The sequence below is a fragment of the Schistocerca piceifrons genome, chromosome 5 (genome assembly GCF_021461385.2).
Source record: "Schistocerca piceifrons isolate TAMUIC-IGC-003096 chromosome 5, iqSchPice1.1, whole genome shotgun sequence".
Lineage (NCBI taxonomy): Eukaryota > Metazoa > Arthropoda > Insecta > Orthoptera > Acrididae > Schistocerca > Schistocerca piceifrons.
The window spans coordinates 596,793,029-597,081,386 of NC_060142.1; the positions used below are offsets into that span (position 1 = coordinate 596,793,029).

General features: G+C 41.3%; 2 protein-coding genes across 2 annotated transcripts; one reads left to right on the forward strand and one right to left on the reverse strand.

The window, feature by feature from the left end:
- Positions 1-4,729: 4,729 nt before the first annotated feature.
- On the reverse strand, positions 4,730-64,790 carry LOC124798281 (unconventional prefoldin RPB5 interactor-like protein). Its single transcript, XM_047261604.1, has 6 exons — positions 64,552-64,790; positions 37,502-37,751; positions 18,205-18,354; positions 17,938-18,085; positions 4,998-5,601; positions 4,730-4,902 (listed from the first exon to the last, which is right to left on the reverse strand). Exons 1-6 carry the CDS (start codon positions 64,633-64,635, stop codon positions 4,789-4,791), a joined length of 1,350 nt encoding a protein of 449 aa, XP_047117560.1. The 5' UTR covers positions 64,636-64,790; the 3' UTR covers positions 4,730-4,788.
- A 94-nt stretch (positions 64,791-64,884) lies between these two features.
- On the forward strand, positions 64,885-152,969 carry LOC124799231. The gene is made up of 7 exons (XM_047262771.1): positions 64,885-65,277; positions 111,375-111,503; positions 127,029-127,326; positions 129,439-129,628; positions 131,704-131,813; positions 138,473-138,786; positions 152,628-152,969. The coding sequence occupies exons 1-7, from the start codon at positions 65,161-65,163 to the stop codon at positions 152,742-152,744; spliced, it is 1,275 nt and encodes a 424-aa protein (XP_047118727.1). The 5' UTR covers positions 64,885-65,160; the 3' UTR covers positions 152,745-152,969.
- The last annotated feature ends 135,389 nt before the right edge of the window (positions 152,970-288,358 follow it).

Here is a 288,358-nt window from a genome sequence, read left to right on the forward strand (position 1 = left end):
AAATCTACTTACCAAGTGGCAGCAGAGAACACACAAAAGGTATTACAGTTTGCTAACTTTCAAAACCAGTGACTCCTTCTGGCAGAAGTGTTAAAGGGGAAGGAAGAGCGGTGAAGGAAAAGGCCTGGTGAGGTTTAGGAAAAGGGGTAGAGTCGGAAAAGTCAACAGAACCCTGTGTTGGGGAGACTTATCCATATTATCCAAGTCTTTCCTTCTCATCCATCTGGTATGTCTTCCCTGACCAGGGGTTCTGGGCGATTTTTCCGAACTATACCCCTCTTCGTAAAACTCACCAGACCTTTTCCTTCACCCCACTTCCTTCTCCTTCAACCTTCTGCCAGTAGAAGAAGCTGCTGGCACCAAAAGCTAGAAAATTATATGTTTTATTTGTGTGGTGTCCTGTTGCCGCTTGGTGGTTAGGTTTTTTAATCTATCCAATGTGGCTCTCATCATTCTTTTTGAAAACATGCTTTTACACTACCAAAACTAAGGTCTCACATTCTGTTTCTTGAACCCTGCTTGTCCCTTGGAGTTACCCTCAAAGGCCTAACAGTGAAAGTCTCCGTTTCTGGATGTAATCCCACTCTACACCAGCCTCTTTTACAATTTCAAATGCAGAAACCTCTTGCACTTACTTGGCTAATATGTGACCTATATGCCTCATCTGTAAATTTCACTCCACCAGATTTCTCTCCTTTTCCAAAGTCCTGCAGTTATTCCCTTCCTGTTTCCTTGCAGGTCCCTAAACAGCCACACCATCAACCATCACTCTTCTCCTACAAACTGAGCTTGGTCACTGTCCTTAACATCTCCGAGTCTTAATAACTGCCTCCCAGAGCAATAACAACTCAATCACAAGAATCAGTCACAACAGTACAGTATTCTCAAGCTCTTGTCTAAAGCATTCCGCCCTCCCGAATTATCTCTCTTATCCATGGGTCTTACCAAAAAGGGTATTTCCTTCTCATCCCATCCAGTTAGTCCCACCCAGGGTTCTGGGTGACTTTTCCAAACTCTATCCTTTTTCCTAAACCTAACCAGTCATTTTCCTTCACCCCTCTTCCTTCCCCTTCAACCCTTCTGCCTGAAGAAGGGGCCACTGGCTGCAAAAGGTAACAAACTGTAATACCTTTTATTTGTGTGTTCTCCTGCTGACACTTCGTGAGTAAATTTTTTATCTACCCAATTATTTATATTTTCAAAAATTGATTATTTTCATTGACATACTTACATAAGAATTAGCAGCTCCAAGGTCTCAAAAGCAGACAATAGCTGGGAAAGGAGTGAGCTGACTGCATCTGCATCCACATCTACATCTACATACATACCCTGCAATCCCTCATACAGTGCATGGTGGAAGGTACCTTGCAGCACAATTACTAGTCATTACCTTTCCTGTTCCAATCGCAAATGGAACAAGGAAAAAAATTACTATCTATATGCATCTGTACCAGCCCTAATTTCTCTTATCTTGTATTCACAGTCCTTACGAAATGTACAATGGTGGCAGATCATTCTGACATCAGCCACAAATGCCGGTTTTCTAAATTACCTCAACAGTATTCCAGAAAAATATCATCATCATCATCATCGTCTCTCCATGGATTCCTGTTTGAGTTTATGAAGCATTTCCATAATAATCATGTGTTGATTGCCCTACAGTAACATACCATCCCCCCCTCCCCCGACAGCACAGTCAAATTAGGGCAATGACATGACGGCCAGCCAGTGTTGAGTGGTCATCAGGACCTGATCACAGAATTCCTTTTCTTTCAAAACTTATAATTCATGTGAATATGAAAGCAAGTATGATGTTTATACTATAATTACTTTTTAAATTTACTGACTGCATTACTCTAATTGGTCTGTTTCACTGCAATCTGCCTCACTTAAGTGCACTATTTGTACAACCCAAATGACACAATAAGTCTGTCAATGCACAAATGGCTTGCCCAAAGACTGCATAACAAAGGATACTACAAAACTAAACATTGCCCTGCGAGTAAACTGTATAATTGCAACGATAAGTTCAATAACGGCTCACACTAGTTTACTTTCAGATTCAATGTACTATGTCAATTGTATACATGTTGTCAAGGTGTGTTTTCAATCCATACAACTTCTACAGTTTTGCAGATCTTGTACTCCTGGTTTCTGGCCCAATAAATAAGTAGATAAATGTCACAAATCTGAAAACCAGTTATTACTTTTTCATTTGTTTTCTTTTAAAATAAACAACTTGCAACAAAACAGAACAACTGAATTTTGAAGAGTAGTTCAACGAAGATTTTCTAAACTTTTTCATATACAGTGATCTGAGAAAAATCGTCCACTGTCATTTTTAGGAAGTCACAAATTTTGAGACATTAGCAGGTTGAAATTGTTATGGAGAAACAATACTTACAAGTTTCTAACTTTACTATTCGCTATTGTATTGCTGACTAGTCCAGTAGGAGAAAAGTAAAGTAATATTTACATTTTTCTCTGTCTAGGAACTGGGTTGCCTGCATTTATTTGTGTGTGCATTGTAGTGTTGCTGGAACCAATCATGGCATAAGACATTGTCAATGATTATTTGTCCATATGTGGGGATGATAAGCTTGTCAGCTTCCTTTCTGCTGACTATTTGGTGGCACTCTCCTCTCCTATTTTCTTTGATAATGACACAAAATTCAAATTAAGTAGTTTCTGGATTTCTTGAAAGCTTTTGACACTGTTTTTCACAAGCGACTTCTAATCAAGCTGCGGGCCTATGGGGTATCGTCTCAGTTGTGCGACTGGATTCGTGATTTCCTGTCAGGAAGGTCGCAGTTCGTAGTAATAGACGGCAAATCATCGAGTAAAACTGAAGTGATATCAGGTGTTCCCGAGGGAAGCGTCCTGGGACCTCTGCTGTTCCTGATCTATATAAATGACCTGGGTGACAATCTGAACAGTTCTCTTAGGTTGTTCGCAGATGATGCTATAATTTACCGTCTAGTAAGGTCATCTGAAGACCAGTATCAGCTGCAAAGCGATTTAGAAAAGATTGCTATATGGTGTGGCAGGTGGCAGTTGACGCTAAATAACAAAAAGTGTGAGGTGATCCAAATGAGTTACAAAAGAAATCTGATTACTCGATAAATAGTACAATTCTCAAGGCTGTCAATTCAACTAAGTACCTGGGTGTTAAAATCACTAACAACTTCAGTTGGAAAGACCACATAGATAATATTGTGGGGAAGGCGAGCCAAAGGTTGCGTTTCATTGGCAGGACACTTAGAAGATGCAACAAGTCCACTAAAGAGACAGCTTACACTACACTCGTTCGTCCTCTGTTAGAATATTGCTGCGCGGTGTGGGATCCTTACCAGGCGGGATTGACGGAGGACATCGAAAGGGTGCAAAAAAGGGCAGCTCGTTTTGTATTATCACGTAATAGGGGAGAGAGTGTGGCAGATATGATACGCGAGTTGGGATGGAAGTCATTAAAGCAAAGACGTTTTTCGTCGCGGCGAGATCTATTTACGAAATTTCAGTCACCAACTTTCTCTTCTGAATGTGAAAATATTTTGTTGAGCCCAACCTACATAGGTAGGAATGATCATCAAAATAAAATAAGAGAAATCAGAGCTCGAACAGGAAGGTTTAGGTGTTCGTTTTTCCCACGTGCTGTTCGGGAGTGGAATGGTAGAGAGATAGTATGATTGTGGTTCGATGAACCCTCTGCCAAGCACTTAAATGTGAATTGCAGAGTAGTCATGTAGATATAGATGTAGACGTGTGAAACATGATACTAATATTTATCTTGAAATTTTCCTGGCATAATGAGTATTTCATAAAATTTTGAGACTGGAATCAGGTGATGTACAATTTTGGTCTCAATATTCTGGCTGATAACCAGGCAGCCACATTCAGGTGAACATTTAATGGTGTTATGCATGCATGCGCTCTGTCAAATTGCAAGCCTGCGGAGTTAACGCTCAAATTGCTAAAACTGAATGTATATGAATGTGGCAACATGCACATAATTTTGTCTTTGTGAACAAATCAAAGAAATGACCAGGTCATACACCTTATGTTGAAAACCACCATCCCGAATAACCAGAAGCCAACAGTCAGCAATCCTGGCAGTATTTTTAAGTTATGAAAGTGCACCAATCTCCATCTACCACTAATGGTCTTCACTTGTTAGGCTGAAGAACATAACTTTACATTTGGTGTTTAGTCGTTCTGTGTGTGTATAGGTCTGCATCACATAAGCATGATAGTGTTAGGGCACCTACTTTTTACAAAATCAAACCTGCAAATGTTTAAGCTATTCTTTACTCTTGAGAATTATATTATTATTATTATTATTATTATTATTATTAGTCACAGAAGTATGCTAACATCATAAAAGAATTTATGTGCTTTTCACCCAAGTGAGCCTTTTTAATATTCCTACTTTTTAATACTTCTTCCAAGCAAAATAGCAAATTTTCTGCTGTATCCCAAAACTTTAATGGGTCTGTTGTCAGTTAGGAAAGTGCTTACTACAAAGCCTGTTACATCTAGAAGTAAATATATTAATTTTTGTCTCCTCTGTAACCTCACTGCTTTAGGTGCTACACACTAAACAGCTTGCATAATGTACTTCTTACAAATGTAAGGTTGGCCAATATTCCACAAATTCTTGTTAAGAAGTTACATATCCTGAAAGTGATACTACAAACAGCTACAATGAAAAATGAAGTTTTATTGAAAATAATTTCTGCATAAAATTTCTTTATTAAAAACATATACAGTAAAATAGTCAATTCACTATATTTATCTTTTTTGGGATCTTGCAGCTCGGAACTTACTGACTGGTCTGGTCGTTTGGATATGTAAATCTTTAGGTGGCTCTGAGGCACAGCCACGTTCCACCACATCTATATGTACCTAGGCAGATAAAACAAAGAATTTAAAACATACAGATACTTACATTTATCACTGATATTGTGAAAAGCGGAATATATTTTCATATAGGATCTTACCGCTACTGGCAGCTCCCTTGCTCTTTGTTTGGGTCCATTAAAGTTAACATTCAGAATATCTAACCTATCAGATTCATTGTGAAAAGCCACTTTATTACTGATATCTGAATTTGAATTTGTTCGTTTTAATATGGATTTTGGGCCAGATGATTGCTTACAGCTTTTGACATACTGATCATAAATGTCTGCAGGATTCTCTACTACAATTTCTTCATTTTGCTTCTGAGATTTCACTGGTTCAATGGGACTGTGTTTGAATTCAATGTGAAGTGGCTCCTCAGCCTCACTGTCAGAGAAATTGTGATGTTCTAAAATAAGGTCACTCTTGAAAGAAACTCTTCTTGCAGTAGACTTGGAATTTTCATGGCTGGAATCTTCTTTCAATAATGATTCACAGGGAGTGTCACTAACTGTGGTTTTATTGTCGGTGTCTTTCTGCTCTTTATAATCAACCAGCCGCTCCTTTTGTGGGTTGGCGTTATCATGAGAATTTCCTTCAGTCAGCAATCCATTGGAAATATCAGCAGTCACTGTATTATCTTCGAACTCCTCATCACTTTCTTCGTATTCATAATCTTCTTCTTCAGAATCATCTGCATGTAACCTTAGAAAAAGTAAAAGGAATTGCAACAGTATAATGCTGATTGTGTTTCGAGATGTTAACATAGAAGATTATAGGTAGCTCTTATTTCAACATTATGTGCCTAGCGTAATTGTGGTTTTCACATTATTGCTAGTCTATAAACAAAAACTATTTCAATGTTTTTATGTTAAAATACCAGTTTTACTCTATAAAATAGTTAACAACATGAACAACAAAATGTGTAATAGAATACAAGGAACACCCCCCCCCCCCCCCTCCCACACACACACATACAATGGTGCAACATCACCAAAACATGTGTAAGAGAGAAAAACAATAACTCTGATTTTCCTCATGTTGGAATCCTCGAAATATTTGTTTTGTTCAAACAAACATAGACACACATAACGATCTTTCCAGGTAGAAAAGAACCCTCAGACTAAGTATCTGTGAGAATAAAAATAATGAAGATAAAACTACACAGTATAATGCTGTGATTTGCTGTAACACTGGAGCCTGCTAGACAGAGAGCTCAAATTATAGGATTAAGACATTTTTCGGAAATCAACGGTATGAGAATTTAGTTTAATACAACTGACTCCGTTTATGGAAACTTCATGGATCAGAAGTTTGTCACCAATATTTATTATTTATTTATCATATGGCTTTTTGACATACTGCGGAGAAAGAGCATGTACTGCATAATGTTTACAACATAAAATCTTATAAACATACATCTAGAACATTTATGTAATATGCTGACTTTGAAATCGCCAGCACGAAGTGACTGTAACAGCCACCACAAGAAACTGGAATACAGAGAGAACAACAACGATGAGAACACGACAGTAAAATGGGCAGAAGAAGAATTAACAATACATCCCTGGCTGGTCCCAAAACATTGAGGAGTGTTACCAAACCTTCTTCAAAAAACAGTAGATGAACTATGATCCAGTCTAGACCTGGTGAGACGGCAAAAGTGGGGCAACAGTTGAAAGCCAGACATCGAGTACGGAAGCACGAAGACTATTTGGGAAATGAGGAACAAGGGTCTCCACGTGAAGGAGTAAGACAACATAAAGGTTTTCAGTACAACATGTCTTGAGTTCTCAAATATGAAGAAAACATGTTTTTAATTATTTATATCAAAGCTTTGGTGTAAATAATTAGAAGTGTCATTTCTTCAATGAGACAACAGTTGCCATTGCTTTGTATCTAGTAGCAACATTCAGAGCACCAAAAGACAAAGCATATACAATCAAAGTGAAGCAAGAATTTTGAATCCCAAAAGCTGAAACCACAGAAACCAAATATTCCTGGTCATTCACTTGTGAAGAAATCTTGACAGCACTTACATGTGTTCAGCCAGGAAAAGCTCCCAGGTGTGAAAATATCCACCATGAATTCCTAGAATTCCTAATAAACTGTGGCAAATAAACAAGAGTATGGATGGCTCATTTCTTCACAAACATTATACAAACTGGCAATATATCATTAGTATTGAAACACTACAATTGCCATAATAAAACCTGACAAACCAGCTGTTATTCCTAAGAGCTACAGAGCAATAGCCCTACTATCCAAGACCTATCAGCTATTAGAACAGCTTATCCATAATAGAGTACATGTAAGATTATTTAACATAACCCCCTTCAAACAAGAAGGCTTCCAGCCAAAATGAAGCTGTACAGATCAAGTTCTGTCACTTGCCATCTACACTGAGACAGGATTTATAAGAAAACTTAAAACCACAACTGCATTCACTGACTTATCAGAGGGCTATGAAGGAAAATTAGGGTTTGACATACCGTCGACAATGAGGTCGTTAGAGATGGAACACAAGTTTGGAAGGTTTCAAAGATGAGATATGTAATTGGCCTTGCCCTTTCAAAGGAACCATTCTGGCATTTGCCTGGAGCAATTTTGAGAAACCACAAAAAACCTAAATGTTGAGGCCGGGGGTGGATTTGAACCACCATCGTCCTAATGCAAGTCCTGTGCACCAACAACTACCCCACCTCACTTGGTAAATAAAGTGCGGAAAGAAGGCATGATATACAAGCTTATTCATGCAATTTCTTGCAAACCAATTGCTCACATAACAAATAATATGCTAAACAAATGACCGTTCACAGTAGTCATGGGATCCAACATTTGCTCCCAAAGAAAATTGAAAAAAAATGTCTGTCATAGGGATCAGTCCTTGCTCCACTTCTCTTCAGCAGGTACAATGCAGACATCCCAAAAACAAAATCAAGGGAGTTAGGTAGTGTCAACCACTGGGTATATCAACAAGTTGTACTATATCTGAACAGTCAGAAGAATAGATGAGCTAGATGTAGTAGGAAAGTACTTTTGTAAATGAAAACTACAATCAAAGCCACCAAACTAGAGGTTTCCTGATTCCAGATAAATAATAAATTCACTGGAAGAAAACTCAACATGTAACACAACAGTCACTCTTAATAAAACACCAAAATATATGAGAGTAACCTTTGACAGAGCCCTTATCTTTCAGAGGTCATTTAACAAAAACAGCCAAAAAACTGAAAACAAGAAACATCATCATTCTAAAGCTATGTGGTACAACCTGGGGAGAAGCAGTATCCACCCCACATTGTTCCGCTCTGAGTCTTGTCATCTCAGCGGCTAAATATTGTAATCAAGAACTTTTATTACACAACTTGTAAGAATAGATTATCTGTTCCCAATTCTTCATCATTCCATACATACGACTTTATGAAAAATGATTTTCTTACTTTTGAATTTAAGATGGTGAATTTACATATCCACACACCCAAAAGAGTTACTTAAAAAGTTTCAGTATATATACATGGTCCAGTCACGGTAATGGGACCACCTGTCAAAACCCTGAACAATGACCTTTTGCAGCTTGGAGGTGCGGGAAGAGTGTCTGGAAGATCCTGACAGGAATGTGGAGCCACTGCAACTCCAATGCAGTGGCCAGCTGCACTAGGATTCCCTGATGAGAATCCATGGTGTGACCAGCTGTATCAAGATGGTCCCACAATTCTTGTGTGGGTTTAAATGTAGGGTGTTTGGTGGCTTGGGGAGTATGGTAAACTTACCTTGGTGCTCTTCAAACCACGGACGTACCCTGCAAGCTGTGTGACGCATTGTACTGGCCTGCTGGTATATGCCATCAAGCTGAGGAAAAAACAAACTGCATGTAGGGTCACCTGCCCGATGGAGCCTCAAACATTCATCTTAAACGGTCACTTGTCACTACTCAGTGGATGTCCAGTTGTGGAACCGTCATGCAAATTCCAGCCTTCATTGTCAATGAACAGCAGTCAACATGGATGCATGAACCAGGTGTCAGCTGTGGAGACCCATATGCAGCAATTTCACCTCTAAACATATTCACAACTATCCTTCACCCCTTGACATCTATGATCCATGGAGCACCACATTTGCCTTGATGCCATGCACAGTATACTTTAACCACTACGGCGCACAAACAGTTAACAAACATAGGCATTTAGGAAATGCTTCCACCCTTGGCCCGAAAACCAATGAACATGCCGTTTTTGGATATCAGATGAAACACTCCATTTCTGCATTACAACAATGACTGCACTGTTATCCACATCCTCCTGACTAGCTTTGCATACCCTCCGCTACTAGTGCTGCCACCTGCCATCTGCAAGTGGTTATTGCATGCTGATGTCAAAAACAGGCTGTGGTCACATTAATGTGACTGGACCATGCTTACATATGGACAATGCTTATTTCAAGTACACATGCCAGGCAGAGATTCAGTAGAAGAATCTTATGAAGCACAATTCATATCCAAAGGTCACTACTAAGAAGACTCTAGCATCATCAATTCCTTAGTATTGTTCCTCACTCTAGGATGCTTGTCAAGTTGGATTTATGAAAAGGTGAGAGAAAACAACATTCTTCACGTGTTTCTTTACTGAGATCAGAATAGCCAAGAAATCTCAAGACTCTGCAATGGGAGACACTACAGTAAAGATACTGCATGTTCAAACAACTTACTGGACTGCAACTAGGAGACATCTTTGACAACTGCCGATATTTCAGAAGTTGAATACCCTACCTTTTTCAAGGCACAGACACTATGAGAGAGCACTGTGCAGGGAAATTTAAACACTTGGCAGATGGAGTTACACCAACCAAGAACCATAATATAGTATATTCGGAAAAAAAAGAAAACCACACACACTTTAAACAACTTGCACCACTAAACAACCACCAAATATGACCAGCATCAGAAGTTATCAATAGTGAATGATTATGGTGAAAAATGGATCAGATGGGGATGTGTTATTGACCAACAGTGAATAAGGCAGGTGACGTGAATAATGAGGTGCCAACGAAGTTTCTTCCCCCATGAACCATGGACCTTGCCGTTGGTGGGGAGGCTTGCGTGCCTCAGCGATACAGATGGCCGTACCGTAGGTGCAACCACAACGGAGGGGTATCTGTTGAGAGGCCAGACAAACATGTGGTTCCTGAAGAGGGGCAGCAGCCTTTTCAGTACTTGCAGGGGCAACAGTCTGGATGATTGACTGATCTGGCCTTGTAACATTAACCAAAACGGCCTTGCTGTGCTGGTACTGCGAACGGCTGAAAGCAAGGGGAAACTACAGCCGTAATTTTTCCCGAGGACATGCAGCTTTACTGTATGATTAAATGATGATGGCGTCCTCTTGGGTAAAATATTCCGGAGGTAAAATAGTCCCCCATTCGGATCTCCGGGCGGGGACTACTCAAGAGGACGTCGTTATCAGGAGAAAGAAAACTGGCGTTCTACGGATCGGAGCGTGGAATGTCAGATCCCTTAATCGGGCAGGTCGGTTAGAAAATTTAAAAAGGGAAATGGACAGGTTAAAGTTAGATATAGTGGGAATTAGTGAAGTTCGGTGGCAGGAGGAACAAGACTTTTGGTCAGGTGATTACAGGGTTATAAATACAAAATCAAATAGGGGTAATGCAGGAGTAGGTTTAATAATGAATAAAAAAATAGGAGTGCGGGTTAGCTACTACAAACAGCATAGTGAACGCATTATTGTGGCCAAGATAGACACAAAGCCCATGCCTACTACAGTAGTACAAGTTTATATGCCAACTAGCTCTGCAGATGATGAAGAAATTGATGAAATGTATGACGAGATAAAAGAAATTATTCAGGTAGTGAAGGGAGACGAAAATTTAATAGTCATGGGTGACTGGAATTCGTCAGTAGGAAAAGGGAGAGAAGGGAACATAGTAGGTGAATATGGATTGGGGGGAAGAAATGAAAGAGGAAGCCGCCTTGTAGAATTTTGCACAGAGCATAACTTAACCATAGCTAACACTTGGTTCAAGAATCATAAAAGAAGGTTGTATACATGGAAGAATCCTGGAGATACTAATAGGTATCAGATAGATTATATAATGGTAAGACAGAGATTTAGGAACCAGGTTTTAAATTGTAAGACATTTCCAGGGGCAGATGTGGATTCTGACCACAATCTATTGGTTATGAACTGCAGATTGAAACTGAAGAAACTGCAGAAAGGTGGGAATTTAAGGAGATGGGACCTGGATAAACTGAAAGAACCAGAGGTTGTAGAGAGTTTCAGGGAGAGCATAAGGGAACAATTGACAGGAATGGGGGAAAGAAATACAGTAGAAGAAGAATGGGTGGCTCTGAGGGATGAAGTAGTGAAGGCAGCAGAGGATCAAGTAGGTAAAAAGACGAGGGCTAATAGAAATCCTTGGGTAACAGAAGAAATATTGAAGTTAATTGATGAAAGGAGAAAATATAAAAATGCAGTAAATGAAGCAGGCAAAAGGGAATACAAACGTCTCAAAAATGAGATCGACAGAAAGTGCAAAATGGCTAAGCAGGGATGGCTAGAGGACAAATGTAAGGATGTAGAGGCTTGTCTCACTAGGGGTAAGATAGATACTGCCTACAGGAAAATTAAAGAGACCTTTGGAGAGAAGAGAACCACTTGTATGAATATCAAGAGCTCAGATGGAAACCCAGTTCTAAGCAAAGAAGGGAAGGCAGAAAGATGGAAGGAGTATATAGAGGGTTTATACATGGGCGATGTACTTGAGGACAATATTATGGAAATGGAAGAGGATGTAGATGAAGATGAAATGGGAGATAAGATACTGCGTGAAGAGTTTGACAGAGCACTGAAAGACCTGAGTCGAAACAAGGCCCCGGGAGTAGACAACATTCCATTAGAACTACTGATGGCCTTGGGAGAGCCAGTCATGACAAAACTCTACCATCTGGTGAGCAAGATGTATGAAACAGGCGAAATACCCACAGACTTCAAGAAGAATATAATAATTCCAATACCAAAGAAAGCAGGTGTTGACAGATGTGAAAATTACCGAACTATCAGTTTAATAAGTCACAGCTGCAAAATACTAACGTGAATTCTTTATAGACGAATGGAAAAACTGGTAGAAGCGGACCTCGGGGAAGATCAATTTGGATTCCGTAGAAATGTTGGAACACGTGAGGCAATACTAACCTTACGACTTATCTTAGAAGAAAGATTAAGAAAAGGCAAACCTACATTTCTAGCATTTGTAGACTTAGAGAAAGCTTTTGACAACGTTACCTGGAATACTCTCTTTCCAATTCTGAAGGTGGCAGGGGTAAAATACAGGGAGCGAAAGGCTATTTACAATTTGTACAGAAACCAGATGGCAGTTATAAGAGTCGAGGGGCATGAAAGGGAAGCAGTGGTTGGGAAAGGAGTGAGACAGGGTTGTAGCCTCTCCCCGATGTTATTCAATCTGTATATTGAGCAAGCAGTAAAGGAAACAAAAGAAAAATTCGGAGTAGGTATTAAAATTCATGGAGAAGAAGTAAAAACTTTTGAGGTTCGCCGATGACATTGTAATTCTGTCAGAGACAGCAAAGGACTTGGAAGAGCAGTTGAACGGAATGGACAGTGTCTTGAAAGGAGGATATAAGATGAACATCAACAAAAGCAAAACGAGGATAATGGAATGTAGTCAAATTAAATCGGGTGATGCTGAGGGGATTAGATTAGGAAATGAGACACTTAAAGTAGTAAAGGAGTTTTGCTATTTAGGGAGTAAAATAACTGATGATGGTCGAAGTAGAGAGGATATAAAATGTAGACTGGCAATGGCAAGGAAATCGTTTCTGAAGAAGAGAAATTTGTTAACATCGAGTATAGATTTAAGTGTCAGGAAGTCGTTTCTGAAAGTATTTGTATGGAAGTGAACTGCTTTGTATGGAAGTGAAACATGGACGATAACCAGTTTGGACAAGAAGAGAATAGAAGCTTTCGAAATGTGGTGCTACAGAAGAATGCTGAAGATAAGGTGGGTAGATCACGTAACTAATGAGGAGGTATTGAATAGGATTGGGGAGAAGAGAAGTTTGTGGCACAACTTGACTAGAAGAAGGGATCGGTTGGTAGGACATGTTCTGAGGCATCAAGGGATCACAAATTTAGCATTGGAGGGCAGCGTGGAGGGTAAAAATCGTAGAGGGAGACCAAGAGATCAATACACTAAGCAGATTCAGAAGGATGTAGGTTGCAGTAGGTACTGGGAGATGAAGAAGCTTGCACAGGATAGAGTAGCATGGAGAGCTGCATCAAACCAGTCTCTGGACTGAAGACCACAACAACAACAACGAAGTTTACAGACTTTGTCTTATGCTGGTAGCATTTCCAACATGACTGGTCATATTCTGCAAAAACATGGTGTGAAATGTGCTTTTCAACCACTGTGTAGGATAAGAACCCTTTTAGGATCTGTAAGGGATGATCTTGGTTTGTAAAAGGCAAGTGTCTACTGAATCCCATGCAGTTGTGTCATGTCAAACATCAGTCAGACAACTGGGTCCCTTAAGGACCAGTGCGTACTGCTCAAGAGTCACTCACTTAAGCAGTTCAGCTATTGTAGAACACTTCCCTGGTAGCAGTAATCCTACGCAGTGCAATAATTTATTTATTTATTCCATGTGATCTGATGGTACACAGTGTGTTGCAGATGTCAGAAAATATCATTTAACATTGTTAACATGTATTAACGTAAGCCTATAGTTCCTAATGTATTATATTGCTCAATGTTTTCAATTTAACATAAACAGCAAGATTACTGTTCTAAGTATTCATTTACTGACTAAAAACAGTGACACAACAAATATGACTTCACGGCTTTGCTAAATTTTATGTTGTCTTCGATGGACTTAATACTAGTGGGAAGATTGTTGAACAGTTGGAGGCCCATGTGGAAAACTCCCTTTTTACACAGTTGAGTGTTTGTACGTATAGCATGCAGGTTTGCATTTTTCCTGGTGTTGTGTTCATGTATTTCATTATTTTTTACGACTCTGGGGTCAGTTGGCACTATGTGTTTTCTGAAGAATTTTAGAGTCTCAAGAATGTAGAGGCAAGGCAGTGTAAGGATTTCCAACTTTCTGAAGATGGGTTTGCAGGAGTCTCTGGGTTTGCTCCCAGTAATAATCCTCATTGCTCTCTTCTGGATTCTGAATGTGCTCAGAGCAGTTGGAGCATTTCCCCAGAATATTACACCATATTTTAGGTGGGCTTGTATATAAGCGTAGTATGCACTGATTAATGTTTTCAGGCTAGCACATGTTTTCAGTACACTCAATGCATAACAACTAGTACAAATCCTGGCATTTACCTTTCCTGTATGTGTATTCCATTTCAGGTTATCTTGAACCCACAGACCTAGGAATTTGAAAACAGTGTCGGTATCTATTGACTGGTTATTTATAGTGACAGATGGCTGAGAGGAATTTGCATTTTGTGTTGTGTGGAAGTTCATGGAAGCTGTCTATTTGGTGTTGATAGTTAATCTGTTGATTTTTGCCCAGTTGCTGAGTTGATCAGTAGCCAAGTTCACAGCTTTTTGCATAGCCTCTGTATTCTCCCCTTTGAAGAGTACAGTTGTGTCACCAGCAAATATTACTGTTTTGTGTGCATCAACATTCAGGCTCAAGTCATTAATATACAGGAGGAAAAGTAGGGGTCCCAATACTGAGCCCTGTGGAACACCTTGCTTTACAGTTTTATTACTTGATAGTATTTTGGTTATTGAGTTACTTTGTCTATTAGTATATTTCATGCTGACTCTCTGCATCCGATTGGTTAGGAATGTGGCAATCCAGTCGTTTGCAATTCCTCCGATACCGTAATGTTCTAATGTTTCCAGTAATATTTTGTGGTCAACAGTGTCAAAAGCCTTTGACAGATCCAGAAATATGCCTGTTATGGGTTGTTTTCTATATAACAGTTCTAAAAGCGTATTTATGCAATCATATACTGCATTTTCAGTAGATTTGTTGCTTCTGAACCCATGTTGAGCTACACTTAGTAAATCTTTTTTTTCAATGAAGTCCATCATTTTTTTGGACATTATTTTTTCAAAAACTTTAGAATAACATCATTCTGGTGTTCACTTTCAGCTATTGGAATAGTGTTGTTATGGAAACAGTAGAGATTAAATTGGCAAGTGACCTCGTAAACAGAGATGGAGGTTTCTGCTTAAATTCTGCTTGGAATCCTGCTCTCTCCCTGGTCAAAGAGGAACAGAGTTAATTACAATTCACTGTCTATGACTTCTAATGTTGGTTATGCTTAGTAGTGTGCAGGCCCTATTTCTTTGTGTGTGTTTTTTCTTACAGCATAAGCCACATTATGGTTCTAGGCAGGCACAGCCCCAACTACTGAGAGTTTAAGGCGAGAAGTGTGATGATCCTATGCCCTTATACACCACACCTAAAGGACACCTTAACGCAGTGGTCACATGGGTGCCAGTCAGTGCTGGTCGGATTGGAATGCAGAGCTGGTATGTTCCAAGATGAGCCAAGAAACTTTTAACTTACTCACACATAGTTCTCCACTATGGACAGTGTTGTGTATGACTTCATACATGATAGTAAGGAGAGGTGGGCTACAGAGTGGTATGGCAACTGGCGACATAGGAAAGCTGGACAGGAGAAGAAACGATAAGCGAAGAAATTAACACAGTTAACAGAATATTTGCTTAACTTGTACTTTTCCGAGCTTATAAGGTTCGTTACAAATAATGCGACAAGAAACACAGTCTAGCTCTCAGTGTCAACAAGGAAGAGGCTTGCTGTACTAAGCACAAACTACGATGTTGGAGCCATGACTAGAGGATGCCTGCATACCATCATGTAATGATGTGGCTCGAGGTGCAAATGGGTCTGAGTGGCTGCTGTTGATCATCCTATATTGTGGTGACAGAAAGCAGTTGTAGCCCAGAGCTGCTGGAGACATGGCTCAGTACATGTGTTCCATTGGGTCTGCCGTATCCCACATGATCACTATCGGCATCTCACGGAAACTTGCAATTCTGTTGCTATGATGTCCATAGAGTGGTATTGATAAATGATAACACAATGTACAAATATATTCCACAAGCCACTGTACAGTGTGTGGTATCATGTATCGCTATTACCCCATGGGCATCAAAGTTGGCATCGGAATTGCAAGTTTCTGTCAGACACTGACAGTGGTCATCTGGGATCTGATGGACCCTATGGAGCACACCCACTAAGCTATGCCTCCAGTGGCTCCGTACCATGAACGCCTTCTGTTGCCAAAATATAGGACAGGCTGGTGGCAGCCACTCAGCCCACTCAGACTTGGAGCCTATTCATTGTGTGAGTCTATGGAGACACTGCCTAGTCACAGCTCCGACGCCATCGTTACTCCCTTAGTGCAGGGAGCCTTGTCCTTGTTGACACTGAGAGCTGGACACTCTTCCTGCATAATTTGTAGGTTGGTGTATGAAGTCATACGCAACATACATATTAAATATTACAGCAAAATTTGCCTTGCAATCTGTGAAGTGTTTAGAATGAGATTTGCCTTAAGAGAATCAAAACTGGTGATGAGATGTGGGTCTACGGTTATTATGTTCAGACCCAGGTTCAATCTTCACAATGGGTCAGAAAAGACTCTCCAAGATCAGGTCAAGTCAAATATCAAAGCCATGCTGATACTTTTCTTTGACCTTGAAGGATTAGTTCATCATGAATTCGAGCCACAGGGAGAAACTGTTACTCGATGTACTACCAGGATGTGCTGCAATGCCTGGGAGAAAATGTGAGAAGGAAACGGCCTGAAACATGGCGAGACATTTCACGGCTCTTGCATCACAATAATGCACCCACATATTCATCCCTGTTAGTGTTTAACTATTGCAAAAAAATGAAATCACTGTGCTGCCTCACCCTCTATACTCTCCAGACCTGGTCCCTGCAGACTTTTTTGATTTCCGAAGTTAAAAACTGCATTGAAAGGACAAATATTTGCAATGATGGACGAGATAAAAGAAAATTCGCATATGGCGCTTCGAGCGATCCAGCAAGAAGCGCTCCAAGACTGCTTCCGGAAGTTGAAACGACATTGGGAGCAGTGTATCAATTGTGGAGGACAGCATTTTGAAGAAGACCATAAGGAAAAGGTAAGTGCAGAAAAATTTTGTGGACAATGTTGCGGAATTTTTTGAACATACCTCTTATGTTTGGGCAGGGAAATTACCTCTTCATCACAAAAGGCTACGAGCAGATTTGGTCTGTCAGTTACAAAAGAGGCTCACAGTTTTAAACATGCAATTTATGGCTTTGTAACAACTGGACAAACACACACATCATGAACAATGAGAAAAAATCTTTATAAAAAGTTTTTATATTTACAATACATAGATCTTGTCTTGGTAGGTTTCATCAGCCTTAAATGTTTCACACCTGTTTACAAGTGAGTCGATTAGCACATACTTCAAAATTTTTTTAAGTGGATGTGGAGCATAGAACACAGTACTCTAAACAAGAGTGGAAAGGTGAACTGAGGACTTCTACAACCCATTTCTTTAATTATCACGTATCATGATAATGCTTATATGAAAAGACCTTTTTGCTGACTAGACATCTAGCAGCTTCATTCGTAAAAATGTCTAGCCAGTGTAACAGTGGACCCATACATTTTGTAGGCTCAGATAGTTGTCAGTAGTAACAAAAGATGCTGTATTTTATTCAGAAATACTTCTCCTGAAGTGTTGCAAACCACAGTTTAAGTGGGAATCTTAAAGCTGGTACCTACAATGTATACATTATCCCAATAACAACATTTCTGGAAGTTGCATTGCATACAAAAGAAATACCGATAATGTTTTTCCAAGTTAAGTGGTGAACAAAAAAATTAGTGTAAAAATAATGCTCAGCACTTCTTGTCACAGCAGTTCACGAAGTAAATTTAACAACTTTCTGATGGTGCATAAAGTAATAATTCACATGATTAATAAACACAAACACAAAAAAATTACCTGTCTAGTTCTTCTTCTAATTCCTCTTGTAGTTCTAGGTCATCCAGTCTTTTCCACAAATCTTCTTCACTCTTTACTTCAGTCTTTTCTTTTCTGCGCAGCTCAGCCAGTTTCTTGCGATATTCTCGCTCCTTTTGGCGGTGCTGAACTACAAAAATCACATACTTTATTGTAGGACTGATATGTTCTTAGGAACAACATAAAGTACTGACTTTTAAATGAACTGAAAACAATGAAGACAGAATTCCGACAGCTAATGACAATTACCTCTCCATTCAGCTTCCTTTTCTTCATCAAAAGGTTCTAAGATTTCTTTTCCTTCTTTATTTCCAAAGGCTTCCTCTGCAAATGGAAGTTCTTTTCTGGATGTGAGCAAAGTTCTTTCATCATCTAACTTTGCCAGCATTTCATCACACACTGAAACAGCATTATACATTGTCAATGAATGGAAAATATAAAAGAATGCAACAGGGAAACCGCACAGCAATAAATGTGAAAGTTCATTGTACATCAATGAGTTACCATAATTATTAAATACTTGTGAGAATGATTTGCTAACTGAGCTAAAATGGCATCATTATAACAAACATGCAAGTTAAGCTAGGCAACACCAAAAAATTTGACTTAACTGTGAAAAACAAAAACCACAATGTAAATATAATGTGACTGGATGGATAAAAATTTACGTGTCCAACTACATTATATTTTCTAAAATTGATTACTTTTGTGGATATATTAAACCCACAATGCAAGTAATAGGAAGGGTGATGTGAATAGTGCAAGTAACACAGCACTCTGTTGAGTTTAGACAGTTACAGTCTGTTGTGTTTAGCCATACTCCCTTTTATACCTTGGTTTTGGCTGCACAGTTTTTTTTACAATGCCTAGAAGGTAGATGGTCTTACACCTGCTTTCTGACAATACAATTTTGAATCAATTTTTTTTTTTTTTGCCTGTAAGTTAAGCACCATGCTAGTACCAGAGGCTACAAACCAGATGTTATATATTTTAGCATACAGTTGAAGTACAATGAGGCTATAAACTTTAAATATATTTAAAAGGTGTGCAGTAGCTTCTTTGTTTCCGAATGTAAGGTAACTATTTGAAGTTTTCTGTAAATAATAAAGTAAACTTTAACGAAAGGCAATAATAATTATTGTTACTGTTGATACATGTGGCTTGGTGCTTCAATAGTACAGAGCCTGACTATACAGATTTTCCGTTCTAGCCTTGATCAGTCCTGGGATTTTTATATGTCAGTTGTCACTTCTGGCAATGTTTGCCAATGTGAAAATGCTGAATTGCAGTGTTGTTTGGTGTCCCCCTATAAATGGCTATGTGAGCCAATTCAAAGATCAGAGGAAGGTAACTGCATACTCCCTCCAATAGGATCATGTCTAGTAAACCACTGTGGTGTTTACACCAAACTTCCAGTTGATAACAGCTTCACTTCTTTATTAGGCAAATAAATGTACTTATGTGTAATCCAAGAGGCAAACAATGGAAGTAAATAAAGAAAGGGCCAAGAACTTACTTAATTAGAGTAAAGGTAGTGCCTATGTAAATATAGTTACAAAGCAGTGGTATCATAGTAATTATGGAAGTAGCACAAAGCAAGAACCTAGGTTTGAGTCGCCTTCTGGCACCATTTTTTAATGGCTGCTATATATTTGTTACAATGAATGTTTAGCATATCTGAACAGCTGGCACTGATACCGTTTCATGTCAGTGCATCTTCACTAATTTGATATCCACCGATCCATTCATTTCATCTTCATTTCATACTTATAAGATGTTGTTTGCTTTTGAAAGATTCTTATTTATTCACCACTAGGACAGCAATGCTGTCAATGGATTGAGCAGAACCTCTTGAACCTGCACTGGAAGTGATTAAGAAGATTCATATGAAATGGAAATCAATCGTGGATTCTAGGATATTTCCCACACATCTGCTGAGGATCACACTACAGGTAGCTAGCTCATGGCAAAGTATGTTCATCATTGGTTTCAGGGAAGCTGCTAAGAGAGCCTCATCCAGGAGACAGGAAAGTCTCCAGCTAGTCAAAGAATTTCTTTTGCAGATTTTTAAAGTTCCATAAAATGCTTTAATGGTGTAGATCCTTACAGTCTCTCAGGTCTCCGACAATGTGGGTCAATCACCTTCCTGATATAGGGGAATTGCATTCCTAGGTGTTGTTGGATTAGAAATTCCAGAAATGCACGACAGCAGTGCAAAGGTGGGTCCTATGTTTTAATGTCAAGAATCAAATTGAGATACTCTTACATTACCTAGGTTGATGTCTCCATGTGCTGTTAGGAAACACCATTGCTTCCATGTACAGCTGTTGTTGGTGATAGGTCATGTCTGCCACAAATGAAAACCATATTACTGCTTTCTATAGCTTTACAGAGCTACTGGAAAAGACTGGGCCTAGAAACACTTGCTGTAAACTGCAATTCAAAGGGCAGCAAAGTTTCAGCAGATGGCATTTGAGCTGTATCAGAGCTGCACACTTGTACTTATCGATAAGCAATACAAGCTGTTCCCTCATATAACACAATGATGATTTTGGGATAGATCTGCCAACAGCATGGTGGAACATGCTTGTAATGTGATGAACTCAAATTTGGACAATGCCTTGGTGTAAAAAAAAAGTCAGCTTTTGTACAGTCACAGTTTGGTATGACAAATGTCTATCATAGGGTGTTCATTTTGGGGTTATTCTACCTCAGAGGTGGAAGGGAATAGCTGTTGCAGAAAGAACATTACTGTTTAAAGTTTCACGGACAACAAAGGCATTAAAGATGGGGCACGAGCTCAGATTAGTGAAGGACAGGAAAGGAAACTGGTCATGCCCTTCGAAAGGAACCAACCCAGAATTTGCCTGGAGCTATTAAGGGAAATCACAGAAAACCTAAATCAGGATGCAAAAATGTGGATTTGAACTGTTGTTCTCTCAAATGCGAGTCCAGTGTGCTAACCACTCCATCTCCTAGCTCAGTATGTTACAAGAGGGACAAGTATGGAGTAGAATGGAAAACTTGAGTCATACAGATGACAACTCCACCTAAGCTCTGCCCCAATGATTTGTCCTTATTGGGGGAGCCTCTACCTCCAGAGTAGAGCACTGTTAATATGTTTAAAAAGTATCTGCTGCAGGGCACAGTAAGTTTTTGCCCGATCTGCATGTCATTCACGCAGCTACCATGTGCGAAAGAGTGTGTGAATGCACTTCCTGTACTATGGCAGAAGTTATCTCAGATTACAGATTCTGCCTTGCAGGACAATGAATGATTGCACAGCCAGGCGGTTGTAGCAGGCGAATAAGTGCTTGTTCACGGCCTACAGATTTCATGCAATTGCATTCACTTGCACTAGGTAGAGTGTAAATGTGTGATGTGCTTCACTTACCACCAGAGTTGAGCAACATTTATTCAAATGATGACTAACAAACATTATTCATTTATACAAATAAAAACATTTATTTGTCATGTGTGAATAAAAGGTGTTACGAATAACAGACAAATTTGAAATCCATTGAAATTTATTACTCCTATTAAATGAATATACTTTTCACTGCTTTTACATTAATCTTCAGAACAACTCTTTTTTTCAAACATCTCATGAGGAACTTAATTTTCAAAGATTTATCACTGTGATACTAAAGAAAATATGTTCCACACATGGAAAGAGGATACCAGTGTGTTATATCTTCTGAAATTGTCTTTCTTTCATTATACCATATATGACTCTCTTCGACAAAAACTGAGAAATCATTCATTTTAAGTCTCCTCTGGTCTTGGACAACATTACAGGTGAACTATTTGTTTTTAAGTCATGGGCAAGATATTGCTGCAAAGATTGCAATTGGTATAGAAAAGTGAAAAAATCTTTCTATTGTCTCTGGACACTTTCTTAATAAAGAAAGTCAACACGCTATTATGAACTCTTGTATACTCAAACCCAGTGTCTTTTCCGAAATCTTTGAACCTCAAAGCTTTATGTGACTGCATGGAGGTAAGTCAGATCAAACAACTACCCCACATTCTAACATAAAGCTTACTCAGAGTTAATCTTAAAACACTTTTGGATGACTTTGGGATGCCCTGCAGCATTCCACAGATGATTTATTTCTTTATACTCGTATTTAGTCTGTTGATAGTCAATGGCAGCCACTGAGTTCTTACTTTGTTCATTCATTTTGTTGCACAATAAATATGAGTGAACTGTTTAATTCCATTAACAAGGCACCCATATCTGACAGTGTTAGCAATCTCGGCACAACGGAAAAAGGTGGTGCAGATTAAGAGTTTCTGTTGGCTGTGTTCTCATGTTTTTCTACTTACGTAGAGTACTTCTGCATGTTAGTGGGGATAGGGGGGAAGCACTGGCAACTGAAGAGTCAGTTGAAATAGGCCACATTGGTTCACCTTTGAAGGTTTTTTTAAGGTACATTTGTTGTGCCATAAAGCAAATGAAGCTGTGCTCAGCCTGATGGTTGGTTTGGACAATGCAGTACTTTACTAGGAATGGTGGTGTGACCTTGACTTCCTCCCACTTCTGACCAAGTTATACAGTAATTAGACGGGAACCTATTGACTCAATGTTTTTCTCATTGTTAGGTATGACAGATATTATAAGTAACAGATAAAAAACAATACGACTAACAGGGGATGAAACCAAAACCTTTAGCTTTGCACTGTGGAACTTAACCCACTGAGTCACATTTACGTACAATTCATTAATAATATGAGAGAAGGAAAGTTGCTATTTACCATATAGCAGAGATGCTGAGCCGCGATAGGAACAATAAAAAGATTCACACAATCATAGCTTTCGGCCATTTAGGCCTTTGTCAGCATTAGACACACATACACACACTCATGCAAGCACAACTTGCACACACATCAATTCATTAATAAGTTATTTATCAAACAGGAACTGTACCAAGCCAAAGGAGCAAGCACTAGTCATACAAGTTGGTACAAGATTAGAAGTAAACAAAGAAAATAGAGTGGCATTCTACTTTATCTGTTATTTAAGTTACAAATATCTCATTCCTGAATAAATTTATCTGAATGACCTACTTACTTGAATAATTATCTAGATAGAAATTTATTTGAATAATGCCCATCTCTGCTTGCCACTACACCATGCATTTAATTCCTCTGTCTGTTCATTGCAGTTAATATTATCAACTGTAATGAATCCTATTACTTCATTTACTCAACTTTGGCATGAGAGCCTACAGCGTAGCTTGGTTGAAGTTTTTTTGTTAATTATAAACAAAGCTTACAATTATAATCTGTTGCCACACTCCTCAACATAAATCTTTTTAATTTGTTCTGTCCAAAATATGTCTCAAAATCAGTGTAATTTTAGCAGCAGACCAAATGTGACCATTATTACATCAACTATTCTTTCATGCAAATTTACAGCTCCACATCTAAATCAATGACCTTCAATAACATTCAGTTTTCATTTATCATTTTAATTTTTGTCACACATGATCATACTCAATTGCTTTGGTAATATCTGGTGAATCTCGGGTATATAGCATACACTTCCTCCATAGAAAATCAACAGCTAAAAAGAAATTCTCCAACACTTGCCGGGCCCATTAATGCAGCTATGTAGTGATGAAGTTGTACAGAGTCTTATGTTCCCTTAGCCACATAGCAGGGCCATTTGCCTGTTGCCCAGTAATCAGTGAAAGCATGCTGTGTGATACCATGTGAGGAAACTGCCAGCTGTGTGCTTCTGCAACATGCACAAAGCGAGTGATGGGCAACGAGTACTACTCATGCAGTTCCACAGTGCAAATGCAGTGCTCTGGTCAGGTGTAGATACAAGCACTGGGAGGATTTCCCTATGCTAGCAATTTCAATGACAACATGTTCTGGACCCATTCACATTCCACTTTTATCGGTGTAGTTTATGTCACTCTTTTCCTTTGAGAGAGTAGTTCCCAAAAAGAGTCAAGCAATATATTGCTTCGTCCTGCCACATGTCTTCAAAAGAATATGGCATTAAAAACAGAGGAATCTGAAATCACAAGGAAGCTTGCTGACAATCATTCATACTGCACACCATTTGAAAATGGGACAGGAAAGTGGGAAACGGTTGTGGTACACAAAATACTCCATCATCACGCACTGATAAGTGATGGTGGTGGTAAGTTCCTATGGGACCAAACTGCTGAGGTCATTGGTCACACTGGAAAGTGACTTGCAGAGCATACAGACAGGTATTGTAGGTATTGTTACATTCATTTGTCTGTTGGCTTAAAAAAAATAAATTTAGTATGTTTTCTTTTACATCAAATTAATTAAGTTTTGAGGCACACAGTTGTCTGCAAGAGGCTCCATGGATGGATGTACAAAGTCTCATGGGAGCACTATGAAAGCTAGGAACTGTGCCAATATTATTGTTGATCTGTTGCATACCTGCATGGCCAGTAACCTGATTGAAAATGACATTTTCTAGTAGAACAGTTATAACTACACTACAAGATCTGGCAGAATGAATAGCAGGATAGAGAAAGCACAGGGCCTGGAAACAAAGTGAGACATTGATTGAAACACGCATTGAAAACAAAGAACAAATATGCCATTACACATCATATTTGCCTTTTATTTGGTTCTGAATATAACACCACACAGATGGTTGCCATCACTTTCCATGCTTTCCTCCTGCCACAAATGGAAGCTTCCATTAACAGATTCAGCATGTTCAATGGGATCACCTACACAGCTGCATGCATCATTTACTCATGTTCAGCCATGGCATGAGGATGTGTGACATATCCTTCACTCTTCCAGTATAACCATAAGAAGAACTCAATATTATGAGAAGAAAAGTTGCCACTCACCATATAGCAGAGATGCCGAGTCGCAGACAGGCACACCAAAAAGACTGTCACAATTACAGCTTGCAAGATCCCATCGCTTCTAAACTGATGCTGTTATTACTCAGCTTAGCCGCGAGCCCGTAGAGGGTGGTATATGTGAGGTACAGTATAACTGGTCAGCATTTCCACACGGAATTTGCAAGTGTACGTCGGACCTTCCTTGATCATCAAGTTTGTACTTACTAAGATATGCCTTGTTAATGAACGGGTGAGAATTTTAACGAGGCAAAATTATGATAAATAGTTTTAAACATCCAGATGCTCCTCCTAGTATTCATGTTGTCATAAATGACTTTAATTATTAAATATAAACAGACAAAATCGGTGACTTTGGTGCCAAGATGACGGTACTTCCCGCCATGTATATTTCCCAGGCTGACGCTTGTTGCTACGGTCCAGCGCCGAGCCCCACCCCACTACGCACAACATATGGTCCCTTCATCACCTAGCCAGCCAGTGTGGGAAATGCTCTCCGACTCATGGCTGGCTACGGACTACAGTACTTCCTAACTATCGTGAATACATCAACAAGAGACAATAATTTATTAAAACTGGTAAAAATGCCTTCCTCACGTAACAGGCACCTTACAAGCTTTCGGCGATTAAGGCCTTCATCAACAATATACACACACACACACACACACACACACACATGCAAATGCAACTCACACTCACAACTGCATAGCTTTTGATCTTTGCATAGCTTTCAGCCATTAAGACCTTCATCAACACACACACACACACACACACACACACACACACACACACACACGCAAATGCAACTCACATACAACTGCATAGCTTTTGGCCATTAAGGCCTTCGTCAACAATAGACATACATACGCAAACACACACAACGCAAATGCAACTCACACACAACAACTGCGGTCTCTCGTGCATGCGTGCGTGTGTGTATGTGTGTTTTTTGATGAAGGCCTTAATGGGTGAAAGCTATAGTTGTGAGAGTCTTTTTGTTGTGTCTATCTGCAACTCAGCATCTCCACTATATGGTGAGTGGCAACTTTCCTTCTCATAATATTGTTACATTCCATCCTGGATTTTCCATTGTTTCATAAGAAGACATCAGGAAGCCTAAGGTGGAGATTTGTTGGGCAACTTTATCCTGTACATTTAGTTTCTGTACAATATGCATTTTACATGGACAGATATGCAGATCATAACAGATGATGCGCCAAGGAAACAATATGTCACTGTTAGTTGTAGCGGGACTTTGAATTTCGCCGCACTACACTTGTTCCCTCATATATAAATTATACCGTCACAGCTGTATGAGCGCTCGACAGCAGAGAAAATATTTATAAGAAAATGAAGGTACAAGAATTGTAACCCTTTTTGTTTTCTACCCGCTCTTGTCTCTTGAGAGGGGAAGCTAAACTTAATTATTTGCTAGTCTTGGTATGATGCAGACGTAAAAACTTATTGATGTGCAGACATTTAGTATTGTGAAAGCTTGTATGAAATTTGGAGGATGGAAGCAGCCGTAAAATACATTGCATTCAATACCAAGATGGTAGTCATTCGTAGACATTAGTAATTCCTGGACGATGAAATTTACTGCAAGATTTTGGAGCAGCTACGACTTTTTCATGCAGAAATGAAGCAGGAGACTGTTGGAGAACAAGACCTGGACGCCGCACGAGAGAAGACATATTAACATGGTGATGAATGTATTCTTATCTACACCATTTCCCCTGTTAATCACATTTTGTTGTTCTCTGTTCTCTTTCAAATGATTTTTGTAGTGGAAATTGGTTTGACTTTTGCTCAGAAACGCCACAAGGACCACCCCGACAATAGCTTTTCCGAATCACGAAGTCCGATAGCTTTTCTGTAATACGAAGTCCGATTTGCATTTCATTCTTTCCCTTTTTCACGGTCATTAATGATTTTAAAACCCCCTTTTTATTCACCATTTCTTCCCACATTTTCAACCTTTTCTCTTCTTTTCTTCTCTTTTTCTTTTTTATTAACCACTACAACCGGCGACCGTGACAGGACTCGAACCTGCAATCTCGCATACGCACACGCACACAAACGCACGCACGCAAACACATATACACTCATGCAAATGCAACACACACACACACACAACTGCATAGCTTTCGATCATTGCATAGCTTTCAGCCATTAAGGCCTTCATCAACAATAGACACACACACACACACACACACACACACACTGCTCTGAACTCCACAAGGCCGTAATTGCAAACAGCAGTCACTCCTCAATGCAGCATAAAACACTCATGCAAATGCAACTCACACACAACTGCATAGCTTTTGGCCATTAACGCCTTCGTCAACAATAGACACAATAGACATACATACGCAAACACACACAACGCAAATGCAATTCACACACAACAACTGCGGTCTCTCGTGTGTGTGTGTGTGTGTGTGTGTGTGTGTGTGTGTGTGAGGTGTTGATGAAGGCCTTAATGGGTGAAAGCTATAATTGTGAGAGTCTTTTTGTTGTGTCTATCTGCAACTCAGCATCTCTGCTATATGATGAGTGGCCACTTTCCTTCTCATAATATTGTTACATTCCATCCTGGGTTTTCCATTGTTTCATAAGGAGAAATCAGGAAGCCTAAGGTGGAGGTTTGTTGGACAACTTTATCCTGTACATTTAGTTTCTGTACAATCTGAATTTTACATGGACAGATATGCAGATAAACACAGATGATGCGCCAAGGGAACAATCTGTCACTGTTAGTGGCAAGGTATGTCTGGCAGCAGAATGGTGAGGACTTCGGCTGCATGCCTGATGCACCTCCTGCACTCACTCCGTGGTTCGTTTCATCCTTCTTCAGCCTGTACTTTTCTTCTTTGCACAAGATGCAGTGCTCTGAATTGTTGCAATCATCATACAATTTTCTAATGATCCAGGGCTTTGTCATGTTGAAACAACTCCAAATGGGGATGGGACACTCACTGAACTGTGATGGGAGACTTGTTATTTTTTTAAATATGTCTTTATGGCAAATGCCCGATGCTCTGAACTCCACAAGGCCGTAATTGCAAACAGCAGTCACTCCTCAATGCAGCATACACATACTTATTTTGAGCAGGTGCAACAGCAATGCTATACTATATGACTTAAATCCTACTATTCATTTTGCCAAACATTGTACAAAGGCACAACTGAGATGGTTAGCGCAACAGTCTCTATGGATATGTACACATGTTTGGAAGAAGAATGCAAGTTAAAAAACTGAGCAATGATCTTAAAACTTCTTTTTTTATGTGCCTATCACCTGCTCCATATCTGTTTAAGGCATGTGGTTGTCTTTACTCATTAAATTGTTTGTAAGGCTTTGAAAGTGAATATATATGAAAGATCTTTTACAATCAATGATACTGGATAGCTACCAGAAGATACTACGAAAATAACTTGATAAGCAGTTTGTAAGGATTATGGGTAAGAGTTATGTAGCAACCCCCCCCCCCCCCCCCCCCTTTCCCCTTGAATTTTTTGTAGCTTATGACCAATATATTTACATATTAACCCGCACATCCCCAGCATACATTAATGGTACATGCGACAGGACTGGAATTTTACTGATTTTCTTGGATAACAATGAACTCCTATAATCTTGTTATGCTTGTTTAAGGATTGCCGGACATCTGCTCTTTCAGTCTTGTTTTAGTAGTTTTGAGAAGCAGTCCACTACTGGGAACAGCTGACAACAGAATTTAAATCTCTTTTATGTAGCCAGAATTTCATCACACCATGAACTTAGACTAAATATAAAAATTAAAATACTTCATCTTTCAAGTTCAAAAACTGAAATAGTTTCTTAATAAAACAACATTCACATGTCATTTATTGAAACTGATGAAACATTATTTGTATCACAGGGACATATGCAGCATTTTTGGCATTAAACATAAAAGTAACACTAAGCACTAACGAGAGAATTTTAATCATTTTTCAAGTTTTAATTTGTTAATTTTTCTTGGTGAACGAGGTTTTGGGGCCACTGTGGGAAAAAATCGTCTCACTCAAAACTGACCCCTTACAAAGAAGAAGGAAACAGCAAAGGATGAACGAGGTACTGTTCATTCTACCATGCATAACTAAAATTGTCTACTTCTGGGTAAATGGTGTGGCAACTCCGTTGTTTCTGCAGCATCAAATAGACTGGTGTGAACCCAGTAACCAGTGTTACAAGATATTTTCTTAAGTCAAGGAAACACGATGACATTCCTCAACCCTCCTTCCTGACAGAACAAAACAAGAAAACGGGTGCAAATGATCAAAAATGTGAAGTAGTAGAAAATAAATATTCATAACAGGAAATAGTACAGAGCTCTTTTCAGTTGGTTGTTGAATGTCACTGTATACAATGCAAAATTGGAAATACAATCTCTCATGATAAAACCCTCTCAAGCTTCCAGTTACATCAAGTCTTAAAATTCATGAGTTTTCAGCCCGGTACTCCTCGGCCATTGTCAAGTGGTGACTGCCTTTTGGTTGCTGCTACAATCCTTATATAATGATGCTGCTCTCTCCAGAACTATATAATGAAATGTTTTTGTTGCGCGCCTGCATCAACCTTCTGATGGCCGGATCTCAAGCTGTCCTTAATTGCAAGCTGCCATCTTCACTGAAGAAATGTCACAAATTTTCATCTCAGTCACTTCTTTTATTATGGTATCCCAGAAACTCTTGGTCCGTGTCATAACAGAGGTCTCATCAAATGCAAAATGATATCCATTTTATAGAGCATGCTCTGCTACCATGGATTTCTCAGGGTACTGAAGGCGAAACCGTCTCTTCCACACAGCACTGTTCAGCTGTATGCTCAGTTCAATAGTATGCACAGTCTATTTGATATGGTGCATACAGTGCCCAACATGCAGAATAAGGAGGCTAGGCAGATGTTTTGTGAGTCTGTAAATTGGCAATCCATGATGGAATGCAGAGTTCTTTTTCTGAACTTTTGGAAGGCCATACAATGTAGGTGACTGAGATGCCAGAAGAAGTACATTTTTCATGAATTTCTCTTCCAGTGAAGACCTCTTGAGAAGCTCTGATTATTACTTTAGATGTTGGACCCCTTGATAATTTTTACTCCTGGTGTTCTGAGGCCTACATCGTATTTCACAGGTCTCATGAGTTGCTGAATTTTTGCTGGAGCCCCAACGGCCGAATCTGTTTCATGCCTTTCTTGGAGCTGTCTAATCATTCCTGTTATTGAGCCACAGAATGGCAAAAATGCAAGCTTCCTCAAGTCCTCCTTGGGATACTTCTGTTCATGTGTTTTTAGAAAGATGGCTTGTGAAATCTGGCAGTTCTTGTAGCCCTCGTTCCTGCATACTTTCCATAAGTGGCTTAGCTCCTTTGGCAAGTTTTCAGTGCCTAAGATCACTTTCATTTGATGCACCAAGGTCCTCAAAACAGAAAGTTTCTGTGATGACTGCTGATAGCTGTTAGTGTGCAGATATTGGTCCGTGTGGGTGGGATTCTTGTAAGCAGTGTGGCAGAGACACCCATTTGCTTTACAGTGGACGAGGACATCAAGGAACGGCAAGGCAACATCTGTCTGTACCTCCTTCACGAATGTGATATTGTCATGGATATTGTTGATGTGGTCCAAGAATTCTCCCAGCTTTTTGCGTCCATGAGCCAGAAAGTGAACATGTTATTGACATAATGATAAAAGCAACTAGGCTTTGCAGGAGTGTGATGTCCTCAAATCAGTCAAACAGGTTGGCTGTAATTGGAGCTAATGTGCTCCTCATCACAATACTGTCTGTCTCTTTGAAATATTCTCCTTCATACAAAAAATATGATGAGCTCAGGGTGAGCTTAAATACGTCCACAACAATGTCATCAAATAACTGGGAGAGCAGAGCTACAGAATCTTTGATGGGAACAAGTGTGAATAATGGCATCAAATGAAAGTTGACCACGGTATCTCTTTCTCCAAGATGCAGACATTTAATGTGACTGATGAAGTCAGTTTAATTCTTGATGTGGTGCGCAGTGACCAACATGCAGTGGAAGGAGGCTGGCCAGATGATTCACGAATCTCTAAGTCGGCGATCCAGTGGTGCTCTTGATGGAATGTACAGGTGTATTCTCCTGTGAACTTTTGGAAGTCTAGGTGGTCGAGATGCCTGAGGGAGGAGCTTTTTAATGACATTCTCTTTAAGTGAAGGCCTCTTGATAAGCTCTGACATCTTTCTGTTTATTCTGGATGTTGGATCCCTTGATAATTCTTTTATATGTCTCCTCATACAGCATCGACCGAATCTTCACATCACAGTCATCTCATTCAATAGTGACAGCTGTGCAGCTTCTGTGTGCTGGCAGGACTATGAGGAGGGGATCGTTGCAAAGTTAGTTAAGACCATAATGCTCATCTCTTGTCACGTTTGAGGTTGGCAGCTCAGATTTTGAAAAAAAATGCGGCTTGTTTCTTGGTGAATTTCTTCTTCAGTTTCACTAGGCATCTTGCGAATGAATTGTTCAGCATCACTTATTATATCATCAAAAGGAATACCCCATGGCGATGGTGCAAAATTACATCTCCTCTTAAGAGTTGACATGGCAACCCAGCCTATGCTTCGTGTCATCATGCTGATAAAAGCATTTTCTGTTGTTTACTGTTCTGCTCAATGCTGTTGCTGTGGAAGACAACTAAATTTCCCCATCTGCCATTCCATGGTTGTCCTATGTGATGAAATTTGTTGTTCTACTGTAGCTGTGTCAATCTATTCCCAATCCAAAGCTGAAAGTAAATGACAAGAGTAATGCAGCTGTCATTATGGAATGAGCTGACTACGATGCAAAGTTCAGTTAATGCTGGAGGAGGAGAAATACCAAAAATTATAAAGTGGTTCAACATCTAGAATAATAAGTAACACGCAAAACATCTGGCTAGCTGCCTTATTCTGCATGTTGGGCACCATTGCAACACATCAAGAATATAACTGACTTCATCATTTGAATTAAGTGCCTGCATCTTGGAGAGGGATATTTCATAGTCCGCTTTGATGTGCATCATTGTTCACACTCATTCCCATCTTCAAAGATTCAACAGATATGTGCTCCAAGTTATTCGACGACACTGTTGTGCATTTATTTAAGCACATTCTGACATTGTACTTTTTGTATGATGAAGAATATTTTAACCAGATGGACAGCATCACAATGGGTAGGACATTAACTCCAGTTACAGCCAATATGCTAATGGAGCACTTCGAGGACATCAGCCAGGGCAAGGCTCCTGCAAAGCTTTTATTGTTATGTGGATGACACTTTTGCTGTCTGGTCTAATGGACATAAAAAGCTGGGAAACTTCTTGAACCATTTTAAGAATATCCATGACAACACCACGTTCATGATGGAGGCAGAGACAGATGTTGCCTTGCTGTCCCTTGATGTCCTAGCCCACCATAAAGCAAATGGGTGTCTCAGACAGTGTTTACCTGAACCCCATCCATATGGACTGATAACTGCATGTTAACAGTTATCACCATCCATCACAGAAACGTTCTGTCTAAGGATATTGGTCGATCAAGAAAAAGTTATCTCAGACGCTGCAATCGAGCAAAGGAATTGAGCAACTTACAGAAAGTATTCAGGGACATGGGCTACAAGAAATCCCAGATTTTGAAAGCAATTTTTCTGAAAACACGTACGCAGAAGGACTCCGAGGACATCTCAAGAAAGCTTGCATTTTTACCATTCTGTGGCTCAGTAACAAGAAAGATTAGATGGTTCCTAAGGAAGCATAAAATTGATTTGGTCTTCAGGGCTCCAATGAAAATCAACAACTCATGGGGCCTGTGAAAGATGCTGTAGGTCTCAGAACACCAGGAATATATAAAATGCTGTGTGGGTGTGGACAGTTTTATGTCAGACTGTGTGCAATACTGAACTGTGCATACTATTGAATAGTGGTGTCTAGAACATGAGAGATGCTTCTGCTTCTGGTACCCTGAGAAATCAGCAGTAACTAAGCATGCTCTAGAAAACTGACAAGTATTGAATTCAACAAGACAACTGTCATTATATGGACTAACAGTTTCTGGAACAGCGAAATAAAAGGAGCAATTGAGATAAAAGACAAGCGCTGGCACGAAGACGAAGAAAGGAAAAGCAGAAAAGGCGGTGATACGACATAAGCCAATAGCCCGCTGACGAGGACTGCACCGTGACAGGAGTGCCCTCTAGCTGAAGAGAATATAAGCAATGCTCTTGCTAGCCTCGGCTGGACAAGATTAGCACAGCACTAGGGGATCACTACAGTAGCAGTGACGTGTGATCCATACCAATTGCTTACATGGACATTATATACAGTAAAGGACTTTTGTTGTTTGCATGTCACCCATCACTTGCAACACCATTGTAAAGTCAAAGTTAAATACTGTCAATCTTCTTTATTGAAATAAAACTATTATTGTAATTTGCTTGAAATGTTGTACAGAATTCTGAGAATGCAGCATCCTTTAGGCACACTATATGAGACGAGTGGGCAGGACCCCACATTGGTGACAAGTATCTGCAAACCCAGTGCCGGACAGCCATGGAATTTTGTATGCTGCTGGCGCCTTAATTCTCTCGTCTCTACTTTGCAGGGGCATTTCTTTGCATTAACAGTTTCTTGTCTTTTTGCTAATCAGTGTTTTCAGATGGACATTGCAGAAATTGTCTTTGCTTTTTTTTGCTTTCTTGTCTTGTCTGTTTGTTACATTTGTGTCTTCCAACATGCCCACCCCACCTGTCCCACCCCCTGCTCAGGCACCACAGCCACAAGCATTAGATGCCACACAGCACGGTGCAGCAGTTACTGACCAATGCTGCATGCCCAAAAGAACAAGCACCACCCACCACAGCTGCTATCCACCTTTTCGACAGTTTCATGAATAAGAAGAGGAATGGCTTGAGGGGATGTCCCAGTTTGAAGCGCACCTCGTCACTCACAATGTACCAGGTACTGTAAAAAAACCATTATTCCTCATCCACGGTACCAGGTACTGTAAAAAACCATTATTTCTTATCCACAGTAGGAAGTGCAATGTTCCGCCTCATCACAAAATTTTTTCCTAACGCCATTCCAAGTGTACTTGTTTACAACCAAGTGGTCGACAAACTAACTAGCTATTATGACCAACAAGTGAATGTGGTAGCAGCTCAGTATCAACTCTTTAATTGCAAAAACAGTCAGGACCAACTTATCGTTAGTGGGTAACAGATTTGCAGGTTATGACAAGGAAATGCAAATTCAAATGTGCTTGTGGTGCTTTATATTCAGATGTTATGTTGCTTGATGTGATTGTGTACAATGTAGCTGATGTCAAACTCAGAGAACAGGTTTTGAAACAGTCCGATCCATCATTTTAGCATGTAGTGCAAATACTAGAACAGTACGATTCAGGTGCCTTGTTGGCTCATAAAATTGAGCAGCCAGCTATTTGTTGAGTTGAGTCCCTCAGTTGTGACTGGTCCATTCGGCGGCAGCGGCGGCAGCAGCTCGACACACCGAGTAAACAACCTTCCACGCTGCGTATGCAGTTTGCTACACAGACGGTGACACATGCAAACAGAATTAAGTCTTGTCCTTGGTGTTACTCACGGCACAAATGCAAAGACTGCCCCTCCTAACAAGCTCAGTGTTACGCTTGTGGTAGGAAAGGACATGTACAGTCTGTATGTTTGCAACGGAACAAACATAAGAATTTTGCCCACTCATAGAAATCTAGTCACAAGGCCCATGTCATTAATGTAGTATGTTCCAAGTCTGCAACAGGCATTAGCTAAACTAGCAAGTGTGCAGTTTCTTCAGTAATATGCCAGTCAAACTTTCTGTTCAATTACTTCTTTATGGGAAAGGTGCGAAATTTCAGTTGGGCACAGGTGCCTATGTCACATTGCTAAATTGTCACACATATGAACTTATGGCTCCCCACGTCTGTCTAAAACTAACACACAACTGACAGCTTATAATGGATAAGACATTCCCATTCTCGGAACATGTACTTTGCCTGCCATGTATCACTCACATACACGAACAGTGACTTTTACAGTGGTACAATCATGTGAATGTGAGAACATATTTGATCTTGATTAATTTGATTTGTTTGTCTTTAACATTCAGGACAATGTGTTGTCAGTGTCTGCTTTCAATGGAAAAGACAGTGTAGCTAGCTTACAAAAAGAATTCCCGGAACCGTTTTCTGAATGTTTACACAAAGCTAACAATTCTGTTGCTCATATTACTATGAAAAACAATGTTCAGCCAAAGTTTTGCCAGGCCAGAACTGTTCCCATTGCATTACAGGTCAAAATCACGTCTGAACTTAAAGAATTGCAGGACAGCGTGGCCACAGCATCCAGCAGAGGGTGTCCTCATGACACCGCAGGACGACCCTTTGCCTCCCCCCGCCTCCTCTCGTCCTACCGATGGAGCTGGACCCACCCACACCGCGGCAGTCGCCGCCTTGTCCATCTGCTTCACGGCAGCAGGAGGTGGACGCGTACCCCTCTGGTCGTTTTCCGGGGGCCATTTCCGCCACAACGAAGGCTGAGTGGCAGGATACGCCCAGAAGCCTGACGTCCCCTGCAGCCTCAGCTTCCGGGCTGGCAATGTGCCCACACTCCTGCCTCCTATGCCACAGTCGCACTTACTGCACGACAATGGTCCGTCGCTTTGCGGGGGAGGGGGGAGGGGGAGAAATGTTCCGGCGTCACCACAAGTGCCGGCACAAAGACGAAGAAAGGAAGGGCAGAAAAGGCAGTGATACGTCGTCAGCCAATAGCCTGCTGATGACTGCACGATGACAGGAGTGCCATCTAGCCGAAGACAATATATGCACTGCTCTTGCCAGCCTCAGCTGGACAAGATTAGCACAGCACTAGGAGAGCACTACGGTAGCAGTGACGTGTGATCCATACCAACTGCTTACATGGACATTATACACAGTAAAGGACTTTGATTGTTTCCATGTCGTCCATTGCTTGTGACACCATTGTAAAGTCAAAGTTAAGTACTGTCAATCTTCATTGTTGAAATAAAACTGTTAATGTGACTTGCTTGAATTATTGTATAACACTCCAAGAATGCAGCATCCTTTAGGCACCCTTTACGAGACGAGTGGGCAGGACCCCACATATGGTATGGTATGCTATTTTAATACTAGAAAGATAAAAATTGCTTTCTCACTTTAAATGATTTTTTTTCAGTGTGACAAACAAGGTGAAAGTCATAAATGTAAAAAATAATAACAAAAAATTAATTTGGGCATTAATGGGTTTAGATGAAAGGAGATTATCACTAAACTTAATGTCAAAATAGGGAACCACAAAGTAGTTGAAGGGAAGGAATTATGCTACCTTGGAAGCAAAATAGGGTACGATGAATGAAGTACGGGATAGTATAAAAAGCAGTCTATGTACAGACGGCATTCCTTCCCATAAGAAGCTTGCTAGTGTCAAATATAGAATAAATTTCTGAGAACAAATGTTTTGAGCATAGCATTGTATGTCAGTGAATCATGGACTATGGGAAAACCAGGAAAGAAGTTAATTGAAGCATCTGAGCTGTGGTTGCTATAGATGGATGTTGAAGAGTATGTGGACTGATAAGATAATAAATAAGGAAGTTCTCTGAAGAATCGGCAAGGAAAGCAATATGAGGGAAACACTGACGAGAAGATGTGACCAGACGACAGGACATGTTTTAAGACATGAAGAAATAACTTCCACGTTACTAGAAGGATCTGCAGAGGGGAAAAAACTGTAGGAGAAGACACACTGGAATATCTCCAATAGATAACTGAAGATGCTGAGTGTAAGTACTACTCTGAGACGAAGAGAGGGTTGTGGCAAGTAGTCAAAAGACTAGTAGGGAAAGAAAGTGTACATAATATGCACAAATATGTACTTTGGAATTCTCTAATGTAATACAGAGTTTCCACATTTATCTTGTGGTTTCAGTTATTCATACAGAAAAGTATGTGAAACACGGAGCAAAAATTGGCTAGGTTGACTTCATACTGAAATTACAAATGGCTGAAGCAATCACAAAGCACAAGTCACACATCATTACAATATCTGCTTTAAATATGAAGGAAGGTTGCCATTATGAATGTAGACTTCAGCTTATGCTACAGATCAATCTGATTGGGCACAGAATTTTGCTAGTCTGAAACTTTTGGAATTTTTCCATGAAAACTAAACACACATGGATTTCTGTGTATTGACTTCATATAAATGAACAACTAGTATTAGATTGAGGAGTAAGAAAACATAAAGAATTAACAGTAAACATATTTGTTTTATCAATTTTGTTTTTAACATGTTATGTTCTTCTATCACATTTACCTGAAGAATTTGAGAAAACTGTGGTAACCCAAGCAAAATAACATTTTAATCACAGATGTAACTACCTGTTCTCCTGAGTTCAGTTTGTTGCCAAAAACAAAGATTCCATGTGCTAAAGGAATACTAGAGATATTCAGTGGCCAAAGTAAAGAATGCTAAGTGGCTCTATGTTCAACAGCTTGACAGTAAAATGCTAGATTCAAAACATGCAAGAACAAGCCTTAAATACAGTGTGTTTCAAAAATAAATATCATTTTTTCAGTATTTACTTCTATGACTGTACACTATAAACTTACTATTCATCCTTCTCTGACATATTTCTGCAGCTTGTTTCGCACTTTGTTTAACAAACCATCCATCACCAAGACAGACAAGAATTTCATTGGTATGGACCATTTTTCCTTTCATAAGGGCTTTTGTGCCAACTGGCACCATGACATCTTTTGAGATATCATTTGGAAGCACCTCCAGGTGAGACTGCAGTGTCTTGTATTCCTCTTTAACTTTATTCCAGTAATTTGTATTTAGTTCATTTCTAGTAAGTGCCTGTAAATAGTTGAAAACAATATAAACCAATATTCCCAAAGAAAATGTATGTATGGAAAGAATAATATTTTGATAAGGGAATAAGTATTTTACATGGAACAGTTAGGTTCAGCTACTTATGCTATTCGCATCATATTTTGGGGTAATTCATCACTAAGAGGAAAAGAACTCATTGCATGTAATCAGAATAATAGCTAGAGCCCCCCCTCCCCAAGATCACAAGATCACCTTGCAGAATTTATTTAAGGAATTCGGGATATTCACAGTATCTTCGCAATACATATATTCTCTTATGAAATTTGTTAATAACTCATCCCAATTCCAAAATAATAGCAGAGCTGATAGCTACAACACTAAAAGAAAGGATGATCTTTGCTATTATGGGTTTGGCACAGAAATGGGTGAATTTATTTCCACAAAAATCTTTGGTCATTTACCAAATAGCATTAAAAGTCTGAAAGACAGCAAACCAACATTTAAAAACAAACTAAAAGAATTTCTGAATGAAAACTCCTACTCAGTAGACGAATTTTTAGATATGAAGTAGCAACAAAAAGCCTAATTACTTAATTATACTGTGTAATGAAAACTTATGTTGAACTGACACATTCCACACCATTACGAAACATCATATTCATGATCTATGGAACAAGTATCAATGTAATGTACCTAGAGTCTACCAAATGCCAGTCAAATACATCAATGATTTAAAAAACCAAGTTGTTACTGCCACAGCCATAGCTGAAGCGGATATGTTGTGCTGAGTGTGAATACAGCTTGAATACAGACTGGGTGATGTGCTTGCCATCAAAGGCGCATATGATGAAACTGGCTGAATGGATAAAAACTTAGTGAGATAGTGTGTTATACAAGTCGAACATGGTGTGAATATTTCAATTAGTTTGGATAGTATAACACAATATTGTTGTACTGTATGTTTTGAGCCACCCTACATATAATGCACTCCACTGTTATACATTCACACCCCTATCAAAACTTCTGCTTTCCCAATGACCTAATATTTTCAAGTTTATTAAATTTGATGTTGTTGATAATAAGATCACAAAACTTCCTATTTCTGGGCCATTCCTGTTAGTTTGCTGAAGTTTATTCTACTAATGTTTTAATGCTGTTTGTGACAACAGCCACTGGTTGTTTCTTGAGGTGCATAGCTTTGTCATGTTAAGAATGTAACTGGTCTACTGACACGGTATCATGTATTCCTGCACATTTATAAATGCTCTCTCTTATTAGGTCTACTAAATGCAGTTACAAACAGTTACTGAAAGTTGCAATTCCATCCAAGTGCCTTGACCTGTGACATCATTCAGACGGTGGTCACCACTAGTTTACGCGTATGTAATATGGCAACCAAGACACAACTCATTATACCCGCAAACAAACGTATGTGAAATATTTAACTCCAGCAATAAAATGAAACTAACAGGACAACCATGGGGTGTAGGGGGTTTTGGGCAGTGACAAATATATGAGATTAAGAATAATGACAATTTCAAAACAGATATTAACTTTAAAAAATCAAGCACACAAAATTCTCAACATTCAACACAAACCAAAAGTACATTGGTATTGTTAATTTCATTTGACCTATACAGCTTAAACAAGGCCCTCCTTATTCACACGCAACTCCAAAACCCTGTATTACAAATTTCGCTTGACTTGTGTAGCTCTCTCTCTCTCTCTCTCTCTCTCTCTCTCTCTCTCTCTCCGTCTCCCTCTCCCTCTTGTGCGCGCGCGCGCGCACACACACACACACACACACAAATATCCTTAAAGAGGAGGAGTCCTATATACATATTACCTGAATTTATTGTAAATTAACTTGGCTTTCGAGTTTGCTAACAACTATAACTGACATCAAAACTTTTTAGGAAACAAGTAATTTTTCACACAGGCTTTTGTGCTGCCTTAACTGGAATCTCGTTTTGTATATCTGCTTCAATTCTTACAAGGAATTAGCAAATTTTTAGCTCAACAGATTAAAAGGTAATCAACAGGTTTAATTTAAAGTCATTTGTTCACTGCCTTGTAATACAGTGTACCAGATAAAATGCAGCCCCACAGTGAGTGCCGTTCTCAGACATGGGAAGAGTAGGTTGACATTCATAAGCAGCTGGAAACCGCCCTGACTACTGTCAAACAATTGGTAGCAGCTGCAGATCAGTGTGTTGGAAGAGCTCCTTAAACTCGTGTAACTGTGGTACCTGTACCAGAGATATCTCAAGTACTATCCTCTTCTCTGGATCCTGTCTCCTCTGCACAAAGTACAGGATCTGTCATTAACTGTCCACTTCACTGTGAGTGGCATGTCAATGGTAGATCTAGGCAGAGTGGATGGGACCAGGGAGAACTCAGGGTGTTGTACAGATCCCCCTAACAACAAGTTTGACATGTTGTCTTTCACTGAAACTGAGCCAGTGGGACTCACTTCACCTGTTTTGGGGAAAACTTTTTGGTCTGGTGTCAGGAGGTGGCAAACGCAAATAGATAGGGGTCTATTAATTGTCAGCAGTTCAAATGTACTGCGAATGATGGTACCCTTAGGGAACTGGCAGCAAGTGACAGGAAAGAACATCAAGTGCATTCAGTGCCTATGCCTGAGGGCCTCAAATCAATATGTTGAAGAGGCTATTCCAGCAGCCACTGAGGGAACAAGGTGTAACCAGTGCAGATTGTACTGCTTGTTGGAACAAATGATCCCTGTTGTCTAGGCTCCAAGGTCATTATTGGATCATTACAACTGGCAGAGAAGGTTGAGATGACCAGCCTTGTGTGTAGAGTTTCAACAAGGCTCACCATTTGCAGCACTGTCCCCAGAACTGATTGTGGCCCTTTGGTTCTGAGTCGAGTGAAAGGTCTGAACCAGAGACTTCAAAGTTTCTGTGAGAAGCTAGGCTGCAGTTTCCTGAACTTGCGCCATGAGTTGAGAACTTAAGGGTTCCCCTAAATACGTCAGGTGTGCACTACACATCAGAGGTTGCTATTAAGGTAGCTGACTGAGTGTGGGGTGCGCACAAGGGTTTTTTAGATTAGACAACTCTCCATCCAATCCAGATAACGAAAGCTGTAGGAAACCCAGAAGTATCATTTACAATTGAAAGAAATGCTTCCCACTGGTGAGAGTACTAAAATCAAAATTCTATAGGTAAACTGCCAAAGCATTCATAACAAAGAGTTTGAAGCACTCATGAAAAGTAGTGAAGCTCACATAATAATAGGTACAGAAAGCTGGTTGAAACCTGAAATTGGCAGTAGTAAGATTTTGGCGGGAAATTTAAGTGTATATTGAAAGGATAGGCAAATTGAGAGGGTGTATTTGCTGCAGTAGACAAAAGATTCAGTATCAGTGAAGGGCATAAAACGACAACTGGATCCTTCTATCGCACACCAGACTCATCTCCTGATGTAATGAAAAATTTCAGAGAAAACCTCAGATTGCTTGTACATAAGTTCCCTAATCATACTGTAATCATCGGTGGAGACTTTAATCATCCAACAATTAACTGGGAAAATTAGTTTTGTTAATGGTGGACGTGATAAGACATTCTGTGAAACTTTACTAAATGCTTCTCTGAAAAACTATCTAGAACAGATAGTTAGGAACTCCACTCATGATGGAAATATATTGGATCTAATGACAACAAACAGACCCAACCTCTTCGAGGATGTTCACATTGAAACTGGTATCAGTGACAAATTTCAGTAATGTCATTTCTCAATGACGAACCTGAAACTTTCAGCCCTCCTCACAAGGGAACCTCCCCATCGCACCCCCCTCAGATTTAGTTATAAGTTGGCACAGTGGATACGCCTTGAAAAACTGAACACAGATCAATCGAGAAAACAGGAAGAAGTTGTGTGGAGGTATGAAAAAATAAGCAAAATATACAAACTGAGTAGTCCACGGGCAAGATAGGCAACATCAAGGACAATGTAAGCTCAGGAGCATCGTGGTCCAGTGGTTAGTGTGAGCAACTGCGGAACGAGAGGTCCTTGGTTCAAATCTTCCCTCGAGTGAAAAGTTTAATTTTTTTTATTATCAGACAATTGTCAAAGTTCAGGTACTCACACATAATCAACTTCGTTCTCCAAAATTCCAGGACATATTCAGACTTGCTTGGACATATGCAGGATTTGATGGTCTACACACGGAAAAATTTGAAAACGTTAAAACATATGTTTTGACAGAGCACAGGGAAAACTGTGCGACTCTGAAACTGTTGCATTCATTTGTTGCACTCTTATGTTTTCATCACTGTTTTGGGAGTGATTATCACATCCACAAGAAAACCTAAATCGGGCAAGGTAGAAGAATCTTTTTACCCATTCGCCAAGTGTGCAAGTTAGGTGGGTCGACAACATATTCCTGTCATGTGACGCACATGCCATCACCAGTGTCGTATAGAATATATCAGACGTGTTTTCCTGTGGAGGAATCGGTTGACCTATGACCTTGCAATCAAATGTTTTCGGTTCCCATTGGAGAGGCACGTCCTTTCGTCTAATAATCGCACGGTTTTGCGGTGCGCTCGCAAAACACAGACTCTAAACTTATTACAGTGAACTGAGACGTCAATGAACGAACGGACAGATCATAACTTGGCGAAAATAAAGAAAGTACACTTTTCACCTGAGGGAAGATATGAACCAAGGACCTCTCGTTCCGCAGCTGCTCACGCTAACCACGGGACCACGGCACTCCTGAGCTGACACTCTCCTCGATGTTGCCTATCTTGCTCATGAACTACTCAGTTTGTGTATTTTGCTTATTTTTTTCATAGTTCCACACAATTTCTTCCTGTTTTCTCGACTGATCTGTGTTCAGTTTTTCAAGGCCTATCCACTGTGCCAACTTATAACTAAATCTGAGGGGGGTGCGATGGGGAGATTCCCTTGTCAGGAGCATGTAGAGGAATTCTGGCTCAAGTTTAAAATAATAGTTGACTATGCACCTGATAGATACATACCCAGTAGAACAGTTCATAATGGATGGGAACCTCCATGGTATACAGTCACTGTAGGGAAACTTCTAAAGAAACAGAAATTAATGGATAATAGATGTAAAACAAAGCATAGGGCTATAGACAGACAGATGCTGAATGAAATGCATTTGGCTGTCAAGAGAACAATGTGTGATGCCTTCAATGACTACTGTAGCATGATGTTGTCAAATGTCATTTCACAAAAGCCAAAGAAATTCTGGTTGGATGTAGAGGTTGTTAGAGGCACCAAAGTTAGTGTCCAGTCCCTAGCAAATGATACAGGAATTCATATTGAGGGTTACAAAGTAAAAGCTGAAATGCTTAATTCCATTTTCAAATGTTCCTTTACAAAGAGAAACCCAGTAGAGTTGCCCCAATTTAATCCTTGTACTATCAAAAAGATGAATGAAATAAGTATTAGTGTCAGTGGTGTTAAGAAACAACTGAAATTGTTGAAACTGAACGAAGCTCCAGGAATCACGGAATCCATGTCAGATTCTATACCGAATTTGTGGCCGAGTTAACCCCTTTCCGAACTATAATCTATTGTACATGCATCAAAGAAAAAAACTGCCACATTCTTGGAAAAAGGCACAGGTCACACCCGTCTACAATATGGGTAGTAGAACTGATCCACAAAACTACTATCCAATATCCTTGACATCGAGAGGTATTTTGAACAGAATGACCTCATCAATGAAAACCAGCACAGATTTTGAAAACATCGCTCATGTGAAACCCAACTCACACTTTTCTCACATGACGTACTGAAAGCTTTGGATCAAGGCAACCAGGTAGATGCAATGTTTCTTGATTTGCAAAAAGCATTTGACTCAGTACCACACCTAAGCTAATTGTTAAAAGTATGATCATATGGGGTTCCAAGTGAAATTTGTGACTGACTGGTTGGTTTGTTGATTGGGGTTGAAGGGACCAAATAGCAAGGGCATCAGTCCCTTGTTTCAAAGGTGGTCCATTCGGATGGATTTACATCTCAGAAGAGTCATAACAATAAAAGGGAAAAGGCTAAAATACATAGAAGTGCAGTTGTGTGGTCAATGGTGAAAACAAAAGGAGGGAAGTCAGCAAGTAGGCAACCCCAAGCCTACGCTAGAGGCAGGAAACATCCCACCTATGATGCAGTACAGGCAAGACCACCTGCTATTCAAAAGCGTTCAACTGCTAGAATGTAAAAGTGTGTATTGAAAAAGGAGACTAGCCAAATCTAAAAAACAATAAAAACAGAGTAAAGGGGAGAGAAAAGAGGATCTTGGCCAGGGAGGGGAGACAGCAATCTCCAAACACAGCTTACATCTACATCTACATCTACATCCATACTCCGCAAGCCACCTGAAGGTGTGTGGCGGAGGGTACCTTGAGTACCTCTATCGGTTCTCCCTTCTATTCCAGTCTCGTATTGTTCGTGGAAAGGATTGTCGGTATGCCGCTGTGTGGGATCTAATCTCTCTGATTTTATCCTCATGGTCTCTTCGCGAGATATACGTAGGAGGGAGCAATATACTGCTTGACTCTTCGGTGAAGGTATGTTCTCGAAACTTTGACAAAAGCCCGTACCGAGCTACTGAGCGTCTCTCCTGCAGAGTCTTCCACTGGAGTTTATGTATCATCTCCGTAACGCTTTCGCGATTACTAAATGATCCTGTAACGAAGCGCGCTGCTCTCCGTTGGATCTTCTCTATATCTTCTATCAACCCTATCTGGTACGGATCCCACACTGCTGAGCAGTATTCAAGCAGTGGGCGAACAAGCGTACTGTAACCTACTTCCTTTGCTTTCGGATTGCATTTCCTTAGGATTCTTCCAATGAATCTCAGTCTGGCATCTGCTTTACCGACGATCAACATTATATGATCATTCCATTTTAAATCACTCCTAATGCGTACTCCCAGATAATTTATGGTATTAACGGCTTCCAGTTGCTGACCTGCTATTTTGTAGCTAAATGATAAAGGATCTATCTTTCTGTGTATTCACAGGGCATTACACTTGTCTACATTGAGATTCAATTGCCATTCCCTGCTCCATGCGTCAATTTGCTGCAGATCCTCCTGCATCAAGGGATCACAAATTTAGCATTGGAGGGCAGTGTGGAGGGTAAAAATCGTAGAGGGAGACCAAGAGATCAATACACTAAGCAGATTCAGAAGGATGTAGGTTGCAGTAGGTACTGGGAGATGAAGAAGCTTGCACAGGATAGAGTAGCATGGAGAGCTGCATCAAACCAGTCTCAGGACTGAAGACCACAACAACAACAACCTCCTGCATTTCAGTACAATTTTCCATTGTTACAACCTCTCGATACACCACAGCATCATCTGCAAAAAGCCTCAGTGAACTTCCGATGTCATCCACAAGGTCATTTATGTATATTGTGAATAGCAACGGTCCTATGACACTCCCCTGCGGCTCACCTGAAATCACTCTTACTTCGGAAGACTTCTCTCCATTGAGAATGACATGCTGTGTCCTGTTATCTAGGAACTCCTCAATCCAATCACACAATTGGTCTGATAGTCCATAAGCTCTTACTTTGTTCATTAAACGACTGTGGGGAACTGTATCGAACGCCTTGCAGAAGTCAAGAAACATGGCATCTACCTGTGAACCCGTGTCTATGGCCCTCTGAGTCTCGTGGACGAATAGCGCGAGCTGGGTTTCACATGACCGTCTTTTTCGAAACCCATGCTGATTCCTACAGAGTAGATTTCTAGTCTCCAGAAAAGTCATTATACTCGAACACAATACGTGTTCCAAAATTCTACAACTGATCGACGTTAGAGATATAGGTCTATAGTTCTGCACATCTGCTCGACGTCCCTTCTTGAAAACGGGGATGACCTGTGCCCTTTTCCAATCCTTTGGAACGCTACGCTCTTCTAGAGACCTACGGTACACCGCTGCAAGAAGGGGGGCAAGTTCCTTCATGTACTCTGTGTAAAATTGAACTGGTATCCCATCAGGTCCAGAGGCCTTTCCTCTTTTGAGCGATTTTAATTGTTTCTCTATCCCTCTGTCGTCTATTTCGATATCTACCATTTTGTCATCTGTGCGACAATCTAGAGAAGGAACTACAGTGCAAACTTCCTCTGTGAAACAACTTTGGAAAAAGACATTTAGTATTTCGGCCTTTAGTCTGTCATCCTCTGTTTCAGTACCATTTTGGTCACAGAGTGTCTGGACATTTTGTTTTGATCCACCTACCACTTTGACATAAGACCAAAATTTCTTAGGATTTTCTGCCAAGTCAGTACATAGAACTTTACTTTCGAATTCATTGAACGCCTCTCGCATAGCCCTCCTCACACTACATTTCGCTTCGCGTAATTTTTGTTTGTCTGCGAGACAAAACTTTTGTGTTGAGCCAACAGGTACTCTGAAATCTGCTTTTTGTCACTTTTTCTAAACAGAAAAATCTTCCTACCCTTTTTAATATTCCTATTTACGGCTGAAATCATCGATGCCGTAACCGCTTTATGATCGCTGATTCCCTGTTCTGTGTTAACTTTTTCAAATAGTTCGTGTCTGTCACCAGAAGGTCTAATATGTTATCGCCACGAGTCGGTTCTCTGTTTAACTGCTCAAGGTAGTTTTCAGATAAAGCACTTAAAAAAATTTCACTGGATTCTTTGTCCCTGCCACCCGTTACGAACATCTGAGCCTCCCAGTCTACATCCGGCAAATTAAAATCTCCACCCAGAACTATAACATGGTGGGGAAATTTACTCGAAATATTTTCCAAATTATCCTTCAGGTGCTCAGCCACAACAGCTGCAGGGGGCCTATACACACATCCAATTACCATATCTGAGCCTGCTTTAACCGTGACCTTCACCCAAATCATTTCACATTTCGGATCTCCGTCAATTTCCTTCGATACTATTGCACTTCTTATCGCTATAAACACGCCTCCCCCTTCACTGTCCAGCCTGTCTCTGCGGTATACATTCCAATCTGAGTTTAGGATTTCATTACTATTTACGTCTGGTTTCAGCCAACTTTCTGTCCCTAGTACTATATGAGCGTTGTGACCGTTTATTAATGAGAGCAGTTCTGGGACCTTTCTGTAGACGCTCCTGCAGTTTACTATTAGCACATTAATATTGTTATTCCCTGTTGCATTTTGCCTACTCCTACCTTGCTGCGTCTCAGGAGGCGTCTTGTCGGGCCTAGGGAGGGGAACCTAAAAAACCCCCATGTGCACTCCAAACGTACTCCGCTACCCTTGTAGCCGCTTCCGGCATGTAGTGCACGCCTGACCTATTCAGGGGGACCTACATTTCTCCACCCGATAGCGGAGGTCGAGAAATTTGCACCCCAGATCTCCGCAGAATCGCCTGAGCCTCTGGTTTTAGCCTTCCACTCGGCTCCAAACCAGAGGACCGCGATCGGTTCTGGGAACGATACTACAAATAGTTAGCTCTGATTTCACCCCGCGAGCGAGGCTTTCTGCCTTCACCAATTCCGCCAACCGCCTGTACGAACTGAGGATGACCTCTGAACCCAGACGGCAGGAGTCATTGGTGCCGACATGAGCAACAATTTGCAGTCGGGTGCACCCAGTGCTCTCTATCGCCGCCGGTAGGGCCTCCTCCACATCTCGGATGAGACCCCCCGGCAAGCAGACAGAGTGAACACTGGCCTTCTTCCCCGACCTTCCCGCTATTTCCCTAAGGGGCTCCATCACCCGCCTAATGTTGGAGCTCCCAATAACTAATAAACCCCTCCCCCCGTGTGCCTGCTCGGACCTTGCTGAAGGAGCAGCCACATGTCCACTCACAGGCAGAGCGGGCGATGCCACACGGCCAGCCTCCACATTGACCCTCCGCCTCGTGCGCCGCGAATGCCGCTGAACCCGCCACTCCCCTTGGGGAGAGGGTGGCCCAACCGCGCCCAGTACACGCGAAGATGTCTCGACAGCAAGGACAGTGGGTGAAGCATGTAACACCTGGGGTGTACCTTGCAACGCACCAGACTCCCCACTGCCGCTACACTCCGAGGCAGCAGCCTGAAGACGGCTGACTGCGGCCATCAACACGCTCAGCTGTTCGCGAACAGTGGCCAGCTCCTCCTGCGTCCGTACACAGCAGTCACACATCCTATCCATCCTAAGGAATCAATTTACTGAAGAGAGTTAATCAACCTTTAACTAGACTGCTAATTCACTAAAGGCGGCTGTTTATTCACTAAACTGTGGTTGCTAGGCACTTCTTGTAGAAAACAATGACAATAGCACTACCTGTCTCTGGACTGTATTGAAAACAAACACCAGCACTACTGGCACTATGGTTGACTAAAGGGACTCTCTCTGACTGTATTCAAAACAAACACGAAATCTATGGAACTATTAATAGCACTCGACAATTAAAGCTTCCTAAAAGCAAATACACACGGAAGAAGAAGTGACCACCCTGCCCCTACTCCAGAGGGAGATTAAAAACCTTAGAACTGAAAGTAAAAACCACTTTCACAGAGGAAGCTGAGAACCAGTTCAACCATCCAGGAATCGTCTGCCAATATTAAAGGTGAAGTGCACCGAAGTATGTACTCAGTACGCAGAGCCAAAAGAAGGGGGCATTCCACCAAAATGTGGGCTACTGACTGGAAGACTCCACAACCACAAAGTGGGGGGAGCTTATTACACACAAGAAAACCGTGGGTCAGCCTGGTATGGCAGACGCGGGGATGACACAGGGCGGTCGAGTCCTATCGGGAGAGGTGGAAGGAAGAACGCCACGGGACAGGTGTCACCTTAATCGCACGAAGTTTATTAGACAGGGAAGTAGCCTCCCAAGAGTTGGCCCATGATTGTGTGAAGTGGGATTTGATATGAAGCCATAAATCTGCCGCAGGAGTGGTTACAGAGAAGGGGGTAAGTAACTTCTCCCCCAGCCAATTGATCAGCAAGCTCGCTACCTGGGATACCCACATGGCCAGGGACCCAAAGGAAGTCAATGGAACAAGCAGCACGGTGAAGATCAGTGAGATGGTCATGGATGGCCGAGAACAAGGGACAGCGGGAAAAACACCAATCAATAGCCTGAAGGCAACTCATTTAGTCCGTACATAACAAAACGCGGCTGAGTTGGGACAGTTTAATAAAGGTAACGGCCTGGGAAATTGCCATCAATTCCACAGTAAACACCCCACATGCAGTTGACAGGCGGTGATTTTCCATGCCAACAGAGGGCGTAAGGGCATATCCCACATGATCAGCAGATTTAGAGCCACCAGTCTAAAAAAAACAGCAGCATCCCAAAACTTCCATAAAAGTCGGCAGAAAAAACAACGAACACCATTGAGGGAACGGAATCTTTTGAACCTAGTTGGGGATCCATTAAAATCCGGAGCCAAGGAACTAATCAAGGGGGGAGTGTTGGGGAGGGAACATGGGAGACAGGACGAAGAAGGAAGCTGGAAAATCACAGAGAAGAGACGCAAGGCGGAGCCCAACCAGTAAACCTGCCCGAGGGCGGGAATCAGGTGGGCGACGTCCTTGGTCTGGAACAGGATAGAATAGGAAGGATGAGTGGAGAGGAACGGACAGTGATTGCATAAGAAACCAGAAGCTGGGACCGCTGAACAGAAAGGGGAGGGGGGGGGGCATCCCATCTTCAAGCAGGAGACTATCAACAGGGCTAGTAGGGAAGGCACCTGTAGCCAAACGGATACCATGATGGTGGACTGGATCCAGGAGGTGCAGTGTGGAAGGAGCAACCGAACTGTACATTTGACAACCATAGTCCAAGTGAGACAGCACTAAAGCCCGATAAAAGTTGGAGAAGAGTGGAACGATCTGCACCCCAAGAGGTGTGGGCAAGAAAGCAAGGGACACTGAGTTTACGGAAACAGCCTATCTTCATAAGTCTGATATGTTTGTTTTGGTTTTAGGGCGCAAAACTTCTATGGTCATTAGCGCCCGGTCCGTGACTTAGGAAACAGTAAAAAGCCGAAATTGAAAACCAGCAGCAAAGGGAACGAAAGTCATAAAATTGGAGAAACTAAAAGCAGAAGGAAGGCTTAAAAATCCACTACAGAAAGGGGTTGGTTGTCCCCAAAAAAAGCTTCAAATGACTGACGTCATTTCACTGGCACTAATAAACTTGAGAACGCGGTCGGCTGAGCGCGTGTCATCTGCTAAAATCGACGATATATCAGGCGAAAGCTGTAGACGGGAGCGTAACGGATTAAAATAGGGGCACTCAATTAAAAGGTGTCTTACCGTCTACAGCTGAGAGCAGTGGGGACAGAGTGGGGGAGGATCGCCGCTTAAAAGATGTCGATGGCTAACAAGACAGTACCCTATCCGGAGTCTAGTTAAAATTACCTCCTCCCGACGACGCGTTCGGGAGGAAGAGATCCAAGCACAAGGAAGAGCTTTCATGTCCCGCAATTTATTATTGGGAAGTGTCGACCAATGCGTGTGCCATAAATGAACAACACGTCGACATAGAACGCTCCGTAGATCGGCGAAGGGAATCGATTGAATAGCTGGCCGAGGAAGAGAGACTGCAGCCTTGGCTGCAATATCGGCCGCCTCATTTCCACAAATACCAACGTGTCCCGGGAGCCAGAGGAACGCCACCGAGACACCCCCCAGGTGGAGCAAGCGCAGACAGTCCTGAATCCGGTCGACCAGAGGGTGCACAGGATAAAGAGCTTGGAGACTGAGGAGAGAGCTGAGAGAATCTGAGCAGATAACGTACTGTATCCGCTGATGGCGGCGGATGTAGTGGACAGCCTGGAGAACAGTGTAAAGCTCCGCAGTATAAACCGAACACTGGTCGGGAAGCCGAAAGTGATTTGGGGTGTCGCCAACAATATAGGCACTCCCTACACCTAACGATGTTTTCGAGCCGTCGGTGTAAATAAATGTGGCGTCCGTCATTTGTGCACATAGAGCAGCAAATGCCCGACGATAAACAAGTGAAGGGGTACCATCCTTGGGAAATCGACAAAGGTCACGGAGCAGGCAGATCCGGGGACGGAGCCAAGGCGTTTTTTTTTTTTTTTTTTTTTTTTTTTTTTTTTTTTTTTTTTTTTTTTTTTTTTTTTTTTTTTTTTTTTTGTGGTTTTAGGGCGCAAAACTTCTATGGTCATTAGCGCCCAGCCCGTGACATAGAAAACAGGAAAAAAACGAAATTTAAAATCAGCAGCAATGGGAACAAAATCATAAAATTTGAGTAACTAAAGGCAGAAGGAATGCTTAAAAATCCACTACAGAATGGGGTTGGTTGTCACAAAAAAAAGCTTCAAATGACTGACGTCATTTCACTGTCACTAATAAACTGTAGAACGCGGTCAGCTGAGCGCGTGTCATCTGCTAAAATCGACGATAGATCAGGCGATAGCTGTAGACGGGAGCGTAACGGATTAAAATAGGGGCATTCAATTAAAAGGTGTCTGACCGTCCACAGCTGAGAGCAGTGGGGACAGAGTGGGGGAGGATCACCGCTTAAAAGATGTCGATGACTAAAAAGACAGTGCCCTATCCGGAGTCGAGCTAAAATTACCTCCTCCCGACGACGCGTTCGGGAGGAAGAGGTCCAAGCGCAAGGAAGGGCTTTCACTTCCCGCAATTTATTGTGGGGAAGTGTTGACCAATGCGCATGCCATAAATGAGCAGCTTGGCGACATAAAACGCTCCGTAGATCGGTAAACGGAAGAGACTGAATAGCTGGCCGAGGAAGAGAGACTGCAGCCTTGGCCGCTATATCGGCCGCCTCATTTCCACAGATACCAGCGTGTCCCGGGAGCCAGAGGAACGCCACTGAGACGCCCCCCAGGTGGAGCGAGCGCAGACAGTCCTGAATCCGGTGGATCAGAGGGTGAACAGGGTAAAGAGCTTGGAGACTTAGGAGAGAGCTGAGAGAATCTGAGCAGATTACGTACTGTATCCGCTGATGGCGGCGGATGTAGTGGACAGCCTGGAGAACAGCGTAAAGCTCCGCAGTATAAACCGAACACTGGTCGGGAAGCCGAAAGTTATTTGGGGTGTCGCCAACAATATAGGCACTCCCTACACCTAACGATGTTTTCGAGCCATCGGTGTAAATAAATGTGGCTTCCGTCATTTGTGCACATAGAGCAGCAAATGCCCGACGGTAAACAAGTGTAGGGGTACCATCCTTGGGAAATTGACATAGGTCTCTGAGCAAGTTGATCCGGGGACGGAGCCAAGGCGGTGCTGTACCCCAAGTTGTCAAGAAGGTTTTAGGAAAGCGGAAGGAAAGAGAATGGAGCAGTTGACGGAAGCGGACTCCCGGGGGTAGTAGGGAGGAGGAGCGGCCTGCATACCAGACATCAAAGGAGGCGTCGAAAAAAAGGTCATGCGCTGGATTAGCAGGCATGGAAGACAGATGGCTAGCATAACGACTCAGAAGGACTGCCCGCCGATTGGACAGCGGAGGTTCAGCAGTCTCAGCATAAAGGCTTTCCACAGGGCTGGTGTAAAAAGCTCCAGATACTAAACGTAATCCACGGTGGTGGATAGAGTCGAGACGCCGAAGAATAGACGGCCGAGCAGAGGAGTAGACTATGCTTCCATAATCCAATTTCGAGCGCACTAAGGCGCGATAGAGGCGGAGAAGGACCACTCGGTCCGCTCCCCAAGAGGTACCATTCAGGACACGGAGGGCGTTAAGCGAACGCAGACAGCGAGCCGAAAGGTAGGAAACGTGGGAGGACCAGCACAGTTTTCTGTCAAACATAAGACCCAAGAATTTAGCGACGTCGGAAAACGGAAGGTTGACAGGACCTAGATGTAAGGAGGGCGGAAGAAACTCCTTACGTCGCCAAAAATTTACACAAACGGTCTTACTGGGTGAGAAACGGAAGCCGGTTTCGATGCTCCACGAGTGGAGGCGATCGAGACATCCTTGAAGACGTCTTTCAAGAAGGCTGGTCCGTTGAGAGCTGTAGTAGATCGCAAAATCGTCCACAAAGAGGGAGCCCGAGACATCAGGAAGGAGACAATCCATAATTGGATTAATGGCGATGGCAAACAGTACAACACTCAGCACGGAGCCCTGGGGTACCCCGTTTTCTTGGGAGAAAGTACGGGAGAGAGTAGTGTTCACCCGCACCCTAAATGTGCGCTCTGCCATAAATTCGTGAAGAAAAAGGGGCAGCCGGCCTCGAAAGCCCCAAGAGAACAGTGTGCGGAGAATGCCTGTCCTCCAACAGGTATCGTATGCTCTCTCCAGATCAAAAAATATTGCTACCGTTTGGCGTTTCCGGAGAAAATTGTTCATGATATAAGTGGAGAGAGCAACAAGATGGTCAACGGCAGAACGATGCTTTCGGAATCCGCATTGGGCTGGTGTTAAAAGACTGTGGGACTCCAGCCACCAAGCTAAACGGTAATTCACCATACGCTCCAAAACCTTACAGACACTACTCGTGAGAGAAATGGGGCGATAGCTAGAGGGGAGATGTTTGTCCTTTCCAGGTTTCGGAACGGGAACGACAATAGCTTCCCGCCATCGCCTGGGAAAGGTACTGTCGGTCCAAATTCGATTATAAAGGCGAAGGAGGTAACGCAGGCTATGGGTTGATAAATGCAGCAACATTTGGACATGGATACCATCCGGTCCTGGGGCGGAGGAGCGAGAAGAAGAGAGTGCATGTTGGAGTTCGCGCATGGAGAAAACAGTATTGTAGCTTTCGCGATTGTGAGAGGAGAAAGCAAGATGTCGCACTTCCGCTGCACGTTTCTTCGGGAGAAACGCTGGCGGGTAATTTGAAGAGCTCGAAATCTCAGCAAAGTGCTGACCCAATGAGTTAGAAATTGCGACGGGGTCCACTAAGGTATCATGCGCGACAGTGAGCCCAGAGACCGGGGAGAAACTAGGCGCGCCTGAGAACCGTCGAAGCCGACTCCAAACTTCCGAGGAGGGAGTGAAGGCGTTAAATGAGCTAATAAAGTATTTCCAGCTTGCCTTCTTGCTATCGCGGATGACGCGACGGCATCGCGCACGGAGCTGCTTATATCGGATACAGTTGGCCAAAGTTGGATGGTGACGGAAAATGCGAAGAGCACGTCGCCGCTCACGTATTGCGTCACGGCATGCCTCGTTCCACCAAGGAACTGGAGGGCGCCGGGGCAATTCGGAGGCGCGTGGTATTGAACGTTCCGCAGCTGTGAGAATAACGTCGGTAAAATGTGTGACCTCATCGTCGACGCTGGGAAAGCGACGGTCATCGAATGTCGCTAGAGACGAAAAAAGTGTCCAATCGGCTTGGGCAAACTTCCAGCGACGCGAGCGCATATAAGGCAGTTGAGGCTGCAGTCGAAGAACACATGGAAAGTGGTCACTCGAGTGTGTATCATCAAGGGCGAACCATTCGAAGCGCCGAGCTAGCGGAACAGTACCGACCGCAAGGTCCAAATGAGATAAATTTGCCGTGGAGGCAGACAAAAATGTGGGGACCCCAGTGTTGAGGCAGACTAGATCCGCTTGGTGGAAGACGTCTAGCAATAGTGAGCCACGTGGACAAGGATGTGGAGATCCCCAAAGCGGGTGGTGGGCATTGAAGTCCCCAACCAGCAAATATGGGGGTGGAAGCTGACCAAGAAGATGAAGGAGATCAGCTCGTGCCATTGGTGTGGACGATGGAATGTATACAGTACAAAGAGAGAACATGTATCCGGAAAGGGAAAGACGGACGGCGACAGCTTGGAAGGAAGTGTTTAAATGGATTGGGTGATAATGGAGAGTTTCATGGAGAAGAATCATGAGTCCTCCATGCGTTGGAGTGCCTTCAACAGAGGGGAGATCATATCGAACAGACTGAAAATGAGGGAGAACAAAGCGGCCATGGGGACACAGCTTTGTTTCCTGAAGACCGAAGATGACCGGCGAGTAGGATCGTAAGAGGATTGACAATTCATCCCGATTGGCTCGAATACCGCGGATATTCTAGTGGATAATGGACATAGGGTGAACAGAAAATGGAGGAATGTGACCAAGGTCACTGTCAACTCAACGACTGCTCTGAGCTTGCGAACGACAGCATGGAATGGCATTCAGCCGAAGGCAGAAGATCCTGATCCGTAGGTTGGTCAGGAGCAGCTCCTGCCACCAGCGATCGGCCGGTTGATCGGCCGCCAGCAGTGCGCCTCGGCGACACAGAAGACGGCCGAGGGCGATTTCCGCCAGGTGGTGCTGTAGATGGGACACGCCTTGGCGGAGAAGGAGAGGACCTGGGTTTCTTTGTAGCCTTCTTGGAAGTATGATGTTTAGAGGAAGGAGGAACCGATGGTTGGGAAGTTGCCGTACGTAAAAACTCTTCACGAGTATGCTCTTTTTTCGAAGTCTTGATGACTGACTTTTGGGCTCGAGATTTAGCAGAACTCGACGAAGGGTGAGCCAGAGAGTGGCCAGGCGAAAGTGGTGAGGTTGAACGGGCGATCTTTGCGCTGGCCGATCTGACAACCGCGGCACTAAAGGTGAGGTCGCAAGTCTGCGTGGCCGCCTCCTTTGTTGGCCGAAGAGAAGCAAGGACAGTGCTGTATTTTCCTTTCTGAGGCACGGTGGGCTGTCGACTGGTGAATAATTTTCGAGCAGCAAAGGTCGACACCTTTTCCTTTACTCTAATTTCCTGGATGAGCTTTTCGTCCTTAAAAACGGGACAATCTCGAGAGGAAGCAGCGTGGTCACCCATACAGTTGATGCAGCGAGGGGATGGAGGTGGACAAGCACCCTCACGGGCATCCTTGCCACACGTAACACATTTGGCCGGATTGGAACAGGACTGGCTGGTGTGATTGAACCGCTGACACCGATAGCAACGCGTAGGGTTTGCGACATAAGGGCGAATGGAAATTATCTCATAGCCTGCTTTGATTTTCTATGGGAGTTGAACTTTGTCAAATGTCAAGAAGACAGTGCGGGTTGGAATGATGTTCGTGTCAACCCTTTTCATAACCCTATGAACAGCCGTTACGCCCTGGTCAGACAGGTAGTGCTGAATTTCTTCGTCCGACAATCCATCGAGGGAGCATGTATAAACGACTCCACGCGAGGAATTTAATGTACGGTGCGGTTCCACCCGGACAGGGAAGGTGTGTAGTAGTGTGGTATGCAGCAATTTTTGTGCCTGGAGAGCACTGACTGTTTCTAACAACAGGGTGCCATTCCGTAATCTGGAACAAGACTTTACAGGACCTGCAATTGCGTCGACACCTTTCTGAATAATGAAAGGGTTGACCATGGAGAAGTCGTGACCTTCGTCAGACCGAGAAACAACAAGGAACTGTGGCAACGATGGAAGAACTGACTGTGGCTGAGACTCAGTGAACTTACGTTTGTGAGCAGACATAGTGGAAGGTGAGGAAACCATTGCGGAAGAATCCCCCATGATTACCGGCGTCTCCGATGGCGCGCTCCTCCCTTGTGGGGGCCCTCTCTGAGGGCACTCCCGCCTTAGGTGATTGTTCACACCTCAGGTCACACCTCCCGACAAACGGACAGAGGGACCAATCGGCACTTTCGGAAGGTATCAGCTCGGGTAATCACCCCTCCCTGGGCCTGGCCGTTACCAGGGGGTACGTACGTGTCCTACCTGTCTACCCGGGGCGGGGAATTACGCGTTACCCTGTCACCGGCTACGCATGGAAGTGCGTGGGTCGGCCTTCAGACACGCACAGGGAGGAAGAAAGAGAAAGGGAAAGGAAAGAAGAGATGTCTCAAACGCCGCAGCGGAGAAAAGGGTAAAGAGAAGAGGTAAGGAAAAGAGAAGGACAAAGGAAGGATGAAGACATACAAGCAAGGAAGGCGAAGAATGCGGTACATTTACAAGCGTCCGTCTCCGGACGTAGGCACAAACCATACTCCCAGAGGGGGAGAAAGGGAAGGAAAGAGCCAGAGGTGAGGGGGGGGGGGGGGGGGGGGCGAAGATGGGGGATGGGGAAGGATGCGGAAAGGGAAGGTATGCAGCCCGGAAAGGAAGGAAGGCCACATTAGCTCGGGGTCCCGTGCTCGCTACGCACGTATCCACGAAAGAGTTGTGGATCCCCTGGGGGGAAGTCTGATATGGGGCAGCCAAGTGAGCTTGGGGGAAAAAAGAAGACCCAGGAAATGAAACTGTGGGACCACAGGTAATCGTTGTGCATCGAGGTAGAGCTACGGATCGAGGAGGACCATAGTACGGTGACAGGAGTGGACCACCCACGATTTTAAAGGAGAGAATTGAAACCTGTGTGAGAAGGTCCATGCAGAGGCACACCGTATAGCACGCTGAAGCTGCCACTCTGCAGAGGCCATCAAAGAGGAACTAACCCAAATGCAGAAATCATCCACATACAGAGCAGGGGTGACCAAAGGACCAATGGAGGCCACAAGTCCATCTACAGCAATGAGGAAAAGAAGTACACACAATACGGAACCCTGTGGGATGCCATTCTCCTGGGTCCGTGGAGAACTAAAAACAGTACCAACCCAAACCCTGAACGACTGATGGAACAGGAACTGGTCAATAAAAACTGGGAGTGGGCCCCGAAGACCCCACTATGAAATGTAAGTAAGATATGATGGCACCATGCCGTGTCATAGGCCTTGCGAAGGTCGAAAAATACTGCAACCAAATGGCGCCGCTGGGAAAAAGCCTGCTGAACTGCAGATTCCAAGCAAAGTAAATGATTGATCAGAGACCGTCCCTCTCGGAAGACACACTGGTAAGGGGACAATAGATCCCGAGATTCGAGGACCCAATTGAGCCGACGGGCTACCATCCATTCAAGTAACTTGCAAACAACGTTTGTCAGACTAATTGGCCGAAAGCTTTCGACAAACAGGGAGTTCTTACCAGACTTAAGGATGGGAACCACGATGCTATCCCTCCATTGACAAGGGAAGTCACCCTGGAGCCAAATATGGTTAAGCACCCAGAGAAGATGTTGTCGTCGAGGAGCACTGAGATGTTGAAGCAATTGGTTACGAATAGAGTCTGGGCCAGGGGCCGTATCATGAAAAGAAGAAATTATGGAAAGAAGTTCCCATTCAGTAAAAGGTTTATTGTAAGATTCTGACTGACAAGGGGTAAAACATAAGGCGGAAGCTTCGGCCCACTGTTTCTGGTGAAGGAAAGCAGCCGGATAGGAGGTCGATGCAGATGCAAAATGGGTCGCAAGATGTTCTGTGAGAATCAACAGGTCCGTGCAACGGCCATCCGGGAGGGCAAGGTCCGGGAGGGCAGGCTGTCGATGGCAATCTTTGAGCGAGTGAAGTGTAGCCCATACCCGTGACAGAAGAACCGAGGGAAGAAACAAAGCATTTCCAACACAACTGTTTGCTCCATTTGATTAAGTAACAGACTTTGGCATGATGGCATTTAAAGGTAATAAGATTGACAGCAGACGGGTGCCTCTTACGGTGTTACAAAGCTCGATGGCGATCACGGATGGCAATGGCAATGGCTGTACTCCACCACGGGACTTGACAGCGGCAAATTGGTCCAGATGAGCATGGGATAGCAAGGCTAGCAGCGTGAACAATCGCATCATCAGACATGTAACGTAGGACGTCATCAATACAACCCGACAAAGTGGGAGAAAAAACAACCTTTGCAGTATATAGAGGTCAATCGGCACATTGGAAAGACCAACGAGATAACCTGTCCATGGGGGAGCGGGAAGGGAGCAAGAGAATCAACAGGAAGTGGTCACTATCGCAAAGGTCGTCGTGTGGTGACCAGTGTAATGAAGAGAGGAGGGAGGGAGAAGAAAGAGAAAGATCAATGGCAGAAAAGGTACCATAACTGGCACTGAAATGGGTAAGACATCAGGTGTAAGTGTCCTGTCAGGAGGGAGATAAAGATTGCAAACTGTGACCCTAGAGTCCAGGTGGACCCTAACAGCAACCGCTTCCAATGTAGTTTGAAGAGAAATCCACATGCTAGCAATGTCCGTACAGACTAAAGTATAAATGCCACCAGAGGCCCGCAGGGGGCTGACCCAATTTCGACAGAAAGCAGGGAACCCATGGAGGTTCGGTGAGTGATCATCAATAAAACGAGATTCCCGTAGAACCACACAAGCTGCAGGTTAAAACAAAATAAGGGATTTCAACTCCGGAAGGGGATGGTAATATCCATTACAATTCCATTGGGTAGCCACAGAACGATGATTCAAATGGGGGGTGAACAGACTAAAGCCAGTCATGCCGCCAGGTCACCATCCGTCACCAACAAGGAGGGGGTGACATACATGAACAGCACGTCAGAGTCTGGTTGCGAAGGTGGGGATGGGACCTCTGGTAACACCAGTGGCTTCTTGTACCGGGACTTATGTTTCTTCTCTTTTTTCTGTTTGAGATCGAGAAGGGCTGTGCTGCAAAATGGAGCCAGCTTCAGCGAGATCTGGAACAGAAAGAGAGTGGGTGACCTGGGGGCCCACAGACTGGTTCTCATGGTCATCATGGCAGCAGACCTTTGGCCTGGAAGGTGCCAGGAAGGGAAGTCCTGGGAGGGGCACCCTTGACCAGCAGACGCCAAAGAAGTGGGACACTTCTCCAGCTGGGGAGGGGAGGCTGTGCCTGGAGGGGAGGATGTGGGAACTGCAGGGAGGGGGGGGAGAGGAGTTCGGGACTGGGGGAAGGAAGGGGTGAAGATGAACTAAAGCATAGCTAGATGTCATTGACACAGGATGAAGACGTGCGCACTTCTTACGAGCCTAAGTGGAGGTTAGCTGATCAAGGGACTTATACTCCTGTATCTTCTTTTCCTTCTTATAAGCCAGGCAATCCAATGAACGTGGAAAATGATTGCCATGACAATTACCACACACAGGAGGGGGAACACAGGAACTCCCCTCATGGAGTGGATGTCCACAGTCACTATAGAGAGGAGTCTGCGAACAGCGGGAAGACATGTATCCAAAACACTAAGCACTTAAAACATCTCATAGGTGGTGAGATGTATGGCTTCACATCACATCGCTAAACCATAATCTTGACCTTCTCAGGCGTGGTATCCACTTCAAAGGCCAGGATAAATGCAACAGTATCAATGTGATTGTCTTTCAGGTCCTTCTGAAGACGCTGAACAAAGTGAACACCCTGCCACCCTAGATTGTCCCTAAGTTCCTCATCAGTTTGAAGGATGAGGGCTCTGTGAAAAATTACTCCTTGAACCATACTCAAAGACTGGTGGGGGGTAATGGTCACATGCATGGAGGGTCGCAGACTGGGCAGATGAAGCAGTTTTGATCAACGATGAACCCGACCGCATCTTGCTCAGAGAGTCCACTTCGCCAAACTTGTCTTCAATGTGTTCCACAAAAAATAAAGTATTGGTGAAAGTATCCCAATCAGTCCTGGTGCAAACCAGATAGCGGGGGAAAGGTTTAGCCCTTAGCCGACAAGTCTGACCCTCCTCCCAGGGCGTAGCCATGGAAGGTAAGGCTGAAGGGGCAGAAGAAGCAGCACTGAAAGATTCATTTCCAATCAAAGAGACAGCTGTAGCAGAAAGGCCACAGTCTGGACCCATACGCGTTTCATTTGCATAGCGTCCGCCCTGAAACCACTCACTCCGATCAGGGGCTCTCCCCATGAGTGCCACCCAGCCACTGCAAGGGCCGTCTGGCACGGCGGCCATTGCCGGGAGTTCCAATGCTCCAGGATGACAAGCAACCACTCCTAGGCTTGTATGAGGGGGTCACAGCTAAGGAATCAGAAGTGTGATCCCTGTGTTTTCAGGGGACACAACCAAATGGGTACATAGTGACCCCAACACACAGGCTGGTTACCATGCTGGCCATGTACCCTAGCATCAGACAACGACATGAAGGAAAAGATGGAAGGAACTAGGAGGGCACACGCCGGAGACACTAGGTAAGGTACTCTTCCCCAAATGGCTCACACTACGGAACAGAAATTTAGTAATGGAGGTCAAACACCAGAGGGGGACCAGTAAATGCCAAAAGGATGAGGTAATTACTCAACAAAACCAAATCGCAAAGCCATCATAATGAGGAGGATAGTGGGGCCAACACAAACAAGGACACCAAGAGAGGGAGGGCAGAGGGGAAGGAGCAAGGACAGGAGAGAAGGGGAAGGTAAAGGAAATGCATTCCGGGAAAGAAGGAAGGCTGTGATAACTCGGGCCCACATGCTAGCCATGCACATACTCACGAAATGACCATGAGCCCCTTGGGTGGGGGGGGGGGGGAGGGGGCAATTTGTGACTGGATTGAGGACTTTTTGGCTGGGAACACACAGCATATTAACTTGGATGAAGAGTCATCGTCAGCTGCAGAAGTAACTTTGGGTGCGCTACAGGGAAGTGTGTTGGTGCCCCTACTGTTCACGTTGCATATTAATGACCTTGCAGACAATATTAACAGTAAAATCAGGTTTTTGCAGATGATGCAGTTATCTATAATGAAGCACTATCTGAGAGAAGTTGCACAAATATTTGGTCAGATCTTGATAAGATTTCGAAAGTGATGCAGAGATTGGTAGCTTGCTTTAAATGTTCAGAAATGAAAACAGTGCACAAAAAAAAAAGGTCTGCTTGTGTCTGTATATGTGTGGATGGATATGTGTGTGTGTGCGCGAGTGCATACCCGTCCTTTTTTTCCCCTAAGGTAAGTCTTTCCGCTCCCGGGATTGGAATGACTCCTTACCCTCTCCCTTAAAACCCACTTCCTTTCGTCTTTCCCTCTCCTTCCCTCTTTCCTGATGAGGCAACAGTTTGTTGCGAAAGCTTGATTTTTGTGTGTGTGAATGTATGTGTCTGTTTGTGTTTCTATCGACCTGCCAGCGCTTTCGTATGGTAAGTCACATCATCTTTGTTTTTAAATATATTTTTCCCGCGTGGAATGTAAGTCACATCATCTTTGTTTTTAGATATATATATATCTAAAGATCAGTTTGGATTCCGTAGAAATGTTGGAACACTTGAGGCAATACTGACCCTACGACTTATCTTAGAAGAAAGATTAAGGAAAGGCAAACCTACGTTTCTAGCATTTGTAGACTTAGAGAAGGCTTTTGACACTGTTGACTGGAATACTCTCTTTCAAATCCTGAAGGTGGCAGGGGTAAAAGACAGGGAGCGAAACGCTATTTACAATTTGTACAGAAACCAGATGGCAATTATAAGAGTCGAGGGGCATGAAAGGGAAGCAGTGGTTGGGAAGGGAGTGAGACAGGGTTGTAGCCTCTCCAGGATGTTATTCAATCTGTATATTGAGCAAGCAGTAAAGGAAACAAAAGAAAAATTTGGAGTAGGAATTAAAATCCATGGAGAAGAAAAAAAACTCTGAGGTTCGCCAATGACATTGTAATTCTGTCAGAGACAGCAAAGAGAAGTTGAAGAGAATGGGCAGGGTACTGAAAGTGTGATATAATACGAACATAAACAAAAGCAAAACGAGAATAATGGAATGTAGTCGAATTAAATCGGGTGATGCTGCAGGAATTAGATTAGGAAAAGAGACACTTAAAGTAGTAAATGAGTTTTGCTACTTGGGGAGCAAAATAACTGATGATGGTCGGAGTAGAGAAGATATAAAATGTAGACTGGCAATGGCAAGGAAAGCGTTTCTGAAGAAGAGAAATTTGTTAACATCGAGTATAGATTTAAGTGTCAGGAAGTCGTTTCTGAAAGTATTTGTATGGAGTGTAGCCATGTATGGAAGTGAAACGTGGATGATAAATAGTTTAGACAAGAAGAGAATAGAAGCTTTCGAAATGTGGTGCTACATAAGAATGCTAAAGATTAGATCGGTAGATCACATAACTAATGAGGAGGTATTGAATTGAACTGGAGAGGAGAGAAATTTGTGGCACAACTTGACTAGAAGAAGGGATCGGTTGATAGGGCATATTCTGAGGTATCAAGGGATCACCAATTTAGTATTGGAGGGCAGCATGGAAAGTAAAAATCATAGAGGGAGACAAAGAGTTGAATACACTAAACAGATTCAGAAGGATGTAGGTTGCGGTAGGTACTGGGAGATGAAGAATCTTGCACAGGATAGAGTAGCATGGAGAGCTGCATCAAACCAGTCACTGGACTGAAGACCACAACAACAACAACAACAACAACAACAACAACATATAAATAAGACGATAACATCTTCCTCCAAAAATACAACCGAATTAACGGGACAACGATAGAAAATTGGGGGTTTTCAGGTGTGGAGAAAGTAGAACATAACAGAAAAAAACCACAGCACAACTTAAAAAAAAAATTACATATCTACAGGAATCAGACACTTCCCTTGACCTATATAGGTCAATCACAGCTAACAATACCAAGACCAACGTCTACAGCAAAAACTACGAAAATTGGAACTGGTCATTTCCCTTCACCTATATAGCTCAACCACGGCTACTGATACAAAAAAACCAGCACCTACAACTACGAAAAACAAAACCAAAACCACAACACCTCAGAAATTCAAAAGTCAAACAACCCTACATAAATTAAAACACATTCAATACACAATAAATACACACACACACACACACACACACACACACACAGCGGGCACTATCAAACACAACAAGGCGACATCTATACACCCAACTCAAACTCCGTACCGTAATGACGTCACACACCACAACACCCTTACATCATGCATCAAAGCAGACAGATGGAATCGGATGCTTCCGTTGACCTGCAGCACCGAATAGTACAACGCACCATATTAAAACACTGCGTCACAATGACATCACACAACACAGTTACGGCATGGGCAGATGGGTGGAATCGCAACATTCAGTTGAACCTGTCAGAACCACTACCTCGTATGTTTTCAAGTCTATTACTGAACCAACACACTCAAAAGAACAATTCAACACTTATTTAGGTCTATGGCCTGGAACTCTATTCCACTTTCTGTGTCTACAGCCACTGCCCCTTTCCTTATATTGTGTATCCAGCAATGGAATACTATTAACTGTATCCATCTAGGTATGCCTGTTCAGTTTATGTTACCTACATTCAAATGATCGGCCTTTTTTTAAGTTTTACCTGATGTTCTGTGACGCACAGCATATTTGCAGATATGTTTCAATCTTTCACTTTCAGACTGTGATATGAGATCATCTTTCTTATTTTACCTAGGCTTCTTGTGTTGTGATGGAGCAGTCCTAATGTATCATGATTTATTTTATTAATTATTCGTCTTTATACATTTACATGGAATCTCTCTGGTCATTTTGAATATAGGCATACATACATGAACAAATACACAAACACATTGTGAAAAGGTTATAGCAACTGATAAGATATATATATTAATCGCTCATTACTATTACTTATTAAGATACTTGTCCAAAAAAAAAAAACATGACATACTCATTATATACACAAATACATGATACCCTATGCACCATCTAAGCTGTTATTTCCTCCAATGACTGTCGCAAATGTTCTATGGTTACTCGGCACTTCTGCCTTTCGGAAAATTTCCCTTGAGGAAGGCCCAATGAAAAGCTAGGAAATCATAGGGACTGGTCGACACACAGAATGTTTCTGGAAATTAATCATCTCCTATTGCAATCATTCAGATCTAAACAATACCGAGTAGGTTGCGGTCAAGTGGGGATGATACATCTATGACATCCACATATCATTGCCTGATTCTGGTGGAGGACTACTAAAGCTATTCATTTACATTTTCTTGGGGCCTTTTATTAGTGTTGTTGAATATCTCACACACACACACACACACACACACACACACACACACACACACACCAGTAATCATATTGGTTATTCACTCCCATCAAAGGGCAGAACTGCAAAGTTTAGAAATCTTATTTTACCTCATCGTACGTCTGTTGCAACAACGAAGTGTACGTCGAAGTAGCTACTTCTTGTGGAGGTATTACCACGTTCTCCTCTGCCATTGCAAGATTTAAATAACGATGTCAGGTTGTAGCATCAGCGTAGTGATGTGTTCACAACATGAAGATATTTCATTATAGTGTTGTAACGCCTTCACATGCCTCACACGACTTCGTTTGAAACACCCTACACAATCCCCCCACCTTACTGCCATCAAAACAAACCAACGATGTTAAGCAATTTCGCCAAAGTTCCTCTGCAAATTACTTTGGCAGACGCTTCACTACATTTTGAGCTTGTTTATTTTTCGTTTCTACCTTTTAGAATTGGAAGAAATGTTATTCTGGTGTATATACGTGATCATTCAGTTTTGTACGTAGGCGCTAGTCGTGTTGTAATGAAATATTGATATAATATTTTAGATTTTGTAAAATAACATCTATGAAATGAAGACAGGGCACAGTGACGGATGTAGTTGTACATAAACAATGGAGCAGAAGTAATATATTCGTTTTTGCCGGTGTTAGTAAATGCTTGTAGTCTTGAATTATTTTATTCTATTCAGGGGGTGAGATGTACCTATAAAAATGTCGGTGAATACGTCACAACCGATTGTGTCACATTCTCCAAAAAATAACAGTAAGCAGTGTAGTGCAACGAACGTGCTATCAGTGGATATACCGGGAGAAGATTTCGAGTATAGTGTAAGTAAACAAAACGTGTTACTTTTTCGGAAGTATTTTGTTTTGAGTAGTACAGTATCATGTTTTCAATTTGCGTTAAGGGGTACAATACATCGAATAAACCTATCACACTCAGTCTTGTATTAAGCGGATACTTAATTTCCGAGGCATTGGAAACATATTTCGGACTCTGTTTTAAGAATGTTTAACAAATGGAAGATCTGTATCAACTTCACAGATCCCACTGCAGCAGACCTGTGACTTTGTCTTTGCCAAGAGCTACATTACACAGCCACTCCCCCTTTCACTGATATTTTTCATTACTTAGCCGAAAATAATTTCGATATTGCGTGATCTCCTTGTATGACTGTTCTTCTAATTCTGTATTTCCCACTGTCCTTATGAAGTCTAATGGAAGCTGAACCATTGGCAGCCTCTGTTCTGAAGCGTACTGTTGTAGTTTGAGTAAATCATTCTGTAGTGTTGGTTCCTTGCCCCTTGATTTGACACCGCTTTGGTGGCAAACATGTCAGTTTCATTACTTATCTATTCAAGCAACAACTTTGGCCGCACAAAGCAGAGAGGAGCCTGTTCCAGACCTCCCCACCACACAAAAATTTCAGATGATCATCAAGATACAAAAACACAGATCACTGTATTACAAGCCTTCTATGCTACTTATTATTAGAGTTATCATTATTTGAAAGGAACCAATAGACACAGAGTCAGTCTGTATATGATGCTAAAAGAGGCCAAGACCGGAATGCGATCGAAAAGCTATTCCACATATAACTTCAATACCTACTTGTTATGATATACTCATTCCACTCATGTATCCTTCTTAACTACAAGGAAAAAAAAAAAAAAAAAAAAAAAAAAACACACACACACACACACACACACACACACATCTAGTTAAAATTTAAAGCTAGTTCCCACAATGAATCTTGCACAATGCAATGTCAAGAAGTAAAATCTATGTGATTGAAGCAGAACATGATGAAAGGCAGTTGGAAAACACCCAGCAGAAAAATATCTAAGCAATATAAATATTGGCAAAATTGTAGAGGTAGAAAAACTATCTTGTCAGCATTATAAATTGTATTTCCGTTAGTCACATGGAAATTAGTACTTTTGTTTACCTGTGTGCCAGATAAAAAAATCAGTATTTCCAATGAACAACTGCATGACATTATTAATATACATGAAAAATGCTTACATATTGGAAAATATAAGTAAGAAATGCAATTCATAAACAGTGTGTGATGACAGTGGTAATGTTACTGATGACAGCACCACTGAAAGAGAGTTACCAGACATGATTTTCAGAATTTCCTTCACCAAAGAAGAAACACTAAATATTACTGAATTCAGATTGAGAACATATGCCAACATGAGTAACGTGTGACGGGAATGGAAAGAGAGCCTATCATGTGGTACAATACTAAGGGCCCTCTGGCATGTATTTCACGGAGGTTTGCAGAGTGTGTATGCAGATGCACATCATCTTAAAGTATCCAAGCATCTTAAGATGCAGCGTGACCTATGGTTCAGATTTGATATTCATTCATTCATGTATACTGTTCTATAAATCACATCATGGAGGACAGACTTCAGGGATGTGAAATAAGAATCTTGAATCCTTATTTGCTATTTATCGTTTTCCAGAGAAAGAAACTAGTGACTGGTACTGTTCATAATATTGTTTACAAGTCTTGTATTAACGTATTCAATTAAAGCAAAGGAAAGTTCATAACTATTTTAAAATTTTTAAATGTTGCTGTCATTTATAAAGTATGTGTTTATGTAGGTTCAAAATGTTAATGATGTGAGAAGGAATTTCCCCATGCCATCAGGTCATAAGATATACTTGACTAGAAGAGTCCAAAGTGAATCACTTGAAGATCATGACTGTTAATCATATTTCTTAGAGTCAGCATGAGAAAAATTACTAAGGATGTCTTTTCAAGAAGTGGTTATGTGTTCCTCCCAGTGAAGCTTTGAATCGATATTGGCACCTAAAAATTTCATGGATTTAGTTTCTAAATCCTTTGTCACTCCCAAAGACAAGTGTTGAGTTTTGTCTGGGTGGCAACTATAGCTACATGATTACTTTGCAATTCACACTTAAGTGTTTGGTAGACAGTTCATAGCACTACTTTCACATTATTTCTTGACCATTTCTCTCTCAAATATCACATTGGAAAAATGAACATCTAAATCTTTCCACGTGAGCTCTGATTTCTCTTATTTTATTACAATGGCTATTTCTCACTATCTAGGTGAATGTCATCAAAATATTTTTGCATTCAAATGAGAAAGTTGGTGACTGAAATTTCACAAAAAGATCTTGCCACAATGAGATACACCTTCGTTTTAGTGATTGCCACCCTAACTTGCTTAATATATCTGTGTCACAATCCCATGTTTTGCAATAATGCAAAATGAGCTGCCCTTCTATATAAACTTTTTCGAATGTCCTCCATCAATTCTATCTGGTAAGGATCCTATATAATGCAGCAGTACTACAGAAGTGTAGGCAGTCTTTTTAGTAGATTTGTTGCAATTTCTAAGTGTTCTTCCAATAAAACGCAGTCTTTGGTTTGTCTTTCCAACCATGTTTGCTATATGATGGTTGTTCTTAGTTTAATTGACAACCTTAAAAATTAGGGTAGTCTAACATGTAACTAAAAATTAATAATGTTTTATTTATTTATTTTTTTACATAAACGTGGAGGATCTCACACTTTTTAATGCCTAGGGTATGAGGAATTTATTGACATTAAGCCATTTCAGTGCAGAATAAAGTGATCCAGAGTAGTAATGCTGTGATGTGTGGGAAGCAATGTTCAGTCAGTAGCATAGCATAGAACAGACTAAGCTAAACAATGAGGCAGTCAGCTAATTGTAACAATGAGAAAGAAAAGTCAGGTTTACTGGAGACTGGGGTACCACCTGTCTGCTTTGGCCAATGACATCACCATGGTGAAGAACCCTATTTCGAGTATATCCAACATGGCATCCAAAACATCAATCATGGCAAATGCAAAAATATTACATGAAGTGATGCACTCAATAAAATTAGTGGGACAGCTGTGGCAAAAGTGGGGTTTTGGATGGGAACAAACTAAAAATTCAACAAAAAAAAAACACTGTTCAAGATGCATCATTTGGGGGAGGGAGGGGGGAGATCGCTCAAAACTGCTAAAAAGTAAAATAAAAAAACCATGTAAAACACACTGTAGGATCATGGTATCCCAGTCTCCAGTTAATCTACACTCCTGGAAATGGAAAAAAGAACACATTGACACCGGTGTGTCAGACCCACCATACTTGCTCCGGACACTGCGAGAGGGCTGTACAAGCAATGATCACACGCACGGCACAGCGGACACACCAGGAACCGCGGTGTTGGCCGTCGAATGGCGCTAGCTGCGCAGCATTTGTGCACCGCCGCCGTCAGTGTCAGCCAGTTTGCTGTGGCATACGGAGCTCCATCGCAGTCTTTAACACTGGTAGCATGCCGCGACAGCGTGGACGTGAACCGTATGTGCAGTTGACGGACTTTGAGCGAGGGCGTATAGTGGGCATGCGGGAGGCCGGGTGGACGTACCGCCGAATTGCTCAACACGTGGGGCGTGAGGTCTCCACAGTACATCGATGTTGTCGCCAGTGGTCGGCGGAAGGTGCACGTGCCCGTCGACCTGGGACCGGACCGCAGCGACGCACGGATGCACGCCAAGACCGTAGGATCCTACGCAGTGCCGTAGGGGACCGCACCGCCACTTCCCAGCAAATTAGGGACACTGTTGCTCCTGGGGTATCGGCGAGGACCATTCACAACCGTCTCCATGAAGCTGGGCTACGGTCCCGCACACCGTTAGGCCGTCTTCCGCTCACGCCCCAACATCGTGCAGCCCGCCTCCAGTGGTGTCGCGACAGGCATGAATGGAGGGACGAATGGAGACGTGTCGTCTTCAGCGATGAGAGTCGCTTCTGCCTTGGTGCCAATGATGGTCGTATGCGTGTTTGGCGCCGTGCAGGTGAGCGCCACAATCAGGACTGCATACGACCGAGGCACACAGGGCCAACACCCGGCATCATGGTGTGGGGAGCGATCTCCTACACTGGCCGTACACCACTGGTGATCGTCGAGGGGCACTGAATAGTGCACGGTACATCCAAACCGTCATCGAACCTATCGTTCTACCATTCCTAGACCGGCAAGGGAACTTGCTGTTCCAACAGGACAATGCACGTTCGCATGTATCCCGTGCCACCCAACGTGCTCTAGAAGGTGTAAGTCAACTACCCTGGCCAGCAAGATCTCCGGATCTGTCCCCCATTGAGCATGTTTGGGACTGGATGAAGCGTCGTCTCACGCGGTCTGCACGTCCAGCACGAACGCTGGTCCAACTGAGGCGCCAGGTGGAAATGGCATGGCAAGCCGTTCCACAGGACTACATCCAGCATCTCTACGATCGTCTCCATGGGAGAATAGCAGCCTGCATTGCTGCGAAAGATGGATATACACTGTACTAGTGCCGACATTGTGCATGCTCTGTTGCATGTGTCTATGTGCCTGTGGTTCTGTCAGTGTGATAATGTGATGTATCTGACCCCAGGAATATTTCAATTTCCAGGAGTGTATATTGCTCGACAATAGATCAGGATACCAATACCCCCCCCCCCCCCTTCCTCCCCCACTACAAAAGCCAATATACCAATCTCCAGTTGACTTACATAGCTCAGCCCAAGACCGGGATACCAATAAACCCTCCCCATAACTACAAACCATAACTACAAAAGCTAGTACCCCATTCTCCAGTTCACTTATATGGCTCAACTGTAGAAGAGGACACCAATAACCCCCCTCCCACCACAAGTACACTAGCCGGTATCCCAGCCTCCAGTTCACATATATATAGCTCAACACCAGAGGAAAAGTGCACTTACAGTGTCCTCAGATTTTCTGTTGCGGGTTGTGGTTGGTAACTGCATGCATGGTAAATAATAGGAAATGAACATGCCGAATGATGAGTCGGATAGGACAAGACAGCAGAACTCATGAGAAAATAGTTTTCTATAAACTTCATGAATGGATAATTGTTTTTTTATTGAGTCATGAAGGGAAGGTAGGTGAATCAATGCTTTTTAATGAAATCATGGGAGAAGGTAGGTGGATCAAGTTTTTAATTAAATCAAGGAAGGAGGTAGATGGATCTATGTTCATTAATACTAGAGTTGCATGTTCGATATATTAATAAATGTTGAGCAACCTACCTTCTCTCGTGATTTACTGATAAAAATTGATCCACTTACTCAGTGGTTATACAGGCACCTAAGAGTACAGTTTAAATTTTACAAAATATTCTGTTTCATTTGAGAACGTTCTACATTCCACTGTGCCATCATGTAATTTCGTACACTCCACGTAATAACTGTAGCACACCAGATGACGCAATAATGTACCTCACAAACACATCGCCACCGCATAATTAAATCAATAGTGCACACCACCTCTTCATACACCATGCCTCTACATTTTACTCCTCTTCCTTTCTAAAACAAACATGCCGCTGCTCGATGATATTACACAACACCTTGCGGTACAGTGGAACTATGTCATGGGTCAGAGAAGCAGGGAGATATCCTATGACAAAGTATCCCCAAAACGTCAGAGGATAGAACCCTGTAGATTTAGAACTGCAGTGCTAATTTCAACAGATAATTGATATATATTTCTGATTGAGACAAACTGCCTTACATTACCCAAATAGGAAACAGTGAATGGCAGTGCAGGATTCCATACACCATAGAATTAGAGCTTTGCTAGTCAAATGCAGTCAAAAGCTCTACTTAGATCACACACATTAAGTGGACTTTATATAATTCTTATTCTCTAAAGCTGTTTAACAGAAGCAGCCACTGCAGACATCCTCACAATCCTTTTTGCATGCAAGGACAAAGGCATCAAAGGTATATGGGGGCCGTTATTAAACGTTTAGTTTTCATCACATAGTTTTTAATTTATGGATGTATTTCAGTTAAAAATAAAAAAAAAATGTTCGTTGTCATGTATGAATTTTAATTAAAAGGCCAAAGCAATATAGTCATTGGCTTCATTACCTGTTAGGTCTGGAGGGCTTTGGCAAATGTGTCAGGTCGTCAATAGCTGATGAACTGCCGCAGTCTGATGGGAATGAGAGATATTATAAACAATAGTCTTGAGATCTTTTGGCAGTCCATGGCAGAATATTGAAGTTTGCTGGAGTTTCTGTCTGCATAATCTGACTCTGAGTGGACTACAGAAGGTAATGATAGATTTCAGCACCCATTGGTACAGAACATAATAATAATAATAATAATAATAATAATAATAGTAATAATAGTAATAATAATAATAATTATAACCATTATAACAGATAAAACAACACCACATAACAAACCTGACATCATACTCACCAATAAAAAGAAGAAATTAACACAACTAATCGAAATATCCATACCCAATACAACAAATATACAGAAGAAAACAGGAGAAAAAATTGAAAAATACATCCAACTGGCTGAGGAAGTCAAGGATATGTGGCATCAGGATAAAGTTGACATTATACCAATTATACTATCAACTACAGGAGTCATACCACACAATATCCACCAGTACATCAATGCAATACAGCTACATCCAAACTTATATATACAACTACAGAAATCAGTAAAGTACATTGCAGACCTTAAAACCCACATCCTTTCATCTTTCCCTCTCCTTCCCTCTTTCCTGATGAGGCAACAGTTTGTTGTGAAAGCTTGAATTTTGTGTGTATGTTTGTGTTTGTTTGTGTGTCTATCGACCTGCCAGCGCTTTCGTTCGGTAAGTCACCTCATCTTTGTTTTTATATATAAAGAAATCAGTAATTATTGATACATGTTCAATTACCCGAAAGTTCCTAAATACAATATAACACATACCATACAGTTAAAAGGAAGTGACGCTTGATCAAGGTCCGCCTCACTTTCCATTTTTAACCAGACTTAACGTCTGAGAAAGTAAATAATAATAATAATAATAATAATAATAATCCCCGTGGAGGCCCGGGAAAAGAATAGGCCTCCGGTATGTTCTGCCAGTCGTAAAAGGCGACGAAAAGAACAAACCACTAATAGGGCTAACCCCCCTTTTAGTGTGATTAGTTGGTTCAGGACAGAACTAAAGAAGCCTCGGACAAGCGCCGTCATGGTCGGGGACAACGCTTGAACCCTATGCCCGCCCACAATGGTAACGACACTGCTAGCCAACTGGAAAATGATTTAAATCCAAATAGAAGTGTTTTGCAGGATATGCTTCCTGCAATCACCCTAGAAGGAAAACAAAGACAGAGGATGAGATGGTCAGATGAAGTTAATCGACACCTCATGTTCTGTTATTACCAAGCAACAAACCTAGGAACCAACACAACTGGATGCAGATCACAAGTATACACAACATTTATTACCAGATACCCAGAATTAAAATTTTTAACAGAACAACGACTAGCTGATCAGATCCGTGTAATAATAAAAAATAACAGGATACCCCAGTCAGAATTAGAAAACATCAAACAACAAGTACAACAAATACTGGAACAAAATAATGTGCAATCAGAAGAAGAAGAAGAAGAAGAAGAAGAAGAAAATACAGTAATGGACTCAAACATCCCAGAGCAAACAAACAAAGAACAATACGCACCAATTAAACAATCAGAGGAAAACGAAATCTTAAGACAGCCACCAGAACAAGCACAAATAGAACACGAAGTGACACAGATGTTAGATATAGAAGAAAAATTTCAGCTAACATTTATAAAATACAAAGACACAAATACAGACATTAGACCATTCTTGCATAGACCACCAAATAACCCACAAGTCGAAACAACAATAAAAACTATCAACACAATCATACACAACAAAATAAATGAAAACACAACTATGGAAGAGTTACAACTACTGGTTTATATAGGAGCACTCACTACACTAAATATACACACTAGGCAGAGATCAGAACCAACCAACACACAGAAGAAACCCACAAAACCAGCATGGCAACACAGGCTACAGATCAAAATAGAAAAACTGAGAAAAGACATCGGACAGCTAACACAATTTATAAGAAATGAAATCTCGGAAAAAAAACGAAAAAGGTTAGGTAAAATCTCACAACAAGAAGCGATAGAGCAATTAGATTAAAAGAAGCAGAAATTACAGGCATTGACCAAACGACTAAGAAGATACAAAAAAAGTGAAAATAGAAAGAAACAAAACCAAACATTCAACACAAACCAAAAGAAATTTTACCAGACAATAGATAACACACACATTAAAATAGACAATCAACCAAACATAACAGACATGGAACACTTCTGGAGCAACATATGGTCAAACCCGGTACAACATAACAGGCATGCACGGTCGATACAAGCAGGAACAGACACATACAAGATGATACCACAAATGTCTGAAGTGATAATTTTGCAACATGAAGTCACCCGAGCAATTAATTCCACGCAAAATTGGAAAGCCACTGGAAAAGATAAAATAGCAAATTTCTGGCTAAAGAAGTTCACCTCAACACATTCACATCTAACAAAATTATTTAACAGTTACATTGCAGACCCATACACATTCCCTCATACACTTACACATGGAATAACATATCTGAAACCAAAAGATCAAGCAGACACAGCGAACCCAGCTAAATATCGCCCCATAACATGCCTACCAACAATATACAAAATATTAACTTCAGTCATTTAACAGATATTAATGACACATACAACACAGAACAAAATTATAAATGAAGAACAAAAAGGCTGTTGCAAAGGAGCACGAGGATGTAAAGAGCAACTGATAATAGATGCAGAGGTGACATATCAAGCTAAAACTAAACAAAGGTCGCTACACTACGCATACATTGATTACCAAAAAGCTTTTGATAGTGTACCCCACTCCTGGTTACTACAAATATTGGAAATATACAAAGTAGATCCTAAATTGATACAGTTCCTAAACATAGTAATGAAAAATTGGAAAACCACACTTAATATCCAAACAAATTCAAATAATATCACATCACAGCCAATACAGATTAAGCGTGGAATATACCAAGGAGACTCATTAAGTCCTATCTGGTTCTGCCTTGCTCTGAACCCACTATCCAACATGCTAAATAATACAAATTATGGATACAATATTGCTGGAACATACCCACACAAAATCACACATTTGCTATACATGGATGACCTAAAACTACTGGCGGCAACAAATCAACAACTCAACCAATTACTAAAGATAACAGAGGTATTCAGCAATGATATAAATATGGCTTTTGGAACAGACAAATGTAAGAAAAATAGCATAGTCAAGGGAAAACACACTAAACAAGAAGATTACATATTGGATAACCACAGCGACTGCATAGAAGCAATGGAAAAAACGGATGCCTATAAATATCTAGGATACAGACAAAAAATAGGAATAGATAATACAAATATTAAAGAAGAACTAAAAGAAAAATATAGACAAAGACTAACAAAAATACTGAAAACAGAATTGACAGCAAGAAACAAGACAAAAGCTATAAATACTTATGCCATACCAATATTGACCTACTCATTTGGAGTAGTGAAATGGAGTAACACAGACCTAGAAGCACTAAATACACTTACATGATCACAGTGCCACAAATATAGAATACATCACATATATTCAGCAACAGAAAGATTCACATTAAGCAGAAAGGAAGGAGGAAGGAGATTTATCGACATAAAAAACCTACATTATGGACAGGTAGACAATTTAAGAAAATTCTTTCTAGAACGAGCAGAAACTAGCAAAATACACAAGGCAATCACTCGTATAAATACATCGGCTACACCATTGCAATTTCATAACCACTTCTACAACCCTTTAGATCACATAACATCAACAGATACGAAGAAAGTAAATTGGAAAAAGAAAACACTTCATGGCAAGCATCCGTATCATCTAACACAGCCACACATCGATCAAGACGCATCCAACACATGGCTAAGAAAAGGCAATATATACAGTGAGACAGAAGGATTCATGATTGCAATACAGGATCAAACAATAAAAACCAGGTATTACAGCAAGCATATTATTAAAGATCCCAATACCACAACGGATAAATGCAGACTTTGTAAACAACAAATAGAAACAGTAGATCACATCACAAGTGGATGTACAATACTAGCAAATACAGAATACCCCAGAAGACATGACAATGTCGCAAAAATAATACATCAACAGCTTGCCTTACAACATAAACTTTTAAAACAACACGTTCCTACATACAAGTATACACCACAAAATGTACTGGAGAATGATGAATACAAATTATACTGGAACGGAACCATTATAACAGATAAAACAACACCTCATAACAAACCTGACATCATACTCACCAATAAAAAGAAGAAATTAACACAACTAATCGAAATATCCATACCCAATACAACAAATATACAAAAGAAAACAGGAGAAAAAATTGAAAAATACATCCAACTGGCTGAGGAAGTCAAAGACATGTGGCATCAGGATAAAGTTGACATCATACCAATTATACTATCAACTACAGGAGTCATACCACACAATATCCACCAGTACATCAATGCAATACAGCTACATCCAAACATATATATACAACTACAGAAATCCGTAATTATTGATACATGTTCAATTACCCGAAAGTTCCTAAATGCAATATAACACATACCGTACAGTTAAAAGGAAGTGACGCTTGATCAAGGTCCGCGTCACTCCATTTTTAACCAGACTTAACGTCTGAGAAAGTGAAGGAAATAATAATAATAATTCCCGTGGAGGCCCGGGAAAAGAATAGGTCTCCGGTATGTTCTGCCAGTCGTAAAAGGTGACAAAAGAACAAACCACTATAGGGCTAACCCCCCTTTTAGTGTGATTAGTTGGTTCAGGACAGAACTAAAGAAGCCTCGGACAAGCGCCGTCATGGTCGGGGACGACGCTTGAACCCTATGCCTGCCCACAATGGTAACGACACTGCTAGCCAACTGGAAAATGATTTAAATCCAAATAGAGGTGTTTTGCGGGATATGCTTCCTGCAACCACCCTAGAAGGAAAACAAAGACAGAGGATGAGATGGTCAGATGAAGTTAACCGACACCTCATCTTCTGTTATTACCAAGCAACAAACCTAGGAACCAACTCAACTGGATACAGATCACAAGTATACACAGCATTTATTACCAGATACCCAGAATTAAAATTTTTAACAGAACAATGACTAGCTGATCAGATCCGTGTATTTTGCAAAAAACTAAGCCAAACCAAGTGGACAGTCAGCAAACACACTTCCACAAGTGACAATTACAATAACTTTTTAACTGAATTCTTGGGTATATTCAATGAATGCTTCCCTTTTGTAACAGTGAGGACCAGGTCCCAAAAAAGTAGATCCTGTGTAACAAAAGGAATTAGAGTGTCTAGTGCTACTAAGAGGAAACTGCATATGGAGGCAAAAGTAAATCGAAGCCCTCAATTTCTTAAGTATGTAAGCACATACAAAAAAACATTTGACAAAATAGTTAAACTAGCAAAACATACTGCAAATAACGACTTCATTTCAAATGCAAAAAACAAATCAAAAGCTGTTTGGTCTGTTATAAGAAGTGAAGTTGGCAGTGAGGCAGAGAGAAAATGCCCTTCTAAAATAGTTATAAATGGTAGAGCTGTTACAGAACCCAGTGCCATTTGTGAATCATTCAATGACTTTTTCATAAACTGTAACAAATTTGGTGACTGTTCACCACCAAATACAAAGCCCAATATGACAGATAGCAATTGCACATGTTTTAAGTTTTCTCATGTTTTCATCTCAGATGTCATCAAAATCATAATGTCCCTAAAGAATTCAAAATCTGCGGGGTGGGATGAGGTCCCCACTGAAATAATAAAGTAGTCCGTCACAGTATTGCATATCCACTCTCTTTCATAATCAACCAATCATTTGATGAGGGATGTTTTCCAGATCGATTAAAATATGCAGAAGTTCGGCCCATACACAAAAAAGGCAAACAAGATGAATTGGGCAACTATAGGCCAATCTCACTGTTACCAATTTTCTCAAAAATATTTGAAAGAGCTGCATGTGATCGGATTGAAAATCACAATTCATCTAACAGCATTATCTTAGGCAATCAATATGGTTTCAGAAAAGGCTGCAGCACAATCCATGCAATAAATGAATTAGTCACAAAAGTCAGCAGATGTCTTGATGATAGAATGTGTGTGTCAGGCATCTTTTGTGACCTGTCCAAAGCCTTCGACACAGTAAATCATGACCTGCTTCTCCAAAAATTGGCACGCTATGGTTTTCAAGGCAAATCTCTTAGCTGGATGTCATCATACTTGGCAAACAGAAAACAAAGAGTACTTATTAACATCAACGGCAAGAAATTTCTCTCTGGCTGGAAAAACACTCAATTAGGTGTTCCACAAGGCTCAATATTAGGGCCACTGCTTTTTCTATATTATATTAATGATATGCCATGTCATGTCCAGTCTGATACTATCCTCTATGCAGATGACTCAACAGCTGTAGTCTGTTGTAAAAATGAGGTAGACCTAATTCGTCATATTGAACAAACACTTGGAGAAGTGGAGGCATGGGTCAAAAACAATAACTTGACATTAAATATTACAAAAACAGAAATTGTTCATTTTACCACAAAACAATCTGCACAGTCTATAAGTGAAATAAGGTATATGGACAAAAAATTAGAGACTGCAGACTGTGTCAAATTCCTTGGCGTGTTAGTCAATAAAAACCTGTTATGGAGTTGCCATGTGGACAACATACTGGGTCGACTAAATAGCCTTGTATATATTATGAATATCTTTTATAGTATTACTGATTTAGCTGTAAGAAAAACTGTATATAATGCATATTTTGTTTCAGTCATTAGGTATAGTATAATTTTCTGGGGGTCTGAAAAAACAAATTTACTTAGAGCTTTTAGACTACAAAAAAGAATCATCCGAGCAATGGTGGGAGCAAAACCAAAGCAACACTGCAAACCTTTATTTGTAAAACTGGATCTAATGAGCATTCCAAGCATATACATCTATGAAACTCTCACTTTCACGAAAAGAAACCCACAACTTTTTGAGGGCAACTTCTTCTTGCATCAATATGATACAAGACATAGAACGAGCTACATGTTACCTACCCACCGTTTAAAATCATATGAAAAAACCCCATACTATATGGGCATGAAATTTGTAAATAAAATATGGAAAGATATGGATGACCCAAATATAAAAGGCACCAAAAGAGACCTGGAAAAATATCTGAAAGATAAATGTTACTATAGTGTAGAAGATTTCATGAATGGTAACAATGCATTATAATTGTAATTAAAATACCTCTTTGAAGATGTTACACCATGTATATTATTAGTTTATTGTCTATTTTTAGTATTGTTATATATAGTGTAAAAACTGACAAGTCACCTATGTCACAATCTTTGATTGTATAAGGCATGTTATGTGATAATAAAAATTGAATTGAATTGAATTGAATTGAATAATCAAAAATAACAGGATACACCAGTCAGAATTAGAACACATCAAACAACAAGTACAACAAATACTGGAACAAAATAATGTGCAATCAGAAGAAGAAGAAGAAGAAGAAGAAGAAGAAGAAGAAGAAGAAGAAAATACAGTAATGGACTCAAACATCCCAGAGCAAACAAACAAAGAACAACATGCATCAATTAAACAATCAGAGGAAAACAAAATCTTAAGACAGCCACTAGAACAAGCACAAATAGAACATGAAGTGACACACGTTAGATATAGAAGAAAAATTTCAGCTAACATATATAGAATACAAAGACACAAATACAGACATTAGACCATTCTTGCATAGACCGCCAAATAACACACAAGTCGAAACAACAATAACAACTATCAACACAATCATACACAACGAAATAAATGAAAACACAACTATGGAAGAGTTACAACTACTGGTTTATATAGGAGCACTCACTACACTAAATATACACACTAGGCAGAGATCAGAACCAACCAACACACAGAAGAAACCCACAAAACCAGCATGGCAACACAGGCTACAGATCAGAATAGAAAAACTGAGAAAAGACATCGGACAGCTAACACAATTTATAAGAAATCAAATATCAGACAAAAAACGAAAAAGGTTAGCTAAAATCGCACAACAAGAAGCGATAGAGCAATCAGATGAAAAGAAGCAGAAATTACAGGCATTGGCCAAACGACTAAGAAGATACAAAAAAAGTGAAAATAGAAAGAAACAAAACCAAACATTCAACACAAACCAAAAGAAATTTTACCAGACAATAGATAACACACACATTAAAATAGACAATCAACCAAACATAACATACATGGAACACTTCTGGAGCAACATATGGTCAAACCCGGTACAACATAACAGGCATGCACGGTCGATACAAGCAGGAACAGACACATACAAGATGATACCACAAATGCCTGAGGTGATAATATTGCAACATGAAGTCACCCGAGCAATTAATTCCACGCAAAATTGGAAAGCCCCTGGAAAAGATAAAATAGCAAATTTCTGGCTAAAGAAGTTCACCTCAACACATTCACATCTAACAAAATTATTTAACAGTTACATTGCAGACCCATACACATATCCTGATACACTTACACATGGAATAACTTATTTGAAACCTAAAGATCATGCAGACACAGCAAACCCAGCTAAGTATTGCCCCATAACATGCCTACCAACAATATACAAAATATTAACTTCAGTAATTACACAGAAATTAATGACACATACAACACAGAACAAAATTATAAATGAAGTACAAAAAGGCTGTTGCAAAGGAGCATGAGGGTGTAAAGAACAACTGATAATAGATGCAGAAGTGACATATCAATCTAAAACTAAACAAAGGTCGCTACACTACGCATACATTGATTACCGAAAGGCTTTTGATAGTGTACCCCACTCCTGGTTACTACAAATATTGGAAATATACAAAGTAGATCCTAAATTGATACAGTTCCTAAACATAGTAATGAAAAATTGGAAAACCACACTTAATATCCAAACAAATTCAAATAATATCACATCACAGCCAATACAGATTAAGCGTGGAATATACCAAGGAGACTCATTAAGTCCTTTCTGGTTCTGCCTTGCTCTGAACCCACTATCCAACATCCTAAATAATACAAATTATGGATACAATATTACTGGAACATACCAACACAAAATCACACATTTGCTATACATGGATGACCTAAAACTACTGGCGGCAACAAATCAACAACTCAACCAATTACTAAAGATAACAGAGGTATTCAGCAATGATATAAATATGGCTTTTGGAACAGACAAATGTAAGAAAAATAGCATAGTCAAGGGAAAACACACTAAACAAGAAGATTACATATTGGATAACCACAGCGACTGCATAGAAGCAATGGAAAAAACAGATGCCTATAAATATCTAGGATACAGACAGAAAATAGGAATAGATAATACAAATATTAAAGAAGAACTAAAAGAAAAATACAGACAAAGACTAACAAAAATACTGAAAACAGAATTGACAGCAAGAAACAAGACAAAAGCTATAAATACCTATGCTATACCAATATTGACCTACTCATTTGGAGTAGTGAAATGGAGTAACACAGACCTAGAAGCACTAAATACACTTACACGATCACAGTGCCACAAATATAGAATACATCACATACATTCAGCAACAGAAAGATTCACATTAAGCAGAAAGGAAGAAGGAAGAGGATTTATCGACATAAAAAACCTACATTATGAGCAGGTAGACAATTTAAGAAAATTCTTTCTAGAACGAGCAGAAACTAGCAAAATACACAAAGCAATCACTCATATAAATACATCGGCTACACCATTGCAATTTCATAACCACTTCTACAACCATTTAGATCACATAACATCAACAGATACGAAGAAAGTAAATTGGAAAAGGAAAACACTACATGGCAAGCACCCGCATCATCTAACACAGCCACACATCGATCAAGATGCATCCAACACATGGCTAAGAAAAGGCAATATATACAGTGAGACAGAAGGATTCATGATTGCAATACAGGATCAAACAATAAACACCAGATATTACAGCAAGCATATTATTAAAGATCCCAATACCACAACAGATAAATGCAGACTTTGCGAACAACAAATAGAAACAGTAGATCACATCACAAGCGGATGTACAATACTAGCAAATACAGAATACCCCAGAAGACATGACAATGTAGCAAAAATAATACATCAAAAACTTGCCATACAACATAAACTAATAAAACAACACATTCCCACATTCAAATATGCACCACAAAATGTACTGGAGAATGATGAATACAAATTATACTGGAACGGAACCATTATAACAGATAAAACAACACCTCATAACAAACCTGACATCATACTCACCAATAAAAAGAAGAAATTAACACAACTAATCGAAATATCCATACCCAATACAACAAATATACAGAAGAAAACAGGAGAAAAAATTGAAAAATACATCCAACTGGCTGAGGAAGTCAAGGACATGTGGCATCAGGATAAAGTTGACATTATACCAATTATACTATCAACTACAGGAGTCATACCACACAATATCCACCAGTACATCAACGCAATACAGCTACATCCAAACTTATATATACAACTACAGAAATCTGTAATTATTGATACATGTTCAATTACCCGAAAGATCCTAAATGCAATGTAACATATACCGTACAGTTAAAAGGAAGTCACGCTTGATCAAGGTCCGTGTCGCTTTCCATTTTTAACCAGACATAACGTCTGAGAAAGGAAAGAATAATAATAATAATAAAAAAAATAATAATAATAATAGTAAAGATTATTGCTACCCAAGAGACACAATTTGTAAAAGGAAACCATTTTAACTCAGAAAACGACAGAATCTATGATGGAAAACTTGCAGTGAAATCAACAAGAAAGGACACAGTGTGACACAGGCTTTGCAGTCTCCAGCTAGTGTGGCTGGAGACAGTGGTTGTGTGTGTGTGTGTGTGTGTGTGTGTGTGTGTGTGTGTGGTGATTCTTCTTCAGAAGAAGGCCTTTTGGCCGAATGCTCAGATGTATAGCAGTCTTTTTGTTGTGCCTGACTGCAGCTCAACATCTCTTCAATATGGTAACATTCTATCATTTTTATAATACTGCTGTTATTCCGTCCTGCTTTTTTTTTTGTTTGATTTCAATCTCTAAACCTGTCAGACTGTTAGTAACTGACGTTAACCCTACCACAGCTTGTTTTTCGACACTCTTGTTTAAACTGAGCTACAAGGCTTTTACCCTGATTAATGCATATGCAATTGCAAATGACTGCTAGAAGAAAAATACTCAGAAAAATGGAGCAACTATAAGAAAGACCACAAACATAAACCCCAACATCTTGTGAAAATCTTATTCGCTAACTGAGCTAAGGGAAAAACCAGAGCAATACATAAAAACCACAAGAGAATGAAGGTGAACAGTGAACGACTGGTAAATTTGTTTGACAGCTGCAGCCTCAAAACACACCAGATTGATCATATGGCCATTCTAACAGAAACATGGCAGAAATTCTGGTTCTAAAAGTAAGGAAAGACTTTTTCGAATTGCATTACTGTCTCCTACAGATCAATCTATAGCGCAACACGAAAAAGCTGCAATGAAACAAAATCTTTAGGTTATCCCCCAAATATCTGCAACTCAGTAAGGAAATAGTCATGCAGGAAACCAACCAACAACTTAAAATTAGACAGAACTTGTAAACACCCTCAAATCCACTATGAAATTGGGTTATTATTGTCCAGGAAGGAGAAAACACTGGTGGTGGACCACATGTGACAAGGCAGTAGGGGAAAGGATAAAATTCTGGAAAAATTTTAGCACTAGCAGAATGTAAGAGAGGTGAAAATCATTTCTTGAGTTATAAAAACAATCAGTAAAGCTGATTCAAAGGAAAAAAAAATGTGCTTGTAATACAAACTGATTAAATAAAATGCAACAGGACTTCACCAAAAATAATACTAGGAAGTTATACACGATGCTTAAAGAAAATCTCACAGATTATCAGGTATCCAGTCTGTGCTTCAAAAGACAAGATGACTCACTAAAAACCAACACAAAAAATAACTGCAGAATTCTTTCATACTATTTCAACAAACTTCTCAACTTCAAATCTCTCATGGAGGAAATGCATTTTCAAAGCGAACGCCTGTCCCAGCTCAGAACCACCAACCATCTAGGAAACATCATATATGGTATGTTATTAAATCACCGAACAACAACAGAGTCTCGGGAGTATATGGAGATACTGCAAAACTGAAAACTAAATGACAAAAATACAAGGAATCCACATGATCATTGCAGAAATCTGGAAGAACCAATGAATACCCTCTGAATGAAGATTTGAGCTTGTTCATCCACTTCACAAGAAGAGGGACACAACATACCCTAACAATAACAGAGGAATTTCTCTCTTGCTGGTCATCTACAAAATTCTCTTGAAATCCCTTGTAAAATGTAGTAACAGACTCCAACAATGACATGGAGCTGTCATAACTGTCCGAGATCGATCTCTACCTCCAGCCCCCACTGCCAATGGTGCCACAGTGTACAGAGCTCATGTCATGTCACTCAGCAGGACCCCATGACCTCTGGTCGGTGATAACTTTGTGCCTGACATGCCAAGCACTCATTCGCTTTTGTTCTAGCTCAATGGAATGTTTTTTGTATTGACTGCTATCTGCTGATGACTTTAGCTGTGATCTTGGACTATGTATGAACTTGAGTATTGGCCGGTTATCTTCAGTTTGTGTGACATCAAACTTGTTCCTTTTTGTCTCTGCAGTTTGTTTCTACTGCATCAGTCTAGTAAGTCAAATAAATTGTGCTGATAAGTACAGACTTCTACACACATAAACAGACTCAAAAAAAAGAAAAGCCGACTCACAGATAGAAGAATGCCAAGCAGGTTTTCAGTAGGGGTGCTCCTGTATAGAACAGATCTGGAATCTTAGGACTATTCTTCAAATCAGAAACTCCAGAAATAGAGTGATCACTTTTGTGGACTTCAAGAAGGCTTACGAACCCATAATCAAACACATGTTAGACATCATAAAAGAAAATTAAGAATTGGCAAAAAATCCAAGAGCAGTAATTTGGGATACACTATCTAACACAACCTCTAAAGGCAAATTTGGGAGCCATTTGAGATCAAAGGTGGATTGCCTTCACCAAAACACTAACATCATTGTTAAAGAAATTATGACGACAGGGAGAAAAGAATCTAAAGGATTCCAAATGTCCATTAAAGAAAAAAAAAAGACCACCAGTTTCAACATGAAATGCATTTGTGGACAATTTCATGCTTCTCATGTGTAACAGAGAAAAGGTCAAAAACACAATAGAAAAATGCACAAAAAAAAGATTTGCAAATTTAATATGAATAAATGCAGTACACTTTGAGATTGCCATGGGACAATGATTGCAAAGTAACAACCCATGAGAACAGCACAAGTGCTTCATTCCAAATATGTAGGAGTAATTGCTCAATCATTAAGGGTTAACTTAGAGGCCAACCAAGAAATAATCATAAACCTCCAAGAGCATATATGCCTACAAGGAATCACTAGAAGAAATTATCCATATCCACAACACAAAACACAAAACACGACGACGTCATACTTCCAGAGCACTATACTGAGGCAGATGGATCAGGGTGATGTGATTGGAAGTGGAGCACTGGGTTGTGTGTGGCTGAGAATGGGTTGTGTTAAAATCGTCTTTCACTCTTATTATTCATCAATTTCATAAACAAGTAGTTTTCACCCTTCCAGATCAGATGTTGATTTGGAATACCTGACATCCTAGGAGTGAATGCCGCTCCAGACATCAGAATTTGACCCAGTTTGAGCAGTAAAGTGTCGGTAGCAATGACAGCGTGAAGCTCAGAAATGCTGAGGGTGGAAGACAGTAGGAAGTAGGAAGCGAGTGTCTTCTGAAATAGAGACATGAATAACCATTATGCTCTACTGAATGTTTTCAATTCCTTCTGACTTCGAACTAACAGCACCCCTGGCTGAGAAGGTTCAAAACACCAAATAAAAACTTGAAATCAATGAATAAGTTAAATATTTGACCAGCAGTATAAATCAAACAATGGAAAATCCAGGATGGAATGTAACAATACCAGAAAAGGAAAGTTGCTACTTACCATATAGCAGAGATGCTGAGTTGCGATAGGCACAATGTAGCTTTCTGAGACTCCATATGTGTGAGCAAGTTTTTTTTGTGTGTGTGTGTGTGTGTGTGTGTGTGTGTGTGTGTGTGTGTGTGTGTGTCTACTGCTGACAAAGGCCTTAATGGCTGAAAGCTATGAGTGTGTGAATCTTTTTATTGTGCCTATCAATACTCAGCATCTCCGCCATATGGTGAGTAGCAGCTTTCCTTCTCTGGTATTGACCAGCAGTGTATTCACAGATGTCACTTGAATGAACGTTTCAGAGAAGTGAAATTATGGTCTCCAAAAACATTAATTATTAAGGCAACAATGTACTTCACATGGTTATCATAAGCAAATGAAATTCATAATGGGGTTAGTTACCCACAGAACACAGATATTACCAGTACCTGGTTAGCAGTGATGTTTACTGCGAGTCACTAGACACACTAGTGGCCACTTACTAATCTAGACCCAAGCTTCTCTTAACTAAGAGAGCACCAAATTTTCTTAGTTTTAATGACAATATCATCACTTACAACCAATGCAGTAGCCGTTTATCATAAGGCATCACTTACAACTATCAGGCAATAATCCACTCACGCTAAATGGTACTAGCTGTAACTTAATCTAGATTGTCAATTTAGACCAGGTAATTGGCCCTATATAATTAAACAGCCATTAGTCTTATTGACACAGAGAGAAGAACACAAGCATACAGTGATGGCCTCGCCAGTAGTCAGTCCATTAAAACTGATTTACCACAGACAGAATTGGAACAACCCTCGTCGTGAGGTTTTAGTGGTAATAGCTCAAGACACTCACTGAGCAAAGTGCATTTCAATTTTTGTTCTTTAGAGCAAATCGTAAACACTTGACACTGCTCAACATGTAATTCCAAAACACACAACGACAATACTCAAGTGAAACACCAATCAATACATGGCAACAACTTGAAATAAATATGCAGATGTGCGTTCATTACACAAGCAATACCGCAGACACAACGAGAATACTCAAGGCAGACAATGATCAAGACAAAGTAACAATTTAACTAGATATGCACATGTGCATGTAATACATATAAAGCCAACAAGATTAAAACCAGTTCATAAAGGACAGGCAGTCAAACTCAGTGCTCACTTGGACATGACTCTTGCAAACCACCCTTCCTTGGATGACCCAAACAGGGACACACCTGACTGAGTGATGATTCAAACGACAGTGGCGTTATTATGGCAACCACATTCAACTATAGTCACTCATGATTCACACATAAAACAACTGAGATTTACTGGGCATTTCCCCCTAAATGAGGTGAAAAATTCATTTCTCCCATCAATAAAATTACTAATTTTATTGAGTCATCCTGATATGTGGAATCAGTACAAGATTTCAGTCAGATGTGATTAAGTCAGAGATCTCGAAAACACAATAGTTAGTACAAAACACCAGACAAACCATTAGTAACTGATCCTCCTCCTGGTTTGCAAGCGAGAAAAACAACAACACATAACGCTCATGAATCACCAACACCACCTTGTTGCAGAAACACTTGCAAGTGAGCTAAAACCGATTTCCAAGATGTGAGACGTGATTGACTGGTAGTGCATACACCCACTGTACTTGCTGAGCCTCTTGGAAGTCAGCTTTTCAGTGCTTGCAGCAGAAAACAAACACTAACTTGCTTCTGTTAGAACATGACTGACTTCAGCCAGTACTTTGACAGTTCAGGTGTGAGTTACCAAGACACGTGACAATCAAGAGAAACAGCTCAAAAAGATTTCCACTTCTCCAGGAGCATACTGCAGAGAATCTAATTCTGTGCAGATTTCATTGCACATCACTAAACTAACAATACATTGATATAAGGGATCAGTACAAGAATTCATTGAATTCCACCATGTCAAACATCCTAAACTATTGATGGTACAAAACACCAGACAAATAAACCATTGGTCCTCGATCTTCTAGAGATTTTGCACAGGAGGAGGACATAAATGTCCCTTTTAGCAAACAAACATCACTGTAGAAACCTCGTAAATGAGACAGAACCAACTGTTTTAACACTAAACCCTCACTACACTACTTAATATTGTTTGTATTTAGTCCAGTTAAGTGCAGTGTGTAAATTAGAAGGAAAGCCACTTCAGTTAAGTGCAGTGTAGTAAATTAGAAGGAAAGCCACTCATCATCATCATCATTTAAGACTGATTATGCCTTTCAGCGTTCAGTCTGGAGCATAGTCCCCCTTATCATATTCCTCCATGATCCCCTATTTAGTGCTAACATTGGTGCCTCTTCTGATGTTAAGCCTATTACTTCAAAATCATTCTTAACCGAATCCAGGTAACTTCTCCTTGGTCTACCCCAACTCCTCCTACCCTCTACTGTTGAACCCATGAGTCTCTTGGGTAGCTTTGCTTCTCCCATGCGTGTAACATGACCCCACCATCTAAGCATGTTCGCCCTGACTGCTACATCTTTAGAGTTCATTCCCAGTTTTTCTTTGATTTCCTCATTGTGCACACCCTCCTGCCATTGTTCCCATCTACTAGTACCTGCAATCATCCTAGCTACTTTCATATCCATAACCTCAACCTTATTGATAAGGTAACCTGAATCCACCCAGCTTTCGCTCCCATACAACAAAGTTGGTCAAAAGATTGAACGGTGCACAGATAACTTAGTCTTGGTACTGACTTCCTTCTTGCAGAAGAGAGCAGATTGTAGCTGAGCGCTCACTGCATTAGCTTTGCTACATCTCGCTTCCAGTTCTTTCACTATGTTGCCATCCTGTGAGAATATGCATCCTAAGTACTTGAAACTGTCCACCTGTTCTAACTTTGTTCCTCCTACTTGGCACTCAATCCGTTTGTATCTCTTTCCCACTGACATCACTTTTGTTTTGGAGATGCTAATCTTCATACCATAGTCCTTACATTTCTGATCTAGCTCTGAAATATTACTTTGCAAACTTTCAATAGAATCTGCCATCACAACTAAGTCATCCGCATATGCGAGACTGCTTATTTTGTGTTCACCTATCTTAATTTCACCCAGCCAGTCTATTGTTTTCAACATATGATCCATAAATAATATGAACAACAGTGGAGACAGGTTGCAGCCTTGTCTTACCCCTGAAACTACTCTGAACCATGGACTCAATTTACCGTCAACAATAACTGCTGCCTGACTATCTATGTAAAGACCTTTAATTGCTTGCAAAAATTTGCCTCCTATTCCATAATCACGTAGAACAGACAATAACGTCCTCCTAGGAACCCGGTCATATGCCTTTTCTAGATCTATAAAACTTAGATACAATTCCCTGTTCCACTCGTAACACTTCTCCATTATTTGCCGTAAGCTAAAGATCTGGTCCTGACAACCTCTAAGAGGCCTAAACCCACACTGATTTTCATCCAATTTGTCCTCAACTAATACTCGCACTTTCCTTTCAACAATACCTGAGAAGATTTTACCCACAACGCTGATCAAAGAGATACCTCTGTAGTTGTTACAATCTTTTCTGTTTCCATGTTTAAAGATTGGTGTGATTACTGCTTTCGTCCAGTCTGATGGAACCTGTCCCGACTCCCACGCCATTTCAATTATCCTGTGTAGCCATTTAAGACCTGACATTCCACTGTATTTGATGAGTTCCGACTTAATTTCATCCACCCCAGCCGCTTTATTGCACTGCAATCTATTGACTATTTTCTCCACTTCCTCAAATGTGATCCTATTTCCATCATCATTCCTGTCCCATTGTACATTGAAATCTGAAACATTACTGATCGTATTTTCACCTACATTGAGCAACTCTTCAAAATATTCCCTCCATCTGCCCAAGGCATCAACAGGATTCACCAGCAATTTTCCTGACCTGTCCAAAATACTTGTCATTTCCTTCTTACCTCCCTTTCGAAGACTTCGAAGTCTTCCCAAGATTTCTTCTTGGATGCTGTAATTATCTGTTTGGCATTGTTTCTTTCTTCAACATAACTTTCTCTGTCTACCTGAGTTCTAGTATGTAGCCATTTTTGATATGCCTTCTTTTTCCTTTTACAGGCTGCCTTGACTGTGTCATTCCACCAAGCTGCTTGCTTCATCCTACCTTTACACACTACTGTTCCAAGACATTCTTTGGCCACTTCTAATACTGTGTCCCTGTACCTTGTCAATTCCTTTTCCAGTGACTGCAATTGACTACATTCAACTAACTGGTACCTTTCTGAGATCACTGTTATATACTTGTGTCTGATTTCCTTATCCTGAAGTTTCTCCACTCTTATCCTCCTACACATGGACCTGACCTCCTGCACTTTCGGCCTCACAATACCAATTTCACTGCGGATTAAATAGTGATCAGTGTCATCAAAGAATCCACTGAATACACGTATGTCCCTCACAGCCTTCCTGAATTCCTGATCTGTTATTATATAGTCAATGACAGATCTGGTTCCCCTGCCTTCCCAAGTATACCGGTGAATGTTCTTACGTTTATTTTATTTATTTTTATTTATTTATTTATTTATTGTTCCGTGGGACCAAATTAAGGAGAAGTCTCCATGGTCATGGAACGAGTCAATACATGAAATTATAACATATTAGAAACAGATAAAATGAAATATAAGAAAACATATTCAGGTGACAAGTCGTAAGTTTAAATGAAGAAAATCAACAATGTAACACTGGAATTTGCTTAATTTTTTAGCTCTTCCAGGAGCTCCTTGACAGAATAGAAGGAGTGAGCCATGAGGAAACTCTTCAGTTTAGACTTAAAAGAGTTTGGGCTGCTGCTAAGATTTTTGAGTTCTTGTGGTAGCTTATTGAAAATGGATGCAGCAGAATACTACACTCCTTTCTGAACAAGAGTCAAGGAAGTGCATTCCACATGCAGATTGGATTTCTGCCTAGTATTAACAGAGTGAAAGCTGCTAACTCTTGGGAATAGGCTAATATTGCTAACAAAAAACGACATTAAAGAAAATATATACTGTGAGGGCAATGTCAGAATTCCCAGACTATTGAATAGGGGTCGACAAGAGGTTCTCGAACTTACACCACATATAGCTCGAACAGCCTGTTTTTGAGCCAAAAATACCCTTTTTGAATCAGAAGAATTACCTCAAAAAATAATACCATATGACATAAGCGTATGAAAATATGCGAAGTAGACTACTTTTCGTGTTGAAATGTCACTTATTTCAGATACTGTTCTAATGGTAAATAAAGCAGCATTTAGTTTCTGAACAAGATCCTGGACATGGGCTTTCCACAACAGCTCACTATCTATCCAAACGCCTAGGAAATTGAATTGTTCCGTCTCGCTTATAATATGCTCATTATGACTGATCAAAATATCAGTTCTTGTTGAATTGTGAGTTTTAAGAAACTGTAAAAACTGAGTCTTACTGTGATTTAGCATCAAATTATTTTCCACAGGCCACAAACTTATTTCATGAACTACATTATTTGATACTGTTTCGATATTACACACAAGATCCTTCACTACCAAGCTGGTGTCATCAGCAAATAGAAATATTTTTGAATCACCTGTAATACTATAAGGCATATCATTTATATAAATAAGAAACAGCAGTGGCCCCAGCACCGACCCTTGGGGAACGTCCCACTTAACTTTGGGGCTGAACATCACTACCACTCTCAATATTGCGGAGAATTACTTTCTGCTTTCTGTTCTTAAAGTAAGAGGCGAACCAATTGTAAGCTACTCCCCTTACTCCATAATGGTCCAACTTCTGCAGTAATATTTTGTGGTCAACACAGTCAAAAGCCTTTGTTAAATCAAAGAAAACACCTAGCGTTTGCAACCTTTTATTTAATCCGTCCAAAACCTCACAGAGAAAAGAGAATATAGCATTTTCAGTTGGTTAAACCATTTCTAAAACCAAACTGAACATTTGACAGCAAATTATGCGAATTTAAATGCTCCAGTAACCTTGTATATACAACCTTCTTGATAACTTTAGCAAACACCAATGGCATAGAAATAGGTCTATAATTGTCAATATTATCCCTGTCTCCATTTTTATAAAGTGGCTTCACTACCGAGTACTTTAATCGCTCAGGAAACCGACCACTCCTAAAGGAAAAGTTACAGATATGGCTAAGTACTGGGCTAACATACATAGAACAATACTTCAGTATTCTGCTAGATACCCCGTCATATCCATGAGAGTTCTTGGTCTTTAGTGATTTAATTATTAACTCAATCTCCCTCTTGTCAGTATCATGGAGGAGCATTTCAGGTAACAGTCTCGGAACACTTTTTTCTAAGAGCGCTATATGATTCCCTGTTGGGACTAGGTTTCTATTTAGTTCACCTGCTATATTCAGAAAGTGATTATTAAATACTGAACATAAATGCGACTTATCAGTAACACGGACATTCCCACTACGCACTGATTCTATATTCTCGACCTGTCTCTGCAGACCAGCCACTTCCTTTACGACTGACCATATGGTTTTAATTTTATCCTGAGACTTAGCTATTCTATCTGCGTACCACATACTTTTTGCCTTCCTAATAACATTTTTAAGCACCTTACAATACTGTTTGTAATGGGCTGCTGCATTTAGATTCTGACTGTTTCTAATGTTTTGATATAATTGCCACTTTGTTCTACAAGATATTCTTATCCCTCTAGTCAGCCACCCAGGTTGTCTGTTTGTGCTAGTACCCTGTTTTGAACGTTCTAACGGAAAGCAACTTTCAAAGAGCACGAGAAAAGTCTTGAGGAAAGCATTATATTTATCGTCTACTGTATCAGCGCTATAAACATCTTACCACTCTTGTTCCTTGATAAGGTTTACAAAGGTCTCTACAGCAACTGGATCAGCTTTCCTACCAGCTGATAACTATATTTAACACGTGTTGCAGCACAAAAATCTTTTAGAGTTAAAATTTGTGCATCATGATCTGAAAGGCCATTCACCTTTTTGCTAACAGAATGCCCTTCTAGTAATGAGGAATGAACAAAAATGTTGTCTATGGTTGTTCTACTGTTCCCTTGCACTCTTGTTGGAAAGAATACGGTTTGCATAAGATTATATGAATTAAGGAGGTCTACCAGCATCCTCTTCCTTGCACAATCACTTATACAATTTATATTGAAGTCACCACATATAACTAACTTTTTGAATTTCCTATTAAGTGAACCAAGAACCTCCTCTAGCTTTAGCAAAAATTTTGTGAAATCGGAGTCTGGGGATCTATAAATAACAACAGTTATAAATTTAGCTCTGTTAAATTTAACTACACCTGCACAACATTGAAACACCTTTTCAGTGCAGTACTTTGAAACATCAATTGACTCAAATGGGATGCCGTTTTTCACATACATGGCTACTCCCCCACACCGCAAAGTGCTCCTCGAAAAGCTGCCAGCTAACCTGTATCCTGGTAAAGGAAGCCTCTGAATTATCTCCTTATTTAAGAAGTGTTCAGATATACCAATAATTACAGAGTCAACATCTATCAGCAGTTCACTAACTTTATCTCTAATACCTTGTATATTTTGATGAAATATACTAATTCCCTCATTACTCGGATACCTAAGCTTTGTCAAAAGTGGTTCCTTTGTTAGAGAGACTTCCCTTAAGCAGGAATACCTATCAGCTGACTTCAATCTAAAAAAGGTGCAGCTCTAACACCCACTACTGCAGGAATTTTCCCATGAGTGATCCCACCAACCCCACCTATGCTGTCACCTATAAGCTTTGCTAACCTTCCCTTCCCATACCTGTTGAGGTGCAGGCCATGTCTAGTGAAACCCGTCCTGCTGATAGACTCCACCGACGCCACTGAAATGTGCTTTCTGTCATCAGCGCACCCCCAAGTCTCCTGTTATTACGCCTGATGGCTGTATTAAGATGAGGCCGATCGTGACGCTGAAACAGTTCCACGAAATGCACATTCCTGTTGCCAGTCTGAGTGGCTATCTTTTCCAGGTCACCATCTATGTTATACTCCCCATCCCTATCAATACTATTACCAGCCCCACCCACAATCACTACCTGATCCTCTTTAGTAAAATCCCTACATAACCCCCCTCCTGAGCCAATTCTGCATTAGGCTTCACAATGCTGGTGACCCGGTACTCACTCCTCAGCACTTCCTGCAACTGCTGGCCTACACCTCTGCCATGAGAACTGCCTAACAGCAGAACCTTCTTCTTCCTCTTTGACTTTGCAACTGTTCTAGCCACCGTAACTACTGAGGCCTGCTGCATACTTCCTACATCTACAGCTACTAGAGATTCCTCTCCACTAGACTCTGACAGTTGGTCATATCTATTGTAAACACCAATAGTAAAACTATTTGAAAATCTTCTTCTCCTAGCAGATCTCTTGCCAACAGCCAGCTCCCATAGCAGTAGTTTTAAAAAAGGAGTTTGTGATTACTAAGCCCATACTGGCACAGAAATCCAAGAGTTGTTTCCCGTTCCTGTTGGCCTCCATATCCTCTCCAAATTTACCCATAACCTTTTCATACCCTTCTGTTTGATTTCCAATCCTGGCATTAAAATCACCCATGAGCAGAACACTGTCCTTGTCCTTTACTCTAACAACTACATCACTGAGTGCCTCATAAAATCTATCCATCTTATCTTGATCTGTCTCTTCACAATGCGATTATACTGACACAATCCTAATTTTCTTGCTAGACACTGTCAAATCTATCCACATCAGTCGTTCGTTTACATACCTTATTGCAACTACGCTGGGTTCTGTTTCTTTCCTGATGAAAAGCTCTACACCCCATTGTGCTATTCCTGCTTTGACTCCTGACAGGTAGACCTTGTATTCTCCCACTTCCTCTTCTTTCTCACCCCTTACTCGAATGTCACTAACAGCTAAAACGTCCAACCCCATCTTACTTGCAGCCTCTGCCAGCTCTACCTTCTTACCAGAGTAGCCCCCATTGATATTAATAGCTCCCCATCTCGTTACCATACGTTTGCCGAGTCATATCTTGGGAGTCCCTGGTTTGTCAATTAGAAGTGGGACTCCGTCACCTCCAAAGGTCCGAGGCATTTTGCTCTGATTGTTGCCAGCATCATATTTATAGTACCAGGGAAGCAGGTTGCTAGCCTTACTTGCCCTGGGTCCCATTGAGTTTTACCCCTAACGGTTGAGGGACTAACCGGTGGATTTGGCAGTCTTTGCCGTCTGAGCACAAAGGTGGCCACGACTCGGAATATGTCCGAGATGCCCAGCCTTATTCCAAAGTAACTGGTATCCCGACTGTCAGGACCACTTACTTGGCCACTCATACGTTGCCCATGGTTCATGAACTAGGACATGATACCAGGAACCCACACCATGAACTACAAGGAAAGCCACTTCTTTGAGGAAAAAAAAAACGCTTCTTTTACAGTTAAATTAATAGTCTAACATCTGCTTGAATACTCATTATATTTCAAAGAAAATTCTTAGTTACAGCTATAAAAACATAGACCTGTTTATTATGCACTACTGATTCTTGTGTGGTTAAAAACAATTTTCAGTCATTGACTGTAGACAGTAGATAATTTGTAGAATGTTTAGTTAGTGAGGTAATGTTTTAATTCTCTTTTAAACTGAAAGGGATGTGCAGTTTTCTGCGTTGTATTAACTGGGAACTTGTTGAATACCTTTGCACTTACATATGTACATAACTACGCTCTAAATAAGGAGATTAAAGGCTCTATAAAAATTATTTTTGTGCCTTGTATTGTGATTGTTCAAATCCTGAAGTTTTGTACACAAAAACGTGTTTGTTAATGTGTATGAAACGAAGATTAACCTGACACGTTCCACATAATTACGAAGTGTCATTTTCATGATCTATGGAACAAGTACTAATCTAATCTAATCTGCAGTATGTAAGAAAATCGTTTTCATTTTCAACAACAAAAATCATTAAGCAGTAAGTGTATTGGGAGGTGAATTTAAGGATCCCACCATGTTTGAAAAGGCCTTTGCAAATGTTTCATTATCTACTTCACACAATATTCTTACAGCTCATGTATGCTGTATAATTACTTTATTTAGTTTAGATGCATTGGCCCAAACGATATTCCATAAGACAACAGGGACTGAAAATATCCAAGATAAGCCAAACCCTTGTCTTCATCTCAGTGCAATAAGACTTAACTTCTGAGAACAAAATATGCTGATTACACGATAAAATGCATAAATCTGAAGGCTCTCAATTCAACTAAACATCTAAAGATAACAATTACGAGCAACTTAGACTGGAACAATGACATAGATAATGTTGTGTGGAAGGCAAACCAAAGACTGTGTTTTATTGGCAAAACACTTAAGATACAAGAAATCCATTGATGGCCAAAACAACACTTGTCTGTCCTCTGCTAATGTCTTGCTGTATGGTATGTGACCCTTACCAGATAGGATTGGTGAAGGACATCTAAAAGTTGGGCGGCAGTCATTAAAACAAAGGTGACTTTCATTGAGGTGAGATCTTTTTATGATATTTTAAACACCAACTTTTTCCTCCAAATGCAAGAATATTTTGTTGATGCCCCCCCTTCATAGTGAGAAACTACCATCACAATAAAAGAATAGAAATCAGAGCTTGCACGGAAAGACGCAATTGTTCATTTTTCCCGTTTGCTGTTTGAGAGTGGAATGGTAGAGAAATAGTGTGAAAATGTTTCGATGAACAATCTGCCAGGCACCCAAGGAGCTGACTTGCATTGATTGTTGTCCCTGGCAAATAAGGAATACACCATTCTTCCCCCAGAGACAGAAGCCATTTGTTTAACGATTGCTTGAACTTTTCTTTATTGTTAGACACATTTGTCAGGAGTGGTGTTCAATCTCAAATGTGGCCATCCTCTTTTAGGTTTTCCACAATTTTGCCTAAATCAATTAAGGAAAATATTGGGTTGGCTTCTTTGGAGAGGATATGGTGGAATTCCTTCCCAGTTCTTCTCCTGTCTGAGTGTGTGCCCCATTTCTAATGAGCTAGTTATTGGTGGGGCATTAAACTCAAAATTTCCTTCTTTTTTTTCTGCTTGTTTGGAAAGTGTGTATATGGCCAGGGTTTGACTGCTGGTTTGTTTCTGGATTATTAAAAGAACTCTGTATTTCATTGCCTGTTACAGTTTTATCAAGGAAATCCATGTCTCCCTTCTTGTAGGCCTAAGACAACATATGTATTATCTTCAACTCTATTCGCTGAGTCTTCTGGTTGTCATTTATCTTTTTCAATACTCACTGTCCACATTGTACTTAGTATTTCTGTACCAAATCTGTAGAGTACTGGCCTGGAAATTTTCTGAAAGTCATTCATAAGTTCAGATATCATTACCCAAGCGTGCCTCAAAGAACTGGATCCACTCACACACTTCCATTGCTGACCGCCTTGGCCTTCCGTAAATTTCTTGCAGCTTTCTTGCACCAAACACTACTCGTAAGGTTGTAGCCATTACTGTTCTTATCCTGTGGCAAAAATGCTGCTGTATTTTGCCCCTCCAGTTCCAAAAATCTAAAAACGCTGCGCATTTGCCCTCAGCAAGAGAGTTGGTGCTATGTGCCATGTTTGCATATTAACTCCTGCTAAAGGATTGGTTGCACCTCGGTAAACAATAATACACTCTACCACATCATTTGTGAGATAGTGGAAGGGGGGGATCACCACCTATGTCTTGTAGCTGATTTGATAATGGAGACTGCTTTAGAACAAGTGGAAAGCTAAGAAGAAGCACAAAACTTATTTCATATTGAGATTTATAAAGTAGTTGTCCTGGTGTAGATTTATAGATTACAGTTAATGATACCACTGTGTTAAAGATGAATGTTTCTCTCGCATACATTTTTTGCTGACTTCTCTTCAAGCATCCTTTGTAAAAAGACTCTGTGACACATGCCATGTACACATCGTTTTTGTTCTCTTGAGTGACGACGTCATTTTTGGAAAAAGCTCTCTTCCAACAATTTATATCATCAATAACAGAACTTTTTGTCACTTGTGTAATGTTAACTTCACTCTTCTAAATTATGTGTGTTTAAATAGTTGAAGTGACCTTGTATCCTTCTTAATGACAGTCACTTGTGTCAGCTGCACCAAACGATCTGATTTTTTATAACCACCAGGATTCTAAAAACAACATGTACAATATAACTACGAGATAAGAGATAAAGGAATGAAGATTGGTAGCTGTATAACACAAGACATCGGCTTGTCTCACTAGCAGATAGTTGGTTGCAGATTAGTTAGTTATTTGTGTGTTTCGTGGATCATAATTGTGACCCTCCACATTGACTTGGAATAATTCTTCAGGCTTTCCCAGCAATCTGTTGACGTAATGAGGTGTTGGGTATTCTGCCAGATACCAGTATTGTCCACGCGCAGTGTTTCGACAGCATGATTCATTTTCTTCATCAGGTGCTACCTGAGACTGTTAATCAAGTCGAACAGTTCAAATATTTATGCCTACTGTCTCCCCTGCCCATTATCTGTTCTGGGTGTTCCACCTGTGATCTGTTTCCACTAGAAGCATCCTGAGACATTCCATCTTCAGCCCACGTCTGTGGCTGGTTCTAGATGTTCCGTCTGCTCTCCATTCACACTAGAACTGATTGAACTCAATAAAAAGAAGAACTGAGAAGTGAGTGTGCGGAATGAACTGTAGATGGAGCACCAAGTGCGTGGCACTGAGAACAGAATGCCAGATCTCTGTGAAGTGCACCAGCTCACAACCAGGTGCACCAGAGAACATCTCAGGACACTTCTAGTGGAAACAGATCACAGATGGAAAGCCCAGAACAAACTATGGCCGTAGGAGGTAGCAGACATTTTTAACTTCAAGGTCTGTTATTACCTGTAATGCCAAAGTTGCAGATCTTAGATGTTTACATTCTACAGTGTTGACTTCCAGTTCAGGTTCTTATCAATATAAACACTGAAGAATATTGAATATTATGCTTCATTTACATATTTTCCCTTATCCATTATTTCTGGTGATTTGACCAGGCCTTGTGGAGTATCTTCTTAGCTTGAGTGTCATTTCATGTTTTCAAGCAGTCTTTGCAACTTCTACTATATGCTTCAGGTACTTGTGTCAAATTTTGTATTAGATTGGAACTGTTTTACGCCATTGAGTATGTTGAATAAAATGGCTAAGGCTCTTTCACAAGTCATCTCTCAGAAATTAAAGGCATATTCATTGCGGTCTTCTTCAGGTCTACCTGCACTGGTGCTGAATTTGAAGATGGTGACTGGTGGACTGGAGCTTTGTTCAGCAAGCGTTGCTTGGCTTGAAATTGGTGAACATGTTGCTCCATAAATCAGCACTTCATATTGCTTACTGCTATATAAAATTTGATCTTGGTGAGTCAGATACAAGCATGTAAAGATGGCCTATTCAATCCAGTTTAGTGGCTAGCCTCTTTGGAAAAATACTCTGGTTGCACATATAATACAGTTTTCTCACTTTAGCACCAGTTGAGTCATTTGCAAAACAAGATCACTTGTGAAAATCACTGGAGATAAGTGTTTGGGCAGTGATCATGTTGAGTTGCTCTCTGTGGAAAAAGACCATCAAACTGTTTTTTCAGAAAGGAAGAAGCTAGTTTCTGGGGAAAAACTCTTGATTCCCTCCCCCCCCCCCCCCCTCTCACCCCCTCTTTCCTCCATGTGATGACAACAATGCTTACATTACAGTTGAGTGTGATAATGTCAAGTATTAACTACATTGTCAATAAAGTTTCATATGTTGTTTTTAGTGTTGTAATCCACAACTGCAAGTCTATTCCTTACTTGCCCCATGAAACGTACAGTTTAATTCCATTTAACATTATCATTTTTAATCGGCTGCTTGTGTGTTTCCTCAATTGAGGTCCTCCAGCTAGTATTTTAAACATTTTCTTCTTCTTATCCACAGTTTTTTTAGTAACTGGTTCTTCTATTTTATGTATGCTGTGGGATCTGTTGTACTGTAGTGTTTCGACACAGTTGCTTTTGTGTTCAACATATCTTAATGGAGTTTGGTGTAATTGGTTAATCCTTGCCCTTGCTGTCTTGGTTACCTTTCCAAAAGTTGTTTGTTTCAAATTATGTCAAATGAAGTCATCTCCATTTTCAACACCGTTATGAAATAAAGATCCATAACCCAGCATTCCTATTTTCTTTGACTGAATATGTCAAATGTATAGACACATTTATCTCTGAGATCTGTCCAATAACTTCTTGACAACAGGAACTAATTCTTTACCTAAATACAAGTACTATTTTTTAGTATCAAGAACATAATTTATCTTGTTGATTAATTATTGTACTAAACATGAGGATAGGTAACTAGTGATGTACCTGCAGTTCATGTACATCATTAGCAGTGCAGATAATGCTAAACACTGTATTGAAATGTTCATTCATTTTAACGTCATGAGATGTATGTAAGTTATGGGATGCTGAATCAAGGAACTATGCTTATATTCTTTGTTTGCAATGTGTTTACTAAATATTTATCATTTTTAGAAATGCTGGGATGGTTCCTTTGAAAGAGCATGGCTGATTTTCTACCTCATCCTTAAAACATACCTATCTTGTGCTCAGTATCTGATGACCGTGATGTTGATGGGACATTGAGCCCTGCTCTTTCTTCTTACATTATTAGAAAATGGAATTTGTTTTACTTTTATTAAAAATAACTAATAGACTTGACTAACAACAGTTTGAAAACTTCACTGTTTTACATGCTTGGACAGGTCCAGAGCAAATCTACCATTTGTTCTGTTCTGAAATATCAAACAATGAATGTGTGTTATTTTATTATTATTATTATTTTTTTGTTTATTTGGCCTTTGAGTGTGTACTCAATTTAGCCATCAGCAATACTTAGTGACAATGTACACGTAATTGAATAAACAAATACAGAAATGCATATTTACAAGAATAAAAAGCTTAAGTGTTACAGTTTTGTACATAATGTTTTTAAAAATTGAATTGAATTGAATTGGAAAATAATTAAAAGTGTCTTGGCTTACAATTCACACCAATTCTGAAATACCTTCATCAGCAAGACACATCTATAATTTACGTACACCATTAAAACCTACAGATTGTAACAAGTACTCTTGATGAAGTTAATTATCTCTTTCCTGATGAGGCAACAGTTTGTTGCGAAAGCTTGAATTTTGTGTGTATGTTTGTGTTTGTTTGTGTGTCTATCGACCTGCCAGCGCTTTCGTTCGGTAAGTCACCTCATCTTTGTTTTTATATATAATTTTTCCCACGTGGAATGTTTCCCTCTATTATATTAACTATCACTTTGTATAGACGAACGTCTTTAGTACACAAAAGAGAAGAAGCTGATTGAGGAAGATGGTAACCCATACTCAGCAATGTCTTCAGAAAGACCAACCGTTCACGGTCAAATTTGGGGCACATAAATAAGATGTGGTTGATATCAGCTTCCGACTCAGGATCACACTCACATGCTGGTGAACTGTAAACGTTGATCCGATGTAGATGTTGTGGGAAAGAGGCATGATTGAAGCGGAGTCTTATGATGGTAGAAATCGTGGATCGGTCCAGATGTGTCATGAACGACGGCTGTGAAGGAATCTGAGGTTGTAGCACTGCGCAATAACCACCTTTTGTCTGTTGAGAAACGTTCCACATTTCCTGCCATTGTTGTCTTGCGTGATCCTTGACTTCACGTAAGTAGTCTGTATAAGGAAGGTGCAGATCCAGGACGGTGCCTAAGGTTGCCGCTTGTTTGGCTAATGCATCAACTTCATCATTATAGAGGATACCAGAGTGGGAAGGTACCCACAACAAATGGATCGTCCGGCCCGTGCGTGTGCTGCGAATATATTCAGATATCACATCCAAGATATAACTGTTGGTTGTTTTGTTCCATTGACTGTACTGAATGTTTTTAAGAATGCTTTGCCAGTCAGATACTATCAATATCTTGGGGAAGGAAGTGCTACAGACAAACTTAAGTGCTTCCAAAACTGCCACTGTCTCCGCCATAAAAATAGAAGTGCTCATAGGCAGTTTCCAGGTTTTGCGGATCTGGATCTGAGGGCAGAAAAAGGCACATCCTGTACACTCTTCTTGCGGAATTTTGGAGCCATTGGTATATACACAGAGAAAACCCGGCCATTGTGCTTGAACGAGACGATTGAAGCCAACATTGACATTAGTACTGTCCATCCAGCTCGTACTTAAATAATGGACTGGGATCTGGGAGCAGAGTGTTTGAAGATCAAATTCAAAAACAGAAAAAACATTCTGATCATTGTTGTAACTTTAGTTGTCAGTAATACATTGTTGTATAAATGTAAGATTTCTTGAAAGTGAGCTGAGTTGAGAGGGAGGACAGTATTGAAAACAATGTGTCCAGTATCAAAACACACTTGATTGGTTACTGAGTAAATGGAGTAAGGCAATAATAGACGAAGAAGGTTGTAATTGTGCAGAAATAACAAAGAGCTTGGGTGGAGGTGCTACAAAGTTGGGTGTGATGAAGGTTTGCAAATGGTAATGAGAAACTGGGTCAGCCAAGAACTGGTTGAAAGCTAGTATTGACTGATCATGACTGTCATAGAATCTGCCATCTTCCTCTCCAAGATTGTCAACCTACTGAAAAAAATGTAAATGTCATCATCAAGAATTCAGTGGTTGAAGTTTATGATCAAACTGTGAGACAGAAATTTTATGAAAATGGTTCGCAAGTGAGGACTCCAAGAAAGAAACCTTATCTGAACAAAGCAGAGAGACAGAAACATATGCCGTGTGAACCAAAGCGATGTTGTTCGGACATGGAGGAGATATAGAGAGACAGGAACTGTCGATGACATGCCTCGCTCAGGCTGTCCAAGGGCTACTACTGCAGTTGGTGACTGCTACCTATGGATTATATCTCGGAGGAACCCTGACAGCAAAGCCACCATGTTCAGTAATGCTTTTCGTGCAGCCACAGGGCATCATGTTACCACTCAAACTGTGTGTAATAGGCTGCATGATGTGAAACTTCACTCCTGACATTCATGGCAAGGCCCATCTTTGCAACCGCGACACCATGCAGCGCGTTACAGATGGACCCAACAATAAGCTGAATGGACCGCTCAGGATTGGCATCATGTTCTCTTCAACGATGAGGTTTGCGTATGCCTTCAACCAGACAATCGTCGGAGACGTGTTTGGAGGCAACCCAGTCGGGCTGAACGCCTTGGACACACTGTGCAGTGAGTGCAGCAAGGTGGAGGTTCCCTGCTGTTTTGCGGTGGCATTATGTGGGGCCGATGTACACCGCTGGTGGTCCTGGAAGGCACTGTAATGGCTGTACGATACGTGAATGCCATCCTCTGGCTGTGTAGCCATATTGGCAGCATATTGGCGAGGCATTCGTCTTCGTAGACGACAATTTGTGCCCCCATTGTGCACATTTGTGAATGACTTGCTTCGGGATAACGACTCACTCGACTAGAGTGGGCAGCATGTTCTCCAGACATGAACCCAATCAAACATGCCTGGGATAGATTGAAAAGGGCTGTTTATGGACGATGTGTCCCACCAAACACTCTGGGGGATCCACGCCGAATCGCCATTGAGGAGTGGGACAATCTTGACCAACAGTGCCTTGATGAACTTGTGGATAGTATGTCATGACGAATACAGGCATGCATCAATGCAAGAGGACGTACTACTGGGTATTAGAGGTACCAGTGTGTACAGCAATATGGACTACCACCACTGAAGGTCTCGCTGTTTGGCAGTACAACATGCAGTGTGTGTTTTTTGTGAGTAATAAAAAGGACGAGAATGCTGTTTATGTTGATCTCTATTTCAATTTTCTGTACGGGTTCCAGAACTCTCGGAACCGAGGTGATGCAAGACTTTTTTTTTTATATGTATATAACCATTTCCGTCTTTATTAGTACAGAGAAAGGGACCCCCAAGATCAATAAATAATTTATCTACTAGGCATAGTTCACATTCGGAATGTAAGAGCCCCTAGCATGAGTTGGTGTTAAGCGTACTGACTTTACACAATTCGCACTTGCTGGCTAAATGATGAATATCTTTATATAATGAAGGGAATGTGAGGTGGCAGCACACCTTAGCAAGAGTTTATAAGACCTAAGTGGCCACCCAACAATGAATCATGAAAATAATGAAAGACAGAAGGCACAAGTTCTGTAAGTAAACAAATTTTAGTTTCAGCTAATTTACCAACCTCACAATACAGTTTATGTTTTCTCAACAAATAATTGGGAACCATCTCCCCAGCAGACAGACACTTCCTGAATAGGCCAAAATAAGGATCCTGATCGTGTTTAACCTTGAGATCAGTAAAGAGCTGGAGTATCTTGGTTAAGACACTATAAACAGGAGAACTCACCAGTAGTGAACACCCTTCACTTTCCTGAGTTCCCTCATCAAACATGTGACAGCAACCTGATTATTGGAACCTTATTATGACAGACTTGGAAACAAAAGGTGTATGTAAGAATGGGCCACCTAGCAATTCTACTGGTTTTCCTAGGATGTGCCAAAACCCAACTCAAGGCTTGGATGTTGGTCTCCAAATCAGATTCGCTGTGCTCGAGATAAAATTTAAATTTCTCAAGAGAAAATGAGACAGCCAGTGCCTCACATTCATAAACTGAGTATTTCAACTTGGGATGTACTAACCTCCTTGAGGTAAAAGCTAGAGTGCGCCTTTCACCTGACTCCTCCTGTAAAAGTACAGCGGAAACTCCACCATTTGAAGCATTAGTCTGAACTGTAAACCTCTTCCCAAAATCTGGAATAGCCAATACTGGAGGGTTACAAAGGGCAGTTTTGGTGGCTTCAGAGGTGGATTGCTGACTCTCTCCTCAAACAGAATTTCCCCCTTTTTTACAGAGATTATTAAGGCGGGCAGCAAGCTGAGCAAAATTAGGGATGAACTTCCTAAAACAGTTGCCATACCGGTGAATCTGGCCACCCCTTTCTTATTCTTCAGGGAGCAAATTTTCTTAAATCAGAAGTATGTTCTTGGTCAGTCCTAATACTGTCCCTGGAAACCAGGTGACCCAAGAAAGAAACCTGCTGCATAGTGAGTGGAACTTTTGATGGCTTAAACATTAACCCTGCAGAACGGAGCTCCAGTCAGACCTGCTGAACATGAGAAAGATGTTCTCCAAGGAATGACTATAAACGATGACATCATCAAGATAATTATGTACACAACCAGATTTAAGGTCGCCCAATCCATGGTCTACAAGTCGTGAAAGGACAGCAGACCCAATAACCAAGCAAGGGGCAAAGGGGTACCGGATTCAGATCAAGTACAGTAAAATAGCAACCTGCTAAAATAGCACCAGCAAGCGAAGTGAAACAGTTATGGAGATCAAGGAGGGGATCTGTCTCCCAAGATAACCTTCTCATTAAGGTCTGTATCATCAACAACAGGCCTATAATTCTTGTCTTGTCCCTTAGACACCAGAAATATGAGAGATGCATACAGAGAAGTTGAAGTTCTAATAATGCCAATCCGCAGCATATTGTCAGTCTTTTGCCTCGGTATTCTCATATTAGCCCCCCTAAGTGACAATAAGGGGCATTATGCACCAGAGAATCATTGACCAAATGGATTCTGTATTGAATTTGATTGGATACACCCCATTTTTTATTAGTAAGTACATTGGGAAACTGGTCTAAAACACTTATTAATTGTCTAGTCTGACTGCCATTAAGGTGATTAAGGTCGAATTCCAACTGTCCTCTTTATACAGAATTGATATTATTAATGAAATGACGAGAATAGACAACTATTTTCACAGAGCGACAAAATTTAAAAAAGGTGCTACTCACAAAGTCAAGAACCAACCCCATTCATTGAATGAAATCACACTCAAGCAAGGAGGTCACTGACAGTTTATTAACTACAGTTAGTTTACAAAATTGTTAAGGCTTTCGTGGCCACTTGTTGAGCCTGTTGGCTTCTGTCTCGGGTTCTCCGGTCGACATTTGTCTGAAGATTTTTCTGACGTTTCGCCACCATGAGTGGCTGGGGCATTGTCACAGTTTCACTGTCCATTGCCAGTGGTGGACTGGAGCCAAGCTCGTGCCCACAGACTATTTGTACCTTGCACGCCAAAGTCCAAGGGCTTCTCCGTGGTCATTTCCGATGTGGTTCTCCTCCTGCTACCTGCAGCTGTCATTTGCTGCAGCACAGGAAGCCAGGATCCCTTTACCTAGAGGCTTTCTTCTTTCTTGTTGAAGCAATTCTCATTTTTGTGTATTTCTATAGCTTCTCTGAACAAGTGGGTGTAATAGCTCTTCTCCACAGTCAGAACTTCAGTGCCAGTGAATTTTACTACGTGGTCAGTCTCACACAGCACCTGCTGTGCCATGGCCGATTTATCCACCTGTCTCAACCTGCAATTCTGTGATCCTGGTGTTGATTGATCATCCATTCATTCCAACATAAACTTTTCCACATGTGCGTGGTATGCAGTATATTTCCAACATTGCAAAGTGACTCCTTTTTATCCTTTGCCGATTCAAGACATTCTTTGATCTTCTTTATTTGTTTGTAAATAGTCTTTACACGATGTTTGTGCAATATATGGCCGATTCTGTCTGTCATTCTGGGAATGTATGGTAGAAAGGCCATAACTGACATTTCTTTTTCTGATCTGTCACTTTGCTGAGTGCTTGACTCTGCTATACTTCTAACATAACTTGTGGTGTACCAATTGCTTCTCAGAATGGTAAATTTTATGTTCGCATTGAGGCTGTTCAAGTGTCTTAGGAAGTCACCAAGTTGTTCCTCACCATGGCTTCACACAATGAAGGTATCATCAACATATTTATATCACACCTTAGTTTTACAAAGCACTAAGTCCAGTGCCTGTGCTTTGAAATGTTCCATGAAGATGATGGCCACCACTGGTCTTAGAGGACTACCTGTGGCGATACCTTCCAGCTGTTTGTGGAAGTTTCCATTCAACATGAAATAGTTCACGGTGAGACATGTAAGAAAGAGCATTGTTATGTCTTGCAGGAAAATGGAACTGATGTGCTCTGAAGAGTCACTGAGTGGCACTTTCGTAAGCAACGAAACAACATCAAAGCTGACCAGGATGTCATGTGGTGCAAGTTTTAGTTTCTTCAACCTCTCAGTGAAATGTCCTGAGTGCTTTATGTATTTGTCAGTCTTCCCCACATGCAGCTGGAGCAGAAAGGCCAAGTGTTTTGTCAGTTTATATGTCGATAAGCCAGGAGTGCTAACTATCGGTCTTATTGGAACATTATTCATGTAGATCTTTGGTAATTCATACAGTCGAGGTGGTAGAGCTTCTGTGTTGCACAGGTTGTGACTCGTATTCCGTACGATACTCTGTGTCAGATCTGCACTTAATTTTTGGTATGTCATCAGATCTAATAGGTCCCAGATCTTCTGCTCATACATTTCAGTCTTCATTACGATGGTCGTATTTCTCTTATCGGCAGGCAGTACCAATATGCTCTTGTTGGCATTAGGATTCTTAATAGCTTGTACGTCTTCTTTCTTCAGGTTGCAAGCTGGTGGTTTTGCCCAGTGCAGTATCCTGACTGTTTTGGTGCATGTTTTGTCTGCTCTTTCACAAGGAAGGGTCTGAATGGCTGCTACGCTATTAGCAATGATGTCCTCCACAGGTATAGTTCTTGGGATGATAGTGAAATTCCCTCGCCATGTCAGTTTGCTTCCGCCACCTTGCAAACGTTTTCTTCTGTTGCTCAGTGCAGCACTCGAGTTTGTTCTGCATGCTCCTGTGAGTGATGCTGTTGATCTTTTCCCATTTGAATCGATGAATTCTGCTACTTAGTTCATAGAAAATGTCCAAAAGTTCCTCATCCGTTCTTGCCAAGTATCTCCGTGTTGTGTGAATTCACTCATGAAGACAGGCTCGTTCCATTCTGTTGTAGATCCGATGTGCTTGGGTGGTGGTGAATAGGAACATTTAACAGGCGCTTGACTTGGCACCTTGTAAACAGATACATTGATGATACCTTCGTTGTGTGGCACCATGGTGAGGAACAGCTCGATGACTTCCTAAGACACTTGAACAGACTCTGTGTCAACATAAAATTTACCATTGGAAGTAGAAAAGGGACAAAAAACTACTGTATCTAGATGTGCTGGTCACAAGGGATGGCAAAAACCTGAGACACAGCATGTATCGCAAACCGAAAAACATGGACCGATACCTGCACAAACTATCAGATTACCACCTGAGCCAGAAAAGAGGCATGATTAATGCTCTTGTAATGTAGGCAAGACAAATATGTGACCCACAGCACCTCAGACGTGAAATGCAATGCATGGAAAGTGTTCTGATGAGCAATGGATACTCCACAAGTTATATTAGAAGTATAACATAGTCAAGCATGCAGCAGAGTGACATATCAGAAAAAGAAATGTCAGTAATGACCTTTCTGCCATACATTCCCAGAGTGATGAACAGAATCGGCCATATATTGCACAAACACTGTGTAAAGACTATTTACAAACCAACAAAGAAGATCAAAGAATGTCTCAGATCAGCAAAGGATAAAAAGGACTCTCTTGCAATGTTGGGAATATACTGCATACCATGCACATGGAAAAGTTTATGTTGGAATGAGTGGATGATCATTCAACACCAGGATCACAGAATTGCAGGTTGAGGCAGGTGGAGAAATCGGCCATGGCACAGCAGGTGCTGTGTGAGACTGACCACGTAGTAAAATTTACTGGCACTGAAGTTCTGACTGTAGAGAAGAGCTATCATACCCACTTGTTCAGAGAATCTATAGAAATACACAAACACGAGATTTGCTTCAACAAGAAAGAAGAAATCGTCGAGGTAATGGATCCTGGCTTCCTGTGCTGCAGCGAACGGCCGTTGCAGGTAGCAGGAGGAGAACCTCACTAGGAAATGACCAAGGAGAATCCATTGGATGTTAGTGTACCAGGTACAAATATTCTGCAGCTGTGAGCTTGGCTCCAGTCCACCACCAGCAATGGAGGGTGAAACTTTGACAATGCTAACTGCTCATGCTGGCAAAACATCAGAAAAATCATCAGACGAATGTTGGCTGAAGAACTTGAGACAGACAGAAGCCAACAGGCAGTACAGTGAGTTTAAATGCCAAAGAAAAATTGCAAACTGATAAACTCCCCTGCATCTCACCCACCAGAGAAAACTCCTGGCCATTGGCTACATGACCTACATGACATCCCTGGGAGAAGAGGCTTATCGGAGAGAGCTTACATGAATTTTGAAACTTGAGATACCAACTATAGTCGAGCAATGAAACTGAACTTCCAAAATCCAAGAGGCCGCAAACAGATGTTTGATTGAGGTGGCAGCAAACATATTGAAGTGCAAGTTTATTGAGAGCACAAATACCCGTGCAATGAGCGGGAGGCTTACAAAAGGAGTTTTAGACCATGTCAGGCAGCATCAGCTGTTACGTTTAAGGTCTACACCTAACTGGGCATTCATGTGCTAAATGGCTATGGAAAAAACACCGAAAACGTTTGCCTCCTAATGAATTAGTAGATGACTGACAATAGTTGTTACTTTGGGTAGGGCAGACTTGTTGAAAGCCCTTACACTGATCACTTTGCCATCTGTGAATCTAAGTGCTTCTGTAGAAGTAACTAATTCATTCAACTCAGAAAAGATAGTAGGTTTTCAGGCTAAAACAAGACGTGACCAGTCTTCCAGTCTCGTACATTCCAAAATGTTTGAAATGCTATCTTGTTCAGTAGTTTTCATTTCCAAGATAGAGACAGTAATACGAACACCCTCGATATGTGGAAACAAGGTTTTGGTAGGTGCTTGCACCTGGCAATAATGTACACACTCAAGCTCATTCCAGATGCATGGGAATCTTCTCTCTATTATATGAGCTCTGACCTGCCTTGAAGTTGGCTGATCCTGAACTATCTCTTACAACAATATACTTAACAAGCCCTTCAACAAAGGGTAAAGTAAAGAAAGTATAACAGAATGTGATATTTGCAATCCATAAGCATGAAGTTCAAATCGGACAGTCAACCACAATACTTCATAAACTTGATTCAATTGATCAAACAAAGGAAAATCCAGGAAGGAAGGTAACAATACCAGAGAAGGAAAGTTGCTACTCACCATATAGCGGAGATGCTGAGTCGCGATAGGCCTAATAAAAAGATTCACACAATTAAAGCTTCCAGCCATTAAGGCCTTTGTCAGCAGTAGACACACGGTGCCCTGCTCGTCACTATTGTTGCCACCTCCCTGTACACTAACATTCCTAATGCCCATGGCCTTACTGCTGTTGAACACTACCTTTCCAGACATCCTATGGATTCCAAACCAACAACCTCCTTCCTAATCTCCATGATCAACTATATCCTCACCCACAATTACTTCTCCTTTGAAAGCATAACCTACAAACAAATCCACGGTACGGCTATGGGCACCCACATGGCACCATCCTATGGTAACCTATTCATGGGCCATCTAGTCGAATCCTTCCTAAAATCCCAGAATCCTAAACCCCTCACCTGGTTCAGATTAATTGATGACACCTTTTTTGCTATCTGGATTGAAGGTGAGGATACCTTATTCACATTCCTCCAGAACCTCAACAACTTCTCCCCCATTTGCTGCACCTGGTCCTACTCAACCCAACGAGCCACCTTCCTAGATGTTGATCTTCACCTCAGAGATGGCTACATCAGTACTTCCATCCATATTAAACCTACTAACGACCAGCAAGACCTCCACTTGGTTAAACACTAATCTCCTCCAATACTGACCGCAAAATTTTCCAGTAATGGTCCTTGTGTACGCAGAAACAATGAGGGCAAACTGGAAGAGTCTAGGTTCGCACAGCATGAATAAACAGGGAAGTGCAAATCCACTGAAGTTAATGGGAGGGCTCTGTCAATACAACAGTGTGATGAGCACTACCAAAAGGAGTGAGAAGTCAACCTTCGATCTCAGCACAAACCGAACTAATGGCTGAAGGAACCATTGTGCAAAAACCTATACGTTACCCTCATGCTGTGCCCCTCCCATCTGTTCTCAACTCACAACCCACTGCCAGCCTATTTCCAACTCTCTGAGCCAGCTTTCATCTGTGAAAACTGCAAGTTAAATTTGTGCTGTGTATTGGAGTGCCAGTGGAAGAAGGCACCAGGAAGAAAGAGATAAAATGAACTGGAGCTCACCATCTGTATTGCTGCCTGCATTCGACGTGACACCATTGCAGTCTGTCCAAGTGGCTAGAGATATTGATTATATGTCCATGAGGTGAGGTGTGCTTTCTTGTGTGAATGTGTATGTGTTTTCTTTTCTGAAGAAGGCACTAGCCGAGAGCCAGATATGTAACAGTCTTTTCATTTGTGCCTGTCTGCAACTCATCACAGTGAGTAGCAACGTACCGTTTTCAGAATATTATTGATGTTCCTACCTGGACTTTCAATTTTTCAGTGAATGTTGTGTGTTTTATAAATAAAATGTGGAATTTGCAGCCTTGGTCACAATTTGGTTTATTTCAACCAATAAACTATTTTAGCTTTACAATCAATATCAGTTCTTAGAAGCATTGTTGATTGTTGTAAAGTCAAAATCATTTATGTGTTCAAATAAGCTAGAGTCTGCAGATTCTACAGTTCATTTAGGTGTCTAGCTCGATGATCTTCTCCAAAGGTCAAAGCATCTGTAGTTAATGGATGTGGTTTCTTTTTTTGTTTCAGTGTCTGTCCTGCTATCTGTGCAATGGTTATTATGGTCCATGTTTTGGTGAACCAGTCTGTGCTACATGCCACGCTTTTGTTTTTCCAGAGGACTTGTATTACACCGTAGCAGTTGCAGTACTCAGTGAGGTATATGACTGACTGTTGATAATATGTAGCAGTACTGTCAGCATCTCCAAAAGCACACTGGTCTTTTGCTGGTAATTTTAGGAAGCAGACTAGGAAGAGTTCAGTTGACAGTAGTTAATGGCAAATCGCACATCGTATGAGCTTTTTATTGAAATTGCTATTTGTTCCATACTGGTGCCATCTAGATGCACATTTAGCAATGTACCATATGCCACAATACAATATTACTCGCTTCACTCTCAAACTTTGAAGACCATGAAAATGCTGGACAAATAGTGAGACTGAATATGTTATGTCTGGGCATGTCTCGGGCATGTGCACTTAATGAGCATGGCTGACCAACAACTCCCAACTTGTAACTTCCCACTGACTACGTGACTTAATATACCAAGTGTCCACTGAACATAACAGCAACAATAATAATTCAAAATACACTGTCAGTGAGCAAAGATTAATTATAATTGCTGCGGATGACTTAACTACCTGTAGCTAGATCAATATACAGGGTGTGGCAGTCAAACCCGCATTTTTTAAATGAGTGTAAAATAAACATGGGTAAAGATATCAAAATTGTTTCATACTATCTTATTCTACATTAAAAAGCATTTAAGAAACATCAACACATTTTTTTTTCATTGTTTGAAAATAACATCAGCAAGATGGTCCATCATGGCATTCTTGTAGGCAATTTACAAAGCTGTCCATCACATGATGGAGCATACCCTGAGGAATTCTCTCGGTCTCCAGCCAGATTCTTGCTTTGAGATCATCAACATTATGAGGTCTTTCTTTGTACACTTTGCTCTTAATGTAACCCCCATAAGAAAAAGTCAAAAGTTGTAAGGTCGGGTGAACGGGGGACCAAGCAATCGCTCCATTCTTGGAAATCATCCGGTTAGGCAAAACTTCATTCAGAACATTAATGCTCACGCGGGCTGTGTGTCTTTTTGCTCCATCTTGTTGAAATAATGTTTCATCATTCACTGCATATTGACGAAGCTGAGGTATGAAGGTGTCCTTAACATTGTTGAATAGTGCTCAGCACTCACGGTAACAGATTGCCCTCTTTCGTTCTCAAAAAAAATAAGGGCCTATTATTCCTGATGAGGACATTGCACACCGAAATGTTACCTTGGTTGAGTGCAGGGGTTTTTCATGGGGTTGGTGAGGGTTCTGATCACTCCAATATCTAAAGTTCTGTTTGTTCACACATCCACTGAGGTGAAAATTTGCCTTGTCACTCATCCAGAGGTTGTGAACAAGCTCCTCGTTTTCTTCAGTCATTTGCAAAAGACTATCTTAAGTTCTGTTTGTTCACATATCCACTGAGGTGAAAATTTGCCTCGTCACTCATCCAGAGGTTGTGAACAAGCTCCTCATTTTCTTCAGTCATTTGCAAAAGACTTACACAGAAATGCTGTCGGACCACAAAGTCGTCATTATTAAAAGCGTTAACCACTTGGATTTTGAATGGGTAGTGATGTAAGTCCAACCTCAAAACCCTTTGGACAGTCCTATCAGAAATTTTTTTTTGACCCAAATTTTTATTCCATTAACCAAAGGCACTGGCCTATTACAATTAATTTGAAAATGCACCTGGAAATGATGCTGAGTGGCTACATAGCTACCACTTTGGTAGAATGCTTTCACTGCAAACGACTGTTGTTGCTTAGTCCACTGCTCCATGGATACTGAAATGCTTTGTTTTGAGGAACACATTGGTGACCTTGGTTACTCCCCCCCCCCCCCCCCCCCCCCCCCTCTGCACTACTTCTAATGCTTTCGTGCACTAATAATAAATGCGGGGTTGACTGCCGCAACCTGTAATAATCAGTGTACAGTAATGCTAAGGAATACAGAAAATGTCAAAAAACAGCAAAGATTCAGATTTCAGGATATAGTATCCTCACACATCCCCATTTCAAAAAATAATTTTCACTTGGAAGTTTATGGAAACTTAGAAGTTTCAGTGTGAAATTAACTAAAATATGACCCCAGTACATAGGAATGATAAGTTAAGACTATAAGATGCTAAATTAATATACACATAAAATTATGTACACTTAACAGACACTGCTCTGTGCAAACAGAACTTCAGAAGACAAGTACAGTACAATGTCCAAGAAAAATCTTTGAATTGTGATGTTCAAGAAAAACATAAGTGGAGGAAAGTAAAAAATGCAGTTGTTTACAGAACTTGTTTATCATAGACAAGAGCTACCCTGAAAGTAACAGACGTTTTGGCCTGTTATTGTCATAGTTGTGGGTGGGGCTACAGCCATCTTCTCATTACCATAACATTCCTACACTCAGTACGCATCCAGTAGTGGCAGTGTATGATATGTGTCCCTGCTACTTTGCTTTCTGTATCGTGTCAAAATGTGTGCTGAAATAGAAAATCTTGCCACTTGTGAGATGTGTTCTGTGAGTAGGTTAGTGTTAGCAATAAAATGCAAACAAACTGAAATTTATCATGACATTTGTGATGTGTGTGAAAAAGAGACAATGAGTGAAAACTGTGTGAGGCAATGGTGCATTGATTTTTAAAAATGGCCATACCAGTGTTGATGATGATGAGGACTGTGGTGGTAAGCATAATCTTGTGACTCATGAACTGGTGATGGAAGTCAATGACAAAATTTGTGAAAATCGTAGTTTCACAATTATGGAATTTTTGCAACATTTTTCCAAAAGTTTCACAGAGTTCACTGCATGAAATTGTGGCGGAGAAGCTTGGTTAGCACAAATTTTGTGCTAGATGGGTTCCCAAAATTCTAACAGAAGACCACACAAAGCAGAGACTGGCTGCAGCACTTACCTTCCTTGAATATTCTGCCAAAAATGGTAACAAAGTTATTGATTGTATCATAACTGGGGACAAGACTTGGATGAAGCATGTCATTTGTGAAGCAAAAGAAAAATTCTCCCAAGAAATCAAGGAAGTGTTTGCAAATGCTTTCAGCAAGAGAGGTCATGACTACTGTGTTTTAGGACTCTAAGGGAGTGGTTCCTGTCTATTTTCGTGAACTGCTCAACAGTTAACTCAAAGAGATACCATTATAGAGTGACAAAGTTAAGGTGGGTGGCACAAAATAAACTCCGGGGAAAACTTAGTACAAAAGTTTTATTTTTCCATGACAATGCATGTCCACTCAAGGCCTGTTGTACCTGAGAGCTTCTACTGGGTTTTGAGTGGGAGTGTTTGATCATGCGCCATACAGCTCGGATTTGGTGCCAAGCGACTACCACCTCTTCCCAGCAATGAAGACATGGTTCACCATACACAGCAATTGATACTGACACCAAACTGCGTGCTAGTGTAAACCAGCAGTTGAAATCGCAGGGGGCAGATTTCTACAGAGACGGAACTGAAAAAACATGACTGTAGTATGATAAGTGCCTCAATTTGAATGGTGGTTATGTAGAAAAATAGCTTAAGAGTGTACCTTTAAAATCTCTGTAATGCAGTTTGTTTTTTTCATATCGTTGAATTTTTATTGCAAAACATCTATTACTTTCTGGGTAGCACTCGTAGTAATTAACATGAGGGTAGCTCTTAAATGATAGACACATTTTAGTGTGAAAATCTTTAACTATCGTTCTATAAAAACAAATACATGTACATAATTAGACATTTAAGAAATATTGTTATTAACATAATGTAATTAACAAAATGACTACAAATGTATGTGAAGTTAATCTTCTATCTACCAATTCAATTGTAACATAGAATTGTTTTTCCACCTACTCTTCAAATGCCTCTTCACAAAGAAAGTAATAAACTTAAAATCATGAAATTATTGTCCCTCTTATGAAACAACCTTATTATGTTCTGAAGTGCGTACTTAAAGAAGATCATCATCAAATACTTATCATGTGAACAAAAATCAGATTCTTACATAGCCGTGTACCAAGATTAATTATGTACTGTATGAAATGTACAAGCAAGATGAATTATTTTTTTAAATTATTCACGTAAATATTAAAAATTAATAAAGAAGAAAGAAAGTAGAAGGGGGCTGAGACAAGTTTGTGGCAGACAGTTCACGTGAGTGAACACACATTTGTACATGAATACTGCAGAGTTTTGAGTATCCAGGCATGAACACATTTTACATTGCACTATTTTATTTTAACTATTCACTTTACTCAAAGATGTTTTACTTTGTAAAGAACTTAACAGGCACTTGGTTTGTCACATGCAACTGAAATCTTTACGGCATCACGCAGCAATCGTGGATATGTTTACCAACACACTGACTTCCCTGCATCCTTTGGTGGATAAATCAGTGTGCAACATATTCCCAGCAGTCATGAGTGGCATTGCCGTGTAATGGGGGCATGTCAGTTCATGGTATCATGTAAGTCAATGTCACATCTCTCCCATGAGTCCTTGCACTGAATGAGAAAGCAGTAACATAGTGCCATGCATCAGTACTTATGAATAATAAAAAAAGAAAAACAGGCAGTCATATAATATTAAAACAAAACCTGCACTACCCATGCCATCGAATATGTGAGTACTAATAACACACAAAATAGCTTGAAACAGTACAAAGATTGATTTTAGTACACTGTCACAGGGAGGGTTCTCAACAAGTCTATTACACACTACCACTGGGAGGATTCTCGAGCAGTCTTGTTACACTCTCATTTATGAGAACATTAAACATAAAGAGATTCACCACAAATTTTAAAATGTTCTCACAAGTTTTTCTTGTTCTTCGATAAACGAAATTGTTTTATATTTTGTGCATGATGGATTGTGAAACACTTCTCTCCATTCAGATATTCTAATAACACTGTATTTGGGTGAATAACACTTGCAATATGAAATGGTCCCAGATAATAATGGCAGAATTTCTTTATTTCATCCCTTACTTTCGATGAGTTTGTGTGATACCTAATCAGTACATAGTCATTTGATTTGTAGATAGTTGGCCAAACTAATTTATCACGTACTAGATTCCTAACCAATACTTTGTTCTTCATTTACCCTAATGCCATTTGACTTTCTTCTTATGATATCTGTTGGCGATCATGGCAATTAATAATTTCTCCAAAAATGTTGTTGAGCTTATTGCTGAGTAAAACAGTACACGGTGGAGCTCCAATGCTTTCGTGAGAGAAACTATTAATGGCACCTTCAAAGCTCATTGGTTTTTGTATTCAGTTTTGATGACTGTTGATGCTGAATGATAGGTTGAAATTAAGGTATGTTGAACTTGTTCTTGGATGAGCACATTCCGATTGTTTAATCAAAATCATGATATGTTGTTTATGAGAAGGCATTCTTCCTTGGACTTCTTAGTGACAAATTTGTTATTTGCCTTTTGTAGTGGAAAGAATCGAATGAACTTGAAGAACGGTTCTACAAAAATCAGAATCTATGAAAAGTTCACTTTAGAGTCTGGAAGTGGTCCAAACGATTCCAGTGCTACAATTTCATCTGTTGACTGAGGAACTGTGCATTAGCCCTGTGTGCTGTGTCATAGATATTTTTGTGCACTTGCAGAAATCACATTTTTTTAAGATCTCCCAGACTTTTTGTGTTTAAACAACCTGTTCTCGTAATTTTTATATGCACTTCTTTGGAACAAAATGTTGGTATGACCGAAGTGGATATACTTGATTAAATTTTCCTCTTGATGGTTAGGGAGATATATTTCCAGTGATTGTGCATTGAGTTTAGAACCTTAACACAAAATATCATTATGAACAAGGTAATAACTTCTAATCTTTTCTTCATTTTTATCTTGGCATTTTGACTTGATCTGTATTTTGCCTTCTACTCCTTTTAAGAAGTTAATTGCAACTTGGGCTTTCTGTGTAGATGTCCTCCAGGTTGGATGGAAGAGGGGTACTACATCTGGCACATGATTAGACTTGACAGTAAATATTTAATTTCAGAGTCGAACTTTTGCAGTGCTAGTGCCCATATAGAAATGTGGTTGTGCGTAAGATTTTATTTCTGCACAGATGCCAAGGTCTTATGATCTCTCCTAGACTTGAAATCTCTCAAAACCCCTCATTTTGCTAATTCTTCTGTTTCTGTTATGCTGTATTCCCTCTCCCATGAAATAACTACTCGACTTGCAAAAGCACTTGTATGCTGTTCTTCCTTTCTGTTTACGATGGTTAACTGGTATAGATGAGCTCTGATGCTGTATTCAGTGGAGTCAGTTCCAAGATAAAAGTGTTTATACATATTGAGATGTAATAATGATTTGGTTAATAATTGCTCTTAGATCTCACCAAATTCTTTCTGCTGAGGAATTGCCACATCCAAGTTAACAAGCTGTAATCATGCTGATGGTATTAAACTATGTTCTTAGTCAAATCAGTGATAAAAATTGCAGAATCTGAGAAATGCCTGCAGTTGTTCTGTACATGTGGGTGCTGGAAGATCTCTAAAAGCTGCTAATTTTTTCAGATGCAACTTGACTCGTTATGGTGATATATAGTGTAAATATTGAATACTTGTCTTTGCAGATTCCACCTTTTTCAGATCAAGAGTGATTCTTGAATTTTACATATTTCCTCCTAAGTATCCAGTTGCTCTTCCCATGACTTTGAGGCTGTTAAAATGTTGTCCAAGTAACACACCATCTGCTGCAACAGATGATCTCTAAAACATTATCTGAGGTATGTGGGAAGGCTACGTTAGAAATGTTGAGTGCAAAACACATGTGCTTGAAGTGATAGCACTATCTTCTGTGGGGAAATGATGTGTTTTCTCTGCTAGTATTTTCTGAGACTGCTAAGGTGCTTTGTACTGTTGAACTGTTGTAAAATCTCTTCAGTACTTTTAGGTTTGTAACATTGTGGTATAACAACTTATTAATTACTTGTGCATCCAGTCTAACAGAACCACCTATCATGGTCGCTGCATGTATGGTATTACTATACTCATTATCCAGCTGCTCAATTATATCTTTATGTAACAACCTCTGAATTTCTTTTTCGCAACTCCTGTTTTGGAAAGCAGAACAGGATATAATTTCATCCAAAAAGGTTCATGAGGTTTTGACTGTCATCTGACATTTGCATCTCTTGGTTAATCTAGGCTTCTCTAAGAAGAAATTGGTGTACATTTGCAAAACTTCATATAGCTCTTCCATTTGAGATTCCAGCAAGCCAGTTAAGCAGCCTATCTTCTCCTGGACATGTTCTGAACATCACTTTTCCTTACTTCATCCACATGTGTAGATAGTGGATTTTCTACATAAAGTGGTTCCTTGATGTCATAATCAATGTTCTTTTTAATGATTCATAGTGTAGCATCAGCAGCTTCATCATTACTATTAATAAATCCACTAAACTAACTCACAGATTCGCTATACTTTGTACTATTAAACATTCCTCTCAGAATCTATTTCACACTTTCTCTCAGCCAACCAAAATACATTCTTACATAAGAAGTCAATGGTTAAGGCACTTGCCTCAAAATATTCACTAGGCAATTGAAATTGGAGAAGAGAATGTCTCACTATAGCATGGCTCTGGTTTCCAATAATAGTAACTATATGCACGCTGTTTACAGAGAAAACCAATATTTTGGTAATTACTTTAAGTTGCTCAAAACGATTCTTCACTTAGCTGCCATTTTGCCCTCAGATTTGAGTAAAGCTGGAATCTACTTACCACAAACATTAACTTCAACAACAGACAGTAATGTTTTGTCAGTATGATAACCCAATCCATAATGTTGTTCTGTAGTATTGGAATTATTCCCTTCTGAAATGTAAGTTTAGCTTAGCAATGTGTGCTGATTTTGTCGATGCCTGTTATCTCTATCTGGGAGAGGCGAATGTCCTGAAATCTTCTATCTTGCACTGCCTGTTGATTCTGACTTTCAAAATCAGTTTCCCTCCTCTTGTTGTTTGTAAAATGATCATTATTACACACATAATTCTGTGAGTGGTAATTTCTTCATGTTTCATTGTATCTCAGTCAATTACTGCTTTGATGATTCTACGGCAATTGCACCAAATTATCTTGCTGAAGTGCATCATGTTATTGAAAATGTTCATTGCGACAAGTTGTGTTTTGTTCAGACTCATTTAGCGCTCCCTCGATGTCAGTCTCTTTTAAATGGTCAACAACTCATAATAGTGTGATGAAATTGTCAAATATTTGTGAAGCTGTCTGTCTTTATACTTTCCGTGGCAAATGTTTTATCAAAATTATAATCAGATCATCATTGCTGATGGGGTTATCCAGATAACCATTTCAGTCCTAGTATTTCTGAAGGAATTTGACCCTTCATTGCAATTGTAGTTGTGCATTCAAAATAATTTTTCTTTGATCTCCCACTGTTTTTCTCATTACCGATATCTGTGCAAGAAAGCATTTTCGAAGTCTGCAAATACAGTGTATTCATCAGCCATACAGTTTCCCCACTTTCTAGCAGCTGCACTGTTGTGCCATGCATAAAAACCAATTTTTTCTGACTCATTCTGAATTCATAAGAAGGCAAATCAAAATTGTTTCATGAAATCAACTGGATGTAATTGTTTGTGTGAGTTGAATTCTTTAAATTGCCTTTGACTGAGCTTGTTATCAATGATAGTTTCATGCAACAGCCCACATCACAATTTTATTGCATTAACGTTTCTGCTTTTCGTCGAATTAAGTACATATCAAATGGCGTGTTGTAGTTTTTTACATTTTTTGTTATTTTTTTCTTCCAGTTCCTTTACTTTTGATTGTAAATCAAAGTAGTGTTGTTGCACACAAGATATGCTTGAATGACAGAATTTTTATTTTGTTCGCACACATTTTGTGCACAAACTACTTCGTTATTCACTACCACCCTGTCCATTAGAGCTTGTTTAACAGTTTTATGTTGTGAGTTTACTTGGGCCTGTGTTTGGTCACATTCTGTGATATTGTTCCTTAATCTCACACTTGCATCAGATTATTGCATGTTGAATGATTCGCTGTATTCCATCCTACATTTATTGAACTGATTTTTCATGTCATTAAAAATGTCAATTCCCTTTTGGTCCAACATTTTGTGAATTTCACCCTTGAGCTACTTTATCTCCACCCTCAGTTTTCAATCATTATTATTTAACTTTTGAATATCTGCCTTCAGGTCTCAATTCAACTTGAAGTGTACGCAAGCTAGTGTACGGTGTTTATGTGTAACATTTAGTGCTACACACAAGTGAAGGATTCCATGCAACAACATCTCTGAGACATCCTATGATCTGTGTTTATTCTTTGTTTTCCAGCTGTATTATTTATTCTGTTGTTTGTTTGCTCTGTCACTCAAATGTCATTTTGTTTTACGGGTTATTCTTAAAATAATAAAAAGAGTTTTGCTAACCTGCAACAGTTGGTGACCTCGGCATGATGTTTGACAGTCACCGGAGTTCGATTTGACACACATTTGCGCCCTGTACCGTGCCGCATTGCAAAAAGTATAGTCACGTCAACCGTGTCGCGCATCTTCCGCACTCCACGGCAGCCGCGTCGCGCATCTATTGCCTACTGATTCTGCAATGTTACTATGATGGTAGATCAAGTTCTTGCACTACTAGCAGATGCACCTGCTGATGCAATTATAAACCATGTCACAGTAAAACCACTGCCGTTCTGAGAGCAAATTTGTATGCTATGGTTTGCGCAGTTGGAAAGCCAATTTTTCCTACCACAAGTCACTGCAGACCATACAAAATATAATTATGTTGTGGCAGCACTCAGCGAAGAAATGGAACTGGGGGTGCAGGATATTCTACCTTCACCACCGAGTGTGGACCAATATTCGGCAATTAAGAGTGCCCTAATCACACAACTTTTGCAGTCTGAGGAGAAAAGGCTGGAAAAACTCCTTCATATCGAAGAGTTGGGCCATTGCCTGCCGATAGAATATCTGAAATGTATCCATCTGTTTGCGTTGCAACAGTTGGCCCACAACTGCAGACGGACAGCAGTTTTGCTGCACTACAAGCTCAGGTCACTGAACTTTCCACACAAGTCACTGCACTGTGAACTCAGAACAACAGTCGCTGGTCTCGTCGCTGCCACTCTCCCAGCAAATGCAGTCACTCACCTTCGGCTATGAAAGTATGTTGGTACTACTGATGATTTGGGTCTGAGGCGTGAAAGTGTAGCCCACCTTGTGAGCAGGGAAATGCAACAGGAGCTCAGTGATGATGGCCACTGATGCCCCGAATGGCAGCCGTCGATTGTGTATCACAGACCAAGGTACGAAATTACAGTTCCTAGTAGACACAGGTGCAGATGTATCGCGTTACCCATCTGCCCGTTTGCCACCTCATAGGTGTGATGGTTACCACTTTTTTGCAGCCAATGGTTCTACAATGTTTACTTATGGTTGTACCACATTAGTGTTAGACCTAGGCCTATGACGCATGCTTGAGTGGCAGTTTGTTGTGGCAGACACCGCACTTCCTATACTGGGGGCTGATTTACAATCTTCTTATGGACTTGTGCCTGACCTCTGGCATCGACACCTGCTGGACACTGCTAGCATCAGAGTGATAATTGGAAATTCTCTGTTTATTGAACTTCTGAAACAGTTTCCCAGGATCACGTGTCAAGCTCCCACGCTAGCTCCCTTGCAGCACTCCACAGTGCACTACATTTTGACCATGTCGTTTAACATCACAGAAATTGAAAGTGGTTAAACAGGAATTCGTATCCATGCTCACACAGGGATCTGTTGTCTGTCAAGTAGTAGTTGGCCATCCCCCCTCCATGTGATACCAAAAAAGAACAATGGATGGCATCCTTGCGGAGACTATAGACAGCTGAATGCAAGAACGATTCCAGAAGGGATCTGTTGTCTGTCAAGTAGTAGTTGGCCATCCCCCCTCCATGTGATACCAAAAAAGAACAATGGATGGCATCCTTGCGGAGACTATAGACAGCTGAATGCAAGAACGATTCCAGACTGGTACCCTATGCCAGTGGCACCAGACGGTGTTTCTAAGACTGCTCTATGCACATCTTTTGGGTTGTTTGAGTTTACTCCCGTGCCTTTCATGCTATGTAATGCTGGGCAGACATTACAGAGATTCATGGATGAGGTCTCACGTGACTTGGATTATTGCTATGTATACATAGACGATGTTTTGGCCATGTTGTGCTCAGAAGCTGAACATCTGTCACACCTACGACAACTCTTTACTCGTCTACATGACCATGGCCTCATTATTAATCCGTCCAAATGCATATTTGGGGCTGCAGAAGTTCAATTTCTTGGCAGTATCATTAATGCTCAAGGAATTTGGCCATCAAAAGAGATGGTAGACACAATACTTGGTTTTCCAGGACCTACTACAATCAAGGAACTTCTATCATTGTTTCGTCCTTAACCACGCCCACCTAGCTGCACCACTGAACAAATTAATATGAGGCAAGCTGAGACCAAAGGATAAACTTCAGTGGAGTCTAGAATCTGAAACGGCATTTCCTGATTTGAAGACTGCCATTGCTGAAGCAGCACTCTTGGCGCACCCAGTGCCGCAGGTGCAACTTGGTCTGAAGGTTGATGCATCCACCTCCTCAATCGGTGCTGCACTACAACAATGCATGGATGGACACTGGCACTCATTAGCCTACTTCAGCAAAAAGTTGTCACTTTCACAGCAAAATTGGTCAACATATGACCGTGAGCTGTATGCTGCCTATGCATCTGTCAAGAAGTTCTGACACATGTTAGAGGGACAGTAGTTTGGTATGTTTTGGTAACGGATCACAAGCCACTAATATCTGCTTTCTGACAGCACCCAGCTAAAGCTTCACCACAACAGCTTCGACATCTTGATTTCATTGATCGATTTACTATTAGCATCATTCAGGTCGAAGGCGAACTGAATATGCTAGCTGACATGCTCTTGCTTTATTTCTGAAGCAATTGACTTTGAAGCTGTCGCGTCGGCACAACAATTGGACGATGAATTACGTGATTTGTTGACGCAGCCATCGGGCATACAACTCCGCTACATCATGCTACCGTCAGCTGTTGAGCAGTTTTGTGACATTGTCAATTACAGACCCTGGCCATTCGTTACTGCAAACTTCCGGCAACAGGCTATTTTCTCATTGTACGACATGTGGAACCCAGGTGTTAGAACCACAGCAAACATGGTGAAGTGAGTGTTCGTCTGGCTGCATATGGGTAGAGATTGTAAGCAATTTGTACGACAGTGCATGGCTTGTCAATGCAATAAAATTAGCAGACATGCCAGATCACCGCTTCGCAGCTTCATCCCTCCAAATCTACAGTTTGAACACGTACATTTAGATCTCATAGGACCTTTACCGCTGTCGGAACGGTACAGTTACTGTCTCACAGCTATAGTCCATTATACATGCTGGCCTGGAGTATTTCTGGTAAATGATATAACTGCTGAATCTGTTGCGACCACATTCTTTCTTGGGTGGATTGCCCGTTTCCACATACCCCTGCAGATCACAACTGACCAGGGGAGACAATTTGAATCCTATCTCTTCATAGCACTTGCTGTCTTACTTGGCATGAAGCGAATCAGGACCAGAGCGTATCACCCAGTGGCAAACAGTTCAGTTGAGCATGTGCACCGCCAGCTCAAAGCACTGCTGCAATGCCATGATTCACAATGGTGGACAGAGATGGTACCTATCATTCTCTTACGTCTAAATGCATCTGTGAAAGAAGACCTCCAAGCAACTACAGCGGAGCTCATATATGGTCAACCTATATGCCTTCCTGGTGAGTTCTTCACCATGTACAAGATGAATCCATTGACCTGTCAGAGTTTGTGAATAAGCTGTGCACACAAATGTGATAGCTATGTCCGGTGGTGCGGAGGGATCAGCCGAACCATCGCCCGTTCATGTTTGACGAGCTACATGATTGCCACTATGTTTTTATTTGCGATAACGTGATGCGCAAGCCGCTGCAGCCACCCTATGATGGACCATACTGTGTAGTTTGCCATTGACATAACGGACACACCAATGGTCATCAATGTTGATAGACATAAGCCAGCCTTTTGTGTAAGTACCACAGATCATGACCCAGCTGCACCCACCACAGACATGACAAGTACATCTACTATCTCACCATGCACTGTGAAGCAACTGCAACAGTCATCAGAGTCCACCACCAGTACATGACCTGTTGCCCGGCCATTGAAGTCCACCACCAGGAACCCAGCAGTAACTAGTATGCAACCTGTTATCACCGGGTCCGGACGATGCGTCAGGTTTAACAAGAAGTATCAGTGACACTAGGGGGGAGTAGTGAAGTGTACACAAGCTACTGTACAGTGTGTATGTGTAAAATTTCGTGCTATGCACTAGTGGAAGATTCCATGCAACAACATCTCTGACACAGCATATGATATATACTTATTCTTGTTTTTCCAGCTACATTATTTATTCTGTTGTTCGTTTTCACTGTCATTAGAATGTCATTTCATGTTACGGGTTATTCCTGAAGTAATGAAAAGAGTTTTGCTAACCTGCAACAAACTTTTGATTATCTGCCCTCAGTTTTTTATTATTATGAAACAACTTTAGAATATCTTAATAATAAGAAACAGTACAGATCACAAGAAACTAATTACTTTTAATTGTGTTAACTGGTCTTGGTCTATGAGGTCATTTTCAGACCAAAGGCTTCAGATGATGTGACTAGCTGATTCAAGGCGCTGCTGTGTAGTAACTACGTGTGTGTCTCACACACTGCTAATTATCTTCCTTCAATTTTTTATTCATATCTCTAAAAATTTGTTGTACCTTCTTTTCCTACATTATCAACATGATAGTTGTCTGTTCTTGCTTGTCACAATTCAGTGTGTATGCTCAAACTTACCTCTTCATTTTCAGTTGGTTCTATAGTTCAGTTTCTGCTAACCATTCCTGATCATTAATAATATTCCTGATTTGACATTGTTGTTACTTGAAAGATTGAGGCACCATTGAAAATTTCAAATTCTTTCACCGTATATTGATAATGGCAATCGGTCTTTGGATCTGAAGATTGTTCCAAGATGTTACGTCATCGTTAGTGGTCTCCATATACAACACTACCATTGGTGTAACTAATTAAAGGCTCTGTTATGATACTCCTCTTCACCTCCAAATATCCAATTATATGCTTTCTTTTCTTAGTAATTTTAGGAATGTGGACTATGAAGGGTTCAGCTGATAATATTTAATAGCAGATCGATATTGTATGATTTGTTAAAGTAATTATTATTCATTCCAAACCAATTGCAACTACACGTCTCAGGAGTCCTCATTTAGCAAGCAAGGATTCCAACTTCCCACTGGCTACTTGACTTACTGTGCCAAATGCACACACAGCATGACAACAACAATAGCAATTGAGAATACATTGTCAGTGGGCAAAGAGTAATTATAACTACTGTAGATGGCTTAACTAGCTGTAGCTGCATCAGTCAGTATGCAGTAACACTAATCAGTAACCTTACGAAAAAAAGTCAAAAAGTAGCAAATATTTCGATGTCTGAGAATATGTGATCCTAAAAACTGATTTAAAATGATTAAGTATCCTTATTGTATAAATGTGGTTTGTATTGCCTAATGTGCAGTAATTTGGAAGTTATTTTAATTCACACTTTTCAGTTTTACATAACCATAAAATAAATACTACTACAATATCACTCCAAAAACAGTAGGATAGCGTTACTTAATATTTAAAAAAGATGTGTGAATTACTCAGCAGTTTAAGGAAGTACATTGACTGAATTATGAAAATTACTTTAGTGTTAATTTTCATGTTTTGGAATAAAGACACCCACTGAAGATGTTGGTTTGGGGAATTAAATAAGAGGAACCCACAACCCCATATTATTACGTTTGCATAGACTATATAAAATTATTGGTAATAAAATCATTTCTGTTGTTAGGCTGTGTCATATTGGTCTTCAAACTTCTTCAATGGTAGACTTTTTGTTCAATCTCGTCAGAGGGACTGATACATTGAACATTGAAAATGTTTGAATGACGATGTCGACAGAAGCTCACAGACATATTTATAATATTAGCTTATATGAATAATTTTTCAATCACTAGTATGAATACAAATCCACTTACAGAGTATACATAGAACCATGAAAGAGGGCAGAGGATTTGGGCACTTGTTACATAAAGCGAGTTGATTGTAGTTGATATGGTATCGTTGGTGGTGGCAAATGATGCTCACTATGTAACAAGTCAGTGGTATTTTTGTCTGTGAGAGCACTTGCCACTCAGTGAACTGAAATGTGTTATGGTTTAGGAAATGCCTTCGCAATGTTTCCAATCAGAGCTCTACATAAGAATCTCATAGCAGCATATCAATATTTTTTATTATGTGCAGCAATTGTTACTGTGTGTTAGTTTTCAATCTGTCATCTACCAGTTTGCTTATTATTGAATAAATGCCAGAAAGGCAAAGGCTATTGACTGTTGGCTGTACTCGTATTAATTATGACCACCTTTAGACTAACTGAATGAATGTCAGTGGTATATCATTAAGTAGTTCAGTCTTTTCCATAGAAAACTGATGATGGAGATTCGGGAAATGACGAACCCACAGACCTATATTACGCAGTCGACAGACGCCTCAGCCAGCAGCAGCTACCCCACCCTCCACCTGCACCGTCAGCAGCCTCTGGTGAAGAACCTGCGGTGGCAGCAGCACCACTCCAGCAAGTGGTGCCCCTGCCTCCCCCACCTCCACCTCCCCCACCTCGCCCTACGCCACTGGCAAGGAGGCTCGAAATATTGAGCACACCATCAGAACCTTTTGATCTGAGAATGAGCCCTGGAGTGCTTGAGCGCTTGCCACCAGAGGGTAAGTCATCAGACTTTCTTCAAAACATTCCTTAAAATAGCACGAGAGGAAATTGTGCCGCTGTGTTAATTTGCTAATAAGAAAGCTGCATCTATTGTTTGTATGTAGGAGCTGCTTAATAAAACAACTCTATGGAAACTACATAGATAATGAATTACCTTATTTTCAAGTTACTTCAAGAAATATGTGGTAGTTTTTGAATTGTGAGTGTATATTGTTGAGATTGCTAGGTGGCTGACTGTGATTAGAGTGTTTCATTGTCATGCAGGAAAATAACACTTATTTACAATTCTCATATCATTGTGTGCTGCTTATTTACAACTGTGTATTTATGTATGTTAAAAGATGTGAAAGAGTTTCTGGAATTGGTATGTTGGTAGTTGTGGACTAATTGCTAGTGGGCATTTTTTATTTGTCATTTCAGTGCTACTAGCAGAAAGCATATAGATATAGATTCTGCACAGAATAATGTGGCCAGTAGATGTGCAGACAGCAGGGCGCGTGTGGGAGAGAGGTAGTGGCGGGAGCTGCTGGCAGGTGCTGTTAGGGAAACTCCAAGCACTGGAGGGGAAGCGCCATTCTAAACTGAAGCCTACATTAAAATTTTTTGTAAATATTAAGTGGGGCCATTCCATGCCCACACTTCGATTGTGACTATTCAGAAAGATCTGTCACCTCTGCTTTGGTTAGTATCTAAAAAGAATTCCATTGAAAATGCAGCGATTTATTTTCGCTTGGCTTGTTAACCATTTGTAACTTTCAGAGAAGTGTCACAAGTGGCTAATTTTGAGTAAAACCTACACATTTCTCTTGTTGCCGTATTAAAATTTGCTTCTTTTGCCAAAACACAGCGGAGCTTACACAGTCTCACCTCACTAACATGCTGTGCAGATGCAACTGTGAGGGAATTCTGAAACAGTGGGTATGAAGTTTATTAAGTGTGGAATTAAGGAAAAGTAAAATGCAAAGCATCTTATTTCATCAGCTATTGTTAGCCCTTAAAAATTATACTCAGTCATTGAAAAAGTCTATAGTTAGTGAAATAACACGGTAGATAATGAAGTTTTGCATAGTAACCATACAGCAAAATACTCTCCTCTTTATGTGCTATTGTTTATCAAAATCTCATTTCGATATCTCAAAGTGTTTATGAAATGTGAGGAATATTGTTGATATTTCACTCTGGCTTTATTGCTGGTGTGATGCGATCACAAATGAGTGTGCTAAGTTAGATCAGTTTTCTCAAGATTGATGACAGTGACCTACTCCCACATCTAAAGAAAAATTCAATAGGTTAGCTCAATTTCATAGGTAGCCACATATTATATAGTATGCATCAAACGCAATGTCGTAGCAACCCATACTTTTCATTGAAAACTTTTTCAAATTTCGCACAATGTTTTACTTCCATGTAAATATCAAAATAACTATGACCATTAACAAAATGATGGGCACATCATAATGAACCTGACATATAAAGCTACAAGTTAAGCAAAAATAATTTTTTACCAAATAGTTTCAGTAAAATCATTTCAGGAAGATTGCAGGGCATGTGCCTTGATTCTATCACCGACTGGCCCAGCACTTTGGTAAAAGTCATACAAGCATTGTCACTGAGACCATGGTTGCCCCCTTTACTTTCACTTCTGATAGAAACATTCCACTCATTTGTCAAGTCATCCAGACTGACATGTGTAACAGATAAAGAATGGCATTGCATCTCATGTCAGTTTATCACAACAAATGTGAAAACACTCAGACTTTATATGTGTGTAGGGTGAAAGCTGGGAAAGAACAAAATTATAGCATTTTATTTGTAATATTGTGAGATCACACACATAGCAGCTCAAAGCATCCCCATCAGATGTTGTAGCAGCTACACAAATAAATCATGCATTTTTCATATTGGTGTCCTGTGAGGCTACAAAAGAATGAGCTTTGGCTCACATGATCCCACTGATCCAGCTGGATTAAAGATTAAAATTAATCTAACAGTGTAATGACATGAATTATAATCCAGTTTACTTTGTTTTATAGAAAACTCTCAAGTACAGATATGGGCAGAAATCATAGTGATATTTTTAGATTATTTGCAGTCATTTTTTCTTACAGTTCTCCTTGCTGTCTTTTCATATCTTGATGATATGTCACTATGGAGTGTGGGAAATGCTTGTAAGCGTTGGGCTCATCTCGTCCAGACCCACGTGAGCAATGAACAATGGCGACAGTACACAATGCAGCGCTGGCCTCTCTTCAAACCTCTATTTATTGTTCAGAACTGGTTCAAAGTTTATTCTAAACTGTAAGTACGCCATGTAATTTACATTACACACATTGCTGCTGTGAACCTATAAATCCTACTTACACATTTATTCATTATATACAAATCATTAAAAGCATTTTTAGCCTTCAGTTCATTTGTAACTACACCATACAACCAACTGTAAAAATTTAAAATGTGTTCACTTGTGATACATTTAAAATGTTTACTTGTGAGTGTGAGTGCTCTCACACGTCTGCATGCTGATGTATGTGCTCTTATCTGAGTGTGTGCATTCATGCATTCGTGCACGTGCATGCCCTTGTGTGTGAACATGTATCAGGTGCATGATTTGTGATGATATGCACTGGTACCCCATGCCAGTACATTTGATGAAAAAAATCAGAACCACAGATTTTGAGATGTGAGATGACAATGATGTACAATGAAAACCTTTCAAAGCATTGGTCAGTTTTATAAAATGTAAATTAAAATATATAAGTTTTTCCCCTTTTCAACAGCTTATAGTGATCATGTGTGTGTGTTTGCCTTACTGTAAATTCTTTTTTGTAACAAATCATAAACTGAGTAATAATATTTTATTTAATGAATAAAACATGTGATAAAAGATTGTTGGTGCGCATGGGAATTTTATTTTTTACCACTGCAAATGTTATATTTTAAGAAGTCTAAATTTCCAAAACAGCACACAGGTCTTCCAAAACAGCACTCAGAAGGTCACAGTAGTTGGAACCTCTTTCTTTTCTATGAATCAAGCTTTGCTTATACCCATGAATTGTGTGCACCAGTTCATTCATCACCTCTGGCATGTCATATGTAATCTTCACCAACTACTGGCACAGCTCAGAAGAAATTGTTCGATTTTCCATTTATGTGTGCAGGTCTGTCTGACAAACCAAATTTGTCCCTGTACTTTGTAGTGTCCAACAGCTCAAATTCATTTGCATTGGAATCATGTAGTGGGCTTGAGTGGAGTTGGCAGATTATATCAATAATGATGCTTGCACTTGAACTTCGATTGTGAAGCTGTCTGTGACAAAGATTTCAGACATGCTGATTCTGCATCCTGTTTAGCACAGTGCAGTGCCATTCTATAATTCACCCTGCAAACATAGTGGCAGAACCCTTTGCATCCAGCTCACGTTAATACAGCCTCCCAGTATGCTTTAGAACTTCATTGGTGACATATTGCTTTCCATTATTTGGGTGATTCCCATAGCTCACCAGACTTTTACTATTATTGATGTACATTTTTATTGCCACTTTCTCCCCCTTGCTGCACACCCCACTTAACTTTCCGTCTTGGCCTTTTTATTATTGTTTTCTGTATTTGCTGTACAGGTTTTTGCTGTGCTATCCATTTCTCACTTTCTGTGACTACTCTCTCCATTCCTTGTTTTATCCATTGAGCTATTTCTGTTCTTAGTTCTATGTCACCCATTATTCCTGTCCTCTTGTACAAGTAGAGAACTTTTCTAGTATAGCTCTTTTCTGACAAAACTGTTTTAAAACTCTTTTTAATTCCAAGTACTGGGGAAACTTAATATTTTAACAGGTTTAGCTTAGCTTATCCTATATATTTGTGGATGGGTGCTAATAATATAAGTTTTTGATGGACATAATCTTTCTGTCATTCGCTATAATGTCTTATTTTTCAGTATGCAATTTCAGTTTGATTTTGACTGTGTGTCCCAAGCACCAGAGGTTAAAGCTCTGTAGCACTTAAATAAAATGATCCTGTCATTTGTATCTTAGTATTCTCCTTATCACTGTGCAAAATTGTACAGATTTCACTATATTTATCCCCCAACACTTCATGACTTCTTCGTACATAGCTGCTGGAAGCTGACTTTAACTTTATGTGTGGTCATATGCTTCATGTCACATTTTTATTCTTTCAGTCTCAGTTTTTATATATTCTTCACAGTTGGGCATGATTTAGTTGCTTTGGTGAGGGTGGCATCATTAAAACCTGATACTGTCGATGAAAACAACAGTGTTCAGTTGTTACTAAGAGTGCCCACTCATAATTCATTAAAATATATTAAGGTTGCATTAACTTACATGTAATATACAAGCACTGTATCCTGTTTCAGCACAGAGAGCTGTGCTTGCAAGCTATGTCTTCAACATATGGCACTACAGCTGCAACCACCTGGAGAAGAGAATTCTTGGAGGAGAAACAGGCTCAGAAATGAACTTAAGAGTAAGTTTTGTTAACAAGAGTCAGTTAAGTAGTTTAAAATCTGAATTAGTATGTCCATACCTTTGGTGAAATAGTTTACATTGTGTATGTCACAAAAAAAAAAAAAAAAAAAAAAAAAAAAAAAAAAAAAAAAAAAAAAAGGTGAAGAACTACATTACAGCATCTGTGAAAAGCAGAAATAACACACAGCAGTGCACCATCCCTATCAAGCCGAGCCCCAACCCTAAATAATGGTGTGGTTAACATATATTTTGCAATCAGTAAATACAGGAGAGTGGAAAAAGGAAAATGGGGTGTTAGGTCTCTCCTAGCAAGACGGCAGCATTTTGTAAAGCACTTTGAATGAGTGCAGTGTACCACAGTGTTTGGTGCCTGTGAACAAACATGGTGTGTCAACCTAACCAGCAAGCAGATCCCGAAAGCATTGCCAGGAACAAACATGGAAGTAAGAGAGCATGGGGAAGTAAAACCACAAAATGCAAGTGACGGTGACAAAGTAAACATGAATCTGGTGAGTGCTAGCATATGAGTGATTTGTGACTCTGCATGACCAAACCAGGAATGTTATGATTCTAGAGGCACTGCCCAATGTACTTGACACACTGCTCAATTGCAAACAATCCCTCATCTGGCATGCCTGGATCTGGCAGGGATACCAAATCTCTCCCTCTTCAAGAGGCTTGTTTGGGCAAAAGTGCCAAAGCCCGTGCCGAAGCCGTCAAGCCGAGGGTCAAGGGGTGATGAAGATCTCCGCCAGAGATTCTGCTTAGGCAGTGTACACTGGCATGTCAAGGGTGATGCTAGGAATGGTGCTGGGCTGATCCTCCACCTGAGGCTGGTGGTTGAGGAGATTAGGATTTGGGGTGGGGGGCAAGCTCTGCCAGTTGCTGCAATGATAAAGGCAGATACTCCATCTCCATCAGATCTTCCCCAGGCAAACATTCCTCCTGGGCGGATTTCGCTGGGTGAGGGTGCAAATTAAATAGTTAGTGGTGCAACAGGTGGTGGGAACATTGGTGGGTGCTGCTCGGTGCTTGGAGTGAGACGTGGTTGGTCCCTCTCACCTGCACGGATATAGCCTGTGTGACTGAGACGTGGCATCCATCACTCGGTGTGACACAGACGTAGCTGGTTAATGTGGCATGTTAGACACTGCGGAGCCACTGCCACAATATAAAGTTATCCCTTCGTATTTCCCACCAGATTCTGTGCAACCACCCCAGTGTCTGCCCGAATGTGTATGACCAAACGGCAGAACCTTTCTGAAACCGTGGCATAGTTCTTGGGTTAAGAGCACGCTGTGCCACTTGCAATAGGTCGCAGAGACTACAAGGTTCATGGCCATGCAGTACCTCAGCCAGACTGTGCCTGTTGATTAGAAATACTCAGTTAGACTTAATAAAAAAAAAAAAAGACTGTTTTTTTTCAGTTGTGATTTAAATGTCCTGACCAATCACTTGACCTTGACCTCTTCAGCACATGCTGGATGGAATAGCGCAATGATCAGTCACTGAATACCAATTCAGCACCAGAACGTTCCAAATTCCTCTGACACAATCTGGCGACCATTGTCTGAGACCAGGGTGCACGGTGCACATTAATTAGTGAAAATAGCAGCTAAGGGCAAAACTGTAGCATGCAGTGTCATGGAGGACAACTTGGCAATACAGGGGAAATCAGATAAGGCATCTACCACCAATAACGACATAACCCCTAAGAAGAGCCAAAATCCATGCGCACCCAATCCCATGTGTGTTATGGCACGGGCCACATAGAAAATTTATGTGGTGTGCTGTCATGATTGTGGACACATGCTGAATGGGATCACATAACATGCTTGATGGCAGAATTAATTGCTCTCCACTAGATATGTTCTGAGCCAGCACTTTCATTCTGGACATGGCCCAGTGAGATGCATGCAACATCTACAGAATGTTACTAAAATGTAGACTTTCACGGCCGGAAATATCATGTCCATTATAATTATCCGGGCTGTTATGCCGTGGTCGGTTGATGAATTCGGTGTTGATTCCCAACGTTTTGTTTCCGACTGCGGGAGACATCTTCAAGGGGGTCCGTAGCTCAATGGAAGGTCCAACACACCCACTGGCTCGCTACTGACTGGCGCTAAATTCCGTGTCTGCGCGCTCCCGTGCCGCGGCGTGATGTCACGTGTTTTGAAAACGTCAGTGCAATTGGCTGCTGTCCGTCGCCGTCGATCGCCGTTGCCATGGTAGTTTGGGCCACTCAGTATACCGCAAACCCACGCACACGGACCGTTATTTGCACTGGGATTCGAACCACCACCCACAACAGAAGCGGGGTGTTATCAAGACGTTAGCGGACAGAGCTAGAAATATTTGTGAACCTGAGTTGCTCAACGATGAGATGGAACATCTCCACAATGCACTAATGAAGAACGTATATTCGTCCGCTGAAATAAAACGTGCATTGAGGCAGCCACGCAGAAATCATATTGACGTAGAGGCTACTGCAAAATCTAAGGTTTTCCTGCCGTTTGTTAAAAATGTAACGGAAAGAATAGGGAGGATCTTGACGAAGCGAATATTACCGTAATTTACAAGCCCACCAGGAAGATACAGGAATACCTTAAGCCTGCCAAGGACGCTCGCAAACCATTGGAAAAAGCTAGAGTGTATAGGATCCCATGCAGCTGTGGTGGTGTTTATGTGGGTACCACTAAAAGAACTGTTTCTAAACATTTGGAAGAGCACAAGGGAAATTGTAGAAGAGGAGAAATGGAATGATCAGCTGTTGCGGAGCATGCTTTCCAGCCAGGGAACCACAATATTCGTTTCGAGGAGACGCAAGTACTAGCGGCCACAAGTGGATATTACGAAAGGCTCTACAGGGAGGCAATCGAAATCACTAAACACCCAAATAATTTCAACCGAAAGGAGGGGTGTGTGAAATTAAACGGTATATGGATGCTGGTGTTAAAGAAGATGTGTACCACCCGTCCACTACTGGGTGATGGCAACGGCGATCGACGGCGACGGACAGCGGCCAATTGCACTGACGTTTTCAAAACACGTAATGTCACGCCGTGGCGCGGGAGCGCGTGGACATGGAATTTAGCAGCAGTCAGTAGCAAGCCAGTGGGTGTATTGGCCCTTCCATCGAGCTACGGACCCCCTTGAAGATGTCTCCCGCAGTCGGAGACGAAACATTGGGAATCAACACCGAATTCATCAACCAACCATGGCATAACAGCCCGGATAATTATAATGGACATCTACAGAATGTGTTTGGGGAAAGGGAAGGGATAGTAGCATATGGGTGGGGAGAGAAACGAATGATGTGTGGTGGAGTGTGCAGGGGCTAGACTGCCAACAGGTGCAGCATCAGGTGGTTGTGGGGCAGGGAGGTGGTGAAAAACAGGAGCAGAAAAGGAGAGGAGTGGGTTTAGATTGGCAGGTGGGTTGGCAGAGGGCTGCAAATAAACAGGGTGGAAGGTGATAATGGGGAGGAGATGATAGGACAGAGGGGGTCGAAACTGTTGGGTGGAGGATGTGGGGACATTATGTCACCATAGGTTTAGGCTGGGTTAGTTACAGGAGTGGAGAAAGCGTTGTAAGGGTAACTTCCATCTGCACAGTACAGAAAAGCTGTTGGTGGAGGGAAGGATCCAGATGGCTTGGATAGTGAAGCAGCCATTGAAATCAAGTGTGTTATGTCCAGCTGTATGTAGTGCCTCTGGGTGGTCGACTTTGTTCTTGGCTGCAGTTTGGCGACTTTGTTCTTGGCTGCAGTTTGGCAGTGGCTGTTCGTCCTGGAGGAAATTTGGTTGATAGCATACCAATATGCTTCTTTCTTCCCCAACTCCCTGCCCCACAATGTCCTGACGCTGCACCTGTTGGCAGTCTAGACCGTGCACACTCCACCAGACACTGTTCGTCTTTCTCCCCACCTGTACACTACTATCCCTTCCCCTTCCCCTTCCCCTTCCCCTTCCCCTTCCCCTTCCCCTTCCCCTTCCCCTTCCCCTTCCCCTTCCCCTTCCCCTTCCCCTTCCGCTTCCGCTTCCGCTTCCCCTTCCCTTCCCCCAGCTATTAATTTGCCACCAAAAGCGTGAGCTGGCTTTCTACAGTTTTGGGTTGGGCTGTGATTAGTAGTTGGCCCTGCAAGGCTGTCTGCTGCCCAATGTAAGCTACTACTTGACACTGAGAGCATTGCAACAGATTGGGAGCCCCATCTGGTGAAAACTATCCAAATTGATTAGTCTGGCTGAGGCCCCGGTGTCTAATTGAAACCTCTTGCAACTGTTTCCAAGTGTACCATAATTCGGTATGGGTGATGGCCTGCTGATGCGCTTGGGGACACTATGTGAACACAGGGATGGCCACTGCTCCATCTGCTGATGTTTCCCACACAAAACTGCTAAGGCCCTGACAAACGGCAGGCTCGACAAGTTGCAAAGAGTGGGGCATTGTCGCTTCTTTTGTAACGGTCAGCAGTGCGGACAAGACTGCCTCACATGCGGGATTAAGTAATACACTGTGAAAATACGGTGCTCTGCACTTGCTGTGAACACAGTAGAAGATCCACATGCAGCAGTAAGAGATAGTGGTCCTGTGTGATCCCCAATTTTGTAGCAGACCTGCACCAGGATGCCTGGGTATCTGTCCCAGTACCATGCATCCGCTGCCTCAATGATGTGTTCATCTAAGCCTGAATAGCCTCCGATGGGGACACGTCCCACTGGTGTGACTTATCAGGTTTTGTTCTCTGCCAATTGAACACACGTTGTGCTGCAGCAATCAACTCCACTGACTGCAATTTGTGCTACTGAATGCACTAATGCTTTAGTCTGTACAGCCCTGCCTGGCACCAGCTGCACCACAGCATTGTGAATTAGGGTGTCTGCGTAAGAACTGTTACAGTTTACACTGAAAATGACATCTCTCTGACAACCCCTGTAAGTTGACTATGTGTACTGCTTAGAACTGTCTGAGATGCTTGGAATAGTGATTAAATTTCAAGTGGACATCTACCATGTGCATTTGCTGACCAAAGTAGTGCATTAGCAATTGGCACAACTTTGAAAATTCTATCTGGCCTGGGTCTGTAAGAGGCCACAAATTTCTGCACTACCTCCGACTACTCCTACATTACAGCAGCAGAGGACTCTTAGGTACAGGTTCAGTGATTGATGCAGTACAACTTAAAGTGGCATAAACAGGAGTAGTTTTTCCACCTTTCTGTGGTCTTATCAAAACCTGCAAATGAAGCTGGCAGCAGCGGGATTTGCACCACCTCACTCATGTCGCTGGCAGTCTCCTCCTGCAGCTGCACTTGGTGCCTCCAACACTCCAAAAACGCTGGGTGCATGATGGCCACAATAAACAACACTTAACATGAAAACTAATGTACATGTGAGAGTGAGTTCTCATCGCAACTGTTATTTCTCACATTTTGTAAATCACTTGAAATGAGCATGGTGTGCCACTGTGCGTGGCGTCCATGAACAAACACCAAGTGTCAATCTACTTGAGTCAGGGACAAAAATGGAAGTAAGAGAGGATGACAGCTTGGAGAAGTAACAACACACAATGCAGTGAGCATGATCAAATAAATATGGAACAGGTGAGCACTAGCATACAACTGACTGTGGACTCTGCATGGCCGAACCAAGAAAGTTATGTTTGCGTGATGTCCTCACCACTTCCCATCACTATGGAAGATACAAGATTATAAGTACTGTTCCAGTCCTCAAGCTTTCTGTGACTGCTGGGATCAACAAATCAGCAGCTCCACTTCACATTCTTGGATCTTCCATGATCAACATCTACATCTACATCCATATCCATACTCCGCAAGCCACCTGACGGTCTGTGGTGGAGGGTACCTTGAGTACCTTGCTGTAATGAGGAATAATATGACAATTCTTCTGAGATGGATGTGGTTCTGTCATCTCACTTACACTTCACAGAAAACTGTTCACAATCCAACTGAATGTGGTAGAAAAATTCACAGATCAACTAAAGAAATTCAACTATGTTTGTGATGTATACCATATTTGGGCAGGAAAGTAACAATATAATCATTTTGCTGCATATTACTCTGTTGGTTTAGAAGAATTAGGCATCCAAATTATTGAGGTATTATCAAAAAAATATTTATTGAGCTAAAACCAATTGCAGAAACCAGTCCTTTTTGCAGGAAAGAAGATAGCTGAAACTTGCCAACACATAAGACTATATGAATGATAAGGGAAAAGGGCACTTTTTAAACATTTCAAGTTCTTCTAGCACCTTAAATTTCTCTAAGAAAGATAATTTTTCTGGTTTTGATATATACAGCACTTGACAAAAGATCATTTGTAGTATGCAAAAACTGACACGTGACATGGTGATATCAGACTGAAAATACAAAGCATGTGGCTTCTGGAAATTCCAGTCTATGAAATTTTTGGTACAAGATAGATGTGCCAGCCTCTTACTTATTGACACTGATGCATCATTTGAGTCCGATTGTGATTTTACCACTTGAGGTTATCAAGTTGTATTTACAGTGTCAGTAGTCAATCACAGTCAACGCATAAATAATGGTTTCTTGAATTATTAATTGCTATAATTTGTCTCAGATGTTTTTGTATTACATACAGATGAAATATAACTCTTTTATTGTGGTTTCAGGTTTGAGAACAGATCCTCCTGAAGGCATTGAGGCCATACCATTGGATCAGAAATGTTGTCATTGGCAGGCTACAATTACTGGCCCTGTAGGCAGCCCCTACGAAGGAGGCCTCTTTTACTTGTACCTCCAGGTACCTTACAGTTATCCCATGTGTCCACCTGTAGTGCGTTTTCTCACAAAGATATTTCATCCAAATGTTTCTCGGCATGGTGATGTTGGCATCGACTCAATTCAGCACAACTGGAGCTTGGCGCTGACCATATCAAAGGTTCTGATATCAGTGCAGAGTCTTCTCACAGATCCATATTGCCAAGTGAGTAGTATATTTATTTTAAATTAAGTAAAAAATGGTTTTCATTACTAATGATCTGCTGTGCTTACTTTATGTAGTATATTTGAAATTAAAGTTACAGCAGATGTGGAACAACAGTGTGTGTGTGTGTGTGTGTGTGTGTGTGTGTGTGTGTGTGAGACAGAGAGAGAGAGAGAGAGAGAGAGAGAGTGAGTGAGTGAGTGAGTGAGTGAGTGGGGGTGGGGTGGTGTTTGAAATATATGCATGAGATGAAACAGAAATTGTGCATTCAAAACTGGATGCATAGGACATTGTAAAATCAAAAGTATAGATTCTAATATTGGACTTATGAATGTGAAGTCGCAATGATAAACAGTGAAAACAAATTGGGTTGATGACAGGGATATTTTGAACATCTGAATAGAACTGAATTTATTGTTGTAGAGGCCTCAGATGTCATTTCATACATTACAAGATCAGTACATTTATGGTAATAACATATACATATAAACAGAATAGGTATTAATTTTTGTGACATCGCATATGACAATATATTACTATTACAATATTTTTAACATTAAAAATAAAGTATGCATTATGTTACTGTACACTGATGTTTACATCCTAATCCTACTAGTATTATAATGAAAATGTTACAGTCACATTATTTTCTTGGTCTCAATTAAAAATACATCAATTTCATAAGGGCACAATTCCAATAGAAATTCTTTGAGTTTTCGTTTAAACTGTTGGATCTGGCAGTTCCATAAAACACTGAGGTATAAGATTAGAGAGTCTGATTTGTTTACAAAACACTTTTTCAGTTTTTATAGTTACAGTTGAATGTACAAGATAATTAAATAACTTTTGTTTATTTTATTTGGAGATCCTCGGCTTGCAGTAACATTAGAGTTGTTATGGTATGGAACAAGTCAATGTTTTTATAATATTTGGAATCATGAATTTTGTGTAAGAACTTATGGTCATGGATACAGTATCGTAGATTTGTGATAGTACCCTTATGAACTAACATTACATCATGATATATGTAAATATATCAGGTACATAATACAAAAAGACATCAGAATTAATATTACAGAAATACACAGTGTGAGACATTCATATTAGTAATTCTTTAATAACTGAAGAACAGTACGATGCCTTTTATGACAGAAAATAATTTATATTCATGCTTGTAATAAAGAACAGCCCAGTTATGCAATAAAACTTCACACACACATTCATTTATGCTAAATTATTTACTAATTGAGTAAAATGAATTTCTCAACAACTATTCTTTCAATTTGCTTGTGAATTTAGATGTTTTGAGAGCAAGAGTTAATGTCTTTGGGTATGGCATTGAAAACTTTCATGCGCGAGTAATTTACTCCTTTCTGTGCAAGGGTGAAGTCTGTCTAATTACCATGTATGACCCTATTTGAATTCATTTTGTGCCTGTGATATGCACTATTGTTTTGAAAAGAGAGTGGTGTTTAGTAACGAAGCATACAAAGGACAAGGTATACTGATATATTATTGCAAAAATATGTAGTTTCCATAACAGATTCCTGCAAGAGTCGAATGAACACCACTGATAATGTGCATACATAATTCCATTCTGAGCGATTATAATTTTTTTGCCAGGGCCAATACCCCACAAAATAATGCTGTAAGACAACTACCCAAGGAAACAATCAAACTAAGCTGCTCTGGTGGCATTCTTATGCATCGATGATGCATTTATGTGTAAGGCAAAAGTTGTGGAATGAAGTCTTTCTGTCTCGTCTAGGATATACCAGGATGAATTTAATTTGGTATCCATGTACACACCCAGGAACTTAGCAGATAGTACATGCTATATTTGTTGTTCATTACATTTTATGTTTATGTCCTGTTGTTCTTTCTGTCATATGGTATATAATGAGTTTTTTTGACATTCAGAGGGTGTCAATTGCAGCTAAACCAGTTGAGAATATCATCAAGTGCACTGTTAGCAGAGGTTCCCTGGTTTTTCTGTGCTGTTTTCCTATTAGGAGAGAAGTATTATCTGCAAAGAGAATGAATTTGCTCACTTTAGTAGAACAAAATGGGAGGTCATTTATAAATACAAGAAACAGAAAAGGTCTTAGCATCAAGCCAGTGCATTCAAAGGAAATTCCATTACTGTTAGTAGTTGCTATCTCCTGCTTCCTATCTGTTAGATAACATTTAGATTCCATCTATGTGATGGTCTTCTTGTTCTCACTAATTGTAACTGAGCCATGAGTTAAATTCATCTGACTTCGGCATGGTTAGTTTAATGCTGAAGGCATATCCCATAACTCACTTTGCCTCTTGGCTGTATGTATAAATTTCAGTTTTACTTATACTAGCTGGAGATTACCTGGTTTTGGCTTATCTTTGCAATGTGCAACAGTTGAACCATAATTCCCTGATTTTGGGATGTTCAGTTCACTTTTTTCTTCTTGAAATTTTGTAAATTTCTTTCTTCATTGCACTGTCAAGGTAGAGCTTCAAGAAAAATTATCGTGAAATGGAACACACAAAATAACAATAAAGTAAAAATTCCTGAAGCAGGGAGTTTGATATGTAAATTTTTCACTTTTTTAAAAAGTATCTAAAACTGAGTTTTTACTGTTGGTTTTTCATGAAACTGTTGTTTAAATATTTTTAAAGAAACCTCAAACTGCAGGAGCTAAGAGCTATTTTGTGAATTTTAACATTTGACATTTTTAATCTGCCATTCACAGCAGATAAAATTTGAAGAGGGTGGCCTCACTGTCAGTTTAATAAACACTACTTGTATGTGGAAAGTAACTTTTGATATGAGGCAACATTACAAGAAATCCAGGAAATGACTGCTATAGCACTTGTGATCAAATTTTTGACATTTGAAGTACCCGCACCATATTCTCACTTCTCTTTACTTCCCACTTTTAGTAAGATTGACTATTGTTTGTAAATGCTTCAAACTATACCCCAGATGATACTGTTTTAATGGGCATTAGGGTGTGGCCTGAGGCATGTTTCTGTCCCATTTTTGTATGTGTCAGCGTTTTGTCTCATACATCTACATCAACAGAGTACTCCGCAATTCACAGTTATGTGCATGGCAGAGGGTTCATCGAACCACCTTTAAGCTACTTCTCTACCGTTTCACTCTTGAAAAGTGTGTGGGGAAAAATGAACACTTAAAACTTTCAATGCAAGCTCTGTTTTCTCTTATTTTCAATTGATGATCTTTTCTCATGGAGGTGGGCACCAACAAAATATTTTCACACTCTGGGGAGAAAGTTGGTGATTGAAATTTCATGAATAGGTCTTGCTGCAGTGAAAATGCCTTTGTGTTAATGGCTGCCACTACAATTCGTGTATTACATCAAAGGCATTTTCCTTCATTTCATGACAATACAAAACTTTTTTGATGTCCTCTGTCAGTCCTATCTGATGCAGATCCCACACTGCACAGCAGTAATCCAGAAGAGGGCAGTCAAACATGGTATAAGCAGTCTCTTTAGTAGACCTTTTACATTTTCTAAGTGTTCTGCAATAATCACACTCTTTGGTTTGCTTTCCCCACAACATTATCTATGTGATCGTTCCAATTTAAATTATTTGTAATTATCATCCCTAAGTATTTAGTTGAGTTTACAGTCTTCAGATTTGTGGGAGTTATTGTGTAACTGTAATTTAGTAGATCCCTTTTAGTGCTCATGTACATGACATCACACTTGTCATTATTTAGAGTCAATAGCCACTTTTGCACCATGCAGATATCTTGTCTGTTGTTGTTGTGGTCTTCAGTCCCAAGACTGGTTTGATGAGGCTCTCCATGCTACGTTATCCTGTGCTAGCTTCTTCATCTCCCAGTACCTACTGCAGCCTACATCCTTCTGAATCTGCTTAGTGTATTCATCTCTTGGTCTCCCTCTATGATTTTTACCCTCCACGCTGCCCTCCAGTACCAAATTGGTGATCCCTTGATGTCTCAGAACATGTCCTACCAACCGATCCCTTCTTCTAGTCAAGTTGTGCCACAAATTCCTCTTCTCCCCAATTCTGTTCAATACCTCCTCATTAGTTAAGTGATCTATCTTTCTATTCTTCAGCATTCTTCTATAGCACCATATTTTGAAAGCTCCTATTCTTTTCTTGTCTACACTGTTTATTGTCCATGTTTCACTTCCATATATGGCTACATTCCATACAAATACTTTCAAAAAAGACTTCCTGACATATACTATACTCGATGTTCACAAATTTCTCTTCTTCAGAATCACTGTCCTTCCCATCACCAGTCTACATTTTATATCCTCTCTACTTTGACAGTCATCAGTTATTTTGCTCCCCAAATAGAAAATTCATCTATTACTTTAAGCGTCTCATTTCGTAATCTAATTCTGTCAATATCACCTGATTTAATTTGATTACATTCCATTATAATTTTTTTGCTTTTGTTGATGTTCATCTTAGTGAAGATGCAATTACCTAAAATGATTTCTGCAAATACCAGCCAGAAATGCTGAACCCATAATATTACGCACGTGTCACGACTAATAATAATTTTTGATGGACTAGGACTTGAAGCAAGATTTCCTTCTTTTCACAGGCAGACACCTTAACAGATAACCTACCCTAGCATTCCTCTAGGCCTAACTCAAATAATGGATTGACATCTTGATCAATAAACAGGGTTAGACATGGTGATATGCTCAGACAGACTAAGTTTAGGTGACTGCTCGTGAAAAGCAGGGAATCTTTGTTTGAGTCTAGTCTGAAAGAGAATTTAGTTAATCATGGCATATTCATCATCTAAAAACCGACATCATGTTTGATGGCAGAAATACAGAAGTGTTAAAAAGCATAATTAACCAGGCAAAACAATTACATTCGAATAAGTAAACAACAGCGATGTCCCTGGTAATCAGAAATAATTTATATGAAGTATGCATATAATTTCTTTATAAACATTAAGGTCATCCAGTCCTGACATATCTGTCAGAGACCTGGATAACGGAAGGAAGAAAGGGAACCAAAATAGAAGGTGATGAGATGACATTCTTGAGAAATAGTACTGGAGTGATAAAGGTGGACAGATTAAGGAAAGAGGGGGATCAGGGAATTAGTGAAGGAGAAGCTGTTACAGGGTAGTATAGGGAATCAAGGCTTACATGGTACAGACATGTTAAACGAATGGTGGAGAAGAAAAATAACCAGAAAAACACACGAGAGGAACGGGGGGGGGGGGGGGGGGGGGGGGGGGGAACAACGAGGAAGACCAGGTGACAGGTGGCTAGAAGGAATGAAGAACAGTGTGGAAAAGAGAGGGGAAGACTAGATAAAGATGGAAACGGAGAGATGGTGGCAAGGCAGAGGGTGGTGGAGAGGCTTCTGTTCCAGACAGACACAGTCAGTGGCTGGGAACTGTACAAGATGATAATGATGATGAAGGACATAAATAATTTAGGAGTAATGGTATCAACTCACTGAATAATAGTGGCATTGAGTCGTTAGCAGGCACGTAAACAAGATGAAAAATTGCTAGTTTTTGGATGAATCTTTTTTCAAGCTGGAGTGCGCCCCCCCCCCGCCCCCCCCCCCCCCTCCCACACACACACACACACACACACACACATACATACATCTACCTGCTACATTGTCCTGGTATTGTGTATTCAGCCAGCAGGATGTAGCTGTATAGGTGTGTGTCGGGGGGCTCTAACGTTCTGACACCTTAAAGTGTGAGTGTGGATCTGGGTTGCATCGGCTTATTCCCCCAGACTACCTTCCACTCCTTTACGAGATGACTTACTTGGAATTTGCAGCCACTCTTCTTTACTGAATAGCCGGCTGCTGGAAACCCTCTTGACTTCTTCTCCGTCGAATAATGCTAGGTACAGGAACTTGTAGATTCTTTCTATTTATGGAATAAGTAGACATACAAACTTTACTTTTCCGCAACTAACGAAGTATTTGACCTTCATACACAATAAAAATCTCACTTTCCACATGAATATGTAACTTCCTGCAAGTCTTTCGTACAGTCGGACATTAGAAACAAATAGAGTTACAATTAAAAGAAAGTTGGCTTGGATACCATGACCTTTCTTAACATGAATCATAAAATGAGTCTTCCCTCTAACAAGGTTGCATCAAGAATCTACAGGAGTACTTTTTCAACTGTTCTTGTTTTAATAACAATAGTCAGTGAAACAATAAGCACAGAGCTGCATATAAACTCCATGGTTCTTCCTTACACACTCACTAAAACATCTATGGATTGCCCGACAGGTACTTGTCAGTGCCGTCCGACTACAGTTATAATTGGCAGAATGGTCTCCATTATCATCTTACATGTATTATTTATTCAATGTGTGCTCTCTGAAGTTGAAACAGCAGAATTTCCATTGATGAGTTTTTACAATTTGACTGTGAGTTTGAGTGTGATGCAGTGGCTCCTAAGTTGTGTTTGTCAGTTTGAGAATCTTTTTCTCCCATGGTCAGCATTCCGCGCAATCAGGAACAGAAGAACTTACCTTAAAGATGAAAGACTATGTGAGTGTGTAGCAACAAATTATATCATATTTCATAGTCAGAGAACAATTTAAGATGAAGTGTGGTGCATGTATCGAGCTTTGAATCTAATCTTGGGATGCCATTGGTAGCCACCTATAAGACCTCACAAAAAACTTTTTAGCTCTTTGATTGAAGAAAGTGTTCTTTGCCTGGGCCAATCTACTCCTGATATATTGCTCGCTTCATCTGTGTTGCATATTCTTGCTTCCTGGATACAATAATTCTTTTTCATCTTCAGCTACTGTGTTGTTCCCAATTTTGATTTTAAGTAATTTTTTATTCTCCTTCCTACTACTCTTCATTACCTATGTGTGCCCTTTATTTATCCTTAGATCTCATTGTAAGTCTGCTGTCCATTTCTTGGAACATGTCTTCCAAATCTCCCTTTCCTCTGGCGAGAAGGGCTACATTGTCTGTGTTTTGGTACCTGTCTGCTCCCTGTTGCTGCACTTTTATTTGTTGTTTGAATTTTTTTCACCTTTATTTGTTGCTTCTTCAATATACAAGTTGAACAACAGAGGTGATAAGCTGCAACTCTTTGTTACACTCTTCTTATTTTGAACTTGTATTTCTAGACATTCCACTTTTCTTACTGTCGGCGGGTTTTTGTAGATTATTTGTATATGTCTGCAGTCTAGCCCCTACTCTGATGAGGTATGTGATCACTTTATTTCACATTACACCAACAAAAGCTTTCCTGCCTCCCAGGTCAGTCTCATAACTGGCAATAAAATGCACCTGAATGAAATTTACTTGGAGAAAAAATGGCACTCATGTGCCTGTATCTTCCATGATGGTGCTTACCCAAGAAAAGTAAATAGGGAAAGGAAAGTGTGGGCAGAAATGCTGCACACTTACTTTTCTTAAAATTGGCTCATCATTACAGTTGTATTTCAAGAAGGTATGAAAGTAACCAAAGATGAGCATTCTGTAGTGTTGTGTAGTTTAAGAAGCTTCTGAATAAAGAGTAATTCCTTGTGTTTGGTCTACGTGGGATATTGTTCCACCATGTCGATACATCTTCTCACAGAGCAGCCAAAGTACAGCCATCTCTTGGGAAGGGCTGTGAGCAAAACTTCAGTACTTTCCTTGCAGCCCATATCTGGGTCCACCCATTTTCTTTACCCTCTCAGGACTGGAAGGAATGATGTGTTGAGTTTGTTTTCAGTCCTCAAAGTGAGCTGTATGTCCTATTCGGAATAATATCCCCAAAAGGCAATTTGTGGAGCCATTGGTGTGAGAAGGTGAAACAGTGCATGAAAAACTGTATTATTTATCATTATTACAAATCACATTCTATGCAAGAATTGAAAGCACAAAAATTAAGTTAATAAGCTTAGAAAAAAAAAAAAAAAAAATTGGAACTGTCATCTTTCAAATAACGCACAAACGTGTGCACATTGAAGAGACAATCCAAACAGCAGAGTACTCATTAAGGCAGGAAATTTGGACTTAGACAAGAAGGCATAGAGTTTCATTCATGGAATATTGCATTCCTGGTTCATGGTTAATCACTCCATAATATACATCATCCCCATCTTCTCTGCCCAACTACAGATGGCATGAAATTTCTTGCTCTACTTTTGTAGGAATATCAGGATCATTGACATCAACTCCTGTTAACAGTTCAACAATGTTTTCTTTGAACAGGAAATTAATATTTTTTTAAAATGGTTCAGAGCTTTTTGTAAATTTGTTCTGCATTTATCAGGTTCTTACCACTCAATATTTCTATAGTTACTTTTTGGTAACATTTTACTTTCCATAACTGTGAGGTACTGGCCTCTTCTCGGTTGGTTTGTTGATACTGGGGAGGGGACCAAACAGTGAGGTCATCGGTCCCATCAGAGGAAGGAAGCCGGCCATGCCCTTTCAAAGGAACCACCCTGCCTCAAGTGATTTAGGGAAATCACGGAAAACCTAAATCAGGATGGTCGGGCGTGGGTATGAACCGTCGTCCTCCTGAATGTTGGTTCAGTGTGCTAACTACTGTGCCACCTCACTTGGTGACCTGTTCTTCTGATCTGCTAAAGTGGTTTGCACTTTTCATATTCTATTCCACACAGACTTGAAGGCAAATGTGACAAAAAGGAATAAGCCATGTAGTGACACATTGGCGTCACGTCATGTACACAGCTGGAAGGTTCAGCACAACAGTTCAACTTGCTGTGGACAAGAGGGTGGTTGTGGGGAAGAGAAGAATTTAGGTTACAGAAGAGGGTAGCATAGGAAAATTGTGGGATAAAGGGAAAAGGCAGAAATTTAAGAAGTTGAAGCACATTGAATGAACCAGAAGTGCAAAAAGTTGGACTGAGGGTGGAAGAAAACTAGGTGTGAAAAAGTCGAAATTAGAGCAACATAAAGTTGAAGAATTGAAAGTAGTTTTTCTCTCTGCATGATAATACTATGAAATTATCAGACAGAACTGCTGTCCAGTACTTAACTTCAGGAGAAGAAATATGGGTACTGCCAATAGGCACATATAAAAAATACACGGCCCTATCTTAGCTTTTGGAACCAATAATTCTTTCTTCGGGAAGGATCTGTAGTTCTGAAAGTTGGGATAGTGTCATACATTTTTAAATGTGCCTATTAGCAGTACTCGTGTATCACTTCCTGAAGGTAAGTACTGAACAGCAGTTCCACCTAATAATTTTATAACTGCTGGAGCTCATCCAAGATCATCCTTCAGACACTTATTTAAAGAGCTAGAGATCTTCACTGTAGCCTCACAAAATAAATAAATATATATATATATATATGAAATTTGTTATTAACAACCCGAACGAATTCAAAAGTAATAGCAGTGTACATGGCTACAACACTAGGAGAAAGGATGATCTTCACTACTCAAGGTTAAATCTAACTTTGGCTCAGAAGGGGGTAAATTATGCTGCCACAAAAGTCGTTGGTCACTTACTTAAAAGCATCAAAAGTGTGACAGATAGCCGTATAGCATTTAAAAATTAAGTGTCATGTAATATTTTGTGTAATGTAATATCTTGTATAGACACCTTTTATTAACCTGACACGTTTCACATCATTACGAAGTGCTGTATTCATGATCTATGGAACAAGTACTAATCTACCGTATTTACTCGAATCTAAGCCGCACTATTTTTCCGGTTTTTGTAATCCAAAAAACCACCTGCGGCTTAGAATCGAGTGCAAACCCAGCGGAAATTCTGAAAAAAGTTGGTGGGTGCCGCCACAACTTACTTCTGCCGTCGAATATATGTAGCGCTACACAGGCATGTTTTGTAGGCACAAAGATAAATACTGACGCCAAAACGTCTGCGTCAGTAAATAAATTTAAAAAAAAGGTGGAAGACGAGCTATTTTCAATGTACTACGAAAATCCGACTGGCAAGACTGTTTGGGATGTTTGTCAATATGGCCAATTCTACGTTCTGATTTTTTTCCTATCTGTGAGAAGAGATGGTTGCTATAATAGGAACTTTTATAAATTGTGAATCACATGCAGTATTCTCGTCACCATAAGAATAATACGCTTATAAACATTTTGCCATGTATTGTTTCATGTTTGCTGCTATCTCATTTAAATCCGGTCTGCCTAATAAACTACGAAACTAGAGTGAGACAACAGCAAACGCGGAAGAATATAAATATCATGTCATGTTTATATTCACATTATTCTTATGCTTAATAGTGATACAGTCAGAAATGAAGCACGGCAATTGACTAGATTTTTAAATCTAAGATGACTCTAGTTTCTGTGTAGAATGTAATGTACTAAAGAGGCGCCTGCAAAGATTTTCAAACGGAGAAAAATTTTCGCTGAACTCTCGTTCAGAACATGTTCTATCATACGCAGTCTATTATTTGGTTCTTGTTGATCATTATCAAAGAAAGCAGCAGTGTAAGTAACAACAAATAGCAGTTTCTTGCCATTGTTTCGCTAATGAGACGATTCCTCTTAAAAAAAAAAAAAAAAAAAAAAACACGGCGGTAGCGCGCACAAAAGCAAGCCATGCCGCGAGCGGCGACAGGCCGTAAACACGTACTATCAGAATGCAACAAACAATGCATGACACAGTACAGTAACGCATTTTCAGCTTAGAGTGACGTAAACACCTTTAACAAAGAAAACTGTGCTTATCAGATCAAAGAAAAATAAGCTATCAATTCAAACCAGAAGAAGCACGTGGAAAAGGAAGGGTACCCGTATAAATACGGACGGAGCACCTGACGCATAGCAATGGCTACCTGGTAAAGCTTAACTGCTAACTTACGATTCGAACCAAACTACTGTAGCTGTATCGTCATTCATTCGACCTAAATTGTGTCTCATATTACAGTGGACCAACTTTGTTTCGATTTGGAGATGCGGCACATAATTTTTCTCTCCCCTTGAATTTCGAATCTCAAATTTCAGGTGCAGCTTAGATTTGAGTGCGGCTTAGATTCGAGTAAATACGGGAATCTAATCTAATCTGTAATCTTCGTTTTATGCCTGTCTCAGCTTGTGAACTTGACATCAACAGTTATGATTTCTGTTCTCTTGTTCTTGCATGAATCTAATTGTTATCAACCAGTTCCTCTAGATGTTAGTCTGTACGCCATATTTATGAGAGTATATGCATAAATTACAATTTTCAAAAACTGATGAAAAAGAGAAGCATACAGTCAAATAACTGATGTGTAGCAGGGATGAGTAGTATATACAGCTGAAATGATGTACCTCAGGTGAATCTAAAAGAACCATGGCTGATTTCCTTGTGCATTTCCTTGTGCCTTCTATAACAAGATGAACCAAAGACTAATTGATAGGGACAGCAAAAATTACTTAATGGCCACTATTTCATAGGAATTGTATCTATATGAATTGTTTTATCAGAGGTAGTTTGAAATAACTGTATTTTCTGCATATAAATATAAAACATGTAACCATTTCTCATGTTGAACATCGTCTGGTAAAGACCAGTTTGGAGAGCTAATGTTTGTAAGAACCTGTTTGCAAAACAAAAAGTGCGCAAATGCAAATACATATAAGTGCGCTCCACGATCTGCTGTTGTGCCAATTTTGGGCTGTCAAATGGTCTGTCTAAGGTGTACGGTATGTCACCGCGTTGGGACCTAGCATTTTATAACAAAGAAATGCACACATTTGTTTGTTAGTTAAAGCTCAAAAGGTGGTATAATGCAGTTACTTTTAATGTGGCAGTTTGCTGGGGGATGCTTTGAACTGTGGTTGCATTGAATACCACTAGAGGTTGTGCCTGAACTATGTAGTTAATGACACTGGGCTAACTTCAACAAGCAGTTGCGCCATAGCTGTCCCTGAATGCGTTGTGTTGTGCGTTTCTTGTTGTTTTCTTTTATTATTTTGAAATAAGATGCAGCAACTAAGCCTTATCTATCACGGATTTCAACACGCAAAGAGATCGATGATCCCAGTGACGGTGTGCCAGTTCTGCTGTAGGATCCTGTGCTGTGTGTGAGAGAGAGAGAGAGAGAGAGAGAGAGAGAGAGAGAGAGAGAGAGAGAGTGAGTTGGGACTTGTTTTTCCCTGAACTGCCTCTCCCCCCTCTGTCATTCAAAATTCTAGTTTGTTTATGCTCATGGCCATCTGTCATTGTAGCCTATACTGCTTACATTCTGCAGTACAGCGACTGGAAAGCAAAATCTGTTAAGTTTTTGGCACCGCTGTAATTCTTACCTGAACGTTAAAATACAGTTATCGTACATATGATTCTACTTCTACACTAAATGCCTTGTCAGTTCTATCTGTAGCATTGTCAGACGTGGGCCCATGGCTGTGAATGCATTCAATTCACTGGTGGGGAAAATGCTGCTGCTTTTCAACAGAAAATCGTTTTTGCTTAAATACAACAAATCGAGGAAGACAGTGTCATTTCAGAAGAAAAAGTTGTTGAAGCTTTTGCAAAAGAAAATATTGCAGTCAAAAATTTCTCAATCAACACTTTTTTTTACCAGTTAGTTTCAAAGAACTAAGGCTTTGTTTGTCTTCACTCATGTATCATTAAAGGGTTTTAAGTAAGTGAATCTATCATTAAGTAAAAGGTGGATTTCAACAAAAATAGATGTGAAGTTGGACCCTACCAATTGGTCTAGCTGTCATTGTTCAAAATGGAACCAAATCATCTGTCCTAATGCTTGTGAAACTTGACAACACCGAAACGAACGATGATAATATGGAAGCAGAACTATTAAATTCTGCTTTTCGAAACAGCTTCGTTGAGGAAAATAACAATACAATTTCTACATTCAACCATTATGTGGGAGTTACAGTGACACACACACACACACACACACACACACACACACACACACACACACACCTCTAAACACAAAAGCACGTAATGTAAGACACAAATTTAAATGAAAAGATTTAATTTTGTATGTCTGTGTAGTTAGTGATTAGTCATGGAATGTGTCCCATTCTGGAATCAGTTACATTCTAAACCATCTGGGAGTTTCTATGCAGAGTGATTTAAAGTGCAGTAAGTATGTAAGTCTAGCTGTGGGGTAAGGCAGTTGCTAAATTGAGATTTATTAGTAGAATCCTAAGGAAGTGTAATTCATGCATTAAACAGATTGCTTACAAAACCCTTGTTTAACAACTTCCTCCATATTGTTTGTGTCTGGGACCATTACCATGTTATATCAATGCATGAGCTAGAAAAGATTCACAGAAGAGCTCATTGGTTTGCCATGGATTTGGTTAGTCAGTATAAACTGCTGCGGGATACATTACAAGAAAGATGACGTCCAGTGCAGAGAGTATTGCCCACAAAATACTAAATGGCTACGTTCCAAAATTTCAAGAAACATGGTACTTCCTCAAGTAATGACCATGATGCTAAAATTAGAGAACTTTGGGGCCATATAGGGGGATACCAAGCGCCCTTTTTTTCCCCCCTCCAATATATCATCTGTAATTGAGATATGCATGGGGGGGTGGGGGGGGGGCATTGTGACTAATATTCTAACTTCTTTTTTTGTAGTCCTGGACATCTTCATTCCATGGAAACAGAGATGAAAAGCTCTGAAGGTGCAGTTAAATTAAAGAAAAAGAGAATATGTATTCTGTCTATTGCTTGTAATATTTTTCCCCATAGAAGTTATTTTAAAGTGTTTATTATTATTTTATTCAGATTGAGATCAGGCATTGGTCTCAATTAGCCTTCTGCTGCTTTGAATACAACAGTATGAGACGACATAATCATTGCAGGATGTATGGCAACTGCTGAAGATGCATAGAGAAGAAATAACCTATTCTGTGTTTTGTTTGATTTTTCTAGGTGTGTATGGAACCATCAGTGGGTGAATTGTATATGAATAATAGAGAAGCCTTTGAAAATGTGGCCAGAGCATGGACTTGGCGTTATGCCATGCATGATGCCATTATCCCTCACTAGATGCTCTTGGAAAGAGGATAGCACCATTGTGGTATACATGTGAGAGGATAATGAAGACCTGGAAATGTCTTCAGAGTACATCTTCGTAGAATGATATTCCAGTTGTTATAAGCTTTAGCAGATGTCAAGAGTTATGTTCAGCCCAAACGTCTGTAACAAATTTTGTATATTATACATATTGTATTATGAAATCACTATATCAATAAAATTCCATGAACTCACCAATTGTTGACTCATTCATATATATTGGAAAGAATCATAATGGCTGTTTGTAAATAACACATTGAAATAGATACCAAAGAAATGGAGGCACAATTATCGTTGGTGATACCAGTGATGTCCCACTATTGTAAGATTCCTATCCTCACAGCTAACGCTCCTCGTAAGTAAGATTTACCCCATACTCTACACAAAGTTCCACCTTGAAAATCTCCTTTTCGAGGGAGAAGGGGGGGGGGGGGGGCAGTGAGGCAAAATATGACAACTCAAAGAAGCAGCATATGTGGCTGTGTTCTGTGTGGAATGAACTGGGGTGTTTTCATGGAGCAAAAACAACCCCTGGAACTGCTTCTCGCAAGTCTTCCTCGATAGCCTCCCGTAACCTCTGGAGGACAATTTGGCATATGCTCTTGTAATCTGTTAGCACCTCACTGTGGCAGTTCCAAAAAATACTCAGCATCTCTGAGCCTGATGATGATGGGCATTCGTGTTTCTTGGCAGTGGTGGATCCACATGTCTCCACTGCTTGCTATGTTCCTTTGTCTCAGAGCCCTAGTGATACACACCTAGTACTGACTCATGACGGTTAGCCTGCAAAAGAAATCATTTGAATTGACCTGAAACAGGCGCAACATTTCCATTGCTGCCTCGGTTCAGTGGGCGTTTTGAATAGGTGTGAGCATTCACAGAACTCAGTTGTCAAGTTCAAACTGTCACACAGGATGTTGAAAAAAGATCTGTGATTATTTTCGCTTTTTCCACTATCATCTCAACTGCAGTATGAAGGTCTTGAAACACCAGCACTTCCACTTCTCTTGAACATCCCAGTTCTTAACAGAGAAATGGTCTGCCACTTTGTTCATTTGTCATTCAGATTTATTACCTGCATCATCTAGCCACTGTGTTCTAAGGTGGTGCACTGCTGGTGTACACTTGTACCAATTCAGCATGAGTTGTTGCAGCACTGTTCCCTTCGAATGCAGGAATTGAATTACCCTGTTACTCCATATTGTCAACAGACTGTGCTATATTCTTTTGGCTCTTCTAGTGGTGTGCTACTACTCTCGGGAAACAGCCAATTCTTGTGAGTTCAAAACATAACAAAGGGAAAGTTATCAGACAGGAGATGCTAGTTGCTTAGGCACAACAGCAGCCAGTCTTCAGAATGAGGTTACATAAAATGTTAAAGGCTCATAAACACATTGGGGAAAATACTGACCAAGGTGCCAGTCTGTTGGTGGTTGCATATAGTGATAACAGTATCAACTGTGAAAGCAAGAGTGATACGATTGCAACTAGGAGTTCGGGTAAGAGTCGGATAAAGGCAGAGAGTCTTTGGAAAGTGCATCTGCCTGCATGTCATGAAGAGCCTATTGTAGGCCTAAGACATGACTTAACAACAGACACCTCCTTCTGCTTCCACTCAGCCTCTGAAGAATAGTGCACAATTAGAGCCAATGAGATGGTAGGGCCCTTTGACAACATGCCATATCAGGGACTCATTGGAGCGAAGGGGAAAACTCAATAAATGACGGAAGCAGGATGCTCGATGAGGTCTATTGTAGTCAGAGTAAGAAGTTGGTAATAGTATCAGCTGGGGTAGCCAAAGAGACTAGCCAGGCAGGGATAAGGAGAATTATCAACAGTAGTTGTAGTGCAGTTGATGAGATCCTAATTGTTTAGCTAGGGACCTCCCATGTAACTTTCTGTGGGTATAGGCTCAGTTAGTACTGACAGTTTCATTTTAATTACATGGAACGGTGCTAGTTAGTCACCATCTCTGTGTAGAGATTTGGTCTTTTCCTTTAGAGCAAGTATATCAGTGGTTGATACTGTTTTCTGACTAAAGTCAGAAGTTGTAAAACACTCACAGTGTATGTAATTTCAGTAGTTATTCCAAGCCTTACCTTTTGTAAACAGGGAATTTTAACAACATAGGTTAGGTCAAGACATACTCTCACTTAGACCAGCAGACTATTGCTCTTCTTCCGAAATGCTGTGGCCCAATCCCAAGCAACACCCATTTGGAACATTACAGAGAAAACTTAACTGTTGCCAGATGTGTGGGTAAACAAAAGTTAAGCAGAGGCTGTACTAAGTCAGATTGCTGCAGCAACAGTGGCAAATAGCAGGATGTTGTGGTGAATCATAACTTTCAGCAAAGTAGAAATTTGCCACATGACAGCACAGTCCAAAATGGAGTCCTAGCAGGGTTCAGGTCAACAAATGGCAATAGCAGCATGAACCAGAACACAAATCACAATGGTACGTGGCCAACCAAGGGTCCATCAGTCTGACACTGAGGGTCTGGTAATGGTCGCAAGAGGCGCCATCCCAGGTGAGCAGCAGAGAGGGGACAGGCACAAGGTGGTGTGCTCATGTGCAAGTCCAAGGCGAGGATCCAACCCCACTGAACAGCAGCCACAAGTTGACACATTGTCGCCGACTCATCACGGAGCAGTGGAAGAAATTGGTACATATTCTAGCAAACTGTAACAATTTTAAATTTTAATTCTAAAACTGTTAGTATTTGAGATACTTTGTGACAGGAGAGCAAAGTGCATGGATCAGTGGGTACCACATGCAATTTTTGTATTCAACACACCACCACAAAATAGTTCAGGGCACACGCCTTTTGTATTTATATGTGGCAGAGAGGTAAACATGCCAGGAACTATGACTATGAGTCATATGTGAACAGATTAAAAACCAGAATGCAAAAAGCACACAGCGTAGCAAGACAATCAATAATATAACACAAAAAGGCTAACAAAGTCACAGTACGGTGAAAGACAAAATCCAAAAGAATTCAAAGTAAGTGATAGTGTTGCTATATGATGAAGAAGTAAGATGTGGTAGATGAAGGGAATTAGATTCACAGTGGCGAGGGCCATATTAAGTAGTCAGAATAGAGATGCCAAATTAATTCATAAAATTAAGAGGAAAAACAGAAATAAATTTGCATGCAAACAGATTAAAACAGTATGATAAATAATTTAAGTAGTAATAGCAGCAGTGGATTATGAAATTTCAAAAATAGATTAGTCTTCAGTTCTAAACTATGATAATTTAGGATAAGTAGAAATATACAGTACCACATGGAGGAGTGTAAAGTGTAAATTTAAATGCAGAAACTGAGCAGTTTCAGTGGGCTGGAAGATAAGGCAAACTAGCTGTTCAGATATGTAGCGACACTAAAAGAATTAAATGCAAGTTTAATAGAATGGTTCTTGCTAGACCAACAGCAGGCATTTTGTGTAGAAAATGTAACATAGTTACAGGGGTTGGTACATCAGTTGACAAGGCACAAGACAAGAAAGAAGAGAGGACTGTTTAACCTCGTCAGTGAGGTAAGTAAGATACTATTTGGTACACTAGATGAAACTGATGCTACATAATGCATGGAACACACACAGGAAATGGAGGAGGGCTCCAAAGACCTTTTCATACTAGCTAAGGGATGGTAAGAGTTATATGGTCAAGGGTAAGTAGAACAGTAAGTGTAATAAAAGAAAGCAAAGACATATTAAAATTTGGGATGGAAAGGTTAGAAAGTTTCATTAATTTGTATGTTACGGAGGCAGACATAGGAATTAAAAGAGCTACAATGTTTGTAACCATATGTGAACAGTTATTGAAACTAGCAGATGTATCTGGAGATATAGAATCAGACTATGAACAAATGATAAATGCTATAGTTAATGCACAGAAAGACAAATTTCAGCCTCACATGATGTGGGCAATACAAATTGTGAAGTTCCTGGTTCTAATAAGAGATGAAGTGACAGATGTAAAGTTCCCTGTTCCTCTAGCTGCATCATCAAGACACCTTTTATTAAAGTTATTCAGTCTAGGTGTACCTACAGCAGGAAGCATGTTAGGATACGTGATAAATGTCCCCTTATTAGATAATAACACGTTCACCTTATATAGAATGTTCCCTTTACCTCAAGAAATCTCTCAGTCGAAAAGGGAAGTGTACTTTGTTTCAGCCAGAAACAGAGTCTTTACTTATAGGCAATGCAAAAAGACAATATGCAAAACTGTTGACAGCACAACTTCATTGTAAATAATTAAGTAAGAACAGGCAAATTTGCAGACAAACATTTGCACTCTTGTCCACATCCATCAGGAAGAGTGTGAAGCAAAGTTGCTCAGCCAGCAAGTGTAATACCAGTGATTGTGAAAAGAGAATTTAAGTTTTACAGAGAAGCATATGGATGCATTTAAATAACAAAGAAGGGGAAGGACTGGCAGTATTATGTGGGAGACAAGCCCTAAGGGATCTAGTACTAAAATGACTTGGAAAAATAAGCTTTTACAATAAGTGGAAGGAATATGGAACAAGAGGTTTCATTCAGGCTGAGTAAATAACACACACAAACACAACAGAGAAGGATGTAATACCACAAATACAGTTGGAAATTGATTGTTACATAGTAAATTAGGAAAATACAAACATTTCTTTCCTAAATTTAAGAGTTACCATTAGATAATGTGGTCACACAACTAAATGAATGAAAGATTGTAGGAACGCATTTAAATGATTTAGATCAGATGATCACTAATCAGCAAGAAAGGATGACAAACTCTCAATATCTGATGTTTCATTCCATCTGTACATATCGCTCATCTCCAAGAAAAGTGACACAACTCAGAAACATTAAATTTTACAGGAGGGGCAAAAGAAAATTGACCTTTTTTTTTTTTGCTGCAGCATAAAGCCACATCATTTAACTTGGTATGTAACCATAAAAGTGTACATAAAAGTGTGAAACCTTAAGAAATCAGGAATTAGAGAAGATAGTGAGGCTAGTGTAAATTTACACCCCATCTCCCCCCCCCCCCCCCCCCCCCCCCATCAACACTGATGTAAACCCACTTGGAGTTATGAAGATTTTCTTGTGGAACAATTTATCAAATTCCAGTTGCCTCTCAAAATAGTACATACAAGGTTGTGAATTTAACTCATTTACCATATTTTAAACTTCATGATAACTTGCACCAAGACAAATTCCGGTTGAAAACATGGTTCCTACGCATTTAAATGCAAGAAAAAATAAACATTTTTCAAATCTTCAGTAAATTCAAACACATTAGAAAGAATTTTTAATCTTACAATTAAATTTCAGCAAAAAATACTGCTACAACACGTGCGTGTACAGAAGCTATTATTCTACTAATAAATCACTTTCTGTTAAGTATATCACAGTATTGTTAGTAGTGATGGGAAATGGAAATAGAGCAAGTTATTTTTCCAGAATTCAATATTACAAAAACTATTTACTAGTACAAAACACTTAAACTGCATTATTACAAAAAGAAAACCTTGCTTAACATATCAAAAAATACAATTATTTTGTTAATTCTTTTTATGTTAAAAACAGATTAATTATCCTACATTACAAAAGGCTTTCACATACCGGAACATTGTTTAAAACAGTTTTGTATGGTTGCAATAGTGCAGTCTTATCTCCATGTTCTGAATGTTATAAGCTAGAGAAAAAAGTTGCATAAGTTTGTGGAATATGTTTGGAAGCAATTAGGGAGAAAAAATCTTGTTTCTGTAGCTAACTCAAAGGAAATGGCCTTGAATTCGCTTTATGGAAAGAGAGAAGTTCTCTCTTATTTCTAATTGCGATTTCAACTTCAGAGAAATCAGACTGTTCATAAGAGTACTTAAAAGCTGAATGAAGGTTTTGATTTATCAAATCTCAAAATTTTGATTCTGGATTCTTCATTATCTTTCAGAACCTTAGTACAACCCATTTCTCCACTTGGTCGTTTTAGATCTAAAAAAATTTAATGAACTAACTCTTTGAGAGCATAAGGATGCCCCTTCTTCTTGGTGGTCCTAATTAGTGTAGCATACTGTTGTGGAATGCCCATGGGGCTAGTTTTCTTTGCCTTTTTTGAATTACTGAATGAACAGCATTGTCTTCATTCTGTGTTGCCCACAGATTAAGAATTTTAGAGTTATTTTGTTTATTTCTAATGTCTTCACAGCATGCATGAATAATGAAATAACGAATTTATTTATATTTTGTCTGTCACAGTTACCACAGTGTACAGTGGGAGCTGTTACTGAATGGATCTGATAGTATAAAAATTTGATTTTGATTTTGTACTTGATGTTCGTAAGTGCCTTCTGCCTAGTGGCTAGTTGCAGCATATCAGTCATGTTGCACAAAACCGGACAGAGCTGCTTTGAAACTTACTTGTTGAACCATCAGCAGCTAAACTCAAATGTTGCTGATGAGGTAATGCAACCGAACCACACGTCTGCCGCCGGGAGCGGACATACCGTCCGCTCTCTTCTGCTGGCAGCTTTCGACCCCACCAGATGCTCTCCTCTACTACTCTCTTGGGCAGCAGCCCATTCAGTTTCAGCGGCTTCTCTAGGCCTGCCTTTCCATTTCACTGCATTAAACAGCCATGCACCTAAAATATATTTGATTTTTTCCACCTCAACGGGTGCCCACTGCTTTCCCTTCGTCGCCAATCATAACACATTAACAGCTCGCCATGTCACACAGCCAGCCGCCACCACTGCTGTTCCCAGGCTGTCCGTTGGTACGCCACACTGTGGGTAGCCGTCCTCTACGTCGCTCCGATGTAGTGTGGCGACATGTTCCGGCCGAACACTACCATCCAGGAAACGTGCATGTTCCAGCCGACTAGCTGAAGCACGTTGCACAGCTGTAGACACTGCTGACATCGTCTTCACCACTGTGTCCTGCCGCTGTCGTCCAACGAGATGCAGCCGTTGATGACCTACCACTACCACAACTACAGCTCCTATAAGTTTGTCACTCAGTTTTTCTTCGCCACTGCTGTCGAGTGTAGGCCCTTTTTTTGTGCTCTCATTGTAAAGTTTTTGGCGAGCACTAGGTGTCCTAAACTTGTAACCATGCCTCAAACCCATAGTACTGCCACTAGCGAAGGGAACTCCCCACCTACAGAAAAACCAGACCCAGTAGCTACCCTCCAAGCAGAAATTGATAGGTTAAAGTTAAGGAAGATAGAATTAACAGAAAAATGCGAAAAATAGGCTCAAACCAAGTCTGTCGATCTAAATACATCAGAAACACACATTGCTGCACCACAAATGACAGCTACAAGCACCTCCAGTAGCATAGTACCCCAGCCATACATTGCAACTTTGGCTAACATTTTCCCTGCAGTCAACTTTATCCCGATGTTTTCCGGGAAACCCAATGAACAAATAAATTCCTTTCTACAAACTGTCCGAGATGTAGGCCATGCTTGCACTTGGCCAAACGATTTCCTATTAACTGTACTCCACCTTAAATTGTCAGGTGACACCTGTACCTACATCGCATCAGTTCACACCCTTAGGGACACCACCTCTTTTGTCACATTAGAAGCTGGGGTGAAAGAGAGATATATGGACAGGTGTGACGGCCGCTATTACAGGGACAAGTTGTCCACCCTCCGCCAGAAGCAAGGGGAGGATGTAGAGGCATTTGTTGACCGAATCCAAGCTGTGGCTTGCTGCACTTACAAGCTGGTTTTGAACCCCGTCTGTAACGAGGTGTTAAATAAGCAAGTGGAATCCCGCTCTATTGATGTATTTATATGTGGGATCAACCCGTATGTTGGAGGAGAGGTAAAGATAGCATCACCCGCCTCATTGCATAATGCCACATGCCTCTTGATGATGCAAGAGGAGGTGGCACATTTTATTGCCAGTTTGGTGGGTCCGAACGAACAACCGTGTCCAGTTTTTAAATATGAGCAGGCGTGCCAATGCTGCTGAAAGGTAGGCCCTGCTGCCATGCACCTTATTGTTCTCGGTGTAGAACTGTAGGGCATATGAGTAAAAACTGCCCACAGAACCCGGGAAACAGGGGCTCCTCGCACAACCAGCAGAGGAAACAATTCAACAACACTCCATCACAACCCCAAAATCAGACAGGAAACGGTGGGGTGGGGCCAGACCGCGCCCCTGTGAAATTCATGCACCCAATCGATCACGGTGTCCTAAATGAGGTAGCGAGTATCCTCCTCAATGGCAGATTTCGGGGAAAGAATGTAAGAGTGCTTGTCGACACGGGAGCACAAACCAGTGTATTATTCGTAGGGCATGGGGATAGACAAGTGTTAAAACCACTCCATCACCATATTAATGGTCTGAGTGATGAGATAATCATACCTGCTGGGTATTACCAAGTTAAGTTGAAAATCAGAGCTAGCCACTATCCTTTTGACATGGACATAATTTGAAAACAAAGGCGAGATTTTGACATCATCCTGGGGAGTGTTTTCCTTCACCACTATCAGAGTATAGTAGATTACAGAAGACAAACTGTCCGCCTCGGTAAGGAAACCCACAATTTTGGCGGGCCCCATGTCATTCCGTCGCAAGGTATTTGTGAAATCCGGCTGCTTCCACAGGTCCCTTTTGCCCAAACATGGGCGTTACGTACAACTACCTCTGTTAGAGTCAGTGGTGGCATGGGACGCATTCTCTGACTTGGGGTCAAACCTTATGAACTGTTGAGAACAGCCGTATTGGTGGACCCTCTCCATCAAAATGATGTCCTTGACAGATTACAGGTCCACATTAAACATGGCTTAACGACAGTGGAAGTGCAGTGGAAGAAATTTTATGTTCCCGTCTGTTTGGACAATTTTGGAATCGAAGACGTAGAGATTCCTAGCAGCCACGAGATTGAAGAAAACCACCCAGTACAAGAGAAGCCAAAACCAACCGAAAACAACGGCTTCTGGAACGCAACATATGTCATATTGCTCCTGTGCTCAGAGACAAATTCAAAGATAAGTTAGCTCATCTACCTGCGGCTGACTAAAACAAATTGTATTCTGTCTTGGAAGAACACTCCTGGTTATTTGAGGAAAGGCATTATTTGGCAGCTACTGACCTTGTTTACCCTGAAATTCCCACTGGAGATGCGAGGCCCATTGCGCAGAAACCATATAGAATACCGTATCACCACCAGCCTGTTGTGGAGGAAAATATCCAACACAGCTAGAGGCAGGTATAATACAACCCTCTGCCAGTCCCTAGTCGTCCCCAATTATCGTGGTTCCAAAGAAATCAATCAATGGAGAGAAGACCTACCATCTTTGCGTTGATATGAGAGCAATAAATAAGGTAACCATCCCTGATACTTACCCTCTCCCCCATATCGACAAAACACTGGACAGGTTAGGAAATTGCAAATACTTCGCTATCCTTGATATGAAGAGTGGGTACCACCAAATACCAATTGCACCACAGGACAGGCCAAAAACAGTGTTTGTAGTTCCCTCCAGTCCATATGAATTTCTGAGAATGCCATTCGAGGTGCACAACGTGCCAGCCACTTTCCAACGCTTTGCCAACTTACTGCTACAAGGGCTGAAAGCCACAATGTGTTTAGTTTATCTAGATGAGATCATTGTCTTTTCCAGAACCATAGATGAGCATGTTACTATGTTAAGAAATGTCTTGCCTAGACTAAGAAGATCCAATTTAAGTTTGAAAATAGAAAACTGTCCTTTGGTGAGAGTCAAGTACAGTATCTAGGGCATATTATTAGTGCTGATGGAGTAAAGCCAGACCCCTGTCTAATTGAAGGAGTAGAACATTCCCTTCCCCTAAGAATGTAAAGGAATTGCAAAGCTTTCTGGGACTCAACAACAATTATAGGCGTTTTGTCAATGACTATGCCACAATAGCTAAACCCCTTACCCACCTGTTGAAAAAAGATGTACCCTGTCAATGGACCCCCGAGTGTGAAGCTGCTGTGCAGCATATCAGGGATGCTCTGACTAGTTCCCCCTTATTGATCTATCATGATTTCAAAAAACTATTCATTCTCTCCTGTGACATGTCAGATTTTGCAGTGGGGGCTATTCTGAGTCAAATTGTTGATGGTGAGGAAAGACCAATTGGCTATGCATCCCATCAGCTGAACCAGGTGGAAATTAATTACATTACTATGGAGAAAGAATTGCTGGCATTAATGTTTGGAGTCAACTATTTTAGATGCTATCCTTATGGGAGAAAATTAACAATAACAACAGGTCATGCAGCACTTCAGTGGATATTAAGTTTAAAAGACCCTAGCATCTGTCTCACCCACTGGGCCCTGAAACTGAGTGAGTATGATTACCAAGTGCAACACAAAGCTGGAAGATTGCACCAGAATGCTGATGTCTTAAGTAGAAAAGTGAGAGTAGCTCAAACAGGTGATGTGTTAATTGACTAATTAAAAGACTCACAAGAGAATGATGCAAACTTTTGCCAATATCGCTCCCATCCGGATTTTGTTACAATGTACGGAATTCTATAACGCAAGACCTCCTGAGGGTAAATGTATAGTAATACCTAAAAACCTCCAATCCAGAATTATTGCCTGGTGCCACGACAGCATTTAAGTTTGCCATAGTGGATGAAGACCCACAAACGCCCGCATTGCCACAAAGTATTGGTGGGACAAAAGATAGCAAGATGTTGCCAAGTATATAAAAAATTGCCGACCATGCGCCCTAAGAGCACCACCCCCACGAACCAAAATTCCCTTACAGTCTCTTTCCAAGGCATCAAAACCCATTCAGTTTGTAGCTTTGGACGTAGTCAGGCCACAAGGAAGTAAATATATTCTATCCATTATTGATTGCTTCTCCCGATATCTTAGTTTGCTACCCATCGCTGACATGTCAGCTGAAACAGTAGCACGAGCTTTTGCAGATCATCTTGTCCTTCCTTTCAGAAGCCCTGAAGCCATCACAACCAATCAAGGAACCAGTTTTATGTCCGCCTTATTTGTCCAGGTTTACAAATTGCTGAGAATTAAAAAATGGAGGACCACCCCTTTTCACCCCCAGGCAAATGGCTGCATTGAATGTGTCCATCACACTGTGAAATGAATGCTTTCCTGTCACCTCAACTCAGCCCACAGCGACTGGCAAAGATACATTCCATATGTGGCAAGTGCGTACAATAGCCATTTCCACGAAGCCACAGAACATACCCCTTATGAGACAGTGTTTGGCCACCCTATGGTATCTCCCTTTGAGATCGATAAATTACCTCCGGGAATCGATCACACAGCCATTAAGGGGCTAGCCCGCCGCCTTAAGGCCATTTGGGAGAAGGTACAAGGGAACAACTGCAAGGCAACCAAGAAGCAGATGGAAAGGAGAAATAAAAAATGCCTTCCCCCCCCCCCCCCCCCCCTATAAACCTGGTGATTTGGTTTTGCTAAAAAAAATCCTAGTGTTAAGGAAAGAAGAGAAGAGAAGAGCGAAGAAACTTACCCCCCTGTATGATGAATCATATTCTATCATTCAGCTCACTTCCCGTTAATGCAGAATTATAACTGCCTGACCACAAAGTTATCGCCCATTTTGATAGGCTAAAACCCTATTCAGGAACTATGCGTCTCCCACCACCTTCTGAGACATATGCTGGACTTTCTACAGGTTCTGCTCCTCCTGTGAAGCAGAGAAAACGGGAAGTTCCACCACCTCCATCTCTCCCTAGATACGCTCTGAGATCTAAACACCCATATGCCCTTAGATCCAGGGACTGAATACTAAGGTACTGCTTCGTACTCAAGGGATTTCCAGTTGTATCAACCAAAAGAAAAAGTAACAAGGCTTAAGCAACCACCTTATTACTTTCCTTTGCAAATGAACATTCTACCCATACAATATGTATTTTATGCTGCCATGCTTTGATAACTAAGATGTCGCCCTAGCCTCCCTCTCTGAAGAGGTTATCACAGCTTTACCCACGCAGCCTATTCTGCAATGCTGGCCTAGCTAATTTATCCCTAGAGTAACCAGTATTCTATTTATGTTATTTATATGTTATCACTAGACCGCGGATTTTAGGTAAAAACCTATTTTGTTCCTGAGTTCCTATTTGCATAAAAGTTTGTACTTATGCGTTTCATGACTATTTACACTTAATAGCGTTAATTCTATAGGACCTAAAAAAGCCTGTTTCGACGTTAGTGCCTATTTCAGCTTTAATATCCTAAAAAGTGCCTATTTCATCAAATAAGACAGTGGCTCCAAGTTTTTCCACACTATACGATAGATGGAAAAAAAAAACATTTTCTGCCCAGCGTGCAGCGAGGTGGCTAGTTGATATGCGCTCATGCTTCGTATTTGCCTAACACTTCGGTCTTTTTTAATTTTTTTATATCGCTATCCCTGTTAATACCAAATACTCTTTATAGGTGTTTTATTATTCATATGGAAAAAATAGATCACGGATCTTTAGGTTAAAACCTACTTTTTTCGTAAGCTCCAATTTGCATATAAGTTGGTACTTAGGCGTTTCATAACCAACTAAACTGAATACCGTTAGTTCTAAAGGACCTAAAATTGCGTATTTCGACGTTGACGCCTAATTTTGCCTATTTCGGCATCAAAATCCTAAAAAGTACCCATTTAGTTAATCTGACATAGAGTTCTTGTGTTTTCAAAGATTAGAAAAATGAAGTAAACTTAGGGTTTTACGTCTCGTCGAAGGCGAAGGTCGTTAGAGACTGTTTACAATTCCTTTGCTTCCCTTGCTACCAACAGCACTCGGCACGGTTGAATGGTCATCCATCCAAGTACGCGCCGAGCGTGACAATGCTTAACTTCGGCGAGCGAATGGGAACCGGTCAAAGAGTTGAGTTACACATTAGAATCGAACTTGGGAGCACTAAATGTTATATTTGAAAATATTTCGTTCGTAGGATTCTGGCCAGCTCTGTATTTTCGCAAAGAAACGGTTTCATAGGCCTTAAGCTGAGCACGGATTAAAAAATCACAATGTTAATCGTAGACGCCCTCTACAGCTAAATTACTGCCCTTCGCGCATTTTCTCGCTGCTGTCTACAGGCAGTCCTATCAAACTACTCTGTTTCGTGAAAGGTATTATAGGTGAATTTTCCGGTTCGAAAAATAATTTGCCAGTAGTGAGATGTTTTCATCTGAAGCACCGACAGATTCCATTCGCTTGTTCAGAAGGGGCGGCCATCTGTCAGGTGCCATATGTTCAGCAACGACTGCGGTACTTCCCCTACCGCTCCCACGCACCGCAGGAAAAAAAAAAAAAAAAAAAAAAAAAAAAAAAAAAAAAAAACCAGGTCATCATTCACTTTTTCCCAGCGAAAACAAATCAGCACATTGTGTAGCGACCGACGTGTTAAGTGTTACTGACGTTCTAAGTGCAAAATAAATTGTAGTGTCTGTGTGAGAATACTACGCCATTCCGAAAATAGCTAGTTCAAAGTCTACTCATTTAAGGCAGTGACTGCAAGATTTTCCGCATTATACAACAGATGGGAAAATTATTTTCTGCCAAACATGCAACAAGGAGGTTAGTTGATGTTTTTCTTAGACTTCTTATTTTCCTGTCACTTAGGATTCTTTTTTATCGCTATCCTTTAGTAATACGAAGTACTCTTTATATGCGATTCCAAACTGCATTTCCCTTTTCTCTCGTATTAGGTTTCGAGTGTTAAGAAATCTCACTTAACTCAGCATGCAGATGGAATCGCACATAAAGCTAATGTTGAACGAAAGTCAAAATTGAAGCAAACTCTTTTAACCAATAAATCACATGAATCCTCCGAAAAAAAAAACAAGTTATGCAGTGATTTGTGTCATGCACTTGTGGTAGCAAACATCCGCTTTCGGAAACTAGAAAACCCTATTTTCACAGGTTTTCTTGAGAGGTACTGCCATCAGTCTATTCCTGCAGAGTCAACTTTACGTAAGAATTATGTGGATTCAGCTTACAATGCTGCATTGCACAGAATCCGAGAAGATGTTGGAGAATCTTGTATATGGATTTCTGTGGATGAAACTACTGACAGTCTTGGCCGTTACATTGCAAACCTGATTATTGGCAAGCTAGATCCAGATGCTCCATGCAGGGCTCATTTGATTTACTCAAAACAGCTTGCAAAAACTAACCAACAAACAATAGCACAGTTTGTGAACAATGGGCTTAAGGTGCTATACCCAAACGGAGTGGATGAGAATAAGGTGCTTCTGGCCGTCACTGATGCTGCTGCGTATATGATACCAGCGTTTCAACTGTTAAAAGTATTCTACCCATTGATGCTGCACGGAACTTGTGTAGTGCATGGGATCAACCGCATAGCAGAGCAAGTAAGGTTACAATTTCCTAAACTAAATAAAGTAATATCTACGGTGAAGAAAATTTTTGTTAGGCACCATCAAGAATACAGGCATTCAAAGAACAGCTTCCAGATGTCCAATTGCCTTCAGAGCCTGTTATGGCCCACTGGGGCATGTGGCTGATAGCAGCAGAATACTATAGTACGCATCTCTCAGCTCTCCAGAAGGTGGTTGAACATATACCGGAGGATGCTGCATCTGTAACTGCAGCAATGGAGTTATTCAAAGATTCTTCATTAAAACGGGACTTATCTCACATTAGAGCCCACTACACATTTATGGCAAGAATAATTTCACAATTAGAAGGCTCAGGGAGGCCTATCTACGACAATATTTCTTTGCTTGAAGAAGTCAAAATTAAAATTAATGAAGCGCCAGGTGAGCTAAATATCAAGATGGCGGCGCGTGTAGACGTACTAATAAACCGATCCGCGGATAATTACGAGTTTTTAAATCCTGTGTGTGTAAAATGCAGTAAGAAGGTGAAATATGGTGTTAAATTATGTTCGTGGTCACAGAAATGGATCCATCGTCAATGTTTAAATGTCTTAGAGGAAAAAAACATGACCTGTGACTGTGGAAATGTGCACTGTAACTATCGCCATATCGTGTGTTTACAAACGGAATGCGAAGAAGAATGCACGACTTCTTCATTAAAATATGATCTTATGTTAGCTAAACTATATGTAGAGAAGCTTGAATCAGCGATAGATAGTGTACAGAAGCTGGAAGAAGTGATAGACCATTCAAAGGGTAGTGAAACGGTTGTAAACGAACAAAACGGTAACTTTATTAGGCCTAAAAAGTTTTGTCGTGTTAATCGTAACGGAAACAACTTTCGTCTCCCACAAGCAAATAAGTTTGAATTTTTAACGTGTGATGAATATGAAATATGTGAAAAGAGCCAAAGAAAGGAAGTATTTTCATCAAATGCAGCGACCACAAATCACTTCAGTAGGCCTACGAAGTCCTGTAATAACAAGAAAGGAAATACCATAAAATACATGGAACATACTTATCGTGCAAACAAGATATCTACCAATACAGGTAAGAAGAAAAAAGAAGATATTTTCATACTTTCAGACAGTCATGGAAAGGGCTTAGCCGACATTTTGTGTAACATGCAAACTATATTCAAGGTTAGTGGAATAACGAAACCGGGGGTCCCCTTGCGCGAAGTTTTAAAAGACTGTGAACATTCTTTGAAGCTTGGAAGCAACTGTCTAATAATAGGAGGTGCTAATGATGTTTATAGGAACGAGGGCAAACTCGCCACAAGAGCTCTAAGAAGTACATTACAGAAAATTACAGATGTTAACTTCTTCATTGCCAGTATCCCACAAAGACATGATCTTATAGAAGAATCCTGTGTCAACAAAGAAATCACAGTTACTAATAGGAAATTTGAGAAAATCTGCCGAAGCCTCCCAAATGCCACATATGTGGACGTACCATCCACAGAGAGAAGTCATTTTACAAGGCATGGGCTTCACAGAAATAAACTCGGAAAATCATTCATTAGTCGAGAAATCCTTAATGCAGTGAAGGCAGTTAAGGACAAGAATAGCACGACCATACCACTTCCACCACCAAACACAGCAACTGAAAATTTCCAACAAGAAAATGAAACTGAATCACTGACAACAGATCCAGCACTAGAATCTCCACTTTCGTCACAAACAGCTGAGATAAATGAGTCAACTAGGACAGAAGTTTCCAAAGCAGCTTCAGCAGAAGCAGCTACATACTACGCAACTGCATCATTAACAAGAAAAAAAACGCCTGATGTGCCAACAGCCAACGACCTTCCATCAGTATTGGCCGCTCCGCAGTCTTCAACAGTGAAAGACTTTTCACCAGCTTCACTATCATCATCAGTAACAGAAGCAAACAGAAGAAGCACAAGAACCAGGAAACTTTCAACTCTGCAGGATTTTTGGTACCCGGCCTCAGTTACAAGACTAACATAAGGCAGATACCCTCAGATACACCAACTTCCAAGTCAAACCGGCAACAGACTCACCTCCACTGTCATCAACAGAAGAATAACCATGCCACCAGCTCATCTGAAGGATTGTTTAGCATCAGGTCTAAAGGGAAAGGTGCCACCAAGATAAGTGAAAACAAATACCTAACAGTGTTTCACCAAAACATTCAAGCCATAAAGAACAAAGCACAACAGCTAGAAGTAGAATTGGAAAAATTTGATAGCCAAATTTTGTGTATCACTGAACACTGGTGCAAAGGGAAGCAAATTGAACACATTGCATTAGCCTCATTTGACCTTGCATGTTACTATAGCAGAATCTCAATGAATGGTGGAGGTTCATGTATCTATGTAAAAAAAGGTATGTCATTTAAAGTAAGATATGATCTTTTAGATCTAGGTGAGGACAAACATTTCGAACTTTCCACTGTTGAAATAATAGGACCTGGCATAGCAAAAAAATTAGTCATATTTTGTGTGTACCGCTCTCCTAGTGGAGACATTGATATATTTTTCTCAAAACTGAATCAAAGCTTAGACAGGGTTTCTGGACCAAAAGCAAATGTAATTATCTGTGGTGACTTAAACATTAATATGATGAAGCCTGATAAGGCTAGCAACATATATGTGAATATTCTAAGCTGTTACGGAATATCCTCCCTTGTTAATTGTCCAACTAGAATAACGAAAGAATCCTCCTCATCTATAGATCATGTAGCTACAGATATTGATAGTAAAAAATGTCATATTGTTGTCCAAAACCTGGGCCTAGCAGACCACCTCTGCCAGATCTTAAAAACTAACATTCATGTAGAAACTCCTCCTAAACTTTGTACATACAAAAGAATGTTTTCCAAATCAGCCCTGCATCAGTTTAAATCCCAGCTAGAATATGAAGATTGGAGGGAAGTCTATGCGGAAACCAACGCAAATCAGAAATTTATCAAGTTCATGTCAATTTTTAAACTCAGATTTGAAGAGATGTTTCCCAAAACTCTTTATCAAATTAAAACTACAAAGAGAAATCAGTGGGTGACTACAGGTATCAAAAAATCCTCAGAAACTCTTAGATATCTCAACTCCATAAAAAATAATCAGTCTAACCCAGAAGTTCTGCAATCCTACAAAAAGTACAGGAAAATTTACAGAAAGGTGTTGCTAGCCGCAAAAAAACTTTCAAACAACAAAATATTACTTGAAGCTGAAAACAAGAGCAAAGCAGCCTGGAACATCGTCAAACAGGAAACATCTAACTCTGCTAAAAAGGACCTCAACTCACATATTAAAAACAAAGATGTACCAGTAGGTAACCCTAAAAAATTAGCTGATTTTGTAAACTCATATTTCAGTAGTATTGCAAAAAAATTACAGCAGAAATTTCCAGATACGTATGATTTACCTACTCAGAACCAGCCAACAAACTCAATGGTGCTCTTGCCAACTACAGAAAGGGAAGTGGCACTAGTAGTACACCAACTAAAAAATAAAACTCCAGTAGGACTTGATGAAATTCCAGTCTGCGTAATTAAAGATTGTATAGACTCCATAAAGGGCCCATTAACAGACATAATTAATGAATCTTTCGAGTCTGGATACTTTCCGGAGTACCTAAAACAAGCAAAAGTTATACCTATCCTTAAAAACGGAGATGTGGAAAATGTAGAGAACTACAGGCCGATCTCTATACTGTCTATCATTTCTAAAATAATAGAAATACTAGTCAAAAAGAGACTGCTAAATTACCTGAATAAATATAATCTTCTTTCCAATGACCAATTTGGTTTTAGGCCCGGAACAGGCACACAATATGCTATAGCACAGTTCACTAAAGCAATTTTAGAAACACTGGACAAAGGTGAAAATGTAAGTGGTATCTTTTTAGACTTGTCCAAGGCCTTTGATACAGTTGACCACAAAATCTTACTTCATAAATTAGGGCAAATAGGAATAAGAGGTGTGACAAAAAAGTGGTTCAAATCATACTTGGAAAACAGAGTTCAACGAGTTGAGATATCACAAGTTTCAAACAATTCCCTTATAAAACACCTGTCTGACCCAGAAAATGTGAATATAGGCGTCCCACAGGGAAGTGTATTAGGCCCAATATTGTTTCTTATATACATTAACGACTTCCCACAAAGTATCAGACATGGCGAAAAAATACTTTTTGCTGATGATAGCAACATAGTAATAACAGGTGAAAATCCAACACAACTGTCAGAAAGAGCAAACGAGGCTCTCAATGATGTCCACAACTGGTCATTAAAAAATAAAGTAACCCTAAATGTAAAGAAAACTAACTATATTAACTTCCAATTGAACAAAAAACACAATGCCACTAGAATAAAAGTTAATAATAATGAATTAGAATGTGTAACAAGTACCAAATTCTTAGGGATGAAAGTAGACAGCCAACTGAAATGGACAAACCATGTCAACATTTTGGCAAAGAAATTATCCACAGCATGCTATGCTCTTAGAATCCTTGCACCGGCATGCAATAATACCTGTCTTAAAATAACATATTACGGATATCTACACTCAGTCCTCAGCTATGGGATCATGTTTTGGGGAACAAGTGCCAGTAACATACAAACTGTGTTCAAAGTACAAAAAAGAGCCATAAGGATAATAACAAATAGCAACAACAGGGCCCACTGTCTAGAATTATTTAGAAAGCTAGGAATTCTAACTGTTTCTTGTGAGTATATCTTTCAGAACATAATGTTCATTAAGAAAAATCTTAACATGTACAACACAAACAGCCTAATACATGACCATGAAACAAGAGCTTGTCACCACATCCATCTAGATAGAAAGAACAAGGCAAAGACACAAAAAAGTATATTTTACAATGGGATAAAACTGTACAACAAAGTACCACAAGAAATTAAAGAAATAAATGAGCCCCTCACTTTCAGACAAAAGCTTAAAACCTTTTTAGTAAGTAAAAGTTTTTATACTGTAAAAGAATATTTAACATAGATGTAGATTATTAGCAACATATGACATTATCACCAAAATATTATGTAAATCATAAATATGTGTATGACTAGTTATAAAAACTACACAAAATATGAGAAACCTGTTTAATTGTAAATGTAAATGTGTGCTCATGTTTTGTAATCTGACGACATCCATACAATATTTATTGTTCCACGGATGAATAAATAAATAAATAAATAAATAAAAAGTAGGAGAAAAAGTACGTGCAAAAATGCAAATGGTTTTGCAGAAGAATACTGGCCTGAAGGAGTTGTGTGCAGCTGCCGACATACTTAGTGGAAAATCCAGCATTCCTGACTGCAGCATTCCTGTGCAACATGTGTCGAAAATGAAGTGTGTCCCTGTCACATCTGTTGATGTAGAACGTTCTTTTTCAGCCTATAAATTGATTCTGACTGACAAGCGCCACAGATTTTCACTAGAAAACCTAAAAAAGACTTTGGTTATTTATTGTGAAGCCAACTATGGTCAGAATATGTGAAACTACGAATGTATTAATGAAACCATTGCCCCCCCCCCTCCCCCGGTAGCTGAGTGGTTTTAAGCCGGCACGGTAGCTCAGCGTGTTCGGTCAGAGGGTTAGCTGCCCTCCGTAATAAGAAAAACTGAGTTAACAGATCAACAATGAACTTAAAAGGGTGTCTTACGACGTCCGCCCCAATCAGATTCAACGAACACAATGAGATTTAAAAGTGGTCAGCGCGACAGACTGTCAATCCAAAGGGCCAGGGTTCGATTCCCAGGTGGGTCGGAGATTTTTCTCCGCTCAGGGACTGGGTGTTGTGTTGTCCTAATCATCATTTCGTCCCCATCGACGCGCAAGTCGCCAAAGTGGCGTCAAATCGAAAGACTTGCACCAGGCGAAGGGTCTACCCGACGGGAGGCCGTCGTCACACGACATTTCATTTCATCTTTTTTACGGAGATCTTTATCTTGCAGGAACTCAAAAATATTTGGAGTTATGTGCAACATTAATGTTGTAGATTGCTGTGCTCTGTAACTGTGTAAATATTCATTCTCCTTGTTTTAATGACTAATAAGATGTTCATACTGTCAACACTGTGTATTTTAATTTATTTTTATTTTCTCTCCATCATTTTTATTAGAACCTATTTTAGGTTTTATATAGCCTAAATGAACTACTGAAGGAGCCTATTTTAGGTGCCTAAAAGACACTTTTTTACGACCTAAAAATCCGTGGTCTAGTTATCACATGCCTAGTGGTCGGACAGCAGCTCTATTTTCAGTACCAATACAGTTAATTCTAAATAAGGGTATTGTCTGAAGAAATAATGCATTATGTCTCTACCCTTTTATTCTAAAGATTTTTTCCCTGAAGTGGCATCATGTTTCATTAAGTAATTTTCCTGTTTGAACACCCAGAGTGATAATTACTAACATGCAGCACTAACTGAGAAATTTGCCCCTAACGAAGATACATAACCTGTTGCTTAGGCACCAAAAGAAATGTTAGATAACTCAGTGATTATTCCTGTACCACAGCCGCGTGGCCTGCACACACAACAGTGACACTCTAAACTCCCCCTACTGTCCCTCACGGATGCCCATTCTTTTTCAGGGTATCTCAGAAGGTAAGTTTGGCCGCTCGGTGGTACTACAAAGTTGTTAACACGTGTGCTCCACCTGTCAGAATCAACTGGACCTGTCAATGAGGAGTTACATGTGCGGCGGCCGTAATGCGAGGGTTGGACTCACTTCAAAAACCTGACACTACTGCTACTTCCCTGCCCCTCCCTGCCCCTGACCTGCGCCATCCCACTAGTCGTGCCGGCTGTCGCTGCCTGATACTACCCCCCCCCCCCCCCCCCCCACTCCCTCCCCTTCCCCTCTCTCCTTACGCCAACCGTGCTCCTGCCTGCCACTGTTAAAGGGACGTTACGCATATTAAAACGTACTATCTTTGCGATCAACCAATGAATAGCAACTTATCACAGAACGGTACCATCTTTTGTAATACCTATTGCAAACATGATTTTTTCCATCCTTACATCTCAGTAATTTCAGTAACTTGAGATCCCACCTGTAAATTTATTTGCTCACCCAAGCCCTTAACATGTCCGCTGACCAGGCTGTAATTCTGAGGGGAGTTTGCAAGCAAACAACTTCCAGCTGATGGAACGCAAAGTGGAAACGCATCACTATAATGAAGCCAGCCATTATGGGGTGTCTTCCCGTGCACCACCATTTAGTTTGGTGGCACTTTGCATTTCCGAGCCTTCTCCAAAGTATAGTACCACCATACCACCTTCTGTCAAGCCTGAAGCATCATAAGATCCGACTACCTACTCCTTTTCCAAATTCTCAAATGGTTTCACCATTATGTGCCCATCACAGCCTATTCAACCCATATATATCGATTCATTTGAGAAATGTGTTAGAATACTATTCACAACAATCATTAATTCCACTCTAATATTACTAATATATGTGAACTTCATTCTGTAAATGGTTAATTCAAATGCCCCAAGGAGTCGTTCACTCAGGACACACCAGAGCTGTTACCATGGGCGCTACACGCACAGCTGCTCTGCAATCTCAGCAGTAACCTGAAACCTACCTCCACTGCAGCACGTCTGCCTCTCGCCAGTTTTATAACGCTACCTGGTTCACCAGGTACCGAGTTTGATAAGTTGTGTTACCACTCAGTATTAGGCGCACTTTGACTGATTAGAGGTGTTGAGCAATGTTTGACCCGCTATGCGTGCCCCCCCTGCGGGTTCGGGGGTAAGCATGGGCAGGCAGTATTCCTGCCTGTCGTAGGAGGTGACTAAAAGGAGTCTCAAAAGTTTCGGTCTTATGTGATGGTCCCCTCTCAGGTTTGACCTCCATCTTTCTAAATTCTTCCGAAGAGCGAGCCAATTGGGGAATGGCGCCTTACATGGTGCACTGTATTCGTCGTGCGTTGAGACCTTTAGCTGGCTTTCTTGTCATTGTAATGCTGTCCCGCTCGTTTTCCACCTCTTGGGGGAGAATACATTCCTGGGTGCGATTACAACTATGCACTGTGCAGTGTTGCTTTTTGCTGAGACGATGACCTTGGACATTTTAGCACCTAAGATCCAACACGGTAGCCAGTCCGTTGTGGTGGGGCTGCCATGTACCCCGTTGGTTGTAGCCCCCTGACAACACAGGGATCACTCTGCTGATGCCTGCGCTGTTAACTCCCCACGTATGCCAAGGAGTAGATGCGTATACTCCTGGGGTATCGGGACTCCCGGCAATGGCCATCCTGCCAGGTGGCCCTTGCTGAGGCTGGGTGGCGCCCGTGGGGAGGGCCCTTGGTCGGAGTAGTTGGCATCAGGGCGGATGACCCGCAATGAAGCGTGGTACATCATCTCTCGCTAGTGGCCAGCTGCTAGCAGTCTCTAAGTGTTCTCCAGCTCAATTTAATGATCAGAAGTATGATCCGAAAATGTTCCCGTCAATGGCCACACCGTGGGAGGAGCATAAGTCTCAGGATGGCAGTAACAGTTATTCGCCCCGATTCTTAGTTTGTACGAGAGCTGATGGGGAGTCTTTTATATCCACAAAGCCTCAGTTCTTCGTCGAGCATTTAGAGAACAAGTTTGGGGAGGTGGAGGGCTTGTCCAAAATGCGATCTGGGTCAGTACTGATACAAACGGCATCCTCTGCCCAGTCATGACAGTTACTTGCTTGTGACAAGTTGGGGGATGTTGCCATTACGATCACACCCCATAAGAGTTTAAATATGGTCCAGGGAGTTATTTACCACAGGGACCTTCTTTTGCAGTCTGATGATGAGCTGCGTGCCAATTTAGAGCGCCGAGATGTACATTTTGTCCGGCGTGTTCATCGGGGTCCGAAAGATAATCAGATTGCTACCAGTGCCTTCATCTTGGCCTTTGAGGGTGATACATTACCGGAGAAGGTCAAGGTGATGGTCTACCGATGTGAAGTCAAGCCCTATATCCCTCCCCTGATGCGGTGCTTTAAGTGCTGGAAGTTCGGCCATATGTCTTCCCGCTGCACTTCCAGCCTCACATGTCGAGATTGCAGACGCCCATCACATCCCGATACTCCATGTGCCCTGCCTCCCATCTGTGTCAGCTGCAGAGAGCATCATTCACCTTGCTCGCCAGACTGCAGGATCTTCCAGAAAGAGCGCAAAATCATGGAATATAAGACCCTGGATCGACTGACCTATACTGAGGCCAAAAGGAAATATGACCGACTACATCCTGTGAGAATGACATCTTCCTACGCCGCTGCTACAACAACTGTGCTAGCCCCATCAGTTCCGAGAATTCCAGCCGGATCAACGAGCAGTGCAACTCCTCATGCCCCCTTGCCCGTGGGGGGCTCTACCCACCCTGTTGCTCCTGCGCCACCTACCTCAGGAACAACACCCTCCCACCCATCGGGGACGTCCGTACCTGCTTCTCAGCCGGAGAAGCGTCCAACTTCTTCGGCTACTCTCGCTCGTAAGGGGTCCCTTGGGTCCTTCCCTTCCCAGGCTTCCACCAGCGGGAAGGATGACGCCAGACAGTGGCATAAGTTCCCACCAGTGGCTGGTCATAGGGCTTCGCAATCCTCCTCCGTCTTGGAGACTGAATCGGTGAAGCCCTCCCAGCCGATGAAACCCAGGGTTGAGCGAGAGAAGTCCAAGAGAAAGACCTCTAAGGCCAAAGAACTTGCGGTGGCACCTACCCCACCGCACCCTTCGAGCTCTGCATCTGCGGATGAGGTCGAGATCCTGGCGTCCGCTGAGGACCTTGATCTCGCTGGTCCCTCAGACACCATGGATAGCACTTGCACAAGTGCTCAATCAGTGGCAGCAGGTGACCCAGCGGCGTAATCTGCCTCCCCAGTCCCTTCCCACCTTTCTCAGCCATGGACAATATCATCCTCCAGTGGAGCTGCAGCGGTTTCTTCCACCATCTTGCTGAGCTCCGACAACTTATGAGCCTTCACCCTTTCGTCTGTATCACTCTACAAGAAACTTGGTTTCGAGGAATGCGAACCCCCGCCATCCGTGGCTATCGGGGTTATTATAGGAACCGAATAGCTTATGAAAGGTTATCTGGTGGCGTCTGCATCTATGTCCTTCACTCCCTTCACAGCGAGTCTGTCCCTCTGCAAACACCTTTAGAGGCTGTCGCTGTTCCGGTGTGGATGCCACAGGCGGTTACCGTCTGCAGTCTGTATCTTCTACCAGATGGTGATGTCCCGCAGCATGTCCTGGCTGCGCTGATAGCCCAATTGCCGCCACCTTTCCTGTTACTGGGCGACTTCAACGCCCATAACCCTCTGTGGGGTGGGTCAGTGGCAACAGGTCGAGGCGCCACCGTTAAGAATGTATTGACACAGCTCGACCTTTCCGTTTTAAATGATGGTGCCTTCACACATTTCAGTGTGGCACACGGCACATACTCCGCCATCGACCTTTCGATCTGCAGCCCTAGCCTCTTACCTTCTGTCCAATGGAATGCGCATGACGACCTGTGTGGTAGTGACCACTTTCTGATCTTTCTGTCACTGCCACAGCGTCACTCGTCTGGGCGCCTTTGCAGATGGGCTATGAATAAGGCTGACTAGGACTTGTTCTCCTCCATGGCCGCTATTGCGCCTCTTGCTAATGAAGCTGTTGATGCGGTGGTTCACTCGGTCACCACCAGCATCGTTACTGCCCCAGAATCTGCCATTCCCCGTTCTTCTGGGTCCCCTTGGCGGAGGACTGTGCCTTGGTGGTCGCCTGAGATTGCTGAGGCGATTAAAGATCGCCGGCGGGCGCTCCAGCGTCACAAGCGACATTCCTCCATAGAACACCTCATCGCCTTCAAACGGCTGCGTGCACGGGCCCGCCACCTTATCTGCCAATGCAAGCAGGCTGGGAATGGTATGTCTCCACCATTGGCCTCCATATCTCTCCATCGCAGGTCTGGGCCAAGATTCAACGCCTCTATGGCTATCGGACCCCTGTCAGCTTCCCTGCGCTGTCACTGAATGGAACATTTTGTACTGACCTGGACATCATTGCAAGCTGCTTAGCAGACCATTTTGCATTCAGTTCCGCTTCTGCGATGTACCCGCTGGCCTTCCGCTCCATTAAAGAGCGGGTGGAATGTCGGCGCCTTCCATTTCACACCCGCCATCCTGAATCCTACAATGTTCCATTCAGTGATTGGGAATTTCACAGTGCCCTAGCTGCTTGCCCTGACACAGCTTCCGGGCCATATCGCATCCACTGTCAGATGCTGAAACACCTCTCCGTGGACTGCCAGCGACGCCTCCTCGACCTTTAAAACCGTATTTGGCTCGAGGGTGAGTTTCCGTCGCAATGGCGGGAAAGCAGCGTTATCCCCATTTTGAAACCAGGCAAGAACCTATTGGAGGTGGACAGCTACCGTCCCATTAGCCTCACCAACATTCTTTGCAAGTTGCTCGAATGCATGGTGAGCTGGAGGTTGAGCTGGGTACTCGAGTCTCAGGGCCTTCTGGCTCCATCTCAGGGTGGGTTCCGTAAAGGCCACTCTGCCATCGACAATCTGGTGAACCTGGAGTCAGCCATCCGTACGGCCTTTGCCACCGTCAGCACCTCATCGCCGTCTTTTTCGACGTGCGGAAGGCGTACGTTACGATGTGGCGCCATCACATCCTCTCCACACTTCATGGTTGGGGTCTTCGGGGTCCACTGCCGATTTTCCTCCATAATTTTCTGTCGCATCGTACCTTCCGCGTGCAAGTCGCTGCCTCCCATACTTCCCCCCAAGTTCAGGAGAACGGGGTACCACAGGGGTCTGTCCTAAGTGTCTACCTGTTTTTAATTGCAATTAACGGGCTCGCTGCGGTGGTGGGAACGTCTGTCTAGCGCCCTTGTATGCTGACGACTTCTGCCTCTACTATAGCTTCATCGGCATTGCAGCTGCTGAACATCAGCTGCAGGGTGCTATCCGTAAGGCGCAGTCTTTGGCTGTCGCGCATGGCTTCCAGTTTTCGGCTGCCAAGACCTGCGTTATGTCTGCCGGTGATGAACAGTTCACCCTGAGCCGCAGCTTTATCTTGCCGGCAAACTTCTTGCTGTGGTGGAGACACATCACTTTTTGGGTCTGGTTTTCGTTGCCCGGTTGACTTGGCTACCACATATTCGGCAGCTTAAGCAGATGTATTGGCGGCAACTTATTGCTCTGCGATGCTTGAGCCACACCAGGTGGGGCGCCGACTGCGCTACCCTCTTACGGCTCTACCAGGCATTAATCCAGCCCTGTCTGGATTATGGGAGCCTGGCTTATGGTTCAGCATCCCCATCTGTGTTGCAGGTGCTGGACCCAATTCTTCACAGCGGGATCCAACTTGCCACTGGTGCTTTCTGGACCAGCCCTGTGGACAGCATACTTGTGGAGGCAGGTGTCCCTCCACTGCGGTTACGGCACCAACGTATACTGGCCGCTTATGCTACACGTGTTTGTAGCTTGCCCGGGCATCCTAACTATCGTCTTCTGTTCCCACAATCGGTCGTCCATCTCCCAGAACGTCAGCCCCGGTTGGATTGTACGATCGCTGTCTGCGTCAGAGAGCTTCTCTCCGGGCTTGGGGTTTTCCCTCTTCCACCTCCATTCTGGGCCCCTCTGCGTACAGCACCGTGGTGTGTGCCCCGCCCTTGCCTTTGGCTCGAATTGGCACAGTGCCTGAAGGACTCAGTCCCTCCGGAGGCCTTCCGCCGCCGCTTTTATTCCATCCTAGCCCCGTATCAGGGCTGTGGCGCGTTTTACACTGACGGTTCAATGATTGCTGGTCATGTCGGTTTTGCTCTAACTCTAGGGGACCACTACGAACAACGATCCTTGCCGGCTGGCTGCAGCGTTTTCACTGCTGAGCTGGTCGCCATCTTTCGTGCCCTAGAGTATATCCACTCCTGCTCAGGTGAGTCCTTCAATATCTGTAGCGACTCCATGAGCAGTTTACGAGCTATCGAACAATGTTTCCCTCGCTCTCATGTGGTGATGGCTGTCCAGGAGTCCCTCCATGCTCTTGCCCGTTGCGGCCGCTCTGTGGTCTTTGTGTGGACCCCAAGCCATGTTGGTATACCCGGCAATGAACATGTTGACTGCCTGGCAAAAGAGGCCACCAGTAAACCATCTCTGGACATTGGCCTCCCGGCGACTGATTTGCGTGCGATCTTACGCCGCAAAGTTTTTGAACTATGGGACACTGAATGGTGCGCCCTGCCTTCACCAAACAAACTTCGGGCCATCATGGAGGATACCGGTGTGTGGTGCTCCTCCTTTTGGGTCTCTCCCGAGGAGTCTGTTGTCCTCTGCCGGCTGCGCATCGGGCATACATGGCTGATGCACGGCCACCTATTGCGACGTGAGGACCCACCTTTATGTCGCTGCCGATCCGCTTTGACGTGGTCCACATTTTGTTGGAATGCCCACTTTTAGCTGTGCTCAGGCAGACATTCGCACTGCCTGACATGCTCCCTGCCCTTTTAACAAATGACACTGCCATGGCAGGCTTAGTTTTGTGTTTTATTCAGGCAGGGGGTTTTTATCACTCATTTTGAGTGTTTGTTATGTTTCTTTTGTGTTGAGTCTGGCCTTTGGCCTATGATTTTAGATTGTGTTTTTAATGTGTTTCTCGGTGGTTGGCTTTTCCTTTTTTTGTCTCTATGGTTGGCCAACCACTGTTTCACACTGTGTGATCTTAATTCCTTTTGTCTGGTCTCTGTCTGTCATTCTTGTCCTGTGTATTCTGTCGTCTTTTCCATTGTTCATTTTTATTCTATGTGGATGTTTTTAAGTTTTGGAAAAAGGGATTGATGACCGTAGCAGTCTGGTCCCTTTACTCCTACAAACCAACCAACCAACCAACCAACTGCTATGCATGCCAGCTACTAGCTGATTAATGATTGATACCCAATAACTTGTATTTTTTCTCCCCTTATGATTTTGTGTTACATTTAAGCATTTCACAATCATTTTTCTGCGCAGCAAAGCCCTTGCTATACCCTATAAGTTATATCAAGTACATATTTTTATAATTTATGCCTTTGTTTTGTTCAATATGCACTTGTATTCTATACTTATGACCCCAGTATGTAAAGGCCCACCACAGCCCTGGATTCTGTATATGTTGCACTATAGCAACACTCCCATTACGTAAGATTCCCCTTCAGTTGTGATACATAGTTTTGTGAGTTAGTGATTCTGGAATCCCATTATGCACCATGATTGTGCCCAGAGCCAGAGTGGTATGTTTAGAAGAAAGTGAAGCACCTGTATTACCTAAGATACTCAATAGAGAAGAGTTCAATACTCCCCTGAAGTTGGGAAGACGTGCACTACCCTCTCGCTCCGGAGCGGCATGTGAAATATGTTTTATGATAAGATAAAAGTAATTAAGTTTCACCCAAGTAAGTGAAGAATAGTAGTTCGCACCCCATGTGCGTTTTGCATATTTAAGAGTTCACTCAGATGAACACAAGTTTGGTTATTGTTCACCCTACTTCTTATGAAGTAATTTAATGATGAAGTGAAGATGTTACAACCGAATACGAAAATCAGCACTGCTACCGTTTGCATACAGTGCTCTGCCATGTGAGTGAGAGACAACCACTTGTTTATACAAACAATCACACCCATGATGTAACATGACTGAAGCACCTGCTGAAATAAGCACTAGATTGTTGATGATTAGCACCAATGACATGACGTCATCACCCAAGTGCAGTAATGCGTTGTCTCGTTGAAAATATAGTCAGCAAAAGACTTCCACATAAATGAATGAACATTTTCACTGTACAATGTTGCAGTAGTTCGCGCCCTCCTTCTTTTTCATAGCTCACCCTGTTATTTAATGGATTTTGGGAATTTTGTAGTAGTTAACCCCCACGAGTCGTAATCGCCCCTATGGAGACAGAGAACAGTTCCTCCCTTGCCCATGCACTGCACTGGGTTACTACCATTACTCTGAATTGCTCTTCTATTTGTTCCAACCTCAACCATTACTTTGTACCTCCCTCCTCCAGGGCCAAGTGCATTGCACGATGCAGATAGTGCCCGTAGAGTGCCCAGCTGATTGGGTTATTCTTTCAGTTTTTGCTTTCATAAATTGATCGCCTACCTTTCATCTATACCTCATTGACACATCACAATGAGGCTCGCCTTCATCTGAACCCTGGTCGGTAGCCAATGCAACTCAGACATATTGCCTCCCCGCAGAGGGAGGGGATATATCACTGCTGAATCAATTTTATTCTGAAACCCGTTACCTGGACTTGTTCTTGATTATACCCAATTCCTATTCTTTAATGTGAGCACCCTTCCAGTTTGCCACGAGTGGGCTGCTCGGCATAAATGGCCAATATGTCGGGCTACCCTGGCGTTGCGATCGCGGACGGCTGTCTGCAAATATACCCAGAAAAAACCCTGCGTTAACTGCAACATAATTTTCTCATTGGCCAAATCCGTTTTCCTTCTAAGCCACAACATCCATTACTAAAGCTTCTGATTTAGCAAATCACCTATGAAACTACTAAATACTGCGAACTCTGCCTATACATTGATTGCAGGCATTGATTAATGCCACCCCACATTTTTGCCTTCATGCTGATCAGGATGATGAGTAAGTGTCTTTTCAGCAAGACCATACCTCCCCTCTCCCCTCCTTCCTCCACTACCCCGTTGCTTCTAACTTATACCCCTGCAATTCTTTGGAATCATCAGTTTAGACTGCCCAGTGACACAGTGCCCACAAGCCTGTTAACCATCGACTTTTCACCCGCCACTACAACCTCAGGTAATTACTTACTACTTTTTCATCCACTGTAATACTTCCCTTTCATAACATAACACCCAGCTGGAGCTAACAAGAGTAGTTCAATGCTATAGGCAACAGTACTTTATACACCGTACCCCACCCAGTAACAGCCACTATCGTGTGTTACGAGTACTTTCGAGTAATCCAGTCCTACCATGCACTACTCAACGGTAGCGGTTTACTATTTAATAGCGCTCACTGTGATATCACTACCCCCACCGAAGAGGTGTTTGCACAGTTATCTTATGCCCAAAATGTGTGACTCCCTCTTCTCCTGAGGTACTACTGTCATCTGACAATTGGCCATCTCTCCCCAACCACTCACATTCCCAACTGGTCCGATCATTTACTGACCTGGTAAACAAAGAGTCAGGGCAGATTATGCTAGACTATGCCACCGCACATATCAAGGATTGGCACCACCACCACCAGTATCACAGTTGTTTAGTTATTCCTAGTTCTGTATGTACCCCCTTTAATAATTATCCTAATTGGTTTATCCCTATGGTTAGCCTTTAGAAAAGGACTTTCTGCGCATATTCAGTTGCCCCTTCCTTCTGTCCCTGAACAGCAACCTCCTGGGGAATATCACACTTGTCTTGTAATGGGAGCAGGAATGTTCCTTGTTGCCCTTTACTGTAGAAAAATTGCCATGGTCTGATTGCCATGTGGATAGAGAAGAAATAGTAAATGATTAAAATACAATCCCCCACTTATACACTCCGGCAGAAGTTGCAGTGCGCCACAGTGCGACGCTGCCCGCTGCGGCCATCGACCTTCGCCGCTGCCAGCGCTAACAGCTGATCACTGCACCTTGTGCTGCCATTCGCAGTGCCTCACACCACTGCCGCACCATCTGCTGTTGTCCAAATTTTGTCACGCAAGATTTCATTACCACATTATTGCCATTTTTTCAATGTAAATTTAAAAAAAAAACCAAAATACATGGTTAAAAGTTTGTAAGGCCGTCCTTCATGGAAGCCCCATAGTAACTGTCAATTTGTCCCCCCCCCCCCCCCCCCCCCATGCTTCACTCCTTCAGTGGGGAGAAGGGTGTACAGTGGGAGTCGTTACTGAATGGATCTGATAGTATAAAAATTGGATTCGTATTTTTCACTTGATGTTCGTCAGTGCCTTCTGTCTGGCAGCTAGTTGCAGTGAATCAGTCACGTTGCACAAAACCAGACAGAACCACTTTGAAACTCATGTGCTGAACCATCAGCAGCTAAACTCACACGTTGCTGATGAGGTAATGCTACCGAACCGCACGTCTACAACTTGGCTGTCTAATAGGGAGGCTTGGAGGTGGTCAGATGGGGGTGGAACTGCGGCCAACCACCGGGAGTGGACACGCCATCCGCTCTCTTCTGCTGGCAGCTTCTGATCTGACCACGCTCTCCTCTCCTGCTTTCTTGGGCAGCAGCCCATTCAGTTTCGGCGGCTTCTGTAGGCCTGCCTTTCCATTTTACGGCATTAAACAGCCATGCACCTAAAATATGTTTCATTTTTTCACGTCAATGGGTGCCCACTGTTTTCCCTTCCTCGCCAATCCTGGCACATTAATAACGGTAAAAATTGAACTCCAAATTTTCATTATTAACAAATGAAGACAGTTTTTGCTGATACATCCACAGGCAAGTACCTATTTCATTTTAACCACACTGAATCTCACATCCATTCCAAAAGCAATATTTGACCATATCACTAACTAGCTGATGAACAATAAAGTTGTAACAAGTAATCTTTTCAGTTGTGGTACAGGGATTTCATTTGCAGGCCACAATGTTACTGCCCGAAGATGAAAGCTATATATGATTCCATTGTTATTAATTTGATCTTTATCATGATCTTTGGTTTGGTGACTTAAAATCTTTAGTATGTAAGTATATAGTTCTGGCTATACTGGCCATGACCTCCTTCTTCTGTGCGGATGCACACATATTACTCAAATTCTTATGGGACTTGGTAAGAATGTCTTCCACAAGTAAGGAGTGTGTTGGGTAGGAACACTACGAATGTAATGTGTGGAAATATAAGGTGAGAATGGGGGTCTCATGGGAGGTGTGCGTGAGATAGTCCCTGCAGTCACACTATCCTCTGTGCCCTCGGTGGCTCAGATGGATAGAGCGTCTGCAATGTACAATGTAAGCAGAAGATTCCGGGTTCAAGTCCCGGATGGGGCACACATTTTCACCTGTCCCCATTGATAAATATCAATGCTCTTCAGCATATGAAGGTATTAATATATAATTCTAATTTTGACTTAAAACCTTCTCTCTTTCATGTTACTGGAACTTCACCTTCAATTTTGAATCATCTGTTGCATTTTTGTATGCTTCACATGAATTATGCAAGTCTTTTTTAGGTATGAATAATGAAATGTTGTATTCATTATTAAAAATTCTTGAATACCTTTTTAAGTTGGTAGATAGTTGGCCTTTCTTTACTTTCTGTCTCGATGGAGAGCTGCCAAACTTTTATTCCTTGCAGTAAAATCACTGTTGGCCTTAGCTCATGTATGATGGCTCTCCACTCTCAGTATTAGATCTGTGTGTTGTCTTACAGAGTCTTTAATTAATGGACTAATTTGTCTGTTATACCCATGTTTTCTCCTCCTTTCACTGCCTATGAAACCATTGCCTTTTTTGTTGAGAAACGTATGGATGGGCCTGTCATGAATGCCGAACATGTTTAAAAAAACTGTTTATAGACATTTAGCTTTGAATCTTTATAATAAAGATAAAATGCACCTTTAAGATAAAATGCATGTTTCATTTTAGAGTACTTATTTGGACATTGAAACTATACTTGAGAAGCACTTGCTCAATGTTTCCAGCTATCAAAGAATGTTGTTCCTCCAAATCACCTGTGCTGTCGTGGTCTTCAGTCTGAGGACTGGTTTTGATGCAGCTCTCCATGCTACTCTATCCTGTGCAAGCCTGTTTGTCTCCGAATAACTACTGCAACTTACATCCTCCTGAATTTGCTTAATGTATTGATTTCTTGATCTCCCACTGTGATAGTGTTGAGGACCGGTGGACAAAGTTCAAAACCATCGTACAATATGCATTAGATGAGTATGTGCCAAGCAATATCATAAGAGATGGAAAAGAGCCACCGTGGTACAACAACTGAGTTAGAAAACTGCTGTGGACGCAAAGGGAACTTCACAGCAATCATAAATATAGCCAAAGCCTTGCAGACAAACAAAAATTACGCGAAGCGAAATGTAGTGTGAGGAGGGCTATGCGAGAGGCAATGAATTCGAATGTAAAGTTCTATGTACTGACTTGGCAGAAAATCCTAAGAAATTTTGGTCTTATGTCAAAGCGGAAGGTGGATCAAAACAAAATGTTCAGACACTCTGTGACCAAAATGGTACGGAAACAGAGGATGTCAGACTAAAGGCCGATTCAATCCCGCATCCGGCCATCCTGATTTAGGTTTTCCATGATTTCCCTAAATCACTCCAGGCAAATGCCGGGATGGTTCCTCTGAAAGGGCACGGCCGACTTCCTTCCCCGTCCTTCCCTAATCCGATGAGACCGATGACCACACTGTCTGGTCTCCTTCCCCAAAACAACCAACCAACTAAAGGCCGAAGTAAAAATGTCTTTTTCCAAAGCTATTTCACAGAGGAAGACTGCACTGTAATTCCTTCTCTAGATTGTCGCACAGATGACAAAATGGTAGATATCAAAATAGACAACAGAGGGATAGAGAAACAATTAAAATCGCTCAGAAGAGGAAAGGCCGCTGGACCTGATGGGATACCAGTTCAATTTGACACAGAGTATGCGAAGTAACTTGCTCCCCTTCTTGCAGCGGTGTACTGTATATCTCTAGAAGAGCGTAGCGTTCCAAAGGATTGGAAAAGGGCACAGGTCATCCCCGTTTTCAAGAAGGGATGTCGAACAGATGTGCAGAACTATAGACCTATATCTTTAACGTTGATCAGTTGTAGAATTTTGGAACACGTATTATGTTCAAGTATAATGACTTTTCTGGAGACTAGAAATCTACTTTGTAGGAATCAGCATGGGTTTCAAAAAAGATGATTGTGTGAAACCCAGCACGCACTATTCGTCCACGAGACTCAGAGGGCCATAGACATGGGTTCCCAGGTAGATGCCATGTTTGTTGACTTCCGCAAGGCATTCGATACAGTTCCCCACAGTCATTTGATGAACAAAGTAAAAGCATATGGACTATCAGACCAATTGTGTGGTTGGATTGAAGAGTTCCTAGATAACAGAACGCAGCATGTCATTCTCAATGGAGAGAAGTCTTCTGAAGTAAGAGTGATTTCATGTGTGCCGCAGGGCAGTGTTGTAGGACCGTTGCTATTAACAATATACTTAATTGACCTTGTGGATATTCCCATGTTTCTTCTAAATCTTCCTTTTTTTTAATAGCCACAATGCTAAATTTGCTCCTTCAGTGTCCCTACCTTTGCTAAAACTGAACTAATCTTCTCCAAATGTACTTCCAATTTTGCCCTCCATTCTTCAATAATTAACTGCTATGTTTTTCTGAGACATTTGTAAGCCAATTGTGCAGAAACTTTCATATGTACCAATTCTTGCTTGCATAGAAAGAATAAAAATTAAATTATTTTCATAATCTCATACAACTCCCCTAGTTTCTCTTACTCAGTTCTTTGGTCTGATGCCTATAAGAGTTCCTCATCATCATTTTCAATTGGCTCAATTTCTATAAAGCTTCTCCAAGTTTCATTTCCATCAACTTACCTAATTTCTGCTTCCATTACCCAGTCACCTTTCTTATCTCTTCACCATTCCCCTTGTTCTTTACTCCCAAACGTGATTTTTATTTGTCTATGTGCAGAATTTATATTACCATGTTTCGATTTTGTGTCAATTCTTCTTTAACTATTCTACATTTCTGGCTAACTTCATGTCTGAGAAAGCTACATTTTTGCTGTACACTTTCAACATTTTTACATTTTTGTTGTTTTTTATGAATTCCAGTATATCACCTGTTATCTATGGTTGCCTTTTTCAGTCCTAATGTTTTTCTGCTGCCTGTACTGCACCATTTTTAATGTCATTACATTGTTTTTCCTTGCTAATAACACTGCAAAGTATCACTGTTTCTTTTATCACCAAGTAAGTCAGAGTTTTTGGTTCATTCACTTTCAAGGTTCTTTTATGTAATGTCTTGAATTTCAATTGACATTTCGATAAGCCATTTGCTATAAATAATAGGTATCTGGAACTTACTTGTACAACTAATACAAAGTAGTACATATGTTTTTGTAATCTTATTTCTCAAATTCCATATTGATGTATTTTGCAGATACAATTGTCTTCTGATTGTGGATACAGTAGTAGGAGTAGGTGGAGTTCCAATGTTTGTTGACAAATGGGACATCGATATTGCTTTTGCTGGCTCACAGAAGGCACCTGGAGGACCAACTGGTCTTGCACCAATTACGTTTGGTCCTCATGCAGTGTAAGTAGAAACCAAATTTTCTTTGTATTTCATTTTCCTGTATATTTCAAATAAGCATGTACAATAAGTGCAGGGAACATTATCTGGAAGCTTAAATTCTGCATTGTGGAGTTGGGCACACACTGTTTTTGTTGTGTGAGAATGCAAGGAGATAGGCTGCCATGAGGAAACAGTTAACAGTTGTATTGGCCACACTCAACAACCTTTGTAATATTAACTGCAGCAGCACTGGGAGCACCTATGGTTACGAATGTGACACTTTCGGTGCATCTGGCATTGCCTCTGATCTCTCATACTACTGCGTGTTTTGATAAGCATGATTTGGAAATTTTGTCCTTGCCCACACTGGGACACTGGCAGACATTGAGTGGGAACTATGAGTCTCTGAACAAAAGATGAAAGTAAGTATTGGCTCCACAGCTGTCACCTTACACGTCACCAATAGATACAAAGCTGTGTCCATTGTTGAAAGCATATCTGAGCCAGGAATGGATTCCTCATTTGTCTGGACTTCTGACGATCTTCCTGTACCTTTGACCACCTTCACACAAAGTCTGGAGAAGCTCAGAAAGTTGGTCATTAAGCAAGTGATGGTTCCACTGAGGGAAATAGCTGGCAGTTTGAAAAGGGAGACTAATGTGCACTAGGCATTCCATCCGCTGCCTGTGTCCAAAAGCCTTCTTCATTTTCAGTACATAACTGGCTGAACTGATGAAGATAGCTAGCTTGTAATTTGACGCTTCATACCCTGAATCAGCTGTGGTGCTCTTGTTTGTAACATTGAGGGCTGAAACCAAATCCTCAGAAGAGTCTGCAATTATCTTTGATTGGATTTCTTGATCTTCCATAGGTCATGCATGCACTAGTCACAGGAGCTACTCAGCTAGCAGAGTATGTGTGGCATGAACATAGAGATTTCTTAGATTACAGGAGCTCAGTGTTGAGTTAAGCACAGTATTCAGAAAGCACATTAATCACAGAGAAGAACATTATTCACGGAAAATCAAAAGAGGAAATGTTAATTAACTGTGGGATAATCCATGGTAGGGTCCCAGAAATATTCTCAATACTAACTCTAATGCCCACATAGTCACAGGAACAGAATGCTGGTTGGAACCAGAAATGGGCAACAGTGAAATCTCAGAGTTACAATTGGAACACAAAACATCAGTGGTGGGATAGGCACTTATTGCCATAAAGAAAGTCATAATATCTAGTGAAGTTACAGCAGGCTCTGAATGAGAAGCAACCAAGGCTAAGGTAAGTGTCAAAACTGGCTGAAACATGGTAGTCTGATGCTTTTATAGGTACCTGCCTGAGGAGTTGAAAAAGCTAGCCAGCTATAAACTGGGAAACTTACATCCATACCCAGGTATTTTTGTGGCAACGCTACTTCTCTTTACATTCCTTGACAGTTAGTTAGAAAATTAACTCATTATGGTAACACCTTAGATCTCCCAGTAGCTATGAAAATCAAAATTAATGTAAGAATAACAGTGTGAAAACATTCAAAGAATCTGAAAAAAAATTCAGCCAATCAGTGTGACAAAAAGTTCTAAGAAGTTTTGACCTTACCATAAGTTCAGTAAATTGATCAAAGTTATTTATACAGTTACTCAGTGGTCATGCACCAAAATGAAGGGTGGAATAGAGGTGGGCTCAATACTGAATACAATCTTCCACAGTTATTTCACTGTGAAAATCATAATACAATCCCTCCTTTCAATCCTCACACAAATGCTGAAATCATAGATATTGAAAAGTGATCATGAAATAGAAAATCAACTAGTCCCTCAGCAGAATAAGGTCACTAACCTGTTGCAATCCTATAGAATATTATGCAGGTTATTAAAAAAATGCTCCACTCCTTACAGCAGTTTTCAAACACTGCTTTAGAAAAAATTGCTCCAAGTGATCAGTCTAAGACTCAGCAGACTCCTGTTTTCAAGAAGAGACATTGCACATATATGTAGAAGAGTTAGTTAATAACAAAGAAATCAATCAGTTGTAGAACTGTGAAAGAAGTTTTATGCACCCACATTATGATTTTTACAGAGACCTAAAATATCTTCTGTAGAAGTAAACATGGGTTCTTCAAACAGCAGCATTGTGAAACTCAGTTAATTATGTTCATACATGAGATTAAGAAGTCAGTAGATACCAGTTCTCAGGTTGTTCAATTTTCCTCGGCTTTCAGAAGGCATTTTAGACAATTATTCACTTTCACCTATTGAACAAATTACAAGCTTACAGAACATCATATCGACTTTGTGACTGGATTCAGGACATACTGATAGATAGAACTCAATACATTAATCCTAGGATCGGAAGTTCACTGAGGCTTTTTGCGGATGATGCTATGGTATATCGAGAGGTTGTAACAACGGAAAATTGTACTGAAATGCAGGAGGATCTGCAACAAATTGAAGCATGGTGCAGGGAATGGCAATTGAGTCTCAATGCAGACAAGTGTAATGTGCTGCAAATAAATAGAAAGAAAGATCCTTTATCATTTAGCTACAATATAGCAGGTCAGCAACTGGAAACAGTTAATTCTATAAATTATCTGGGAGCAGGCATTAGGAGTGATTTAAAATGGAATGATCATATAAAGTTGATCGTCGGTAAAGCAGATGCCAGACTGAGATTCATTGGAAGAATCCTAAGGAAAAGCAGTCAGAAAACAAAGGAAGTAGGTAACAGTACACTTGTTTGCCCACTGCTTGAATATTGCTCACCAGTATGGGATCCATACCAGGTAGAGTTGATAGAAGAGATAGAGAAGATCCAACGGAGAGCAGTGCGCTTCGTTACAGGACCATTTAGTAATCGCGAAGCGTTATGGAGATGACAGATAAACTCCAGTGGAAGATTCTGCAGAAGAGACACTCAGTAGCTTGGTACAAGCTTTTGTTGAAGTTTTGAGAACGTACCTTCACTGAGGAGTCAAGCAATATATTGCTCCCTCCTACATATATCTCGCAAAGAGACCATGAGGATAAAATCAGAGAGATTAGAGCCCACACAGAGGCATACCAACAATCTTTCTTTCCATGAACAATACGAGACTGGAATAGAAGGGTGAACCGATAGAGGTACTCAAAGTACCCTGCGCCACAGACAGTCAGGTGGCCTGCGGAGTATGGATGTAAATGTAGATGTAGAATGTGTCCTATCAGCTAATCCTTTCTTCTTGTCAGGCTGTGCTACAAATTTCTTTTCTCCCCAATTCTACTCAGTACCTCCTCATTTGTTAGGTTATCTACTCATCTAATCTTCAGCATTATTCTGTAACACAACATTTCAAAAGATTCTATTTTCTTCTTATTGAAACTGTTTGTCATCCATGTTTCACTTCCATACATGGCTATACTCCACACAAATATTTTCAGAAAAGACTTCATAACACTTAAATCTGAATTAAATGATGACAAATTTCTCTTCTCCAGCAATGCTTTTCTTGCCATTGCCAACATACATTTTACATCCTCCCTTCTTTGGCCAACATCAGTTATTCTGCTGCCCAAACAGCAGAACTCATCTACTACTAAAGTAGTAGATGACTCATTTCCTAAAGTATTAGATTACTCATTTCCTAGTACAATTTCCTCAGCGTCATCTGATTTAATTTCACTACATTTCACTACCTTTGTTTTGCTTTTGTTGATGCTCATCTTATATCCACCTTTCAAGACACTAACCATTCCATTCAACAGCTCTTCCAGGTGGTTTGCTGTTTCTGACAGAATTGCAATGTCATTGGCAAACCTCAAAGTTTTTATTTCTTCTCCAGGAACTGTAATTTCTTCTCCAAATTTTTCTTTGGTTGTCTTTAGAACTTTCTTAAAGTATAAGTTTCATATCATCAGGGATACGTTACACCTGACTCACTCCCTTCTTAATCATTGCTTACTTTTCATGCCCCTCGACCCTTATAACTGCCATCTGATGTCTTTTGCTCCCTGTATTCTACTTCTGCTACTTTTAGAATTTCAAAGAGATTATTTCAGTCAATATTGTCAAACATAGAATTGCCTTACCATAACCTATCTCCTTCGATAAGTCATAGCGTTAGTGTTGCCCCATGTGTTCCTACACTTCTCTGGTATCCAAACTAATCTTCCCTGAGGTCAGCTTCTACCAGTTTTTCCATTCTTCTGTAAAGAATTCATGTTAGTATTTTGCAACCATGACTTATGACCTGTCTGCACCAGCTTTCTTTGGAATTATAATGATTATATTCGTCTTGACATCTGAGGATATTTCGCCTGTCTCAAACATCTTGAACACCAAATGAAAGAGTTTTGTCGTGGGTGGCTCTCCCCAGGCGATCAGTAGGTCTGATGGAATGCTATTGACTACTGGGACCTTGTTTTGACTTAGGTCTTCCAGTGCTCCATCTAATTCTTCTTGCAGTATCACATCTCCCATCTCATCTTCATATAAATCCTCTTCCATTTCCATAATATTGCTTTCAAAGTCATCTCCTTCCACCTTTCAGCTTCCTCTCCTTGGCTTAGGACTTCTTTTCTGTCTGAGCTCTTGATGCCCATACCAATGCTTCTCTTTTCTCCAAGAGGCTCTTTAATTTTCCTGTAGGCATTATCTGTCTTTCCCCTAATTATATATGCTTATAAATCCTTACATTTGTCCACTAACACCCATAAAATATTGAAAATCACTGTTCTCTTTTCCTCAACTAACTTGGTACTGCATGGAGTCTACAGTTTGATGTACAAGTTAGGAGTAATTTTCTTTCAGAAAACACTTTTTTAGGCTTTGAGGAAGAGAGACATATTCTTTACATGAGTTGCGATGGTGCTTTTAAATTTCTTTCATCCAAGCAGATTTTTTAGAGTTCTTTTTTTTTGTCGGGCTTTGTTGATTTTTGCCAATGTATTTTCCTGCTCATTGTGTCAAGAAGATGAGGGCAGTAAAAAAAAACTAGTCCCCAGTATATGTGAAGACGTTGACTGGACATCAGATACTAGAGGTATACAAACCATGGTTAAGGGGATAGTGTCAAGTTGGAAACATTTTTATCCTCTGCCTCAGACGGAAAGTCTTCTATTTCTGAAGACTCTCTTTCTGAAGAAACTTCATACTTTGGATCACAGTCGGAGTCATGGCCAGGTGGCGATGACCTATCACTGTCTTCATTACAGCTTTGTATAGAAGATGCATGTGTTCTTTTCAGAGAGGTCCCACAGTGAGCTCTGAGTGGGCTGCACTTTCTCAAAATGACTCTTGTATCACTTGAAGTGTGAACTTCACCTTAATAGGAAGATAAATTCCCAGTCACATCATTTTGATCAGTACCTTCAGTTTGTTCCCTTGTAGCTTCACAGTTTCCCTCAGAAATTGTAGATCCCATGTTACTTGACTTGACTAGCTTTCGTGATATGGCTACCTGCACTGTGATGTGGCTACCTGCACTATCATTTTCCCATGAAATGAGAAAGTCATTTTCAGTCTGTGTAAACAGAAAAAAATATATTTATAATTTTACTTAATTTCAAAACATAATGATAAATGCATAACACAATAATTAAATATTACGATAATGAAAATTGAAATTGTAGTACTCATACTAACAGAAATAACAATAACTGGAGACTTCATGGTTACGTTCCTCAAAGATATTCGAAATGTGACATTCTCAATTTAAAATGGAGCAATAAAATGGTTATCTCACAAGCAAGAGAAGTGTTCTCAACAGATAAGTAAGATCCTCAGCCACCTGTGTAATAGCTCTCTGGAACAGGGCATTTTCCCTGATAGACTGAAATATGCTATTGTTATACCTTTGCATAAAAAAGGGGATAGATCTGATGTCAACAATTACCGTCCAATCTCCCTTCTAACAGCTTTATCCAAAATTTTTGAGAAAGTAATGTATTCAAGAGTAGCTTCACATATGTGTAAAAATGAAGTACTAACAAAATGTCAGTTTGGTTTCCAGAAAGGTTTTTCAACAGAAAATGCCATATATGCTTTCACCAATCAAATTTTGAATGATCTGAATAACTGAACACCACCCATTGGGATTTTTTTGTGATCTCTCAAAGGCTTTTGATTGTGTAAATCATGAAATTCTGCTAGACAAGCTCAACTATTGTGGCATGAGTGGGACAGTGCACAAATGGTTTAATTTGTACCTAACTGGAAGAGTGCAGAAAGTTGAAATAAGCAGTTCTCATAATATGCAAAGATCAGCACATTCCTCAAACCGGGAAACTTGGGTAGGTCTTGGGTCCTTTGTTGTTCTTAATATATATTAATCACTTGCCATTCTGTATTCATGAAGAGGCAAAGATAGTTCTCTTTGCTGATGATACAAGTATAGTAATCACACTTGACAAACAAGAATTAACTGATGAAATTGTCAATAATGTCTTTCAGAAAATTACTAAGTGGTTCCTTGTAAACGGACTCTCACTGAATTTTGATAAGACACAGTGAATAGTGTTTTATTCATCTCATAACATACAATTTCTAATCATATGTTTAGTGTACAGGAGACACGTCAAAAAATGGATAACACAACTTAGGCCTAATTGATACAAAGAATTTTAACATTAATATAAACTTTTATTTTTCTTTCCTCCCTTTTGTGAAGGACAGCTACATTTACACACAAGACTATATGTAAATTTATCCTGCTCAAATGTTCAGTTCATCCTTCATGAACTCCTCAACAGTGTAGTAGCAGCGTTTGACAAGTATATCATATAGCTTTGTTTTCAGTGTCTCTAGCTTCATACTCAGAACATTCTTTCCTTTTAGCTTGTTATGGATTTTCATTGCCATATACCAAGGAGACTGTGCATATAGGTTTAACTGATTAGTGGGAAGCATAAAATAGTCTTTGTTTCTTGTGTTATATGAGTGACTGAAACAGTTTTTTCTCGAATAACTCTAAATTGCTATGTAGAAAGATGATAATATCATAGATGTATACGGAGGGAACTGTTAATAACTGTTGTTTATCAAATAGTGGGCGACATGATGTCCTCGGATGGGCGGTACACATGTTCCCTATTATTCTTTTCTGTAGCTTTAGTATGCGCAATATATTGCTTGAATTTCCCCAAAAAATAATACCGTACCTTACAACTGATTGAAAGTAGCTGTGGTATGCAATTTTCCTTGTATTCATGTCTGTTGCACCAGCTAATATTTGCATAGAAAATGCAAAGCTACATAATTTGTTTAACAGGTAGTCAACATGTTTATTCCAATTTAAATTTTTATCTAGGTTTAACCCTAAAAACTTTACAGAATCTACTTCTTCTATATCCTGATTTTTATGAGTTATTTTAATTTCATGGGGCTTTGACTGTGTTGTTCTGAACTGGACTATGTGGGTTTTGAGGATGTTCAATCTTAATCCATTCAGTTGGAACCATGTTTCTAGTTTGTTCATTGTGTTTATTATGTAGAGAGGGATGTTTTCTGGCTCCTGGTTTTCAATTAATACAGATGTGTCATCTGCAAATAAAATCGATGTAGCATTTATATTGTTCGGTAAATCATTAACATAGAACAAGAACAAAATAGATCCTAGAATCGAGCCTTGAGGGACGGACACCTTGGGCTACTGTTTTCCATTTTGAATAGTAATTTGCTGCATTTGATGAGACAATCACTCTTTGTTTCCTATTTGATAAGTATGAAGTAAGCCAATTTAGAACATTACCCTTGATCCCATACTTGTCAAGCTTATAGATAAGCAGTGCATGATTTACAGAGTCAAAGGCTTTTGTAAGATCACAAAAGATTCCTGCAACTTTATTATGGTTGTCTAATGATGTGCTGATCTTGTCGATAAACTTGTTAATTGCATCTGTAGTACTTTTGCCATGCTGGAAACCAAATTGGTTTTCCGTAATAATATCATATTTCTTGATAAAATTTCGAATCTGCATAGCAGCAGCATTTTCAAAGATTTTTGAAAGGACTGGAAGGAGGGAGATGGGACGATAATTCCCCATATCCTCTCTTGACCCTTTTTTGAGCAACGGTTTTACTTCCGCATACTTCAGCACCTCTGGGAAGCTTCCTTGTTCAAAGGATTGGTTTATTATTTTAGATAGTGGGTATCCTATTATTTTACACACAAATTTAAGGACTTTTGCTGGTATTCCATCCCAACCTGCAGAATTTTTGTTTTTTAGTTTTAATATAATTTTTTCTACATCTATTGTTGAAACTGTTTTGAATTTTGTGAGGCATTCAGAATTATGATTTAGTCCAAAGGGACATACATTGTTCCCATAATCTGCAACATTAACATCTGGTTTCACTACATTAATGAAGAACTCATTGAAGTATTCTGAAATTTGAGCCGGATTTACAATGATCTCATATTCAAGCGTAATTGTACTAATTCCATGTCTAGGGGCTTTGACACCTAATTCATGTTTTACAACTGACCTCACTGCCTTTGATTTATTCTTGTGTTTTAAGATTAATTTATTATTTGTCATTTGCTTTGCTGCTTTGACAACTTTCTTAAATGTACTTTTGTATCGTTTAACATATGGTTCTGTACAGTAAATGGTATGACACCATTAATAAATATAGACCTTAATCAGAAGCATATAGCTAAGGTAGAATATTCAAAAATTTTAGGTGTGTCCATTGATGAGAGATTAAATTGGAAGAAACACATTGATGATCTGCTGAAACGTTTGAGTTCAGCTACTTATGCAATAAGGGTCATTGCAAATTTTGGTGATAAACATCATAGTAAATTAGCTTACTACGCCTATTTTCACTCATTGCTTGCATATGGCATCATATTTTGGTGTAATTCATCACTGAGGAATAAAGTATTTATTGCACAAAAGCGTGCAATCAGAATGATAGCTGGAGTCCACCCAAGATCATCCTGCAGACATTTATTTAAGGATCTAGGGATATTCACAGTAGCTTCTCAGTATATATACTCTCTTATGAAATTTGTTATTAACAACCAAACCCAATTCAAAAGTAATAGCAGTGTGCATAACTGCAATACTAGGAGAAAGGATGCTCTTCACTATTCAAGATTAAATCTAACTTTGGCACAGAAAGGGGTGAATTATACTGCCACTAAAGTCTTTGGTCACTTACCAAATAGTATCAAAAGTCTGACAGATAACCAACAAGTATTTAAGAAGAAACTAAAAGAATTTCTGAATGACAACTCCTTCTACTCCATAGAGGAATTTTTAGATATAAATTAAGAAAAAAAGAAAAAAAAAAAACCAAACAAAAAATTATAAAAAAGTAAAAAAAAACAAAAACAAAAAAAAAGTTGTTGTATTAACTTAATTATGTTGTTAAATTAACTTAATTATGTCATGTAGTGGAAAATTTGACTCGTTCCACATCATTACGAAATATCATATTCATGATCCATGGAACTAGTATTAATCTAATCTAATCTAATCTAATCTAAGATTGATCTTGCCAACAGTCCAGTTTTAGACAGAACAGTATTGTTTTTACATAAAAACTGTGGTGTCCGGTCAAATATCCGATTTCGGGCCTCCCTAAATTAGGCTAAAGTCATACTTCTAATTTCATAAAAAAAATTTTACAGAAGAAAACTAATGAAATGGAGTCGATTAGACTTTTTAGATTATTGTTTGGCTTCAATATTTCTTATCAGATTGTGTCACAAGGTGAGAGCATTGTGGATCTGTCACAACAAATTCCAATGTATTTTAATATAAGTTGGTGCCTTCATTTGTTTGACAAGCCGTGTCAAAGCGGCTTTGTATTTTTACCACGGCATCCATTGTCGTCAAGTCATTTAAACACTGCTCCAATAAGAGTTAACTAGGAAAGACAGACCAATAAAAGCTTGTATTTTCTTACGACAGCTGCATGTCACTTCCACATGGACAATAAAGCAGAGTTACAGTACCAGTTTAGGTCTATTTGTTCCTCTGCACAGTTATATCATATAGAAGCAAAACACAACAAGCAAAACAGGCCGTGTCAATATTGCATTTTCAGTTTATTATTGGTACTTGCAATAAAGACCTACTAATTTTAAAAGAAATACCACAGTGGAACAAATGAACACGCCCAATATTGAAGTATTTTGTTGCCGCTCTATTGGGTGAACCGCACACAGCATGCATTTGTTTAAAATTGAAGTGTTTAAGAACAGCATTGTGGTGACTGAGTAATACATGTATGTACTGATATATAACATCGTATTATAGTGAGCTTCTCAAATGCAGTAGGCTTAAAAATAAAAAAGCTGTGAGTGTCATTTCAATGACAAATGGCTACAAGAAACAGACTTTTCGGGGTGACTTTCATTTCATTTCATTTTCATTTCATGTTATTATCTTCCTGTAAGTCGTTTACATGATGTAGGAATTGTCACAACAAAGTTATCATACAAGTACAAGTACTACAAACATAATAATGGAATATCACTTTCAAGGCATTTTTAAAAGTACAAGTTTAGACATATAAATTAAAATTTTTGGCAATAAATTTACACACAATCAAAGTACTCATCTATATCATAATTTTTAAGCTCAGTCTTAAATATTGCTTCATCTATTACTTTCTTCATGTACACTGACAGAGCATTGTAAAGTTTTATGCCAAAATAACTGACATGCTTTTGGGTCTGTGTTGTCCTTACCCTTTCTACATACAAATTCTTGTGACTTCTAGTATTAAGACTGTGGTAGTCCTCATTTGTATGTAGATTTTTCATTTGTGCTCTTGTAGACAGAATGCTTTTAAATATATACAGTGATGGAATTGTGAGTGTAGTTGTTTGAAAAGAGGCCTATTATGAGTTCTTGGAGAATTATGTGTTATGATTCGTATAGCTCTTTTTGGAAATTTGAAGATATCTATTAAGCTTGATTTAGTTTTACCCTAGAACACTATGCCGTAAGACACGATGGCCTGAAAGTAAGCAAAATACACTAGTCTAGTACAGTCTGTGCTGCATACTCTAGATAATATCCTTAATGCAAAACATGCCGAATTGAGCCTGTGGGATAAATACTTGAGATGCACTTTCCAGCTTAAGTTTAGATCAATGTGCATTGCACACTCTGTCTCCTCATCAGATAGTTTTAACTGGAGGCCCATATCGTGGGTTGCTTTGCCATACTGTATATAATTTGTTTTACTTAGATTAAATGTTAACTCATTAGCATTAAACCATTGTTGTATGTATTTCAGGACCATGTCAGTTGTGGTGTTTAATGATTTTTTATCGTCACTTATAATTATGGTCATGTCATCTGCGAACAATATTATTTTGGTAGAAATATTTGGATTTTTTATGTCATTCATATAAATCAAGAATAATAAGGGACCAAGAATGCTGCCCTGTGGGATGCCTATATCCAATTTCTTTGCGTCTGAAACCCACTTGATTTTCTGAGTTTTATGTTCTGTGATGATTTCTACCACTTGAGTTCTATAGTGAATGTAAGATTCAAACCATTGCCTCACAACTCCCCTTACACCTATAGCTGATTCTGTGCTGAGGCCCAAGTGAAAGCCATGTTGATTGCAGTTCAGAAGTTTATAAGCATCTAAGTAATTTATGAGCCTGGTTTTCATTAATTTATCTAGAATTTTGAAAAATGATTGGAGAAGGGATATTGGTCTATAATTTTTTACCTTGTGTGGATCTCCTTTTTTAAATAGAGGTCTAACCTTTGAGAATTTCAACCTCTTAGGAAACACACCTTTGCTGAAAGAGAAATTGGCAATATGTACCAGGGGCTTTATAATTTGTTGTGCAACTTTTTTATTATTGACACAGGCACTTCATCCACACCTGCAGACATTTTTGATTTTAGACTCTTCATCACCTTTAATATTTCATTATCATTTGTGTGAGTTAACAATGTACTACTGTCTACTTTTGGGGCTGTTAATTTCTCATGTTCAGTAAAGTTTTTACTTAATGATAAAGGTACACTTAAAAAGTAATTATTTATATAATTTGCCAGAGTTTCATCTTTTAATTCCATATTTTCACTATTTTTAAGTACTATTTCCTGATCCTTGAGGCCCTTACCTATTTCCATTTTCACAATTTCCCAAATAGTTTTTGATTTATTACCCAATCTTCTTATTAATTTATCATTACATGATAATTTTGCTTTTGTAATACTTTTCTGTATATTTTTTGTAGTTTGTTGCATGTTCTTTAACCCTGGGGTCAGTACAACTTTCCAGTTTATAGTTAAGCATTTTCATGGTCCTGGAGGAATTTTTAATACCTGTTGTGATCCAGCAGTTAGCATGTAAATGCGCATATGAGTTTGTTTTGACAAGTTTTTTAGGAAAATACATTTCAAAATTCAACAAAAAGAGGGAAGAAAAAACATTATATGGTACATTTGTGCTAGTTTGTGACAGTATTTCAGCCTGTGATTGGTTAATCACTGTATTTATGAAGTGACTGCAACTATTTGTGGAGATGGTTCTTTTTGTACATTTGATATGAACTATTTTTGGTCACAGGGGCTATGGGAAATTTAAGGATGAGTGCATTGTGATCAGGTATTCCTAGGTCAACGTTTATTACATCTGTATCTATGGCATCTATATTTGTGAAAATATTACCTATGAGACTTTATGAAGAGTTTGTTACTCTTGTAGGGTTAGTTATGTGTGGATGCAAGTTGAAGCTCTGTAAAATGTTCAGGAACTGATCTTTGGATGCACCTTCAGTCAATAAGTTGACATTAAAATCTCCACTTATAATTATTGTTGATTTTTTATCATGTAATATATTGAGCAATGCCTCTGACATTTCTAAAAATTTCAGGATCACCACATGGTGATCTGTACATTGACATTGTTATTAATTTACTCATTTGCTTATTCAGCTGTATTGCTGCAGTCTCAAAATGTTTTCTTCGCTCAAGGATTCAGTTACAGCCATATTTTTAACATTTACTCCAAGTTTTACATAAATGCAAACACCACCACGTCTTGTTTCCTTCCTGCAATAATGATTTACTAATTTGTATGGGGAAATACAAATATTTTCTAGTTCATAACACTTGCACCAATGTTCTTGAATACAAATACAACCTATACTACCTTCACTGGCTGCAATCTCAAGTTCTAATATTTTATTTTTAATGTTTTGTATATTAAGGCTTATTATTAAAATTATATTGAGAGAGGAGTTTGTAGTTATGCTTCCCAATGCTACTGGCTGTTCGTTGTTGAGGCTGGGTTCCAGAAATCCTTAAGAATTACATGTTTCATGCTCCTTGTATTTCTTACCCCTGGAGGTGCCACCATACTTGTATCTGTTGTTGTAGCTGCTGTTTCAGTGGATGCTGGAGATGTTTCTGAAGCTGATGTTTCTGTGGATGTTGGAGATGCTGCTAGTTTTGATGCTGAATCCGTTTTTGTAACTGATGTTCGAACTGATACTGGAATCGTTGCTGAGACTGTAGTTTTATTTAAAATTGGAACTATGGTTGGCACTGACGTTACTGTGGATGTTGAAGCTGCGAATGAAGCTGATAAATGATGCTTTGATGGTGTTGATTTTTCTTCTGTTGATGATGTCTGAGTGGCATTTTGTACCACTGGTCTTGCCTCTGTTCTTCTGATTGCTAGACTAGTCACAGATGGTGTGCTTGATTTTGAACCTGCTGGAGAAGGTGGTACATCTGCTGCTGGTGATAATGGTTCAGCTGTTTTTGATGATTTTGACACCACTGACGAGTTGACTGATTTGGCTGCTGTACTGGACGACTTCTAACGTCGAAGAATCTTCTGTTGCAACCAATGATTATGGGACATCAGCTCTTCCTATTTCCACTATTGTTGATACTGTAATAAAGTCGTTTTCAGACTGTGTGATAGTGTTTTGTACTACTTTTGACTCTTTAATAGCATTCGATATTTCAGCAATCATAGCTTCTTTCCCTTTCATGTTTCTGTGAAGTCCACGCAATGTAAAATGCTCTTTGCAATCGCTATTTATCCTAACATATGTAGCATTAGGATAACCTCGACATATCTTGGCGAAAAGTCTCTTGGCGGTAATAATCTCAGTATTCCAGCAAGTGTTTTCCTTGAGATCATACCTATGAGGGATACTGACGACAAAAAATTTCACTTCAGGCATTTGACAAATTACTTGCTTTAAAACTGTTAGCCGGCCGTTGTGGCCGAGCGGTTATAGGCACTTCAGTCTGGAACCGCGCGACTGCTACGGTCGCAGGTTCGAATCCTGCCTCGGGCATGGATGTGTGTGATGTCCTTAGGTTAGTTAGGTTTAAGTAGTTCTAAATTCTAGGGGACTGATGACCTCAGATGTTAAGTCCCATAGTGCTCAGAGCCATTTGAACCATTTGATTTTTTAAAACTGTTGCAGCACGTTTAGTTTCATTGTGGTATATATCGCTGGCGCCTCCAATTAGGCCTACTACACATGTGCTGCCAATCGTCAGAGATTATTTACAGCTATTTAAAACGTCACATAGTGGCGCTCCTGGTTTGATTATGCTTGTTACCTTGAATCCTGTTTTATTATAACTCATAATTTCGAAACAAGATGAGTATATTGGATGTTGTAAAACATGCCGTGTAAGTTTTACTGTGAAATATGACTCACAAGGGGAAGGCCTCACACACGGCCAACCGATTCGGCTCAAATTTGGCAGGTCGCTTGTGTACAACCTAAAACGAAGGAATCTAAGATATTTTGGGTCAACACCCCAGACGAGCTAATTAGTACAAACTACATACAGTACTCGTCATATGATACTTACGGAAGAATAATGTATTCATTCACAAAACGTATTTCATTCGGCGCATTAACGATGGCAAAATCACTACATGTATCCGCGAGGTTCGCGGCAGCCTAATGACGGAAAACAACTCTTTCCGATTGACTTCTATAAGGCTTGTGCTGGACACCTTCACTTCAAGCGTTGCGCAGTTGGCTATCTGTGATCCCTCGTGAGGAATTCGCAGCACTCTTACTCGGAGTTGTTTTCATGTGACAAGGCTTAAAAGTTCAATACTTTACTAACTCATAGCGTTTGGGAAATTAGTTTGCCTACCTTATTATTATCATTCCTTATTGATTAACTTACCTTATTAACCCTCCTATCCCTATCAATTGAGGTATGGAAAATACAAATGAAAAGAATAACTGCTGGTAGGTTTCTTTGACATTCCAACCCCATTTCTCCGATTCTCAGTCAGTTACCCTGGCCGTTGCGCTATCGGTGCTGTTGGCGAAACGTGTTTTCCATGTGGGTACAGCCGGCCGAAGTGGCCGAGTGGTTCCATGCACTACGGCCTCGATGTGTGTGATGTCCTTAGGTTAGTTAGGTTTAAGTAGTTCTAAGTTCTAGGGGACTTATGACCTCAGCAGTTGAGTCCCATAGTGCTCAGAGCCATTTGAAGCCATGTGGGTACAGAAGCGGCCTTTGTTAAAGTTTCTTTCCTCGATTTCTGGGAAAGTTTGCGTTTGCAGACCCCAAACCTGATGATGAAAAATGCTCTATCTACAATTATCTATCGATCCCTCCAATTTTGAGTCAATTGCTCGTCATAACCTTTAGGGGTGATTTTCTCAAAGCCGGCCGCGGTAGTCGAGCGGTTCTAGGCGCTTTAGTCCGGAACAGCGCGACCGCTATGGTCGCAGGTTCGAATCCTGCCTCGGGCATGGATGTGTGCGATGTCCTTAGGTTAGTTAGGTTTAAGTAGTTCTAAATTCTAGGGGACTGATGACCTCAGATGTTTTGTCCCATAGTGCTCAGAGCCATTTGATCCATTTGATTTTCTCAAAATTGAGGGGGTGTTGACCCAAAATATCTTAGATTCCTTCGTTTTAGGTTGTACACAAGCGACCTGCCAAATTTGAGCCGAATCGGTTGGCCGTGTCTGAGGCCTTGCCCTTGTCAGTGAAAGAGGTGAAGCACCATGCCAGTACCAAGATTCGTACTGATAAGGTGCAGGATGTGTTAAGAAGCTCCACTGTTCAAAGGTATTTCGTGCCAGCGGGAACTAGTCAGGGAGAGGAAATTTGAGCAAAGGAACTAATATTAACATATCATGGAGTGAATCATCATCACAGTTCCCCTTCACAAGGCTGGAATGTTCTCCTATCCCATTTTTTGTTTCAAGATTAGGAACCATCATCCAAAATTCACTGTGGACAGATTAAAGCTGAAGCTATAGTAGAGAATATATTGGCTCCACATTCTCTACAACAAATACTGAAAAAGAGTTGGTACAACTCCACTCTCGATTGCATGTAATGCTTCAAATAAAGAAAATATGAAATTATTTCCTGTTGCTATCCGGTACTTCAACCAAGAAATGGGAACGGCTTCAGCTGCCATACATTTTTACGAAGATGCTGACGAAACATCAACCTCTATAGCCAAGAAGCGTAAAGAGAGCATAATTAAGATTGGTAAGGATCGCAACTAGTTACTTATGGTGCGGAAATCTGTTCCGTCAATTACGGTTTTGTGGAGTTGAAAAACAATATTTGAAGCACCACATCTTATCGCAGGACGTCACATGCATGTATTGCACAATACTGCGAAATATAGACTGAAACTACCGTCATACTATGTTGTATCGTTATTGGTTAAGGTATTTAATAAGTTTTCTTCAAGCACGAAGTAGGCGAGTGAGATGACGAACTTTTTTGAGTTCCTGCGTTCAGAGTATTCCACACTACTCTGGCATGTTCCTACAGAATTTTGACTTTATTTCTGCTGTAGATATCGTAGATTGCTCCAGAACTAGCCATTGTTGAAGTCCTATTTTCTAAGCCAGGGTGAAGAAAATAGCGCCAAAGATATATGGGCATTCGTAGCCCATGAAAACAACAGTGACGTGGACGATGAATAACACTCCCAGAGATTTACATTTATTTTGTCCACAGTGTTATGTATTTATTTAATACAACCACAAAACATACGGAAAGTGCTTATATACAGATAATTGAAATATATTCTGTATTCCTGAAGTTACATGCAGGAACTGTTAACAGACAAAGAAATAATTTCTTCGGATTCAAGGTATTACAAGAGCTGAAAAAATGGCCACAATATGAACAAGCATTGAGAGAAGCTCAGCAAGTCTGCATTAGAATTCTGTTGAAAAATGTTTTGACTTCAGTGAATATTCAAATTCCAAGCTTAGCTCACAGTTAATTCTTGAAAAGTCCCTTAAAATGGAGAACATAATGAAACTTATAGATAATTTCAAAATAAATATACACTCATCAAAAAAAGTTTTGCATCACCCCGGTTCCTAGAACTAATGAAGATAGAAGTTGACTGTGGATATTGCATCTCAGACACAGTCCCTTTAACTGTTCAGAGATGTCACTAAACCCGCACAAAGATGTAAACAACCATGCATGAGCAGCGCCTATTAGACTTAAGGGGTCCGACAGCCGGTCAATTCCAGTAATTCCACCAGGAATGAGGTACACGGCTCGTGTTGTCTGTAGTTCAACTATGCCTAGACGCTCAATGCAGCGGTACGATAGCGTCCGCTTTGTTACTTTGTGCCAGGAAGGCCTCTCAACAAGAGAAGTGTCCAGGCGTCTCGGAGTGAACCAAAGCGATGTCGTTCGGACATGGAGGAGACACAGAGAGACAAGAGCTGTCGATGACTTGCCTCGCTCAGGCCGCCCAAGAGCTACTACTGCAGTGGATGATCGCTACCTACGGATTATGCCTCATAGGAACCCTGACAGCAACGCCACCATGTTGAATAATGCTTTTCGTGCAGCCACAGGACGTCGTGTTACGACTCAAAGTGTGCGCAACAGGCTGCATGATGCGGAACTTCACTCCCGACGTCCAACGCAAGGTCCATCTTTGCAACCACGACATCATGCAGCGCATTATAGATGGGCCCAACAAAATGCCGAATGGACTGCTCAGGACTGGCATCACGTTTTCACCGATGAGTGTCGCATATGCCTTCAACCAGACAATCGTCGTAGACGTGTTTGGAGGCAACCTGGTCAGGCTAAACGCCTTGGACACAATGTCCACCGAGTGCAGCTATGTGGAGGTTCCCTGCTGGAAGGCGCCGTAATGGCTGTACGATACGTGAATGCCATCCTCTGACTGATATTGCAAACATATCAGCAGCATATTGGTGAGGCATTCGACTTCATGGACGACAATTCGCGCCCCCATCGTGCACATCTTGTGAATGACTTCCTTCAGGATAACAAAGTCGCTCGACTAGAGTGGCCAGCATGTTCTCCAGACGTGAACCCTATAGAACTTGCGTGGGATGGATGGAAAAGGGCTGTTTATGGACGACGTGTCCCACCAAACACTCTGAGCGATCTACGCCGAATCGCCATTGAGTAGTGGGACAATCTGGACCAACAGTGCCTTGGTGAACTTGTGGATAGTATGCCATGACGAATATAGGCATGCATCAATGGAAGAGAACGCGCTACTAGGTATCAGAGGTACTGGTGTGCACAGAAATCTGGACCACCACCTCTGAAGGTCTCGCTGTATGGTGGTACAACACGCAATGTGTGGTTTTCATGAGCAATAAAAAGTGCAGAAGTGAAGTTCATGTTGATCTCTATTCCAATTTTCTGTACGGGTTCCGGCACTCTGGGAACAGAGCTGAGGCAAAACTTTTTTTGATGTGCGTAAATGATAAAAAACTGTTTTCTGAAATACGTGCACTGAATGATGCTTTGCCATTCATTAAGGACTTACCAGACGCTGACAGTTCAAACAAACGGGTGGCCTTTTTTAAGAGATGCAGAGCTCAGTATTTGATGTAAATTGTTAAACATGTGCTAGCAGTGCCACCGTCAAATGCGTTTGTGGAGCTGATTTTCAGTGTGATGCTAAATATCTGGAGCAATGAAAGAAACAGACTGAAAGTGGAAATGGTGAAAGCTGAACTATTTTGGGAATTGTAGCTACCATATGAAGTGTGTTGAATTTGCTAAATTTGTCAAAACCAACAACGGGAAAGAACTTGTTAAAGATGGGAAGTCAGAAAAGAAATTTAACTTCAAAATATAACTCTCAAAAAAGCTAGACGTTCGCAGAAATGACTGGATTCGTAATATTAACAGTGAGGATCGTGATAAATAAATGCATGCTGTCTGTTGTGGCAGCTATAACGTATGTGTTGTGAATAATAATAACAACAATAACAATAATTATAATAATACATTTTTGAACTGCGCCATTGCCGGTCCCAAGCCAATGGCCTTATCTTGCAAATGATGAGTAAGGAGGACAGGGAGGAGTAACAACCTCATTAAAAAAACCTGCGTCCATCTGGCTGTGGATGGTAGCACTCTGTGAGAGCCCCTGCCTAACGTCAGGTGAAACCCCAAAATCCAGACACCTTCTGTGTGGTAGCCACCGTTACTCTGATCAGAGTCTTTTGGCTCCGTGAGCTCGGCTGCGATTGAATTTTCTGGAACTCAAAACTCCAGTCGAAATTACCTGAGATCCGTTGGGAACCAATAATCATGAAAAACAATGCGAACGAATCCGATACCCTGGGTAATAGACCCAATCAATGGATTCCAGGGGATCAGGCATGTCATGGAAATGAGCGTTTGGCGTCATTAGCCGGGAGGCCTCTTGCGGGGCAGGTCCGGCCGCCTTGGTGCAGGTCTTATTACATTCGACGCCACATTGGGCGACTTGCGCGCCGGATGGGGATGAAAAGTTGATGAAGACAAAACAACACCCAGTCCCTGAGCGGAGAAAATCTCCGACCCAGCCGGGAATCGAACCTGGGCCCATAGGACAGCAATCCGTCACGCTGACCACTTTTTTTTAAAAATCTCATTTTGTTCGCTTTTGTTCCTTGCCTCTGCTCGGTGCGGACGTCGTAAGACATCCGTTTAAGTTCGTTGTTGATCGATTAACTCAGTTTTTTTATTACAGAGGGCAGCTAACCCTCTGACCGAACATGTTGAGCTACCGTGCCGACTACCACTCAACTAGCGGGGCAGACAGGCAGGTCATGAAGAGAAGAATCAGAGCTTCTCAAAAACCCTCAAAACTAAGAGAATATTTTAAATGGGAACACTCAACACGAGCGTCCAACTGAAACCAGTAAATTGAAACAAATGACCAACACCATGGATAAATTCAGTTAAAAATTTTTGCGATACAGGAAACCCGATTCTCAGATGATATCCACTTTGACTCGGAAAACTACAGAATATACAAGGGGAAACCAGCGATAACTATTCCAGGAAGAAATCTCAAACTCTTCGGAGCGGGATTTGTAGTACACAAATCGATACTGGACTCTGTAATACATTTCACTTCAAAAATCAGAAAAAAATATCAATACTCATGATACGATCTGGAAACTAAGCCTGTACACTAATCAGTACCCACGTCCTCACAATCATTTAAACAAGAAAAACCCAGAGATGATGGAAGATTTCTGGGAAGATCTGAAAGGAACCACCAACAAAATCCCTACGAAGCATATGAAAGTTTTACTAGGAGATTTTAATGTCTAACTAGGCAGGGAAAGAAAATTCAAAGACGCAACAGAAAAACACACGGCCCACAAGCGGACAAACAAGAATGGAGAGAACCTGATAAACTTTTAAGGGAATTTCTACCTCAAAATCATGTCTATGCAAGAAACTCCCAATTTAGAAATCCCCCAACAAAGCCCTAGGAGAATCTCAAAAATGGTTCAAATGGCTCTGAGCACTATGGGACTTAACATCTGTGGTCATCAGTCCCCTAGAACTTAGAACTACTTAAACCGAACTAACCTAAGGACATCACACACATCCATGCCCGAGGCAGGATTCGAACCTGCGACCGTAGCAGTCGCGCGGTTCCCGACTGCGCGCCTAGAACCGCTAGACCACCGCGGCCGGCTAGGAGAATCTCAGACCACATTGCGATATCCATGAAAAACACCAGAGAAATTATGAGTGCAAGAACAAGGAAAGGATTTTTTTTTAATCCGATCACAACCTACTCCAAATTAAAGCGAAATTTATACCCAGTAGGCAAATCAAGGTAACCAACAGAAATTTCCGAACAGACCCAGAGAATATACAGTTCGACAAGAAAGAAATAATACTGTAGAAGAAATTAAGAACATCGACAGTAACGACTGGACAGAACTGTCGGAAAAAGGGAACACATATGATGGAACATGACTTGTGACCGAGCCATAGAAGACAGAATTTAAGCGTGGAGAAAATTTCACAGCCGTAGAACATCCGAGAAATGAGAAGGATTCAACAGAATACAGAAGACCAATTCGAAAATAATCCGTAGAGAAAAAAGAGGTTATGAAAGCAACATACTGAAAGGGATAGAAGAGGACTCAAACAACCACAACACACGAAATTTTTGCAGGATATTCAGAGAAAATATGTCAGGATACTAACCACCGAGCTTATGGTTCAAAAGACAGGACAGAACACTGGAGACAAACCCGAAAAAGAACTGTGAAGTATTAGCGCAATACTTTGACACACTGTTAAACTGTGATAAACCGATGCAGATTCTACAGTTCGAGAAGCCAGAAGACAACCTCGATTCCAAACCGCCAACACACGAGGAGACCGTGCAAATAATAAAATCACTGAAAAAAAGAGAGCATCTGGTGAAGATGGACTGGTTACGGGAATCTGGAAATAAGGCCACGAATGTATCACACCGAAACTACACAGAATCATCAAAAACATCTGAGAAACAGAAAAGGTATCAGAAGAATGGATGTCTGCCATAATACACCCCTCCATAAGAAAGGAAGCAAAACAGACCACAATAACTACAGTGGAATTCACTACTGACTGTGACACTCAAAATTCTATCAAAAGCTCTGTTAAATCAGCTATAGCCGGAAATAGATCTGCAGATAGGAGAATGCCAAGGAGGATTCAGACAGAGAAAAGATGCAGTGAACAGATCTGGTGCCTGAGAACAATACTGACAATAAGAAGGTCCAGGAACACCATAATAACATTTGTCGACTTCAAGAAGGCGTACGGCTTCATGGATGGAGAAACATTTTGAAACACACTGGAAGTAATGAAAGTGGGTAACGAAACCAGTAAACTGACCTAGGAAACATTAACAAATACCAAGTCCAAAGTGAAGTTTATGGGAGAGATCTCGGAACCATTCGAAATGAAGACTGGAGTGAAGCAGGCAGATGGGCTGTCACCCATTATATTTAATTCGGTTTTGGAGAAAATAATCAGTACACGGAACAAAGGAATCAATGGGATAAAGATGGGGAGACACAAGGATAGAACCGTCAACATAAAATGTCTGGCCTTTGTCGATAATATAGTCGTCATAACAAATGACAGAAAAGAAGTCAAGGAAGTGCTAGAGACATTACACGAAATCTCAGCCGAAACAGGACTACAAATCTCATATGAAAAAACACGATACATGGACACAAAATCAACAGACCCACTGGCAACAAAGTATGGAAAGCTAACACAAGTAGATAGTTTCAAATACGTGGGAGAGATTATACAGGAAACAGGACTGAACGCAACATCCACTGAAGAAAGGATCCCAAAACTACAAAAAGCATACGAGCTTACTTGGAACCATCACAACAAAAGAAGTATTCCCATCAGTGCCAAATTACGACACTACAGTACGGTAGTCCTACAGACGCCTCAGAAACAATAGTAAGCAAGGGAAGAACAAAAATTGACGAGATGGAAGAACAAGAGAGGAAAATACTGAGAAAGATCTACGAGCCAATTCAGAAAGAGGGGATCGGTATAAAGAAACCGACAAAAGAACTGTTCGAACAGGCAGACGATTACAAACAACATCAGGAAAAGAGTGGCAAAGCTCTACGGACACATACCTCGCCTGAGCGAAAAAAAGATTGACCAAGAAAATTTTTAACATAGTGACAACTAATACAATGAAAACCAACTGGGTAAAGGAAGCCACAGAGACCTCAAGAAGCTGAGCATCTCCACAGAAGACCTGACAGACAGTGAAAAATACAGAGAAAAAAATCAGAAAAAAGAAATTTCAGCAAAGTGGAGAAAACAGGAAAGAAGTGAACAGAAGAGAGGAAAAGGAAAAACAGTGAATATTTGAGAGATTTGTGGAAAAAAAAAGAAAGACAGAAAAATGCCATGAAAACTGATTGTTTTAGCGCTCTCCTTAACGAGGAATTAATAATAATAATAATAATAATAATAATAATAATAATAACAGTAATACATTTTTGAGTTGGCCGGTGTTCACGCAACGCGTTACGCCTTTGAAGGTCCCAGCACACAAATGGAACGCGTCGTAGTTCTTGTTTCAACTACTTCCATTTTCTGTGATGGCAAAATAGACACATCGTGCAATCTAGCGGTTTTCCAAGTAACTATACTAATGAGTAATGACAGTTTTCCTGTAGCAAGATGCAGCTAAGTCAGACCTATTACTGGAATAAAACGCAAAACAATTTTTTCGGTTATTTCACGTTTCTTGCGGGTGAGCGATATGTGAGCATAACATTATTTATAATAGTTATATTTTCTGATGTTGCAGACAACGTAAACGTTGAAGAGGATATTTTAGAACTGTATACATTCTTTTGACGACAGTAACAGCTGTGGCAGGGTATGTGGACGAACTATCACTGTGAATCAACGTGCAAAGGAGACAGTAATACAAAGACCCCTTAAGAGTACTCCTGAGGAAGTATTAATATTTGAAAAAGTCCAGGCGAACAAGAAGTACACTTTAGAAATAGACGTTAGAAGTAAATGTTTCATTCCAGATTATCGAAAGGAAAATGTGAAGTTTATAAAAGTGTAAATGCAGTTGTTTCATTCCAGAGGAAACCGCAGCCACTGCTGCCCGAAGGAGAGGAGCGGCGACCTTCACACTGTGCATCGGGGCACACGTCAAACAGCTGCGGCAGTTGCAACCACACTAAACAGGACTGCAAGGCGTGCAGTCTCATGTTCCACACTGGGACGCGGAGTGCATGGGGTCGCACTTTGCCTGACGACCAGTTCGTCAAGTTCCGCAGAGTTAAACTGAAGTAACATGGATTCGTGAATACGCATTATACAGAGGGTAATCTTAAAATGCGGTGCATGTTCTTAGCAAATAGTATGAAATAAAATTAGGGCTTTTGTAACACAATGCAATGAGTATAAGAAAATTGACATACAAAACATAATGCAGCGAAGATTACTTATAACTGAAGCATGGGATAGCACCCGCCTGCTTTTAGACATGACGTCATCAACATGTTGAACTAAAAAAAAAAAACATGGTATCGGACTCTTCAGTTGCTTTGCAGCTCAAATGAAGCAGGCGATACCGAGAAGCACCCAAACATACAAGACAATGTGGCATCGAATACTTCAGTTTACATCACCTCAAATGAAGCATGCAATTCCCATTAACCCCTGAACAATAAAAGAAAATGGTATCGTATACTTCAATTGACCTATAATACGCTTCAGATGAAACAGGTGAGTCCAATCAACCCTCCGACATACAAAATAATATAAGGAAATATTACTGAACACATATTTTAACCTATAAAACACCACTAAAAGACACAATACAACAAAAACCAGCCACACCTAACATCAACAATATTAGAAACTACACTACAAAAATCTTCTGTAACCTTATTTGGCTCCCGAAATGGCATGGACGGTGGATGGTATCCCGTGCTTCAACTGACCCAATTTTTAATACAGCTGAAAATTTATTTAACTACAAAACTACATTGCAACTTACATTAATAGCATTACAACAGTTTACAAACTGACTTCAGTTCATGGCTGCTGTAGTCTTCACGCCTTCTTACTATACTCTTGCTATCAGTAGCAAGATATCTGCCCTTCCTGAACCAAGAGCGTACATAGTCCATGGGCTGGAACAACATCAGTGGAGGACCAACCAACTTTATGAACATCAGATTGCTGACTGTGGAAATATGAAATGAAGCTCTTGTTGGCGAGACGATCAGATTCACCTAGTAAAACCCATGTTCATATTCACTCGTTGATATAGGAGCACATTTCAGTGCTTTCTGAGGAGGAAGGAGCGATGCTGGAATTTTCTTCTCCATCAAATACTCCCGAAATCCTCTACATATTTCCCTCTCTGGAAGGGCAAACCGACAACATAAAGTTTTGATATTTGTTCCACCATATGTTATTCCAGGATTCTCAGGCCAATTTGACGAGTCCAAAACCTTCGCACATACAGAGATAGCAATATGATATCGTAAAAAAGTTACTTTGTCTACAAAAAAGTTTAGGCGTACGCATCCACCAGCGTTCCCCCAGAAAAACAACACTGGTGATAAATGTTGTTAATATTACACACTAATTTATGTAGGTTATCAGTTAATAGTAAGATCAGTAGAGGAGACTGTGATAAGGTGACCAGGATGGGAAAAGTGAGCACTGCATATTTTTTGCCCTAAACAGCGCTGCTGCCTGCTGAGTAGTAGTCAGGTTAGTTTAAATATATGTACGCCGTTGTTGTCAATGAGACTGGTGGTGGAAGCTTATTCTGCTATGCTTTAGTAATTTTTGCTTCTGTTTTTGAGTGACCTGATGGAAAGTAAGTCATTTATTTTATTCTAGTTACCTCACTTCTATGGATACCAATAATTACAATATCAATGTTTAAACAAAATATGGTCCCGGCGGAGGTTCGAGTCCTCCCTCGGGCATGGGTGTGTGAGTTTTTCCTTCGGATAATTTAGGTTAAGTAGTGTGTAAGCTTAGGGACTGATGACCTTAGAAGTTAAGTCCCATAATATTTCACACACATTTGAACTTTTTTTTTCTAAACAAAATATTTTGCCCACAAATATAGTGTCTAGTTATTTGTTTCAGTTTGATAGTTCCTCTTTTGGATCACTGATGCCGAGGTGGCGTCCAATTGGGAAAAATGGCCACACTACTTGTCGGGAATAAGTTCCCTAAGAACTAATTACTTCCAAAAACACACATAATACAACACATAAAACTAGCTTCTAAATCCTTTTACATACAAAATTATCATCCTCCATTCTATTCCTTTGTGACAATATTGAAGTAATCGAGTTATAATATTTAAAACCGTCTCTGTTCTGTTCTATTTGGCCTGATACGTAAGTCTAATTGAAAACAGTTTGCTGCAGCCATTTAGTATTCTTCCTGATACTAGGGCGTGAAGATGCCTGTAAAATGTGTCCGGAAATCGGTAAAACAAAACATGGGATCCTGTTTAGATGGCATTTCACTACGGAAAATTGGTCATTGTGTAAGCCCTCAGAAAAAATGCATGTAGTTCCAACATATTATTTCCTTCACACTTAAAAATATTTGATGAGCTACATTACAATATGTAGATTCGGAATGTGTAAGTGGGAAGCTTCTGTCAATAACTATGGTTTGGTGACAGTTGAATTTTTGTTTGAGTGACCACTTAACCCCCCCCCCCCCCCCTCGCTTATCTTCCCATCCCATGCGGCCCAAAGTGTCACCTTCAGTGACAACACTAGCTCTTAAGCAAAGAAGTTTCGCGACCACTGATCTAAAGCATTTAAGTGATCGAATTGAGACACATAAGGAAAGTGGACTACATTTAGAAAATGCTCGTAAATACAAAATGTTTGGCGTCATTAACATCGCTGGTTGCTTCAGCACATAAAATGTCAGTTCAGAAATATAATCTACATCTACATATATATTCCAAGCAGTGTGTGACGGATGCCGCAATTCGCGCCAAAGTCATATTTCCCCCCTCTGTTCCACTCACAAATAGCACGAGAGAAAAACGAGTGTCTGAACGCCTCAGTATGAGTTCTAATTTCCCTTATCTTTGAATGGTGATCATTGCGAGATTTGGACGTTGGCGGTAATAATAAATGCTCTACATTCTCGGCGAAGACCGGATTTCGGAATTTAGTAAGCAGCCCCTTCCGATTAGCGCGTCGTCTATCTGCAAGTGTGTCCCACTTCAAGCTTTCTATGAGATTTGTAACGCTCTCGCGATGGCTAAATGTACCAGTCACGAATCTTGCTGCTCTTCTTTGGACTGTCTCAGTCTGTTGAATGAGACCCAACTGGTAAGGGTCCCATACAGACGGACAATACTCCAAAACTGGACGAACTAACGTATTGTAAGCAATTTCCTTTGTTGAAGGAGTGCATAGCTTCAGGATTCTACCAATAAACCGCAATCTACAGTGCGCCTCGCTCGTTACTTGTGTAGTAATATAATGAGTAAATCACGAATAATAGACACATAGTAGTAGACACAGAGTAGTAGAGTGCTTAACGTTTTGTGTTCAGGAATTAGCACTAAGGGCTCCCAATGGAAAATAGCAGTCAGCTAACCACGGCAGTTTCTTAGATTTGTTATCTCTTCTAGGAAATCTTGACAGTGTATTTGATGACCACTTAAACAGATCTAGTACTTACATCTGTTAACATACGTCACACATTATACATTGACCAATGACCAATTTTCCGTAGCGAAGTGCATCGAAACGGGATCCTATGTTTTGTTTTTGATTTCCGGTCACATTTTACAGGCCTCGTCTGTCGAGGAGTTCCGTGAAAAATTAAGTTGATTTTTGTTGTTTTGTTGAGTGCGTTTACTTAAACTTATGGACTGACTTTTTCCGGTTCATAAACATTGTATTTTTATCTGTTATTACTTTTATGTTGTAATTACGTGTACTGACACGTTCCATGACCTTGGAGATTTGCTCCTCAGTTTGGTCCTACGGAACTTGATGTGTAAGTAAATAAATGAATAAGAATGAACTTTTAGACTGTTTGAATAAAGTTTACATTGCGAACTGATTAAAGACATTAATGATGTTACTTTTGTTTCTTTGCAGGCGCATGAAACAAGAGATGTTACGTGCAAAAGTCAGTTTTCATTGTACTGCGGTCGGGTTATTCCAAAAATACTTGTACGTGGCAACATTTTAGGGTGAGCTTCACCACATGCAGGAGATAAAAAAAGCCTTATGAACATGAGCCGGGAAATAGATATTTATTGAGATATCAGACATGGAAGTCGGTGACGTAGGACATGAGAAACTATAGTTTATTTTCACATGACGTACCCAGTTCCCTGCCTTATGGGATATGTTCGAAATGTCCGCCCTCTGGCAGTATGCAGGCCTCTGCTTGTCATCGCAGTAGGCACAAATACGTTAAAATTCCCAGTATTGTACATATTGTTTGACTACCCACCTGAATTTTTGCAAAAAGGGGTGCTACATCCTCCACAGGTGAGTCATACACTAATGCTTTTAAATGGGCCCACAGGAAACACAGTCCAATGGGTTTAAGTCAGATGAGCATGGGAGCAAAGCAATTGGTCCACCTCTACCTATCCAGCGATTAGCATAACGGTGAGTCAGGTGTTGACAGACAAGAACACTAAAATGGGCAGGGGTATCATTGTGTATGAAGTACACCCGGTGACAGAGGTGTAGTGTAAGATCTTCCAACATAGGAGGCAATCTTCTACGCAAGAACCGTCTGTACCTCCTCCCATTCAGGCAGTAGGGGACCACATATTGAGAACCAAAATGACGCCATTTAAGATATATTACATTTCAGGAAAAGAAAAAAGTTACAAGGACTCAGATCAGATGAGTATGGGGAACGACAGGAACGAATTTTAAGGTCGAAAATTCCGTGATGGAAGACGCCATGTGACACTGGGCGTTTTCATATGTTACTGAAATGGACTAGCCTGCCTATAGTCCCGACCTGAACGGTATGGATCACTTTTGGAATGAGTTAGAACTTTCACTTTGCTACAGACCCTAGTGTCCAACCTTATCTGGTTTCGCTCTTGTCTGCAATGTCCGGTCTCACTTCATTTGCCGTTTTCGTGAACCTTTCAGGGACATCTTTTGTTGAAAGTTTGTCCTGGAGGAACAAATTCTTTATGCATGATATCCCTACTGTCAAGAAAGCATATTATCATTGTTCTAATTTTTAGTTTGCTCATTCAAGCTTTTTTCGATTGACGAGATGTCTCAGTGTGCCACTCCTCACTGTGCTTCTCTGCCTCAGGATTGTACTAAAAAATCCAGGGTTAATCACCTGTGGTCCCAGGACTGAACCATTCGTGGTCATTGGCAGTAATCTCAAGAAGATCAACACACATGATTCTTCGACTGTCCTGCTCAGTTGTTAGATTTTTCAGTACCATTTAGAAACAAACTTTTTGCATGTGAAAAAGTTCGTCAGAATTTGATGTACGATGAAAGTATTCAGCATGCCACCCATCATCCTTATTGTTAAACGTCGGTCTGATATCACAAGAGCACCCACATGTTCACGTTTTCGTCGTTTTTTGACGTTGGATGTCTCCCTGAACGAGGTACATCTTCAACGTGTTCTCGACCTTCCTAAGATGACCTGTGCCAGCAAAAAACTTATGCTCTTGATAAGAGAAGTTCGCCACAGGTCTGTCTCAACCTCTCAAAGCTCACACTCGTGGATTCCCCAAGTTTAACAAAAAACTTGATGGCATAATGTTACTCTAAAATCCGCTGTCCCTTTCTGTAACACACAACAAACACACGACTTCACTGACGGCGCTCTCAAAATTCGTGTGATGGCTACACGGAGCTGAAACTCGGACTGAGCATCTGGAAGGGATGAAGACACCGGTCTACGCAAGTAGAACAACACAGCGTTGCCAGGTCGCTCGCAGGGTTGTCAGTCTCATTACTTTTGTCACACACCTCGTACAGCTAAAGACATAAGCGCCGAGTACTGATGTGTAGGTTCTGTTTTGCAACATCAACAATAGCTTCGTCAGCTGCAGGTGAGCTGCGTGGTGGCTGTCCACTTGTTCCAGGTAAAGATGTGAAACTAGCATCCTCACATAAATGGTGGTGAACTTCCTGGAATGTCTTCCTGTCAGGGCACCTGCAGTCTGGATATTCGTCACGGTACTACCGACGAGCTTCTACTGCATTGTGCCATTCGCCTACCCATACATGAAATGCATGGGCGCAAACTAAGCGTTTGAATACACCATTGTCTAAACCAGTATGCACAGCACAATCAGCAGTAGCAGTACAACAATACAGCAGTGCATAACCTCTACCTGCAGAAACCGGGCAGCAGAGTATCTCCTGACAGGGTTGTACCGTGCTGTCTGCCAAAGCAGTCTGAGGGTCTGCCACGAAGTACAGTAGTTCCAGCTTGGCCATGGCCTGTACCGACCACTGTTACACCACTGTATCACACAAAGGACTGCGGGACTGCTAGGGCGAGTTCTTAGGGTGCATTAGTAATGTACACAGCGACTGACATCCCTGTCCGATATCTCAATAGATATCCATTTCCAGACCCATGTTTCTATGACATTTGTTTATCCTCTGCATATGCTGAAGCTCGCCCTGAAATATTCCTGTGTATTTCCGGAACACACTGCATTAAGTGGAAGAACCTCTTGAAAGATTCTTGTCCTCTGACATAAATCACGAAAATGAAGGTTACGTAACAACAGCTGAGAGAAATTCCGTTATAATGTTTACTGACTTTTTATCTGGGAACCGCCAACGGAAATCAGCGCGATCAGCCACTGCGTTGCGTCCTGTTCCTTCTATACAGATAGTGTTTTCCATGTATTCTCTTCCTCACAGATTTTGTGGAGACCTGCACATATTTTTCCTTATGAGTCCCTTTAATTTTCAGCAATCTTCACTAACACCACATCTCAAAGGCTTCAGTTCTTTTCCGGTTTGTGTCTGACTCCTGTTGCTCGTCGTTTAGGCACACATACAAGTAGGGCTCGGTGCGGCGTCCACGCAGATACGCTACCTCCATACCATGTTCTGGTACACACGATCACCAATCCCTGGTCCTCCAGCATCCGCCGCAACCATAACTAACGGCAGTAGGTATTTCTAGGATGTCACACTGTAACCTCCCCCTCACTTATCGACCTTAATGACAGTGAAAAATTAAACCGCGTGCACCTAATGGAAATTTGGGAAAAGCAATCGTCACCGAAGTTTATTTGTCGGTAAAGAGGGAGGAAAGGGTTACATCTAAATGAAAGGAAAATGCAAATGAAATTGGTGGAAATTAATTTTGAAAAGGGATACAGTTAATAAAGAAAGTAAAAGTGCGGTCGTTACATTAACAGTTAACTGGCGTTAATTAGATATTTGAGATTTGGGGAAAATTACGGTCGCCAGTCCTATGGACAACTACTATAATAACTGAAAAAGAAAGGTTGTTGCACATATAATTAGCACTAAAAGTGTGGCAACTGAAGGTTGACACGTGTTGTGTGAAAACTGAATGTTTGTCATAAGTAATAAATTTCGCTACACTCTGACTTAATTTAGCAAAAGAATTAATAAAACCAGAAAATTGAAAGTTAATTTAGTGACTGAAATTAATAGTGAACTTTGTTTCTGAAGCACCATGAAACTCAATAAAATAAGGTTAGTCTTGGGCTACCTCAACAATCATTTCAAAAGCTACTTGAATTTACGCAATTTAGAAATAAGAGATTTAACTTTGAACTTGAATTAAATGATTCTGAACAATTAACAATAGTAAAATTTAGTACGTACCAAGCTGAGCTGCAGTCACAGGTAAGCTAAAATATGGTAACAAAACTCGCACTCTTAATTTGTGCTTGTGTAATCTAAATATTGTAGCCAGCTAAAAATACTTTAACTGAACTTTGAAATTAAAGCAGTGAAATCGAATTATATTACTTTAATGCTGGCTTTTGAATTTCAACGACAGTCTGGTTCATTTTGGGAAAGGAAGGGACCCTGCTTGGCAATGCAATTGGGACAATGAGCAACAAAGGTTCATGCTAAGTTGCTGTAATTTTGTGATGCAACAATTTTAAAAGCTGAGGTCTGCCATACAGTTCTGAAACTTTACGTGCTTTCAGTCTTCCTTGTTGGTTGATTGAAGGTTTGAAGTCGTCGATCGAGGAGGTGACGACATTCACTCATTGTCGGCCGTCGCTGTAGCAGAAGCTGGATGTTGGCGCGCCTTCTTCTCGACATGGTCACCAGGCGAAACGGGCTCTTGATGTGTGCCAGCTAATGCTTCCCGTCCGCGACACAATGTTAGAAACCATCATAGCCAGTCGAGCGCAATTACATGCTGCCAAACCCCGAAAGCGCGGCAACTCGCGGGAGCGTCACACAACACACCTGCTCCACCGCCCTACTCCAGCCAGATTCCGCTCTGCCCGCGCTCCACGCCGCAGAGTTCACTACCAAAGATCCTAAACACTTTGATTCTCCACACGACCTATCGATGTAGTCGTTCGATAGCATAGTTTTCCCTAGGCAAGACCCAGCGAAAAAATACAAATAGTATTTACAAAATAAACCAATTATACATCGGCATAAATACATAAATAAATATATATACAAATAGTAACACAATTACGATATATAAAGACACAGAAATGTCATTTCTTTAGGTAACAAAATAAGGAAAAAAAATTATCGTACAATAGATGGAAATAGGAGGATATGCATTTCCGGCGTTACAACACTGATTTCGCAAATCAAGGATTTCATGTGCCCCACAGATGGCAGTCTAGTGGCTTCAAGTCCCATTGCACTGAGCATCGCCATACAGTAACATCATGTCAGTGTATTCAGCAAACGTGTAGTCCACCACAGTCAACAGCAACACACTGAAGTGAAATGTACATACAGCCTGCGTACTATTCTGTAGTGAATGACTACTATTGTACAGTAGTACAGTACAAACAAAGACCACGAGGACAACAGTAGCTACAAACCTCTCTAGGGGGTTTCAGTAGTACAGTATGAACAAAGACCACAATTACAACAGCAAATAAAAACATCTCTGGGCAGATCACAAACTCAACGGAATGACATGTAAACACACTTGTAGAGGGACTAGGACATCAGTTGAACGGTGAATGTTGTCCGTCATACCATAGTCAGTGGCGCCGAAACTACGGAACATCTGAACGTGTGTTGTGGTATTTTGGGTGTCGTGACGAAAACAATATGAGTTCTTATGAAAAACTTGCGAGGTGGAATCTACTGAATTTGCATGAGAGCTGCTCATACGCTCAATTCCACCTTAACTTATGCACAATGGAGAAATGGACGCTAAGTTGTTGTTGTTCTGGTCTTCAGTCCAAAGAGTGGTTTGATGCAGCTCTCCGTGCTACTCTATCCTGTGCAAGCCTCTTCATCTTCGAGCAACTACGTCATTTTGAATCTGCTTAGTGTATTCATCTCTTGGCATCCCCCTACGATTTTTACTCCCCCCCCCCCCCCCCCCCCACGCTTACTTCCAACACTACATTGGTGATCCCTTGATGCCTCAGAACGTGCCCTACCAACCGATCCCTTCTTCTAGTCAAGTTGTGCCACAAATTCCTTTTCTCCCAAATTCCATTGAGTACCTCCTCATTAGTTACGTGATCTACCCACCTAATCTTCAGAATTCTTCTGTAGCAGCGCATTTCAAAAGCTTCTCTTCTCTTCTTATTGAAAAATGGTTCAAATGGCTCTGAGCACTATGGGACTTAACTTCTGAGGTCATCAGTCCCCTGGTACTTAGAACTACTTAAACATAACTAACCTAAGGACATCACACACATCCATGCCCGAGGCAGGATTCGAACCTGCGACCGTAGTCGTCGCGCGGTTCCAGACTGCAGCACCTAGAACCGCTCGGCCTTTGTTTATCGTCCATGTTTCACTTCCATACATAGCTAAACTCCATAAATATACTTTCAGTAAAGACTTCCTTGCACACAAATCTATACTCGCTGTTAACGACTTCCTTCTCTTTAGAAACGCTTTCCTTGCCATTGTCAGTCTACATTTTATATCCGCTCTACTTCGACCATCATCAGTTATTTTTCTGCCCAAACAGCAAAACTTATCTATTACTTTAAGTGTCTCATTTCCTAATGTAATTCCCTCAGCATCACCTGATATAATTCGACTACATTTCATTATCCTCGTTTTGCTTTTGTTGATGTTCATCATATATCGTCCTTTCAAGACACAGTCCATTCCGTTCAACTGTTCTTCCAAGTCCTTTGCTGTCTCTGAAAGATTATAATGTCACCGGCAAACCTCAAAGTTTTTTTTCTTCTCCATGGATTTTAATTCCTTCTACGAATTTTTCTTTTGTTTCCTTTACTGCTTGCCCAGTATACAGATCGAATAACATCGGGGATAGGCTACACCCCTGTCTCACTCCCTTCCCAACCACTACTTCTCTTTCGTGCCCCTCGACTCTTATAACTGCCATCTGGTATCTGTACAAATTGTAAATAGCCTTTCGCTCCCTGTATTTTACCGCTGCCACCTTCAGCATTTGAAAGAGAGTATTCCAGTCAACACTACCGAAAGCTTCCTCTAAGTCTACAAACGTAGGTTTGCCTTTCCTTACTCTATCTTCTAAGATACGCCGTAGGGTCAGTATTGCCTCGTGTGTTCCTACATTTCTACGGATTCCAAACTAATCTTTCCCGAGGTCGGCTTCTACCAGTTTTCCATTCGTCTGTAAAGAATTCGTGTTAACATTTTGCAACCGTGACTTTTTAAACTCATAGTTCGGTAATTTTCACACCTATCAGCATGTGCTTTCTTTGGAACTGGAATTATTACATTCTTCTTGAAGACTGAGGATATTTCGCCTGTCTCATACATCTTGCTCACCAGATGAAAGAGTTTTGTCATGGCTGGCTCTCCCAAGACTATCAGTAGTTCTAACGGAATGTTATCTATTCCTAGGGCCTTGTTTCGACTTTCGACCTAGGTATTTCAGTGCTCTGTCTAATTCTTCACGCAATATCTTATCTCCTACCTTATCTTCATCTACGTCCTCTTCCATATCCATAATATTGCTCTCAAGTACATAGCCCTTGTATAGACCATCTATAAGCTCCTTCCACCTTTTTGCTTTCCCTTCTTTGCTTAGGACTGGTTTTTCACATGAGCTCTTGATGTTCATACAGGATGTTCTCTTTTCTCCAAAGGTCTATTTGATTTTCCTGTAGGTGGCATCTATCTTACCCCTAGTGATATATCCTTCTACATCCTTAAATTTGTCCTCTTGCCATTTCCACTTAGCCATTTTGCACTCCCTGTCCATCTCCTTGTTGAGACGTTTGTATTCCTTTTTGCCTGCTTCATTTACGGCATTTTTGTATTTTATTCTTTCGTCAATTTAATTCAGTATCTCTTGTGTTACCCGAGGATTTCTACTAGCTCTCGTATTTTTACCTTCTTGATCCCCTGCTGAGCCGCGCGTGATTTGCCGAGCGGTCTAAGGCGCTGGGGTCATGGACTGTGCGGCTGGTCCCAGCGGAGGTTCGAGTCCTCCCTCGGGCATGGGTGTGTGTGTTTGTCCTTAGGATAATTTAGGTTAAGCAGTGTGTAAGCCTAGGGACTGATGACCTTAGCAGTTAAGTCTCATAAGATTTCACACTCATTTGAACATTTTCCTCTGCTGTCTTCTCTATTTCATCTCTCAAAGCTCCCCATTCTTTTTCTGTTGTATTCCTTTCCCCTGTTCTTGTCAATTGTTCCCTAATACTCCCTCTAAAAATCTCTACAATTTCTGGTTCTCTCAGTTTACCCAGGTTCCATCTTCTTAAATTTCTACCTTTTTGCAATTTCTTCAGTTTTTATCTACAGTTCATAACCAATAAATTGCGGTCAGAGTTCACATCTGCCCCTGGAAATATCTTACAATTTAAAACCCGGTTCGTAAATTTCTGCCGGCCGTAGTGGCCAAGCGGTTCTAAGCGCTTCAGTCCGGAACCGTGCTGCTGCTACGGTCGCAGGTTCGAACCCTGCCTCGGGCATGGATGTGTGTGTCGACCTTAGGTTAGTTAGGTTTAAGTAGTTCTAAGTCTATGGAACTGATGACCTCAGTGCTCAGAGCCATTTGAACCATTTGAACCTTAATTTTCTATCTTGCCATTATATAATCAATCTGAAACCTTCCCATGTCTCCTGGTCTCTTCCATGCATATAACCTTCTTACGTGATTCTTAAACCAGGTGTTAGCCATGATTAAATTACGCTCTGTGCAAAATTCTACCAGACGGCTTCTTCTTTCATTCCTTACCCTCAGTCCATATTCTCCTACTACCTTTCCTTCTCTTCCTTTTTCTACTACCAAATTCCAGTCCCAATGACTATTAAATTTACGTCTCCCTTAACTATCTGAATAATTTTTTTTATTTCATCATACATTTCTTCAATCTCTTCATCATTTGGACAGCTAGTTGGCATATTAACTTGTACTACTGTGGTAGGCGTGGACTTCGTGGCTACAATAATACCCTCACTATGCTGTTCGTAGTAGCTTATCTGTGTTCCTATCTTTTTATTCATTATTAAACCTGCTCCTGCATTACCCCTATTTGATTTTGTATTTATAGCCCTGTATTCACCTGACTAGAAGTCCTGTTACTTCTGCCACCGAACTTCACTAATTCCCACTATATCTAACTTAACGTATCCGTTTCCCTTTTTAAATTTTTATAACCTATTTCCCGATTAAGGAATCTGACATCCCACGTTCCGATCCATAGAACGCCAGTTTTGTTTCTCCTGATAACGAAGTCCTCTTTAGTAGTCCCCGACCGAAGATCCGAATGGGGGACTATTTTACCTCAGGAATATTTTACCCAAGAGGATGCCATCATAATTGAACCATACAGTAAAGCGGCACGCCCTCGAAAAAAATTACGACTATAGTTTTTCCTTGCTTTCAGCCGTTCGCAGTACCAGCATAGCAATGCGGTTTTGGTTAATGTTACAACGCCAGATCAGTCAACCATCCAGACTGTTGCCCCTGCAGCTACTGAAAAGCTTGCTGCCCCTCTTCAGTAACCACACGTTTGTCTGGCCTCTCAACATATGTTCCTTCGTTGTGGTTGCACCTACCGGTACGGCTGTCTGTATTGCTGAGGCACGTAAGTCTCCCCACCAGCGGCAAGGTCCGTGGTTCAGGAGGGGAGGGGAGGGGGGCGATAATAGAATTAGTAAAATGACCCTGTAGATGAGTAATAAAACAGGGTTGCACACATGCTATAATTTGGTAAAGTTACTAATCAGTCTGTCTTCTCAATAGTTATAACAAATGGGAAAGAAATGAAAAGTATCACCTTACTGCTAAATGATAAAGAAATTAAGTGTCAAAAAGAGATTTCTTTTATCTAAAAAACTTGTAAATATCCTGTTCATTGAAGAATGCTTTTATACAACAAGGACACAAGATAATGGTGTTGAGAATAAGTAGTTGGCAGATTTTTCAAGAGGCACCCATTATGAAGTACTGAATACGGTAATTGGTTACGAGTGGGTCAATCAACAGAGATAATGATAAACACCGGCTGTACGACAGAATGCCGATCGGAAATGAGAACTCTGTGAAAAATTCACATGCAAAATCTGAAAAATTCACATGCAAAATCGTGGGTACTGTAGCGCCAAAACGAGAGCATACACTGCTGAGGACTTCGGAGAAGAATTACAGATACCTAGTAGGCTGGTGCTGCAAATATTTTACCACCAAGATCTCAGGCAGTGTGCACACAGCAAATGGCAGTTGCATGGTGCATCCGCTGAGCCCCATACTGCTGGGCTCTCTGATGATCGATCACCGCGGATAAAACCCGATGAGATAAACACTGGAAAGAATCTTAACTTCTGTCCGGATCACCGAGACAGTCTTACTCCTAAGTTTCCGCATGAGTATCACCAGGGGGGGACACTATCAATACACTTATTCTCCCTGGCGGTCCAGAGGAGACTCACTCTCCCGTGCAAAGTACGCCGATACCGAAAACTAGTGCCTCGCGACACTGCCACTCTCGAATGTTTCTAATCGTAAGAGACCACGGGAAAATGTGACAACCTTCGCATTTAGTGCACTCCGAAAAATCTCACAAAGCTGGCTGGCTACACTATTGTTCCAGTCGTAGTCACTGCCACCAATTTTCGATATGGCTCTCTGACGTCACATTGCGTCTTCTTGAGTTGTCCAATCTACTCCTTCGATGAAAATCCCTCCCCCCCCCTCCCCCCCCCCCCAATTATGCCGCCCGGACCATAGGCGCCGGTGTACCGGGAGTCCCGTGGCTTCAGACCTTAGATTCCGAGAACCGCTGAAAACAATACTTACACTTGGCGTCGGCCAAGCGAAGTCCAGGCGGCAAACATCAACAAGGCGTTTAACGCTGGCTCCATAGAGGCGCGCCCGCTGTCGCTTCATGCCTAATAACAATGACCAAGAGCCGCAGCAGCTCGGCTGCCCTGAGGACCTGACACGTGCTCTGTTCACTCCCCCTCATATCCACAGAAAAGCCCGCCCAACCCGGCCTCCCTTTTTTCTGCGGCATTCAACGCAGGTGGCCCTTGTCCAACCACAACTCACCCACACAAGATGGACGGAAGACCAAGCAATGTCCCAATACCAGTTGAAATATCATGAATAAAAATCAGTCCTCATTACCGGTTTCATTTACAATGAACTTTCTCAGCCCTCCCCCAATGAGACACTTTAGAAAAATGACTTAAAAAATGAGAAAAACGAGAGGAGACAGGCGACGAGAGGCCTGTAAACTCTCAAACTGAACCGTTTTGGTCCGCACTACAAAACCTCAACGTCTCTAATGCGAATTTAATTACATCCTGCATTTGTCGAATGTTGGTCGCATTGACAACCTGTTCATAAAATCGTTTGCAGGCCAGCTAGTTGCAGCTTACAAGTACGAGGGTTGGAGCTTAAATAGTGACAACTATTTATTTACAGCTCGTACAAAATATATACGTGTTTCAAAGTTTTACTGACCTTCAAAGTAGTCACCAGCATTGTGTATAACCCGCTGGCAGCGATGTGGAAGTCGTAGGATACTCTTAGCAATGCCAGTTGTGTTGAGTGTTCGAGCGGCGCGGCCTATTGCGCGACGAATTTATAGCAGTTCTGAAGCGAATGCCGTGAAGTGTTTCCTTCAGTTTAGAAGTCGAGTAGAATTCACGAGGGCTTAGGTCAGGGGAGTGCAGTAGTTGGTATAGCACTTAGCAGCCCCATAAGTCAAACAAATCAGTAACAGCTCGCACTGTACGTGCTTGAGCATTGTCCTGCAAAATGATGGTCAGGTCCTGCAGAAAGTGTCATCAATTCCGTCTCTATGCTGTTCATTTTTGGAACACAACCTACGATCAGCTTAGAGACAGAAGTGTTGCTTTACTACCTGAAATTTATTACAGAACTCAATTAGTCTTTCTCTTCTCTCATTCCTTATCCCAAGCCCAAATTCTCCTGCAACCTTTTCTTCTATTCCTTCGCCAACAACTGCATTGCAGTCCCCCATGACTCTTAGATTTTCATCTCCCTTTACCCTTTCAATATTTTCATAGACATTCTCCATCTCTTCATCTTCAAACTGCGACGTTGTTGTTGGTGTTGGTTTGCTGTCGATTCTGATAAGAACAGTCCTGTCACCGAATTGTCCACAGTAACACAGTCTTTGCCCTGCCTTCCTGTTCATAACAAATCCTACTGCCGTTATACCATTTTCTGCTGCTGTTGACATTACCCTATTTTCATCTGACTAGAAATCCTTGTCTTCTTTCTATTTCACTTCGCTGATCCTTCTATATCTAGATTGAGCCATTGCCTTTCCCTTTTCGGATTTTGTAGTTTGCCTACCACGTTCAAGCGTTATAGTTTCGTTGATTATTCAATCTTCTTCTCATAGTCCCCCCCCCCCCCCCCTTGGGGGTCCTCTCCTGGAGATCCGAATGGGGGACTATTTGCTCTGAGCACTATGGGACTTAAAATCTGAGGTCATCAGTCCCCTAGAACTTAGAACTACTTAAACCTAACTAACCTAAGGACATCACACACATTCATGCTTGAGGCAGGATTCGAACCTGCGACCGTAGCGGTCGCGCGGTTCCAGACTGTAGCGCCTAGAACCGCTCGGCCACCACGGCCGGCTGGGGGACTATTTCGTAATCTTTTGCCTAAGGAAAGATCATCACGACACTTTTTAAATTACAGGCCGTATGTCCTGTGGATACACGTTATGTGTCTTTAATGCATGGTTTCCATTGCCTTCTGCATCCTCATGCCGTTGATCATTGCTGATTCTTCCGCCTTTAGGGGCAGTTATCCACCCCTAGCACAAGAGAGTACCATGAACCTCTGTCCGCTCCTTCGCTTTCTTTGACAAGGCCATTGGCAAACTTCTTATACCGGAAGTCTTCGGCCGCCAATGCTGATTATTAATCAAAATTTAACCCATGGTGGGTTTCGAATACGGGACGGAGGACGTTTTCATTACTAATCAAAGACGCTATCCCTACACCACCTGTGATGTAGTATAAAATCCTGCGAGGGGATAGCCCTCCGATCTGCAAGAAACCATACAGAATACTTCGGCTTTGCAACAGGTAATGGAGCAGTTCATCAATAAACAGTTGAAGGATGGCGTTACTGAGAAGGATGATAGCCAATGGGGGGCTGGGGGTGGGGGAGGGGGCACCTTTTGTCATTCTATCAAAGAAACCATCAGATGGGGTGACGAGATACAGGTTTTTTTGTGATAATTGATGTCTGAATGCAGGAATGGCGATGGATGCTTATCCTGTACTGAACGTAACAGAAACATTGGACAATCTAGCTCAGTGTAAATACTTCTCCACAATGGATTTAAAGACTGGATATCACCAGTAGGAAAGACCAAATGCACCGTTCCATGACGACAATACAGTATTGAAAGATTTTGGCTGAAGAATGCACTAACTACTTTGCTGACAGGGTTAAAACCATGTCATTCTATGGTCTAATTAGATGATAATATTGTGTTTTATAAAGATATAAAGGAGCACACACAGTGACTTGGAAGGAGTGTTTAAGAGATTGAAGTTGGCGTGTTTAATGTTAAGTATCGAAAAGTGCCTCCAGAGCTATCTAGTAGGTCAAGTAAATTGCCAAGACAGTTTGAAGAATGACCCAAGACTGATATGCACTGTCCATGATTTCTTACTGCTGCAAACAATTACAAATTTGTCAAAGGGTTTGCTGAAATCGCCCAATCATTAACTCATTTGTTAGAAAAAGATGTGAAATTTTGGGGGTCAACTGACAGCTAAACCACATTTGAGAAATTGAACGACACACTAACAATTAGCCCAGTGTCCGTATTTCCAAATTTTGAGAACTAATTCATCTTATTCTGTGACACAAGTAACCAGATGATTGGATGTATTGGCTAAACAGTGCAAGTAGTGTGTGCATCAAGTCAACTGAATAAAGCCAAACGGTATTATTCAACCACAGAGGAAGAGATGTTGAGTGTTATGTATGGTATGTACATGTGGTAACTTGTACAGTAGGAAATTCATAGTTATAATTGACCATGCAGTGTTAAAGGTTATTAGGGTTGAAGGCTCCTTCGAGCAGTTTAATTCGTTGGAGGTTGAATGAATTCGATAATGAGGTAGTACACAAACCTGATAGGAAACATAGCAATGCTGGCGGCTTTAAGAGAAAGATAGGGTCATATGAGTGCTTCGTAGAAGCCTTGCAGAGTAGCAAGAGATGCAGAACACTGATACATACTGCCAATTATGTAGGACACAGCCACACTTTGTGATTCGTAATGGGCTGTTGTGTGGGATGATGAAGTTTGATCCACACACTGTGGTACCTGTAGATCACAGAGTGTGCTGGGCAATTGATCTTCGAATATCTGAGCAATATCGGTGGAGTGCAAGGAGACAGGATTTTGCCCAGTATGTGATGGACTGTGTACCATTTACTCAATGTGCCAATCTCATCATAATCACGTATCACTGCAAAGATTACCAGAGGCATCCCAGCCCTTTAAAATGGTGGGAATGGACAATTAGGATCCTTTCTGTCTAACCCCAATGGATAATCGTTATGTGACACAGGCAGTAGTAAACAACTGGTTATTGAAAGTTGACATTCCCAACACAATAATTACAAATTAGTGTGGCTTGAACTTAATATCTGAGCTGATTAAACAATTGTGCCATCTATTGTGAATCCATAAGCTAAGAACTAGTGCCTTTCATTCTCAATCGAACCGGAGATAGAATGCATCCATCACAGTGTCAACAACATATTGTGCTGCTGTGTGAACAGCCATCACAATGATTGGGACGTTTACCTACCCCGTCTTGTAGTTGTGTATGGTTCTAAAATGTATAATGGTGGTGGACTCTCACTATATAAGGTGGTATGCAGTAGAATAATGGTGTCATCCTTTGAAGTGATTAAGCCATGAATTTGGAGAAATGGGGAGCTAGCAGAGGTTTTTGTGAAGATGTTGCAGAATGTGTGGAAATGGGCGAAAAAAGTGAATACAAAAGCACTTGGGCGGCCAGAACAAGTAGGACAGCACGTTGGTAAACTGCCCGAGTACAGAATCGGTGAATCTCTACATGCAGAAGGGTAAAACAAAAAAAAAAATTCCTCTAGTGTATCAAGGGCCATATCAAGTCATAGAAATGACATCACCCATGAACATAAAGTTACAGTTACCGACAAGAACATTTGTTCTCAGACACTTTTCCCCAAGGGCCAGTATCGTTACCAGCGAGGAAAGCTAAACCTAAGAAGGAAATTATAGAAATCGAAAATGGTGAGCGAAAGGTGCACCAGTTGTCTTATGCACTCAGATCACACCAATAGTTACCTATGGCACCACCAAAAGATGACCTTGTTAACTTGGACATGCAACTGCTAAGACAACAAAAAATGTGAAGCACTCAAAACTAGAGTTAATACTACACCTAAGCATCGGTATAAAGTCCACCAAAGAGGAACGAGTCCAGAAGGTCAGTTCGTTAGCACACCTGACGATGGCGATATGTTTGATCGCCGAAATATTGTGTGCACAGGACGTTAGGAACCGGTGCTACTCCCATAGACTCTACGATCAGCTAATACATTGAACCACAATAATAGTTATTATTAATATTATGTTCTGTATATACTCCTGGAAGAATTCTGATATTAAGTTCTATTAAAATGTTTTTACATCATCCCTTTTGTGTTGATCCAAATAAGTGAAGTTATTGCTCCTTTTTGAAGTTTAAATTTTTTTTTCCCTAGACCCATATAACTGCCTGAGAACAAAATATTGTAAGAAGCTAACCGTACTTCGATAGTAAACTGATAATTCTATGTCAGTATTACTTTTAAATGATAACAGCAAGCACTCAACATTTTTGAAGTCAGTCTTGCATGTCTTAAACCGTTATTCTAACCATATTTGTCGGGTGAGCAAAGAGCTATCATCGCAAAATGAAATGGCGGTAGGTCTAACAATGAACAAGAAAATAGGAATGTAGATGAAATACTATGAACTGCATAGTGAATACACTATCGTAGCCTAGAGAGATATAAAGGCAGTACTAGTTTGTACGGCTACTAGTTCCACAGATGATGAAAAGATTGATAGGATGTGTGGTCAGATATAAGAAATTATTCAAATTGTTAAGGGAGGTGTAAAATTAATTGTGATGTGGGAGATGAATTAGATAATAGGAAAAGTAAGAGAAAAAAAAAAAGACTGTAGGAAGAGAATGAAAGAGGAAACCGCGTGATAGACATCTGTACAGAGGAAAATTTAATCATTACCAATCTTCGGTTAAAGAATCACGAAAGAAGATTTTATACCTGGAAGGGACTTAGAGACGTTGGAAAGCTTCAGATAGATAATACAATAGTAAGACAAAGATTGCAAGACCGGGGGGTGGTGAGGACTCTGACCATATTTTATTGATTATGAATTGTCGATTAAAACTGAAGACATTTTGGAGAGATAGGAAATTGGAAAGATGGGATTTGGAAAAATTGAAAGAACTACTGGTTGCTACTGGTTGCAGAGAGTCTCAAAGAGAGTTGTAGGCAATGATTGACTGTTACAGACGAAAGAAATACAGAAGACGAATGCGTAACTGAGGATTATATAGGCATATCGGATAACGAATGAAGGGGAGCTGAATGGGACCAGGAAGATCATAAATTTATGGCTCAACTTGAGTAAAAGAAGGGGTCGACTGACAGAACACATCCTACATCAATGTGTTGTCAGTTTGGCTACAGAGGAGAGCGCGCAGGGTAAAAAAATTGGATGGAGACCAAGGTTTCAATTCTTCCAATTGAAGACCAAAGTAAGAACAATAACAATACAACCATAATGGTATAAATATTGTGTAGGATATCTGCACAGTTGTACAACCTCCTGCTAGCAACAATATACACTGTTGGAAAGAGAATCGCAACACCAAAAATAATTAATGTAGAGTAATGAAATTTCGGTAATACATTTGTATAGATAACAAGTTGAAGTGATTAACATTGCAAGATCACAAGTTAACGTAAGTATGAGACAAGCCATTGTAAATGTGAAATGGTGGTACATTAATAACGGCTGTAACCACCAGAATGTTGAATACAAGCATGCATAAGTGCACGCATTGTGTTGTACAGGTGTCGGATGTCAGTATGTGGGATGGAGTTCCATGCCTGTAGCACTTGGTTGGTCAATACAGGGACAGTTAGTGCTGCTTATGGAGGATGTTGGAATTGTCGTCCGATGATGTCGCATATGTGCTCGATTGGAGACAGATCTGGTGATTGAGCAGGTCAAAATAACATCTAAACACTCTCTAGAGTATGTTGGGTTACAACAGCGTTATGTGGGCGAGAGGTATCCTGCTGGAAAACACCCCTGAAGTGCTGTTCATGAATGGCGGTTCAGCAGGTCGAATCACCAGATTGACTTACAGATTTGCAGTCAGTGTGTGTGGGATAACTACGAAAGCGCTCCTGCTCTCGTACGGAATTGCACTCCAGGTGTACGACCAGTGCTCCTAGCACACAGACAGATTGGTTGCAAGCCCTCAGCTGCCCTTCTTCTAATCAACAAACGGCCATCTCTGGCACCGAGATAGAACCAGGACTCCTACCCTGCCTTCCAGTAAGGTCTCGCTTGACGCCCTCCAGGTCGGAAATGACGGTGGTTTGGGGTTAGTGGAATGCACGCTACTGGGCGACTGGGTCAGAGCTGTCATGGGAGTAGCCAATTTGTAACAGTTCGTTGTGTCACTGTGGTGTCAAATGTTGCTCGAACTGCTGCTGCATATGCAGTACGATGCGCCAGAGCCAAACTCCAAACACGACGGTCTTCCCTCTTGGTAGTGTCACGTGGCCGTCCGGAGCACTGTGTTCTTGCGACTGTTCCGCAGATGATACCGGCTTAACTATGTTGCTGGCAGTCACGTACAGTGGCTACATTCCTGCCAAGTCTTTTTGCAGTATCGCTGAAGGGACATCCAGCTTACGTAGCCCTATTACACGGCCTCGTCGAAACTCGACCCGCGGGATTAGCCGAGCGGTCTAAGGCCCTGCAGTCATGGACTGTGCGGCTGATCCCGGTGGAGGTTCGAGTCCTCCCTCGGGCATGGGTGTGTGTGTTTGTCCTTAGGATAATTTAGGTTAAGCAGTGTGTAAGCTTAGGGACTGATGACCTTAGCAGTTAAGTCCCATAAGATTTCACACACATTTGAACATTTTTTCGAATCTCGGTGAGGTGTCGAAACTCAGTGGTGTGTTGATAATGGCGTCTTTGTCGCCTTAAAGCTGTTGTCGACTAACATCAACTCGCCACTCCAATCCCAAAGGTGACCTGTGACCGTTATAGCGTGCGTATAAAGCAAACCTGATTTACATCCTCATAGTGACTCTACTAGCGCCAGTCTTATGCAACTGGAAAAGACATCATCTTTCAGATGTAGAAACACGCCTAACAACTTTAGTTTATGGCGTTTGATGTTGCGATTTTTTCACGTCAGTGTATGTGACGCCTCCAAGAGATGTAATCTGACGGATGGCTGATCAAGAATTCCTGTCACACAACGAAAGTGTGCTCGTGCTTCGAAATTCCGTCACCGTTACGCGGCTTATCAGTCGACGGCTGTATCTGTGGCGATAAGATTATTCGCAGCCGTGGGTCCCCGAGCCCGCCGCGCCTATTCCCTGGGAGACATGGCTGCCGCACGGTCCTCGCTTCGATGCCTGGTGCTTGCCCTCGCGCTGTCCGCCGCCGTGGGCAGCACCTTTTATCCAGCTGCCAGCGTCTGCGGTAAGCTGCTCGCGAAACTCATTGCTCGTAGCAGCCTTAGTTTTAGTTGTAACAGCAGATAAGTTGCACATTGCAGAAACAGATTCCACCGGTAGGGTTGGAGTAGATCTACATCTACACCACATGGTTACTCTGCAATTCACACTTAAGTGCCTAGCAGAAGGTTCATCGAACCATTTTCATACTACTTCTCTACCATTCTACTGTCGAATGGCGCGTAGGAAAACGGAACACCTAAATCTTTCCTTTCGAGCCCTGATTTCTCTTATTTTATTATGATGATCATTTCTCCCTACGTAGATGGGTGTCAACAAATATTTTCGCATTCGGAAGAGAAAGTTGGTGATTGAAATTTCGTAAATAGATCTCGCCGCAAAGCCGGCCGCCGTGGCCGAGCGGTTCGAGGCCCTTCAGTCCGGAACCGCGCTGCTCCTACGGTCGCAGGTTCGAATCCTGCCTCGGGCATGGATGTGTGTGATGTCCTTTGGTTAGTTAAGTTAAAGCAGCTTTAAGTCTAGGGGACTGATGACCCCAGATGTTAAGTCCCATAGTGCTTAGCGCCATTTGAACCATCTCGCCGCAAAGAAAACCGCTTTTGTTTCAGTGACTGCCACCCCAACGCGCGTATAATATCAGTGACACTCTCACCCCTATTGCGCGATAACACAAAACGAGCTCTCCTTCTTTGCACTTTTTCGGTGTCCTCCGTTAATCCTACCTGGTGAGGATCCCACACCGCGCAGCAACGTTCCAGCAGAGGACGGACAAGTGTAATGTAGGCTATCTCTATAGTGGGTTTGTTGCATCTTCTAAGTGTTCTGCCAACAAAGCACAGTCTTTGTTTCGCCTTCCCCACAATACTATCTGTGTGGTCTTTCCAATTTAAGTTGCTCGTAATTGTAGTTCCTAGGTATTTAGTGGAATTGACAGCCCTTAGATTAGTGCGATTTATCGTATATCCAAAATTTATCGGATTTCTTTTAGTACCCATGTGGATGACCTCGCACTTTTCATGTCAGGAATTGCCACTTTTCATGTCAGGAATATCGCAGAAAGTTGACAGCAGAGGCAGTAGGTACCGTCATGTGAGAGGCATCCGACACTGTAGCACACTGTAGGCTGATAAACAAGCAAAACGAGCATTCGGAGTATCTTCTCAGCTACATTATTTGCTCGAAGAATTGCTGACCGATAGAGCAGCGAGCTGGAAAATTCTCGCTCGACACCTGACAAAGAGAGCTGGGGCTGTTGTTGAAATACCGTGATATGAAATAATTTACATATTGTTGTGTACATAGTTCCGCGTAGTCAGCGTGTACACAACTTTCCCACTAGGGAGTGCCCCGCTAAGCACAACAGCGCAGGCGCAGCACTCGTCCGTCTCTGCACGATGAGAGGGCGCTGTCTTAGAGACGGACCAAATTCTGCTTCCGCCGATCCGCGTATTAATATGTAACGCAGCCAATGAGACTGCTGCTAACGTAGAACCTGTTCTCCTCGCGGATCACACTTGCGCAGTGATACCTGAACGCGCGAGGTATTATAACGAGTGTACAGACCTCCGATTCGTCAGTCTGCATTAGTCTGTAGTCAAGTTTCAGTCTGTTCCTAATAAGATTACCATATTCCTGTACATAGCCATGAAGATAAATGTATAGACACTTTGTCAAGTATCAGAGATATGTGAGAATAAGATTAACGTACCAAGACCAAAGGAACTTCAGATTGTCAATTGTAAATAGCATCCAGAGCCAAGTTAAGTAATTTTTATGCTGGTTATTATTTTAATAAATGTGTTTGAAAATTAATCAAGTTCTGTTTAAAGTTGGTCACCGTCAACCTGCTACTCTAAGCGTGCAAGTGGCATTTCTATCGTCTGACCTAACGGCAGAAGATAAACACGCCACGATAAGATCACGAGACACTCGCCTTCTTCACTAGAGCGACAAGTCAGATAATCTGATGGTGTGTGTACCGAAGGTCTTACAGTACGCACACCACACATATGTTCATTTTAATTTCCATTTTTCGTAATTGAATGCCAATTGGTACAACATAGAACAGGTTTTTTGTCAAAATTCACTGATTTATGAATAGGTCTTAAATGTTTGAGGAGGACTGTGGCTATATTTAAAATCGGTACATCAAATTGCGTTAGCAACAACTGAAATTTTAAGAATTATTTTATGTGTTGATGCTGTGATGATAGCTGGAGTACTCTGTGACAGATTAAAATTTTCCCTCTTGAGGGTACATCTGAACCAGGAGCAAAGCACCCGGCTGCAACGTTTCTTTTTCTTCGTTTACATTATTATCAACATTCCATTTTTCGTAATTGAATGCCAATTGGTACAACATAAAACAGGTGTTTTGTCAAAATTCACTGATTTATGAATAGGTCTTAAATGTTTGAGGAGGACTGTGGCTATATTTAAAATCGGTACATCAAATTGCGTTAGCAACAACTGAAATTTTAAGAATTATTTTATGTGTTGATGCTGTGATGATAGCTGGAGTACTCTGTGACAGATTAAAATTTTCCCTCTTGAGGGTACATCTGAACCAGGAGCAAAGCACCCGGCTGCAGCGTTTCTTTTTCTTCGTTTACATTATTATCAACATTCCAAAAATAACGCCCAAGAAGCTCAGCAATGAAACCAGAGATGTTACCACTCACTGTAATAGGAGGGGAACAGGAGTCTACCCATGATCTGAGTAGTGAAGGGGGCAACTTTTTTGAGCTTCATAGAAAGAGGTAGGGTAGAGGAAGGAAAGACAATTTTGTACAAACTAAAATTTGAAGCTATTGAAAACTGGATTTATTATTCACCAAATATACTAATAGTTTCACTTCTTAATCCTATCTAATACCTCAAACATTATTAATGAGAGAATATAATTCATAGGAAATTTATAGTTATTATTTTTGCGTCGATGTGCTAACGTTCAAATTACATGCGAACACATTTTATATTCTTATTTTCTGTGTTTTTTGACATTGGCTGGTAACACGGGATAGAACACCGTGAAATGAAGTTGCAACAGTAGAGGCAGCTTCTAGAGCCTAGAACAATCTGAGTCATTCGTTTGCAAGAATAACGGCGAAATATTTTTGGTGTTTCAAAACAAACTGCTCTGCGTACACCCCACTAGTCACTCTCCACTACATGCTCTGACTTTCAAAATTATACTGAAATGATACGTCTCTGTGTAATGGAGCAAGATGCGACTACAGGGTGGTTACAATTAAACTTTCGCTATTTGAGAGGGCCACGATGAAATACGAATAACCGCAGGTCAATGAAACTTGTGCAAAAACATACACTATGTGATCAAAAGTATCCGGACACCCCCAAAAACATACGTTTTTAATATTGGGTGCATTGTGCTGCGACGTACTGCCGGGTACTCCATATCAGCGACCTCGGAAGTCATTAGACATCGTGGGAGAGCAGAATGGGACCCTCCGCGTAACTCACGGACTTCGAATGTGCTCAGGTGATTGGGTGTCACTTGTGTCATTCGTCTGTACGCGAGATTTCCACACTCCTAAACATCCTTTGGTCCAGTGTTTCCGATATGATAGTGAAGTGGAAACGTGAAGGGACATGTACAGCACAAAAGCGTACAGGCCGACCTCGTCTGCTGACTGACAGAGACCGCCAGCAGTTGAAGAGGGTCGTAACGTGTAATAGGCAGACATCTATCCAGACCATCACACAGGAATTCTAAACTGCATCAGGATCCACTGCAAGTACTGTGACAGTTAGGCGGGAGGTGAGAAAACTTGGATTTCATGGTCGAATGGCTGCTCATAAGCCACACATCACGCCGGTAAATGCCAAACCACGCCTCGTTTGGAGTAAGGAGCGTAAACATTGGACGGTTGAACAGTGGAAAAACGTTGTGCGGAGTGACAAATCATAGTACACAATGTGGCGATCCGATGGCAGGATTTGGGTATGGCGAATGCCCGGTGAACTTCATCTGCCAGCGTGTGTAGTGCCAACAGTAAAATTCGGAGGAGGTAGTGTTATGGTGCGGTCGTGTTTTTCGTGGAGGGGCTTGCACCCCTTGTTTTGCGTGGTACTGTCACAGCACAGGCCTACATTGATGTTTTAAGCACCTTCTTGCTTCCCACTGTTGAAGAGCGGTTCGGGGATAGCGATTGCATCTTTAAACACGATCGAGCACCTGTTCATAATGCACGGCCTGTGACGGAGTGGTAACACGACAATAACATCGCTGTAATGGACTGGCCTGCATAGAGTCCTGACCTGAATCCTATAGAACACCTTTGGGATTTTTTGGAACGCCGACTTCGTGCCGGGCCTTACCGACCGACATCGATACCTCTCCTCAGTGCAGCCATTCCCTAAGAAACCTTCCTGCACCTTACTGGACGTAGGCCTGCGAGAGTGGAAGCTGTCACCAAGGCTAAGGGTGGGCTAACACCATATTAAATTCCAGCATTACCGATGGAGGGCACCACGATATTGTGTAATTTTCAGCCAGGTGTCCGCATTCTTTTGGTCATATAGTGTATGTAAGGACGTGCGGAAGAGAAATGACGAATAAAGCACTGAAAGAATTTTAATTTTTACGTGAGAGGGTAACATTTGTTAGTTGCGTACCGTGTTTACGCTCCAGGTTACAGACGTTGCTCACTGTGACGACCATCTACGTCCACGACAACCTGGAACCGCACAATTGTTTGCAGCACTTCTCGAGCGGTGGACCATGGAAAACTGTTGTGACACAGCACGTGCACTGACTGAAGACCGCACATTGCGTGCAGCATTCTAGGCCATGGCAACAGTACCTTCTTCAACAATTTGTAGCGCAACTGGCCCTCTCCTAGGAGGAATTCCCAAATCGTCAGCTGATTCGAAGTTCCAAATCATGTTCTTGAACCCGGTTACGGAAAGAGGGCCTCTCCGTATTCGTTTATGGCTTCGATACTCGCGAAGATCAGTAGCACTGTTGCAATTGTTATGATAAAACACCTTTACGAGTGAAGTACTGCTCACATTGTTCAGTCCCATATTTACTATCTGCAGCTGTAATGCACACTGATGCTTGTGTGTCAACCCTACTTCGCTGCACCGTTACTGGCGCCTAAAGCCAAGGCATAACATTAAGTCTACTAATAAAGCAAATCCTGCAGCGCACAGTCTGAACATCGTTCCAATAAAGTTGGATACGCATACAAAACAGTATTGGGTCTGCACTGTCTGAAGTAGCGCAGATATAACCTCCCCACCCATACATAATTTATTTTTCAAAGGGAGGAAGGGGAAGCTGTCCTTCCTTGCTCCACGATGGATATTATCTTGGAGAGGAAAGTTATCTGGTACTGACTAGTGGAGTGGAACAGGGAAGGGTGGTATCAGCTCATGGTAACAGAGTATTCTTTGCCACACTCCGTCAGCTGGCTAGAGGAGTATTGATGTCAGACTTTCTCACACACCGCAGTGTATTCTGAGCGGTACAACTGCACATGTAAAACAGCAAGGATACGCCAGATAGTCAGTCTGTAACGAAGTACCCTGTACACCGCCTCATTGAATTTCCAGATGCCCCATCTGAACAATGTGTTTAGAATGCGAATCTCGTTTTTCACCTTGAGTGACTAGGGCAGTGTTCGTCACGAAACACGTGTTCGTGCGGCTAGCGGTCCACAGCCGTATTTTATAATAATATATTAGCAACTAGCAGTAGAATCCAGACACGTCAACTATCGTTAAAAGCTTCTTAAGAGGTTTTTTTTTTTCTTTCTCAGTAACAAACAAAAATACTTTCATAGACAGTAATGTTTTAAAATGAGGTTAATATTACTTGTCGCTGGCTAATTCGACCTTGAGCTAAGTACAAATTTACCGCTTACGTGAAGGGCTGTGTAGCGTATAGCGTGGGCCACTAAGGGGGGGCGGGGGGGCTTAATAGAAGTGAGAGGGGAGTTAATAGACGTGAGGGGGAGAATATTTCGTTGTTTGTCTTCCAGGGCTGACAACTGACGAGAGTGCGCAACGAGCACCGGACAGCTGCTCATGGAATGTGAAACGGAAGTAACACGGATTCGTGAATGGGCGTTATAGAGGTGGTCATGTTCAAATGCAGTACATGTTTGTAGCTAGTAATATTAACTCAAATTAAGGCTGTTGTAATACAATGCAATGGGCAAACGAAAATTGACATTCAAAACATTTAATAGACATTTGTGATCGTGTCTCAAATTGCAATTACTGTCATTAATTAGTACAACACGCTAAATTATGTAGGTTACCACTTAATAATAAGATCGATAGAGGAAGGTGTGGTAATGTGGTCAGGACAGGGAAAGTGGCCATTGCATATTGTTTGCCTTGAACAACGCTACTCCCAGCCGAGAAGTGGTCAGACAAATTCTGATTTACATCGCTATTGTCGTCCGACTGACAGTGGAAACTTGTTCTGTCAATTTTTACTAAAAGAGTTTTGTTTTTGAGTCACCTGATGCAATATAAGTTATTTGTATTATTATCGTTACCTCACATGTACGCAGAATAATAGTTTTTAGCCGGCCGAATTGGCCGAGCGGTTCTAGACACTTCAGTCTGGAACCGCGCAACCGCTACGGTCGCAGGTTCGAATCCTGCCTCGGGCATGTATGTGTGTAGGTAAGTTAGGTTTAAGTAGTTCTAAGTTCTAGGGGACTGATGACCTCAGAAGTTATGTCCCATAGTGCTCAGAGCCATTTGAACCATTTTTTGAATAATTTTTACAGTATCAATATTTAAACATCTTTTGGCCTACGCATGTAGTTCCGTGTTACTTATTTCAGTTTGTTAGCTTCTTCCATGGATCACCGATGCCGACATGGCGTCCGATCAGGAAAAATGGCCACACTACTCGCCGGGAAAAGTGTTAAAGTTGTTTATCTCAATAAGAGTTAATTACTTCTAAAAATACGCGTAATACAACAGATAAAACAGTCTTGTGAACCCTTTTGTACACAAAGCTATCATCCGTCACTTTATCTATTTGTGAAAATTTTGAATTAATTAATTTATATTATTCACAGCTGTCTCTGTTTTGTTATGGTTGGCCCAACTCAAAAGTCCGATTCAAAACGGTGTTGTGCAGTCGCTTGGTATTATTTCAGGTAGTAGGGCGTGAAGATGACTAGAAAATATGCCAGGAAGTCAGAAAAACAAAAATGGGATCCTGTTGCGATGGCAATGGCCACAGTATCCGCTTCGGTGCGAAATATTGTTCGTTATGTAAACCTTCACAAAAAGGCTTGTAGTTCCAATATACTATTTTCTTTTTCACTTAAAATATTTAGTATGATACCATATAATATATATATTCAAAATGTGTAAGTGGTAAGCTTCTATAAATAACCAAGGTTTGGCGAAGTTTGAACTTCCGTCTGAATGATCACTTCACAGCCCCTCCCCGTTTCCTACGCAGCGCGAGGTGTCGCTCTCCAACATCAGTATTGGCTTTTAGGCAAAGAAGTTTTGAAACCTCTGGACTAGGGTACGATGGATGGCTGTGTAGACATGGCTGTGAATTCTCAACATCGGTCAAACGAGACACCAGATTGGAACTTCAGCAGACAAAGGCTCGCGTTTGAGACTCATTCGCCTGAGTAGGTCGCTTGGCGCAATTGCTATCTCTCCTTTTCTGTGTGGCTCTGATACAGTCGATATTGCTCAAGCACTTATATTGACGAGCTGATATGTTCTGGCTTAATCTATGGAGATAAGCGTGCTACGCATACTGGACACGTGATCTGAATTTCGCAGCTTTAGCAAGTGGCATTGTCCCCGTTTCATAGCTTACAGTACATGCGAAACCAAAAAAGGATCAACTAGCCTTTTCGAATTACAATGCTGAGGTACTTTTATCATTTACACTCTAGCATTTCCTCAAATCTTGCTTGTAAGCGAAGGTATCAACGAATTACATCTTGCGAATCTTGGAGTTTTTGATAACAAACGAGCGCAGCTACCCCCTCTCTAATCCACAACAGTTGCGGAGTATCCATAATAAATCCAAAGGTATTTGATCGGACGCTCTTGGAGTCCAAAGTGTAAGTTCGACTCGACATATCTCATCGTGGGCCATACCGGCGCTTTATATACAGGATGATTCCTTGATGATGTTACAGACTTTCAGGGATGATGGAGAGGGGTAAATGTATCAGTTTGAGGTATGGACCATGGTACGGAAACGACCGAGTCGGAAGTTATAAGCGAAAATCCTTCTGATAGCTCTGGCAGTGGAATACATGTACCGGTACTGTTGTTGTTAAGACTGTAGGGTAGGCAACTTTCAGAGGTGCTTACACGTACCAAGAGAACGCAAAAAATGCCTAGTAACCAAGAGCTCATGCATACATTAAGAGCTCTAAGCACTTGTTCATTTTCGATACTGTGAACACATCTCTTCTACTGCAAGCTCTTTGGTTCCCGTATTTTTAGAGAAGGTAATATGGACCAAAGAAGAAAAAAAGTGTAGTGAACATGGGTTCTAAAATGCATGCCTTAAGAACTTGTTCGACGGATGAGATGTACGAGGGTATTTCGGAAAGTAAAGATACAGCGTACGCCAGAGGAACAGAAGAGTTTTGGCGAGCAAGTTGGCGACACTGGTGTTAACCTTGAACCGTTAGCTTTCTCCTTACGGTCGTTCGGCAGTTGAACGTTGCTTCTGATTGGAGTAGGTCGTCTTTAAAATGGCTGCGCCGATTCAGAATCCCGCCAAATGCGAAGTGCGCTCCGTCATACGTTTTCTTCATGCAAAAGGTCAGCGACCAGTGGATATTCGCAAAGAAATTGTTTCTGTTTATGGGAACATTATGAATCGACAAAATGTAACTAAATGGTGTCGTCATTTCTCTGAAGTAGGACTGATGTTCATGACGAACAAAGAACAGGTCGGCCATCTGTGATCTTTGATGCCCTTGTTCGGAGAACGGAGGAAGCAATTTGTGCGAATAGACGTCTCGCATTGAAAGAATTGCATCAGATCATACTGGACGTGTCAGTGACAACTCTCCATGACGTTGTGACTGTCAAATTAGGGTACAGGAAATTGTGTGTGCGCTGGGTTCCAAAACTGTTAACAGAAGAACAAAAAAAGAAAAGGATGGGCTTTGTACTCGACTTCCTCACATGCTATGCTGAAGCAGGTGATGAGTTCCTTGATCACATTGTGACAGGTTACGAGACGTGGGTTTATCACCATACACCTGAATCCATGCAACAATCAATGCAATGGCGCAATTCGAATTCACCAAAAGCCGAGAAATGCAAAACGTCGATTTCAGCGAAGAAAATCATGGCGTCTGTTTTTTGGGACAGACAAGGCATTCCCCTGTTGGAATTTATGCCTCCTGGAACGACAATTAATGCTGCTGCATATTGCCAGACTTTTAAACGTCTTCGAAGGGCAATTCAAAACAAACGCAGGGGAATGCTGACAAGTGGCATCCGCTTGCTTCATGACAATGCTCGGCCTCACACAGCGCTCGTAACCAAAGCACTACTCAAACAATTCAAATGGGACGTATTGGACCATCCGCCATACAGCCCGGACCTTGCGCCCACCGACTTCCATGTCTTCCGTTACCTGAAGTCACATCTTGGTGGAAAATCATTCCACGACGATGAAGAGATCAAAGAAGAAGTTGAAATGTGGTTCCGACAACAGGTGGCAACCTTCTATGACTGTGGGATACAAAAGCTTGTGCACCGACTTAACAAATGTTTGGATAACAGGGGTGATTGTGTCGAAAAATAACAAATAATCCAGTTGATAAGATGTAACTGACGGTTTCTAATTAAATGTTCTATTTAAGGAGTGCGAGCCATTGTATCTTTACTTTTCGAAATGCCCTCGTATTACACAGCAGTGAAGACGAACAAGTGCTTGTCGCTCTTAACATATGCGTTTTATAGATCAAGTTTACTAGACTTTTCTTCTCCCTTTGGTCCATACTACCACCTCTGAAAATTGCCAATCTTGCAACCTTAGCGCCAACATTTTAAAGGTACATGTATTCCACTACCAGAGGTGTCAGAACAATTTTCGCTTATAACTTTCGACACGGCCTTTTCTGGACCACAGTCCCTTACCTCCACCTGATTCATTTGCCCTTCTACATAATCACTGAAAGTTTGTAACATCGTCACGGAATCACCATGCAGAGCACAACTAAATGTACCAGTATGCAATCGCTCATGTACTACATACTCTGATGTCTGTGAAGGGGAACATCTTGACGCCGGCCGCTGTGGCCGAGCGGCTCTAGGCGCTTCAGTCCGGAACCGCGCTGCTGCTGCGATCGCAGGTTCGAATCCTGCCTCGGCCATGGATGTGTGTGATGTCCTTAGGTTAGTTAGGTTTAAGTAGTTCTCAGTCTAGGGGACTGATGACATCAGATGTTAAGTCCCATAGTGCCTACAGCCATTTTTTTAACATCTTGACGCAATCTTGCAAGATGATGTGGTGGAAACCAAAGTTACTTCTGCCCATTGAGCTTATGTGTAGCTGGCGAAACCCGTGCAGAGAATGGGGAAGGATTTTAGCTTTTTCTGTATTGGGGATCATTAAGTAAGGAATCAGCATGCGCAGCTGTAGTTTTTGGTTCGGTCCTTCACACCTTGAGAAATGTTAATGTTGCTCGAATGATTTCCGTCGCTAATCGCGGAGTGCTTACTGCACTCGCTGACGACACTCAGAGGTTAGGGGTTTTACATTGTTAAGCAAATCCTCGGTATATTAATGGATAAAGTCATAAATTTCGAATTTAATTGACAACGGCACCTCTGTTATTTCATGCGAGAAGATAACTACGTATCCTCGAAAGTTATTGTCCAATAAATTACTTCTGTACTTGGCACGTATATCAAAGAAATTTAATGTGTAGCTTACTATTATCATTTCAACCTACACGATATAAATAGTTTTTTGGTGTCCCCTGTAGATCCAGTAAATCCGTTTCTAAGAATCTTCAAACATCCCCATCTGACCTGTGCCACATGTCCCGCCGGCCTTTCGTTAATTATCATTTCTGTCACAATTAGTTTTGCACTCCAGTCTTGTGACCCGTTAATTTGTCCTCCCGACTCTTCTAGCCATTCCTAACACGCACTTCTGCACTGATTCCCGAACAACGCTAAGATTCTTAGCGTTTTGCAAATTAGAAGTCGATATCTCATTGTCGAAAGTCAAAACTACACTACTGGCCATTAAAATTGCTACACCAAGAAGAAATGCAGATGATAAACGGGTATTCATTGGACAAATATATTATACTAGAACTGACATGTGATTACTTTTTCACGCAATTTGGGTGCATAGATCCTGAGAAATCAGTACCCAGAACAACTACCTCTGGCCACAATAACGGCCTTGATATGCCTGGGTGTTGAGTCAAACAGAGCTTGGATGGCGTGTAAAGGTACAGCTACCCATGCAGCTTCAACACGATACCACAGTTCATCAAGTGTAGTGACTGGCGTGTTGTGACGAGCCAGTTGCTCGGCCACCATTGACCAGACGGTTTCAGTTGGTGAGAGATCTGGAGAGCGTGTTTCACAGGGCAGAAGTCAAACATTTTCTGTATCCAGAAAGGCTCGTACAGGAGCTGCAACATGCGGTCGTGCATTATCCTGCTGAAAAGTAGGGTTTCACAGGGATCAAATGAAGGGTAGAGCCACGGGTCGAAACACAACTGAAATGTAACGTCCACTGTTCAAAGTGCCGTCAATGCGAACAAGAGGTGACCGAGACGAGTAACCAATGGCACCCCATACTATCACGCCGGGTGATACGCCAGTATGGCGATGACGATTAACCGCTTCCAATGTGCGTTCACCGTGATGTCGCCAAACTCGGATGTGATCATCTTGATGCTGTAAACAGAACCTGGATTCATCTGAAAAAATGATGTTTTGCCATTCGCACACCCAGGTTCGTCATTGAGTACACCATCGCAGGCGCTCCTGTCTGTGATGCAGCGTCAAGGGTAACCGCAGCCTGGTCTCCGAGCTGATAGTCTATGCTGCTGCAAACGTCGTCGAACTGTTCGTGCAGATGGTTGTTGTCTTGGAAACGTCTCCATCTGTTGACTTAGGGGTCGAGACGTGGCTGGACGATCTGTTACAGCCATGTGGATAAGATGCCTGTCATCTCGACTGCTAGTGATACGAGGCCGTTGGGATCCAGCACGGATTCCGTATTACCCTCCTGAACCCACCGATTCCATATTTTGCTAACAGTCATTGGATTTCGACCAATGTGAGCAGCAATGTCGCGATACGATAAACCTGAGATGTTTATATTTCCCCACCTCCGCGTTGCAAATGTTTTGACTTTTGAGTGAAATGCCCAGTTGATGTGCTGTTGTTTTCACGTCAGTTCTACCAACAGTGAAAGTTGTTTAGTTCTTGGGGTGTTGTAAAATTCCTGGATTCGTCTCGTCGCTGTGCAGCCTATGAAAAGGATTGTGGAAGACTCCCAAATAAATTCCAAAGTACAGTGCAGTTTTAACACCAGTATATTTCTAGGACTCTGGTGTCCAAGCCTGGTGAACTGTTCCGTTACATCACATGTACCCAAAGTTGACATCAATTGACACAGAGTCCACAACAATCAAAAAACGAGTGAGCCTACAAAACATTTGCTCGCAACCCTAGCCAAAAAACGAGTGCTCCAAGGCGCCTGCGTGACCTCTATTTATACTTTTGTTAACAATTACAGACAATGAAAATTACAATTTTATGTAAAATCACAATTAAAAGTTAAACCATATATGAGATACACATTGCTAAAAATTTACAACCACAGTGCTGAACAAGGTGAACCTATTTTCAACTTAGTTATGAGTTAATATAACATTTTATGACTAATTATGTTACAGGTAAGAATTAAATTTCTAAATTTGTTTATAACAAATCAACTAGTGCCTGAATTTTAGTGCTAACATATAACAGAGATTCAATTAACATACTTTATTTATATGTTCTATTGGATTTGCTGTAGTAATTTTATAATGATAGGTTTACTGGTACATCCTGACCATGTGCTACATTTCTTTCGATTAGTTACAGTATTAATTTCACATCTATATTGTGTTTTTCACATAAGAACAATGTTAATCAGCAAAGCATCATTTTCGAATTATATATATACTTAAATAGTGGTTATTTTTCTATGTAATTTGGAAACAGGTCACTTTACAATTGGGCAATTAAGACTGGTGTTTATCTTTAATGCTCTCCGAGGGGTTCTGATAGGGCAATGAGATACAGTAATATTTCAAACCGCAATCGCGATAGGCTACAATCCGACGTTTATCAAACTCGGAAACGTGATGGTACGCATTCCTCCTCCTTACACGAGGCATCACAACGTTTCACCAGGCAACGCCGGTCAACTGCTGTTTGTGTATGAGAAATCGGTTGGAAACTTTCCTCATGTCAGCACATTGTAGGTGTCGCCACCGGCGCCAACCTTGTGTGGATGTTCTGAAAAGCTAATCTTTTGCATATCACAGCATCTTCTTCCTGTCGGTTAAATTTCGCGTCTGTAGCACGTCATCTTCGTGGTGTAGCAAATTTTAATGGCCAGTGGTGTAATATTGCCCACCAACTGTAAGGCCATGGCCGACTAACTGTCCAATCTTTGTCAGACTAGACCTCTAAGTGTTGGGTTGGTACATAGGTTCGTAGCGTTTTTCCGTATGTTTAATAAATACAACAGATACACATAACAGAGACTTTAGTCATCAATAATAATTCTTCTTTACTATTTACAACAGTCTGCCAACACTGGAGTAACTTTTAGATTCTGTGACTGTAGAAATCAGGTGGTTTTGAGGCAAAGAACTTATCGAGCCATGTATGGAGACCATTCTCATCCGGAACGGATGCTCTTTTTAGGTTGCTCGATAGAGAGCGGAAAAGGTGGACATCTGAGGACTCAGATCAGGTGACCAAGGTGGGTGTGGAGTGGCGTCCCAGCCCAACTCTTGTACAGATTTTTTTTTGTCAATGTAGCAGAATGCGGGCGGGCGTTTTTGTGGAGTAGCATCATTTCATGCAGTCTTCCTGGTGCAGTACACCAAAACGTCGCTGTTCCCCCAGATATATCTTGGGGATGCTCACAGGTCTTTGTAAGAGTTGCTGCCTTGCTTGGGCTCAACCATTCCTTTCTTTTTCTTACATTAGCGTAAACACACATTTCTCTTCACCAATAACGGTACGGGATAAGAGTTGTCGGTGTTCTTCACGAGACAGTTGGGACGAGGAAGCACAGATACACACATAGCCACCCGCTGATTTTTGTGATTTTGGCTTAGAGCATACAGTACCCATACACCCAATTTTTGAACCTTCCCCACTGCATGCAAATGTCGCACGATGGTACAATGATCACATTTTATCACATTTGCCATTTCTCGAGTACACTGACCTAGATCATTATGGATTAAATGTGTTTAAATGATCATAAAATCCTTAAGACCTTCCTGAACGTGGCATTATCCCCATACACGGTGCAAATGTTTCTGGCTGCATCCGCCACTGTCACACCTCTATTGAACTGAAACGGAACAATACGTCGGAAGTGTTCCACTTGGTACTCCATTTTCTAGCGTCCACAGCTCCATTCACTACCTCCAAAAGACAAAATCACAATATGTAAACTCAAATAGCAATAGTGAACTACAATTGAAATATGATAACCGATAAATGAACGCACAGCAACCGGAATACCAACATACGAGGCATGTTTTTTTTAAGTAAGTGCCGTTTTGAAATTAAAAAAAGACGTGCTAAAATATTTCAATAATTTTATTATTACATGTAAGCCTGTACCTTAATCTTCTTTTCTAAATAATTTCCATCAATATTGAGGCACTTGTCATAACGTTGTACCAGTTTTTGTATATGCTCCTCATAGAAGTCTGCCGCCTGACTTGTTAACCACTGCATCACCACTGTTTTGACTTCGTCATCGTCTTGAAGACGCTGACCGCTCAGGTGTCTCTTCAACTGCAGGAACAGATGGCAGTCACTGGGCGCAAGATCTAGAGTTTCCCATCGCAAAGATGTGATGAGATCTTTGGTCTGATTCGTCACATGCGGATGGGCATTGTCTTGCAGCAAAACGGCGCCCTTGCTCAACTTGTCACGTCTTTTGTTACGAACTGAACGGCGCGGATCGTGGAATGTCTTACAGTAAGCTGTTGCATTGATTGCCTCATTATGAGGCAGAAATTCCAAAAGCAATACTCCTTTTCTGTCCCAAAAAACTGTGCACATGATTTTCCGGGCAGAAATTGTTTGCTTAAACTTCACTTTTCTGGGTGAATCTGAATGCCGCCATTCCATGGACTGTTGCTTTGATTCTGGTGTGATGTAGGTCACCCATGTTTCATCGATCATAACAATTTGGCTTAAGAAATCATCACCGTGGTTGTGGTACCGCTCAAGGAAAGTCAATGCACTGTCTAAACGTTTGGTTTTGTGGACATCTGTCAACATTTTCGGTACCCAACGTGCGCACAATTTTCGGTAATTCAAGTGCTCGGTCGTAATGCCATACAAAACACCACAAGAAACATTAAGAAAGTCATCCCGCAACGAGGAAATCGTAAAGCGTGTTTCCTCTCACCTTATTGTCCACTTCCTGCACCAAACTTTCATTAACGACAGAAGGACGCCCACTCCGTTGTTCATCATGCACATTTGTGCGGCCATCTTTAAGTGCTCTAACCCACTTTCTTACCATTGCATCACTGATAATGTTTTCTCCGTAAACTGCACAGATATCATGATGAATATCGATCACTTTTAGGCCTTTAGCACTAAGAAATCTTATAACAGACCGTACTTCACAGTCGGCGGGATTCACGATTATCGGAGGCATGTTAAACACTCAGTACACAACGTAAACAAGGAAGAATCAGACCGTAATGGCGTCAGTGCGTAGGCAACAGATGTAGGTACCCAGTGCGCATGCGCAGAACGCCGACCGCAGCGCTGCGGCCGCGGTGTGGCAAAATGGTACTTACTTAAAAGACACGCCTCGTACAAAACGAAAACTCTACAGACTTATTCACCAACCTAGTACGTGTATCTCTCTGTATCTGAATTACGTTTTTTTGTTTGTTATTAAGCTATAATACTACGACATGTAGAATATTATTTTAAGAGTGTTCCATCAATGAATAAATTACTACAACCACTGTAACTACTACTACCATTACTTCTCAACTTTCCTGTTACACACATCGGAACTGTAGTTCTGTAGCCTCCAGTTTGTTTGCAAAAGCACTGCAGGCTAGTTAACTCTTCTGTTCGTTTAATTTAAGCATAAACAGGATGAAAGCCAAACTATTTACTAGTTTATTCAAGTTCGCGCCATCTAATACAGTTTCCCACCTACAGTGCATTCCACTACTTCACAACACTAAATTCCATTCGACAAAAACCTCTTCCATTGAAACGTCCCCTTTGGAAAATTATATATTACTGTGCTCGTAAACCTCTTACGTTATTTGATTTTCAAACAGCTGAGCAAAACTGAACATACTCAGACATTTCTCTCTTTACTTATTCTGATCAACACTAAACTGACACACAATATTTTTTTTTAGCGCAACGAAATCTGACTTTCAATAATCCCTACAAAGGAATGGTCCTGACTAACAATAACCTACACCTTTCACGAATCACTTACCTCACAAAAATCTTCGTTACTCTAACTACTGCAATACAGCGAGCGCCAATACTGCCAGCTAAATAAAAGATTCTAACTACTGAAGGCACTAACTACTGATAGGCATAGTTAGCAAATGAAATCTTTTGATGGAGAACAAACAATGTATTTACCTTAATAGTGTTCAAAAGTCATTATATATATATATATATATATATATATATATATATATATATATATATATACACTCCTGGAAATTGAAATAAGAACACCGTGAATTCATTGTCCCAGGAAGGGGAAACTTTATTGACACATTCCTGGGGTCAGATACATCACATGATCACACTGACAGAACCACAGGCACATAGACACAGGCAACAGAGCATGCACAATGTTGGCACTAGTACAGTGTATATCCACCTTTCGCAGCAATGCAGGCTGCTATTCTCCCATGGAGACGATCGTAGAGATGCTGGATGTAGTCCTGTGGAACGGCTTGCCATGCCATTTCCACCTGGCGCCTCAGTTGGACCAGCGTTCGTGCTGGACGTGCAGACCGCGTGAGACGACGCTTCATCCAGTCCCGAACATGCTCAGTGGGGGACAGATCCGGAGATCTTGCTGGCCAGGGTAGTTGACTTACACCTTCTAGAGCACGTTGGATGGCACGGGATACATGCGGACGTGCATTGTCCTGTTGGAACAGCAAGTTCCCTTGCCGGTCTAGGAATGGTAGAACGATGGGTTCGATGACGGTTTGGATGTACCGTGCACTATTCAGTGTCCCCTCGACGATCACCAGTGGTGTACGGCCAGTGTAGGAGATCGCTCCCCACACCATGATGCCGGGTGTTGGCCATGTGTGCAGTCCTGATTGTGGCGCTCACCTGCACGGCGCCAAACACGCATACGACCATCATTGGCACCAAGGCAGAAGCGACTCTCATCGCTGAAGACGACACGTCTCCATTCGTCCCTCCATTCACGCCTGTCGCGACACCGCTGGAGGCGGGCTGCACGATGTTGGGGCGTGAGCGGAAAACGGCCTAACGGTGTGCGGGACCGTAGCCCAGCTTCATGGAGACGGTTGCGAATGGTCCTCGCCGATACCCCAGGAGCAACAGTGTCCCTAATATGCTGGGAAGTGGCGGTGCGGTCCCCTACGGCACTGCGTAGGATCCTACGGTCTTGGCGTGCATCCGTGCGTCGCTGCGGTCCGGTCCCAGGTCGACGGGCACGTGCACCTTCCGCCGACCACTGGCGACAACATCGATGTACTGTGGAGACCTCACGCCCCACGTGTTGAGCAATTCGGCGGTACGTCCACCCGGCCTCCCGCATGCCCACTATACGCCCTCGCTCAAAGTCCGTCAACTGCACATACGGTTCACGTCCACGCTGTCGCGGCATGCTACCAGTGTTAAAGACTGCGATGGAGCTCCGTATGCCACGGCAAACTGGCTGACACTGACGGCGGCGGTGCACAAATGCTGCGCAGCTAGCGCCATTCGACGGCCAACACCGCGGTTCCTGGTGTGTCCGCTGTGCCGTGCGTGTGATCATTGCTTGTACAGCCCTCTCGCAGTGTCCGGAGCAAGTATGGTGGGTCTGACACACCGGTGTCAATGTGTTCTTTTTTCCATTTCCAGGAGTGTATATATAAGTTCATGACATCCAATCTTACAAAATTCCTTTTCTGACGGACACACGTCTAGATCGTCCGCTCTCAAAACTCTGCCATCTCTCTCCCCACGACCACCACTGCTGGCGGCTCACCTCCAACTGCGCAACGCTACGCGCTGTTCACTTCCAACTGCCCAACACTACACAAGCGAATATTCCAGCAATGAGTCCAACCAGCCACAGATTGCCTACAGCACAGTCAGTGATTTTCATACAGAGCGCTACGTGGCGTTACCAACATAAAAATCTAAACAGCCTACTTACACCGTGAATTAATAAATTTAGTGCTCACCTGCGTTCGACTTATTTAACGGTTTATCCATTGCTTCCTTGTCAGGTGCACGCTCGCATACTCACCTGTCTTCCACGACGACCAGCTCTGCACTGCAGCAGATTTGACGTTATTATGTGTAATTGGCGGTCAAATGAAAACGAGACAGATGGAGAAAAAGTAACTAAACTCTTTGTTGTTTCTAGAGTAATCTCTATGTGTTAACAAATTTATCCCACTGCGAGAATAGATGGCCAATGTCTTCATGGAAAAATATTTGCAATTGCCTACGGAACCATGATTGTACCCCGAAGTAAATCGATGACCATAAATGTCTTTTCTCAGGGCTCAAAAAATGTGTAAATCGCATGGGAAGATATCGGGACTGTACGGAAGATGTGTAAGGGCTTTCCAGCGATACTTCTGCGTCGAAACAACAGGCACCCCAGCTCCTGGAAAGTCGTGGTGACTTTTTTCTTTGACTGCAAATCCCGCTGCTCATTGACACTCTGGAATACAGCACACACAATTGACGCACATCGGTACGTGCACACTTCGCAATAATTGCAGTGCTTCGGCAAATCAAAACGTCCAGGAATGTTGACGAACGGCATAATGCCTTTGATTGATAATGCTCGCCCACGTACTGCCAAGGTTGTATGTCCAGAGACTCTCTGACCAAAATGGTACTGAAACAGAGGATGACAGACTAAAGGCCAAAATATTAAATGTCTTTTTCCAAAGCTGTTTCACAGAGGAGGACTGCACTGTAGTTCCTTCTCTAGATTATCGCACAGATGACAAAATGGTAGATACCGAAACAGATGACAGAGGGATAGAAAAACAATTAAAATCGCTCAAAAGAGGAAAGGCCGCTGGACCTGATGGGATACCAGTTCGATGATTTTACACGGAGTACGCGAAGGAACTTGCAGCTGTATACCGTAGGTCTCTAGAAGAGCGTAGCGTTCCAAAAGATCAGAAAAGGGCCCAGGTCGTCCCCGTTTTCAAGAAGGGACGTCGAACAGATGTGCAGAACTATAGACCTATATCTCTAACGTCGATCAGTTGCAGAATTTTGGAACACGTATTATGTTCGAGTATAATGACTTTTCTGGAGACTAGAAATCTACTCTGTAGGAATCAGCATGGGTTTCGAAAAAGACTATCATGTGAAACCCAGCTCGCGCTATTCGACCTCGAGGCTCGGGGGGGCCTTAGACACGGGTTCCCAGGTAGATTCCGTGTTTCTTGACTTCCGCAAGGCGTTTGATACAGTTCCCCACAGTCGCTTAATGAACAAAGTAAGAGCATATGGACTATCAGACCAATTGTGTGATTGGATTGAGGAGTTCCTAGATAACAGAACGCAGCATGTCATTGTCAATGGAGAGAAGTCTTCGGAAGTAAGAGTGATTTATGGGGCGCCGCAGGGGAGTGTCGTAGGACCGTTGCTATTCACAATATATATAAATGACCTTGTGGATAACATCGGAAGTTCACTGAGGCTTTTTGCGGATGATGATGTAGTATATCGAGAGGTTGTAATAATGGAATATTGTACTGAAATGCAGGAAGATCTGCAAGAAATTGACGCATGGTGCAGGGAATGGCAATTGAATCTCAATGTAGACAAGTGTAATGTGCTCCAAATACATAGAAAGAAAGATCCTTTTGCTACAATATAGCAGGTCAGCAACTGGAAGCAGTTAATTCCATAAATTATCTGGGAGTAGGCATTAGCAATGATTTAAAATGGAATGACCGTATAAAATTAATCGTCGATAAAGCAGATGCCAGACTGAGATTCATTAGAAGAATCCTAAGGAAATGCAGTCCGAAAACAAAGGAAGTAGGTTACAGTACACTTGTTCGCCCACTGCTTGAATACTGCTCACCAGTGTGGGATCCGTACCAGATAGGGTTGATAGAAGAGATAGAGAAGAGCCAATGGAGAGCAGCGCGCTTCGTTACAGGATCATTTAGTAATCGCGAAAGCGTTACGGAGATGACAGATAAACTCCAGTGGAAGACTCTTCAGGAGAGACGCTCAGTAGCTCGGTACGGGCTTATGTTGAATTTTCGGGAACATACCTTTACCGAGGAGTCAAGCAATATATTGTTCCCTCCTACGTATATCTCGCGAAGAGACCATGAGGATAAAATCAGAGAGATTAGAGCCCACACAGAGGCATACCGACAATCTTTCTTTCCACGAACAGTACGAGACTGGAATAGAAGGGAGAACCGATAGAGGTACTCAAGGTACCCTCCGCCACACACCGTCAGTTTACACATCCTCCGTACAGTCCCGATCCCTCCTCATGCGATTTTCACATTTTAGGAGTTCCGAATAAAAACATTCGTGGCCGTCGATTTGCTTCGGAAGAAGAGGTGCACACATAGGTACAATCGTGATACCGTCGGCAAACGCAAGTATCTTTCCATGAAGGCACTCACTGGCTGTCTTGCCTCACAGTGGGATGAACGTATTAACAGTTACAGCCATTATTTTAGAAATAATTAACAGGTTCGTACTTTTCTCTATCCGTCTCGGTTTCATTTGACTGTGTCCTTCATACATCAAATCCACGTAGAATAGTAAAACGTAGGACAGAAGCTGAAACTTCTAAAATTAATAAATACACCCAAAATTTATGAAAGTTAAAAAAACAAATAATGGAAAAGACCAAACAATATGAATAATTCCCTGAACGTCACCAAAACAGCCGCAGTGGGTTTAGTAGATGTGGCCGACAGCTTAGGGCGTACCGTTTTGGAATGAATTCTGTAACATTTGAACGAGCTTAAAGTACAGTGACCTGTCACACGCTTCATAGGTTCACAATGTATTTTAATTTTATTAAATGACAGCCTGATATTGTCTGATATACTTTAAACTTTTGTCTATTCTTGTTTGTATTATTATAGTTTAAATGCACAAATTATCAAACTATTGTACTATAGAACGAAGGGGGAAAAAGAGGAACTGTTTTAAACTTGTTTGAAGCAACCTACTATGTCACATGAACATTTCCAGAGTGGCCAGAAAGGCATCTCTCATATTGCGACACACACTTGAACATATTACAGTGGTTTAATTAACACTGTAGTTCTTTAGGGTCATGAGAGTAGACAATTGTTTAATAATAAAATTGAAAGATAAAATATTAATCATGCAAGCAAAAGCTATTGTATTTTTACATTTTGCGACTAATTATAAGACAATGGAGAAATAGCATGCTTATTAGGAAATATACCATATATTGTGTGACAGATGTTAACTCGTTGAATGAGTAACCTCTGAGCTCTGGAAGACCAGTGGATTTACATATAACTTTATGGGTAGAATTAAGAGTGCCCTTGTCACCCAACATTTTTACAAAGGAACAATCGAAACAATTGACGGTTACCCCTAAAATGTTTCTTTGAATACTCAGTTGTACTGTCGTGGGCGCTGCCAGAAATTTATCCAATATGGGACAAAAATCTAAAATTGCCATTTAGACCTGTTGTGTAACGGTGATTCAGCTGTCCTTAGCTGCGTGTTTTATGCAACCCGCAACGCCAAAAAAAGCCAGTACAAGATTTTAACATTCTCTCGCTCGCTACGCACAAACTATTAGTTCTATACAAAAAAATTGTCAGGAATGGTTTTGTAAGAAATTTAACGTAGTTAAATTTTATACTGGGATACATTTTCGATGGAGGCCACGGTTTTCGAGTCACTCAAGAAAGACGCATTTGAAGGTAACTTCTGTAATTTGTCGTTGAATAATTCCGAAAACTACAGCCTCTAACGAGAACGTGTCTCAGTACTCGACTTAAGTGCATTAAATTTACTACAAAAAGGTCCTGTTCGTTTTTTCTGTGGGTAGCGAGGGAGAGAATATGAAAACATTGCTCGTGGTATTTGAAGACATTATGGATTGCGTAAAACCCATAGGTAAGGCCAGCTGCATCACGGTGTGTAAGTTATTTACTGAGTTAGTAAAATTAATGTGCCACAAACATTTGGTAGCTATTCACTCAATTATTTTTCTAAATTTGGTTACACCGATACCTAAAATATAAGCATATGTAATTAGGATATGCGAAGCACTTGTTTTTATATTACTAATATGGATACGGAAATCACTCTTTTATTTAACGATCTGAAAAGACATCTTCTTATGACCGAATTCAGTGTATCCAATGATTTCACCAAGCGAGGTGAGTCAGACAGTAGTAAGAGAGCCCTTGGACGTTTATTCGGGAGGCCTATCGTTCAAATCCCCGTCCGACCATCCAGATCTATGTTTTCTGTGAGTTCCCTAAATTACTTAAGGTGAATACGGAGGTGGTTTGTTTGAAAGGGCGTGGGCGATTTCGTTCTCCATTTAGAGCCTGGGCTGCTCTGTCTCTAATGACTTCGTCGTCGACGGAACATTAAACATTCCTTCCTTCCTTCCTTCTTCCCAACGAGTCAGGAATTAAAGCTAAAAACTTTGGCAGAAGATTTTTTTATTCATAAATCAATTACAGTAGTTGGTGAATGACGCAGCCAACCACAAATACTTTTTAAATGTGTTATTTTAGTGCCATAACTGGTTTCAGGCTACCGTGTTCATCTTTAGATGGGTAATATTTTCAGTTACCTAGACGTTTTGATCGAAAGCATGTTCCCCGCTCAGACGCTGCACAAGAGTTTTTAAATATTTAGTGCCGCTTTATAAGATGTTTCATTATTAAAAACTCCTAAAGTGCTTGCATTTATTTAGATATAATGTGAAATAGTTTTATTTACTTACGTAAGTTCCAATAGATGAGATTTGTCCTGTTGTGCCATACTGCAGCGCCTGCGTTATTCCGAATTACGGTGCAAAGTTCCCTCGCACATTGTAATTCGGAATAACATAGGCGCTGCAATATCTTATGTATCCGCCGACACCGGGCAAGCTACTTTCAAGTAAGATGTCTTCCCTGTGCGGGAATATACATAATGGGTGTACGAGTACAGGTTGTAGACACATGGCCGATGACATATGGGAGTTTGGGTGTGGCCGTGTGTGGTGTTCGAATAGCCAAATGGTAAGGACACCGAGTTCGAGTCCTTGCCCCGTACAAATTTTTATTGTCGTCATTCCATTATATAACTGATGGTTGCCCATATTCGGAACTGCGAATATGATTCATGAATTATTTTGTTACGGTCCATGTGGTTTTTCAGGTCGGTGTACGGGTTGTTGAACTGCAAACTTTACATGTTGCAAATTACTGTGCACTCTACATTGTATTCTTAATGTCAATATTGAGAGTCACACATCTGCTCCACATTTGTTGTTTTCGTTTAAAATGCAGAGATTATCATTAAGCAAAGATATAAAGACATCATTCATTTCCTATCAAAGACCTTGTAAAAAATAACTAGACTCATTGATGTCGCTGCAGTCGCGGGATAATTTGAACCTTCGGCTGGACGGCATTATAGTGGTTGTAGTCTGATGTGTTGCGTAGTATTGTTGTTTATGAAGACCCTGATTCAGCGTTGTGTATTTGTTGGGGCGTACATACAGTATTTGTTACTCGTAATTCTACTGTCTGTACGTTCCAATCAAAAGAAGTACAATGGTGAAGAGTTGTGCAGCGATTAATTGTACAAATAAATTCGAGAGAGGAACGAATATTACATTTCACAGGTATGTGGATATTTTAAGTTGTATTGTATGTAGGTGCACTTGCTTAATAAATGTTTTTGTAACACGGTATTAGCATAATGTCTGTGCATATATTTGCAGGTTTCCTTTCTCAAAACCACAGCTGTTACATAAATGGTTACACGCTGTCAGGAGGCAAGATTTCCGACCGACAGAATACCATTTTATATGTTCTGATCATTTTGAAGAAAGTTGGCTGATCGGTAGTGTTTTCATGGTCTAGGTTAGGTTGAAACTTGATAATTTGGTCATGAGTTGCCAAAGCACTATGCCGTATATAACGTACTTCTCGTCATAAAATCTAAAGCAAGGTAGAGTCAGAAAATATTTATTAAAATAGTGGGCAAATCTTCGAGTATTTTGATGTATTTTGCGTACATCTATCGTAAATGAACTACGAAAAATGCTAGGGGTCCAGTCCATAACTTTTAGCTACGGCAGATTCCATGTAGTACGTAAGATAAATTCATAAACAGTGACTAGTCGCTGTTTGTTCATAAATTAAAAAGTATATTGTAGTAACGTATTTAAATGAGGCATTATGTTTGTGACCTAAGTCAAGGGAAGGCATTTTATAACCAAAAGCGATGTATAAACATTCCAACTCTGCGCGTCAGTTTACCACTCTAATGGCCGCCAGTCAGCTATTCAATTTGTCCGCTCTTCACAGTAGACCACTCGTACGGTTGTGGGGGCCTGTTTCCTATTCACCAAGGATGTAAACAGACGACCGCAGAGTTCAGAAGATCCAACATGGATAACGTAACAATCGTGGTAGTTTCACACCGTTCATTAAAAATGTGAAATAGGAAATAAAATCGGATCAAGTGAAGAAATCTTGTTGAATGTCAACAAAAGTAAGCACCAAAACATACTACCGAGTAATACTCCTCAAAGTGAGAAAACGAAACAAATTGTAAAAAACTCTTATTCAGCTTCGATTCTACCTATAAACCAGTTTTTGCGCGTAAAAATCACATCTCATCAAGTTAATGGATTCACTGCATTTTTCATGCCTTCTGCTTTTTAATGTTGATAGGCTTGGTAAAAGTTTAACAAAATGTACCTAGAAAGTTACATTTTTTTCGGTTGTTTGGGTAACGTGTAACTAGGGCCAGCATTCGACGATATTAATGTGATAACAACCTTGAAATTGGTCTGTAGAAGCGACCTTTTAACTGCATAGGACTGAAGTAAGTTTCGTCTCCTTAGTTTAAAATGATACTGCGCAGCTATGGCAACTGGAATGAAGAATTTGTAACTATATAACTGAGCGCTGTGCTGTGTTGCACCACGAAAAGTCTGAGCATTTGCCTGGCTATCACTTCGCCCTTGAAATTTCACAATTTTTTCTCTCTTATAACGCACCAAATGGTATTTATGGTTTTTTTGTCTGACGCTTCTGGGTTCATAGATGTGTACTACAGTATAGTCTGACGGAGTTGTACAATAGCTCTACGGTGTACAATGGAACGCAGTCTGACCAAATCTTGTCGGTTCTTCTTTGTCCAATGAACGAATGGTAGCCCACTGTTGTAACGAAGTTGTGCACATAGGGAAATAACCTAAAGTAACCTAAAGGTGTGTGTCACTTGCAAGTAGACTAACTTCCGCGCGCATTTGACGTGTTATTTACATTAGAACAAAAACCTGCGCAAGTTTACTTCCGCAAGTCTCCTGGGCAAGTTAATTTCAGAAACGTACTGCAATTAGTTGCGGAAGTGTTTCCACCAGAGTCGCGTCGTGAGGTGGGCAAGTCGAAGGTTACAGCATTGTGCTGTAAAGCTGCAGTAGCCACCACGTTTGTTGTATTATTATTATTGTGGAGAAATCATGACGAAAAACAAAGTTAGGAAAAAAAGAAATGCTTGAGTAAAGAAATAGGTACAGAGGTTTACATATTTAAGATATCAAGAAAAACTATTGACTGATCTAAAATGAGAGGACTTCGCTCAGAATAAAAACTTTCTGAGAATGTTGTATGCAAGTTTCGAAAATTTCTTGTCTGTTGTACATTAAAAAACAAGACACAAAATTGCTGCAAGCTATTTCGCTAAAAGTTCGCCTTTTACTCTTCGATTTTTGCAAACAGTATTTATTACTTTTGTTGCAAATGTAATGCATTTGAAAACAAGATACAAAAATGCTACAGGCTGCACCACCAAGAGATCAACATTTAATTACTCTTCGAATTTTGCAAACGGTATTTATTATAAATGCAATGCATATTTGTTTACATTAAGATTAAAAAATAAGCTAACATTTAAAGACGTGTCTCCTGCCACTCTACTTTCCTTTCTGATGAAGTAAAGCAACCAGTGAATTCATTTCGCATTTCCTTGTCTGATGGCGGCCAATTATAATATCCAAAGACACATTTGTTTCGGCCCAGCTGTCTTTGCGGCATTGTCCTTTTCGAGACTGACATTTTCACATCGGTGTTGAACACACAAAACTTCTGCAAGTTTGAGAAAAACTTCCGGAAACTGGTAAGTTCGGCAAGTACCTGCGGCAAAATGTGACAAACTGTTTCCACTAACATGCGGAAGCTACTTCTGTATGTTGACAGAACTTGTGGAAGTCAACGCGCGAGGGGTCTTTCCACGCCAAGGATCTTGAAGAAGTGGTTTCTGCAAGCAAATTGTGGAAGTATAAGTGCTAGGGGACACACACCGTAAAGGAAGGAAGTCTGTGAATCATGTACTCTTTGTATTGTGCGTTGTCGTATTTTAGGTGTTTGTGCATGATATACTTCTCGAAAAAAAATTAGTACATCTTTCTAGAGGTTTCCAATTCACTCAATATTTATCATCGCGATAGTGGATATGGAGTACATGAAATGATTATATTTACAGATCAATAGCACAAACGGTTCTGAAGTACCAGGTATCGACACATACTGAAACAACTGTACGAGGTGCATTCAAGTTCTAAGGCCTCCGATTTTTTTTTCTCCGGACTGGAAAGAGATAGAAACATGCGCATTGTTTTAAAATGAGGCCGCGTTCATTGTCAATACGTCCCAGAGATGGCAGCACCGTACGGCAGATAGAATTTTACCGCCAGAGGCGAGAATGAGAACTGTTTTAAATACTTAAAATGGCGACGTATCCTTACTTGAACAGCGTGCAATCATTCGTTTTCTGAATTTGCGTGGTGTAAAACCAATTGAAATTCATCAACAGTTGAAGAAGACATGTGGTGATGGAGTTACGGATGTGTCGAAAGTGCGTTCATGGGTGCGACAGTTTAATGAAGGCAGAACATCGTGTGACAACAAACCGAAACAACCTCGGGCTCGCACAAGCCGGTCTGGCGACATGATCAAGAAAGTGGAGAGAGTTGTTTTGGGGGATCGCCGAATGACTGTTGAACAGATCGCCTCCAGAGTTGGCATTTCTGTGGGTTCTGTGCACACAATCCTGCATGACGACCTGAAAATGCGAAAAGTGTCATCCAGGTGGGTGCCACGAATACTGACGGACGACCACATGGCTGCCCGTGTGGCATGTTGCCAAGCAATGTTGACGCGCAATGACAGCATGAATGGGACTTTCTTTTCTTCGGTTGTGACAATGGATGAGACGTGGATGCCATTTTTCAATCCAGAAACAAAGCGCCAGCCAGCTCAATGGAAGCACACAGATTCACCGCCACCAAAAAAATTTCGGGTAACCAGCAGTGCTGAAAAAATGATGGTGTCCATGTTCTGGGACAGCGAGGGCGTAATCCTTACCCATTGCGTTCCAAAGAGCACTACGGTAACAGGTGCATCCTACGAAAATGTTTTGAAGAACAAATTCCTTCCTACACTGCAACAAAAACGTCCGGGAAGGGCTGCGCGTGTGCTGTTTCACCAAGACAACGCACCTGCACATCGAGCTAACGTTACGCAACAGTTTCTTCGTGTAACAACTTTGAAGTGATTCCTCATGCTCCCTACTCACCTGACCTGGCTCCTAGTGACTTTTGGCTTTTTCCAACAATGAAAGACACTCTCCGTGGCCGCACATTCACCAGCCGTGCTGCTATTGCCTCAGCGATTTTCCAGTGATCAAAACAGACTTCTAAAGAAGCCTTCGCCGCTGCCATGGAATCATGGCGTCAGCGTTGTGAAAAATGTGTACGTCTGCAGGGCGATTACGTCGAGAAGTAACGCCAGTTTCATCGATTTCGGGTGAGTAGTTAATTAGAAAAAAAATCGGAGGCCTTAGAACTTGAATGCACCTCGTATTCGTACGTGTTGTAGTCTCCATGGACGGCAATGCAGGCGCTGACTTCGGCATCCAGTCGATTGTACAGATGGCGACACTGTCCTGGGACACGTTATGCATGCATGAGTCACTTCTTGTCAGATCGTATCCTACGCATGCTCGATTGGAGACAAACCTGTAGATCGTGCTGGCCAGGGAAGTTGCTGCGCGTCTTGCAGAGCACGCTGAGTTTCACAGGCGGTGTGTGTAACGATGCCGGCATCAGTGGTCACATGATCATTCTCACGCACGTAGATGAGGTTCTGGACGTTCCTTTTGGAACATTACATCACCTTCCTGTTGCTAAGACACGAAAACAAGGGGTCTAACAACATTCTGCACGTACTGAGTGATGGTTAGTGTTCCCTCTAGAAACATCGAAAGTGAACAAAAGTTGTAGCTTATAGCAACCCGGACCATAAGGTCTGGGGTGCAGCCAGTGTCTCTTGGATAAATGAAGTATGCGACAGTGCTCACCAGGTCTACGACATATGCACAGATTACCAAAACTTGGGTGCAGGCAGAATCTTCTTTCATCACGGAAGACCATGGTCCGCCAGTACGTCTTCCAAGTGATGCTCTGATGGCACCAGTCCTGCCGTGTACATCGATGCTGTGGCGTGAATGGAAGGAGGGCTAGAGGTGTGCATACCTGTAATCCCACTGCTAATAACCGGTTCGCAACAGTTAGTGTTGAAACGCCTGGGCTCTGTATTATCCCTTCCTTTCTGTGGTTATCAATTATTATTATTATTAAGTGAAACACAAGAAAGGGATTATATATATATATATATATATATTTGTAGGTGGCCAAAAATAAAAATTATGTTTCAAATAAGCGCCAGGCTCCCTGCAAATTATTTCGAATTCTTTCGGTGAAATGTAATGCAGGCTAAATTCGCTGACCTAGAATAAATCGTATCTGTGAAAGTATGCATTTTTTGACGAAATAAAATTAGTGAAGCTTTGCACCTTAGTTAATTGAATAACTTGAAATGATTCTTTCTGCTCCTGCTGTGGTGGTATATCACACACACACACACACAAAAATTAAATACACCGCGTAATGGCGGCAAATTGTTGCCAGTCAAAAATCACCGCTGCTCGCTTCGCAGAGACTGAAAAAATGCTAAATAACTTCTAGCACTCACTTTTTATAAATATATTTCCACTAAGCACAGAATACACACTTGAATTATTCGGTACATACGAGAACAAATAGAACAAAAGCTACCGCTTTAGAACAGCAAGCGAACCTTACATACAGCAGAAGAAATTATCTCACTCGAAGTGATTTTAAATATCTTTTTTCTCTTATATATAATGACAAAGATAATAATGTTAGTTTCGAGAACGTTATGCACTACGATCTCATCTAATATAAATAATGTCTTTTTATTACATTGCAATCGATATAGTCTTTCTTTGGAGCTAATTTAATGCATTTTCATAATTAATTTGTCGTTTATGTCCACATAATATTATTCAGAGTCCTTTTGTTATTTACTTCAAATATATCGGCTTGAACATTTCATAGGGACACTATAGCTCACGAATCCCCTTATTTGCTCAGTGGTAGCTGTACCACCTTCCACCGCTGCCCTTCCAGTACGATGATGCTGGCGGGTGTCTGTGCTACGTGGACGTCAAGAACCTCGTGTTTAGGTGTGAGCATGTTCACGTGACCACTGGTACCAGCATCGTTACACAACTGACGCAGCACGTCCAACTTGTATGCCTATTCTTCGGCCACCGCGCCACCCGGAAGGACACAATTTGATCCTTTTCAAACTCGCGTTGTTGATTGTAGGAAGCACAAATGCGTCTCCGTGTTGTGCTTACCTGACTGCTTCATACGTTTGCACCACACTAAACCTTCTGGCTTTGTGTATTCCTTATTAAAGGGTAGTCACAGATGGCACTATGGTAGCTATGCCACTAAGCTATCTGTTGACGGACGACGTTGAAACCATTATCGGTACGTCTACTAACCGCCAGGTGGCATTGCCGTCATCGGACCAAAATCGATGCCGTATTTCCAGGTGTACTAATTTTTTTTCCTGGCAGTGTATTATCTGAGGCGGCATTTTGGAATCAGTCAAGCATTTGCCTATACGAGCGCGGGAAATCCACAGTCAGTCTGGCCAGTATACTACAACACGCTTGTTAATCCCCATCGTAGTCTGTTGACAAGAGCAAGTATTGGTGACTCTGTTTCGGCAATCTGCAAAACTGCGCCTAAACCTCCGATGCGCCAAGCAAATTATCCAATTTACCGCTAGTGGCCTGACGACTAATCAAACGCAAGTTATGTTGTGCTCGTCTAAGCCACAGCGTTGAGAACTGCATTTCGAAATGCTAAATCTGCAGTTTCGACAGTCATTCCGAGAAATGCCAGAGAATTCTGTAATGATTACAAAGTCTGCGGCCCAGATTCCAGGAGGGGGCACCCCTTCTGTCTGTGCCTTGCGAGCGCCCTTCTGTACAGCTCACAACCGGTTTCACAGCAGGTTATTGGCTGCCAGCGTCCACGTAAGAACTAAGTACGTGGTACCACACATAAGCAACCACAGTGTTCTGCAGTCGTCATGATTAAAATTTTGTAGATTGTTGTGAAATTCTGGCATCTACCTCTTCACTTTTCCTCTTTTCCTTTGAAAATGCGAAAATATTTTTCGCTCCTGAAATTCAGAGGGCATCACTCAATCTCATAATCTGTGGAGACTAATTTTTCTAGTAATGTTACAGACGCTATTAACTATGAAAATACTTAATTTACGATTACTTTCAACTTAATTCATTCAAAGCTCGGCAAAGTCAGGGTGGAGCACTGTACCATCAATTGACTGAGAAGCATAGAGTGTGTAAGGTTCTTCTTCTTCTATTTTAATTGTTCTTTGACCGCCATCTTTTCTTCCTGGGACATTATAATAACACGCTTCTGAAACACCAAATAATTATTTTCGTTCTCTTCTTTTTACAGAGGAGTGTTCCTTTTGCCAATGCAAAGAAAACTGCTGCAATGAAGACATCTGCTGCCAGAACTTGAGGTAAACAGCAAAGTAACTTACAAATCCAGAACGTAAAAATTACGCATATTTCTAGCAGTGCTTTACTTTATCTTGCAAATGCGAAAAATTGCCAATTTGTTTCATCCTATGCAGTGTACTACAAATGGTTAAAGACATCAGAATGGTTCCTTTAGTCATAAATCGAGAGTACCTGAAAAGTAACACTTATTATTTTCCAGCCGATGGTTCAGTCATTTAAGCAAAAAAAAATATTATTTCCGAATAGTTTTTGCTGTCTGCACACCACATACAAACATGTCAATGCAACGTTATTCATCTCATTTGTTAAAAGAGGGCGACATGAAATAACAGTAATTCACCTACAAGGAAATTAATTATCCGGCTTGAGTGGCCGAGCGGTTCTAGGCGCTTCAGTCTGGAACCGCGCGACCGCTACGGTCGCAGGTTCGAGTCCTGCCTCGGTCATGGATGCGTGTGATGTCATTAGGTTAGTTAGGTTTAAGTAGTTCTTAGTTCTAGGGGACTCATGACCTCAGCTGGTAAGTCCCATAGTGCTCAGAGCCATTTGAGCCAAGGAAATTAATTGGCATGGAAAAAGGAGTTTTAAAGTAACCTCAGCTTTTTAAATTACTTGCGACACTTCCTCGAAAATGACTTCAAATGAGATTAGTCTGCAGGAAGTGAGAACACCGCAGCATGTAACAGTTAAATGCAGTTCACGGGCAGTGTCATAATTAGAAATATGCATCAGGTACACAAGGCAAGATTCTAATATACACTCACGTCGAACCTTCATTCGATGTACATTGGCACATTAGGAAGCACGTTATGAAGTTCTTTTATCATTCACTTTGATCTTCTGTTGATCGTTGCGAATAAATGCGCTGGATGGCAGCTGGCAATTATTTTGTAATTGATGATTTAGGATGGCAAGCCATTTTTTAAGTCAGCGCGACGATAGACTATAAAACTGGTAAAATTACCACAGTTCTTTCAAAATCATTGTGAGGACTCATTTTATACTAGTAATTGACAAATTCTCAAAAAATTACACAGTATTGTCTTATAAACTTTGAATACTGATATGTATCTGCAGTATTCGCCATACGCGACTGTACCTAAGGCGTCCGCACCCTATGATTTTAAGAGTGTACTTTGTCTTTCCTCACCTTAGTAGGGCCCTCAGTTCTTTCCCACTCAGCCAATCAAAGGCGTGAAGAGGCCACGTTTACTTGTAAGATAACGTGCTTTATCTGTTTCTGTGGCCTCAGGTTATAAGGGACAGTCAAATGAAAACCACACAAATGAAAAAAAAAAACTAAACTGTTTATTATTTCTAAAGTAATCGCCACAACTGTTAATACTTTTACCCCACTGTGAGGCAAGACGGTTAATGCCTTCATGGAAAAAATGTTTGCGGTTTGCCTGCCGAACAATGATTTTACCCCGGCGAGCAGCTCTTCGTCCGAAGCAAATCGACGACCACCAAACGGCTCCAAAAAAAATGGTAATCGCATGGGGAGGTATAGGGAGTGGATAGAGGATGTGTAAGGACTTTCCAGATAAACATCTGCAGCGTAGTCGAAACAATCTCGGTACGCGTGGGCGGGTAGTAGAACGATGCCGTCCGTCAACTTTCGGGGGGGAGGGGGGGGGGAGGGGGGGTTGGTCTTGATGGCGATCTTTAATTTTTGCGAAGTGTTTATGTTTATTTCGACTAAGCGGCAGAAGTTTGGCTGGAAGGCATTACACGTCCTCCACACAGTCCGTGCGATTTCCATATTTTTGGAGCCCTGGAGACATTCGTGGTCGTTGATTTGCCTCCGACGAAGGGCTGCATGGCTGGGTGCAGTGATGGTTCCGCAGACAATCGCAAACATTTTTCCTTGAAGGCATTGGCCGTCTTGTGTCGCAGTGTATCCCACTGTATTATCAGTTAGGCTGATTACTTTTGAAGTAATAAACAGTTTACTTACTTTTTCCATCTGTCTCGTTTTCATTTGACTGCTCCTTGTATTTTGTCCACCAGTGGAAGACAAGGAAACGTTTTGGTACTTCATAAAACAAAATCACGCGGGTCAACACATTGGAGACGCGTGACTGAGTTACCCACATTTTTTTATATTACAAAACCTTGCTACAATTTTGGGTCTTACACTAGCCTACCCCGACAACAGCTTGACTGCTCTAGTTAATGTATAGGGCTAATTAGCCACGAACATTACACAGCGTTCAACATTTGAGGAGAGCTGACGTACGTCTACACGTTTCCATTCCAGAAGTAATGTGTGTTACTTCCGATGGTTATTTATTTACTCATTCGGTATCACAAAAGCATACATTCAGTTCACAAAGTATGAATTACGCAAATTAAAAAGCAGTATAGAGAAGAAGGTCGTTTGAGTCTATACAATTACTCTGATTTTCTCAATCGATTCAAGCAAGCACTGCTCTTGGGAAGTCCAAGCGTTTCATGGGTTGCACGTGTCCACAGTCAGACAGATGCATTGTTTACGTTCTACCACACTCATAGAAGAAGGGGTCTCTCTACTCCCTGTTCGTGAATTTTTGGTAGCTTCTTTCACTATTAGCTCGAGTGCTATTCAGTGCACGCTCATTTGCAATCTGAGCATCAGAACCTGGCACCAGAGCTGTTTTTTTCATGACTGTGGTGAAGTTCTTGATAGATTGCCACCAACTTATATTTCGCGGAAAGACCACAAAGATAAGATAAGAGAGCTTAGGGCTCGTACAGAGGCATATAGGCAGTCATTTTTCCCTCGTTTTGTTTGGGAGTGGAACAGGGAGAGATGATGCCAGTTGTGGTTCGAGGTACCCTCCGTCACCCACCGTATGGTGGATTGCGGAGTATGTATGTAGATGTAGATGTAGAGAAGCCGTATGTCATTATTCTTAATTGTAGCAAGTGCAAAATAGTTTTTGCTGATAGTGGCAAAGTAGTCCAATATTTTCGTGACTGGTTTAGGCACGTTTTTCATTTCATAGAGACATAGAGAGTAGAGCATTGTGGCTGTGAAGCATGTCAGAAAAACAGTACACATTTTACACAAGAATCAACATGCTTCGTTTCAGTATTCATTTTAATGTTTCACTGTGACATAATCATATAAGATGTCGAACAATTAAAAATATGCAGAGTGTTACAGGGTGAGCGGGAAGTCTTCGCCTGATTGCAAAACTTTATTTTTAGATATAGCTATGCTGTTTGCTGCAAATGGCAGTTTAACGCATAGAATTTTCATTGGTACACTTTCATAGGTGATCCGTTTGTTGCCTGTAGGACGTCCTGTCGATACTCTATTTCTCTCCACGTCTTCGACAACATCGCTTCCGTCGCAGCCTCTACAAGCATCTCACATTCGTGCTGTAAGAGTCTGCGCACCAGGAATTGGTGAACACTTTGTCCTTATCGTAACCCCACAAAAAACTCAAGAGGCGTTACGTGCGGTGAGCTTGGAGGCTATAATGTTGGGCCATCTCCACCGATCCATCTGTCCAGGCAGGTTTCATCCAAAAACTGACGAACAGATAACCCCTAGTGTGGTGGTGAACCATTTAATTGAAACAATATCTATCACAGAAATTCCTGTAATTGAGGTGAAATATAAAGTACGATGTACAGGGAAACTGTTGCCGTAGTGGTAGGCTGAGTGCAAAAGAACGGTCCAGTGATTGTGTTGTGCAAAAGCTACATCGTCCTATCCCTTATTTAGTATACCATGACATGTGGGTTCTCAGGCCCGGACATTATGCCTGTTTACTTTCCCGGGGATGTGAAAAGTCACTTCATCGGAAAAACAAACTTTTAAAGGTAGTCTTTATAGACATAGATTCGTTCCAACATGTTCCTAGCGGACTCAGCCCCCCCGCCCCCCCCCCTTCCTCCCCAGGTCTATCACCTGGACAATAATAACTGGTAGCATCCAACCGCATTTTCGTTCTACATACACGTCAACAGCGCGTTTTGAGGGACGATGGTCTCATCATCATGTTGTAAAAACTTAAACCGCACTGTGATAAAATAGCGTTACATGCAAATCATCTAGCGGGGTGTAACTTGAAGCATAATGTCGGTAAAAAGATAAATCAGTTCGAAAGATCAGGAGATTATAAAAGCCGGTCGGAGTGGCCTTGCGGTTCTAGGGGCTACAGTCTGGAACCGAGCGACCGTTACGGTCGCAGGTTCGAATCCTGCCTCGGGCACGGATGTGTGTGATGTCCTTAGGTTAGTTAGGTTTAATTAGTTCTAAGTTCTAGGCGACTGATGACCTGAGACGTTAAGTCGCATACTGGTCAGAGCCATTTGAACCATTTGAGATTATAGAATTCCTGTGATGTAAAGTACACTGGTGGAAAAAAAGTCGCAGCACCAAGGAGGAGTTGTGCAACATAAACGGAAAGTTAGTGGGAGTGTTTCTACACGTGAAAGATGATGCGTATTCAGATTTCGTGCCAGACGCATATCAGTGGCGCTAGGTTTGCTTAAATTTGGGCTGTAATGGTCGTGAGCGTTGCTTAACTTTGAGATAGGGCGTGGTGAGTTGATGCTAGTCCAGAGTGCCTTTAAAACGACAAAGACGCTACTATCAACACCTAACTGAGTTTGAACGAAGTCGTATAATAGATGTACGGGAAGCTTGTCATTCTTCTGCGATAATGCAGAAAGACTCTGCAGGCATGTAGCCACTGTACGGCCTCCGAACGACCACCGAGCGAGGTGGCACAGTGGTTAGACACTGGACTCGCATTCGGGAGGACGACGGTTCAATCCCGCGTCCGGCCATCCTGATTTAGGTTTTCCGTGATTTCCCTCAATCGCTCTAGGCAAATGCCGGGATGGTTCCTTTCAAAGGGCACGGCCGACTTCCTTCCCCGTCCTTCCCTAATCCGATGAGACCGATGACCTCGCTGTCTGGTCTCTTTCCCCCAAAACCAACCAACCAATCCGAACGACCACGTGGTACTACCCAGAGGGAAAACCATCGTGTTCATCATATGGGTCCGGCACGTCGTAACTGCGCCTGCAGTAGCAATTTGAGCAGCAGTTGGCACCGCAGTGACACAACGAACTGTTACAAACCGGTTACTTAAAGGACGGCTCCGAGCCAGACGCCCTGTAGTGTGTATTCCACTGACCCCAAACCACTGCCGTTTGCGACTTCAGTGGTGTCAAGCGAGACCTCGCTATAGAGGAGGGTGGAGGTCTGTGGTGCTTTATTATGAAAGCTGATTCTGTCGTCTGCGGCTTCTGTGATGTCAAGCGAGAGCTCATTGGAGGGCGGGGTGGAGGTCGTGTTTTCCGATGAAAGCTAGTTCTGCCTCGGTTCCAGTGATAGCCGCGTTTTGGGGAAAAGGAGGCCAGTTGAGACCCAGAAACCAACCTGTCAGCGTGCCAGGTGCAGTGGACCTACACCTCGAGCTGTGGTTTGGGGTGCGACTTCGTATGACAGTAGAGGCACTCTCTTGGTTACCCCACGCACCCTGACTACAAATCTGTATGTCAATCTGGTGATTCGATCTGTTGTGCTGCCATTGATAAACAGCATTCCCGAGGCTACTTTCCGACAGGATAAAGCATGTCACGATACCGCTGTTGCCGGCCGGTGTGGCCGAGCGGTTCTAGGCGCGTCAGTCTGGAACCGCGCGACCGCTACGGTCGCAGGTTCGAATCCTGCCTCGGGCATGGATGTGTGTGATGTCCTTAGGTTACTTAGGTTTAACTAGTTCTAAGTTCTAGGGGACTGATGACCTCAGATGTTAAGTCCCATAGTGCTCAGAGCCATTTGATACCGCTGTTGTAACCCGACATACTCTACGGATTGTCGACGTGTTGCTGATCGATCACCAAATCTGTCTCCAGTCGAGCACGTATGGGACATCGTTGGACGAAGACTCCAGCATTAGCCACAAACACCATTAATGCTACCTGTACTGGCCGATCAAGTGCGACAGCTATGCACTTCATCCTACAGTACTGGCCATTAAAATTGCTGTACCAAGAAGAAATGCAGATGATAAACGGGTATTCATTGGGCAAGTATATTATACTAGGACTGACATGTGATTACATTTTCACGCAATTTGGCTGCGTAGATCCTGAGGAATCAGTACCCAGAACAACCACCTCTGGCCGTAATAACGGCCTTGATACGCCTGGGCATTGAGTCAAACATAGCTTGGATGGGGTGTAATGGTACAGCTGCCCATGCAGCTTCAACACGATACCACAGTTCGTCAAGGGTAGTGAGTGGCGTATTGTGACGAGCCAGTTGCTCGGCCACCATTGACCAAACGTTTTCAAATGGTCAGGGCAGCAGTCGAACATTTTCTGTATCCAGAAAGGCCCGTACAGGACCTGCAACATGCGGTCGTGCATTATCCTGCTGAAATGTAGGGTTTCACAGGGATCGAATGAAGGGTAGAGCAGCCGGCCGCGGTGGTCTAGCGGTTCTGGCGCTGCAGTCCGGAACCGCGGGACTGCTACGGTCGCAGGTTCGAATCCTGCCTCGGGCATGGGTGTGTGTGATGTCCTTAGGTTAGTTAGGTTTAAGTAGTTCTAAGTTCTAGGGGACTTATGACCTAAGATGTTGAGTCCCATAGTGCTCAGAGCCATTTGAAGGGTAGAGCCACGGGTCGTAACACATCTGAAATGTAACGTCCACTGTTCAAAGTGCCGTCAATGCGAACAAGAGGTGACCGAGACTTGTAACCAATGGCACCCCATCCATCACGCCGGGTGATACGCCAGTATGGCGATGACGAATACACGCTTCCGATGTGCGTTCACCCCGATGTCGCCAAACACGGATGCGACCATCATGATGCTGTAAACACAACCAGGATTCATCCGAAAAAATGACGTTTTGCCATTCGTGCACCATGGTTCGTCGTTGAGTACACCATCGCAGGCGCTCCTGTCTGTGATGCAGCGTCAAGGGTAACCGCAGCCACGGTCTCCGAGCTGATAGTCCATGCTGCTGCAAACATCGTCGAACTGTTCGTGCAGATGTTTGTTGTCTTGCAAACGTCCCCATCTGCTGACTCAGGGATCGAGACGTGGCTCCACGATCCGTTACAGCCATGCGGATAAGATGCCTGTCATCTGGACTACGAGGCCGTTGGGATCCAGCACGGCGTTCCGTTTTACCCTCCTGAACCCACCGATTACATATTCTGTAAACAGTGATTGGATCTCGACCAACGCGAGCAGCAATGTTGCGATACGATAAACCGCAATCGTGATTCGCTACAATCCGACCTTTAGCTAAGTCGGAAACGTGATGGTACGCATTTCTGCTCCTTACACGAGGCATCACAACAACGTTTCACTAGGCAACGTCGGTCAACTGCTGTTTGTGTATGAGAAATCGGTTGGAAACTTTCCTCATGTCAGCACGTTGTAGGTGTCGCCACTGGCGTCAACCTTGTGTGAATGGTCTGAAAAGCTAATCATTTGCATATCACAGCATCTTCTTCGTGTCGGTTAAATTTCGCGTCTGTAGCGCGTCATCTTCGTGGTGTAGTAAATTTAATGGCCAGTAGTGTATAAACTGATACCCGGCACCTGTACAACACAATGCAAGTATGTTTGCAAGCTTGCATTCAACATTCTAGTGGTTACATCAGTTATTAATGTACCAGCCTTTCACATCTGTCATGGTTTATTTCGCGCTTACATGTGATCTTGCAATTGTAATGTAACATGAGGATCTCGGCGCAACGTGTTTTTATTTTATTTTACTCGATGAACGTCGCTATTGTATTGGTAGACATTTTAGTGTTTTAGCCTCATAAGTTAAGTTTTTACGACCCGTTTGTCTCTCGGAATGCGTTGTTAAACAGTATGCAGGACGGAAATACTGCTGAATACTACCATTTATTACTGTAAATTCACCACAGTGCTCTGAGGTACGCCTTTCTGTGTGGAGACACAGTGCGTCGATTTCCACGGACTGGGCTAAAATGCTTATAGACGGTACCAACAGTTGTGAGTGTCTGGCTTTTACTTTGTCAAGTTGCACAATGGACTGATCCAACAAGTACCCTTTGGCTCCTGCAAGAAACAGCTTCCACCTCACACTACTACAGAAGTCAGACAGACGCTACTAATGTACCAACAAGAACTGCTTGTGTCCGCCGCTCGTGGTCGTGCGGTAGCGTTCTCGCTTCCCGCGCCCGTGTCCGTGACATGGCCAGTATTGGTTGACCTACAACGAACTATCGAACAACCCGAAATATCCAGAATGAGATTTTCACTCTGCAGTGGAGTGTGCGCTGATATGAAACTTCCTGGCAGATTAAAACTGTGTGCTGGACCGAGACTCGAACTCGTGACATTTGCCTTTCGCGGGCAAGTGCTCTACCAACTGAGCTACCGAAGCACGACTCACGATCCGTACTCACAACATTAATTCCGCCAGTACCTCGTCTCCTACCTTCCAAACTTCACAGAAGCTCAAAAGCATACTTTGCAGAACCACCACTCCGGGAAGAAAGGATATTGTGGAGATATGGCTTAGCCACAGCCTGGGGGCAAAGGTCCCGAGTTCGAGTCTCGGTCCAGCACATAGTTTTAATCTTCCAGGAAGTTTCAACCTGAAATATATTTATGTGCCTAGAACGGTGGAACCTAAATGCATTCCAACTACTACACTCCTGGAAATGGAAAAAAGAACACATTGACACCGGTGTGTCAGATCCACCATACTTGCTCCGGACACTGCGAGAGGGCTGTACAAGCAATGATCACACGCACGGCACAGCGGACACACCAGGAACCGCGGTGTTGGCCGTCGAATGGCGCTAGCTGCGCAGCATTTGTGCACCGCCGCCGTCAGTGTCAGCCAGTTTGCCGTGGCATACGGAGCTCCATCGCAGTCTTTAACACTGGTAGCATGCCGCGACAGCGTGGACGTGAACCGTATGTGCAGTTGACGGACTTTGAGCTAGGGCGTATAGTGGGCATGCGGGAGGCCGGGTGGACGTACCGCCGAATTGCTCAACACGTGGGGCGTGAGGTCTCCACAGTACATCGATGTTGTCGCCAGTGGTCGGCGGAAGGTGCACGTGCCCGTCGACCTGGGACCGGACCGCAGCGACGCACGGATGCACGCCAAGACCGTAGGATCCTACGCAGTGCCGTAGGGGACCGCACCGCCACTTCCCAGCAAATTAGGGACACTGTTGCTCCTGGGGTATCGGCGAGGACCATTCCCAACCGTCTCCATGAAGCTGGGCTACGGTCCCGCACACCGTTAGGCCGTCTTCCGCTCACGCCCCAACATCGTGCAGCCTGCCTCCAGTGGTGTCGCGACAGGCGTGAATGGAGGGACGAATGGAGACGTGTCGTCTTCAGCGATGAGAGTCGCTTCTGCCTTGGTGCCAATGATGGTCGTATGCGTGTTTGGCGCCGTGCAGGTGAGCGCCACAATCAGGACTGCATACGACCGAGGCACACAGGGCCAACACCCGGCATCATGGTGTGGGGAGCGATCTCCTACACTGGCCGTACACCACTGGTGATCGTCGAGGGGACACTGAATAGTGCACGGTACATCCAAACCGTCATCGAACCCATCGTTCTACCATTCCTAGACCGGCAAGGGAACTTGCTGTTCCAACAGGACAATGCACGTCCGCATGTATCCCGTGCCACCCAACGTGCTCTAGAAGGTGTACGTCAACTACCCTGGCCAGCCAGATCTCCGGATCTGTCCCCCATTGAGCATGTTTGGGACTGGATGAAGCGTCGTCTCACGTGGTCTGCACGTCCAGCACGAACGCTGGTACAACTTAGGCGCCAGGTGGAAATGGCATGGCAAGCCGTTCCACAGGACTACATCCAGCATCTCTACGATCGTCTCCATGGGAGAATAGCAGCCTGCATTGCTGCGAAAGGTGGATATACACTGTACTAGTGCCGACATTGTGCATGCTCTGTTGCCTGTGTCTATGTGCCTGTGGTTCTGTCAGTGTGATCATGTGATGTATCTGACCCCAGGAATGTGTCAATAAAGTTTCCCCTTCCTGGAACAATGAATTCACGGTGTTCTTATTTCAATTTCCAGGAGTGTACTACCGGCGCCACTGTCCTAGCATGTGTTATAAAAAAATAAGGTGACCTGCCTACTGGAAACATGGAGGTGTTTCAGAAAAGCATTAGAAAGTGACTGGTCCCAGTACCATGCAAAGCATCCGATGTGCATTGTTCTTCTTTTGCTCTAAATATTTCTTTGAATGATACTGCACAACGTAGACCCTGGACACTGTAATACATAGAGCACTGTTTTCGTGTTTGCAGACAGTGGGGTCTGGCGTGGATGGTGGTGGCACTGGTAGCCGTCATAGCTTTCATCTGTGTCACGTGCATCACAATCTGCTACATCTGCTGTGGACGACGAGGTAAGTCAACAGCCTGAGCGGGAACTGCCTTCTTACGTCGGCTAAAAGCAACGCCAACAGCAACAGCTTCCCATACGGACTACACTCAAACACACTCATGAACAACTGACTTAGACATACCACCATTTATACGAATAGTCACCGATTTTATAAGTACGTGGGTTGGAACACAAATAGTGGCAACTATTTATTCACAACGGATATAAAAGAGTTACATGTTTGCACCTGTTACTGTCCTTCAAAGTAGTCACCAGCGTTTTGCAGAACCCGTTGCCAGCGATGTGGAAGGCGTAGTATTCCGTCAGCAGAGCCTGTTCTGATGATGGTGCGTATGGAGCGGTCTACTGCCTGTCGAATATCTGGAACAGTTCTGAATCGAATGCGACGAAGTGGTTCCTTCATTTTCGGAATCAAATCAACGTGACAAGGACTTAAGTCCGGGGAGTATGGTGGATGGTACAGTACTTCAGATTAGATTGGATTAGATTAATTATTCATTCCATAGACCCATAAAAGAGGGAATCCTCCTGGGTGTGGAACATGCCAGATAAACACATTACAAAAATGTAATATAATGCGCATACATAGGGGCAGAAATCCATTCCAGTACGATTATGCCATAGGTGGTAAATCATTGGACGCAGTAACGACCGTAAAATACTTAGGAGTTACTATCCGGAGCGATCTGAAGTGGAATGATCACATAAAACAAATAGTGGGAAAAGCAGGCGCCAGGTTGAGATTCATAGGAAGAATTCTAAGAAAATGTGACTCATCGACGAAAGAAGTAGCTTACAAAACGCTTGTTCGTCCGATTCTCGAGTATTGCTCATCAGTATGGGACCCTTACCAGGTTGGATTAATAGAAGAGATAGACATGATCCAGCGAAAAGCAGCGCGATTCGTCATGGGGACATTTAGTCAGCGCGAGAGCGTTACGGAGATGCTGAACAAGCTCCAGTGGCGGACACTTCAAGAAAGGCGTTACGCAATACGGAGAGGTTTATTATCGAAATTACGAGAGAGCACATTCCGGGAAGAGATGGGCAACATATTACTACCGCCCACATATATCTCGCGTAATGATCACAACGAAAAGATCCGAGAAATTAGAGCAAATACGGAGACTTACAAGCAGTCGTTCTTCCCACGCACAATTCGTGAATGGAACAGGGAAGGGGGGATCAGATAGTGGTACAATAAGTACCCTCCGCCACATACCGTAAGGTGGCTCGCGGAGTATAGATGTAGATGTAGATGTAGATGTAATTAGAAAAACTTGAGTTTCATTAATTTTAATGATCCTCAGTCGATAAACAGTAAAATTATGAACATGGATTAAATTTAAACTTCTAATATTTACAAGTTTAATACTTACATCTGCTTTCATTAAATCCATTATTCAGATCTTTGCTAGTTTCTTGGCTATTACAACCAAGTATTGTCAAAAATTAAAATAAATTACTCATTTCAGTGATCCTCAGTTAACAACAGTCAGATTATGTACAAGATTTAAAATTAAACTTCCACTATTTACAGAGTTAAGACTTACATCTGCTTTCCATACATCCATCATTCACACAGTAGGTAGTTACTTGGCTGTTACAACCAAGTATTGTCAAAAATTAAAGTATAACATATTTTCATTAAAATGGTCTACTGCACTTGTTGAGAAACTCATGGATGGAATAGAAGGAGTTGGCCGCCAAAAATTCTTTTAAATTATGTTCAAATTGTGCCTTTTCTCAAACTCAACTCTTAATGATTGCTGGTAACTTATTGAAAATATGTGTTGCTGAATACTGGACTCCTTTCTGAGCAAGAGCAAGTGATTTTAAATATTTATGTATATTGTTTTATTCCTAGTATTGATACTATGTACTAAGCAGTTAGTTGGAAAAAGAGATGTATTATTTACAACAAACATCATTAAGGAATAAATATACTGAGAAGCTGTGGTTAATATGCCCAATTCTTTGAATAGGTTTCGACATGATGTTCTTGGATTTACACTACTCATTACTCTTATTATACACTTCTGTACTTCTAAAACTTTTTTCCCTGTTTGTGGAGTTACCCCCAAATATGATACCATATGACATAATGGAGTGAAAATGAGCAAAATATGCCAGTTTTTTTTTATATTTATGTCTCCTATGTCTGACATCATTAGCATTGAAAACACTGACTTGTTTAGGCGCTTTAGCAGTTCGTTAGTATATTGCTCTCAACTGTACTTACTGTCAAGTTGTAATCCCAAGAAGTTTACACTCTCAACTTCTCCTATTTCCATGTCATCATATTTTATACACACACCAGAAGGAAATCTCTTGGAAGTTCTGAACTGCATATAGTGGGTCTTTTCAAAGTTTAATTACAGTGAATTGGCTATGAACCACTTATTAATGTCAGTAAAAATTTGATTAGCTACCCTTTCTAAATTTATATTTGATTTACTATTTATTGCAATGTTTGTATCATCTGCAAATAAGACAAACTTGGCATCTGGTAATGCAACAGATGACAGGTCATTAATATACACAAGAAACAGCAATGGACCTAGTATGGAACCTTGGGGAACACCACATGTAATTTCTTCCCAGTCAGATGATGCCTGATTGCCTACTGCTGAAGTGTTATGTAATGACACCCTTTGTTTTCTATTAGTAAGATATGACTGAAACCACTTTGCAGCACTACCAGTGACGCCATAATATTTTAATTTACTTAAAAGAATTCTGTGATTCACACGGTCAAACGCCTTTGACAGGTCACAGAATATGCCAGTTGCCTCTAATTTGTTGTGAAATGAATTAAGGACATTTTCGCTGTAAGTGTAAATAGCTTGCTCAATATCAGAACCCTTAAGAAACCCAAACTGTGATTTTGACAGTATGTTGTTTTCACTAAGGTGCTTAAGTAGATGCTTGAACATAACCTTTTCAAAGATTTTTGAAAAAGCTGGCAAAAGTGAGATCGGTCGGTAATTTGACAGCATTTCTTTGTCCTCTTTCTTGTGGAGAGGTATAACTTCAGCATATTTAAGCCAGTCTGGGAATGTTCCTGTGACAAGTGATTGATTACACAAATAACTTAAGATATGACTAAGCTCACATGAACACTCTTTTATTAACTTTGTTGATATGCTATCATAACCACTAGAATGCTTTGATTTCAAGGACTTTATGATGGATTCTATTTCTTTGGGTGAAGTAAGTGTCAGTTCCATTTTAATGAGATTGCTTGTGTGCACTGGTCTCAGAAATTCTATTGCATTATATACTGAACCTGACAACCCCATGCTATCAGTAACAGAGACAAAATACTTGTTTGAATGGTTTGCAACACAACATGCGTTTGTTACCAGGGTTTCATTTATTTTTAGAGCTATTTGTTCCTCCTCACTTTTGATCCTACCTGTCTCTGACTTAACTATATCCCATCGACCGAACAGAGCAGCCTCAGCTTGCGCTGTATGCACCGGCGCATTATTGTGCAAAATGATTGGTGGGTTACGCGGAAAGCGTCGCAGAGCTGCTCGCAGGTGATGCTCCAAAAAACGAACAGTAATACTCTGCATTGATGGTCTGCTGTGGAGGAATGTAATGCGTTAGGATAACACCATCACACTCGTATACGAGAATCACCATAACCTTCACAATACTGGGGCTCCGACGCTCTTTCGACTTTCACGGCGGCCCATAATGCTTTGCGAAAGAAGCGGCGACACTTTCTGCGCAACCCACCCATCATTTTGCACGACAATGCGCGGGCGCATAAGCGCAAGCTGTGGCTGCTCTGTTCGGTCGATGGGACTGGGAAGTACTGTACCATCCACCATACTCCTTGTCACTTTGATTTGATTCCGAAGATGAAGGAACCACTTCGTGGCATTCGCTTCAGAACTGCTACAGAGATTCGACAGGCAGTAGACCGCTCCATTCGCACCATCAACAGAACAGGCTCTGTTAACGGTATACTACGCCTTCCACATCGCTGGCAACGGGTTCTGCACAACGCTGGTGACTACATTGAAGGACAGTAACAGGTGCAAACATGTAACTCTTTTATATCCAATGTGAATAAATAGTTGCCACTATTTAAGTTCCAACCCTCGTATTAAATGAGAAACAAGCACTGGTTGGTATTTTCTGTAACCTATCGAAATCATTTGACTGTGAGGATCATCCTATGAGGTCTTGTGGAACTAGTGGAACAGCCAACTACAGGGTAATATCATATCTAATCAAAAGAATGTAAGAAGTTGCACTTGATAATCCAGCCTTTGTAAGTGGGGAGGATTACTTGGACTGTGGAGAAATCACGGTTCCACAAGGATCAGTCTTACATCCACTATTGTTTTATATATGTTGACGATCTTCCATGTAATATAAAACGAGCAGAATTAGTTTCTTCGCAGATGACACGAGTACTGCAACCAACCCAAAAGTACCTACAGCAACAGGTGAAATGGCTGGTCTTTTAGAAGTATTTCCTTCACACGATCGTTCCGCCAAATCATACTAGCTGCACCATCAAATCGATGGATGCGTAGAATCTTCATTTCTAATGTGAATCTTAGAAAAATATCTTTAATGGTAGTTCCCAGCGTTTGTGCGCCGCAGTCCTGCGGACTGTATAAAACCAGAAAAAGGTCTTTTATTTCGAATATCTCAGGATTGACGCGACACATAAGGGGCAATCAAAAAGTTTCCATTCGAAGGCTGTCCAATTCAGAATCTGAATTCCAATAGAGCAAAATCGCCAAGAGCACTGAGGCAATCATCCCGCCGACGAACCAGGCTGAAGATGTTCGTTTGGAAAAACGCTGTGTCCATTCCCTTGCTTGCTTGTTGCATGGCCTCGTCCGACATTGGTCGTCGACCCATCAAGGCCTTTTCTAAGGGACCGAAGGCGTGATAATTGCGTGGGGAGAGATCAAGACCATAGGGCGATTTCTCGAGTGTCTCCCACTCTAGTTGGCGTAATTTTTGCGTTATAACATCTGTGATAAGGGAACGTGCGTTATCATGAAGCCGCACGGAACTTGGCGCACCATTCCACAAGGGTGGTTTTCTACAGACATGCTGCCCCAAACCCATTCTTAATCCTCCAACAGATGTCTACCGGTGTTTGCCTTCGGCAGCCAAGATAGAAATAACAGCACGTTGGTCCTGTTTGGACGTATTTGACAATAACGGTTCCACAGTTCACGTTTCTGCATTCGTCGCATGCACGCCCGAAAGACGTTCAAATGCTTCAAATGGCTCTAAGCACTGTGGGACTTAACATCTGAGGTCTTCAGTACCCCAGACGTAGAACTGCTTAAACCTAACTAACCTAAGGACAACACACACATCCATGCCCGAGGCAGGATTCGAACCTGCTATCGTAGCAGCAGCATGGTTCTCGACTTTAGCGCCTAAGGCCGCTCGGCCACAATGGCCGGCCTGAAAGACGCTAATGCTGCACTGATCCCTTGTCTACATGCTGATGCATAAACACTGATGAGCCAAAACGTTATGACCACCTGGTCAACAGCTTTTATGCCAGTCTTTGGAACGAAATACATCGCTGATTCTGCGTATCAGGCATCTGACTGTTTGTCAGTGCGTTTGTGGAGATACGAGGGTCACTCCAAAAGAGATGCACACAGTGTGTAGATACATCCTTCCCGCTTGTTTTCAAACTTAGTTCAACCTGTTCCCGTGAGTGGCGCCGTCACAGCATGTCTTCAAGATGGCTGCTACACTTGACGTTCGTCAGAAGCAACGTGCTGTCATAGAATTCCTGTGCTGTGAAAACGAGACAGTGGGAAACATCCACAAGAGGTTGAAAGAGGTGTATGGAGATGCTGCTGTCGATCGCAGTACAGTTAGTCAGTGGGCAAGCAGGTTACGTGATGAGAGCGGGCACAGCAATCTTGAGGATTGTCCTCGCAGCAGCAAGCCCCGTACTGCACACACTCCAGACAATGTGCAGAGAGTTAACGAATTGGTGACTGCTGACAGACGCATCACAGTGAACGAATTGTCACGCTATGTTGGGATAGGGGAAGGAAGTGTTTGCAGAATACTGAAAGTGTTGGCGTTAAAAAAGGTTTGTGCTAGGTGGATTCCCAGGATGTTGACAGTGGCTCACAAAGAAACAAGAAAAACGGTATGCAGCGAACTTTTGGAACAGTACGAGAATGGTGGAGATAAATTTCTTGGAAGAATTGTGACAGGTGATGAAACATGGCTGCATCATTTTTCACCACAGACGAAGAGGCAATCAATGGAGTGGCATCATGCAAATTGACCCAAGAAAAAAAATTCAAACCACACCTTCTTCTGGAAAAGTTATGGCTACAGTGTTTTTCGATTCCGCAGGACTCTTGTTTCTGGACATCATGCCAAGTGGAACCACCATAAATTCTGTTGCATATGTGACGACACTGAAGAAACTTGAAGCTCGACCGAGTCGTGTTCGACCACATCGGCAAAAGCAGGATATTTTGCTGTTGCACGACAATGCACGGCCACATGTCAGTCAAAAAGCCATGGAAGCGATCACAAAACTCGGATGGACAACACTGAAACACCCGCCTTACAGTTCTGACCTGGCTCCATGTGACTATCATCTCTTTGGGAAACTGAAAGACTCTCTTCGTGGAACAAGGTTTGAAGATGATGACTCCCTTGTGCACGGTGCCAAACAGTGGCTCCAACAGGCTTGTCCAGAATTTTACTGTGCGGGTATACAGGCGCTGGTTCCAAGATGGCGCAAGGCAGTTGAGAGGGATGGAAATTATATGGAGAAATGAAAATATTGTTCCTAAAGGATGTATCTACACACTGTAAAACTTTCAGACATGTAGAATAAAAGATGGATTTAAAAAAATAGTGTGCATATCTTTCGGAGTGACCCTCGTATGTGGCACTAGATATCTACGCACAGGTCATGTAATTCGCGTAAATAACGGGCCGCTGGTCTGTGCACGCGCTGATGGGACCCGGTAGAGACCCAGATGAGTTCCATAGGATTTACACCAGGCGATTTGTTCGCCGAGACACCAAACTGAGTTCACTGTAATTTTCCTCCGACCATTGTAGCACGGTTATGTCTCCGAGACACGGACAATTATACTGCTGAAAGATGACATCGCCGTCGGGGAAGACATCAAGCATGAAGGGATGCAGGTGGCACGGTGTCTTCGATTACTACCACAGATCCCATGCAAGCGCAGGAGAATGTCTCCCTTAGCATAATACTACTCCGAGCATAATTATTTTCAGCCGTAGTGGCTATGTTTGTGAACCGTGACTGTGTGGGATAATTATTTATTTCAAGTTTCTGCTAACAGTCACTTTTTATTTTATGCTTAATCTAACATAATGCAACGCTCTTCGAAAGTGTTTTGTTCATCTTCAGGCGTTTATACGTACATACATACATAGACAAATGTTACTTAAAAATAAACAGTCTTAAATTAGATTAATCTAGAACAGTTTTTTTACTGTAGCTGCTGGTGTGGCATTTGGGTGGAAAGAGGGGGGCAGTGTATGACTATAAATCGAAATCAGTGATGTCTTCTGCTGGTTTTCTTCCTTGTGGTTGATTATGTATATCACAGCCTGTATAGGATGCAGATAGATTTGCATCAGTTATGTGTTACGAAAATAGTGTGAAAGGCTTTTATATGACAGTTGATCACTTACAATTTCATAATCTTGCTGCTTCACTCGCATTACTGGTGTAATGGCCACACCAGCAGCTACAGTAAAAAACAATGGACAAAGTGTTCTAGATTAATCTAGTTTAAGACTATTTATTTTTAAGTAACATTTCTCTATGTATGTATGTATGTATGTATAAACGCCTGAAGATGAACAAAACATGTTTGAAACGCGTTGCATTATGTTAGATTAAGCATAAAATAAAAAGTGACTGTCAGCAGAAACTTGAAATAAATAACTACTCCAAGCAGCCTGTGTCCGTGGTGTGCTGCTCGGTTCAAGCCCTCGTTCACTTCGATGACGGCGTTTGTGGAGACGACCATCGACCTAGTATAGCAAAAATTTGATTCACCCGAAAAGCCGAGACGTTTCCGCTGATAGACGGTCAAATACTGTCCCGTGCCCAATGCAATCGTAATTGACGATGTTGTTGGGTCAACATGTGAACACGGAGGGGTGGTCTACTGTGGAATTCCACGTTCAACAATATACGATGAACAGTCTGCTCTGAAACACTTGTGCGTGCACCAGTATTATGTTCTTTCGACAGAGAAGCCACAGATCACCATCTGTCCTACTCTACAGAGCAGACATGCCTCCGATCCCGATTTTCTGTGAAGAGTCATGAACGTCCAGCCATTTAACGCCTAATGGTAGCTTCTATGTCCTACGAGGTGCATTCAAGTTCTAAGGCCTCCGATTTTTTTTCTAATTAACTACTCACCCGAAATCGATGAAACTGGCGTTACTTCTCGACGTAATCGCCCTGCAGACGTACACATTTTTCACAACGCTGACGCCATGATTACATGGCAACGGCGAAGGCTTCTTTAGGAGTCTGTTTTGACCACTGGAAAATCGCTGAGGCAATAGCAGCACGGCTGGTGAATGTGCGGCCACGGAGAGTGTCTTTCATTGTTGGAAAAAGCCAAAAGTCACTAGGAGCCAGGTCAGGTGAGTAGGGAGCATGAGGAATCACTTCAAAGTTGTTATCACGAAGAAACTGTTGCGTAACGTTAGCTCGATGTGCAGCTGCATTGTCTTGGTGAAACAGCACACGCGCAGCCCATCCCGGACGGTTTTGTTGCAGTGCAGGAAGGTATTTGTTCTTCAAAACATTTTCGTAGGATGCACCTGTTACCGTAGTGCCCTTTGGAACGCAATGGGTAAGGATTACGCCCTCGCTGTCCCAGAACATGGACACCATCATTTTTTCAGCACTGGCGGTTACCCGAAATTTTTTTGGTGGTGGTGAATCTGTGTGCTTCCATTGAGCTGACTGGCGCTTTGTTTCCGGATTGAAAAATGGCATCCACGTCTCATCCATTGTCACAACCGACGAAAAAAAGTCCCATTCATGCTTTCGTTGCGCGTCAACATTGCTTGGCAACATGGCACATGGGCAGCCATGTGGTCGTCCGTCAGCATTCGTGGCACCCACCAGGATGACACTTTTCGCATTTTCAGGTCGTCATGCAGGATTGTGTGCACAGAACCCACAGAAATGCCAACTCTGGAGGCGATCTGTTCAACAGTCATTTGGCGATCCCCCAAAACAATTCTCTCCACTTTCTCAATCGTGTCATCAGACCGGCTTGTGTGAGCCCGAGGTTGTTTCGGTTTCTTGTCACATGATGCTCTGCCTTCATTAAACTGTCGCACCCACGAACACACTTTCGACACATCCATAACTCCATCAACACATGTCTCCTTCAACTGTTGAATTTCAATTGGTTTCACACCATGCAAATTCAGAAAACGAATGATTGCACGCTGTTCAAGTAAGGAAAACGTCGTCATTTTAAGTATTTAAAACAGTTCTCATTCTCGCCGCTGGCAGTAAATTTCCATCTGCCGTACGGTGCTGCCATCTCTGGGGTGTATTGACAATGAACGTGGCCTCATTTTAAAACAATGCGCATGTTTCTATCTCTTTCCAGTCTGGAGAAAAAAAATCGGAGGCCTTAGAACTTGAATGCACCTCTCACCTCTTTCAGCAGATGCTCACGACAATAGCACGTGAACACGATCGACCAGCTTCGCCATTTTCGAGACACTAATTTACAGGTTCTGCGTAATAATAATCTGCCCTTTGTCAAAGTCGCTTATCTCAATGGATTTCTCCATTTGCAGCCTACATCTTGTCTAGGGTGATATCCTGCCCATGTGAGCGGACGATTTGGATGGGATTCGGTTAATGAAAATGAAAAGGGGACATACAATTCAAGATTTATTTCCCCAAAACAATTAATGAATTATAATAAATTACACTGTTGCTTAAAAATGAGAGTGACACAAACAAATCAAGTTGCTTACAATATGAGGTAATAAACATGTTACATACCACAGGTAAACAGAAACTTCAAAACTGTTTAGAATTTGATACATTAACAAATAATCGTTGTGCATTAAACTACATACTTTCACCTAATACAGTTAAATTTTTAAATGTGAAGCACAAATATATAATTTAGAATTAAATTTTCAGTTGAAGTTACTCCTTCCTATACCTTCTTTAAAAGAGTGATAAAATTTTAACAGGTATCTTAATTAAAAATGCCCTAAAATCCTTAACACAACAACACATACATGACTAAATATACGTACGGCAAGGCCCAACATCAACAGCGCAAAACACATTCAAACTTTCGCCAACATGGACCACTTGCCGGTCAAATGTTATGACTACAGCAGCGGGCAAACTTACATACGTAATAACACAGGCCACCTAGCATCTTGCCAAAATCAGTTTAAATGAAGGAGTAAGAAGGGGGGGCAGGAGTAAACACAATAAATACCCTACACAAGTGCACTTGCCAAACCTACTACTAAAAATACAGTATAAAAAAGCTCTCAATTAATGACCAATCCGGGATAGCCCCTCCAATATTGCACCTGAGCGCTAGTAGCCAAAATAAAGTACCAAGGTCTGACATCATCTTAGGGCTAACTGGCACAACAAATAAATAAGAGTAAAAGAACAAGCAAATGCCAATGCCAAAGAATTTAAATAGGATTAAGTACACACGAGGCTAAAATCAATTGCTAGCATCTTGGACATTGTCTTAGGCTTAATTGACACTACAACTAAATAAAGGTAAAAGAACAGACAAATGACAATGCCCAGCAATTTAAATGAAATAAGTAAACACATGGCTAAAAGCAATTGCTAGCAACTTAACAAGCACACACAAAAATATCAGACTGCAGCAACATCACAACGGAACAGGCGCACGCACAGTCCCCTGCAAGCCAGAAAAGTAATAACACACACTCCAGCAACCGAGCCAGCGTGACCACCGTAATTCCAACTCAGAATCAGGGCGCGTGAGCACACCGGGTCCACGCAAAACACACACTGCTAAATAATTCCCACCAACAGATACGGCTGCCCCCCGGGCGGGAAAACAGGGGCGACGACCGGGTGCACACCAGCAGAAAACTCGACACCCAGACTCCGGCTAAAACGGAATCACACAGAAAATATAAACAACAGCTGACGTAAGGTGAAGTAAGGTGAAACGAACCCCGCCACGCAGACCGGATAGAGCAAACACACAGAATACCTGCCCTGCAGTCCTTACCACTCCTGGGTGCGGAAAACCAAGCGATAACGTGGCACCCTTTTCAGAGGCTGGGAACCTCGAGCGATCCCGTGCGAGAATCCATCAGTTGTCCACTACACCACATCATCAACACGCCACACTGCCCAGTGCCCAAATCAACGAGGCCCGCCAACAACGAGACCACACCTCCGTGCCGGGGCGGAAGGCGACATACCACCAGCTCGGTGCGAATCCAACTGCCGAGCCGAGCGCGCGCGGCCCCCCGCGAAAAACGCTCCAGAGGGCAGCAGCTGCCTCAGCGCCTGCGCAGGCTGAACCAGACGGAAACAGAAATACAGGTCGCTATCGATAGTGCCGGATACGCAAAGCGCCAGAGAAATGGCACACCATGTA

What these genes read in the sequence shown, in the direction of transcription:
- LOC124798281 (XM_047261604.1), bottom strand. Translation starts at nt 64,635, where the DNA reads ATGGCAGAGGAGAACGTGGTAATACCTCCACAAGAAGTAGCTACTTCG. An exon ending in ATGTCAGAGAAGGATGAATA is followed by an intron (nt 18,355 to 37,501) that starts GTAAGTTTATAG and finishes ATGCTGTTTCAG; the next exon opens with TGTGTGATGAAATGCTGGCA. An exon ending in AAAGGAAGCTGAATGGAGAG is followed by an intron (nt 18,086 to 18,204) that starts GTAATTGTCATT and finishes TGATTTTTGTAG; the next exon opens with TTCAGCACCGCCAAAAGGAG.
- LOC124799231 (XM_047262771.1), top strand. Translation starts at nt 65,161, where the DNA reads ATGTCGGTGAATACGTCACAACCGATTGTGTCACATTCTCCAAAAAAT. An exon ending in GAGAAGATTTCGAGTATAGT is followed by an intron (nt 65,278 to 111,374) that starts GTAAGTAAACAA and finishes TTTTTGTTTCAG; the next exon opens with TGTCTGTCCTGCTATCTGTG. An exon ending in TTCAAAGTTTATTCTAAACT is followed by an intron (nt 129,629 to 131,703) that starts GTAAGTACGCCA and finishes ATCCTGTTTCAG; the next exon opens with CACAGAGAGCTGTGCTTGCA.